Here is a 288,358-nt window from a genome sequence, read left to right as displayed (position 1 = left end):
GATGGAATGTCCTGTAGATATTCATTAAGTCCAACTGGTCTATTATGTCTTTAAGACCATTGTTGCCTTATTGATTTTCTGTGTGGATGACCTGTCCATTGATGTAAGTGGGGTGTTAAAGCCCCTTACTAATATTGTGTTATTGTCAATTTCTCCCTCCATGTCTGTTAGTATTTGCTTTATATATTTAAGTGCTCCTGTTAGGGTGCATATATATTAGTGAGTGTAATATCCTCTTCTTGTATTAATCTCTTTATCATTCTCTAATGCCCTTCTTTATCTTTTGTGGTAGACTTTGTTTTAAAGTCTATTTTTCCTAATATGAGTATTGCTACATCAGCTTTCTCAATGTTTCCATTTGCATGAAATACCTTTTTCTATCTCCTTACTTCATTCTGTGTGTATCTTTAGTTCTGAAGTGAATCCCTTGTAAACATCATATCAATGGGTCTTGTTTTTTATCCAATCAACTACCCTATGTCTTTTGATTGGAGCATTTCATTCATTGACATTTAGAGTGATTATTGATAGATATGTACTTCTTGCCATTTTGTTACTTGTTTTCTGGTTGTTTTTGTAGTTCTTCTCTGTTCTTTTCTTCTTCTTTTAGTTTCTTACCTTGTGGTTTGATTATTTTTTTTAGTGATATGCTTGTGTTCCTTTCTCTTTAGTTTTTGTGTGTCCGTTGTAGGTTTTCAATTTGCGGTTACCATGGGGTTCATATATGTTGACCTATAACTATATCTACTTGTTTTAAACTGGTAGTCATTTAAGTTCAATCACATTCTAAAAGATCTACATTTTTTCTCCCCTCTCTCACATTTTGTGTTTTTGATCTTGTATTTTACATCTTCATGTCTATCCCTTAACTGTTTATTATTGTTATAGTTGATTTTACGATTTTTGTCTTTTAATCTTTGTAGTAGATTATTTAAATGGTTGATCCACAGTCTTTACTATATATTTGTCCTTTCCTATAAATTCTTACTTCTTGTTGTAACCTTTTCTTTTCCACTTAGGAAAGACCCTTTAACATTTATTTTTAGGTTTGGTTTAGTATTGATGAACTCTTTCAATTTTTGCTTGTCTGAGAAGTGCTTTAACTCTCTTTCAATTCTAAATGGTAATCTTATTGGGTAAATTAGTCCAGGTTGTAGGTTTTTCCCTTCCAGCACTTTAAATATATCATGACACTCTCTCCTTGCTTGTGAATTTTCTGCAGAAAAATCAGCTGTTAGCCTTATGGGGGGTTCCCTTGTATATGACTTTTTGTTTTTTTCCTTGCTGCCTTTAGAATTCTCTCTTTAACTTTTGCCATTTTAATTATGATATGTCTTGTGTAGGTCTCTTTGGGTTAATCTTGTTGGGACTCTTTATGCTTTCTGTACCTGTATATCTATTTCCCTTTTTGGGGGAGTTTTCAGCCATAATTTTATTAAATATATTTTGATCCCTTTATATCTTCTCATTCTGGAACCCCTATAATGTGAACTTTAGTATACTTGATATTGTCCTAGAGGTTCCTTAAACTTTTCTCATTTTTAAAAAAACTTTTCTCATTTTTAAAATTTGTTTTTCTTTTTGCTGTTCTGATTGGGTGATTTTCATTATTCCATCTTCCAGAGTGCTTATGTGTTCTTCTGTATCACCTAGTCTGGTGTTAATTCCTTCTATTGTGTAATTCATTTCAGTTATTGTATTCTTCAGCTCTAACTGGTTCTTTTTTATATTTTCTAGTTCCTTGTTAAAATTCTCACTGTGTTCATCTATTCTTTTACCAAGTTCAATTTGCTGTCTTATTACTAATGCTTTGGGCTCTTTATCTGGTAAATTATTTATCTCTGTTTCATTAGTTGTTTTTTCAGGTTTTTGTTGTTGTTGTTGTTGTCCTTTCATTTGAAACAAATTCCTCTGTTTTCTCATTTTGCTTAACTTTCTCTGTCTCAAGGAAATTAGGCAAAACAGTTACCTATCCCAGTGTTGAAGGGGTATCCTTGTGTGGGAGCATCTCTATACAGTCTATGTGTGCTCAGTGGCTTTGGTAGGAGAGCTAGATCTGAAATGATCATGTCATGTCTTCCCCCAGAGTGTGCTAGTAGCTAGCACCTTGATGGGAAGTGGGACTGGAGATGGAGGGGCTAGGGCCAGAACCAGGTGTGAGCTGGGGCTTCTCCTGTGCTCAGTGGCTGACACCATCATATCAGGGGTGGGGTCAGGTCCCAAGGTGCTGGAGCAGAAGCCCTGAGGGTCAAGTTTGAGCTAGTCCCATTCCCTCTAAGTGTGAGCTCTCCCTCTTGTAAGCATCAGTACATTTGCCTCAGAGGGGAGCAGCACTAGAGCAACAGGGGCCAGAGTGGGCACTCAGCATGGGCCAGGATGCATGCTGGGGTGGTGGTCCTGGCACACGAGTCAGAGCTCCAGACTGCTCCTGATCTGCTGCTTCTGCAAACACCAGCAATGGCCATCCCTGCTTTGTTCAGATGCCATGCTGGGTCTGAGCAGGTTCTGCCCCCATCAACTGCACACTCTCCTTGGCAATGGCAGCCTTCAGTCTACTGGGGAGCTGTGCCAGAGTAAGAGGGCCTGGGAGTGGGTGCTTGGCGTGGGCTGGGGCATGTGCTGGGGTGGTTGTGGGAAAATCGCCAGAGTCCTGGGCAGTTTCAATCTGCCTCCTCTACTTTGCTTCCGGTGGGTAAGCAAGTGTGTATGCACTCTTCATGAGTGGAGTCTAGGTTTCTTACAGCCCTCCTGTTATTACCACTGGTTTTCAAACCAGCCAAGAGAACTTGTCTTCCTGGTATTGGACCCCAGGGCTGGGGTGCCCAATATGTGGTTTGAACTGCTCACTCCCCAGGGAAGGTCTTTAAACCCATGTAATCCCCTTCCTCATCTGTGTCCTCTCCTAAGGGTGCAGTTCCCGACCTGATCTCTTTTCTTCCTTCCTACCTGACTCCGTGTGGATCTTTCTTTACAGCCTTGGCTGTACAGGAGTCTTTCTGCCAGTCTCCAGTTTGGTTTCAGTGAGAATTACTCCACATGTAGATATATTTTTGATGTGTTCATGGGGGGATGTGAGCTCCATGTCCTCCTGCTCTGCCATCTTGATCTCCTCCAATAACCAACGGACATTTATTGTCTCACAGTTTTTGTTGGACAGGAATCCAGGTGCAGATTACCTATGTATCTCTGCCTTATGATCCTTCATAAGGCTGCAGTCAAGATGTCTGGTAGGGCTATAGTCTTATCTGAAGGTTTGACTGGGGAAGGATCCACTCCCAATGTCACTCATGTGATTTTTGGCAACGTTTAGTTGCTCATGGGTTGTTGAACTGAGGTCCTCCATTTTTCACTGGCTGTTGGCTGGAGCTCTCTCTGTTCCTTACCACATGGACCTTCCATAGAGTAGCTCATGTTATGAGTGATTGGCTTATGGCAGCTGGCTTCCATCAGAGCAACTGAGAGAATAAGAGACTGAGCAAGACAGAAGTAGTCTTTATGTAAACTAATATTAAAAGTTGCATCCACTGCTGTATTCTATTCATTAGAATGAGTCAGTAGGTCCAGCCCACACTACAGGGGAGGGGACTACAAGAGAGTATAAATATCAAGAGGCAGGGATCATTTGGGGGTCATTTTAGAAGCTAATATTCTTTTATTTTATTTTATTTATTTATTTTTTTATTGAAGTATAGTTGACTTACAATGTTGTGCCAATCTCTGCTGTACAGCAAAGTGAGTCAGTTATACACATATAGACATTCTTTTTTTAATATTCTTTTCCATTATGGTTTATCACAGGATATTGAATATAGTTCCCTGTGCTATATAGGAGGACCTTGTTGCTTATCCATCTTATATATAATAGTTTACATCTGCTAACCCCAAACTCCCAGTCCTTCCCTCCCCCACTCCCCTCCCCCTTGGCCACCACAAGTCTGTTTTGTAGATAGGTTCATTTGTGCTGTTTTAGATTCACATATAAGTGATATCATATTGTATTTGTCTTTCTCTTTCTGACTTCACTTAATATGATAATCTCTAGTTGCATCCATGCTGCTGCAAATGGCATTACTTCATTCTTTTTTATGGCTGAGTAGTATTCCATTGTATATATGTACCACATCTTCTTTATCCATTCATCTGTCAATGGACATTTAGGTTGTTTCCATGTTTTGGCTATTGTGAATAGTGCTGCTATGAACATAGGGGTACATGTATCCTTTTTAATTATAGTTTTGTCCAGGTATATGCCCAGGAGTGGGATTGCTGGGTCACATGGTAGTTCTATTTTTAGTTTTCTGAGGAACCCCCACACTGTTCTGCATAGTGGCTGCACCATTCCTACCAACAGTGTAGGAGGGTTCCCTTTTCTCCACACCATCTCCAGCATTTGTTATTTGTAGAGTTTTTAATGATGGCCATTCTGACTGGTGTGAGGTGGTATGTCATTTTAGATTTGATTTGCATTTAGAGGCTAATATTTTTTAAATTTAATTTAATTTAATTTTATACTTGGCTGCTTTGGGTCTAAGTTGTGGCACTCGGGATCTTCGTTGAGGCATGTGGGATCTTTCGTTGAGGCACATGGGCTTCTCTCTAGTTGTGGCACACAGGCTCCAGAGAATGTGGGCTCTGTAGTTTGTGGCACGTGGGCTGTCTAGTTGAGGTGCACGAGCTCAGTAGTTGTGGCATGTGGACCCAGTGGCCCTGTGGCATGTGGGATCCCAGTTCCCTGACCAGGGATCGAACCCATGTCCCCTGCATTGTAAGGTGGATTCTTTACCACTGGACCACCAGGGAAGTCCCAAGAGGCTAGTATTCTTTTTTTTTTTTTTTTAAACTAATTATAGCTACTTTATTTATTTATTTTCTTTTTTTTTAATTTTTTTATATTTTTGGCCGTGTTGGGTCTTCGGTTTGTGCGAGGGCTTTCTCCAGTTACGGCAAGCGGGGGCCACTCTTCATCGCGGTGCAGGGACCGCTCTTCATTGCGGTGCGCGGGCCTCTCACTATCGCGGCCCCTCCCGTTGCGGGGCACAGGCTCCAGACGCGCAGGCTCAGTAGTTGTGGCTCACGGGCCCAGCTGCTCCGCGGCATGTGGGATCTTCCCAGACCAGGGCTCGAACCCGTGTCCCCTGCATTAGCAGGCAGATTCTCAACCACTGCGCCACCAGGGAAGCCCCAAGAGGCTAGTATTCTTGATAGCTGTTTCTTCTCTCCAAAATTGGAAGTTTTCTCCATCATGCTTATATTTTCTCCACCTGTCGGAGTAATTTTTCAAGCTCTTTCTACCATATATACATGCCAGTACTGATACTGTACAATCCTGCCAGGTAGTGGGCACATGAATCCCTTTTCTAGAAGACTGGGAAGTTTTCTGAATCTGTCCATGTCTCGGGGGTTTTCAGCATTTGCTGGTGTACTCCTCTGTGCCTTCATCTCCTCGGTCTCTCCCAGCTGTGTTTGCTTATGGAAATCATTCAGTTGACACCTATCATATGAGTGAGAGGCTATGGTCTTTCTATTAATCCTCGACTTTACTCTTGTTATTCTTCTTGGAAGAGGACAGTTCTGGCTTTTCATGAACAGTTGTGAGATTGTGAAGAATACAGCAACTATTTTTTTAACCAGTAGACATTGCACTAGTTCAGAGTTTCCTAAACTGTTTTAGTTCACAGTACCATTAGTGTCTCAATAATTTTTTCCCACAACACCCCTTGGCCAAAAGAAATACCTAACAGTTCCATTTATTAAGTTATTAGGTTTAAACACCTTAATAAGTATTTATGTTTTAACAACCAAGCAGCCATTTATAAAGCAAATATATATACATAAAGAAAAAGTAATGTTAAGTTTCATTCTTGAATAGACACAATTACTAACAGGATGTTTGTACCTCTTGGGCACAGTCCAACTTCACTAACCTTGGAATGTCTGGACACTGCCACTCTCATTTCCTGTTACCCACTGATTTTCAAGTGGTACTTGCTTTTTATTGCAGCAACCATGGAAAGCCCAGCTTTGCAAAGAAAGAAATGTCTTTGAAAGGAATGTAGCATGATCTAATGAAAATGTGAATCACCTCAAGGTAGTAGTAGTGTCTGACAGGTGCTACTGTGTCGTCCTTGAAAGTTGAAAATACCCTGTTAGCCACACCTGCCTCTGTCTATGGCCATACCACCCTGGATGAGCCCAATCTCATCTAAAATACCCGGTTGGGTCTCCTGAGTTGGGTCTCCTGGGTTATCTCAGGGCATAGTTTGGGAACTGCAGTGCTAGGTGAAGGAAGATAAAAAAGACATATTCCATGTAAGGAGCCCAATTATAGTACTGCATATAGACATGTGGTCATCTAGGTATTCTGTAAGGCAGAGGACCACAATCAAGATGCAGTGGACATTTTTTTTTATCTGTTTGGTATCTGAATCCCTGATACGTGGCCATGTTTTTGCTGGACTTGTTCTGTGATACGATTTTCGCCGTGGTTTTGGTGGTGTAGCTTCCCTTTTTATTTGCCCATTCTGAACATAGTTCTCTAGTCTTCCTGAGGACGTGGAAAACCCGATATCCTTCCAATAAATTTCTTTCTCTGTTTAAGACAGCCCAACTACTCTTAAAGGTGGGACAAATAAAAAGGAACATGACCAAAGATTTCTAGTAGTAGAAGAGAGGCAAGATTATAGAGAACATATTGCACTGATGTCACCAGACAGAACAAGGAGAGGAATTACTGAGATGTGCCTTCTGGAGGGTCTGGATGGTAAATAATAATAACCAGCCCTAAAAGGCAGAAAAAGCTATCTATGAGGATGGCTTAGGTAATGTGGACAGATTTGAGAGAGGGGAAGACTTGGAAATTTGCACAGAATGCATCAGACCCTGTTAGGTGAGTTTCAAAATGACACATTTATGGTGAGTAAGGAAGTTTGTAAAGTTCATGTCATTAGAGATTATGCTCAGAAAATCTTCAGACTCCCAGGAAAGGTGGGATGATGCACACTAAAGGGGAGCTAGCCAGGGCAATAGTAAATAGAAATCAGGTCTGTGATAAATGCTAGGCAGATGAGAGGATGAATTTTAGGTACAATTATCCAACTAAGGGAAATAAGGATGGACACGATTTGCTTAGATGATGGATGCTTTTGGTAAACCCAGAAGTTGTTAAATTTATATTTCTCACTAGCAGACACTCCATAAGGCCAAATCTAGAGGAGTGTATTAGGAAACTAAATATATGGCTCAGAAAGCAGAGGGAAAGGAAAGCAGAGTCTACCTGCATCAACTTATGAAGCAAGTGAAATGAGTGAAACTCAGGAGGGCCTGCCTGAGAGAGGAAGTGAACAACATCAGGAAATGGAATCCTAGAAGCATAGCCATGACTCAAGAAAAAGTTGTAGCAGAAAGAATTGTTCTGCTGTTTTGCAGTAACACAAGTTCCTCAAGATGAAAAAGCAGGTTTGGAGGTACACTGAGCAGAAGACATTAGTCTTTCCTTGCTTCAATAAAATAGAATAGAAGATGCATTTTTAGCCTATGAACCCTCAGTGAAATAAACTGAATCCATAATTTTGAAATTGACAGCTTGTTTGGCTTCCATGAGATGAAGTAGATTCTGATGTGGCTCATCCCTTGGTAAGTGAAATCATGACGTCATGTACACATGCCATTGTTAGGTACACACAGGCTTGTGGGATTTCCATGCTCATAGGAAAGCTATGTGGTGGGAGTATTTGGCACAAGAGCCTCTCAAATATTAGGCAACACCATAATTTATATTACTTATTCAAAAATAATTACTGATTAGAACAATACTCTTAAAGGCACATGAACATCGTTAATGTGAAATTTCATATGCTTTCTCAAAACTCCGTTTAAAAACAATTGCCTAAGCTGTTTTTTTTTTTTAGAAATTCACGTTCTTTTATTTATTTATTTATTTATTTATGACTGTGTTGAGTCTTCGTTTCTGTGCGAGTACTTTCTCTAGTTGTGGCAAGCGGGGGCCACTCTTCATCGCGGTGCGCGGGCCTCTCACTATCGCGGCCTCTCTTGTTGCGGAGCACAGGCTCCAGACGCGCAGGCTCAGTAATTGTGGCTCACGGGCCCAGTTGCTCCGCGGCATGTGGGATCTTCCCAGACCAGGGCTCGAACCCGTGTCCCCTGCATCGGCAGGCAGACTCTCAACCACTGCGCCACCAGGGAAGCCCGCCTAAGCTGTTTTAATTATGCTTTAGTGTTCTAACCTATCCACCCATCTTGTTGACCCATATGCTTTATGTAAACTGTTCCATCTGTGTTCTTTTAAATCAAGTTCTTGTACACCAACTCTTTCTCTCTACCATGGAAAGAAGGTAGTTTCATTCAGAAGAGGAAACTCTTACCTTGTTGCAGTACTAGGGGAATATAATGCTTTTATACTACTGAAATTGCGAGTTATGAGATAATCAGTTGTGAATTTGGATCAAGATTCAATGACTGGACTCATTTTTTCTTCCAGAATGATCAAAGACAGAGAAGGAAACCAGGAGGTTGAAAAAGAGCCCCGGTAAGTTAAAGGAAGTTATCTGGTGAGAGATGAATACTGATGCCATGAGTCAGCCAACACACGTGAGTCTTCCTCTGGGTACTTGGCGTGAAACATTTCAGAGAATCATCCTTATCCCTTGAGCAAATGGACGTGGGCAGAACTCTTCACATCTGATAGCGACCTGCATTCCCAATATTATATCCCACCATTTCCTCCTACGTAGCCTAAGCAGCCACGCTATGGAGTTCCTCATGATTTTCTTTCCATGCCAGGATCTTCTGGGACTCTTCTTTGCTCCTGCAATGTTTCTTTAACAATATCCTTAGTCTCCTTCCTCTTTAGTGTGGAGTTATTTGTTCTGTCGTTGCTGTCCTCACAATGCCTGTCTCATAACTCTGTAAAAGCCTAGGGTCTGTTTTATTATACTATTTCTGTTTCTGTTGCACCTTCATGGGCAGAGTCCATTGCTTAGTCATTTTTGTTCTGGCCGCATTGCAGGAATACTCACATTGTCAAATTGCATCCTATACATTAGAATATGAATGGGCAAACTCATTGTTTAGAATATTTTAAGCTTAAGTTCATGTGTTTGTCTTGATTTTCATGTTTATAGTGATGTGTCATTTGGTTTAATTTAAGTGGTCTGTGGAGACAGTCACTCAAATTCACTGAATGTTTTGTTTCATCTATTAAAAGTTGCATTTTTCTACATGACTTCTAAGATGTCTTACATTCTTGGTTTGTAATCAGGCCTTTCAGTGTGACCTTGGACCAATTACTTAATCTCTTTATTAAATGAAGAAAATACTTCCAAATTCAGAGGGTGGTTTTGAGGATTAAATGGGACAACATCTAGAATGGATTTAGATTGTTTCAGTAAATAAATGTTTATTGAGCAACTGCATAGGTGCCAGGGAACTGTGCCAGGTATTAGCACTATAGAGATGACTAAGATACAATCTCAACTCTGGGGAAGTTACAATCTAGAAGCCTTGCTTCGTACATAATATGGACTCAGTAACTGTTTGTTCTTCCTTTTTCTCTCTGGCCTATCAGTTATTTAATGCTGGGATTTATTGCTGTTGTTTTTATTATTTATTTATTTATATATTATTATTTGTCTGTGCTGGCTCTTAGTTGCGGCAGGTGGGCTCCTTAGTTGTGGCATGCCAACTCTTAGTTGTGGCACGCATGTGGGATCTAGTTCCCTGACCAGGGATCAAACCCAGGCCCCCTGCATTGGGAGCATGGAGTCTCAACCACTGGACCTCGAGGGAAGTCCCTAAAGCTGGGATTTGGAATGGAATAGGGAGACAGCTTTGCATTCTGCATTTATTTGTCACATGATCTTTAAATACAACAGTGAACCTTACTTCAAGAGGTAAAGCTAAAGTACGTCATTTCTTTTTTTTTTTAACATCTTTATTAGAGTATAATTGCTTTACAATGGTGTGTTAGTTTCTGCTTTATAACAAAGTGAATCAGCTATACATAAACATACATCCCCATATCTCTTCCCTCTTGCATCTCCCTCCCTCCCACCCTGCCTATCCCACCCCTCTAGGTGGTCACAAAGCACCGAGCTGATCTCCCTGTGCTATGCGGCTGCTTCCCACTAGCTATCTATTTTACATTTAGCAGTATATATAGCTCCATGCCACTCTCTCACTTCGTCCCAGCTTACCCTTCCCCTTCCCCGTGTCCTCATGTCCATTCTCTATGTCTGCGTCTTTATTCCTGTCCTGCCCCTAGGTTCTTCAGAAACATTTTTTTTTTAGATTATATATATATGTGTTAGCATACGCTATTTATTTTTCTCTTCTGACTTACTTCATTCTGTATGACAGTCTCTAGGTCCATCCACCTCACTACAAATAACTCAATTTAGTTTCTTTTTATGGCTGAGTAATATTCCACTGTATATATGTGCCACATCTTCTTTATCCATTCATCTGTCGATGGACACTTAGGTTGCTTCCATGTCCTGGCTATTGTAAATAGTGCTGCAGTGAACATTTTGGTACATGACTCTTTTTGAATTATGGTTTTCTCAGGGTATATGCCCAGTAGTGGGATTACTGGGTTGTATGGTAGTTCTATTTTTAGTTTTTTAAGGAACCTCCATACTGTTCTCCATAGTGGCTGTATCAATTTACATTCCCACCAACAGTGCAAGAGCGTTCCCTTTTCTCCACACCCTCTGCAGCATTTATTGTTTGTAGATTTTTTGATGATGACCATTCTGACTGTTGTGAGGTGATACCTCATTGTAGTTTTGATTTGCTTTTCTCTAATGATTAGTGATGTTGAGCATCCTTTCGTGTGTTTGTTGGCAATCTGTATATCTTCTTTGGAGAAATGTCTGTTTAGGTCTTCTGCCCATTTTTGGATTGGGTTGTTTGTTGTTTTGATATTGAGCTGCATGAGCTGCTTGTATATTTTGGAGATTAATCCTTTGTCAGTTGCTTCATTTGCAAATATTTTCTCCCATTCTGAGGGTTGTCTTTTCATCTTGTTTATGGTTTCCTTTGCTGTGCAAAAGCTTTGAAGTTTCATTAGGTCCCATTTGTTTATTTTTGTTTTTATTTCCATTTCTCTAGGAGGTGGGTCAAAAAGGACCTTGCTGTGATTTATGTCATAGAGTGTTCTGCCTATGTTTTCCTCTAAGAGGTTGATAGTGTCTGACCTTACATTTACGTCTTTAATCCATTTTGAGTTTATTTTTGTGTATGGTGTTAGGGAGTGTTCTAATTTCATTCTTTTACATGTAGCTGTCCAGTCTTCCCAGCACCACTTATTGAAGAGGCTGTCTTTTCTCCATTGTATATCCTTGCCTCCTTTGTCATAGATTAGTTGACCATAGGTGCTTGGGTTTATCTCTGGGCTTTCTATCCTGTTCCATTGATCTATATTTCTGTTTTTGTGCCATTACCATACTGTCTTGATTACTGTACCTTTGTATACACATCATTTCTTAATAGTGAAAGGGATGATGTCATTTGGAAAGAACAAGGCCAGATAAGAACAGCATCAGTCAGATCGGAGTTGTGTGCTCTCAGAATAAGAATGTTGTGGGCATGACTGGCTCAGTGCTCTCTTAGCCTGGGAACAGCATTTAAGATTTCCTCATCTTGTTAAGAAAAAAGTCATTTCTGTTTCATTAGCAAAGTAAACACAGTGTCCAGATGTCCTAATGCAGCAGTTTTATACATGTGTTACACACCATAAAACAATTGCTTAAGAAGTTTATGCTGTTATTTTCAAAACAAGCCATGCAGTGGGTTTGGCTTCCAGGAAAACTGCCCGCACATTTTAAATATGTACACTGGCCAATGAGTTTTGACACTTCTATCCTGCCCTACTGGTTTGCCTCACTTCACTTCCTTTAGCATCTTGTCTCTGTGTCAATCATTTCCATCTATCTAAAGTCATGGCTCCATGACATGTGATTCCTTACTGAAAATGAGCAATCCAGCGATTTATTCACAAAGATGTACTAAACTACTTACAATTTTTAAAATACCGAGATAAGAAAATCAGAAAATGCTGAACGTTTAAAGCATCAACTGTTTGGCCATTGTTGTGGAGTTTGGCTAAGTGTGTTAACATAGTGAGTTGTACCAATAACATATGATGGACAATTAACTCTCAAAGTAGGGGAAGGAATTCTTAGTAGAAGAATCTTCAAAAGCATAGAGATAACAAAGAGTGTTCAAGGATGTCAAGAATGTAGTTGGAATGTAAACTGGGCAATGAAGCTGGTACCATTGGTTGTGCCTGCATGTAAATAGTCCTTTATGTAGTTCTAAGGAGTTGGGACATTGTTTTGTGTGTGGGAGCCATTGAATGTTTTTAAATAGGGTAGTGTTAAGTCTTGAATTTCTATTGATTGGGATTGGTCAGCCTGCCCACCTGTCTGTATGCCCACATTGCCTCTGTGCTGCTATAGTAGTCCGTCAGGACTTCCAGACTTACCAGCCCAAGTACCATTCATGGTCTCCAGCTTCAGCAGGTAGGACTTAGAGCCCTAACTCTGGAGCAATATGACCTTTAGGATGTGTAGCTGGAGGAGAATCTCTGTGGTCTTAGCGGAAAGAGCATGAAGACTGTCCTGGAGCCTCAGGAAGAGACCACAGGGTTGCTGCACTTTTATAAGACAGAAAGAAATGTGCTTGCAGCGCATATCTTCATTTGCAGTTGTGAGGATTCTGGTCCCATGTGAGCATTATGCCATTCTTTTTTGTTTTTTGGCTGTGCCACGTGGCATGCCCGACCAGGGTTCGAGCCTGAGCCCCCTGCAGTGAAAGTGCAGAGTCCTAACCACTGGACTGCCAGGGAAGTCCCCCTTGTGAATATTATGAATTGAATAGTGTGTCAAGTGGCACCAATGCAAACCTGATTCTTTAATAGCAAGCCAAAACTTTGTTTATTCAGAAAATTGAAGTCATTGTTTGCTACCCATTCTGGACCTACTAATTTAAGGGAAGATGCTGAGGAAATGTCACAGATGCATGTGAGTAAGGGAGGTCATGGTAGACTCCCCAACAGCTGCTCCTATTTTATTTATTTTTTAAAAAATCACTCATTTAATTAATTAATTAATTTTAAAATTTTTGGCTGCATTGGGTCTTCGTTGCTTCATGTGGGCTTTCTCTAGTTGTGGCGAGAGGGGGCTACTCTTCATTGTGGTGCGTGGGCTTCTCATTGCAATGGCTTCTCTTGTTGTGGAACACAGGCTCTAGGTGCACGGGCTTCAGTAGTTGTGGCGTATGGGCTCTAGAGTGCAAGCTCAGTAATTGTGGCTCACGGGCTTAGTTGCTCCCCAGCATGTGGGATCTTCCTGGACCAGGGATCGAACCTGTGTCCCCTGCATTGGCAGGCAAATTCTCAACCACTGTGCCACCAGGGAAGTCCCTCCTATTTTATTGAGAAACAAAAATGCCATAAGGAGAGTTGACCTCAGCCCAAGAATTGGGCATGTCTTGTCTAAAAGAAGTGCTGTTTTCTTGCTAGTGACTGGTTTACAAGTGGTATGTGACCCCATTCTAGTCAACGAGATGCAAGAAGATGTTTCCAGGAGGTGTTTCAGAAAGTTCTCTCCTCCTTTTGAAAGTGCTGGATGAGAAATCAGTCTCTTTATCTCTGGCTGATTGTGAGCAGGGAGCACATAGCTAGGAATGTACTGGAAGTCATCTTAAGTCTTCAAAGTTAAGTCAGGTTAAAGCTCTGGGCTGGGAATAAAGACAGAAAGAACCAAAGTCTTTTTTTTTTTTTTTTTTTAATTAATTAATTAATTAATTAATTAATTAATTTATTTATTTATTTTTGGCTGTGCTGGGTCTTCGGTTCGTGCGAGGGCTTTCTCTAGTTGCGGCAAGTGGGGGCCACTCTTCATCGCGGTGCGGGGACCGCTCTTCATCGCGGTGCGCGGGCCTCTCACTATCGCGGCCCCTCCCGTTGCGGGGCACAGGCTCCAGACGCGCAGGCTCAGCAGCTGTGGCTCACGGGCCCAGCCGCTCCGTGGCATGTGGGATCTTCCCAGACCAGGGCTCGAACCCGTGTCTCCTGCATTAGCAGGCAGATTCTCAACCACTGCGCCACCAGGGAAGCCCAGAACCAAAGTCTTGATGTCATGGCTGAGCCCTGGAAACAACCACCCCTGAAGCCCATTTCACCTCTGGCCTTCCAGTTATGATAATTAAAACATTTCTTTAAACCAAAATGTTAAAAAATTTTTTTTGCATTCCTTTTCTACTTTACTGTGTTATGTCATTCCTCCTCTTAGAACCATGCATGTCAGCTCTGCTGCTTTCTTCCCCACTCATCCCCTGACTCTTAGGTCATTGTGCTATACTTACTTAGGAAATTGACACCTGACGGATGTGTCTTCTCTATGAAATCCCGCCATCGTCCTGGGTAACTTTAATATCCTCCTGTGTAGTGTCCAGCATCCTTACATCACGGATCGTGGATCTCTACTCTGATGACCTTTACCTCCATTCTTCCCCAGCACTCATTTCTTAAGTCACATTATCTTATTTGCTATTCAGTTTTTTGACCCATGAAGTTCTACCCCTGTAACTTCTCCCACCTGTCCCACTTCCTTCCTTTCAACTAATCCTGTTTTCCACCTCATCATACCCTTTCAGCTCTGGCCTCTTTCCTGGTTTCCCATTTGTTCAGTTCCTTCTTAGTTTCACTTTCCTTCATGAACTGGCCCAGAACCTGTGTTTCCACGTCCCTATTTATTACCCTCTTATCAGCACCCTACTTCTCTCCTTCTCTCTCCCCTTTGGCCTTCTACTAATTTTTAATAGTTCTTAGCTTTTGAGTGATCTGATCGTTATTTTTACAGCCAGTACTTCTGGACAAGGTGTTGCTGGAGAAAAAGTACTTAGACTGAATCCATTTAAGTTTGTTATTTTCAATTCATCTGGACCTAAGTACCATTTAGTGGTTTGTTTTTTTTTTTTCCCATACTTTTCCCTGATGTTGACCATTCAAAATATTTACCTACTCTTTAAACCTCTGTCCATTTTCTCACTCCCTCATTCTTAACATGTCCTGGCTGCCTGCTTCACATAGAAAATAGAAGCCACCAATAGAATTTATCTCACATAGTCCTATCTCCAGCTTTGCAGCCTCTTTCTCCATCTTTCCAAGTTCTGCTTCTGTTTCAGAGGAAGAGGTGCTGCCCTCTCCCCTGCCCCCAACACTTAGTGGAGAAAGACTCTTCCATGGATATTCTTGACCTTACCAAGTTTTGCCAGCTCTGGAGTTTTAACCAATGATTAGATCCACGTGCATTCCCTGTGTTCCCATCCCCTCAGTGCCTGCTTTCTCTGGTCTGTTCTCATGGGGACTGGCACATGCTGGCTTGGTCCTGGCAGATTGCAAAGTAGCCATTTTCTGAGATGCACTTTACCAGAGCAGGGGTTCCACAGGGGCCCGCATCCTCACCAGCTGATGGCAAGGGGATTAGCTGTTGAAGCGTTCGTAATCAGCTGCCCCAGGAGAGCCCCAAGCAACGTGTCTGCTCACTGATTGTTTTCCCTTAACTCTCTGTGACTAAATTCTTACCTCATGCTCCTGCTTAGCTCCCTGATCGCCACTGAGATTAGAATTTCTGGCTGGTGTCGTTGGTTCGGTTGCCTTTTATTGCAAAACAGCTATTGTAGTCATCATAAGCACAAAGAAATCTTGTTAGAAGTATGTTGAAAGTTCCAAGAATCATTGAGAGACAGGGAAACGTTTGACAAAAGGCCAAGAAGCAGGGCAACTTTAGAGAGTCAGAAAGGAAGGCAGCACAACAGAAGTCTGGCTAAGAAGCTGTGGCTTTGCTACAGAAACTGTCACTATTTCTGTAACTGTGAGTGGGTTCTAACTGTCCTGTTTTCTTTGTGATACTTATTCAAAATTCAAAGTCTTGCACAAAAGCTGTAGATGGCCTGAACCTGACTGAGTCGCTCGTGCCGTGGCTGCCAGGGCAGACATGAAGATGACGGTAGGGAGGGAAGGACCAGTTTCCTTCATGTTCCATAGTGCGGGGTGAGGCGCTTCACCCAATCCACAGCTGCCCTTTTGGATTTCCAACATCTGTGAACATCCTTCTTCCCATACGCACAGTTATGAAAAAGATGTTCCCGTGTAATAAAATACCTGCAGATGAACTCATTCTCTCCCTAATGGGACAAGAATCCTGATTCGTTTCACTTGGTTACAAATTCAGTGGTTCAGTTTTTCACTTCATTTACTTGAAAAGGGGAATACTGCCATTTTATTTATAGCACATGTAACTACATTTAAAAATGATGGCATCTCCATTGTCTCTGAAAACAACCTTAAGAAATTTAGAGCCATCACAGTAAGTAAGCAGCAGCATATTTACATAGAAATATGATAAAGTACCTCCAAACTGATTTCCAACGAATTTTCTTCTTTTTATTTCATCAGACCTTGGGGGAGTTCAATGTCGAGGTAAGAACATTGTCTCCATTAAACCATGGGATAACCCAAGGATTAGTGAGTTTCTGTGAATATAAATTGTAAGGTACCAGGCCACCAACAAACACACACCCAGTTTTCTCAATTTCCTCCATTACTGATTTCCTTTATGTGTTGACAGTTCCTAATCTGCTCTTAAATGTGAATTCCAAATAGCAGAATCATGGTATGAAAAACACAAGGAGAGGATATAATATTTCAGAGAAACCTTCTAAATGGTAAACATGAGTGCCGGCTCTTTTCCCCCTCTGCTTCTAGCAAAGGGGCTGGAGACCCCTGGAAGCATTGGTAGAACTGGTATTTTCTTCACACTCTATTATCAACATTAAATCACATGGGATTGGCTTGATAGCTTGTTTACTTTCTGTTACAGTCTGGCAAATTCAAGTGAAATGCATTTAATTAAAAGTCACATTTCTCTAGACTGTTCAGACTCTAGGCCAGGACACCTATAAAGAATTACACATTCCCACTAGAATTTTCTCTATCACCTTGGTTATGAGTGCTGAAAGACAAAGCCTAATGCTTTTTTTAAAAAATTATTATCCCATTGCTTCTTTTTATTTATTTATTTATTTATTTATTTATTTATTTATTTATGGCTGCATTGGGTCTTTGTTGCTGCACGCGGGCTTTCTCTAGTTGTGGAGAGCGGGGGCTACTCTTTGTTGTGGTACGTGGGCTTCTCACTGCGGTGGCTTCTCTTGTTGCGGAGCACGGGCTCTAAGCATGCGGGCTTCAGTAGTTGTGGCACATGGGCTCAGTAGTTGTGGCTCGCGGGCTCTAGAGTGCAGGCTCAGTAGTTGTGGTGCACAGGCTTGGTTGCTCTGTGGCATGTGGGATCTTCCTGGACCAGGGCTCAAACCTGTGTCCCCTGCATTGGCAGGCAGATTCTTACCACTGCACTACCAGGGAGGTCCCCCAAATGCTTTTAATAGAAGTGCTCAATAGGCTTCTTTGGGCTTTAAGAATTGAAATTGCCTTGTTTATTAGTTGTTACTCTCAGGTAGATTTGAGTGGGTATGAAGTCTTGTTTCCCTAGTCTTCAAAGTAGAAAAATAGTGTTCCATACCATTTCATAAATATTCAAGGATTTCCTGAGTAGAATAATCATAAAAATTTATTAATATAACATTTATTGTTATAACATTAAGTTAGTAATTTTGCAGTTCAAATTGTTTTATGTCATTTATTTGCATTGTTATGTTGGAGTTTTCACAATTTACATCCCTTTAGTAGATGCAACAGCCTTGGAAATGTGCTGCTCAGATCTCCTGCTGTGGAGTATGTAATTTGTGGATAGCCCCTGCTGCTGGCCTCTGAATCCATCATTGTATTTCTCCAAAGGCCACACTTTCCACAAGCTGCCCTCCACCCATGACAGCATGCCAGGGACCCTAAGGTAGGTCAATTCCTGCAAGAAGCAGGATTCCTCTATAGGGCGACTTTGGCTTGAGGACTCCCTGTTGGCCTGGCCAAAGCTTCTTAGAATGATCCTGTGGTCTGAATCTCTACGTATCCTCCCCTTTTCATTTCCTCTCTTCTTTACACACACCTGCCATAGGTAAGTGGTAAACTACTTACCTATGGCCTTCATGTCATAGGAGTTAATGAAATCCCTTTAAATGTTTTTATTGTGAATTATAACATGCATTTAGGGATGTGCAGAAAATAAAACTGTACAGTGTAATGGATTATCGTTTAGTGAATGCTCATGAAACCACCAGTAAGGCTATGAAATAAGACATTTCTGGAACCTAGAAGGTCCCCAAATGCTTCCTCTTAATTATTACTTCTCTCCCACATGAAGGAAACTACTCTACTAATTATTATGGTAACATCCTCCTTATGGTTTCTTTAAAAATTATTATTTACTTTTAGTTGCATTGGGTCTTTGTTGCTTTAATGCTGTGGACATTCTTGGATCTGTTTCTTGGTGTATGTGGCATAAATTCATTTGGTACATCCTAGTATTTGAATTTCTAGTCATAGGGCTTGTGTACCTTCACCTTAGAGAGAATAGCGAACTGTCTTCCAAAGTGGTTGTACAAGTTTACAGCTCCACCAGCAGTGCCTGAGTATTGCCATCACTCTACCTCTTCACCAATACTTGCTACTGTCAATCTGCTTTAACGATAAATACAAAACCAAAACTGAGAGAAATCACACCTGTTTAGGGACACTAAGAAATAATACTTTAGAGAGTAGTTAATGCGAAGATTAAGAGCATTAATTTTGAGTCAGAGAGACCTGGGTTTTCCTCTTTAATGGTATTTGGGGAGATGTTGTAGGAATAAGAGGGATACTTAGAACAGTGGCTGGCATATGCTAAGGAATCATAAATATTATTACCAGTATTAAATATTATTACCATTGTTATTACTTTTCATGGAAGAAGAGATATTTGGAATAAATAGAATTTTGAAAGGAAATATTGATCAGTTTGGTAGAAAGGGAGGGAAATCAATTCTAGACAAAAAAAATCTCAAAAACAAAAGTATCCATGGGAGATGCAGTGCTTTGGCTGAAATTAGAGAATGATCCTGAAAATAGAGGCTGTGAATTTAGGGAAGAACCTAATGATGAATGAGGTATTTGGATCCCTTGTCTTCTACTCTGACACTTGAGGAAGATTCTGTTTTTCAAATTTGCCAGTTGTTTCTGCATACTGAACTCTTTTCGTTTCTATTTCTTCTTTTATTTAAAATTTTTTTTACCTTATGGCACATTGCAAAAATGATCACAGATTCTTCCCCTTCCATCAAGACATGGAGCCTATATCTCCAACCCTTGAATCTGGACCGACCTTGTGACTTGCTTTGGACAATAGACTGTGGCAGAAGGTGAAAGAGGTTTTCCACAATTCTGCTTACCTTCTTGGAACCCTTAAATTATCATGGGAACAAACTCTCACTAGCATGCTGTAGATGGGAGACCATATGGAAAGGGGAGACAGGAATCCCATCCACCTTAGACAACACCACCACAAAGCAGCCAGATCCAGTCAATTCATAAGATGATTATGGACACATGAATGAGCCCACCTGAGATCAGTCCAGCTCAGCCCAGCCTACAAGAACCACTCCAATTGTTGACCACAAAATTGAGGCTGTGGCATTGGAGAAATGATTCTTGGCAGACTACTACCCCCAGGACACTGCACAGACAATGGACCGAGGCACATAGTCTTTCTGCAAAGAAGGTGTTTTTTCTTGTCCTGGAGTTTCAGCCTAGGGGGCAGTCTTCAGGTTTGGCACACACTAATGGCCTATGACACTGCTCTCAAGGAATGTAGACTGTGGATGCCATCTTGGCGCTGTCCTCTGCCTTCTTCCAGTTCGCTAGTATCATCCAGAAGAGAGCTTATACACTCATCTGGAGCCCTGATTTTTGCAACTGCTACACCTCCAGGGAACACCTCCAGATTTCCTGGCTCTGGTGGCTAGTGGGACATATACCTGCAGTCCCACAGGACTGTGTATGTTTGCATACTATAAAAAAAAAAAATTTGTTTATTATTTATTTATTTATTTAATTTTATTTTTGGCTGCATTGTGTCTTAGTTGCAGCATGCAGGATCTGCGTTGAGGCATGTGGGATCTTTCGTTGCAGCACGCAGGTGCTTCGTTGTGGTGCGCGGGCTTCTCTGTAGTTGTGGTGTGTGGGTTTTCTCTTCTCTAGTTGTGGCACACAGGCTCTAGGGTGCATGGGCTCTGTAGTTGTGGTGCGCAGGTTCCAGAGCACATGGGCTCTGTAGTTTGTGGCATGCAGACTCTAGTTGAGGCGCACGAGCTCAGCAGTTGTGGCATGTGGGCTTAGTTGCCCTGTGGCATGTGGGATCTTAGTTCCCTGACCAGGGAACATTCCAGGAATACAACATTCACAAATGGTTCAACATTCATAAATCAGTCAATGTGACAGACCACATTGATAAAATGAAGGATAAAAAGCACATAATCATCTCAATACATGCAGAAAAAACATTTAACAAAATTTAATATCCATTTATATAAAAAATACTCTCAACAGAGCATGTATAGAAGGAATGTAACTTAACATGATAAAGGCCATGTATGACAAACCCATAGCTAACATCATCCTCAATGGTGAAAAGAGGAAAGCTTTTCCTCTAAGTTTAGGAACAAGACAAGTTTACCCACTCTCACCACTTTTATTCAACATCGTATTGGAAGTCCTACCAAAGCAATTAGGCAAGAAAAGGAAGTAAAAGCCATCCACATTGAAAAAGAAGAAGTAAAACTGTAACTATTTGCAGATAACATGGTATTACATTTAGAAAACCCTGAAGATTCCACCAAAAAAATCTATTAGAACTAATAAATGGATTCAGTCAAAGTGCAGGATACAAAATCAATATACAGAAATCTGTTGCATTTCTATACATTAATGAGGAACTATCAGAAATAAAGAACACAATAACATTTACAATTGTATCAAAAAGAATACAATAACTAGGAATAAATTTAACCAAGGAGGTGAAAGCCCACTGTATATTGAAAACTACAAGATGTTAATAAAAGGAATTGAAGAAGACACAAATAGATGGAAAGCTATTCTGTGCTCATGGACTGGAAGAATTAATATTGTTAATATGTCCATACTAGGGACTTCCCTGGTGGTCCAGTGGTTAAGATTCCATGCTCCCAGTGCAGGGGGCTCAGGTTTGATCCCTGGTCAGGGAACTAGATCCCGCATGCTACAACTAAAAGATCCTGCCTGCCACAGTGAAGACCCAGCACAGCCAAATAAATAAATATTAAAAAAAAAAAATGTCCATACTACCCAAAGCAATCTACAGATTCAATGTAATCCCTATCAAAATTCCAATGGTACAGGGAATTCCCTAGCAGTCCACTGGTTGAGACTCAGTGCTTCCACTGCAGGGGGCCTGGGTTCGATCCCTGGTCGGAGAACTAAGATCCCGCAAGCTGCATGGTGCAGCCAAAAAAAAAAAAATTCCAATGACATTTTCACCAGAAGTAGAAAAAACAATCTTAAAATTTGTATGCAACCATAAAAGACCCTGAATAGCCAAAACAATCTTGAGAAAGAATAACAAAACTCGGGGCATCATGCTCCCTGATTTCAAACTATATTACAAAGCTATATTACTATATTACAACAGTATGGTATTGGCATAAAAACAAACACATAGATCAATGGAACAGAATAGAGCCCAGAAATAAACCCACACGTATATGGTCAATTAGTATGACAAAGGAGCCAAGAATACACATTGGGGAAAAGATAGTCTCCTCAATAAATGGTGTTGGGAAAATTGGGCAGCCACATGCAAAAGAATAAAACTGGACCACTGTCTTACACCATACACCAAAATTAACCCAAAATAGATGAAAGACTTGAATGTAAGACCTGGAACCATAAAAGTCCTGGAAAAAAACATAGGTGGTAAGCTCCTTGACATAGGTCTTGGAGATAATTTTTTGGAATCTGACATCATAAGTAAAAGCAACAAAAGCAAGCAAACAAACAAACAAAAACAAAAAACCAAGTGGGACTACCTCAAACTAAAAAGCTCTGCACAGCAAAAGAGACCATCAACAAATCCTACTGAATGGGAGAAGATATTTGCAAATCATTTTTTTCTGATAAGGGGCTAATATATAGAACACATAAAGAATGCATACAATTCAATAGTAAAAATAAACAAACAAACAATCTGATTAATAAATGGGCAGAAGATCTGAATAGACATTTTTCCAAAGAAGATGTACAGATGGCCAACAGGTACATGAAAAGATGCTGTACATCATTAATTATCAGAGAAATGCAAATCAGAATTACAATGAGATATGACCTCACACCTGTTAGAGTGGCATTGTCAAAAAGACTAGAAAAAACAAGTGTTGGCAAGGGTGTGGAGAGAAGGGGACCCTTGTGCACTGTTGGTAGGAATGTAATTTGGTGCAACTACTATGGAAAACAGTATGGAGATTCCTCAAAAATTAAAAAATAGAACTACCATATAATCCAGCAGTTCCACTTTTGGGTATTTATCTGAAAAAATAAAAACACTAATTCAGAAAGATATATGCACTGTCATGTTTATTACAAAATTATTTATAATAGCCAAGATATGTAAATAACCTAAGTGTCCATTAATGGATGAATGGATAAGTAAAATGTAATATATATATTTACACACACACACACAACAATGGAATATTATTCAGCCATAAAAAAAATACAATCTTGCCATTTGAGACAACAGGAATGAACCTCGAGTGTATTATGTTAAGTGAAATAAGTCAGACCGAGAAAGTCAAATACCGTATGATCTCTCTTATATGTGGAATCAAATAAATAAATACATACATACATACATACATAAACTAAGCTCATAAATACAGAGAACAGATTGGTGGTTGCCAGAGGTGGAGGGTGGGAAAAATGGTGAACTGTTTTGTTTTTTTTTACATTAAATAAATTGAGTAAAAAAGGTCATATCTCTCAAAAAAACTGAAGTGGTTGTTTTAAGCCATTAAATTTTGGGGAGCTCTGTCATGTAGCAAAAGTTGAGTGATACAAACATAATTTAGAGTCGCTTTCAAATTGCTTTACCACTTAACAGTTTTCAAAGCGACCAATTTTTCTGCTTGTGGCATTTGCTAATTCTCATGATGCTGGTTCATTTCTTCATGCATATTATAATTTTTTACAGTGACCAGTTTGCAGTGAAGAATTTTGCTGAGGACCTCTGTGATTCCTAGGTTATGAATGTAAAAGATCAGTTTTGATCTGATAAGGCTCTTCTAAATGAGCGCTAGCTATTTCACTGCTCTGGACAAGTTATAATATTAATTTCCTGTCTGTAAATTTTGCACTATACAAGTGGTTTAAATTTGTATTTAGATGGCAAGATTTTTCCTGTTGCTTCAATTAGTTGGATAATTTTTCTAGATCCACTTTTCATAGGCTAAGAAGCTCTTTGTCGTTCTGACTATTATTTGGGGGCTCAACTCCAGCTCCTCTAACCCCCCTGAAGCCACACCCTCTATTATCTCATGGGTATTAAAATCTTAGCCCTAGGTTCCAGGGGAAGTTTTTATTTTTGGCCTCTGGACTTAGCTCTTTTCTTCTTTGGAGCAGAGATAAAGACAAATTAATTTTATTTTGTCCTTCATTTCTGTGTGTTTGTATCCATGTTTATTTCCTTCCTTGTCAGATCAGTCTAACATGTTTCTGTATGTCTGGGTAGGATTCTGTAGCACTGATTACTATCTGCTGATTATTTGCCACAAATTCAGCGTGTGTTCAATATTGCTCCTTCTCCATTAACTTCATTCAACCTTTTTTTGATTTGAATTTTATTTTATTTGTTTTTTTTTTTATACAGCAGGTTCTTACTAGTTATCATTCAACCTTTTAAATTATCTGTCTTATCCTGTCTCGCCTGAGTAATTTACAAACTCCTTAGGGGAAGATACCATGTTTTGTTCTTTTTGTATTGTGCCTGTCTTTGAAAGATCTAGCATAACTGTTCAATGAATGTTTTTAAAAATTCACTTTTAAGTTATATAATTCAAAATCAGTTTGTGAGATGACTCCACGGGAAGCTTTAGGAATATACATTAACTGTTGAAAGAACTATGTGTCCCACCAAAACAGGATTCAGGCTTTGGAATGGAAGTAATGAGGTTTTGTTTAGTTTGTGAGATAAAATACTCTTCAATAAAATATTGAGGAGTATTATTAATGTGAATCATGCCCCTGCTGTCACAAGAGCAACAAGGGCACCTCTGTTCCCTGTTTTACATTATCTTAGAGTAAATCTTTTTACTCCAGCCGTTGCTATGGCTACCAGCAGTGGCAGGTGAAACCGGATTGCACTTTGTCTTAGCTGCGTGCTGTGAAACTGTTACTTTCTGTCTGGCTTCCCTGCCACAGCCCTGGGGAGATGACTGTGGGAAGCTGTCCAGCCATTCTGCTGCGTGGTCAAACCCAAAGGGGAGGCAGTGCTAACATCCCAACCTTGGGGCTTCCCTGGTGGCACAGTGGTTAAGAATCTGCCTGCCAATGCAGCGGACACGGGTTCGAGCCCTCGCTCCAGGAAGATCCCACATGCTGCCGAGCAACTAAGCCCATGCGCCACAGCTGAGCCTGCGCTCTGGAGCCCGTGAGCCACAACTACTGAGCCCGCGTGCCACAACTACTGAAGCCCGCATGCCTAGAGCCCGTGCTCCGCAACAAGAGAAGCCACTGCAATGAAAAGCCTGCGCACGGCAGCAAAGAGTGGCCCCCACTCGCTGCAACTAGAGGGAGCCTGTGAGCAGCAACGAAGACCCAATGCAGCCAAAAATAAATAAATAAAATAAATAAATTAAACAAAACAAAACAAACAAACATCTCAACCTTTGACCAGTGGAGGATGGGAGACAGGGCAGTCATCTGCTCTTTCGTCCCTCAGGTGAACAACTCTGACTCACATTCCACACGACTTCTCAGTAGGAGCAAGGTCCCCTTGCCCACGGTGACAACCAGTTAATAATACACTGTGGTTGATCTTTCTCTTGCCAGTTGCACTCTGCCAAGTCCTTACTCTTGTGCCTTAGAATTATTGCCTGCAAATTACTTTCACTATCACACAGGCTCTACTTTTTTGGGGGAAAACCCAGGCTGAGACAACTAACCTGACATATAGAACAGTTAAGTTTCTTGGTGAAGAGACCTAACTTCCCCAAGGGGGAGGTTCAACTTTATCAACTAATTGACAAATCTTATTTTGAAACATATGGTTGGTTGAGAAAAAATTGGCCAAGTTCAAGAGTAGGGCTTTTAGGATCCCAGAGCATTGGCGAGATCTCCAGAAGGGCAACTTCAGCTCTGGTGGAGGGATCCTTAAGCAACAGATGTCAAGGGGAGTTGAATTGGTAGGGTGAAAGGGGGGTGGGGTTGGGGACAGGCCCTGCAGAGCCAAAAAAAAGCAGAGCGTAGAACTTCAAAACAACCTGATGTGTTGTTCTTCCATATTTTGAGCTCTGTATTCTGAACTATCCTCTTCTTTTTTTCCCCTCAACTAAAAATAATGCATTTTAGCATGATTTAAAAGATGCATTGTAACCATGTGGATCCAACTGACCACTGAATCAAGATTCTGGTGTCCAGGAGTGTGAGGCTAGATGGCTAATATGTCCTGAAGAATGCTACTTCAATAAAGCTGATTCTTCTTTGACTGATAAACCAGTATTTGACAATAAGACACTCTGGAGGTCAAGGCCAAAGACCATAAAATGTTCCCTGGGCTGGGCTTCCCTGGTGGCGCAGTGGTTGAGAGTCTGCCTGCCAATGCAGGGGACACGGGTTCGAGCCCTGGTCTGGGAAGATCCCACGTGCTGTGGAGCAACTGGGCCCGTGAGCCACAATTACTGAGCCTGCGCGTCTGGAGCCTGTGCTCCGCAACAAGAGAGGCCGCGATAGTGAGAGGCCCGCGCACTGCAATGAAGAGTGGCCCCCACTTGCCGCAACTAGAGAAAGCCCTCGCACAGAAACAAAAACCCAACACAGCCATAAATAAATAAATAAATAAATTTAATACTTACTACTCTAACTAACTCCTCTGACATCTCTCTGTAAAAAAAAAAAAAAAAAAAAAAGAAATGTTCCCTGGGCACTTTAATCCTGGTTGTGTTTCCTGTCTTGACCAAATTGCTGATGGTGCATGTCTCCATAAGCTGGGGAAGTTTTCGTGTGTCCCTTTCACAGTGGCTCTGATAAGTCCAACTCACAGTAGAGGACACTGGTTTGTTTGTCAACCACAGCTTTTTGGTGGTTATGCCTAAGGGAGCTTGAACAGGGATTTAGGAAACAGAGAAATTTTGGGGGCTTCCCTGGTGGCACAGTGGTTAAGAATCCGCCTGCCAATGCAAGAGACATGGGTTCGAGCCCTGGTCCGGGAAGATCCCACATGCTGCGGAGCAACTAAGCCCGTGCACCACAACTACTGAGCCTGTGCTCTAGAGCCCGTGAGCCACAACTACTGAGCCTGCATTCTAGAGCCCTGGAACCACAACTACTGAGCCTGTGTGCCACAACTACTGAAGCCCGCACGCCTAGAGACCGTGCTCCCAACAAGAGAAGCCACTGCAATGAGAAACCTGCACACCACAACGAAGAGTAGCCCCTGTTTGCCGTAACCAGAGAAAAGCCTGCGTGCAACAACAAAGACCCAATGCAGCCAAAAATAAAATAAATTTATATATAAAAAAAAAGGAAACAGAAATTTTGTCTGTCTCTTAAGTAAATATTTATCAGAAGAACTGGTGTATGAATTTATGATATCAAGAAAAGTTAACTTTATATGAAACATGACTTCTTTCATGTTTAAACAGCTTAAGCAGATTGCTATATAAATAATAGGTGGTAGTGAAAACAATGAGAACGACAAATTATCAAGAATCTACCTGTGCTAGGCTAGATACTGTGGCTGGATATTTTCCTCATACCATTTCTGGTCCTCAGAATAATTCTGCAAAGTAAATATTATTCTCCTTATTTTCCAATGGAAGAAAATGAAACTCAGAATTCCTCACCCAAGGGCATACAGCTGGCAAAGGGCAGTGCTTGGATTAGAATAACCATCAGCGTCATAATATTAAATTGCTGGCATTTATTGTGTACACACTGTTGATCACATCAGGGAGGAGCATCATATATATATATGTATATATACATATATATATATACACATATATATATGTTTTTTATTTAGTTCCTGTAGTAACTCCTTGAGTTACTCATATTATGTCCATTCTATGTATAAATTAAGTGAATTTTGAAGGTTAAGTGACTTCATCAAGGTCATGCAATGGATATTTAGCAGCTCTGGAATTTTAATTGGGACTTATACAGGGCTCTAACTCCTTCACTCATTCCACTAAGCCTCTAAAAACAGACTTCTTATGTCCTGCCCTATGCTTGCCTCAACTGACATGTTTCTATCAAGCATGTGACAGGCTAAGTTCCACTTCCCACTATTTCCCCCAAGGGTCTGACTAAAGCTGCTCTCTTCAAGGAACTGCTAACATCTCTAGCTTAAGCACTGTGCAGAATAACTGATGTGAATCTTCCTCCAAGGCCTCTCTTATGCACGGTTCATTTTCTCAAATAACAAGACCAAGAGGTGGCCCTGCAGGGTCAACAGATGAAACATTGGTAACTTCAGTGCCACAGTGAAGCGACTGGCAAGATTTAATGGAAAATAGGCACATTTTATGGTAAATCAGTTCCGTTTGTGAGGTTTCCTCACAAGTATTCAAGGAGACATGACAAGCTGGAAAACTAGATTGACGATGGATTCAGGTGTCTGCTGTTATATTGTCCTTCCTCTGGACACAGCATGTTTGTTTCTTAAATAGTGGGATTATAGATCCTCAGGATTCAAGGTATGGAGAAAGAATTTCACATGTAGGTTGCATAGCAGCTTTCTGGGTTTTAGCGAAGCCTCTCTGACACTTCTGCATTCAGAGAAGAACCTAAGAACAATACAAAGCAGGGAAGCAGCAGTCTCATTTTTTGTTTCTAGAGTTAACAACAAGGTGTCAGACAATTTTCTTACTTTCTATTTGGATTCTCAAAGCACCCAGCCTCTCCTATTACACTCACCCCTTAAACTGTCTCACCTAAATAGAAAGCATGACTTTTGTGAGAGTTCCTTAAAATAATTGTAAAGCATATTAGCTAGTTCCTAAAAAGCAGAACAGTACAGTGACATAAATCTACAGCACACAAAAATACAGTTTTCATATACACTTGCATACATAAACTAAAGAGGAAAGTGCATGGATAGAAGTGGAATCCACTTAAAAAAACTGTACTATGTTGAACAAGGCTCTTGACTTCTGTGAACAGTTTCCATGGCTGTAAGTTGGGGTTATATCTTCTAAGGAGCTCTAACATTTTTCCAGGTCCTAAGTTTTTCTGTATTCTATTCGACACAAGTGCAAGATCACACTATAGCTAATACCCAAGGAGAAAAGATGAGGAATTCCTGATTATAATCTTCTGCTACTTTATGAGAAAAATTTTATTCTCCCCATCCCGTGTCTCTTATATGGTTTATGGTTTTTCTTCACTGCCTTTTCTGCCAGCTTTCCTGAAAAGGGACACCAATGAGTTATTATCATGCAGTCTCCGTTAAGAGACCCTTCCCCAGGAAAACAATCCAGTTGCCCCTAGCTAGCCTTTGATTTGACAATGCCATTAATGTCACTAGAAAAAATTCTCCGCCAATGATTAACAAAGTCCAGACTCAAAAGTGAAAGAGCAGAACCCAGGGGTTGATCTGATTTTTCAAATCAAATGTGAATTGGAAGGTGGTCTTTCATAGGCTAATTTCTTCACTTTCTTCTCGTATCCCAAACAAGGGGAGGGAGTGTGCAACCTGATCCTGTAAAAGGAAAAGGAGGCAGGACGTAGCACACTCTTTCCCGTGCCCCAAGAAATTAGGGGAAAGGGAGCTCTAGTATATGTTGAGTGTCCTCCTTAAGTGAGGTGCTCTACTGCGGTAGGGCATATGTAGAGAAGGCCTTACCTTCTTTATTTTACAGATAAAGACACTGACATTCAGAGTGGTTGAATATCTCAAAAATTACATAGCTAGGTACTCATGGAGTAAGAATTCAGTCCAGGATGTGTCTTCTTTTCCTGTCCTACCGTGCTAGTTCCACTGTGCTAGCAGGAACAGGGGCTGGCTCTCTGAACAGCCCACTGTCTGCAGTAATTGTTGACATTAAGTTAGGTTGTTTTTCTATTTTTGAGTTCAAGGATTTGAGTTGCATTAGTAAATGTTTTATAAAGTAGTCCTATAAAAAATAGTGCTATGGACATCCTTATTAAGAATTGGTGCTAACTGAGGTTCTTTGTACCGATCAATTTTTCATGGCTTTATAAGTAAATGCTCTCAGAGAAGGTGAGAAAATGTGGACCTGTAACAGAGGGTTTTGGGACCCCAAGGATGTACATCTACCAGGAAGCAGCGTCTGATAATAACCTTCATACAGGGCTTTGCACAAAATATGCCATTGGTGGAAATTAAAAAATAGTCTTCTCCCAAACTCTTGAAAAGGGTGAGTCAGTGATGAGAAGGCATCATCTACACCACATTTTCTTTAGTGCTAATCAGAACATGTTGGTTGAGATTTCTGAAAATCAAATTGCAATCAAGCAGTGGGTGTCTTCGTAAAAGGCAATATCTGTTAGGCTGAAGTACTAGCAACCGCAAGAACATAGCAAAGAAAGACAAGGTGTGGGTAGATGGATTTTTTTTTCCTTTATTTTCACAATTTCCTTTTCCAGATTGCTCAATAACGTCTACTGGTAGCTGAAAACTCAGCTAAGAACATTAAAACAAAACAAAACAAAACAAACCCCAAAAAACCCCACTGTTCATGGCTTTGAAAACAAATGCTGCTGAATAACTCATTTCTGAATATATATTTCCAAGGCATGCTGCAGCACCATCTCAGTTTGCCCAAATTTTTTTATGCCTGTGAATATTGAGTATCATTGCTTGTATAGCATTTGCCCACCCCCTTGCCTGCAACCCACCAAAACAAAATAAATATACCTTGGAAAATCCAGTTGAATGTAGTTTGGACTTGACGTTTCTATTAATATTTTTAGTTCTACCAGGTGAAAAGTAGTTATGTTACTCTCTCCCTCTTGCCCTTCGTTCTTCTCTTCCATCTTTCTTTTCTTGTTCTCTCTCTCTTCTTTTAACTTTTTATTTATATCAAAGATATAAATGTGAAAAGTGTAAAGAGTCAAATAATTTTGAAAAGCAGCAATCCTCTATTTCTTCCTTGCCCATCTTTTTCTCCCAAGAGGAACCTATATTCACTCATTTTAACTTCTGAATTTTGTATTTACCTTTTTGTCTCTAAATAACATGCTTATTTGGAGAAACCTCTTGATTTTTCAGCTTTTATGTGTTATCTATCAGTTTCTCACTGTTTGGGATAAGGATTTAGTTCTTTTTCTTCTCCCAATTCCCACCATACCTGTGTACCTTTTCCATGAACTCATCTTTCCACACAACTATATTGCCATTTTGTTTGGGTTAGTATTCAGTGTTCACATTACTATAAGGAATATTCGCAGGTTTGCCGTGTAGTAGATCATGATTACCTTTTTCTCCTTGAGTATTCTTTTGTTCATACCACTGTGACCGTCATCCCAGTGTAATAAATGATGTTCACTCTCACCGTCCGCATGCCCCAGTTTGGAAACCACTCAACACGTCTTTGCTAATTATCTGAGGTATTCCAGACATTACACTCTACCTGAAGAAATTTCTTGTAGGGGCTTTTGACCAACTGGAGTTAGAACTGGTTGTCATCTGTGCCAGGGCACAGCTGTCATTCTGGGATCTCTATTTATATCATCTGGTGGAGTCCTGTCAGCCCTGCATTCTCTGTCTTCCTCTTTCTTGATTCCTTCCTTCCTATTCATGGGCCTGGGAGCTTCCACTTTCTACTTTATACACTTCTGTAATTTTAGATTTTTTTTTTTTTCAGTACAATGACCTATAGGTGGAAGAAAAAATTAAGTGAGATAGCATAACACTTGACTCTTTATAAAATTCCAGCATCTTAGCTTCCTTCTTTATTCTTATCCACCCCTGCCCTCATCCACATGGCTGAGCACAGATGAATGGGCTCCTGAGCGTTAACAGCCTGAGGGGCTGCAGAAGTCAAGTTTCCTTTGTTGTGAATACAGCCCAGAGCAGCTGGTAGAGATGATTACAGACACCATACCAGCAATGAGGTCATTTTCTCTCCCCCTGTGTCCTTTGAAGAGGGCACACAATCACTGAGCCCAAAGAGTGCTAGAGTGGAAATCCAGTTATCCCTACCAGGCCTGGGGGGTTGTCCTATAGACCTTCAGTGAATATCTGGTTAAGATAAGGGGGCCAACTTCATGACCTATTATGTCCTATTACATCCTTAGAGATATTTAAGGCAGATTAAATTTCCTCAAGCCATAATCTAATAGTTATAATAAAACTCTTGTGCCCCAGAATCTCTCTCTTTCTTTTTAAATTATGTTTTAATTTTTATGAAAATAATCATGTACATAGTTTAAAATGTCAATTAGCTTATTATGATGAAAAAAAAAAACCAGTTACTTGCTCCAACTTCCCCATCCCATGAAGACTATACCTGGGAGACAATATCATATTCCACATTTTGGTTATTTCTCCTTTATAAAAAAATAACACACTTTTCCTTCTCTTTCTTGGTTTTCCGTTTTAGATGTTATCTAATTATTTCCACTACAGAATATTAGGATTTACTATTTTTTATGTCATTCTGCCTTCCTCAACACACAGTTCCATTCCTCCCCATTCCCGATATATTTAAGTCACGATTTTGGGTTAAGTCAATACCCAACGTTCCCTTCATTATGACTGTGTAACCGTTTTGAGAAGTGAGTCACATAGCGGTTGGCTCTGGATTTTTCTCCGTGGGTCTTTTGCATTTCTGCACATCTTATGAACAGAGGCACTGGCAGCTGGTGTTTGAGATGATCATTTCATTTCAAGGATGTACGTGTAGTGAGCAGCCTTGGAAGACAGCGCTAGTGTTTCCCTCCAGGGTGGAGGACAGGTTTGTTTACTGTTCAGTATGATAATGTCTTTCTCTGGGGCAAAGGTCATGTATGTTTGCTTTCAGTCTATTATAAAAGACTGGGGTTCCCCAAACTCAGAGTTTCTCAGCTGTGATTGAAACCCACTGCATGTGCAGCCCCCACCTAGGCCACTCTTTGTCACCCCCATGAGACTTGAAGGGCAAGGCGGCCACAGTGACCATGAAACTCATGCTGCTTGCTGTTATGTAAGTAATAAAATCCTTTGCCTCTGACAAAGGAGTCTCGTGTCTTTTGCTGGTGTCCATGAAACTGGCAGGCTAATTTGTTGGTTGCAAGTAGGGTAAAGTCACTGACTCTTCCCAGTTCTTTACAATAGTAAACTCTGGCTTCATTGTCTTTCTTGTACTGTTTAGAAATTTCTCAGACTTAGTACTTGCTTTCGTTTTTGTTTTTTCTTTGCTAAGTTTGAAAACCCTGATGAGATTCACTGAGAAAAGCACACCATGGTTTCCATGGTATTCCTGTCAAAGATACATGACCTGGTCCTGAGACACACTGTGAGCATAAGCCTATAGAATGTGATGCCTGTACTCTTTAGAAACTGGTAAGCACAGCAAAGACTGAGAAATAACGTTTTAGGTTGAAAGGATCTGAAGAGACATAAGAACTAAATCCAACACATATTCCTTGGGACACCCCTGGGTGAGAAAGGGAAAAGGAGCAGTTTTAGAGAGTTGGCAAAATTTGAGTGTGTGAGTGTCCTTGTTTTGGGTAAATATACACTAGATTATTTAAGGGTGATGGGACATCATGTGTGAAGCTTCCTTTTAAAAGGTTCAGAATATGACTAATGATAATGGGTATGTTATGCTCCCCTACACACACAGACACACACACACCGACACACACACACCAAGACATACACAAACACACACATATACACAAACACATACACACATACACAGACACACACGCAAACACATACACAGACATACACACAGACATGCACACACATACATGGACACACACATATACACACAGACATACACACACAGACACAAACACACACAGACACATACACACACACAAACACATGTGGCAGGGTGGGGGGCTGTGTGAAGAGAGAAAGAGAGTTGACAATCATGAATATTCAGTAAAACGTTAATGTCTGGGAAATCTGCATTAAAAAATGCAGGAGGTCTTTGATCTAATTTGGAAATTTTAATGTAAGTTATTTCAAAATAAGGAGTGGGGACACTAAAATGTTGGTTGGAAGCTCTAGGTTCATGCAAAGCTCATCAAATGTCAGGTTTCATCATGGAGCCATCAGGCGGAAGCTGGTTGTCTGGTCTGGGGACTCCTGGCTGTCCCTACTTATAGGGCCAGACAGTTTCACCAGAGGACTTCTCCACTATCTTGCATGACGTAGCATAAGTCAGCTTTCTCAGGGCCCAGTGTGGGAAGAGGACTAGAGATCTCATTTCAGAAAGTAGGCACATTGAACATCTCTGTTATCAGTAGGGAACTACTGTCTTCTGTGATATGTGGTCACGTGCCTGCCTGGACAGAGGGAGGGAACTAAAATGGCTGTTAGTTTTTTATTCAGACTTTTAACAAATTCTCCTGTATTCAGCCCTACTTGCAGACCCAACACCTTCAGAAACCCCTGATTTCTCTATTGTGGGAAGTGTGCTGGGTTCCTGTGGCATGATTCAGCGTCTTCTAGTTGGCTCTTTTGTTCTTCAGGTACTTAGCAGAGCAGACAAAGCTGAAACTGAAGTCATTTACCACTAGATTATTAGCTTTCCATCTTCCGGTATCTTGTGGCCAAGAATCATCTGCTATCATTACCTCCCCTGCTCCCTCTGTTTTTGTGGGATTATGCCCTTAAAAAAATAATTTTTGTTAGTTTAGAGGGGTTTCAGGAAGAAGCAAACACAAATTTTTATTTGGTTTTGTTTTTCTATCTGCTGCAATTCACAGGAAGACCTTTTATTACTTGAGCATTTTTTTTTTTTTTTTTTAAATTGAAGACTAACTTCCTATGAGTGAGGAAATGGATGTACTGTGTCATCTTTTGGCATAGATGTCAGGTCAATACTGAAATGCCATTATATATTAGGAAAGGAGAATAAAAAGTTTTTCTTTTTTTTAAAATAAAACTGAAGGAATTATTTCTTAGATACTGATTTTTTTTCAAACTGAACTTTTTTTTAAGTTTGTCTTTTCATTCTTGGATTTCGTTTTCTTCATATGCAGCTGATGTTTGGCTAAAATGGACGGAGAAGAAATATTCTGTCCTTAGAATATTTTTACATTCCACGAGGCATTTACAGTAAGATTCTATTTCAATACCCTGAATGGAAATAGCCTCCTTATTTTTCTTTCATAATTTCTCTGGAGTACGAATAATAGAGAAACTGTTGACATATCTAGAAAGCTTTTATAAACATATGTTTAACCTTAATTTTCATCTCTGAGAAAAAGGTCATTAAGTCTGTGGTTCCCAAATGGTGCACCAAGGCTGTCCAGGGGGCTGCCCTGAACTCATAGGCGAGATATTTTAAAAGTCTGATGGAAACACAGCAACATCTGTTGGCCACCATGTGACTTACTAGCTCAAGGTAGCTTACTTTCAGCTTTAGATTATGCTACACTGCTTTTATAGAAGACGTATCTTTACGAGGATGAGTGTTCAGTAGTTGCTGTGGTAAAAAGAAGATAGCACGTGATAACCGAGTGGAACAGGAAATGAGGCTGATGCTTTCTAATCTGATTTTGAAGTTCGAGTGTACAGTGCGTGTATGAGGGTTCTCCGAAGAAACAGAGCTAATAGGACATACGTCTGTATATGTCTTTTGATATATAGAAATAGGTTTATTGTGAGGGGTTGGCTCACGTGACTATGAAGGCTGAGAAGTCCCATGGTTTGCCTGTCTTTAAGAGGGAGGCCCAGGAAAGCCAGTGATGTAGTTCTAGTTCAGCCCTGAAGGCCTGGGAACCAGGGAGTCAATGGTGTAAGTTTCAGTTTGAGTCCGGAGGTCCAAGAACTAGGAGCACTGATGTTTGAGGGCAGGAGAAGATAGATGTTCTAGCCTAGGCAGAGAGCAAAATTTGCCCTTCCTCCACCTTTTTGTTTTATTCAGTCTCTCAACGGATTGGATGATACCCAAATTGAAGAAGGTAACTTCTTTACTCAGTCTACTGATTCAAATGCTTATCTCCTCCTGACACACCCAGAAATAATATTTTACCAGCTCTCTGGGCATCTCTTAGCCCAGTTCACACATAAAGTTAACCATTAAAGTGCCTAACAGATGCATGTACCTCACTGGTAAATGTAGTGGTTTAAAAATGTGTCCAAAATTATTTGACAACCTTTCTTTTAAGAGATGGAGACTAATTCCTCTCCTCTTGAGTATGGGCTGGACTTAGTAACTAGCTTCTAAAATATAGAATATGGCAGAAGTGATGGTAAGTGATTTCCAAGTCCATGTCATAAAAGGTATTGCACCCTCCTTCTTGCTTGTTCTCTGAGGTCACTCACTTTTGGGGATGTCAGCTGCCGTGTTGTGAAGACACTCCAGCAGCTCTCTTAGGTGCCCACGTGGTGAGGCACTGAGCCTGTTTTCCAGCAGCCAGCAGGGAACTCAGGCCTCCTGCCAGTTGCCATGTGAGTGAGCCATCTTGGAAGTGGATCCTCCAGCCCCTGTCAAGCCTCCAGGTGGCTGCAGCCCCAGCTGACATCCTGACGGTAACCTCAGGAGGGGTTCTGAACCACAGTCACCTGGCTAAGCCCCTCCGGGATTCCTGGCCCACAGAAATGATGAGATAATAAATAAGTGCTGTTTAAGCCACTAAAATTTGAGGGTAATTTGTTAGGCAGCAATAGAGGACTAGTAGAATAATTGTGAAATCATGAAATAAAATATTATTTTTTTTCTTTCTGTTTATATGTGTATTTTTTTCAAACAGCTAATAAGTTGTTGGAACCTACATAATTCTTTTTTTTAAAAAAAGATTTATTGATTGATTGATTGATTGCTATGTTGGGTCTTCGTTTCTGTGCGAGGGCTTTCTCTAGTTGCGGCAAGCGGGGGCCACTCTTCATCGCGGTGTGCGGGCCTCTCACTATCGCGGCCTCTCTTGTTGAGGAGCACAGGCTCCAGACGCGCAGGCTCAGTAGTTGTGGCTCATGGGCCCAGTTGCTCCGCGGCATGTGGGATCTTCCCAGACCAGGGCTCGAACCCGTGTCCCCTGCATTAGCAGGCAGATTCTCAACCACTGCGCCACCAGGGAAGCCCCCTAAATAATTCTTAAATTGTTAAACCTAACTACTTAGTAAACCAGCTTTGGGCTTTTTGTTTTGTCTAGGACATGATGAAGTTACTGCAACGCAGAGTGTGCTATGCACTGTCAAAGTTTGGAAAGCTCATTGTTAAGTTAACGACAGTTTATAACATTTGTTTCCTTTAATTTATTTAGGAAGATACATAATTTTTATCTGTTTTTGGAATGGAAAAGTTTATTACCTTTTGTTATGAACATACGTCAATGGAGCCATGAAAATGGAAAAATAATTACATGTAGAATTAACTTCCATCTAGGAAAGTGATCATTCGAGAGTAAATTGGATCGTCTTCAGTAAACATAAATGAAATTGTTGGCTTATAGATATCAGATATATAGGGCCTAATACAAAATTTGAGAATAAATTAACTATACATACGATGAAAAGTGGATATTACCGTATGTGCCTTCAATGCAGCAGCCTGTTCACTGGAAATAAGAAGAGATGAAGCTCCCCCTAGTGGTAGTTGTTGATATAGTTTAGTGGCAGAAAAGAATTGTAACACAAGTTCCTTCCTATACCTTGGGACTGTTTAAAAGATACTCAACCTGTTTTTAAACGTCATTGATACTGTTAAATCCTTGGTTATGACTTTGGAGTTGAAGTTTTTTGAATGCAAGCACAACACTCATGAATTTTTTTAGCCAAATTCAGCAGCATTGGGTAGCTTTATTTTATATAGGAAAAACAAAATCTATTCATGTTTTTACATTAAAAAAAAGAATAAACTCAATGAAGGATAAAATTTTCGCAAGGCAGACTGCATCATTACTATTAGCAACCTACAAGCGTAAGGTGCTCCTCACATTAAATGAATTAAATTGGTTGTAATGTAGCAACTTCCAACTTTCTTGTCTGCGTTGTAAGCAAATATTTAAAACATTAACTTTGTGCTAAACACTTAACTGTGTAGAGGGGTTTGGGAAGAGGCAGGGAGAGATTCAGAAAAGTGAACAAGTGTGGGACGGTTCTGCGGGTGATGGGGTAAGTGGGTGCTTTGAGAGTCCACGTAAAAAACCTCACCTCGGTCCAAGGGAACAGGCAAGGTCTCCAGGACGAAGAAGCATATACAGACTGTGAGTTAGAGCCGACCCACTAAAGCTGTTTTGCTGAATTGATTTATCTTGGCCTTTCACAAAATGTAGATTTTAATAAACTGTTGCTTGGACTTCCCTGGTGGCGCAATGGTTAAGAATCCTCCGGCCAATGCAGGGGACACGGGTTCGAGCCCTGGTCTGGGAAGATCCCACATGCCACGGAGCAGCTAAGCCTGTGCGCCACAACTGCTGAGCCTGCGCTCTAGAGCCCGCGAGCCACAACTGCTGAAGCCCGAGCGCCTAGAGCCCATGTTCTGCAGCAAGAGAAGCCACTGCAGTGAGAAGTCCGCCCACCGCAATGAAGAGTAGCCCCCGCTCGCCGCAACTAGGGAAAGCCCACACACAGCAACGAAGACCCAACACAGCCAAAAATAAATAAATAAAACAAATAAATCTATTAAAAAAAAAAACAACTGTTGCTTGAACTAAGAATACGTTGCTCTAATAAAAGGATAACAACCGTGCTTTGTGAATTTGCTAATTACTCTACTGTTTGTACTTATAATGGGAAAATCTATTTTGTCTCTGAGAACTGTGACATTATCACCTCTCAGAACAATGAGTCATTTTTCACTGGGAAGACGTCTCCAAGTATTTATTTAACCTTGTTTTCAGAATTGCCACCCATCTATTCTTCAAGGGTGATTAATAATTTATGCCATGTAAACAGAGGAAGACTGATTTAACGCACAATGCAGTTAACAAAAAACCTAATTTTAAAAATGCAAAATGATCTCAACTGATCTTTAACGTGAATTAAAAACAATTAGTGTACACTTTTGTGGACAGATGTAGGTGATAGACATGCATGAGCTTGGTGGAATTGTAGGACCCAACAGCATGTCATTTACTAGTGTAGCTCTGCAAATGACTGTACCCCACAACAGACTGGACCTGTATTGCACCCCTTTTCCTGCTTCCAGAGGTATATTCATCTCTAGAAAATCAGTGGAGAAACGCTTACAGAAAGCTGGTAAAGTGGGAATAAACATCTCTGAAGAATACAAGTTTTTTACTTAATTGATCAAAGAAAAGCCTTAAAAGATTTTGTATTGCCTTTACTTAGATAATGACTACTCTAATAGAAAACTAAGTGAATTTTAAACATTCAACAACTAGTTTGGCAATTATCTATTTGTTCCTACTTATTTCTTATAATCTGGAGTCAGAATTCAAAATTCCTTAAAGTAAGTAGGTTGCGAATGCAGCAAGTGAGGAATAGCTTTGTACAGGGCAACTTGGACACTGTTAGATTATATCTAAAGAAAGTTTATTTTCTATGTATACTTTTTCAAAAAATAAATTTATTTATTTAATTTATTTATTTTGGGCTGCGTTGGGTCTTTGTTGCTGCGTGCAGGCTTTTCTCTAGTTGCGGCGAGCAGGGGCTACTCTTGGTTGCGGTGCACGGGCTTCTCATTGCGGTGGCTTCTCTTGTTGTGGAGCACGGGCTCTAGGCACGCGGGCTTCAGTAGTTGTGGCACGCGGGCTCAGTAGTTGTGGCTTGCGGGCTCTAGAGCGCAGGCTCAGTAGTTGTGGTGCACGGGCTTAGCTGCTCCGCGGCATGTGGGATCTTCCCATACCAGGGACCGAACCTGTGTCCCCTGCATTGGCAGGCAGATTCTTAACCACTGCGCCACCAAGGAAGTCCCTCTCTGTATACTTTTGATTGCAGGTGAAGAAATCCAACTCAGCCTTATGTAAACAGGAAGTCGATTTATTGGCCTGTGTGACTGTTGTGAGGAGGAACTGGCACCAGGTACAAGTAGGTCAAAGTGGAGACAAAGTGATCATTCCCTTTCTTCCCACCTCTGCTCGCTCATCCCTTGGCTTTCTCTGTGTCGACAAACTGGCCTGGTTTGATTAGAGTGCATAACCCTAGACCCCCAGGAGAGAGTAAGGTCCTAGCTTGTGTTGTTGCCCATAGGTCAGTAGCAGAGGACCGTCTGAGAACTTGTTAGAAATGCAAACTCTCAGGCGATCCCACATCTACTGAATCAGAATCTTCATATTAAGAAGATCCCTAGTTGATTGGTGTGCACATTAAAGTATTGGGCCCCTGTGGCTAGGAAAAGGAGTTTTTATAATTGGCTTGGCCTGGCTCTCATTGGCATCAAAATGAATATAGGGGTATGGGAGGGTGATGGGCAGCTCCACCAGAATCAAGTGATTGGGGTGAAAGATCCTAATCCTGAAGTGTATGAATGGGCAGCAAAAAACAATGCATTATCGCTGCAACTCCTGAATGATGATTTTGGTCAGAAGAAGGGACTGGCTTAAGATCAATCTTATTTTTGAGAATATATTGAGAACAAACTGGGGACTTCTAAGGTCGTTTCTAATGAAAAGAAGCTGTCAAGAAGAGAGCATCTATGTATATATTTTATATAGTATACACATCTGGTATATCAGGGCCGCCGTTACAAGATAAACTTGTGAGTTTCAGTGTGAAATAAACCAGTGCACCAAACTTCATAACTTTATCTGCCAGAGGAAATTATTTTATATCTCTAATGGACTTTTGTCATCTTTATTGGCTGCCTAGTACATATCCCCTCTGTCTCATGTTTGGGGAATTCCCTACCTTATGTGGCCTGCAGGGTGGCATAGCCCACCTGCTGCTCTCTGAGGAAAATGCCAGTTACATGCAGGCACGTGGCTTAGGCTCTGTCAATCGGATGTTTCTACCCCAGACACTGAATCAGGAGCTACTGACCCATAGAAACCCAGGGACTATGGAGAATTTTCTCTTAGCCTCGATAGTGGTTGCAATAGAATTAAATTCTCCAGGCTATGGTGGCAGCAACACAAAGAAGTCAAGGCAGCAGCTGAGATAGCTTTAATACATAAATACAGGGCTGTAGTTTCTCATGATGGTTCTTTCTGTGCAGCTCTCAGCCGTCTATGCAGCCTTTTTGGAAATTCAATGATTGTGCTGAAATTAGCCAGAATCAGCATCTTGCTTGTACCCAGGCTTGGCTCTGTGGGCTTGTGATTCGAGTTATTGTACAGGGCTTTGCCTTTAGAACTGCCTCTGCCTTTGGTTTAATGCTCAGCTTTTAAACTGAGCATTTGGAATTCCTAATAATTTTTTTTTTTTTAATTTTTTTTTTAAAATTTATTTATTTATTTATTTTTATTTATTTATGGCTGTGTTGAGTCTTCGTTTCTGTGTGAGGGCTTTCTCTAATTGCGGCAAGCGGGGGCCACTCCTCATCGCGGTGCGCGGGCCTCTCACTATCACGGCCTCTCTTGTTGCGGAGCACAGGCTCCAGACGCGCAGGCTCAGTAATTGTGGCTCACGGGCCCAGCTGCTCTGCGGCATGTGGGATCTTCCCAGACCCGGGCTCGAACCTGTGTCCCCTGCATTGGCAGGCAGATTCTCAACCACTGCACCACCAGGGAAGCCCCTGGAATTCCTAATAATTTTAACACGGAGACCTGCATTTTATTTTGCCCTGGGCCCCTCAAATTGTGTAGGTGGTCCTGCTGTACCTAACAATGCTGATTGCTAATATTTCTTTTTCAAAAACACAAGTTAGTGAGACCAGGATGCCTGAACTGGCTGAGAATAAATCAGGAACAAAGAGAGGTGCTCTCATATACTACTTTTTTGGCAGCTGTAGTCTTCCCATGTGCTACAGTTATTTGTGAATCCATATTGTTTCTGCTCTTGCACTGGTAATTTCTGAGAGTACAAACTGTGTTCCGCAGCATCTTATTCCTCTCTATCTCCCATCTATCTATCTATCTATCTATCTATCTATCTATCTATCTATCATCTATCTATCTATGAGTCTATCTATCGGTCTATCTACCTATCTACTTATAGTTGAGCAACACTTTTTTTTTTTTAAATTAATTAATTTATTTTTGGCTGCGTTGGGTCTTTGTTGCTGCGTGCGGGCTTTCTTTAGTTGCAGCAAGCGGGGGCTACTCTTTGTTGTGGTGGCTTCTCTTGTTGCAGAGCACAGGCTCTAGGCGCGCGGGCTTCAGTAGTTGTGGCACGTGGGCTCAGTAGTTGTGGCTCACGGGCTCTAGAGCGCAGGCTCAGTAGTTGTGGCGCATGGGCTTAGTTGCTCCGCGGCATGTGGGATCTTCCCGGACCAGGGCTCGAACCTGTGTCTCCTGCATTGGCAGGCGGATTCTTAACCACTGCGCCACCAGGGAAGTCCCGAGCAACATGTTTTAAATTATAAACTCATTTGATCCTCATCTAAGCCCTGTGGGTGTTGTTGTTGTTATTATTGTATACTTACTATTGCTGAAGGACTGTGGCTCTGGGAGGTCATCTGTCCAAGTTCACTCCCTCTGTTATAATGAAGTTAGGGTTAAAACACAGGGTGATGTGCATAACTCCTCTTTCCATATGCTTTGCACTTTCTAAGCACGCTCTGTAATCATCTCGGAAATGGGAACTTCCATTGCACAGATGAAGATGTTTCAGAGATTTTGACAGACTGCTCAAGGTAGAGACATAATAATTATCAGACTCAAAGTTTGCCTTAAGCCTAACTCCATGGAATTTTCTACAGTGGTAGGAAAAAAAAAAAAGAGAATGGAGGTACATGTACAACCAAACCGTTGTAGTTTACATTCCTAAAGATTTTTGAAAATGATATATTTATACTAGCAAATTTTCTTAAGACAGGAGGGAGGTCTGGAAGATACCAGCTGCTTCTTTTTATCTCTGCAATTTTATTTGTTTTGAAAAAGGTTTCTTCATGTGCATTCTGGCTGCCACAACATCTCTACAAACATAGTTAAAATAGTTTCAGCTTGTCTGATAATACAGATGTTTCTGAAAACCTAGCCAGCAGGTATGCTCAGTATTTTGAGAGTTCACGGCAACAAAAAATAATGAAGAGTTATATACACAGTCAGGTTGCTCAAGTATTTAAACAAGGATTTGATTATCTCATTAGCTCTAACATGAATATTTCCAGCTAATGACTGAGAAAAATTTCTATATGGAAAAACACTAATTTTTTTTTTTTTGGTAAGAAAGTGAGATTTATGTGGGAAGGAAATACACTGATAAAATGTCAATTTTCTGAAATTAAATATAATTTGAAACCTGCTATGTAATGTTTATATGACATGACTCAGAACTCATTTAACCTCTATATGGATATAGGAAATTGAATGGTTTCAGAGTTCCTTTACAGAAACATATTTGTTTTTTTTCATGTTGCCCTGTGATGACATTCTCTAATCTCTTGAAATGAAATAGTTTCATATGGTTAAAAAATGTGGTCTCTGTTTTAAGAAATACTGTCACTTTTTAAGCTGATAATTTATCTGATGTTATTACTAAGGAGCAATCTAAAAAAGACTCTGGGATAATAAGCAAGACTTGCTCACAAATAAAAATCAACACCCTCCATCACAAAAGGAGGGGAGTAATTGTTTCACTCAGCTACAAAATCAGAAGATTGGAAAACTGTCTGCGATCAGAGGGAATTTACTCATCCCTGGTCTCTTCTTCCTCATGGAAAGAGATTTTGGTTGGATGTAGTGGAGTGAATCAGAAATCTGGGCTGTGTAGATTCAGGCGGAGGCCAGCATAGATTTGTAGACTTATCTCTCCTGTGACTTTTGATTAGGGTGTGTGACCTCTGCAGTCTCACAGGGCCCCATACTCAGAAGGGTCTTGTGCTTGTTTCAATGCTGTACTTTTGTTATCTTGAAATTCTTAACCTTCTTTGGACAAGGAACCCTTCTTTTCGTTTTGCACTGGGCCCTCACCTCTGTAGCCACAAGCTATGGCCAGTCCTGCCTCTGAAGCTGCTAAACCTGTTTAACTTCCTCTAAGTGGCAACTCCAGATTGTCAACACTCCAGGCCACTCCCCACTTTTCACCTCTCAGCACAGGTTTTGCTTCCTGCTTCACTAGGTGTGAACCACTTCAGTTTCCAACGTGTGTCCAAAAAGTTACTTGCATCCTTACCTCTTGTTCTTTTTCCTGGTAAAAGGCAGTCCTTTCATCTGGGCTATGGAAGCCTCACCTCTAGACCCTGCTCTATCAATTATTGTCCCCTCTAGTTCTTCAACCTTTTTCTCTCTTCATTGGTTTCTTCTCCTAAACGTATGAACATATGATTTATAGGCAGCCTGCTTGCTGAGCACTGGTGAAGTGGTTTAATCCCAGGCCACTTCCACAGTGTCCACCTACCTGATGGAAACAGATCCTTGTTGGGCCACAAGATGTGGATGAGGCCACCCCTCGGTGCTGGTTCGGAGTAGAGCTAGTGGAGCTAGTCTACTTACTAGCCTTGTGGTCTTGAGCAAGTTACTTAACCTCGTTGTGCCTCTATTTTCTTGTGAAAAATGAGGCTAAACATAGCATCTACTTCGAAGTGTTGTTAGGACAATAAAATTAAGTGTATTTAGAACAGTGCACACAGTCGGCACTGTTTCCAATGATTCCACCCTCTTCCGTCAGCTCCACGATCTCTCTCCTGCCCCTTTCTTCACATCAGAGAATAGTGTGTAGGGGAAAATAGAATACTGCTCTGCTTATCAGAGCAATCATTAGACATTTGGAAATAAGCGGAAAAGACAGGCATTGTGTTCTTTCAATATCAGACTTGTCAAGCTCATAGGAACAGAAAATAGAATGATGGTTGCCAGGGGCTGGGAGAAGGGGAAAATGAGGAGTTCTTGTTTGATGGGTACAGTTTCAGTTTTGCAAGATGAAAAATTATGAATTCTTATTAATCCCTAAATTACTTAGCATGTAATAGATTTTAAAGCAAAGTATGTTGAATAATAAATGTGCTTGAAATTATGCCAGAAACAGAGCATGAAAGAAGGTAATCATGGGGATGGGAAGAATGCTGATGAGTATCTAAAAGCTTCTGGTTCCTGTTCTAATATAGCCTGAAACCCAGAGAGCCAAGCAACCCTTTAAAGGACAGTCCCAGTTTACATATATTTCCTGATATAATTACTAAAAGTGCCCCCTTTTACTCTCAGAAATGTCCTCATTTGGTTGACGAAGTATATATAGACTAATTCAAATTTAGTTCATTGAAAAAATACATTTCCTATGTTGATAAACTCATGTGATATGAACAAGTACAAATATAAATATTGTGAATACACACACATTAACCTTCCATCTAAAACAGAAAATGAATGACAATTCCCTGGTGGTCCAGTGGTTAGGACTCAGCACTGCTGAGGGCGTGGATTCAATCCCTGGTCAGGGAACTAAGATCTGCAAGCTGCATGGAGCGGCCAAAAAAGTAAAATAGAAAGTGAATTGTTTCTGCGTAAGTGGAATGTTCTTTTCCTTTTTCTTATTTTTCATGGTAACAATGATGGTGATGAACATATCAGAAAAAAACTTCATGAAAATAAGTAATTCCCTTTATTTGTTTCAATTTCTCATTTTAAAACTAGTGTTTTAAAAGTAGTAAGTCACGGCTATGCATGTTGAACATTTTGATTTATATTTTTATTATATTTTATCTTCCGTTTATAACTATAATTTATAACTACTATGAGTATAACAGGGGTATTGAAACAGGGGCTTTTAAAGGCACTTTTCATGATCTTTCAAAATGAGAGCAATAGAATATATATTTTAAATTATATAAAGGCCAGGCAGAAATGCTTGTATTGATATATAAAGATCAGCTGAGAATAAGCTGGTAAAGACATGCTTAGGACAAGAAAGAAAAATGTAATTGTATCTTAAGGGTTTGGTTTACTAAAGCTAAAAGCATTATTGGTTTTAGTATTTGTTAATGTTTACTGAAGCCTGGTTTGGTTATTTTAATAAAGAGATTTTTTTCTTCTTGGAATGAAATGGGAGGAATTAATGGTTAAGGTTAAATCTAGGTGAGCTCAGGATGGAGCTACCATTTGAGCCCCAGGCTAACTTTGGTCTTTGAAGTTCAGAGTGAGTGACTATGGCAAGATATAGTTGTATGGTAGCAGGAAATTACAGGACATCTTTTTAAATTACAGAGATAGTTTTGGGTGCATCAGTGGTGAAATTGTGAAAACAAACAGTAGTCGTAGGAGCAGCACTAGTAATTGTAGCTGTCATTTACGATGCGCTAACCTTGTGTCAGGCATGGGGCTCAGTATTTCATATGACATGTTTTAATTAATCCTCACAACAGTGTTATGGTATGAGCCTACCCTTAACTTTGTTTTACAAGTGAGGAAACCTAGAATCGATCAGTGGTGGAGCCTGGAAAGGAACACCTGTCCGTCTGACTCCTGAGCCCAGGCTTTTAATCAATGCTAAGCTGCACCTCTGACAATACAGTGAGTGTCATAACAGCTGCCGCTTATTGAGTACATACTATGTGCCCAGTGCTTTAAAATTACGTTTAATCCTCCCAGTATAAATATCTTTCAGTTTTCCCCAGAAGGAAACTAAGGCTCAGAGTGCCTGAATTAGTTTTCATTTGTGCTAATTACCATAATTTAATGGTTTAAAACAACACAAATGTATTCTTTTACAGTTCTGGGGGTCAGAAATCCTACAATCAAGGTTTCAGCAGGGCCACATTCCTCAAATGTCTGCTTCTATCATTACAGCTCTGTGTTTGACTCTGACCTTTCTGCCTTCCTCTTATTAGGACCTTGTAATTACAATGGGCCCACCTGGATAACCCAAGATAATCTCTTCATCTCAAGATCCTTAATATAATCGTATCTACAGAACTTTATTATATAAAGTGACATTTCCAGGTCCCAGCGACAAGAAGGTGGGCATCTTTGGAGGGGCCTTTTATCCTAATTTCCCCCAAGTCTCAGAGCTAATAAATATTAGAGATGAGATTTGGATCTAGATGTTTTTAGGCTCCAATGTTCACACGATTTCTGCTCTACCACATTAATGAGGATCCCATCAGTCATTCAAAGAAACATTTATTGAGATTATAAAAAGAGCCAGACACTGTGGTAGGTACTGGAAAAATATGAAGTGCTTTATGAGTTTGAGTCATCTTCATGTATGTGCCTTACTAATCTCTGTATTTTTCTTTTAAAAAATTAAAAAATAATTTACCTCAATATATCTAAAATATTATTTCAACATGTAATTGATTAAAAATATTTTACATTTTTATACTACGTCTTTAAAATCTAGTGTTTTATACTTAGAACCCACCCATTTGGACACCAAATTTTCATTGCAAATATTTGATCTGTATTTAGATACAAAATTTGCAGTCAAAGAAATAGATTCACATACCTAGTTGTTCTAAATACACTTAAAACAAATGTTCCAAACACATTTATGATTTTTTGTAACTGGATTGATGTATTTTTAAGTTAAAACTGAAATGAAAAAATTTAAAACTTTTAATCTCTATTTTTCAATAGTCCATGAGATTAAAGATTAATAAACCTAGATAATAAGATAAAATAACTCCCTGAATAAGTATTACTAAGCTCTACTTTATTGCATTAAAATATGTTTTTACTTATTTCTCCCTTCCAGAGATTGACACTAGATCAAAGTTTTAGATACCGTACTTTAAAAAATTTAATTTTTTTCCTCAGATTTGTGAAATGGAAATCTTTGCTGGGCAGAGCACAGATATGAGCAAAACATCCAGTTCTGTTTGTTTTTCAATATTTGTGAGATTTGCTTCCCTTACTGCTAAAAAACCAGCACAATGCTTGATGGTCTTCTCTAGATTTTAGAAGGGACATATATACCTACCCCAAACCTTTAACTAAGTAGCCTGAAAGGCTGCCTGCCAGCTTGGAATGGGCTCCAGAGCAAGAGAGGGCTCTTTACCTGGGTCAGCAGATCTGCTGTGTCTTTTAAGACCCAGGGGATCCAAATATCCATGGTAGATCTGTATGAATGAAGTCTATGGCTGGCACTTCTAGGGGAATTGTAATGCTCTCTTTGACAGATAACTGTTTTTTTGAGAAGAAGCTCTTGGTTTTCTCCTTGCTCCTAATAGAGATTAGATTCCTGGCCATGGCACCCTAGGTGTTCCTAGGACCTGCATTGCCCAACAAGGACTGGGTGATATCTGAGCCTAAGCCATACACTTCGGTGGTTCAGCAGCCCTTTAACATCAAGCTGAAAGGATGTATTTCAGTTCCAAAAGATCAAATTAAATTGAATAAACAGGCGGTTTGTACTTCCAATATGCTGCACAGTCACATTGCCCCTCAACTCTGATCACAGAGGAACTTTCTTTAGATGAGTTGATAAGGAAGAAAAAGAATGAGCCTATTTACTGATGGCTATGCACCAGCCAGAACTGGATTTTGGCTCAGTTACAGACTTAGCGGTAACCCTAAGGAGAGTGGGGAAGAGAAATCTTCCCAGTGTACAAAACTTGGACAAGGACATTTCCAAGATTGACATTTCCAAGATTGGACAAGAGATTCCAAGCTATCTCTGCTCCAATTTGCTTGGAGCAGAGATAGCTTGACAAAATGACTCTACATCCAGAATATTTTCAGAGAATTATATGGAATAACACTAGAGGATTGGTGACTAGGACACTTAAGGAACTGGTAGGTAGATCTATCTTTTGGATTATGGGAAGATTTATGCCCCATATGTATGTTTATGTGAGGTGTCCCACCGCAGAAGAGGAACTCAGTGATTGAGTAGACAAGAGGAATTGTTATTCTATTTTTTTCTAGTTACCCCAGTACTTGCTTAATGGGCTCATATACAAGGTAGATTGTGACTGTAACCAAGGGTCATAGATTATGCATGGCTACAATGAAATAGACTTTCTCATACCATAGCTGACATGGCAGCTGTCATGGTTGAGTGTCCAATTTGCTACCGGCATCAACCAACTCTGAACTGCTGTATGTTATCATACGCCTAGGACACTGGCCAGCCACTTAGCTGATTACATTGGACACAGAGAATCATAGAGGAGAAGTAATTTATTCTTGGTAGACTAGATGATTTATTCTGTATTTCCACTTGCCTTCTCTGATGACGCTGTCTCTGTGCCAATACTCTGGAGACTTACCAAATGCCTTATTGTGTTAGCTTTCTGTTGCTGCCGTAACAAATTACCATAAATCTAGTGGCTTATAACAACACCTGCTTGTTATCTCAGGGTTTCTTTGGGTCAGAAGTCCAGGAACAGCATGGTTCAGCTTGTGCTCTGTTAGAGTCTTCCAAGGCTAAAGTCAAAATGTTGGCAGGATTGACATGTACACACTACTATATTTAAAATAGATAACCAACAAGGACCTACTGTATAGCACAGGGAACTTGGCTCAATATTCTGTAATAACCTAAATGGGAAAAGAATTTGAAAAAGAATGGATACTTGTATGGGTATAACTGAATCACTTTGCTGTACACCTGAAACTAATGCATCATTGTTAATCAACTATACTCCACTAGAAAATAAAAATTAAAAAAAAAATGACCACTGAGGGTGAGAGTGGATATTGGCAGGGACATGTTCCTTTCTGGAGGCTTTAGGAGAGAATCCATTTCCAGGCCTGTTCAGGTTGTTGGCAGAATTTAGTTCCATCCTGCTGTAGGATTGAGGTCCCCATTTCCTTGCTGATTGTCAACTGGGATCATGCAAGAGGCTGCCCACATTCCCTGGGTTATGGCCTCCTTCGAAGTCAACAATGGCCCTTCGAGTCCTTCTCATGCTTCAGATCTCTCTGTGCAAGTCTCTGTCACATCTCTTCTTTTGACTCTTCTGTCTTCCTCTTCTGCTGTAAGGGCTCATGTAATTACATTGGGCCTGAATAATCCAGGAAAATCTCCATATTTTAAGGTCAGCTAGCTGATTAATAACCTTAATTACATCTCTGTCTCTGTCTTTCTCTGTCTCTCTGTCTCTGTCTCTCTCTCTTTCTATATATATATTTGTCCTAAAGTCAGAATATATGGATCTGAGAATGAAGAGTGCAAATAAGATTGGTATCTCATACCCTTACATCAATGTTTTGGTAACAATAGTTTGCTGCCATTCCCACAATAATTCTGGCTTAATTTGTCTGAAAGTTTAAGTAACCAAAATAAGAAAGACTTCCTAGAGACACCTAGAGACCCAAATATGTTTCTACGGATTTGAAATTGAGGTTTTCCCACCCGAATAAGAATATTTCACCAGAGGGCATAACAATAGTATCATTGAATTGAAAGTTGAGAGCAGCACCTGCCCATTTTGGCTGCTCATGCCACTGAATAAATAGGCAAATATACAGGGTTGCAGTGCTGTCTGAGAGTGAAGAATTAGTTATTAAAAGGGACCAGGGGGGAGACCTTCAAGATGACAGAAGACTAGGACGTGAAGATCACTTTCCTCCCCACAAATACAACAGAAATACATCTACATGTGGAACAACTCCTACAGAACACCTACTGAACGCTGGCAGAAGACCTCAGACCCCCCAAAAGGCAAGAAACTCCCCACGTACCTGGGTAGGGCAAAAGAAAAAAGGAAAAACAGAGACAAAAGAATAGGGACTGGACCTGCACCAGTGGGAGGGAGCTGTGAAGGAGGAAAGGTTTCCACACACTAGGAAGCCCCTTCGCGGGCGGAGACTGCGGGTGGCGGAGGGGGGAAGCTTCAGAGCCATGGAGGAGAGCACAGCCACAGGGGTGTGGAGGGCAAAGCGGAGAGACTCCCGCACGGAGGATCAGTGCCGAGCAGCACTCACCAGCCTGAGAGGCTTGTCTGCTCAGCCGCCGGGGCGGGCGGGGGCTGGGAGTGGAGGCTCCGGCTTCGGAGGTCAGAGCCCAGGGAGAGGACTGGGGTTGGCTGCGTGAACACAGCCTGAAGGGGTTAGTGTGCCACAGCTAGCCGGGAAGGAGTCCGGGAAAAAGTCTGGAGCTGCCAAAGAGACAAGAGACCATTGTTTCGGGGTGCATGAGGAGAGGGGATTCAGAGCACCGCCTAAACGAGCTCCAGAGATGGGCGCGAGCCGCGGCTATCAGCGCGGACCCCAGAGACAGGCATGAGATGCTAAGGCTGCTGCTGCCACCACCAAGAAACCTGTGTGTGAGCACAGGTCACTATCCACACCTCCCTTCCCGGGAGCTGGTGCAGCCCGCCACTGCCAGGGTCCCACGATCCAGGGACAACTTCCCCGGGAGAACGCACGGTGCGCCTCAGGCTGGTGCAACGTCATGCTGGTCTCTGCCGCCGCAGGCTTGCCCCGCACCCATATCCCTCCCTCCCCCCCACCTGAGTGAGCCAGAGCCCCGGAATCAGCTGCTCCTTTAACCCCGTCCTGTGTGAGCGAAGAACAGACGCCCTCAGGCGACCTACACGCAGAGGTGGGGCCAAATCCAAAGCTGAACCCCAGGAGCTGTGGGAACAAAGAAGAGAAAGGGAAATCTCTCCCAGCAGCCTCAGGAGCAGTGGGTTAAATCTCCACAATCAACTTGATGTACCCTGCATCTGTGGAATACCTGAATAGAAAACGAATCATACCAAAATTGAGGCGCTGGACTTTGGGAGTGACGATATATATATATATATATATATATTCCTTTTTCTCTTTTTGTGAGTGTGTATGAGTATGCTTCTGAGTGTGATTTTGTCTGTATAGGTTTGCTTTTACCATCTGTCCTAGGGTTCTGTCTGTCCGTTTTTTTTTTTTTTTTTTTCCACACACACACACACTGTATTTTATTTTTACAAGAGATAGACTGACACCAAGCATTGTACATGGATGACCACAACAAAAGCAACAATGATTGCAATTACCAAACATGAAACACACTTATACTATGTCATAATATTGACATTCAGTCCAGTAATCCTCCACTGTAACAGCTCCTTTACTTTGCAGTGAAAATTGATTTGTATATTCTTTGCCTCTGAGTCCTTGTGGGATTTTTTTTTTAATTCAGACAGAAAGTCACAAAAATTATACTCATCCTCATCAGTTCACTCAGTCCCATGTAATTAATTTCTTTTTTTTCATCTTGATCTTTTGTTAGCACTTTTATGAGTTCATCAGTTTTTCATTAGAGTTCTGAAAATGCTTATTCATTCAGTTCAGCAGTACAGTCAGTTACCAGAAACCTGTACTTGTCAGAGTCTTTTCCATGAATTTCTTGAAGATGAAACTCTTTTATAGGAACATATTTGCAAAATCATCAGAGTACACCCAGAACTGTCTGTAAATGACAAAAGACTTAAAAATGACCATGGTTAAAGATTTGATGAAAGTTCATAATAATGCAGTTGACAAGAAAATTAGTTATTTCTGAGATATACATTTTAAAGTAATAACTAGGATTATTACTTATAACATTATACCAGAACATATAAGATTTTTAGACGTTTCCTGTAATGTCTGAAACATTTATATTAACATATTTCCATACATATTTCCATACAAATACAAATATAAGATTTTTAGAAATTTCATGTAATGTCTGAAACATTTATATTAACCTATTTCCATACATATTTCCATACAAATACAAATATAAGATTTTTAGAAATTTCATGTAATGTCTGAAACATTTATATTAACATATTTCCATACATATTTCCATACAAATACAAATATAAGATTTTTAGAAATTTCATGTAATGTCTGAAACGTTTATATTAACATATTTCCATACATATTTCCATACAAATACAAATATAAGATTTTTAGAAATTTCATGTAATGTCTGAAACATTTATATTAACATATTTCCATACATATTTCCATACAAATGCAAATATAAGATTTTTAGAAATTTCATGTAATGTCTGAAACATTTATATTAACATATTTCCATACAAATAACCCAATGAAAGTTTAGTATTAGTTGTTTTGTTTGTTTTTTTATACTGCAGGTTCTTATTAGGCATCAGTTTTATACACATCAGTGTATACATGTCAATCCCAATCGCCCAATTCAGCACATCACCATCCCCACCTCATCGCAGTTTTCCCCCCTTGGTGTCCATATGTCCATTCTCTACATCTGTGTCTCAACTTCTGCCCTGCAAACTGGCTCATCTGTACCATTTTTCTACGTTCCACATACATGCATTAACATACGATATTTGTTTTTCTCTTTCTGACTTACTTCACTCTGTATGACAGTCTCTAGATCCATCCACTTCTCAACAAATGACTCAATTTCGTTCCTTTTTATGGCTGAATAATATTCCATCGTATATATGTACCACAACTTCTTTATCCATTCGTCTGTTGATGGGCATTTAGGTTGCTTCCATGACCTGGCTATTGTAAATAGTGCTGCAATGAACATTTGGGTGCACGTGTCTTTTTGAATTACGGTTTTCTCTGGGTATATGCCCAGTAGTGGGATTGCTGGGTCATATGGTAATTCTATTTTTAGTTTTTTAAGGAACCTCCATATTGTTCTCCATAGTGGCTGTATCAATTTACATTCCCACCAACAGTGCAAGAGGGTTCCCTTTTCTCCACACCCTCTCCAGCATTTGTTGTTTGTAGATTTTCTGATGATGCCCATTCTAACAGGAGTGAGGTGATACCTCATTGTAGTTTTGATTTGCATTTCTCTAATAATTAGTGATGTTGAGCATCTTTTCATGTGCTTCGTGGCCGTCTGTATGTCTTCTTTGGAGAAATGTCTATTTAGGTCTTCTGCCCATTTTTGGATTGGGGTGTTTGTTTCTTTGATATTGAGCTGAATGAGCTGTTTATATATTTTGGAGATTAATCCTTTGTCTGTTGATTCATTTGCAAATATTTTCTCCCATTCTGAGGGTTGTCTTTTCGTCTTGTTTATGGTTTCCTTTGCTGTGCAAAAGCTTTGAAGTTTCATTAGGTCCCACTTGTTTATTTTTGTTTTTATTTCCATTACTCTAGGAGGTGGATCGAAAAAGATCTTGCTGTGATTTATGTCAAAGAGTGTTCTTCCTATGTTTTCCTCTAAGAGTTTTATAGTGGCCAGTCTTATATTTAGGTCTCTAATCCATTTTGAGTTTATTTTTGTGTATGGTGTTAGGGAGTATTCTAATTTCATTCTTTTACATGTGGCTGTCCAGTTTTCCCAGCACCACTTATTGAAGAGACTGTCTTTTCTCCATTGTATATCTTTGCCTCCTTTGTCATAGATTAGTTGACCATAGGTGCGTGGGTTAATCTCTGGGCTTTCTATCTTGTTCCATTGATCTATGTTTCTGTTTTTGTGCCAGCACCATATTGTCTTGATTACTGTAGCTTTGTAGTATAGTCTGAAGTCAGGGAGTCTGATTCCTCCAGCTCCATTTTTTTGCCTCAAGACTGCTTTGGCTATTCGGGGTCTTTTGTGTCTCCATACAAATTTTAAGATGATTTGTTCTAGCTCCGTAAAAAATGCCATTGGTAATTTGATAGGGATTGCATTGAATCTGTAGATTGCTTTGGGTAGTATACTCATTTTCACAATGTTGATTCTTCCAATCCAAGAACATGGTATATCTCTCCATCTGTTGGTATCATCTTTAATTTCTTTCATCAGTGTCTTATAGTTTTCTGCATACAGGTCTTTTGTCTCCCTAGGTAGGTTTATTCCTAGGTATTTTATTCTTTTTGTTGCAATGGTAAATGGGAGTGTTTCCATAATTTCTCTTTCAGATTTTTCATCATTAGTGTATAGGAATGCAAGAGATTTCTGTGCATTAATTTTGTAACCTGCAACTTTACCATATTCATTAATTAGCTCTAGCAGTTTTCTGGTGGCAGTTTTAGGATTCTCTATGTATAGTATCATGTCATCCGCAAACAGTGACAGTTTTACTTCTTCTTTTCCAATTTGGATTCCTTTTATTTCTTTTTCTTCTCTGATTGCCGTGGCTAGGACTTCCAGAACTATGTTGAATAATAGTGGTGAGAGTGGACATCCTTGTCTCGTTCCTGATCTTAGAGGAAATGCTTTCAGTTTTTCACCATTGAGAATGATGTTTGCTGTGGGTTTGTCATATATGGCCTTTATTATGTTGAGGTAGGTTCCCTCTATGCCCACTTTCTGGAGAGTTTTTATCAGAAATGGGTGTTGAATTTTGTCAAAAGCTTTTTCTGCATCTATTGAGATGATCATATGGTTTTTCTTCTTCAATTTGTTAATATGGTGTATCACATTGATTGATTTGCGTATATTGAAGAATCCTTGCATCCCTGGGATAAATCCCACTTGATCGTGGTGTATGATCCTTTTAATGTGTTGTTGGATTCTGTTTGCTAGTATTTTGTTGAGGATTTTTGCATCTATATTCATCAGTGATATTGGTCTGTAATTTTCTTTTTTTGTAGTGTCTTTGTCTGGTTTTGGTATCAGGGTGATGGTGGCCTCATAGAATGAGTTTGGGAGAGTTCCTTCCTCTGCAATTTTTTGGAAGAGTTTGAGAAGGATGGGTGTTAGCTCTTCTCTAAATGTTTGATAGAATTCACCTGTGAAGCCATCTGGTCCTGGACTTTTGTTTGTTGGAAGATTTTTAATCACAGTTTCAATTTCATTACTTGTGATTGGTCTGTTGATATTGTCTGTTTCTTCCTGATTCAGTCTTGGAAGGTTATACCTTTCTAAGAATTTGTCCATTTCTTCCAGGTTGTCCATTTTATTGGCATAAAGTTGCTTGTAGTAGTCTCTTAGGATGTTTTGTATTTCTGCGGTGTCTGTTGTAACTTCTCCTTTTTCATTTCTGATTTTATTGATTTGAGTCCTCTCCCTCTTTTTCTTGATGAGTCTGGCTAATGGCTTATCAATTTTGTTTATCTTCTCAAAGAACCAACTTTTAGTTTTATTGATCTTTGCTATTGTTTTCTTTGTTTCTATTTCATTTATTTCTGCTCTGATCTTTATGATTTCTTTCCTTCTGCTAACTTTGGGTTTTGTTTGTTCTTCTTTCTCTAGTTTCTTTAGGTGTAAAGTTAGATTGTTTACTTGAGATTTTTCTTGTTTCTTTAGGTAGGCTTGTATAGCTATAAACTTCCCTCTTAGAACCGCTTTTGCTGCATCCCATAGGTTTTGGGTCGTCGTGTTTTCATTGTCATTTGTCTCTAGGTATTTTTTTATTTCCTGTTTGATTTCTTCAGTGATCTCTTGGTTATTTAGTAACGTATTGTTTAGCCTCCATGTGTTTGTCTTTTTTACGTTTTTTTCCCTGTAATTCATTTCTAATCTCATAGCGTTGTGGTCAGAAAAGATGCTTGATATGATTTCAATTTTCTTAAATTTACTGAGGCTTGATTTGTGACCCAAGATGTGATCTATCCTGGAGAATGTTCCGTGTGCACTTGAGAAGAACGTGTAATCTGCCGTTTTTGGATGGAATGTCCTATATATATCAATTAAATCTATCTGGTCTATTGTGTCATTTAAAGCTTCTGTTTCCTTATTTATTTTCATTTTGGATGATCTGTCCATTGGTGTAAGTGAGGTGTTAAAGTCCCCCACTATTATTGTGTTACTGTCGATTTCCTCTTTTATAGCTGTTAGCAGTTGCCTTATGTATTGAGGTGCTCCTATGTTGGGTGCATATATATTTATAATTGTTATATCTTCTTCTTGGATTGATCCCTGGATCATTATGTAGTGTCCTTCCTTGTCTCTTGTAACATTCTTTATTTTAAAGTCTATTTTATCTGATATGAGTATAGCTCCTCCAGCTTTCTTTTGATTTCCATTTGCATGGAATATCTTTTTCCATCCCCTCACTTTCAGTCTGTATGTGTCCCTAGGTCTGAAGTGGGTCTCTTGTAGACAGCATATATATGGGTCTTGTTTTTGTATCCATTCAGCCAGTCTATGTCTTTTGGTTGGGGCATTTAATCCATTCACGTTTAAGGTAATTATCGATATGTATGTTCCTATGACCATTTTCTTAATTGTTTTGGGTTTGTTTTGTAGGTCCTTTTCTTCTCTTGTGTTTCCCACTTAGAGAAGTTCCTTTAGCATTTGTTGTAGAGCTGGTTTGGTGGTGCTGAATTCTCTTAGCTTTTGCTTGTCTGTAAAGCTTTTGATTTCTCCATCAAATCTAAATGAGATCCTTGCTGGGTAGAGTAATCTTGGTTGTAGGTTCTTCCCTTTCATCACTTTAAGTATTTCATGCCACTCCCTTCTGGCTTGCAGAGTTTCTGCTGAGAAATCAGCTGTTAACCTTATGGGGGTTCCCTTGTATGTTATTTGTCGTTTTTCCCTTGCTGCTTTCAATAATTTTTCTTTGTCTTTAATTTTTGCCACTTTGATTACTATGTGTCTCGGCATGTTTCTCCTTGGGTTTATTCTGTATGGGACTCTCTGTGCTTCCTGGACTTGGGTGGCTATTTCCTTTCCCATGTTAGGGAAGTTTTCGATTATAATCTCTTCAAATATTTTCTCTGGTCCTTTCTCTCTCTCTTCTCCTTCTGGGACCCCTATAATGCGAATGTTGTTGCGTTTACTGTTGTCCCAGAGGTCTCTTAGGCTGTCTTCATTTCTTTTTATTCTTTTTTCTTTAGTCTGTTCCGCAGCAGTGAATTCCACCATTCTGTCTTCCAGGTCACTTATCCGTTCTTCTGCCTCAGTTATTCTGCTATTGATTCCTTCTAGTGTAGTTTTCATTTCAGTTATTGTATTGGTCATCTCTGTTTGTTTGTTCTTTAATTCTTCTAGGTCTTTGTTAATCATTTCTTGCATCTTCTCAATCTTTGCCTCCATTCTTATTCCGAGGTCCTGGATCATCTTCACTATCATTATTCTGAATTCTTTTTCTGGAAGGTTGCCTATCTCCACTTCATTTAGTTGTTTTTCTGGGGTTTTTTCTTGTCCCTTCATCTGGTACATAGCCCTCTGCCTTTTCATCTTCTCTGTCTTTCTGTAACTGTGGTTTTTGGTCCACAGGCTGCAGGATTGTAGTTTTTCTTGCTTCTCTGTCCGTTTTTTTTTAAAATATAGTTTTTAGTGCTTGTTATCATTGGTGGTTCTATTTATTGGTTTCGTTGCTCTCTCTTTCTTTTTTTATTACATTTTAATCTTTTTAACAATTATTTTTTATTTTTTATTTTAATAACCTTTCTTTCTTTCTCTTTCTTTCTTTCTTTCTTTCTTTCTTTCTTTCTTTCTTTCTTTCTTTCTTTTTCCTTTTCTTCTGAGCTGTGTGGCTGACAAGGTCTTGGTGCTCTGGCCAGGTATCAGGCCTGAGCCTCTGACGTGGGAGAGCCGAGTTCAGGACATTGGTACACCAGAGACTTCCCAGCTCCATGTAATATCAAACAGTGAAAACTCTCCCAGAGATCTCCACCTCAACGCTAAGACCTAGCTCCACTCAACGACCAGCAAGCTACAGTGCTGGACACCCTATGCCAAACAACTAGCAAGACAGAACACCACCCATTAGCAGAGAGGGTACCTAAAATAATAATAAGGTCACAGACACACCAAAACACACCACCAGATGTGGACCTGCACACCAGAAAGACGAGATCCAGCCTCATCCACCAGAACACAGGCACTAGTCCCCTCCACCAGGAAGCCTACACAACCCACTGAACGAACCTTAGCTACTGGGGGCAGACACCAAAAACAACAGGAACTACGAACCTGCCTGTGAAAAGGAGACCCCAAACAGTAAGTTAAGCAAAATGAGAAGACAGAGAAACACACAGCAGATGAAGGAGCAATGTAAAAACCCACCAGACCAAACAAATGAAGAAGAAATAGGCAGTCTACCTGAAAAAGAATTCAGAGTAATGATAGTAAAAATGATCCAAAATCTTGGAAATAGAATGGAGAATATACAAGAAACGTTTAACAAGGACCTAGAAGAACTAAAGAGTAAACAAACAATGATGAACAACACAATAAATGAAATTAAAAATTCTCTAGAAGGAATCAATAGCAGAATAACTGAGGCAAAGAATGGGTAAGTGACCTGGAAGATAAAATAGTGGAAATAACTACTGCAGAGCAGAATAAAGAAAGAAGAATGAAAAGAATTGAGGACAGTCTCAGAGACCTCTGGGACAACATTAAACGAACGAACATTTGAATTATAGGGGTCCCAGAAGAAGAAGAGAAAAAGAAAGGGACTGAGAAAATATTTGAAGAGATTATACTTGAAAACTTCTTTAATATGGGAAAGGAAATAGTTAATCAAGTTCAGGAAGCAGAGAGTCCCATACAGGATAAATCCAAGGAGAAACACACCAAGACACATATTAATCAAGCTATCAAAAATTAAATACAAAGAAAAAATATTAAAAGCAGCAAGGTAAAAACAACATATAACATATAAGGGAATCCCCATAAGGTTAACAGCTGATCTTTCAGCAGAAACTCTGCAAGCCAGAAGGGAGTGGCAGGACATACTTAAAGTGATGAAAGGGAAAACCTACAACCAAGATTACTCTACCCAGAAAGGATCTCATTCAGATTTGACAGAGAAATTAAAAACTTTACAGACAAGCAAAAGCTAAGAGAGTTCAGCAGCACCAAACCAGCTTTACAAGAAATGCTAAAGGACCTTCTCTAGGCATGAAACACAAGAGAAGGAAAAGACCTACAGTAACAAACCCAAAACAATTAAGAAAATGGTAATAGGAGCATACATATCGATAATTACCATAAATGTAAATGGATTAAATGCTCCAACCAAAAGACACAGACTGGCTGAATGGATACAAAAACAAGACCCGTATATATGCTGTCTACAAGAGACACACTTCAGACCTAGGGACAAATACAGACTTAAAGTGAGGGGATGGAAAAAGATATTCCATACAAATGGAAATCAAAAGAGAGCTGGAGTAGAAATTCTCATATCAGTCAAAATAGACTTTAAAATAAAGACTATTACAAGAGACAAAGAAGGACACTAAATAATGAGCAAGGGATCAATCCAAGAAGAAAATTTAACAATTGTAAATATTTATGCACCCAAAATAGGAGCACCTCAATACATAAGGCAAATGTGAACAGCCATAAAAAGGGAACTCAACAGTAGCACAATGATAGTTGGGGACTTTAACACCCCACTTTCAGCATTGGACAAATCATCCAAAATGAAAATAAATAAGGAAACACAAGCTTTAAATGATACATTAAACAAGATGGACTTAGTTGATATTGATAGGACATTCCTTCCAAAAACAATGGAATACACTCTCCTCTCAAGTGCTCATGGAACATTCTCCAAGATAGATCATATCTTGGGTCACATATCAAGTCTAGCTAAAATTAAGAAAATTGAAATCATATCAAGTATCTTTTCCAACCACACTGCTATGATACTAGATATCAATTAAAGGAAAAAATCTGTAAAAAATACAAACATATGGAGGCTAAACAATACACTACTTAATAACCAAGAGATCACTGAAGAAATCAAAGAGGATATCAAAAAATACCTAGAAACAAATGACAATGAAAAAACGATGACCCAAAACCTATGGGATGCAGCAAAAGCAGTTCTAAGAGGGAAGTTTATAGCAATATAATCCAACCTTAAGAAACAAGAATTATCTCAAATAAACAACTTAACCTTACACCTAAAGCAATTAGAGAAAGAAGAACAAAATAACCCCAAAGTTAGCAGAAGGAAAGAAATCATAAAGACCAGATCAGAAATAAATGAAAAAGAAATGAAGGAAACAATAGCAAAGATCAATAAAATTGGGGCTTCCCTGGTGGCGCAGTGGTTAAGAATCCGCCTGCCAATGCGGGGGACACGGGTTCAAGCCCTGGTCTGGGAAGGTCCCACATGCCACGGAGCAGCTGGGCCCGTGAGCCAAAATTACTGAGCCTGCGCGTCTGGAACCTCTGCTCCGCAACAAGAGAGGCCGCGATGGTGAGAGGCCTGCACACTGCGATGAAGACTGGCCCCCACTTGCCACAACTGGAGAAAGCCCTCACACAGAAACGAAGACCCAACACAGCCATAAATAAAATAAATAAATAAAATTAAAAAAAAATCAATAAAATTAAAAACTGGTTCTTTGAGAAGATAAACAAAATTGATAAACCATTAGCCAGACTCATCAAGAAAATAGGGAGAAGATTCAAAGCAATAGAATTAGAAATGGAAAAGGAGAAGTAACAACTGACACTGCAGAAATACAAAGGATCATGAGAGATTACTGCAAGCAACTTTATGCCAATAAAATGGACAACCTGGAAGAAATGGAGACATTCTTAGAAAATCACAACCTTCTGAGACTGAACCAGGAAGAAATAGAAAATATAAACAGACCAATCACAAGCACTGAAATTGAAACTGTGATTAAAAATCTTCCAACAAACAAAAGCCCAAGACCAGATGGCTTCACAGGCGAATTCTATCAAACAATTAGAGAAGAGCTAACACCTATCCTTCTCAAACTCTTCCAAAATATTGCAGAGGGAGGAACACTCCCAAACTCATTCTATGAGGCCACCATCACCCTGATACCAAAACCAGACAAAGATGTCACAAAGAAAGAAAACTACAGGCCAATATCACTGATGAACATAGATGCAAAAATCCTCAACAAAATATTAGCAAACAGAATCCAACAGCACATTAAAAGGATCATACATTATGATCAAGTGGGGTTTATCCCAGAAATGCAAGGATTCTTCAATATGTGCAAACCAATCAATGTGATACACCATATTAACAAACTGAAGAATAAAAACCGTATGATCATCTCAATAGATGCAGAAAAAGCTTTTGACAAAATTCAACACCCATTTGTGATAAAAACCCTCCAGAAAGTAGGCATGGAGGGAACTTATCTCAACATAATAAAGGCCATATATGACAAACCCACAGCCAACATCATTCTCAATGGTGAAAAACTGAAACCATTTCCACTAAGATCAGGAACAAGACAAGGTTGCCCACTCTCACCACTGTTATTCAACATAGTTTTGGAAGTTTTAGCCACAGCAATCAGAGAAGAAAAAGAAATAAAAGGAATCCAAATCAGAAAAGAAGAAATAAAGCTGTCACTGTTTGCAGATTACATGATACTATACACAGAGAATCCTAAAAATGCCACCAGAAAACTACCAGAGCTAATCAATGAATTTGGTAAAGTTGCAGGATACAAAATTAATGCACAGAAATCTCTTGCATTCCTATACACTAATGATGAAAAATCTGAAAGAGAAATTTAGGAAACAGTCCCGTTTACCATTGCAACAAAAAGCATAAAATACCTAGGAATAAACCTACCTAAGGAGACAAAAGACCTGTATGAAGAACACTGTAAGACACTGATGAAAGAAATTAAAGATGACAGAAACAGATGGAGAGATATACCATGTTGTTGGATTGGAAGAATCAACATTGTGAAAATGACTGTACTACCCATAGCAATCTATAGATTCAATGCAATCCCTATGAAACTACCAATGGCATTTTTCACACAACCAGAACAAAAATTTCACGATTTGTATGGAAACAGAGAAGACCCCGAATAGCCAAAGCAATCTTGAGAAAGAAAAATGGAGCTGGAGGAATCCGGCTCCCTGACTTCAGACTATACTACAAAGCTACAGTAATCAAGACAGTTACGGTACTGGCACAAAAACAGAAATATAGGTCAATGGAACAGGATAGAAAGCCCAGAGATAAACCCATGTACATATGGTCACCTTATTTTTGATAAAAGAGGCAAGAATATACAATGGAGAAAAGACAGCCTCTTCAATAAGTGGTGCTGGGAAAACTGGACAGCTACATGTAAAAGAATGAAATTAGAACACTCCCTAACACCATACACAAAAATAAACTCAAAATGGATTAGAGACCTAAATGTAAGGCCAGACACTATCAAACTCTTAGAGGAAAACATAGGCAGAACACTCTATGACATAAATCACAGCAAGGTCCTTTTTGACCCACCTCCTAGAGAAATGGAAATAAAAGCAAAAATAAAGAAATGAGGGCTTCCCTGGTGGCGCAGTGGTTGAGAGTCTGCCTGCCAGTGCGGGGGACACGGGTTCGAGCCCTGGTCTGGGAAGATCCCACATGCCGCGGAGCAAGTGGGCCCGTGTGCCACAACTACTGAGCCTGCGCGTCTGGAGCCTGTGCCCCACAACAAGAGAGGCCACGACAGTGAAAGGCCCGCGCATCGCGATGAAGAGTGGCCCCCGCTTGCCACAACTAGAGAAAGCCCTCACACAGAAACGAAGACCCAACACAGCCAAAAATAAATAAATAAATAAATAAATAAATAAATTAAAAAAAAAAAAAAAAAGAAATGAAACTTCAAAGCTTTTGCACAGCAAAGGAAACCATAAACAAGATGAAAAGACAACCCTCAGAATGGGAGAAAATATTTGCAAATGAAGCAACTGACAAAGGATTAACCTCCAAAATTTACAATCAGCTTATGCAACTCAATATCAAAACAACAAACAACCCAATCCAAAAATGGGCAGAAGACCTAAATAGACATTTCTGCAAAGAAGATATACAGATTGCCAACAAACACGTGAAAGAATGCTCAACATCACTAATCATTTGAGAAATGCAAATCAAAACTACAATGAAGTATCACCTCACACCTGTCAGAATGGCCATCATCAAAAAATCTACAAATAATAAATGCTGGAGAGGGTGTGGAGAAAAGGGAACCCTTTTGCACTGTTGGTGGGAATGTAAATTGATACAGCCAGTATGGAGAACAGTATGGAGGTTCCTTAAAAAACTAAAAATAGAATTACCATATGACCCAGCAATCCCACTACTGGGCATATACCCTGAGAAAACCATAATTCAAAAAGAGTCATGTACCACAATATTTATTGCAGCCCTATTTACAATAGCCAGCATATGGAAACAACCTAAGTGTCCATTGACAGATGAATGGATAAAGAAGATGTGGCACATAGATACAGTGGAATATTACTCAGCCATAAAAAAGAAATGAAATTGAGTTATTTGTAGTGAGATGGATGGACCTAGAGTCTGTCATACAGAGTGAAGTAAGTTAGAAAGAGAAAAAGAAATACCGTATGCTAACACATATATATGGAGTCTAAAAAAAAAAAAAAAAAGAAGGTTCTGAAGAACCTAGAGGCAGGACAGGCATAAAGTCGCAGACCTAGAGAATGGACTTGAGGACACGGGGAGGGGGAAGTGTAGGGTGGGACGAAGTGAGAGAGAGGCATGAACATATATACACTACCAAATGTAAAATAGATAGCTAGTGGGAAGCAGCTGCATAGCACAGGGAGATCAGGTCGGTGCGTTGTGACCACCTGGAGGGGTGGGATAGGGAGGGTGGGAGGGAGACGCAAGAGGGAAGAGATGGGGATATATTCATATGTATAGTTGATTCACTTTGTTATAAAGCAGAATGTAACACACCATTGTAAAGCAATTATACTTCAATAAAGATGTTAAAGAAAGAAAAAAAGGGGTACCAGGGCTGCTGCTATATTGGGAGTGGGTGAGACAAGTGTCTTGAACCCAGGAGGTCACTTTGCTCCCTATCACGTCAAGTGGTAAAGATGCATGTTAGACAGCAGTAATCCCATACACTCAGGCACCAAGGACTGCAACCCAGTAGGAATAAAGTTTGGGTTATTTCACCAGATGCTGGCTTAGAACAAAGGAGCATGGAAGATGCTGTGGAAGAAGTTAAGTCTTACCTTGTCAACCATAGCTTTATGACCAGTTGTAGAACTGTTATCTATTTCTGTTTCTATCCTTGCTCTCTCAGTTAGTTATTTCATTATTCCAACATATATTCTACTATTTTATATAGGCTGTGCTGATATATATATATATATATATATATATATATATATATATATATATATACACATATACACACACACACACACACACACATATATATATAAATATATACATATGGTATATATTTATATGGTGAAATTATAAAATTTATTCCTTGTTAAGGAGATACCTTCATTTTCAATTATAGGAAAGATAGTGGTATTATGTTAAGAATTAGGTTTGTTGTTGTTGTTTGCAAGTTTAAGTATAGAAGAGGCTATTTGTTGATTTTGGGAAACTAAGTGGAGTACACCCTTTTAGGCTTTGTTTTCGTCAGCATCATTAGAGTACCCTATTTTAGTTTGGGAAATTTTCAGTATTATTTTTGGGGGTAATATTCCCCCAGAGAGAAATCAGAAATGAATTTTCCCAGTTTCCTTTTGCACTTGGGGCATAGGCACTGGCTTCACCGGTGAGGTGCTTCACACTTTGACATGGAAGAGTTCACCTTGAGGATTGTGTGTCATACAGAACCCACTCTTTCCTGGTAAGGGCAATGGTGGCATGTGGCTTTTAGGGAAATCTGTGGTGGAGATTCCGGTTTTTAGTGTTCAGTATCAGTGGTTTGAACTGCAGTATCTGTATCCAATAATGCCGTCTGAGAGATCACCAGTGGGGCAGTCCTACTGGTTTGGGTGCTGTTTTTGCCTGTGGAATTCCCAAGATTGATGCTTCGGCCTTCCCAGAGGTTGTGAGAGTCACATAATATATTTTATTTTTATTTTTTGTGGTTGCTCTTTCTCTCAGCTCACTTACTCTATGCTCTGTGGAAAGTATCATATGGCAAAGAATTGAAGCTTCTGGCCAATAGCTGTATGAGTGATGAGTGAGCTTGGAAGTGAACCAGCTCCAGCCAAGCCTTCAGACAACTGTAGTTCTGGCTGACATCTTGATTGCAACCTCATGAGAGACTCTGTGCCAGAATCACATAACTAAGTTCTGACCCACAGAAACTGGGATAATAAATACTTGTTGTTTTAAGCCATTAAATTTGGGGATAATTTACTAGATAGCAATAGGTAAATACAAGCAGATAGAGTGGAATGAGAAATTCCAGGATGATGAAGGAGGCATTGTGCAATGCATTGCTAGAATAGTTGATTCCCTAGGTTCTCTGAACTTTAAGATCTTTGCATGTGGTGGCTAGCTTACTACTTATCCGTATCTCCTTTCCCCTGCCTGGATCTGATGCCAGCACCAGGGGGAGCAGAAGCCATGAAGCTGGCTGTGTGTGTCTTCCTCCCTAGAGAGCTCACAGGAGGACCAGCTCTGCGTGCTGCACTCTAGTGTGGCAGTCTCCATGCCATTGGCTAACGCCTGGCCTCTCTGGCACTATCTCCACTACTGCAGGCCTAAAAAGCTTGCTGGTGTACAAGGAACTCATCAAACATTATCAAGAACAAAGGCGTTGTTCCATGTTTCTATAAAGCTAAGAATATTGAGCATTTGCCCAGGACGTGGAAGACTCCAAGGGCAGTAGCCTGCATTGTGAACTAGCCCTATCTCGAGAGATGGAGGGTGGAGACATGATCAGATTTATATCTTGAGAACATCAGTCCGTCACTCTGGCTGCATTCCCTGTTTTTCACCCCATTCTTTCCATCTTTCCCCAAATAGTCCTCATATATTATTCCAGGAGGATGAATTGTCGCTACCTATAGAAGAGCCATTTGCTAATTTACCAGTGACCTCATCTCAGTTCTCTTTCTCCTTGAGTTGTGTGTAGAAGTCAGCACTGCTGTGGGGAACTGGTTCACTTTCCGATACTATGTGAGCAAATTCCTCATCTCTGTGAATTTCTCAGACATTCTACCAAAGAGTTTCTTGTCCAGCCTTCTTTGTTCTCTCCCTCTTCAACTCTCTAAGTACAGTAATTATAATGAGAGTAAAATGGATGACTAACGTTTCTGCTGTTTTGAGTTTGAGTTAATAAGGAGTGTTCAAATACAGCTTTTAGGAAGGGGAGAATGGGCCATTCGACTGCCTGGCAGTACAGATTTTAGAGTCACCTGCATTGACATGATATTTGAAGCTATTTGTGCATAAGATTGTGGGGAAGATAGTTGAAGACAAAGCAAGAAAAGAAATAGATGTTTCATTTAACCCACATATTAGAATTGCAACATAATATCCACCCTTTACCAGAGCTACTAAAGAATTACAGTAATACCAACTGATTTTCAATTGTACCTTTAATTTCTTCCCACCTTTCTAATATAGGAGCTAAGTTGCTAAGTTGCTAAGTATTGACAAAGAAAAGGAGAAGTAGAGAGTTATATAATGCATTTTCTGGGTAACTGATTACTGGAAAAATCAATTATTGTTAGTTAAGCAGTATTTTATATGTTTTATTAAGGTTGAGTAGGAGTGAGGTAACATTACTGAAAGCTAACTAGTCATTGTTCAAAGATGGAATAATCTCTGGTATTGTAAAATTTACAATTTTAATTTCCTCATATAGAGAAGAGCACAAGTGATTCTTATTCCTCAGGAAGTCTACTGCTGTGACAGCATAATTTCAACATTCAGGAAGAGAGAAAGCAGCCCTAAATCCCTCTGAAATCAAATTAAGTCAGTGGAGGGTTGTATGAAGAAATGAAAAGAAGGCAAACAACTTATCAAATGTGTTGTTCATGAAAATGTTTTAGAAAATTTAACATGAATGAAATTCTTGTATAAATTCACTTCTTAAATTTTATGTACACAGCATACATTTTTTGGGGGGGGATTAAGAAAAACTTCAGAATGAAGAAAAAAGTTTAAAACATTTTTGTTTATTTTAATACAGCAAATAAATGTGAGGAGTTTAAAAGTCTATGTGGTTGCAAGTTACAGTGATAGTACAGCTGTGGTAGGCAGAGTAATGGCCCCCAAACAGGCTCATGCCTTAATGCCTGGAACCTGTGAATAGGTTACCTTACATGGCCAAAGAATCTTTGCTGATGCGATGAAAGGAATAGACTTTGAAATGAGGAGATTGTCCTGCATCACCTGTGGAGACTCAGTCTAATCTAATGCATATATAAAAGTGGAGAACATTTCCAGGCTGGGTCAGAGAGACAAGACAGAGGAGGAGAGATTTGAAGACTGGGAAGGACTCCACCCACCACTGGTGGTTTTGAAGATGGAGGAAGGGGACTGAGAGCAAAGGAATGCAGGAAAGGGCTCTCAGCAGACAGCTAGAAAGGACATGAGGATGTCAGTCCTACAACTACAGGGAGCTGAATTCTGCTAAAAACCTGAATGACCTTGGAAATGGATCCTCCCCTAGAGACTCCAGAAAGGAACACAGCATCTGATTTTAGGTTGTTGAGACCCAGGTCAGATTCCTGATCTCCAGAACTGTAAGATAATACATTTGTGTTGTTTTAAACCACTGAAATGGTTGGAACAGCAATGGAACGCTAATTCAGCAACGTTATTTGAGATATGCATAACTATTAAATAAATGGCCTTTAGTAAATCTCCCAGTCCAGACAAGTTTGTACTAAAGCCCTTAATATAACTTTTAGATGGAGCTGGCTTTTAACTTCCAATGAAAAACAAAATCCAGTCCAACTCCTAAAATACCTAACAGTGTTTTGAATTACAGTTTATCTAAAGAAGATAAAGTTGGAATCATGTTTTCAGTTGTTATTACGTTATTAAAAATAATAAGCCAGATTGCTCCTTTAACTTTCTCATACCTACTACAAAATATTTGTGAAAGGAAGAATTTGCTCTCAACATTTCTGTAAAATGATGATCTAGATGGATGCTGTGTTGGTAATACCTGCAGATCTGATGGTTTTCTTGGCTATGCTAAGAAGGCTATCACATAAGGTCACTACATCTTCCCTTCAACCAAAGTATAAGATTTCAGTTTAACACAGTAACATGTTAATGCATGCAGTGTGGTATTGTGGAAGGAGCACTATTCTTGGAATCCAAAGACCTTGGTTGAACGCCAGCTTCACTATATATTGTGTCAGACAAGTCAACAAATCTCTCTGAATGACCGTTTCCTAGTTTGTGAGATAGGAATAATATCTACCTTAGGGGCTTCCCTGGTGGTGCAGTGGTTGAGAATCTGCCTGCCAATGCAGGGGACACGGGTTTGAGCCCTGGTCTGGGAAGATCCCACATGCTGTGGAGCAGCTGGGCCCGTGAGCCACAATTACTGAGCCTGCGCGTCTGGAGCCTGTGCTCCGCAACAAGAGAGGCCGCGATAGTGAGAGGCCCACGCACCGCGATGAAGGGTGGCCCCCGCTTGCCGCAACTAGAGAAAGCCCTCGCACAGAAACGAAGACCCAACACAGCCAAAAATAAATAAATAAATAAATAAATTTAAAAACTAACTAACTAACTAAATAAATAACAGAGATTACTCTTAAAAAAAATCTACCTTAAAAGTTTGTTGAAATAGAATGAAATTTCTTTTCAAATCTTATACTGTCATTATAATGTAGAGTATAATATGCGAACACCGAGGACCAATGTGATATTTTGGGACTTTCCACTAAGGATTGAAGAAAATGGGACCAAATATCTTACAGAAAAGAAGAAGTTGGGTGGAGTGGGAGGAGATAAAGTGGAGGTAGTAGGAATATTTCCAGTAAAACTGACCAGAGCAGCAGAAGAGGTGTTGGCAGACCAGGAGATGGAGACCTAAGTGGAGATGCAGTCTCGGATTACATCAGACCAATTCCATCAGCATCAGTTTTCCTGAGATATCCAGGAGAGAGGGACCCATGCTTTGAGTCCTTTGCTCAGTGCTGGTTTTCCATGTTAGCTTGGAAGCTTCTGGCAAGGGCTTATTTAGACTCCAGGGGCTCTAAATTCAATTTAGAAGCAAAGGACTCCCAATGTACCACCTGGTCTGGACCTTATTGATTCCGAGGGTGGGCAGAGCTAAGCGTGTCTATAGCAGTCATCATCATCAGAGGCCTCCAGGACAGACTGTGGATGGCAGAATGGGATAGGAACTGAGGGAAGTGCAACTGAACTCTGGGTCTTTAGTTATCAAAGGGATCACATTAATACCTATTTCTCAAAATTTCATCACCTGTGCCCTCACCTGAATAATGCAGTACCTTCCTGCAGTTGTTTTAACTCTTCAAAGAAATAGATCAAATTAAAAAAAAAAAAAAAAAGATGATTTTGTTTGTGGAAACTGGAGGCACTCAAAATCTCAGGCTGGGAAACCAGGGTCTCAGGATGTAGGTCTAACAAAAGAAGTGAGGGCAAAAAGCTATATGCTTTGAGTTCTGTTTTGGCTTTTTAAGCTACACTTGCTTAATTCTTTCCTTTCTCTTTGCATACTTGATTTCATCACTTTTCTAATCTGACAGAAAAAGTTTGGCTTCCAACAACTTTCAAGTTTTACATAAAATATGCTCAGCCAGCCAGAAAGTCTCTTATAATCAGGTCAAAAATCCCTGGGCCAAGAGCTGCCAATGGCCAAAACTAGAAAAATTTGAGCAACCAAAAAAGTGGTATTGAATTAAAACTCAAAGAAAAAATAAATATTTATGAACTCATGCTAATATAGTGATTAAATAAATAAGGAAAAAAGACAAATCTCCTGTGCAGAAAAATTCCAAATAATTGATGTAGATACTGTGTCCTTAAGTAGATGGAAAATAACTTTCTACTTCTTAAGTATGGGTTTTATATAGTGACTTCCTCCCAAATACTACAATATGAAAAGGGAGAAAAAGAGTAACTTTACAGTGGGGAAAACAGACAAATACTACCTCAACCAGGTGATTAAGATTAACAACAGTGGGACTTCCCTGGTGGGGCAGTGGTTAAGAATCTGCCTGCCAATGCTGGGGACATGGGTTCAATCCCTGGTCCAGGAAGATCCCACACGCTGGGGAGCAACTAAGCCTGTGTGCCACAACTACTGAGCCTGCACTGTAGAGCCCGTGAGCCACAACTACTGAGCCCACATGCCACAACTACTGAAGCCCACGTGCCTAGAGCCCGTGCTCCGCGACAAGAGAAGCCACCGCAATGAGAAGCCCGCGCACCACAACAAAGAGTAGCCCCCGCTTGCTGCAACTAGAGAAAAGCCCGGTGGATCAACGAAGACCCAAAGCAACCAAAAATAAATAAATAAATAAATAATTTTAAAAAAGATTAACCACAGTGGTAAGTCATGTTGATAGTAAGGACTCTTGATATTTTGTAATGAGAATGACAATTTACCTCTGTAGTCTTTCTCCTCAAAACCAGTAACTCCAGTCTAATCATTAGAAAAATATCAGATAAATTTCAACTGAGGGACATTTTACATAATATGTGACTTTAAAACTGTCAAGGTCATAAAATATAAGGAAAATATTAATATAATGTACCATAAGGGTTCATTAATTGCAAAAAATGTACCATACTAATGTAGGATGTTAAAATAGGGGAAAGAGGGTATAGGGATATACTATCTTCATAACTTTTCTGTAAATCTACAACTATTCTAAAATAAAAAGTTTGCTAAAAAAAGTCCTTGAAGAAGGGATTGATGAACTAATTTTGGCTCTGATATCCACCTTGAACCAATGAGGTGACGACAACAGTGATGAAGCCGAGCTCCAGGACATGGCAGCTTACTGTAGCCATAGTCATGTTGGGGTGTGTGTGTGTGTGTGTGTGTGTGTGTGTGTGTGTGTGTGTGTGTGTAGGGGGGCAGGAATGTTAATGAAGAAATCCAGGATAACAGTGCTGGGCAGATAATTTAATAAATGCCCATTAAATTTGATTTCCTTCCTTATTCACATACTTTGCATGGTTACTTCAGAGGTCTGTGGGATTCTTTCATTTTTCCACTCCCGCTCCCTCTTCTCTCTCACGCTAGGTTGGTGTCTCTTGCCCTCACCATGCCAATGTCCTTGGTATCCTCCGTGATATCACTGCCAAGGGAATTGTCCAAGGCACTGACCCTGAGGGTACCAAAATACTGCTAGAAAAAATTTAATAGAAACTCTGGGAGATAAAGGTAAGAAATTAAACAGAAAGTAGAATGAAGCTAAAAAAGATGCATAATTTAAGAGACAGAAAAAAAATCCGAGACCTGGAATTCCAGAAAAAAAGGACAAAGAGAATGGAATGGAGAACACTGTCAAATAAAAAAAATACAAGGTAATTTCTTAGTGCTAGAAATAATTAAAGACAGCACTGAGTTCTCAGTACAATGAATGAAGACTCATCCCTAGACACATCACTGTGAAAATTCAAATTACAAAGGGTAAAGAGAAGACTCTTAAATTTTTCTTGAGAAAAAAAATGTGACCTACAGAAACATGACAATTCTGGGATCATATTTTCCGTCAACAATGTTGAATGTTGGAAGATAGTGAAGAAAGAGCTTTAAACTTCTAATGAATAATGTCTTAAGAGTCATAAAATATTTCCTGCACCCTTGAAAGGGAGGTTATTTGAGGTTGGATTATATCCAAAAGAGAAAGAAAATTAAGACAGAAAAAATCTTGGCATCCTTGAAATAGTGGAGCCAACTTGTCTCTAGAAGAACAGTGAAGGGAAACCGCTGAACTACAGTTATGCAGCAGGCCTGGAGTTCAGCCAGTCTACACTGAGGCAGCAGGAGAAAGGCGGATTCAGTAGAACACCTATTATTTTATATCAACTGGTGCTGGCATAAAGGCAAGGAAAAAATCACTACAATTAGAAAACTGAAGACAAAAACTGTGAAAAACATATCACAATAATCAATCTACACAGCTTGGATCAGCAGAGAAGTACATTTAGTTCTTAATACTCTTATTGACTTTCATCCTTTATACCAACTTACAGATAAAGCATCGAAGAATTAATCATATGTATCTACTATTGAGCTTGACATTGCAAAAGTTATTACACAGATGATAGAAATTGCAGGAGAAAAGAACAGAGTGATGCTGAGATGAAAACTATGGTCATTAATATCTTCTTAAAAAGTGGGAAGAAAAATTATGGATATGGCACATTTGGGTTTGCATTGGTATTTGGCCAAAGTATGCATTTGGTTTACTGCTATACAATATACTGTCCACAGCTGTAGAAATAAAGAGTAGAGATGTTAGTATTTTACTAAGGATACAAAGTAACTCTATGAGGAACTCAAAATAGAAATATAACAACTGGTTGGCAGGGGGTTGGTGGTGAGCCAGCTCATTCCTCACTTATAATAAATTAGGTTATATGTAAAATTTATAAATGAGGAAATAGAATGAGAAGCATATTATTAAAAGATATGGCAGAAAAAAATCAAGCAAAAATGATATAGGGGTAGAATAGCTGCTTCTTGGAAATGGGATTGTGGATGGAAGAAGATGGAATAATGCATGTATTAATTTAATGAAGTGGGAAAAATCTTTAAAAGAGATATGAACTAGCAAAAATATGTTTTGCAGGGGTGAAATAATTATATTAATAGATCTTACTATAATTCATCTCAGAGAGGAAATTGTGTTTGTTTAGAAAACTTTTGATTAATTGCTTCGAGCTGAAGTTCCTTTTGGCTTCTTCTGGTGATCGTGCATACTATTTACATTCATCTAGTACTTCACTTTGTTTATTTTAATTTAAAAAATATTATACAAATAAAATGTGGCTCTTGTTAGTCTGGATCTTAATATGAACAGCACATTTAAAAAAATTTTATTTTATTTTATTATTTTTGGCTGCATTGTGTCTTCATTGCTGCACGCAGGCTTTCTCTAGTTGTGATGAACGGGGGCTACTTTTCATCACGGTGCGCGGGCTTCTCATTGTGGTGGCTTCTCGTTGCCAAGCACGGGCTCTAGGCACGCGGGCTTCAGTAGTTGTGGCACGGGGGCTCTGTAGTTGTGGCTCACGGGCTTAGTTGTGCTGTGGCATGTGGGATCTTCCCAGACCAGGGCTCAAACCCGTGTCCCCTGTGTTGGCACGCGGATTCCTAACCACTGCGCCACCAGGGAAGCCCGAACAGCACATTTAAAATAGGAAATTCAAGGAAAGTTTGTTTACAAAGTGACTATATACAAAGCGACTATTTACAAAGCTGCAGGAAGGGGGAACCAGAGGAATGGTGCATTGACCTGGAGCTCAGTAGCAACCAAGATGTCACCAGCCCCTAGATCTAAAGAGACAAGGAGAAGGAATGGTTTCTGCAGTTCGGAAGGAAAAAGTTGTGCAGGGTGTCACCATGAATGGGGTATTGACCTCTGGACTGAGGATACAGCCAGCTTAAGGTGACCTTGTAAGGAGAGATTTAGAGGAATAAATACGCTAGTTTCATTCTTCTGCCTCTTTACCTCTGCTGCACAGCTTTCTATTGGTAGGAGCCAACTAGCAGACAGAAGTCATGGAATCTTGATATAGGTCATTTTCCTGGGGCAGAGAGAGAGAGCGGAGATAAGATCTACAGGTGAAAGTCGAGGATTTTTGATGTAGCTCAATCCAAGGACCCTCAGCATTCACTTTTTCTTTTTCTTTCTTTCTGGTCTTGGGGTAAACTTGTGTTTTCAACAGAAGGGGACAAATAGATACACATTTCACATTATAAAAACATAGCCATTATTTGAAATGGTTCAAGATACAGAAGAAAAAGTGCGTTCATCTGACCATTAATGTTTTCTTTTTTGATGTTAACTTTGTTAGATTAAAAATAATTCTAAATAAAAGTTGTCACAGAACAAAAACCATAACTAAAGCCTGTGAGAAACTGTTGGACTATATTTAGATATTCAGAACTAATTTTTTGATCATTTGTTGTTTATTTATTTATTTTTGGCTGCGTTGGGTCTTTGTCACGGCACGTGGGCTTTCTCTAGTTGCGGCGAGTGGGGACTACTCTTCATTTTAGTGTGTGGGCTTTTCATCGTGGTGGCTCCTCTTGTTATGGAGCATGGGTTCTAGGTGCGTGGGCTTCAGTAGTTGCAGCATGCAGGCTCAGTAGTTGCAGTGAGTGGGCTCTAGGCATGCGGGCTTCAGTAGTTGTGGCTCACGGGCTCTAGAGCACAGGCTCAGTAGTTGTGGCACACACGCTTAGTTGCTCCGAGGCATGTGGGATCTTCCAGGACCAGGGCTCGAACCCATGCCCCCTGCATTGGCAGGCGGATTCTTAACCACTGTGCCACCAGGGAAGTCCCCTCATTTGTTGTTTAAACTGAAGCTGTGTTAGCAATAGAGATAACAACATATTAAAAAACTTAAAAAATTTAAAAGAATTAATACTGTAGTGAATGCACAAAGTTCCTCAAACTGTATCCCCTAGAACACTGTAGCATTTCATGAAGAGTACGTTCTAGGAACCACAAGAAACTTGTGTAGACACAAGATTTGACATCAGGTACCTTTGTCACTTTCTGTCTATCCACTCTTAAAGGAGTCATTTCAGCACTCTTTTTTTTTTTTTTTAAAAGCAATGCCATGGTTGGTTTTTTTTTTTTTTTTTTTTAAACTTTGGGTTTATTTATTTATTTACTTATTTATTTATGGCTGTGTTGGGTCTTCGTTTCTGTGCGAGGGCTTTCTCTAGTTGTGGCAAGCGGGGGCCACTCTTCATCGCGGTGCGCGGGCCTCTCACTGTCGCGGCCTCTCTTGTTGCGGAGCACAGGCTCCAGACGCGCAGGCTCAGTAATTGTGGCTCACGGGCCTAGTCGCTCCGCGGCATGTGGGATCTTCCCAGACCAGGGCTCGAACCCGTGTCCCCTGCATTGGCAGGCAGACTCTCAACCACTGCGCCACCAGGGAAGCCCCATTTCAGCACTCTTAATCTCAAATTTTCTAATTTCTAAAATGGCACAGGTCAACATTTCAAATGTTTACAAAGTCCAGGCAGGATACTTAGATGAATAAAGCATGTGGTGAGAGGCAGCCTGGTTTGTTAAGGACTGTGGTGAAGTGGCGAACACATGTCCTGTCCACAGACCTCGGGGGCTTCCAGGCTCCAGGCCATCATTACCACATGGGGACACCAGCCTAGTGTAGCCAGATCTTCAAATACTGATGGGCAATCTCCACATTTTAAAATGGGGTAAGTAATTCTAAAGGTTTAAAAAGATGGTGTGTGCTAAACTGCACATCTCTGCAAACCAGATTTCTTCTATGGCTGAGCAATTTGTAACCACTGGATTAACTAATTTTTAACTAATCTTCAAATATCATTATTACTGCTGTTTTGTGATTCTATAGGACTAGATAAGAACTAAGAATAAGTCAGGGCCACCTATTAATAACTTTGATATCGATACATTGTTTCTGCCTGAGTAACACTGTGGAATTTTAGTGCAGAATAGAAGTTGGTCATCTTCTGTTTTTGAATTATTATTAAGGTCTAACAACTATTTTCAGTTATCGAGAAAGAAAAGGTCTTTGAAGACTCTAGTCTATAAATGAGAAAGCTTTTAAGAGACCTGTAAGTGGCGTTTTTATGAAATGTTAATGCACACGTGTGGTGGACGGTTGAGGACCAACAGGATAAACCCCGGTGGGGTTGTAACTCTGGACTAGATTTATGGGACTCAACTAAATCACCAAGTGTATTACTAAAAGGATGGTAAAAGCCTGTGTAAGGATCCAGCTGTCTGTCACGTGACCTGATCTAGGGAAGAGATAAAAGCTTATATGGATCTTGTGGAAGCCTGCCAATACTTGTCTCCATAATACATGATAAAACTCTGACAGTAAACTACTCCTGGGGGTTTGGTATTAAATTAGAGAGGCGGCAGCTCTCCTTTCTGCTGTTTTCAGATATCCAGGCATGGCTTTCTAATACGTTGCTAATTTAGAATCCAGAAGATGAAAATTCTGTTTTAATATCTTCCAACGCCTCATCTTTTCTATCTCTGCTGTTATATACTTCAGAAGTATGGAAATATTAATGTGTGATATGACCCATTCGCTATGCTACAGCTTTCTTGGGATCATATCACACAGGTATAGATTAAAGATTGTCTTAAGAAAGATATCTCACTCTTTCTAGAAAATACGTAAATAAGTACTAGTGCTTTAGTCAGAGATAATTTTCATCCTGAAAAATGAGAAATTCAGTCAGTCTAACTTAATGTTTAATAAGAAGGAGACTTTTATTTTTCTAGTAGCAATCACCAGAATTGTTTTTACATAGAAGTGTCTTTATTTAGAAAAACAATGAGCTTTCTAATAGAGGAGGTGAAACTTGGTGTGCCCAGGGCAATGGGAAGAGAAGGTGAGAGGGACAGAACTAGGAAGAGGAAGAGAGAAGAAAGTAGAAGACTACATTAGCATAACGTGAATCCTCCTCGAAACCTCCCAGAACCTCAGTAAAGTCCCCTAAACTCACAAAATTAAAAAAATTTAGTTTAAAAAATTATGGTAAAATCTACATAACACAAAATATATCATTTTAACCATTGTAAAGTGTACAATGACATAAAGTGCATTCACAGTGTTGTGCAACCATCGTCATGATTCATCTCCAGAATTTCTTCATCATCCCAAAGTGAAAGTCTGTACTCATTTAACACTAAATTCTTATTCCCCCCTCCCCCTGCTCCTGGCAACCATCATTCTCCTTTCTGTCTGTATGATTTTGATTACCTAGGTACCTCATTTAAGTGGAGTCATACAATATTTGTTCTTTAGTGAGAAATTCTTATTGAGCTTGTTTTGTGTTGGGAAAATCAATGAAAGGGGCATATTTCACATGAGGAACAATGTGGTCGGGTCAGAGGATTCTGAAGAAATCGCAGGAGCCTGGAGGCGGAGGAGATGGCTCCAGGAATATGACAGAGGTTGAAACTAGACCCACAAAGCCAGCTCTGGTACACAAACGTGATTAGTTTATAGAATGCCTTAAAACATTTAAATTATATGACATCATTCAAAATTGGGGAGATTTTAATAAAGATCCAGATATCTTGCCCATCTTGTAAAAATCTGGCAGTAATGGGCATGCATTTCCCCAGCTACAATCAGATGGGCAGCAGATGCACCCTCTAGCTCTTTCCTTATAATTCATAGTGCTTTATTTATTCATTTGTAATTTATTCAAAGGATGAATGATATTCATAGTAATCTGAATATTCATAGTAATTTTGGAATAGGTGTTTAGATCTCCACATATATAGAGATGGATCCAAGTTTCTCCAGATCTTGAGTGGCAGGGAGGCTTCATATGACATCTGGGCTACAAACCAAAAAAAGGCATTTATTGGGAGGACAGAGAGTTGTCCTGTGGACACCAGTGGAGGCAGATCAGTGGGTTTTGTGGAAACCCAGGAGAGCAGTCAGGCAGCCAAGCAGACCCCTTGCCTAGCTCTCATTCATCAGGGAAAGCATGCTCTCTGTTCTTTGTAACTTCTAGATGTCTGCTTTATTCATATTCATATTGCTGTGTGTCTGCATTGCTTCTTCAGGACAAAATTGTTTTTCTAATATGGCTCTTGTAGGTACTTACAGTTCCTGCTTGTTCAAGTGCCACCAATCAACTGATTATAGATTCTGAATCCCAATTCCATGTCCCCAGGAGAGAGAATCTAGTGGCTTGGTTTATGTCCACTCAGTCACAACTCTGATTTAGCTGTGGCTGGTACTGGAACATTCTGGGCAGGTTTTCACTGACTTCAGGTTGACAGTCATGCATCTTTGCTTTCTGCCCTGTAAAGATCCTTGGATGCTAGTTATGCCCCTGGGAGCTCACTTTGTCCATGTACGTTGGCGTGTAAGGGCGAGGAAGTCAACGTCCCTGTGAATTCATACTCCCTCAAACAGTGAGGAGTGAGAGTGGCTGCATAAGTGCATCTGCTTTCCCTCCTTCTAGCGTGTAATTCTACGAGGTGTTCTGAGACTTTTCTGGAAGAGAAAGCAGAATTGAGCCCCTTGTGTCCTCAGCGTCAGTCTCAATAACATGCCCTGCTATTGGCTCTTCCTCCTTCCATCTCACTCTTCTCATCCCCTCACTCCTACTCACTGGAATCACTTCTCCCCAATGCTAGCTCCCTTCTGATATCGAAGTCAACCTACTCACAAGTCCTATCACAGACTCTGCTTTTTGGGAAAGCCGTGCTGAGACAGTCTGGTTTGTCAGGTGTTTACCTATTTGTTCTGGGGTGAATTATGTCCTCCAAAAAGATAAGTTGAAGTCCTAACTACCAGTACCTCAGAAGGTGACCTTATTTGGAAATAGGGCTGTTGCAGATGTGATTAGTTAAAATGAGGGCACACTGTGGTACGTTGGGTCCTTAATCCAGTATGATTCTGGTCCTTACAAGAAGACAAAAGACACTGATACATGAGGGGAGAACACCATGTGATGACAGAGCAGAGATGGAAGTGATTTAGTTGTAAGACAAGGAACATCAAGAATTGCCAGCAACCACCAGAAGCTAGGAATAGGCAAGGGAGAATCCTCCCTTGATTTCAGACTTCAAGCCTCTAGAATTATGAGATAATAAATTTCTATCATTCCAAGCCTCCTGGTTTGTAGTTCTTTGTTATAGAATCCTAGGAAACTGATACCCCATTGTTGTAACTTCTGTTGCCAGATACTGAGCACATGTATGTAGCCTACTGACCACTTATCAGGGACCAGACTGGTAATGAAGTGGCTTTGGTCAGGCTCCTTAAAAGGGGGATATGGCTGCAGTGAAAACCATGGGCATCTATAGCATAAGTGGAAATGTTTGTAAAAAGGTAAAATGATGACAACTGAAAAAATAAAATAGAGAATTGATTTAAAGTCTATCAGAAAAACAATAGAACAAAATTCTCTGTTAAGACTGTACTAGTGAGAATGCTATGTTTTTCCCATTTCTTTTATTTTCCTCTGGACACACAATTAGACTATGTTTCCTGGGCTCATCTCTGGTTAGACAAGGTTATATGACAAAATTTTGGCCAGAAACTGATTTAACTCAATAAGTTGATAAGCATATTTCAGATGCCAGGAATATAGATCAATATTGATTGCTAAGAAGAAATATGATAAAAATAGCAATAAAATATCTGTAAGTTAATAATAGAGATTTCTTAATCAGTACAATACCTCAGATCTCCTTAGGCATTTAACTCTCTTTTGATATCTAAACCAACTCATCCTTTATAAACTTTAGGATCAGATAAGGGCTCACAGACAAAGGCATGTTTGTGGAGCTCACTGATATTATGAGGGGTGTAGATGAAGGCTTTTTGCAGGAAGAAGCTTAAAGTGGATGTTGTTGTATCTTTCAGAATCAAACTATTGTTTTTTATTTCTTCAAGATTCTTTGGATAAGGTATTGTTGTGTCCATTTAAAATTTCTTCACCATAAAAATCATTAGCTGTAGACATAGCAGCAGAAGCAGTAAATAACTGCTTAATAATTGGGTAAGATACTGTGCTAGGTACATGAATTATATGGAAACACATTGCCCTTGAGGAGTTTGTAATCTCATAAACTCTGACTGCAGTGTGGAGAAAAATGAGAGAAAACCAACAATGGATGGGAGGAGAACAAATAGGAATTTATTGCAATAGTAGAGAGTTTGACTAGACTGGTGGTGGTAGAAATGGAGAGAATTAGTGGGTTTGAGAAATACTTGGGAGATAAAATCCATGAGAATCAGTGATGGATTGAGTGAGGTGGGGGTAGGTGTTGGAGATGGCTCTTAGGACTGGGATTCTCTCAGATGGATAGACGGTGGTGTCTTTGGCTATAATGTGGAGCACTGGAATGGAGATGCATTTGGAGTCAAACTTACTGAATCTGAGGCATATTTTTGGTAGGTGCTTATATAGGCAGCTGCAGCTCAGAGGAGTGGTCTGAATTGTAGATAGAAATGTAGAGCATTTGATTATGAGCAGTAATTGAAGCCACAGTGTAGATGAATTTTATTATGGTGAGAGGGCAGAGTGAGCAGACAAGGCACCCTAGGGATAATACTGGGGAGTCTACAGAGCTTAGTAATTGAGAAGAGAAGAATAATCCTGCAATCAATTGCCAGACTTACACAGGTTCATAGACCCAGGGTCCCTTGCATGAATGGGGGGAGGCTGGGCCTCATTGAGAAAGGACCCTGCTATACAGCAAAAAATATATAATATAAATATTCCTCCTAAACGTCAAGAGAGAAGCCCGTGGCCTCTTCCCAGGATGCTTGTGCACTGGGGAAGAGTAAATAATCAGATTTTTAGGGATTTCTGGACACTGACTTTATTTTTTTACCTTTTAAAAAAATTTATTTATTTATTTATTTATTTATTTTTATTTATTTATTTATGGCTGTGTTGGGTCTTCGTTTCTGTGCGAGGGCTTTCTCTAGTTGTGGCAAGCGGGGGCCACTCTTCATCACGGTGCGCGGACCTCTCACTATCGCGGCCCCTCTCGTTGCGGAGCACAGGCTCCAGACGCGCAGGCCCAGTAATTGTGGCTCACGGGCCTAGTTGCTCCGCGGCATGTGGGATCTTCCCAGACCAGGGCTCGAACCCGTGTCCCCTGCATTGGCAGGCAGATTCTCAACCTCTGCGCCACCAGGGAAGCCCTGGACACTGACTTTAAACTGATATGAATTCATAGAGATCCTAAATGCTGTTAGAGTTCACCTATCAGAGTTGGGGCTTAATAAGGTCAGGTGATCAATGGAGTTTTGACTTGTGTCAACTGAACACTAGGCCTTGTGGGTCTCTAAACCCACCTTGTGGTTATTCCTCAGTTCCAGAATGTGTGACTGGCATGGACATACTCAGAAACTGGCAGAATTCCCATATTGGTTCCCTCTTCTGTGGTAGGAAAGCCCAATTTAGGTCACCTGAGTTGTTTCCACCTATCAAAATAGTAAACCAAAAAGTAATACCGTATTCCTAAAGAAACTGCAAAGACTAATGCCCTCATCAAAGACTTGAAAGATGCAGGGGTGGTGGTTCCTGCCGTATCCTCATTCAACTTACCTGTTTGGCCTGTGCAGAAGACAGATGGATCTTGGAGAATGATAGTGATTATTGCAAATGTAATCTGGTGGTGATTTCAATTGCAGCTGCTGTTCCAGATATGCTTTATTGTTGAAACAAATCATCCCATATCCCAGAACCTGGTATGTAGCTATTAAACATGGCAAATGATTATTTCTTTATACCTGTTATTAAAGACCATAAGACAGAATGTGCTTTCAGCTGACAGGGTAGCACTACAACTTCACTGTTTTTTCAGGACTATTTCAGCTCTCCTGGCTTATGAAGCATGGTAACATGCTCTTCATTCAGCTATGCTGTTCTGACCCACTTACCAGGTGACTTGAAAAGCTTTCAGTATTGAAAGAGTTAGAAAAGGCCATATAATAAATTGGCCATATAATAAATATAAAGGCCATATAATAAATATAATAAATTCAGACTTCTCTGCAAGTTGTTCTTCCACTTGGGCAAATATAGGATATGTGATGGTGCTTGAAGTTTGAGTGGTGGATAGGGTTGCTCTATGGGGCCTTTGGCAGGATCCTATAGGTAAATCATAGCACAGTGACCTTTAGGATTTTGAAACAAAGGTATATTATCCTCTGTAGATAGCTGTTCTCATTTTGAGAAACATCTTAATTATGGCCACCAAGTTACCATGGAACCTGGTCTTCCCATCATAAACTGGGGTGTTTATGGGTGTGTGACCAAATTTATGATGGGAAGCTCAGGTTACATGGTAACTTGATGGCCTATGAGCAAGTTGTTTCTCAAAAGGAGAAAAGATTCAAGTTAGTGAGCATAGTACACTCCATCATCAAACAGAATTTGTATATGCTGAGACTGGGTTTAAGCAGGTACTGAAGGCACAAGTAAGTTGCACATGCAAGTGGCTCAGATGGCCATGCCTTAAACTCCACCTCCATTGCCTGAATCGATGATGATCTCCTCTCAACCTGAATTGATGATCAAATGGGAATTTTCCCATGACCAGCTAACTAAGGAAGACAATTCTTTTTTTTTTTTTAACATCTTTATTGGAGTATAATTTTTTTTTTAACATCTTTATTGGAGTATAATTTTTTTTTAACATCTTTTTTGGAGTATAATTGCTTTACAATGTTGTGTTAGTTTCTGTGGTAGAACAAAGTGAATCAGCTATATGTATAATATATCCCCATATCCCCTCCCTCTTGCGTCTCCCTCCCACCCTCCCTATCCCACCCCTCTAGGTAGTCACAAAGCACTGAGCTGATCTCCCTGTGCTATGCGGCTGCTTCCCACTAGCTATCTATTTTACATTTGGTAGTGTATATATGTCCATGCTACCCTCTCACTTCCTCCCAGCTTACCCTTCCCCCTCCCTGTGTCCTCAAGTCCATTCTCTACGTCTGCGTCTTTATTCTCTATGTCTGCATCTTTATTCCTGTCCTGCCCCTAGGTTCTTCAGATTTTTTTTTTTTAGATTTCATATATATGTGTTAGCATATGGTATTTGTTTTTCTTTTTCTGACTTACTTCACTCTGTATGAAGACTCTGTATGACAGACTCTAGGTCCATGCACCTCACTACAAATAACTCAATTTCATTTCTTTTTATGGCTGAGTAATATTCCATTGTATACAGGTACCACATCTTCTTTATCTATTCATCTGTCTTCTTTGGAGAGTGTCTATTTAGGTCTTTTGCCCATTTTTGGATTGGGTTGTTTGTTTTTTTAATACTGAGCTGCATGAGCTGATTATATGTTTTGGAGATTAATCCTTTGTCCATTGATTCGTTTGCAAATATTTTCTCCCATTCTGAGGGTTGTCTTTTTGTCTTGTTTGTAGTTTCTTTTGCTGTGCAAAAACTTTGAAGTTTCATTAGGTCCCATTTGTTTATTTTTGTTTTTATTTCCATTACTGTAGGAGGTGGATCAAAAAAAATCTTGCTGTGATTTATGTCAAAGAGTGTTCTTCCTATGTTTTCCTCTAAGAGTTTTATAGTGTCCAGTCTTACATTTGGTTCTCTAATCCACTTTGAGTTTATTTTTGTGTATGGTGTTAGGGAGTGTTCTAATTTCATTCTTTTAAATGTAGCTGTCCAGTTTGCCCAGCACCACTTATTGAAGAGACTGTCTTTTCTCCATTATATATCTTTGCCTCCTTTGTCATAGATAAGTTGACCATAGGTGCGTGGGTTTATCTGTGGGCTTCCTATCCTGTTCCATTGATCTATATTTCCGTTTTTGTGCCAGTACCATACTGTCTTGATTACTGTAGCTTTGTAGTATAGTCTGAAGTCAGGGAGTCTGATTCCTCCAGCTCCGTTTTTTTTCCCTCAGGGTTGCTTTGGCTATTCAGGGTATTTTGTGTCGCCATACAAATTTTAAGATTTTTTTGTTCTACTTTTGTAAAAAATGCCATTGACAATTTGATAGGGATTGCATTGTATCTGTAGATTGCTTTGGGTAGTATAGTCATTTTCACACTATTGATTCTTCCAATCCAAGAACATGCTATATCTCTCCATCTGTTGGTATCATCTTTTTTTTTTTTTTTTTTTTTTTTAATGATATTCTTGTCTGCTTACATTCTTTTTTTTTTATGTATGTATGTATGTATGTATGTATGGCTGTGTTGGGTCTTCGTTTCTGTGCGAGGGCTTTCTCTAGTTGTGGCAAGCGGGGGCCACTCTTCATCGCGGTGCGTGGGCCTCTCACTATCGCGGCCTCTCGTTGCCGCGCACAGGCTCCAGACGCGCAGGCTCAGTAATTGTGGCTCACGGGCCGAGTTGCTCCGCGGCATGTGGGATCTTCCCAGACCAGGGCTCGAACCCGCGTTCTCTGCATTGGCAGGCAGATTCTCAACCACTGCGCCACCAGGGAAGCCCTGGTATCATCTTTAATTTCTTTTATCAGTGTCTTATAGTTTTCTGCATACAGGTCTTTTGTCTCCCTAGATAGGTTTATTCCTAGGTATTTTATTCTTTTTGTTGCAATGGTAAATGGGAGTGTTTCTTTCATTTCTCTTTCAGATTTTTCATCATTAGTGTATAGGAATGCAAGAGATTTCTGTGCATTAATTTTGTATCCTGCAACTTTACCAAATTCATTGATTAGCTCTGGTAGTTTTCTGGTGGCATTTTTAGGATTCTCTGTGTATAGTATCATGTCATCTGCAAACAGTGACAGTTTTACTTCTTCTTTTCCAATTTGTATTCCTTTTATTTCTTTTTCTCCTCTGATTGCCATGGCTAAGACTTCCAAAACTATGTTGAATAATAGTGGTGAGAGTAGACCTCCTTGTCTTGTTCCTGATCTTAGAGGAAATTCTTTCAGTTTTTCACCGTTGAGAATGATGTTTGCTGTGGGTTTGTCATATATGGCCTTTATTATGTTGAGGTAGGTTCCCTCTATGCCCACTTTCTGGAGAGTTTTTATCATAAATGGGTGTTGAATTTTGTCAAAAGCTTTTTCTGCACCTATTGAGATGATCATATGGTTTTTCATCTTCAATTTGTTAATATGGTGTATCACATTAATTGATTTGCATATATTGAAGAATCCTTGCATCTCTGGGATAAATCCCACTTGATCATGGTGTATGATCCTTTTAATGTGTTGTTGGATTCTTTTTGCTAGTATTTTGTTGAGGATGTTTGCATCTATATTCATCAGTGATATTGGTCTGTAATTTTCTTTATTTGTAGTATCTTTGTCTGGTTTTGGTATCAGGGTGATGGTGGCCTCATAGAATGAGTTTGAGAGTTTTCCTTCCTCTGCAATATTTTGGAAGAGTTTGAGAAAGATGGGTGTTAGCTCTTCTCTAAATGTTTGATAGAATTCACCTGTGAAGCCATCTGGTCCTGGGCTTTTGTTTGTTGGAAGATTTTTAATCACAGTTTCAATTTCATTACTTGTGATTGGTCTGTTCATATTTTCTGTTTCTTCCTGGTTCAGTCTTGGAAGGTTATACCTTTCTAAGAATTTGTCCATTTCTTCCAGGTTGTCCATTTTATTGGCATAGAGTTGCTTGTAGTAGTCTCTTAGGATGCTTTGTATTTCTGCAGTGTCTGTTGTAATTTCTCCTTTTTCTTTTCTAATTTTAATGATTCGAGTCCTCTCCCTCTTTTTCTTGATGAGTCTGGCTAATGGTTTATCAGTTTTGTTTATCGTCTCAAAAACCAGCTTTTAGTTTTATTCATCTTTGCTATTGTTTTGTTTTTTCATTTATTTCTGCTCTGATCTTTATGATTTCTTTCCTTCTACTAACTTTGGTTTTTCTTTGTTCTTCTCTCTCTAGTTCTTTTAGGTTTAAAGTTAGATTGTTTATTTGAGATGTTTGTTGTTTCTTGAGGTAGGATTGTATTGCTATAAACTTCTCTCTTAGAACTGCCTTTGCTGCATCCCATATATTTTGTATCATCGTGTTTTCATTGTCATTTGTCTCTAGGTATTTTTTGATTTCCTTTTTGATTTCTTCAGTGATCTCTTGGTTATTTAGTAACATATTGTTTAGCCTCCATGTGTTTGTATTTTTTACATTTTTTCCCCTATAATTCATTTCTAATCTCATAGCATTGTGGTCAGAAAAGAAGCTTCATATAATTTCAATTTTCTTAAATTTATTAAGACTTGATTTGTGACCAAGATGTGATGCATCCTGGAGAATGTTCTGTGCGCACTTGAGAAGAAAGTGTAATCTGCTGTTTTTGGATGGAATGTCCTATAAATATCAATTAAATCTATCTGGTCTATTGTGTCATTTAAAGCTTCTGTTTCCTTATTTATTTTCATTTTGGATGATGTGTCCATTGGTGTAAGTGAGGTGTTAAAGTCCCCCACTATTATTGTGTTACTGTCAATTTCCTCTTTTATAGCTGTTAGCAGTTGCCTTATGTATTGAGGTTCTCCTATGTTGGGTGCATATATATTTATAATTGTTATATCTTCTTCTTGGATTGATCCCTTGATCATTATGTAGTGTCCTTCCTTGTCTCTTGTAACATTCTTTATTTTAAAGTCTATTTTATCTGATATGAGTATAGCTACTCCAGCTTTCTTTTGATTTCCATTTGCATGGAATATCTTTTTCCATCCCCTCACTTTCAGTCTGTATGTTTCCTTAGGTCTGAAGTGGGTCTCTTGTAGACAGCATATATATGGGTCTTGTTTTTGTATCCATTCAGCGAGCCTGTGTCTTTTGGTTGGAGCATTTAATCCATTCACGTTTAAGGTAATTATCCATATGTATGTTCCTATGATCATTTTCTTAATTGTTTTGGGTTTGTTTTTGTAGGTCCTTTTCTTCTCTTGTGTTTCCCACTTAGAGAAGTTCCTTTAGCATTTGTTGTAGAGCTGGTTTGGTGGTGCTGAATTCTCTTAGCTTTTGCTTTCTGTAAAGCTTTTGATTTCTCCATCGAATCTGAATGAGATCCTTGATGGGTAGAGTAATCTTGGTTGTAGGTTCTTCCCTTTCATCACTTTAAGTATATCGTGCCACTCCCTTCTGGCTTGTAGAGTTTCTGCTGAGAAATCAGGTGTTAACCTTATGGTAGTTCCCTTGTCTGTTATTTGTCATATTTTCCTTGCTGCTCTCAATAATTTTTCTTTGTCTTTAATTTTTGCCAATTTGATTACTATGTGTCTCGGTGTATTTCTCCTTGGGTTTATCCTGTGTGGGACTCTCTGTGCGTCCTGGACTTGGGTGGCTATTTCCTTTCCCATGTTAGGGCAGTTTTTGACTATAATCTCTTCAAATATTTTCTCTGGTTCTTTCTCTCTCTCTTCTCCTTCTGGGACCCCTATAATGCAAATGTTGTTGTGTTTAATGTTGTCCCAGAGGTCTCTTAGGCTGTCTTCATTTCTTTTCATTCTTTTTTCTTTATTCTGTTCTGCCACAGTGAATTCCACCATTCTGTCTTCCAGGTCACTTATCCGTTCTTCTGCCTCAGTTATTCTGCTATTGATTCCTTCTAGTGTAGTTTTCATTTCAGTTATTGTATTGGTCATCTCTGTTTGTTTGTTCTTTAATTCTTCTAGGTCTTTGTTAAACATTTCTTGCATCTTCTCGATCTTTGCCTCCATTCTTTTTTGAGGTCCTGGATTATCTTCACTATCATTATTGTGAATTCTTTTTCTGGAAGGTGGTCTATCTCCACTTCATTTAGTTGTTTTTCTGGGTTTCTATCTTGTTCCTTCATCTGGCACATAGCCCTCTGCCTTTTCATCTTGTCTATCTTTCTGTGAATGTGGGTTTTGGTCCACAGGCTGCAGGATTGTAGTTCTTCTTGCTTCTGCTGTCTGCCCTCTGGTAGATTAGGCTATCTAAGAGGCTTGTGCAAGTTTCCTGATTGGAGGGACTGGTCCATTATGAACGTATTGATTGATTCTGACCACAGGACAAATTTTACAGCAAATGAAGTTCTGTGATGGGCTTGTGCTCTGGTAACTCACTGTTCTTACCACATTCCCCTTATCTTGAAGCAGCAGACCTGATAGAATAGTGGAGTGGCTTTTTAAATCTCTGTTACATGGTGCCTGATAGGTGGCAATACCTGCAGGTCTATGATAATTTTCTCTAGGATACTGTATGTGTTCAAAATCAGTAACTAATATACAGTGCTGGTTCTCCCATAGCCAGTATTTGCAGTTCTGGGAATCAAAGTGTAGGAATGGGAGTGGATCCTCTATTAACCATAACCACTATTAACCATAGAGATCCACTAGCAATATTTTGTGTTTCTCTTTCCTGCAATTTTAGGATCTAATGGTCTAGAAGCTTTAGTTCCCAAGAGAGGAGTGCCTTCATCAGAGAATACAGCCATGGTTCCATTAAACTGGAAGTTGAGTCTGCCTCTTGACCACTGTGGACTCTTCAGCCAGTAAATCAATAAGCAAAGAAGGGTTTAACTCAACTGGCTGAGCCGATTGATCCTGACTATAAGAGGAAATTAGATTGCTTCGATCTAATGGGGATAAGGAGGACTATTTCTGGAATGCAGGACATCCCCTGAGGTGCTACTTACTACTCTTATATCCTCTGATTGAAGTCACTGGGAAAGTACAACCCAAAACAGACAGAATACCAATGATCCAGATCCCTTAGGGATGAAGGGTTGAGTCACTCTTCCCAGACAAGGAACCATGACCAACTGAGGAGCTTGCTGAAGGCAAAGGGACATGAAGCGGATAGTAGAAGAAGGCAGTTGTAACTACCAAGTTTGACCACATGAATGCCTTTAGATACAAGGATTATAATAGAGATAATTTTTTCTCAATTTTGATATGGATATGTCATGTGTATATAATAAGCCTCTTTTCTTCCCTTCTACCATTTCCCAGCCATTAACATAAGCTGTTTTAATAGGATTTAACTTGATATCTTAGTTTTTAAGTTACAGACTATCAAAAAGGAATTAATCTCAGAAAGAAGGGGAAGGAACACCACTTAAAGATGCATGAAAAACTTTGTATTCTCTTTTATGGAGAATAATAATGTATTTTGGTTGTATGAGGGATAGTTGAGGTGGAGGCATAATTTTGGAAGTTCAGTATTGTTAAAAGAGGTGTATACTGATGCCAGGTTGGCAAAGAATAAAGTGTGGTTAATTTGCATGGCATTAGGTAAGCTGGACCTATATTTTCTTCCCTGCATAGGTCTGGGCCACAAGAGACATTTTATGGTAGATTTGGAAGGTCAAAGAAAAGCAGGAGTTATATTCATTTTATGCCTAGATGGTCAATGTGGTAGCTCCAGGAGCTGCTCCAACTCACATACATGGTAGTTGATTGACTGATTTTGTTGGCATGGCCAGCAGTCAGGCACACAGGTTCTGGAGCTCCTGCTGGATCTCCAACTTCAACTTCTTCTGTTTCTGGACTAGGCTCAGGAGCAGAAGCAGAAGCAACAGTCATGTGAACTATTAAAACAATTCCCACAGTCACATAAAGTCAAATGCCTATAATTCAGCCCAGATTCTATACTTCTCCTAGTGGTTCTGTTTGTCTGATTGAACCCTGACTGCCGTAGTATATCATAAGAAGTCAGTAAAGCAGAGGAATTTTGAGTATTAGCCAAAGATTTGCTGGAAAAAAAGACATAGAATACCAGGTAGATAAGGAAGGAAGTGAAGACAGAGAAGAGATGATGGATTGAAGAAAGTGGACTTTGAAATAAACTAGAGGTCACAACGAGGTAGGAAAAGAGCCATCGTGGGAGCAGTCAGCATGCAAGTTGGGATCAGAATGGTTAGGGATAAGAATGCTTCCTGACTCATGGATTTACTGGCATGAAGGGTCCAAAATAGCTCAGTAAACTATGAAAAAAGGTATTTGGAGAAGAGTTATAGATAGCTTGCGGATTGTGGATGATGTTGTATTATCTTTTGTTGACAACAGAATAAAATACCAATGGTCAAATTCACACCAGTGCTTGGCACATAGTTGGCTTTCACTAAGTTATTTGTTCAATGAATGGATGGACCCATATCTATTTGACTTTGAAAGAATCGACTGTGATCCAATTTACCTTTATATATAAGTTTAGGCCCAAAATACCACGATCATCAGGACCAGTATTTCTGGCCCTCACTTCTTTTCTTTTCTTTTTTTAAAAATACATTTATTTATTTTATGATTTTATTTTATTTATTTATTGTTTCTGGCTGCATTGGATCTTCGTTGCTGCACGCGGGTTTTTCCCTGGTTGCGGCGAGTGGGGGCTACTCATTGCAGTGGCTTCTCTTGTTGCGGAGCAAGGGCTCTAGGCACGCGGGCTTCAGTGGTTGTGGCATGTGGACTCAGTAGTTGTGGCTCGCGGGCTCTAGAGCACGGGCTCAGCAGTTGTGGCGCATGGGTTTAGTTGCTCCACAGCATGTGGGATCTTCCCGGACCAGGGATCGAACCCGTGTCCCCTGCACTGACAGGTGGTTTCTCAACCACTGCACCACCAGGGAAGCCCTCTCACCTCTTTTCTGTCTAGCAGGTGTGATGTAGTAATGAATATTGGCTGTAGAAAATTAGATTTGTCATTAAGTGTATGGGACCAAAGTCTTTAAAATCAAAAGAAATATTGATGCTCAAAAAATGGTATGCAAATAGGATAAGGTGTAGATTTAAAAAGTGTAGCTATTTGAAGTGTGTTTCATTATATAGGTGGACAGTTTGGGGTATCTTCTTTTTTACAGTTGGAAGCTGATTAACTTAATGAGGAGGATGTAAATATCAATACACCTGTATTAATTGTATGACCTATGAGAACAGAGTTTGATGGAGTAGAATAGTACTTCTTTCAACAAATTGCAGGTGTTGGGGACTTTGCTGCTTTTCCTGTCTCCGGCGATAAAAAGTTTACTTTTTCTATTGGAAGAAAAAGAGGACAAAAGGGCAAATGTGTCTATCATTCAATGAAAGGAACAAATAAAATATTACGCTACATACAGCTGCTATAACTGATTATAGTAACAAATTTATAAAAAGTTATAAACTCAGAATAATTTTCTTTCTCCTCCTAGTTAGAGCTTACTGTGAAACATTGTTCCAAGCAAATAAGACAGTTTTGATCTAATGATCTACTTGCTATTTTCTTTTAATTTTTTTTTTTTTTGGCCGTGTCTTTGCTTGCAGAATCTCAGTTCCCTGACCAGGGATTGAACCTGGGCTACAGCAGTGAAAGGGCCAAGTCCTAACCACTAAACCACCAGGGAACTCCCTGTTTTCTTTTAATTTGAAGAAGGCAATTATACAATAGGCAACCCATCAGGAATAATTAGACTGTACAGTGATATCCATAATAAACAATGTAGCCTTTAAAAAGAATCTCTACAAACAATCTTAGAAATTATGTCTATCATGGATATTTTTACAATTTTGAAGACTTGGAGAATTAGTTAAAGATGCTCCCTTTTAATCCCTTCTAGTAATTAGTCTCAAATGAAATAGACAAGTAGTTGTTAGACAGGAAGACTACAATGAGTTACAGGCAGTGATACATCTAACTTCATTTTAAGAATTGAGGACAAGGGAAAAACTCCACCATGTTTTAGGTCACACAAGAGTATATCTAAACATATTTCAGCCTGGAATACAGACCAGGTACTCAGTTATCAAAAATCAAGTTCAAAGGTATCAGATTCTGTCCTTTTCTTCCCCATGGCAGGTTTTGAAGTTTTGATTAGACAACATTTTCCCCAAGTTGGCTTTGACTCCATGATAAAATGTGTGGGTAGCTAAGTGAATGTAAGATTGTTTCTTTGTATGTCTACTATGCTGTAATAATCAGAAACTCCAGGATGAAAAGGATAGAAATGGCCCAGAGAGTTTTCACAAATATAAAGTGCTCTCAGAATTTTCCATAGTAAGAAGGGAATGAAAGAATAGATAGAATAGATGGGGAAAGAAATATATAATATTTAGCCAGATGGCTTCCAAATTGATCTAAATGAAGTATGAGCTTGCCATAAGTTATTCAGATGATAAATAGTACAGTAACATCCTTTCATTCATTCAACAAATGCATGCAATAGATTCTCTATAAGCCCTGGGAATTTAGTGGTAAACAGAGTCCCACCTTTCTTAGAGTTTACCTTTTAATGGTGGTAGAGAGAAGTAAATAAGTCCTTACTTGTTTGTGAAGAAATATTAGAGGATATGGAAGTGCTTATGAGGGACACATGATTTGGGATGGTGGGATGGCTGGGGGGAACTAGGAAAGTGAGTTCAAAGGATGAATAGGAATAGCTAGATGATGAAGAGGGAAGAAGAAGTATTCAACTGAGAGGAACATTGCAGGTAATAGTCTAGATGCAAGAAAGAACATAGTATGTTTAGGGAACTGAAAGAATTTCAGCATGCCTGGAGCTGAGCAACGTGTGTGGTGTGTGTGTGGTGTGTGTGTGTGTGTGTGTGTGTGTGTGTGTGTATGTGTGTGTGTGTGTGATAATATTATCCAGACTGAAGACATAAGAGTGGGCCAGACTGTGAAGGGATTTGTACACCACATGAAGGGATTTGGATATTATCTTAAGGTCATTGAAGTGTTGTTGATGCATTTAAGGCAGAAGACTGGAGAGACCTACATTTTTACATGAATCATTTTGGCTTTATTGGGAAAGATAGATTGGATGGATGATACAACTCAGCCTCAAAAGAGAGCTTGGGATTCATGTGCTGTAAGGTAAGAAAACATGAGGTCATAGATGACAATTAAGGGCATGGGGAATTGGTGGCATAGACAAATGGCAGGCTGTAACCAACGTGATGGCCAAATGACATGAACCACAAGGCAGTAGTGTTTTTGTTTTATTATAAACAAAAGAGATAGAGAAAGAATGGTGTGAAAACAGGAGGAAAAAGTGAAGAGCTTGCTTGTCCCATCTCCCAATACCGAATAAGCAAGCTCAGTTTAAGAGGCTTGTAGAAGTATGATCTTAGGGGAGTTGGGACTTCCGTTCAAATCGCGGAAATAAAGAGAACTTTCACTATGGAAATACAGAATATTCAAGTTATTACAGAGGTTCCAGAGAAGATAGGGTTAAACATTTAGAAGAAAAAAAGAGACAAAATTAGATTATAATAAACAAAAACAAATAAAACAACCTTCCGTGTGCTCCCTGAAAGGACTATGCAAGGTAATCTTGTTGAGTGGGTCTCATCTGGAGGTGGTTTTGCCTGTCAGGGGCATTTGGCAATGTCTGGGAATATTTTGGTTGTCAAATCTGGGCAGGGCAAGGTGGGGTAGAATGGGAGGAGGTCGCTAGTGGCATCTAGTGGGTAGAGATCAGGGATGCTACCGCACCTTCTACAATGCACAAGCCAGTGAGTGCCTCACAACAAAGACTTTTCTGGCTAAAATTTCCGTAGTGCCAAGGCTGAGAAATTGTCATAGATATAAGCAAAATTGGGCAGTTACTAGCATTATAATGTATTACACAGCAGTTCTCAAGTAATCCTTTTTGTAACAGTTATACATTTTAAAATATGAATTTAATATTTGCTACCATTTAGCTCATCATATCTAGGGTGAGAATGGAAAAAAAAATCTCAATTTGAACTAAATATATATTCAGTAAAATGACACCAGTCTTCATATCTAGAGTCTTCAAATACAGTAATCTTTAAACTGAAGTATGCATATTCCTGGAGTCTGAGAAGGTTTTCTAGAGGATATGTCATCATGGATCATTATAAGGAAATTAATTATTGTATCTACAACTTCCATAAGCTTTCTTCTGAAATTAATCTGCCTGAGAATCTCTCTCTGATTTACCAGGTGTCTTTCCTAACTTTTCTTTAACGTTCTTCTTTCTTTCATCTTATAAAAGAATGAAATATCTCTGACCCTTTTAAAATTGCACATTATAGTTGTAAAAGCCTCTGGATACCATTAATGGGATTGTTTGAGAATGTATGCCTCCTGAGGGAGAGCAAATCAGAAAGTTTCAGTGTGAAATATTGAAGGCAGTGGTGGTGACATTTAATTTTGGATCCAAACCCAAGACAAGGCTCTTCACCTCTGCCTGTTTATCCTCCTGTCTGTCTACTTTAAAAAATAATTTAAAAGTGAGAAGGTTGTCACATACATGTATATTAATTATTTAATTGAAGTATTAAGTTAGATATTTTTATACATTACAAAATGATCCATAATAAGTCTAGTTACCATCTGTCACCATACAAAGATATTATATTACTATTCACTGTATTTCCCATACTGTATATTTCATACCTGTGATCATTTTATAATGTGTAGAAATAGCAAATCACTATGTTGTGTGCCAGGAACTAACATAGTGTTGTAGGTCAATTATACTTCAAAACTAACCAACCAAACAAACAAACTCATAGAAAAAGAGATCAGATTTGTGGTTACCAGAGGTGGGGGCAGGGGGTAGGGTAATTGGATGGAGGTGATCAAAAGGCACAAACTTCCAGTTATAAGATAAATAAGTACTAGGGATGTAATATTCGACATGATAATATAATTAACACAACTTTGTGTTATAGACAAAAGTAATTGAGAGTAAATCCTAAGAGTGCTCATCACAAGGAAAAAATTATGTATTTTTTCTTTTTCTTTTATTTTATATCTATATGAGATGATGGATGTTTACTAAATTTATTGTAATTATTTCCTGATGCATTTCCTGATGTCAAATCATTATGCTGTACACCTTAAACTTACACAGTGCTGTATGTCAATTATATCTCAGTAAAACTGGAAGGAAAGAAAAATATTAAGTTAGATTTTCAGGTTTATTTGTTATGAAATCCAATTATTGTTCTCTTCTTAAAGGCAGGGATGCACCAAGGACAATTCAAAGAGGGTAGTATTGTTTCTGTCTAAACAAAATGGCCACAAACTATTGCACTTTTTGAAGATCATATGCAGGCTTCCTTATTCTCTCTTCTGTCTATCAATTGCCGCTCTTGTTCTCTGGGTTCCCCGATATAGTAGCAATCATCTTTTTCTTAATCAAGAAATGGTTGGGTTGAAGATTTCTTAGAACTCTGGGTTCAAAGGTCAAAGTCATTTTTTATATAAGGATGCTCTCCTTTGAGTAAAATTTATGATATTTAGCATATGAATTTTCAGTGTTTAATTTTTATTGATTTTATTGAAGTTTAATTTGAAGTAAAATTCACTCATCATAAGTGTAAATATTAATAATCTTTAGTAAATTTATAGATTCCTCACAATTGTTACAATCCAGGTTTATGGCATTTCCGTGGCCTCAAAGAGTACTTGTGCTCTTTTGGAGACAAGCTCCAGTCTCATTCCCAACCCCAGGTACCACTGTCCTATAGGATTGCCTTTTCTGAGCAATTTAAATAAATGGGGTCATACAGTATCTTCTAGTCTTTTGTCTCTGGCTTCTTTCACTGAGCATGATGCTTTTTAAAAAAAAAATTAATTAATTAATTAATTAATTTATTTATGGCTGTGTTGGGTCTTCGTTTCTGTGCGAGGGCTTTCTCTAGTTGTGGCAAGCGGGGGCCACTCTTCATCACGGTGCGCGGGCCTCTCACTATCGCGGCCTCTCTTGCTGCAGAGCACAGGCTCCAGATGCGCAGGCTCAGTAATTGTGGCTCACGGGGCCCAGCTGCTCTGCGGCATGTGGGATCTTCCCAGACCAGGGCTCGAACCTGTGTCCCCTGCATTAGCAGGCAGATTCTCAACCACTGCGCCACCAGGGAAGCCCAGCATGATGCTTTTGAGGTGTATTCTTGTTATAGCATATAACACTAGTTTGTTCCTTTTATTGCTGAATAGTATTCCATTTTGTGTATACATTTACCAGTTAATGGACATTTAGATTGTTTCTAGTTTGGGGCTACTATGAATAATGGTGCTATGAACATTCACATATGTCTTTGAATGGACACATTTCCTTTTTCTTGGGTGATTTCCTAGAAGTGAAATTGCTGGGTTGTATGTTAAGCTTATATTTAACTTTTTAAAGAAGGATTGTTTTTCTGGATACAGAATCCAGGTTTGTTAGTTTTTTTCTTTCAGTACTTTAAATATGGTATCCCACTGACTTTTGGCTTTTTCTGCTTCTTAGGAGAAGTCAGCTGTAAATTTTGTTTTTCCTTTGTACATGATTAGTTAAATTTCTCTTGCTGATTTCAAAATTTCCTCTTTCTCTTTGGCATTCAACAGTTTGACTGTAATGTGTCTAAGTATGGATCAATCTGTATTTATCCTACTTGATCACCTTTATTCATCTTCTTTATTTTTTCCCACCAGTTCTTCACATTAGATCATTTCTATTGGTCTACTTTCAAGTCTACTGATTATTTTTGCTGCCATCTCAAATCTACTGTTGAATCACTTTGGTGAAATAGTCATTTCAATCATTGTACTTTTCAACTTTACGATTTCTGTTTGGTTATTTTTTATAATTTCAATTTTTAGAGAGACTAAAATTTCAATTTTTATGAGACTCTGATAATTCATTGTCATCATCTTTTCTTGTAATTCTTTAAGCACGATTTTCTTTTGTTCTTTAAACCTATTTATGAAGACTGCTTAGGATTCTTTGTTAAGTTGGACTAACATCTCAGCATCTCAGAGACGTTTTCTGCTGAATGCCATGGGCCATCTTTTCCTGTTTCTTGACCTGTCTTGATTTTTTTTTGATAACTAGACATATTTGATAATATATGGTAGCAAATCTGGATCCTCATTTCCCACCCCTGCCCCCCGCCCCTCCCCCCCCACCACATAGATTGTTGTTGTTGCTGCTGTGTGCACATGTGTATGTGTGTGTGTTGTTCAGTAACTTGCCTGGACGAAATACGTGGAGTCTGTTCTCTTTCCCAATATGTGTCCTCTGATATTTATGCTCAGTGTTTCTTTTTTTTAACATCTTTATTGGAGTGTAATTGCTTTACAATGGTGTGTTAGTTTCTGCTGTATAACAAAGTGAATCAGCTATACTAATACATATATCCCCATATCTTCTCCCTCTTGCGTCTCCCTCCCTCCCAACCCTCCCTATCCCACCCCTCCAGGTGGACACAAGGCACCGATATGCTCAGTTTTTAAAACATTCTTGCTTCAATATTTTTTTTTTTTTTTTTATAAAGGATGGTCTTTTTTTTTTTTTTTAATTTATTTATTATTTATGGCTGTATTGGGTCCTCGTTTCTGTGCGAGGGCTTTCTCTAGTTGTGGCAAGCGGGGGCCACTCTTCATCGCGGTGCACGGGCCTCTCACCATCGCGGCCTCTCTTGTTGTGGAGCACAGGCTCCAGACGCGCAGGCTCAGTAATTGTGGCTCACGGGCCCAGTTGCCCCGCGGCACGCGGGATCTTCCCAGACCAGGGCTCGAACCCGTGTTCCCTGCATCGGCAGGCAGACTCTCAACCACTGCGCCACCAGGGAAGCCCCCTTGCTTCAATATTTAATTGGCCTCCTAGGGATCACCCCTGTAACAGTAGAGCTTAGTGGTCAGCCAATGATTGTTCAGAAATTGTTCTCAAACACCTTGACCCAGTAAGACTCTTCCTCTCTTCCTACTGATCTGACTGTGTGTTTGGGAGCATACTAAAAATTCAGACACTTTATGTCTGTCCCAGCTTTTGTTTTCTACCAGGCCCCCTCACATCTCTCCTGTGCATGCACAGGCCTCATGTTCAGCCAGGGATGAATGGATAGGTAGGGCCCTTTCTGGTCTCTCTTGCCCATGTGCAGCCTGTGCAGCCTTCCAAATTTCCAGAGACTTGTGAGAACTTATCAAGTTCCACTTGAATGAGACTATGAGACTAAGGTTTTCTCATTCCCCAATCTTAGTGTTAAGTGTTTTGCCAGTCTGCCATTTTATTGCTTGCTTTGACCAGGGCTACACCCTCAGGCTGGCTTTGTCATTGACCTTCTGTTTGTTTGCAACAGAGATTGCTACTATTTTGGACAATGCCCACAGGCATGGAGTTCAGTGGTCTACTCCAAACCAAGTGAGCACGCCCCAAGAGCGAAGTTGCTGTTTTTCAGTTTGCCTGCCCTCTACCATGCCAACAAAGCTGGAGGACAAAGGGAAAGGGAATAGCTCCAGACCAAAATGATAGACACCTACTGTTCTTTCTGGAAGCTTTTTTTGAATAAATGCATCTCAATTTGTTTTATGCCTTTGGTAGTTCTAGCGTCTTGAAATAGTTGTTTTTTGACCGTGTTTTAGCTTTATCATTGCTTTTTGGGGAGAGCATTTGCTGAGCTTCTAATTCTGCCATTTTGGAAGTCCCCTTCTCTGAAATATTTAATTATTGATAAATATTATTTGCCTCCTTCTTAGTTTTCAGTCATGTGGTTGAGATGCCTAGATAATACACAAGTGTGTTTTACCTAGGGCTCTATAAATATTATATTCTAATTTCTGTAAATATATGTATACATGGAAGTGTACATGACCAGGGCTAATTTTTTCATGTTTTGAAATGAATGTTTTATACTTATTTTTGAATGTTTTACCTGTCTCAGCTCTAAAGCTCTTGAAATTGTCTAGGTAGTAGAATGGATATTTATGATGTCTTCTCTTTTTCCTTGATGACATTTTAGTAGTATGAAGTAAAGGCGGTCAGACTTTAATGGTAGAACCTGTTCAACTTATTTGAAATCAAGTCTTTGAAATAACCCAGGAGCTGACCTGACAAGCTTTTGCAGATCAAATGCACAGCAATCATTTAACAAGAAAAATCTGACACTTTTCACTGGATCACAATGGTAAAGAAAATGGCATTGCCCCTAATTTGATAGCTTTATGGGAGTTGTACAGATATTTATGGATATTCTGAAAAGAAATCTTGATTTCTACTTTTAGAAATTCATGATCAAATTTATCTTTTTATCCGTGGGGAGTTTGGGAAAGAAACACATCAACTTAAGGAAAAAAAAAACCTGAACAAGGTTCATCTATTTAGATAAAATGGAATTTCACTAAAACAATGGAATTTAAAATTTAAATGTCTTCAAAGCAGTTGTAGTTATAACTGTTTCCACTAAGGTGTGCTAGATCCCCAAATATTATTCATGCTCTCCTTGTGTTACCAAATGCACTGCACTGAATTCAACAATGTTCACTGCCTTTCTCTGGGCTGCCAAGCCCTCTGCCACACAGGAGGTTTTTGAGCTGAAACAACAATGTACTGCACACAAATTCAGCTAAAACACAAAAGAGGACAAGAGACCATTTAAAAATTTTAAAAGAGAGGGACAAATAACATTTTGAATGGGTGATTTTTATAAACCGACTTGGATATTGGCTGTGGTTTTGTAGAATAATTTGTTTTGTCTGAGAAATTCTAGAAGGTTAATTTCAGTTTTCAGGCAATTTTTCTTCTAATAAAATTCTTTAATGTCCTATTGTTTATAACTGGTGTTACAAATGTAAGTTATCTTTGCTTTAATTGCACATCAATCTGACTCTATCATTATTCATGATGATTTAAATCCCTATTGGTTTTTGAGATCATCTAGTGAAATTTGAAAAACAGTTAACACAAAAGAGCAGTTCTGAATAAGTATTTCAGGCAGGAAGTGGCACAGATTCAGAAGCATAATGAAAATTTTTTTGTGGGTAGGAAGAAAAATTAATTCTTTTTATTTGCAGTACTGAATTTAATTTTTTCCAAGTCTTAAAGTTACCAACTGAAAATTTATTTATTTTGTTAAAAGTCTTTTACATAGTTGGTAGTTTAATGGTAGACTTTGAAATGTTTGTCAGGAGAATATGCCAACTTCTCCCATAAGCCAAATATAAGTTCTACGGGTAACAATTCTACATATACACCTTAGTTTGGAAGCACTTTTATATATGCAAAGAACTTCTTTTGGTCATATAATTTCTATTTGGAATATGCTTTGGAGCTTTTTTCTTTTCTTTATATTACAGTTATTTCAGTTAAAAAGATAATTTGCACTTGCCTCCAAACCAATGTTATTGTCAGCTTCTGCAGCTTGTCTACTTATGTCGTTTGGTTTCATAATTTTGAATATTGGCTGATCATTGTGATCAATGACTATTTTAATAATAATTTAAAATGTCAGCTCTAAACTTAAATTAGTCTTAAAGAAAAATCTCAAATACTATAGCAATTAATCTTTAATTATTGGCATGGTTTATTTGTGTGGGCAAAAATTACTTCATATTCTGTTAAATAGCTGGGAATCAGTTGATAAGTAACTGCTTAGTTATAGGTTGCTCTAAAAATAACATTTTTTGGTGGGCCAAACTGCAAGCTTTCCACCAAAATAAAATTTCTTCATAGATAGAAACTATGATTACAGTTCCATAGTTTATATCATCATATAATATTGTCTTCTATACCCAGACCAAATTTCACAATATTTAAAAAATCTTTTTGCTGTGATAAGACTCCTATGGTTTTGGTGAATTTTCAAAATAATGGTAGAGTGCATAATCAAGTACGTGCATTTTCATGTATACAAATGAGTTTCTGAAAGAATTCATTTCAGTGTTGAGGAAAATGACATGTTTTGTCATTCTACTGCCTTCTTATCTGGTTATTAAGTTAATGATTTGGACAAATGTAAAACGTCATCTGTACTTTTGCTGAGATTTGTTGTTTAAATAATTAATAGTAGAATAATCAGGAAGCAGTTCAGGACTGTAAAGTTTTTATAGTGTTAACCCAGAAAACCCTTTCATTTGTGAGATCCTTTGAGTTGATTTGTTGAAACAATTGTTTCCATAATTATTGCTTGCTAAATAATGGTGATTAATTACTATTTCCTAAAACTTTAAATAAGGGAATAAGATTCATTAAACCCATTTTGAATATAGCTAGAGGTAGAAAGGAGTAGTATGTTTCCCTACATAGAACTTTAGAGAAATTATTCTTCAACGTAACACAAATATAAAACTAGAACCGTTTATGCCTGATATTAACTTCAAATCATTTAAAAATACTTTCTAAAAACAAAGAGGAATGAATTTTGAATACCACAGAGCTAAAAGCTAATGAGAGAAAATTAGGATCATGCAGAAAGGTGTCTAAGCATACTACTTACTTGTTAAAATGATACAAAGGGCTAAATGAAAATTTTCAATATTTAGAACACCAGCAACTTCCGCAGAATGGAAACCACTGTGTTACCTGAGGGTGGACTGACTTGAAATTTAGGAAGGCTTGTCAATAATGTTTGACTTTCATTAAGATGCAGCATTTCATCTGTTTTAGTTTAGATTTAGGGCATTAATACGTGTGTTTTCTAAGAAGTTGGGCCTGTTTGAAATTTAATTAGAAATGTGGAAACTGCACAAGGGATATTTAGACCAATTAATGCTCTTATTTAGTATGAAAAAAAGTTAAAGAAAACCCACCCCATTCCTATTTAATAAGAAGAGAGACTAGAATATTCCTTTAGAATGCTTTCCTAGAAATATTTAAAATAAATACAACTACTGTGAATTCTATACAAAATGTTTTTTGAGAAACTTGTGTATGTCTTACAGTAAATTTTGTTATTATTATTATTATTATTTTTCCTTGAGTAAATGGGATAAGGTGTAAGCCCTGTGTAAATTAGAAAACACTACCCATTTGCATTTGAAGAGAAATTTGGCTTGGTTCAGTATCAAGTTCACACTAAGAAAACAAACTAGGTAAAGTCACTTCAAGCTTTGCTACAAAGCTATTTTATTATTGACAGGAGCAATCTAAACAAATTTTGGGGCAGGAATGCAGAAGTTTGTTGAATGCAGGCAGTGGAGCTAAGGGGAAGCAGGGGCTGAGGCCCCTATAAGGGGGTCCTGGAAGCCTGACACCAGGAATCTAGGGAGGACAGAGGGAAAGACCATAGATTGATCTTATTTCACAATTTTATAAGAGTCACTCTGAGTTAATTTTTCTTCACGTAGAAGGAGAACCTATGTTTTACATAGGGAAGCTTAAGCACGGAAAGAGGAAAGCTGAAAAGAGAAAACTGCCAGACTGTGGGCTGGTGGGATTGGGTGGTGGTGATGGTGGGGACCAAATCTTGGAAGAGACAAGTGATGCTGGTATTATGCACGCAGCTTTAATCCTCAAGGAGTGGGGCAACTTATAAACATTCAGGACCAGAGAAAATACAAATTATAATAGGAGGTCAGGAATGGGAAAAATACAGGATAGGACCTGAAAAAAATTGATAAAGGTGGTTTGCACATTTAGCTGTTCTTTCTTGATACTCAAAGCAAATTATTATTATTATTAAAAAGTTTTTTTAATTGAAGTGCAGTTGATTTACAATGTTGTGTTAATCACTGCTATACAGCAAAGTGATTCAGTTATACATATATACATTCCTTTTTTAAAAAAATATTCTTTTCCATTATGGTTTATCATAGGATATTGAATATAGTTCCCTGTGCTATACAGTAGGACCTTGTTGTTTATCCATTCTATACATAAAAGCTTACATCAAAGCAAATTATTTTTTATCATCCATAAAGAGAAATTATGCCAGTTGCTTAGTTTCTTAGGAGAAACAATTTCCTTTCACTGTGTTCTAAAATAATTTTATTAACAGTTTATTACTCTGCATTAAGCTTTTTGTCTTTAACTTTTCTTTTAAAATACAGACACCCAAGGAGAATATGTGCTATATTAAGTCACTAATACCTACAAATGATAAATAATTCTTTTTGTGGCCTATGGGGGGAGGATGGGCTTAATTTTGCCAAGGGTAAGTCACGGAATCAGTAAAAGAATGGTTTATAATTTAGATTTCCCTTCCCCAGATTTCATTAGTTCCAATTCTGTGAGTTCAAGGTTACCACATTGGAAAAGAAACAGAATACATGATTACCTGTATAGAAAATTATTTAATGAAGCTGCTAAATGATACCTAAATTACAGTTTTAGACATTGGGCACACTGGAACATATTCATGGCTGCTGGCTTAATCTATATCATCCATGTTGTCAATAGACCCTCACATTTTAACAAGCAAAGACTGTGGATGATTTTTGAGAACATACTTTCTAAATAGACCATGTTAACTATTAGCTGATTTTTTAAGAGAATAGGTATCCACAGAGTTGCTTCCAGTTGTCCTTTGGCTGATTCAGGAGTAATGTGTTTCTTTAAGGTATGGGCTATAATACACTTGCAGTGAATAATCTTTAGTAGTGGTAATGAGAATTCAGTATGTGACATTGACAGCTAACAGCACTCTGTTTTTATTTTTTTTAAACCTCTTCTTTCCTTCATGTTTATTGCCTCATAGTCTTGAAAGTGATGCTTGCCCACTTTCTTAACATTTTAATCATTGGAGCCAGAGAAAGCATTCTATCTCAGAATATCTCTCTCTATGTTTTGGTAGTCTTTAATATTCTTTTTTTTTTTTAAATAATGTGCAAATAAAGAAAAAATAAATTGCATTTAAAAAGCCAAATAAACTGCACAACTCAATAGCAAGTTAAAGGGTGAGACTGAGAGAGAAGGAGCTCTGACAACATCAGAACCATGAGTCAAAATATAATCAATATTCATTTTTAGCTGTAAATATTACTTCTATAATTAATTTTTAACAGTGGGGTCATGTGAGATATATAAAAGAAAGGAAATGACAGCTTTAATGAGGTATGCATTTTGTATACTTTTTTTTTCTTTCCTGAAGTGGGTTCGACATGGTTGAATATATGGTTTTTCACTGTGGTCTCAAAGGGCAAAATTGCTAGTTCCTCCCTAAGATATCTACATAGTCCAAAAACCATGAAGCATATCCCTGTGTTTCTTCTGTTTGGTCTTTGTTAGGGGTCGTTTAATGTCCCTGAGAAGCCTTGAAGATGCTCATCAGTTTGCTTCTATTTTATCTCCTGCTCAAAAATCCTTTGTTGTGACCATCCTCCAGTTAAAGAAGGGAAGATGGGGTTTCTCATTTTAATTGGTCAATGGGGAAATACCTGCCGTGTGAAAAATCTTTTCTCTTTCACTACTGAACACAGTATTTTGCTTTCTTGTGTGTCCTGTCCTCACTGTCTGGAAATGAGATGTTTTATCTAGGACACAGCAGTAAGAAGGAGTTTCCTAGCATTAATTTGTTAACACATTACTTTGTATTAATTTTTCTAGCTATCTTATTGGGAACTGGAAAACCATAGATTCAGTCTCTCAAACATGGATAGGAAATATGGCATGTACACGAAATATCTCTTCCTCTCAAAATCTTTATCCAAAATAACTGCAAAAATAAGAAAAAAGGAGAGATAGTACTGAGTATGTAGAACGTCAAAGATCTAGAAGCCTGCTGTGTGAGGAGCAATGATATCATTAAATGCAAATGTGATAATTCATTTCACCTAATAAAGAAGAAACTAACATTTCATGTTACATACAACAGAGGGGCCGGTCTTTCTTAGATGAGTGTATTCCAGTATGTTACTCAGTTAGTCAAAGGAGCTACTGCCTGTGTATACTCAGAATAGATAACAGTTATAATATTAGCTATCTGTTCCCCTTATCTTTTTTTAGGCAGAAAATTTTCCACTGATATTTTTTTGTCAGTTATGTAATATATGACAACAACAGGGTTTTCCACTTCTTAAAAAGTTCCAAGGATGAATATTTACTGTTTCTAATACTTTAATATGAAGTTATATGCAATATTTTTGTAGCTAATTTAAATGAATTCTTACAGCTATATAGCAGCTGCTAATTTTGGTAATCGAAACACTTACATTCTAATATAAAGCATGTTGAGCTTTAGCCTTCTGGGTTTAATAAACAAATTCTCATTTATGACTATAACATTCAACATTAATTTAAAGTAGATATTATTTTTTATTCATTATTGTTATTTCTTTTTTTTATAGAAGATTAGGCTCCAGTATATTTTGGATAACTACATGTACATTAAAAAAATTATCTTCATTTGCTTCTTTTCTTCCTGAATGGTAAAATTCTCTTTTAGGTTTTCTTAGTATTATTTCTGAAGAAAATATACTCTTCAAACTTTTTCTATGCAGATATGAATTATAATGTTTATCCTCAATGCATTCTCAACTGAAAAAGAGAAAGTCACACAGACAAATGTATAAGAAACAAAAGGCTACTTTTTTTTTCCCTCAAGACTGTAAAGGATTTCTGTCAGATAGTAAAAACCTAAAATTAAAATTTATTGGCCAGGCGATGGAGGGCAATCTGTGGTTATGTTGGGATTTTCACAATTTTTCTATTTAAAAATTTACCACAGACTTTACGTGGCATTTATAAAGGAAAATATCATCCTCACTGTATGAAGTCATGAATACTATTTTAAAGAGTGTTTTATTCATGGCTTGAATTTTGAATTAATGCAGAAAACTAAGGAAACCAACATAAAACAGTCTTATGTTTATGCAGACTTATTTAGTCAAAATACGGCATTTATCTGAGGTAATATTTACACAGCACAAGCAGTCAGAAGAAAACTTCTTTTCCGTAGGATCTTCATAAAATAGTGTCCTAGGAGACAACTACGTATAAGCGCTGTTTACTTTCAACTCTCTTCCTTGTTAACCCACCCCTCAACATTGCTTACCACTTCAGAGAAGGTCAGAAAATATTTTGCTCTCATTTTCATTTAGATTATTATAAACAACATATTCACAGAAGCAAGTAATATATCCTTTAACACTTTTTAGTATGTAATTCTGGACATAACTTTCTTTTAGGAATTTAGAAAGATGATGTTACATAACACCACTAAATGAATGATACTATATACTCTATTAGCTATGTCACAGACAGAAGGAAATGGTCAGCAGATGTTTGTTGTTAATGAGCTTAGGATTCTCCATTTAGTGAAAGATTTTTAAACACATGAAAGAAATATAAAAGTTTAGACTTAAATGCAATAAGAGCATGTGCTGTATGTACCACTAAGTTGTATGTCATACTGTTTGAAAAGCTTAAAGTTCAGAGGCAGCCTAAAAAGTCAGGCAAAATTATATTTGCTAGGGTATACATGCATTTTCTAAATTAATGTTATTTTTAAAGGAGTGTAGTAAAAATAAATAGCTGTGGAAGTTTCAGGCATGTAATACAACCCTTTTGTTGTTACGCTCAAAAAAGATCTGCATCTTACTATTACAACTAGTTTTTATTTTAAGTGCAACTTTTTTATTTTATGCAAAGTTCTCAAAATAGTCACCAAAGCAGACAGCAAACAGCTGCTAAAAATGGGATCATTGTTGAAAGGCACTTATAAGACAACATGTATCTAAATGTAATAAAATTGTATGTTTAAACCTATAAAGATTTTTGCTTTACAAAACAAAATGTTGAACCTATAGGTTAAGACATTGGTCTTATTTACATGCAGGAGATTGATTAGTTTTGATAGATATGTCATACTATCTATTTAGTTTAGATATTTAGAAGTTCATAAAATAGAAAAGATAACATTGTCCTTAAGTACTGTCAAAGGATCTTAGGGGAAGAAAAGATTCAGATATTAAGAGGGAAATTGATTAAAATTTAGTAACGGAGACTAATTTGGATTTGTCTAAATTCATGAATAGTCTACGGTCTTTAAAAACAGTTTTATTATTTTTATGTGCGCAGGCAGGCAAACCAAGTAAACCAAATTTTGCCTTTTTAAAGTTACTTTAATTACCAGCTAAGAATCATTTGTAATTAGTCGAGTTATGTACAAACATAACCATATATGCCCTTGCTTATATAGCAGTTACTTGCATGAAAATAGAGACTTGTAATTTTTAAAATAATGTTTTTCTTTAGGAAGAAAAAATTTTTTTCTTTAGGAAGAAAAAATTTTTTTCTTTGGAATTAACTTAGCTTCTTGTCTGTTAAGTAGTGAAAAAGTAAGTTCATCCAACTTCTGATTGAATTAAAATAAATTCTATATAAATCAACTTTGAACTAATGAACTGTAGAACCACTGCATTTCAAATAAGAGCAACTTATGTGTTGCTTGTTTGATATTTTCTTTTGAGAGCATTTTATTTCTTCATACTTCTACTTCTGTGAATCTTAGACTGACTTCATCTTATGCAGTATGAAGTCCATATACAAAAATTTCCTATTGATACCTAAGATAAATTGGAGATATTTTGTGTTAGAAGGGAGTCTTCACTTTACGAAAATATTCACACCAGAATTACTTTGAATAATAAGATACTCTTGATATCATTTAAACACACACACTTTAACTCATACATTTTTAAGACTAGAAGTCATTTCCAAGATTATTTAAAATGACGCTTTTCAAAGTTTAATGCGTGTACTCATCACCTGGGGATATTGTTAAAATGCATAAATACTATGGGATGGGGCCTCAGATCCTGCATTTCTAACATGCCCCCAGGTGCTGCTGATCTAAGGGCCCTACTTTTAATTACAGGGATCTAAAACATCTGTCTAAGTGCAGTTATTCTTGGGGTGATCTTTTTAAAAGATCTTTTTTTTTGCATCAAGATACACACTGCCTGACTGTAATAGAATTTTTGTTCTACATTAATATTTCCTGAAAGGCTCAGAAGGAAACCAACTATATTAACAACTGGATTTAAACTGAATTAGTTTTTATAGACTCATCCTACTTCTGTCTTTTAAACAAATTTGTTCCGATTGGTGAACTTGGTTAAGACATTTTAAATCTCTGGGTTTTAATTTTCTCATCTGTGAAATGAAAGTGTGGAATAAAAAGCTGAGCCTGCAAACATACTTGTTGTATGAATAAAAGACTTACTTCCAGCCTTATATTTTGTGATTTTATAAATCAAGGGGGGGGGGGTGCTTTCCTTGAAAAAAAAATAAAATGTAAGTCTAAATATTATTAATAAAAAGCAACTAATTATATTTGGGTTTAAAAAACACTAAGTTGAGCTTGCAGACAGCAAGTGAAGAGAAGCAATTTGGGTGGGAATGTATTAAAATTTTGTATTTTCAAGTGACGACAACTTCTCAGCAACTCTGTACCCAGCTGAGGAGTGGTCACACATATATTGATTTTGTCTGAACTGACTTATCTGCAGAAAAATATATGTTCTCTTGCATAGTCTACTTGAAGGACTGGTTGTGTAAAGCTAAAAGGTGGTCTCCAAACCCTTTATTTCAATTAATCTTTCCTGATTAACTTTCAAAGCACAAAGGAAGTATCTTAACCCATTAGATACCATGCCTCTCTACCCTTCACCATGTATTTATTCTTATATTTGATTTCTCAGAGCACGAGTACTGTAATGCTTTACATAAGATTTGTTATATGCACTATAGTTATGGACTATAGTGACTAAATGAAAAAGTGGTGAACGTGGTTAAAAAAAATGACATGCTATTTGAAATTATAATATCTAGAATGTATGTTTGTGCATAATTAAAAATAAACTATTCTTCCTTTCCATACCAACTCTGTACCTCTGTACCTTCAACTTATGTTCACAAGAAATTTCTGAGTTATTTAACTCAAGAGTTTCTGAGGACAAATTTTCTGGCTGACTTTTTTTGAGTGGGTACATTTTCAAGGTGAACAGTGAGGGAGGGACAAGTTTTAGGGATGGCAAAGTAATCAGTAATGGAAAATAACAGCACATGCTTGCTTCAGTCTTCTTTTTCTAACAGGCCAGAGCTGACTCATGGATTATGGACACGTCACCTTTAGTAGGTTTAACCTGGCAAGTAGAGAAGAGCATATGGAAAGCTTCCCTTATGTTTTAACAGATAAGAATTGGGATATAAGAGAAATCATTTTTTAAAAAATTATTTAATTTAATTTATTTATTTTAAAATTTATTTTTGGCTGCATTGGGTTCTTCGTTACTGCACGCGGGCTTTCTCTAGTTGTGGCCAGTGGGGGCTACTCTTCGTTGAGGTGTGCGGCCTTCTCATTGTGGTGGCTTCTTGTTGCGGAGCATGGGCTCTAGGCGCGCAGGCTTCAGTAGTTGTGGCATGTGGGCTTAGTTGCTCCGTGGCACGTGGGATCTTCCCGGACCAGGGCTCAAACCTGTGTCCCCTGCATTGGCAGGCGAATTCTTAACCACTGTGTGACCAGGGAAGTCCCCAAGAAATAATTTTTAAAGGAAAAGTTTGCTGTGGGTGGAAATTCAGCTAGTAGGAACTCATATGACCACACCAGTTGTTTAAAAAATACTGATATACCTGTCTTTTCTCTATTATTAAATGGCCATCTTTTGAGGCCTCCTCCAGCCACTCCCCACCTCCCCCAAGAGCCTTCTCATATCCCTGGCTGACTTGGCTTCTCTTCCAGGCCCTAGTTATTTAACTAGTATTTTAAAATATTATGTTTGAAAAGCTCAATTTAAATAACATCTATCTTCATATTCTAGAAAAAAGAAAACAGCATTTGAGAAGGGAAAAGATGGTCAAGCACTTCCAAAGAAGAAAATATAATGCATATATAAAGGCAAATAAGTCAGCCAGCTGTGTCCATGGTAATAAGATTTCTCTTTGACTGCTACGATCAGTGAAAGTGGATACTAGAAAAAACTGGCAACAGAAATTTCCTTGCCAATCTCAATTGAAAAGCTTTTTCAAATGCAAAAGGACAAGACCAGGAGAGGCTACTCCTTCATTTTTCCAAATCTTTGATGCCCTCTTAGGAAAGGTGATTCTGGGACTGAAATAACAGCATCGTCATATGGCTTTAAAAAATTCACAGAATAATCTTAATCAAACTTGTTCACTTACAATGCCAGTTTTAGGATAAGTTTAGAGGTTGCCTACATGAGGTTATTTTAAAGGGTGCTTCTCCCTAAATATCTCCTCAACCAAATGCTGTGATCTTTAGAAACTCATTCCTATGAATTTTAATTTTCTTTTCCAGTGATTTGAATGTTCAGTGCAAATGCTCCTCGGAACATTAACACTGGCCCGCAACTCTTTCTCCAGATGTTACGGGGCATTTAGTGGCTGAAGATGAAGAACAGGGCAGAGTTCTAGTGGACACTGAATTGAGAGAAGGAGCCTTCCTGCTCCGAGACCAGTGACATCTATTTGGAAACAGTGGTTACAAAAGCCTGTGTAATTCCCATGGCAAAAGGAGGCGTCACTTCTGGGGATGTCTGCAAATGCTTGCTTAGTAAAGGAGAGACTCAACACAGACAAGCTCAGGTACATCATTCTTATGGGTATGTTCCTGTCTCAAACTAGAAAAGACAATTAAAATATAATTATTAGTTTGAAAGTTAATTAATGCTGGTAGCTCTTATTAGGAGTAACATGCTCTGTATTCCCAAGATGAACAATACTGAGTGATTTTGGAAATGATTTATTTCCAAAATCTCTGTGGCATTTGACAGGATTGATCACATTATATTCATAACGAGAATTTTTTCTCTTCTGATTTCTTTGATGTTATCTTGGCTCTTTGGCTATCTCTGAATACTAATTTTATGTTTTTCCCTTTGCTGTCTCCTTTTGCTGTGTCTTTTTATTCTTCCCACAATACTACAAATTTCTTTCTTTTCCCCCCACCACCCTACCAACAGACACAGTTTGTTTTTATCCAATTCTTACCATCCAAGATTGTAACAGCTTTTTATTGCTTCTTGAAAATGACTCCCAGTTTGACAGCTCTTCTCCCTGACTTTGCTACAAAGCTCTAGCTACACATTTCCAACTGTCTGCTAGACATCATTATTTGCATGTTCTGTGGTTTCCTTACACTAAAAATTTCTCATACCAGATTTATCACTTTCCTCCACAAAACAACTCATTATTCCTAAATTTCCAAGCTCTGCCAAATATAATACTTTTCTCTCTGACTCAGCCTGAAAAATGTGGAGTCCTTCATCTCTGCCTAATCAGTTATCTCCTTCTTCCTTACCATTTAAAATTCTGCCTATCACTGCTTTAGTTCACAGCTTAATACTGCTTCCCCTTCTTAGTTCAAGTGCTACTATAAGACCTACTTGTGCACTTGATTTTCCTGCATCAGGGGATTTAGAACCTGTATAGCAAAAATAGTGACTTCCTACTTTTTAAGCCTGGGGCACGAAGCGTAGTGTCTTAAGCATAGCAGATACTCAATAGTTATTTGTTTAACTAATTGTTTTATTATTATGAACTCCATATTATAGGAACAATAAAAATACTAAGACATCAAAATAATGCTCAAAATTGGTCATTAAAACAAAGCATCAAAACATAACAAGTATTATTTTACTGGTTTGATTTGGGAAGGAGCCTTGGCTAGCCAATGTAAGTTCAAATTTACATTGGAATTTCTTTAAATTACTTGCCCTCAGTGTGACAAATCCTGTCTCACAAGATTGACTTTAATAATTTAAATGTTTCTTTGGATTTTAGACTTGAAAGCTAAGTGTATGTGGGTGGAAAAGGATGATTCTGACTTGAGTTGATAGGATTAAGAAACAACTCAGCTGAGTAAGCTCTTGTGGCTACGATTCACTTAAAATGCAAAGGGTAGACAGTTGTATAACTATTGCTAGGGACAGAGACTCATTTTAAGAATAGGAGAGGGATTTAGATTACTAAATAGCACCTTGCTTATGCAGTCGGAAGTAATTTCACTTTATTTCAAAACAAGAATTGAAAATGACATTAGCTTTAAAGCAGCCAACAAAGCTAGTACAACAATCAAGTATCTTTATCCTCCATCTAAATACAAATCATATGACAAAACTGGGCTGGAAAAAAAATGGATGGGAAAGCCCTTGGGTATTACAATTGCCAAGGCATGAGCTTCTTAATATTCTGGTCAGCTTTTGCAGCTGCAGTAACTTACTCTCAGCCCGTGCTTTCCCCAGTATTGATCATGTGGAATAAGAGAGTTCCAAACCTTCAGGTCTAGCATGATCCAGTTTTGGAGCCAATTCTAATCATCCATAGGTGGGAATTACTTAAGCCCAGTCTGTCCTGTGTCATCTTCCTAATCATTACCCCTCTCCAGTCTCTACTTTTCTTCCTATTCAGCTTAGATTCTATGTATCAATAATTTTTCAAAGTAATTTTTTCTGCCTCTGGCTTAAATGGAGATCTAGAGTGAAATCAAGTTAGTTAGAGAAAAATAGAATGTTATATTATTTTGCACAAATAACATATATACGACAATTTTAATACCTCACTAAAAACTGCAAAATTGCCTTTCTCTTGTCTGTTACCACATCCTTCTGGCAAAACACCAACCCTGAACCAACCCAAATATTTGCTTTCTCTAAGCATGTGCATGAGCAAATGACCACTATGAGAGAAAATCATTAGCCCAGCAGATTGCTTCTAACATAAATTCATTAGTTCCTTACTTGAACTCTAAACACTGTTCAGCAAGCCTGCTACATTTTACTGGCCAACTCTCTCCCACTCGGTGCAGAAACAATTTCAAAAATTTTCTACTCTCCTAAAACTTCTGGATGCAAGTTTTTTACATTTCTTGACATAGTATATAGAAACCACTAGATGAATTTTCTCAGCTTTTCATCACCAAATCTATGCATTTACCCATACATGGATACATTGGCATTCATCCTCTCTTCAGTCCTCCTCTACAAAGGATGAACTGTCCTTCTTTCTAGCTAAGGTCCAGTTCTTTACCTCTTGGTTTCTAATCATATTCTTTCTAGTTTTTTGTATTGGTCAGGGTTCAGAGAAACAGAATATATGTAGAAATAAAAAAAGGAGATTTATTATGAGGAATTGGATCATGTGATTATGGAGGCAAAGAAGTCCTATGATTGCCATCTTCAAGCTGGAGATCCAGGAAAGCTGCTGGTGGTGTAATTTCACTTAGAGTCTGAAAGCCTGAGACCCAGGGTAGCTGATGTTACAAATCCCAGTTCAAGGCAGGAGAAGACCAATATGCCAGCTCAAGTAGGAAGGCAGGAAAGGAACAAGTCCTTCTTTTCCTTGCTTTTTTTCTATTCAGGCCCTCAATGGATTGGGTGATGTCCACCCACATTAGGGAGGGCAATCTACTTACTGAGTTCACTGATTCAAATGCTAATCTCATCCAGAAACACCCTCACAGAGTGGATCTTCAAGCAGTTTTCAGAAGTGTGGAAGAAGTTAAGTTTGGGATTTTCTATTTATGCTTGGTATTCTGAATCTTAATGAAGATATGTAGTATATGGGCTTTTTTGTTTGTTTGTTTGCTTTTCTTTAATTCTGCCCACTTAGCATGTAGTAAGCCCCTTTTAGTCTGGAGGCTCTTATCTTTCTTCAGCTTTGAGAATTGCTTTTCTGTGTTTCTTTGACATTTTTCTTCCATTTTTGTCTTCTCTGTTTTCTGTCATCCTATTAGGTGGATGTTGGACGTCCATGATTGATCCTATATAACATTTATATTTTCTTTTTTATTAAATGTCTTTTCCTTACCTTTTTTACCTTTTATGTTCTTGGATGTGAACTCAAATTTTCTTCTAGATCATCTGATATTCATCTCACTCACATTTTATTCTCCATTCCTTAACTAGCAGATAGTAGGAACTTAAGGAATGAGTAAGGCAAATGGGAAATTTACTCTGTGTGTACTTGGAACCATAGTATTAATACATGCAAAATGCTCATTGGTTATACTACTTGAATTAAATATTCATTGGTTAAATGCCCATTATGTGCTAGCCGTTGTTATTGGAGCTGGAGATACACTGATGAACAGAACAAGCAAGGTCCCTATTCTTAGAAACTTAAATTGTGTGCAGTGGGTGGAGGGAGGGAAAAAAAAATGCTAAATGTGTACCACCATGCATATATACGTTCAAAAATATGTGCATGCAAAAAAGATTGAATAAGTAAGCGAGAAGGCACCATGTCATGATAGTGCTGTACAGAGAATTAAAATAACAGTAATGTGCTGGAGATTGGTTAGGCAGTCACTTTCAATTGGGTTATCAGGTCCAGTCTATTTGAATAGGTGACATTTAAGTTGAAATCTGAATGGGTGAACAGAGAAGGAGTATTTGAGGCAGATGGAAGAGTGTATGCAAAGCCCTAAGACAGGAACAGAAGGAAGGCCACAAGGGTCAAAGTCTGGTGTGTGAGAAAATGGTATGATTGAGATCAGAAACATAGGCAAATCCCTAGGGCTTTATAAGCCATGGAAGGAATTTGGATTTCCTTCCAAGGATGGTGAGCAGCCATTGGGGAATTTTAAGGCGCGTAGAGGGGCAAGTTGCTTTGTACTTTAGGATGATTTCCCCAGTCGCTGTATGAAGCAAGGGTTGTATTGGAGCTGGAGTGGAAGCAGCGGGATGGGAAGAAGCCCATTGTGGAAGTCCAGGCAAGACATGATGGTGGCTTTGATCAGTGCTAGTAGTAATGAAAATAAGTGGATCCAGTGAAATTACTGAGTCAGTGTGATTGTGGTTTTTCAGTTGTTGCAAGTTGTTCCCAAAAAAGATTTTACTAATTTGTACTCCTCTATTGGTTTATGAGAGTATATAATAATAATGTAAAGTGAAAATTGTCCACACTTCAGTTTTATGTGAGATGAAAATATGATCTTACATATATTAGTTCAAGATAAGTTCCTTTTTTAAGAATGAGCCCCAGGTGTCTCAAGTCCTGGCGATTTATTGTACGCCACAATGTCGCAGCATTTTTCTCTATGCTCTTTTGTTTGACATGTCTGCAACAACTCTCCATGTTATATATGCATGTGTATATATTCTCTTTCTTCTTTAAACTACCTGTTTATCTATCTAGCTATTTATCTAGTGATCTATTATTTATTTATTTTCTTATTGAAATATAGTTGATGTACAGTATTATGTTAGTTTCAGGTTTACTACATAGTGATTTGACATTGCATACATTATCAAATGATGACACTGTAAGTCTAGTAACCATCTGTCCTCCTACAAAATTATTACAATATTAGGAACCATATTCTTTATGCTGTATATTATATCTCCACAGCTTATTTATTTTATAACTAGAGGTTTGTACCTCTCAATCTCCTTTACCTATTTTGCCCCCTGGTGCCACTTCCCTCCCTTATGGCAAATACTTGTTTGATCTCTGTATCTATGAGTCTGTTTGCATTCTATTTGTTTTGTTTTTTAGACTCCACATGTAAGTGAGATCATATGGTATTTGTCTTTCTCTGTCTGACTTATTTCATGTAGCATAATACCCTCTAGGTCTATCCACGCAGTTGCAAATGGCAAGATTTAATTTTTTATGGCCGAGTAATATTCCATTGTGCATTTCTTTCTTATCCATTCATCCATTGATGGACACTTAGGTTGCTTCCATATCTTGGCTATTGTAAATAATGCTACAATGAATATAAGGGTGCATATCTAATTTTGAATTAGTGTTTTTTTTTTCTTGGAAAAATGCCCAGAAGTGGAATTGCTGGATTGTATGGTAGTTCTTTTTAAAATTTTTTGAGGAATATCCATACTGTTTTCCATAGTGGCTATACCAATTTGCATTCCCACTAATAGTGCATGAGGGTTCCCTTTTCTCAATGTCCTCACCAACACTTGTTATTTCTTGTTTTATTTGATGGCAGTCAATCTGACAGGTGTAAGCTGATGTCTCATTGTGGTTTTGATTTGCATTTCCCTGATGGTTAATGATGAACATCTTTTCATGTGTCTGTTGGCCATCTGTACGTCTTCTTTGGAAAAATGTCTATTTAGATACTCTGTTTTTCTTTTCTTTCTTTCATTTTTAACATCTTTATTGGAGTATAAATTGCTTTATAATGTTGTGTTAGTTTCTGCTGTATGACAAAGTGAGTCAGCTATATGCATACGTATATCCCCATATCCCCTCCCTCTTGTGTCTCCCTCCCACCCTCCCTATCCCAAACCTCTAGGTGGTCACAAAGCACTGAGCTGATCTCCCTGTGCTGTGCGGCTGCTTCCCACTAGCTATTTTACATTTGGTAGTGTATATATGCCCATGTTACTCTCTCACTTTGTCCCAGCTTACCCTTCCCCCTCCCCATGTCCTCAAGTCCATTCTCTACATCTGTGTCTTTATTCCTGTCCTGCCCCTGGGTTCATCAGAACCATTTTTTTTTTTTTTTTAGATTCCATATATATGTGTTAGCATACAGTATTTGTTTTTCTCTTTCTGACTTACTTCCCTCTGTATGACAGACTCTAGGTCCATCCACCTCACTACTAACAACTCATTTTCATTTCTCTTTATGGCTGAGTAATATTCCATTGTATATATGTGCCACATCTTCTTTATCCATTCATCTGTTGATGGACACTTAGGTTGCTTCCATGTCCTGGCTATTGTAAATAGTGCTGCAGTGAACATTGTGGTACATGGCTCTTTTTGAATTATGGTTTTCTCAGGGTATATGCCCAGTAGTGGGATTGCTGGGTCGTATGGTAATTCTATTTTTAGTTTTTTAAGGAACCTCCATACTGTTCTCCATAGTGACTGTATGAATTTACATTCCCACCAACAGTGCAAGAGGGTTCCCTTTTCTCCACACCCTCTCCAGCATTTATTGTTTGTAGATTTTTTGATGATGAACATTCTGACTGGTGTGAATCCTCTGTTTTTCAGTCAGGTTGTTTGTTTGATGTTGAGTTGTATGAGTTCTTTGTATATTTTGGAAATTTACCCCTTATCAGATATATTGCTTGCCAATATCTTCTCCCACTCAGTAGGCTGCCTTTTCATTTTGTTGATATTTTCCTTTGCTGTGCAACAGTTTTTTTAGTGTGATGTAGTACTGTTTGTTTATTTTTGCTTTTGTTTCCCTTTCCTGAGGAGACAGATCCAAAAAAGTATTGCTAAGACTGATGTCAGAGAGTGTACTGCCTATGTTCTCTTCTAGGTATTTTATGGTTTCAGGTATTATATTTAGGTCTTTAATCCATTTTGTATGTATTTTTGTACATGGTATGAGAAAGTAGCCCAGTTTGAGTTTTTTGCGCATAGCTGTCTAGTTTTTTCTATACCATTTATTGAAAAGGTGGATTTTCCCCCAGTTTTTATTATTGCCTCTTTTGTTGAAGATTAATTGACCATATGAATGTGGGTTTATTTCTGGGCTCTCTATTCTATTCCATTGATCAATGTGTCTATCCTTTTGTCAGTACCATAATGTTTTGATTACTGTAACTTTGCAGTATCATTTGAAATCAGGGAACTTGATGCCTCCAGTTTTGTTCTTCCTTCTCAAGATTGCTTTGGCTATTTGGGATCTTTTGTGTTTCCTTACAAATTTTAGAACTACTTGTTCTAGTTTTATGAAAAATACCTTTGGCATTTTGATAGGGAGTGCATTGAATCTGTAGATTATCTTGGGTAGCATGGTCATTTTAACAATTTTAATTCTTTCAATTTATTAGCATGGTGTATCTTTCCATTTGTTTGTTTCACCTTCAATTTCTTTAATCAATATCCTGTAGTTTTCTGAGTACAAGTCTTTTACCTCTTTGGTTAGATTTGTTCCTAGGTATTTTATCCTTTTGGATATAATTGTAAAAGGGATTATTTTCTTAATTTCTCTTTCTGATAGTTCCTAGTTAGTGTATAGAAATGCAGCAGATTTCTATATATTAATCTTGTATCCTGCAACTTCACTGAATTCATTTATTAGTTCTAATAGTTTTTTAGTAGTGTCTTTAGGATTTTCTACATATGGTATCATGTCACCTGCAAACAGTGACAATTTTACTTCTTCCTCTTCAATTTGGCTTTCTTTTATTTCTTTTCTTTTTTTTTCTTCTGGTTTCTGTGTCTAGGACTTCCAGTATCATGTTGAATAAAAGTGGAGAGAGTGGGCATCCTTATCTTGTTTCTCATCTTAGAGGAAATGCTCTCAGCTTTTCACTGTTAATTATGATGTTGGCTATGGGTTTGCCATATATGACCTTTATTATGTTGAGGTATGTTCCCTCTATATGTACTATGTTGAGAGTTTTTATCATAAATCTATGTTGAATTTTGTCAAAAACCTATTCTGCATCTGTTGAGATGATCATATGATTTTTATTCTTCAATTTGTTAATGTAGTGTATCACATTGATTGTTTTGTGGATATTAAATCATCTGTGCATTCCTGGGATAAATCCCACTTGATCATGGGGTATGATTCTTTTAATGTAGTGTTGAATTCAGTTTCCTAATATTTTGTTGAGGATTTTTGCATTGATGTTTATCGGTGATATTAGCTTATAATTTTTTTTTTGTGTGTGTGTGTTATATCTTTGTCTGGTTTTGGTATCAGGGTGATGTCTTTGAGGAGAATGAGTTTAGAAGTGTTCCTTCTTCAATTTTGTGGAATAGTTTGAGAATAACAGATGTTAATTCTTCTTTAAACATTTTGTAGAATTCACTTGTGAAGACATCTGGTCCTGGGCTTTAGTTTGTTGGGAGTTTTTTTTTTTTTTTTTTTTTTTTTTTTCAAACATCTTTATTGAAGTATAATTGCCTTACAATAGTGTGTTAGCATCTGCTTTATAACAAAGTGAATCTGTTATACATATACAATATGTTCCCATTTCTCTTCCCTCTTGCATCTCCCTCCCTCCCACCCTCCCCATCCCACCCCTCTAGGTGGTCACAAAGCACCGAGCTGATCTCCCTGTGCTATGCGGCTGCTTCCCACTAGCTATCTATTTTACATTTGGTAGTGTATATATGTCCATGACACTCTCTTACCCTGTCACATCTCACCCCACCCCCTCCCCATATCCTCAAGTCCATTCTCTAGTAGGTCTGTGTCTTTATTCCCGTCTTGCCACTAGGTTCTTCATGGCCTTTTTTTTTTTTTTTTTTTCCCTTAGATTCCATATACATGTGTTAGCATACTGTATTTGTTTTTCTCTTTCTGACTTACTTCGCTCTGTATGACAGACTCTAACTCCATCCACCTCATTACAAATACCTCCATTTCATTTCTTTTTATGGCTGAGTAATATTCCATTGTATATATGTGCCACATCTTCTTTATCCATTCATCTGTCGATGGACATTTAGGTTGCTTCCATGTCCTGGCTATTGTAAATAGAGCTGCAATGAACATTTTGGTACATGACTCTTTTTGACCTATGGTTTTCTCAGGGTATATGCCCAGTAGTGGGATTGCTGGGTCGTATGGTAGTTCTATTTTTAGTTTTTTAAGGAACCTCCATACTGTTCTCCATAGTGGCTGTATCAATTTACATTCCCACCAACAGTGCAAGAGTGTTCCCTTTCCTCCACACCCTCTCCAGCATTTATTGTTTCTAGATTTTTTGATGATGGCCATTCTGACCGGTGTGAGATGATATCTCATTGTAGTTTTGATTTGCATTTCTCTAATGATTAATGATGTTGAGCATTCTTTCATGTGTCTGTAGGCCATCTGTATATCTTCTTTGGAGAAATGTCTATTTAGATCTTCTGCCCATTTTTGGATTGGGTTGTTCGTTTTTTTGTTATTGAGCTGCATGAGCTGCTTGTAAATCTTGGAGATTAATCCTTTGTCAGTTGCTTCATTTGCAAATATTTTCTCCCATTCTGAGGGTTGTCTTTTGGTCTTGTTTATGGTTTCCTTTGCTGTGCAAAAGCTTTTCAGTTTCATTAGGTCCCATTTGTTTATTTGTGTTCTTATTTCCATTTCTCTGGGAGCTGGGTCAAAAAGAATCTTGCTGTGATGTATGTCATAGAGTGTTCTGCCTATGTTTTCCTCTAAGAGTTTGATAGTGTCTGCCCTTACACTTAGGTCTTTAATCCATTTTGAGTTTATTTTTGTGCATGGTGTCAGGGAGTGTTCTAATTTCATACTTTTACATGTTCCTGTCCAATTTTCCCAGCACCACTTATTGAAGAGGCTGTCTTTTCTCCACTGTATATGCTTGCCTCCTTTATCAAAGATAAGTTGACCATATGTGTGTGGGTTTATCTCTGGGCTTTCTATCCTGTTCCATTGATCTATATTTCTGTTTTTGTGCCAATACCAAACTGTCTTGATTACTGAAGCTTTGTAATATAGTCTGAAGTCAGGGAGCCTGATTCCCCCAGCTCCATTTTTCGATCTCAAGATGGCTTTGGCTATTCGGGGTCTTTTGTGTTTCCATACAAATTGTGAAATTTTTTGTTCTAGTTCTGTGAAAAATGCCAGTGGTAGTTTGATAGGGATTGCATTGAATCTGTAGATTGCTTTGGGTAGTAGAGACATTTTCACAATGTTGATTCTTCCAATCCAGGAACATGGTATATCTCTCCATCTATTTGTATCATCTTTAATTTCTTTCATCAGTGTCTTATAATTTTCTGCATACAGGTCTTTTGTCTCCTTAGGTAGGTTTATTCCTAGATATTTTATTCTTTTTGTTGCAATGGTAAATGGGAGTGTTTTCTTAATTTCACTTTCAGATTTTTCGTCATTAGTGTATAGAAATGCAAGAGATTTCTGTGCATTAATTTTGTATCCTGCTACTTTACCAAATTCATTGATTAGCTCTAGGAGTTTTCTGGTAGCATCTTTAGGATTCTCTATGTATAGTATCATGTCATCTGCAAATAGTGACAGCTTTACTTCTTCTTTTCCGATTTGGATTCCTTTTATTTCTTTGTCTTCTCTGATTGCTGTGGCTAGGACTTCCAGAACTATGTTGAATAATAGTGGTGAGAGTGGGCAACCTTGTCTTGTTCCTGATCTTAGTGGAAATGGTTTCAGTTTTTCACCATTGAGGACAATGTTGGCTGTGGGTTTGTCATATATGGCCTTTATTATGTTGAGGAAAGTTCCCTCTATGCCTACTTTCTGCAGGGCTTTTATCATAAATGGGTGTTGAATTTTGTCAAAAGCTTTCTCTGCATCTATTGAGATGATCATATGGTTTTTCTCCTTCAATTTGTTAATATGGTGTATCACATTGATTGATTTGCGTATATTGAAGAATCCTTGCATTCCTGGGATAAACCCCACTTGATCATGGTGTATGATCCTTTTAATGTGCTGTTGGATTCTGTTTGCTAGTATTTTGTTGAGGATTTTTGCATCTATGTTCATCAGTGATATTGGCCTGTAGTTTTCTTTCTTTGTGACATCTTTGTCTGGTTTTGGTATCAGGGTGATGGTGGCCTCGTAGAATGAGTTTGGGAGTGTTCCTCCCTCTGCAATATTTTGGAAGAGTTTGAGAAGGATAGGTGTTAGCTCTTCTCTAAATGTTTGATAGAATTCGCCTGTGAAGCCATCTGGTCCTGGGCTTTTGTTTGTTGGAAGGTTTTTAATCACAGTTTCAATTTCAGTGCTTGTGATTGGTCTGTTCATATTTTCTATTTCTTCCTGGTTCAGTCTCGGCAGTTTGTGCATTTCTAAGAATCTGTCCATTTCTTCCAGGTTGTCCATTTTATTGGCATATAGTTGCTTGTAGTAATCTCTCATGATCTTTTGTATTTCTGCAGTGTCAGTGGTTACTTCTCCTTTTTCATTTCTAATTCTATTGATCTGAGTCTTCTCCCTTTTTCTCTTGATGAGTCTGGCTAATGGTTTATCAATTTTGTTTATCTTCTCAAAGAACCAGCTTTTAGTTTCATTGATTTTTGCTATTGTTTCCTTCATTTCTTTTTCATTTATTTCTGACCTGATCTTTATAATTTCTTTCCTTCTGCTGGCTTTGGGGTTTTTTTGTTCTTCTTTCTCTAATTGCTTTAGGTGCAAGGTTAGGTTGTTTATTCGAGATGTTTCCTGTTTCTTGAGGTAGGCTTGTATTGCTATAAACTTCCCTCTTAGCACTGCTTTTGCTGTGTCCCATAGGTTTTGGGTCGTCGTGTCTCCATTGTCATTTGTTTCTAGGTATTTTTTGATTTCCCCTTTGATTTCTTCAGTAATCACTTCGTTATTAAGTAATGTATTGTGTAGCCTCCATGTGTTTGTATTTTTTACAGATCTTTTCCTGTAATTGATATCTAGTCTCATAGCATTGTGGTCGGAAAAGATACTTGATACGATTTCAATTTTCTTAAATTTACCAAGGCTTGATTTGTGACCCAAGATATGATCTATCCTGGAGAATGTTCCATGAGCACTTGAGAAAAATGTGTATTCTGTTGTTTTTGGGTGGAATGTCCTATAAATATCAATTAAGTCCATATTGTTTAATGTATCATTTAAAGCTTGTGTTTCCTTATTTATTTTCATTTTGGATGATCTGTCCATTGGTGAAAGTGGGGTATTAAAGTCCCCTACTATGATTGTGTTGCTGTCAATTTCCCCTTTCATGGCTGTTAGTATTTGCCTTATGTATTGAGGTGCTCCTATGTTGGGTGCATAAATATTTACAATTGTTATACCTTCCTCTTGGATCGATCCCTTGATCATTATATAGTGTCCTTCTTTGTCTCTTGTAATAGTCTTTATTTTAAAGTCTATTTTGTCTGATATGAGAATTGCTACTCCATCTTTCTTTTGATTTCCATTTGCATGGAATATCTTTTTCCATCCCCTCACCTTCAGTCTGTATGTGTCCCTAGGTCTGAAGTGGGTCTCTTGTAGACAGCATATGTATGGGTCTTGTTTTTGTATCCATTCAGCCAGCCTGTGTCTTTTGGTGGGAGCATTTAATCCATTTACATTCAAGGTAATTATCGATATGTATGTTCCTATTCCCATTTTCTTAAATGTATTGGGTTTGTTATTGTAGGTGTTTTCCTTCTCTTGTGTTTCTTGCCTAGAGAATTTCCTTTAGCATTTGTTGTAAAGCTGGTTTGGTGGTGCTGAACTCTCTCAGCTTTTGCTTGTCTGTAAAGGTTTTAATTTCTCCATCGAATCTGAATGAGATCCTTGCTGGGTAGAGTAATCTTGGTTGTAGGTTTTTCTCCTTCATGACTTTAAGTATATCCTGCCACTCCCTTCTGGCTTGCAGAGTTTCTGCTGAGAGATCAGATGTTAACCTTATGGGGATTCCCTTGTGTGTTATTTGTTTTTTTTCCCTTGCTGCCTTTAATATGTTTTCCTTATATTTAATTTTTGACAGTTTGATTAATATGTGTCTTGGCGTGTTCCTCCTTGGGTTTTTCCTGTATGGGACTCTCTGTGCTTCCAGGACTTGATTAACTATTTCCTTTCCCATATTAGGGAAGTTTTCAACTATAATCTCTTCAAAAATTTTCTCAGTCCCTTTCTTTTTCTCTTCTTCTTCTGGTACCCCTATAATTCGAATGTTGGCACGTTTAATGTTGTCCCAGAGGTCCCTGAGACTGGCCTCAGTTCTTTTCATTCTTTTTTCTTTATCCTGCTCTGTAGTAGTTATTTCCACCATTTTATCTTCCAGGTCACTTATCCTTTCTTCTGCCTCAGTTATTCTACTATTGATCCCATCTAGAGTATTTTTAATTTCATTTATTGTGTTTTTCATCATTGCTTGGTTCCTCTTTAGTTCTTCTACATCCTTGTTAAATGTTTCTTGCATTTTGTCTATTCTATTTCCAAGATTTTGGATCATCCTTACTATCATTATTCTGAATTCTTTTTCAGGTAGACTACCTATTTCCTCTTCATTTGTTAAGTCCAGTGTGTTTTGAGCCTGCTCCTTCATCTGCTGTGTGTTTTTCTGTCGTCTCATTTTGCCTATCTTACTGTGTTTGGGGTCTCCTTTTCACAGGCTGCAGGTTCGTAGTTCCCGTTGTTTTTGGTATCTGTCCCCAGCGGCTAAGGTTGGTTCAGTGGGTTGTGTAGGCTTCCTGGTGGAGGGAACTAGTGCCTGAGTTCTGGTGGATGAGGCTAGATCTTGTCTTTCTGGTGGGCACGTCCACGTCTGGTGGTGTATTTTGTGGTGTCTGTGGCCTTATTATGATTTTAGGCAGCCTCTCTGCCAATGGATGGGGTTGTGTTCCTGTCTAGCTAGTTGTTTGGCATAGGATGTCCAGCACTGTAGCTTGCTGGTCGTTGAGTGAAGCTGGGTCTTGATGTTGAGATGGAGATCTCTGGGAGATTTTTGCCATTTGGTATTACGTGGAGCTGGGAGGTGTCTTGTGGACCAGTGTTCTGAAGTTGGCTCTCCCACCTCAGAGGCACGGCCCTGATGCCTGGCTGGAGCACCAAGAGCCTTTCGTCCACACGGCTCAGAGTAAAAGGGAGAAAAAATAGAAAGAAAGAAAGAAAGAAAGAGGCTATAATATAGTGAAGTAAAATAAAGCTATTGTAAAGCAAAGCTATACAGACAAAATCTCACCCAGAAGCATATACATATACACTCACAAAAAAAAGGAAAAGGGGAAAAATTAATATCTCCTGCTCCCAGAGTCCACCTCCTGAATTTGGGCTGATTCGTTGTCTATTCAGGTATTCAACAGATGCAGGTACATCAAGTTGTTTGTGGAGCTTTAATCCGCTGCTTCTGAGGCTGCTGGGAGAGATTTCCCCTTCTCTTCCCTGTTCGCACAGCTCCTGGGGTTCAGCTTTGGATTTGGACCCGCCTCTGCGTGTAGGTCGCCTGAGGGCGTCTGTTCCCGCCCAGACAGGACGGGGTTAAAGGAGCAGCTGCTTCGGGGGCTCTGGCTCACCCAGGCCGCGGGGAGGGAGCGGTACGGAGGAGGCGGGGCGAGCCTGCGGCGGCCGAGGCCGGCGTGACGTTGCACCAGCTCGAGGCGCGCAGTGCGTTCTCCCGGGGATGTTGTCCCCGGATCCCGGGACCCTGGCAGTGGCGGGCTGCACAGGCTCCCGGGAGGGGAGGTGTGGAGAGTGACCTGTGCTCACACACAGGCTTTTTGGAGGCGGCAGCAGCAGCCCCAGCGTCTCACGCCCGTCTCTGGGGTCCGCGCTGATCGCCGTGGCTTGCGCCCTTCTCTGGAGTTCGTTTAGGCGGCGCTCTGAATCCCCTCTCCTTGCGCGCAGCGAAACAAAGAGGCAAGAAAAAGTCTCTTGCCTCTTCGGCAGCTGCAGACCTTTTCCCGGTCTCCCTCCCGGCTAGCTGTGGTGCGCCAACCCCTTCAGGCTGTGTTCACGCCGCCAGCCCCAGTCCTCTCCCTGCGATCCGACCGCAGCCCGAGCCTCAGCTCCCAGCCCTGCCCGCCCCGGCGGGGGAGCAGACAAGCCTCTCGGGCTGGTGAGCGCCGCTCGGCGCCGAGCCTCTGTGCGGGAGTCTCTCCGATTTTCCCTCTGCGCCCCTGTTGCTGTGGGATCCGCGCTGATAGCCGCGGCTCGCGCCCTTCTCTGGAGTTCGTTTAGGCGGCGCTCTGAATCCCCTCTCCTTGCCCGCCGCGAATCAAAGAGGCAAGAAAAAGTCTCTTGCCTCTTCGGCAGCTGCAGACTTTTTCCCGGACTTCTTCCGGGCTAGCTGTGGTGCACTAAACCCTTCAGGCTGTGTTCACGCCGCCAGCCCCAGTCCTCTCCCTGCAATCCGACTGAAGCCGAGCCTCAGCTCCCAGCCCCGTCCGCCCCGGCGGCTAAGCAGACAAGCCTCTCGGGCTGGTGAGTGCTGCCAGGCGCCGAGCTTCTGTGCGGGAACCTCTCCGCTTTGCCCTCTGCACCTCTGTGGCTGCGCTCTCCTCCGTGGCTCTGAAGCTTCCCCCCTCCGCCCCCCGCAGTCTCCGCCCGCGAAGGGGCTCCTAGTGCGTGGAAACCTTTCCTCCTTCACGGCTCCCTCCCACTGGTGCAGGTGCCGTCCCTATTCTTTTGTCTCTGTTATTTCTTTTTTCTTTTGCCCTATCCAAGTACGGGGGGAGTTTCTTGCCTTTTTGGAGGTCGGACGTTTTCTGCCAGCGTTCAGTGGGTGTTCTGTAGGAGCAGTTCCACGTGTAGGTGTATTTCTACTGTATCTGTGGGAAGGAATGTGATCTCCGCGTCTTACTCTTCCGCCATCTTCTCTCGGGAGTCCTGTTGGGAGTTTTTTGATTACTGATTCAATTTTATTATTGGTAATCAGTCTGTTCATATTTTCTGTTTCTTCCTGATTCAGTCTTGAGAGATCGTGCATTTCTAGGAATTTATCCATTTCTTCTAGGTTGTTCATTTTATTGGTGTATAATTGTTCACAGTACTCTCTTATGATTGTTTGTATTTTCGTGGTGTTGATTGTAACTTCTTTTTCATTTCTAATTTTATTTGGGCCCTTTCTCTTCTTTTCTTTAATGAGCCTGGCTAAAGATCTGTCAATTTTGTTTATCTTTTCAGAGAACTGGCTCTTAGCTTTATTGATCTATTCTCTTGTCTTTTTAGTATTTATTTCATTTAGTTCCACTCTGATCCATTTATTTTTTCCTTCTACTAACTTTTTTTTTTTTTTTTCTTTTGGTTCTTTTTCTAGTTCCTCTAGGCTTAAGGTCAAATTAGTGGAGATTTTTTGTTTGCTTGCTTCTTGAGGTAGGTTTATATCATGCTAAACTTCCCTCTTGGAACTGCTTTTGCTGCCTCCCATAGAGTTTGGATTGTTGTGTTTCCATTTTTGTCTCCAGGTATTTTTTTGATTTCCTCTTTGGTTTCTTCAGTGACCTATGGGCTTTTTAGTAGTATGTTGTTTAGATTCAATGTGCTTGTGTTTTTGCAGTTTTTTTCTTGTAGCTGATTTCTAGTCTCATACCATTGCAGTTGAAAAGATGCTTGATATGATTTCAGTCTTCTTAAATGTATTGAGACTTCTTTTGTGGTCCAGCCTGTGATCTATTCTGGAGAATGTTCCATGTGCATTTGAAAAGAATGTGTATTCTGCTATTTTTGGATGATATGTTCTTTATGTATCTATTAACTCTACTGATCCAGTGTGTCATTTAAGGTCAACGTTTGCTTACTGATTTTCTTTCTCAATGATCTGTCCATTGATGTAAAGTGGGTGTTAAACTTCCCTATTATTATTGTATTACTGTCAATCTCTTCCTTTATATTTGTCATTATTTGCTTTATGTATTTAGGTGCTCCTATGTTGGGTACATATGTATTTATAATTACTATATCTTCTTGTTGATCTGTCTGTCATTATGTAATATCCTTCTTTAGCTCTTGTTACAGTATTTGTTTTAAAGTCTATTTTGTTTGATAAAAGTATGCTACCTCAGCTTTCTTTACATTTCCATTTGCATGGAAAACGTTTTTCCTTTTCTCACTTTCTGTATGTGTGTGTCTTGGTTGGCTGTGAGGCCATGCTTTGTGTGGTGACTGTGGTTCTCTAGAGGGTGGGGTGGGCATCCTGTGTGGTTGGCTGTGTGGCCCAGGGGGCTCAGGCCTGGTGCTGGCACACTGGTGGGTGGGGCTGTGTCCATGTGTGGCTTTCTGTGTAGCTGGGGGTACTTGTGGCAGGGTCCCTGCATGGATGTCTGCTTGGCCTTGGTGGCCTCAGGGTTGGTGCTGGCCTACTGGTGGGCAGGCTGTGTCCCCAGCACTAATATGCTAGAGGGAGGATTCCCAAAAGGCCCTTGCCAGTGTGGTATTATTGTGGTAAAAAAAGCTTTCAAAAATATCTGCTGCCAGCATCTTCATCCTCAGGGGAAGTCCCAGTGATTTCCTGCATCTACTGGAGGCTTTCAAAGATCAGCAAGTGGGTCTGACCCAGGCTTTATTCAAACTACTTCCTCTGTGCTGGGACTTGGAGGATGTGAGATTTTGTGCATTTCCTGCAAGAGAGAAGTCAGTTTCTTATAGTCATCTGGCCCTCCTGAACATAAGCCCTGCTGGTTTTCAAAGCCAGATGTTCTGGGAGTTCATCTTCCCAGTTTAGGACCCTTGGGCTACAGAGCCTGATATGGGACTTGGACTCCTCACTCTTTGGGGAGCACCTCTACACTTGTGATAGTCTTCCCATTTGTGGGTCACCAACCCAGTGGTGGATCCAGACTATACTGAGTCTTTGCCTTTCCTACCTGTCTTGTGGTGTTTCCTTCTTCATGTGTTTAGTTGTGGAAAAAATTTTCTGCTCATCTTCAGGTTGTTCTCATAGATAGTTGCTCTGTAAGTAGTTACAATTTTGGTGTGTCAGTGGGAGGAGGTGACTTCAGGGTCTTCCTACTCTGCCATTTGGCCACCTCTCCTCTACCTCTTCTTTTAGATTTTGAACTTTGAGGGCAGGCAGAACCTGTCAACCTATGTTATAGTGCTCAGTAAGGCTGGTGCTTAAGAATTACCCATGACAGGAATAAAGACACAGATGTAGAGAATGGACTTGAGGACATGGGGAGGGGGAAGGGTAAACTGGGATGAAGTGAGAGAGTAGTATTGACATATATACACTACCAAATGTAAAATAGATTGCTAGTGGGAAGCAGCTGCATCACATGGGGAGATCAGCTCGGTTCTTTGTGACCACCTAGGGGGTGGGATAGGGAGAGTGGGAGGGAGATGCAAGAGGGAGGAGATATGGGGATATATGTATATATATAGCTGATTCACTTTGTTATACAGCAGAGACTAACACAACATTGTAAAGCAATTATACTCCAATAAAGTTGTTAAAAAAAAAAAAAGCATCACCCATGATCACAAGAGCAAATCACTGAAAAAAGAAACTAATCTTGGACTTCCCTGGTGGCACAGTGGTTAAGAATCCGCCTGCCAGTGCAGGGGACACGGGTTTGAGCCCTGGTCCGGGAAGATACCACATGCTGCGGAGCAACTAAGCCTGTGTGCCACAACTACTGAGCCTGTGCTCTAGAGCCCATGCTCTGCAAGAAGAGAAGCTACCGCAATGAGAAGTGCGAGCACCACAGCAAAGAGTAGCCCCCGCTCGCTGCAACTAGAGAAAAAGCCCATGCGCAGCAACAAAGACACAATGCAGCCAATAAATAAATAAATAAATAAATTTATTTTTTTAAAAAAGAAACTGATCTTTCATTATGTTATTTTTTCTACTACAACTTGGTTACTGAGAGTAATGAATCTCAACAGTTCTACCAAGATTATTTAACATCTATACTCATATTTCAGATATTATCAGGGGAAAACAATCCAAAGAATCCCTTTTAACTGTGTATAATGGAAAAGATTTAGAATTCATATTCAGAGAATTTGGATTCAAGTTTTGGCTTTGCTTCTTGCTGATAGTGTGACCTTGGGCCTTCACTTCAACTGTAAATCAGGCTAATAATAGGGAGTCTTACATAGGTCACAAGATTTTGTAAGAGTTTGAAAGTTATATGTAAAAAGAACTTGTACATTCTAAAGTACAAAGAAGTGCTTCTATTTAATAAAATATATAGTTGATTGTGCTCTTGACCATGCTGCATATACTGTTGTAAAAGTTTCACATGTACTAACTCATTATTCCTCATGACTTTCTTATGAGGCCAGAGCTATTACTATACCCATTTTTCAGATGAGCAGATAGAAGAGAGATAAAACAACTTGTCAAAAGTCACACTCTCAGTAAAGGGCAGGACTTGAACCCAGGTAATTGGACAGTATAGTCCCTGCTCTTAATGACTATGATCTGTTAGTAGTCTTTAAAGTTGACACTATTAAATTATTCAGAGCACATGTATTAATACAAAATACATGCCAGGCACTGTGCTAAATACCGAGGGTACAAAAAGAAAAGGCAGGGTTATTCACAGTCTTTTAAACATCTGTGCAGGTGAAGAATTTTTTTTCTTTAATCAAATTAGAAACCTCATGCTGAACAACTGCAATGACCTTTATTTAATTAGCATGTGCGAATTCACAGATAATGAGTCAATATCATAATATAGACTAGCATACATTTTATAACATATCATCTTATCAGTAAATATTCTTAAACGAGCCGTATTTTTTCCAGAAAAATAACTTTCTGTTTTAACATTCCAAAGATGTTAATTTTCTTTCAAATAAATAGTTATTTTAGTTTTCCTTCTTAGTGTTTGTAGGTTTTCAAACATATTCAAGACTTCAATCATGTTTGAAGACCTCAGCTAATGGGATACCACTTTCAACTTCAATTTAGTGGTCAGAGTGACTTTTACTTAAAGAATTCTAAAGTAAACATGTGCAGGTGGGTTTACTAAGTATATATTTTTATAATTATAGTACCATGGAAGCTAGATGCCTACAACTTGATAGAACATTTCATCTTAACTGCCCAATGGCGGTATAGTTTTTAGAGTATTTAAAAGAATTTTCTTCCATTCCATATCATAAAAATTCATTGTTTGTTTTTTGCATGAACTTTTCTGTGACACAACGGATGATTATGCAAGGCCATTTATGTAAGTGAATTGCTCAGTGATGCTATCGCCAAAATTGTAGGTTGAGGTCGAGTATGTCAAGTTATTATTTAAAGAAACAAAGAAAAAGGGAAAAGACAAATTGTAGAGGAGAAATTTAATATATTTTGGCAACATAAGTAGGAAGGTCAGTAAAGGACATGAAGCTAGAGTGATGTCACTATAATTGGCTTCAGTTCAGAAGTGGCAGGGTGGTAGTTAGCCAAAAAAGGTACTTTGCTATTATTTGTTTATATATTGCTATTTAGCTATTCATGTCCAGAAGTGGAGATTACAGCAGATAATTTTATGGTGGATGACTGAGTATTACGGTTACTGCTTATTTAAAACTTTGTTTCTAAAATGCAATGACTATATTTATTTAGAACTTTCATTTTTAAGATGCATTTTCTCCATACATGCAGATCTGTAGGACCTTCTACAATCTAGACAGGTCAAACTGCTGCAGAGGTATTTGTTTGATGTAATGATATGGATACAGATTTTGAGTTCAGACAAAACATTTAGGGAAGATTCCAGTGATGGTTTTAAATTATGAAATATTCAGATCTCTGCAGCATCCTCTCTTGCTTCTTGGGTGGTGTTTATGTTATCCCTGTAGAGAGGGAGAAAGGAGTCAGGTGGAAGGAAGTTTGCCTTTTATTTTTTAACATCTTTATTGGAGTATAATTGCTTTATAGTGGTGTGTTAGTTTCTGCTTTATAACAAAGTGAATCAGCTATACATATAAATATATCCCCATATCCCCCCTCTCTTGCCTCTCCTTCCCACCTTCCCTATCCCACCCCTCTAGGTGGACACAAAGCACAGAGCTGATCTCGCTGTGCTATGCGGCTGCTTCCCACTAGCCATCTACTTTACATTTGGTAGTGTATATATGTCCATGCAACTCTCTCTCTTCATCCCAGCTTACCCTTACCCCTCCCCGTGTCCTCAAGTCCATTCTCTACATCTGCATCTTTATTCCTGTCTTGCCCCTAGGTTCTTCAGAAACATTATTTTATTTTTAGATTTCATTTATATGTGTTAGCATACAGTATTGTTTCTCTCTTTCTGACTTACCTCACTCTGTATGACAGACTCTAGGTTCATCCAACTCACTACAAATAACTCAATTTCGTTTCTTTTTATGGCTGAGTAATATTCCATTGTATATATATGTGCCCCATCTTCTTTATCCATTCTTCTGTCGATGGACACTTAGGTTGCTTCCATGTCCTGGCTATTGTAAATAGAGCTGCAATGAACATTGTGGTACATGACTCTTTTTGAATTATGGTTTTCTCAGGGTATATGCCCAGTAGTGGTGTTGCTGGGTCGTAAGGTAGTTCTATTTTTAGTTTTTTAAGAAACCTCCATACTGTTCTCCATAGTGGCTGTATCAATTTACATTCCCACCAACAGTGCAAGAGTGTTCCCTTTTCTCCACACCCTCTCCAGAATTTATTGTTTGTAGGTTTTTTGAAGATGGCCATTCTGACTGGTGTGAGGTGATACCTCATTGCAGTTTTGATTTGCATTTCTCCAATGATTAGTGATGTTGAGCATTCTTTCACGTGTTTGTTGGCAATCTGTATATCTTCTTTGGAGAAATGTCTGTTTAGGTCTTCTGCCCATTTTTGGATTGGGTTTTTTATTTTTTTGATATTGAGTTGCATGAGCTGCTTATAAATTTTGGAGATTAATCCTTTGTCAGTTGCTTCATTTGCAAATATTTTCTCCCATTCTGAGGGTTGTCTTTTCATCCTATTTGTGGTTTCCTTGGCTGTGCAAAAGCTTTTAAGTTTCATTAGGTCTCATTTCTTTATTTTTGTTTTTATTTCCATTTCTCTAGGAGGTGGGTCCAAAAGGATCTTGCTGTGATTTATGTCATAGAGTGTTCTGCCTATGTTTTCCTCTAAGAGTTTGATAGTGTCTGGCCTTACATTTAGGTCTTTAATCCATTTTGAGTTTATTTTTGTGTATGCTGTTAGAGAGTGTTCTAATTTCATTCTTTTACATGTAGCTGTCCAGTTTTCCTAGCACCACTTATTGAAGAGGCTGCCTTTTCTCCATTGTATATTCTTGACTCCTTTATCAAAGATAAGGTGACCATATGTGCGTGGGTTTATCTTTGGGCTTTCTATCCTGTTCCATTGATCTATATTTCTGATTTTGTGCCAGTACCATACTGTCTTGATTACTGTAGCTTTGTAATATATTCTGAAGTCAGGGCGCATGATTCTTCCAGCTCCGTTTTTCTTTCTCAAGATTGCTTTGGCTATTCAGGGTCTTTTGTGTTTCCATACAAATTGTGAACTCTTTTGTTCTACTTCTGTGAAAAATGCCATTGGTAGTTTGATAGGGATTGCATTAAATCTATAGATTGCTTTGGGTAGTATAGTCATTTTCACATTGTTCATTCTTCCAATCAAAGAACATGGTATATCTCTCCATCTATTGGTATCATCTTTAATTTCTTTCATCAGTGTCTTATAATTTTGTGCATACAGGTCTTTTGTCTCCCTAGGTAGGTTTATTCCTAGGTATTTTATTCTTTTTGTTGCAATGGTAAATGTGAGTGTTTCCTTAATTTCTCTTTCAGATTTTTCATCATTGGTGTATAGGAATGCAAGAGATTTCTGTGCATTAATTGTGTATCCTGCAACTTTACCAAATTCATTGATTAGCTCTAGTATTTTTCTGGTAGCATCTTTAGGATTCTCTATGTATAGTATCATGTCATCTGCAAACAGTGACAGCTTTACTTGTTCTTTTCTGATTTGGATTCCTTTCATTTCTTTTTCTTCTCTGATTGCTGTGGCTGAAACTTCCAAAACTACGTTGAATAATAATGGTGAGAGTGGAGAGTCTTGTCTTGTTCCTGATCCTAGTGGAAATGGTTTCAGTTTTTCACCAATGAGAATGATATTGGCTGTGGGTTTGTCATATATGGCCTTTATTATGTTGAGGAAAGTTCCCTCTATGCCTACTTTCTGGAGGGTTTTTACCATAAATGGGTGTTGAATTTTGTCCAAAGCTTTTTCTGCATCTATTGAGATGATCGTATGGTTTTTCTCCTTCAGTTTGTTAATATGGTTTATGACATTGATTGATTTGCGTATATTGAAGAATCCTTGCATCTGAGATAAACCTCACTTGATCATGGTGTATGGTCCTTTTAATGTACTGTTGGATGCTGTTTGCTAGCATTTCGTTGAGGAGTTTGGGGTTTTTTGTTCTTCTTTCTCTAATTGCTTTCGGTGTAAGGTTAGGTTGTTTATTTGAGATGTTTTCTGAGGTAGGATTGTATTGCCATAAACTTCCCTCTTAGAACTGCTTTTGCTGCATCCCATAGGTTTTGGGTCATCGTGTTTTCATTGTCATTTGTTTCTAGGTTTTTTTTGATTTCTTCTTTGATTTCTTCAGTGATCTCTTGGTTATTAAGTAGTGTATTGTTTAGCCTCTATGAGTTTGTATTTTTTTTTTTTAATTTTTTTAAAAATTATTTATTTATTTATTTATTTATTTATTTATTTATGGCTGTGTTGGGTCTTCATTTCTGTGCGAGGGCTTTCTCTAGTTGTGGCAAGTGGGGGCCACTCTTCATCGCGGTGCGCGGGCCTCTCACTATCGCAGGCTCTCCTGTTGCGGAGCACAGGCTGCAGACGCGCAGGCTCAGTAATTGTGGCTCACAGGCCCAGCCGCTCCGCGGCATGTGGGATCTTCCCAGATCAGGGCTCGAACCCGTGTCCCCCGCATTGGCAGGCAGATTCTCAACCACTGCGCCACCAGGGAAGACCGTGTTTGTATTTTTTACAGATTTTTTCCTGTAAATGATATCTAGTCTCATAGTGTTGTGGTCGGAAACAATACTTAATACTATTTCAATTTTCCTAAATTTAGCAAGGCATGATTTGTGACCCAAGATATGATCTATCCTGGAGAATGTTCCATGAACACTTGAGAAGAAAGTGTATTCTGTTGTTTTTGGATGGAACATCCTACAAATATCAATGAAGTCCATCTTGTTTAATGTATCATTTAAAGCTTGTGTTTCCTTATTTATTTTCATTTTGGATGACCTGTCCATTGGTGAAAGTGAGGTGCTAAAGTCCCCTACTCTGATTGTGTTACTGTCGATTTCCCCTTTTATGGCTGTTAGCATTTGCCTTATGTATTAAGGTGTTCCTATGTTGCATGCATAAGTATTTACAATTGTTATATCTTTTTCTTGGATTGATCCCTTGATCATTATGTAGTGTTCTTCTTTGTCTCTTGTAATAGTCTTTACTTTAGAGTCTATTTTGTCTGATATGAAAATTGCTACTCCAGCTTTCTTTTGATTTCCTTTTGGATGGAATATCTTTTTCCAACCCCTCATTTTCAGTCTGTATGTGTCCCTAGGTCTGGAGTGGGACCCTTGTAGACAGCATATATATGGGTCTTGTTTTTGTATCCATTCATCCAGTCTATGTCTTTTGGTGGAAGATTTAATCTATTTACATGTAAGGTAATTATCGATATGTATGTTCCTATTACCAATTTCTTAATTGTTTCGGGTTTGTTATTTTAGATCTTTTCCTTCTCTTGTGTTTCCTGCCTAGAGAAGGTCCTTTATCATTTGTTGTAAAGCTGGTTTGGTGGTGCTGAATTCTCTTAGCTTTTGCTTGTCTGTCAAGGTTTTAATTTCTCCGTCAAATCTAAATGAGATCCTTGCTGGTTAGAGTAATCTTGGTTGTAGGTTTTCCCTTTCATCATTTTACATATGTCTTGCCACTCCCTTCTGGCTTGCAGAGTTTTTGCTGAAAGATCAGCTGTTAACCTTATGGGGATTCCCTTGTATGTTATTTGTTGTTTTTCCCTTGCTGCTTTTAATATTTTTTCTTTGTGTTTAATTTTTGATAGTTTGATTAATATGTGTCTTGACATGTTTCTCCTTGGATTTATCCTATATGGGACTCTCTGTGCTTACTGGACTTGATTGACTATTTCCTTTCCCATATTAAGGAAGTTTTCAACTATAATCTCTTCAAGTGTTTTCTCAGTCCATTTCTTTCTCTCTTCTTCCTCTGGGACCCCTATAATTCGAATGTTGGTGCATTTAATGTTGTCGCAGAGGTCTCTGAGACTGTCCTCAATTCTTTTCGTTCTTTTTTCTTTATTCTGCTCTGCAGTAGTTATTTCCACTATTTTATCTTTCAGGTCACTTATCCTATCTTCTGTCTCAGTTATTCTGCTATTAATTCCTTTTAGAGAATTTTAAATTTCATTTTTTGTGTTGTTCATCATTGTTTCTTTGTTCTTTAGTTCTTCTAAGTCCTTGTTAAACGTTTCTTTTGTTTTCTCCATTCTATTTCCAAGATTTTGGATCATCTTTACTATCATTACTATGAATTCTTTTGCAGGTAGACTGCGTATTTACTCTTCATTTATCTGGTTTGGTGGGTTTTTACCTTGCTCCTTCATCTGCTGTGTATTTCTCTGTCTTCTCATTTAGCTTAACTTACTATGTTTGGGTTCTCCTTTTCACAGGCTGCACATTCATAGCTCCTGTTGTTTTTGGTGTCTGCATCCAGTGGCTAAGGTTGTTTCAATGGGTTGTGTAGGCTTCCTGGTGGAGGGGACTCATGCCTGTGTTCTGGTGGATGAGGCTGGATCTTATCTTTCTGGTGGGCAGGACCATGTCTGGTGGTGTGTTTTGGTGTGTCTGTGACCTTATTATTATTTTAGGCAGCCCCTCTGCTAATGGATGGGGTTCTGTTCCTGTCTTGCTAGTTGCTTGGCATGGGGTGTCTAGCACTGTAGCTTGCTGGTCATTGAGTTCAGCTGGGTCTTAGCATTGAGATGGAGATCTCTGGGAGAGCTTTCGCCGTTTGATATTGTGTGGAGCTGGGAGGTCTCTGGTGTAACAATGTCCTGAACCCGGCTCTCCCACCTCAGAGGCACAGGCCTGACACCCGGCTGGAGCACCAAGACCCTGTCAGTCACACGGCTTTTGGGAAGTCTGAGTTCTTTTGCCAGCATTCATTATGTATTCTGTAGGAGTTGTTCCACATGTAGTTGTATTTCTGATGTATTTGTGGGGAGGAAGGTGATGTCCACATCTTACTCCTCTGCCATCTTGAAGGTCTCTCCTGTTTGCCCTTTACAGTTTCTCATTAGACTGTGTTATGAACTTCCCCCACTGCAGACCATAGTCACCCAAATAACTCTTACTCAACTGGCCAAATCACATTCATTTAGCAACTGATAGCTTCCTGTTGGTTAGAGGTTTTAGGTGAAATTTTTGTTGCACGCAGATATTATAAAGCAAACCTGTCCAATAGAAATATACTGCAAGCCACAAATATAAGCCACAAACGTTATTTTAAATTTTCAAGTGGCTACATTTAAAAAAAACTTAATGATATATTTTCTTTAATGTAGTACTTCCAAAGTATTATCATTTAAATATGTAATGAAAAACAACCCCAGTGCGGCAGCTGGTCTTGAGGGCCCTATTCCTCTTCTACCCATCCTAGATTCTCTTCACCCTGGGTTAACACTTTTGCTAGTGTAAGTGGCTTATCTAGTGGGTGATCCTGATCAAGTTCTTCTCAGGCCATGCAGCAGCCTAAGTACTTAATGTCAAATCTGAACAGAGGCATCTAATTGGTCTTTCCCACTGATGGCACTTGTCTCCAAAGGCCAAGCCAGCAACCTGGGGGTAGGGGATGGAGTCTGTTAACTATCAAGTATGTTTATTCCAATAAAACAGAAGGATAGAGGACATGATTACTGGGTTGTTCCATGTCCCATGCCTGCTTTGTAAACTGGACCTAGTGAAACTATTTATTACCATGTGTTCCCACTTTGACATGGATAACTGGATAACTTCGAGTTCTTGAATAATAAATGTGACCTTGAAATTTCTGGATATTCTCTTTCTTTAGTGTATGATTACCTGAGTGAATGGTCATAGGTTTCTGTGAAGGACTGGTTGAAACATTACTGTATCATATTGCCTTCGTAGTGCATGGTGATTCCTCATGGATTCTTGACCTCTTCTTTAGTTACTGGAGGCCCATACAAGAGACTGGGGTAGATCTTGAGAGGAACATATGTTGTATTGAAAGGCAGGAGTTTCTGCATTGTCTTCAATAAGGGGCTGGCGTTTTACAAAGAGGAATAGACCACTTCTGATGGGGCCAGAAAGGCCAAGAGAATATGTATACTTGAGATTTTTGAGCATAAAGACCTAGACATTCCCATTTCAGGTTTAGTAATCCAGGTGCTGGTCTTGACACTGCAGAATTGCCTGATTTAGAATTTAACCTTCTCTGGAAGGTTAACTTTATAATTCAGTTCTGGGAACGAACCTCAGCTTTCTTTGCCTTTTAGTTACAGTAGGGCAGAGATTCTTTATGTTCTGCCAAGGAATCCCTCCGGCTTTCACACTTTACCTTAAATTGGTGATTAATTACCTCCAGCTTTTCATTGTTTTTCTCCAATGAATTGATAGCCCTCAGCAACAGCCATTCCTTCCAGAGTCCCTATAATTACTGCTTCCCCCAGATCCCTCAGATGCTTGAGATGTTGCCTGCAGCCAGTGCTTTCCCTACCTATCCGGTTCACTCCAGGTGAAAGTGTTAAAAATTGCATTGGTATAGTATGCCAGGGGCTATTAGCACTCCACCCATCATCAGCGATGGGGTCCTCACTGCTAGCCTTCAGTAGATGATTCAGCTCCAAAATTCCACTTTAGATCACTCCTGACTTCTACTGCTTTGGGTGAGTGTTCCTGGAAACGGGCTTTGAGATGGAGATTTGCATGTGCAAATTTTATTGGTGAATGCTCTCAGGAATTGGATTTGAAGGCTTTGAAAGAAGTAGGATTAAGCAGAGGAAGAGATTGAAACTGTCTCACGGTTGCAATAAAGAGGCTCTGGAGTATATATGGCTCTTTAGAATTGTCCTTAATTAAGGCATGGGGACTGTCCTTCCCCCCTCAGGTAACCAGTCGTTGAATGTGGACTGTCCTTAGGGGAGGGACATAACCTAGGGTTAGGTGGCTTTCAGATTCCAGGAGAGAAACTCAGCTCTGAGCTATCAGCAGCCTCTATTCCCAGAAGCTGGGGTGTGAGTGCCTTGGTTCAGAAGGGTGCATGTGGGTGGCATGCCCCTGGTTCACACCATTAGATCCCAGGCATAGAATGATCAGCTTCTATGTAAAACATTTATATGTAAGACATTAGAGTGCACAGAACAACACTTTCAGCCCTTGTTCTCAAGGTAAGGGGAAGAAACTCCTGGAAGCAACATCTGGAAATTTAAGTCCCAGACTTTGTGTCTTCACCCCCTTCCCCAACCTGGATGTTAAGGGTGAAATTCCCTAACAATTAATAGTATTCTCTTCAAATCACAGGGCAAGTTATATTTCTACAAATTCACACTTTCATGACCTGAAGGCCTTCTGCCTTACAACATTTGAAGGCTGGCATAGTTCTTGCTGAGCAGGTGGGCAATCATAGATACATTTCTCTCAGTAACTGATGAAAATATCTCAGTGGAGACTAAATATTCAACATATGTACAAAATTTATGGTGGGAGCATCACCCAGAAAAGAGAAGTCTTCCACACCAGGCACCCCACTCAGTATAATAATTGTACATAATATAGTGTATTTACAGAGACAGATACATTGCATCCCCATTAGACTATCCCTGCAAACATAATATCTCTCTGGACAAATACTTTTGACTCTTTAAGTTCAAAGAAAAATTAGGTCATGAGCCAGTGTGTCAAATATGAAACCAAATATTTCCATTTATTGTGTGATTAATATTGCTAACTCATTTTGTGGTATATTTAGGTGCAATCTTCTGTCACAGACTTTAGTCATTTCTATTACTTAACCACAATTTCTTTTGGTCACTGAGCCACATCAGCCATCAAATTCTGAAATTTCTGATGAAGCTTTGCTGACTGAGAAATTTCAGTGTTGCAAACAAGTAATTATTTGATATAAAAATCTTGGTACCAAAGTATTCAATTTTTTTCTCATAAGTTTCTTTTGTCTTTTATTCCTGCCTCATTTATTGAGTGCAAATAGCTTGTAGAAAGCATGGACAAGTGTACAATTAACTGTAACACAAATGGGAATTTTCCTATTTGTAACTTTTTGATCAGAGTGAAGAAATGAACACCAAAGAGTCACGTATTTAAAACCAGGTAGAGATATTTCTGTTTATAAAATGCTAATATTAATTTACTATATAGCTGTCCCATACTTTATTTTATTTTTTTGTCCCATACTTTTTAATAGCTCACGAATATATTTGATGTTATTGAAATATGCATAACATAGAAGAAATAATGTCTATTTTAAGTTCCTATGGTGTGTCAACAGAAATAATCAATAAACAATCTATAATAGGAATAGAAAAGAGTTTTATTTGAGCCAAACTTAGGACAGATTCAAGAGGCACATGAATTGTGTTCTGCTGGACTACAAAATGGCTTATAAAGGCAAATACCACAAAATTACATAAGTTGTTTGTCAAGAATTAGATTGGCTCTGTTAAGAGGGGCAGTTGTTAAGCAAGGATTGGTGGGGTCCAAAATGGTTGCATAGTTACAAGGGGAGACCTTGAGACCATAAGGTTGCAGCTGCTAGCAGATATTGTTTTGATAATGGCTGCTGGTGTCCTTGAGTCTGATACAGTTAGAAAATCCAAGTTCTCAGTAATGCAAGAATGTGTCTGAAACCACATTCACAGTGACCACTCTCCTTCATTTTGAATACCTGAACCACAGTTACTCCATTTTGATTTTTTAAATGCATTTTAAAATAATGGTTAAAGTGGGTGTACAATGCATATTTGATAGGCCACAAAACAGGCTGTTCTAGTTAGCATGAAATTCAAGCCAAATTATGTGTAAGCCAGAATGACATTCCCATACCTCAATATGTGAAAATTTCTTCCATCAGATGCTTAGACACATCTTCATTAGCTAGTATTAGGCAAGGTCTCTAATCATTGACAGCACAAGACTTGCAGACTTAGGATTTTTCTTTTCTTTTCTCTTTCTTTTCTTTCCTCCCTGCCTCCTCTTCTTTCTCTCTCTCTCTCTTTGTTTCTCTCTAGACTTAGGATTTTTCTTTTCTTTTCTCTTTCTTTTCTTTCCTCCCTGCCTCCTCTTCTTTCTCTCTCTCTCTCTTTGTTTCTCTCTCTCTTTCTTTCTTTCTCTCTCTCTTTCTTTCTTTCTTCTGCCTTTAGGGAGCACACCCTAGCACCCTCTTTTCTGCCCTTATTCTATCTTTTTTACCTCTGAAGAATTTGGCAGTGTTGATTGTTTTCCTCTTTAGAATTATTTCCTCCTCTCCTAGTTTTTCTGCAACCGTGGTCTCTGGATTACCTTCCAATCTCTCCATTTATTCTTTGTTTGTTTCTTCAAGTAATTTCTCCCTCTCTATTTTAAAAATATGGGTGTTACCTATGGTTCTGCCTTCTCTTATGTAACTGTCCACTTTCTGCTTTTGCTGCTTAATCCACTTTCTTTTTTTTTTTAAATTAATTAATTAATTTATTTTATTTATTTATTTTTGGCTGTGTGGGTCTTCGTTTCTGTGTGAGGGCTTTCTCTAGTTGCGGCAAGCGGGGGCCACTCTTCTTCGCGGTGCGTGGGCCTCTCACTATCGCAGCCTCTCTTGTTGCGGAGCACAGGCTCCAGACGCGCAGGCTCAGTAGTTGTGGCTCACGGGCCTAGTTGCTCCGCGGCATGTGGGATCCTCCCAGACCAGGGCTCGAACCCGTGTCCCCTGCATTGGCAGGCAGATTCTCAACCACTGCGCCACCAGGGAAGCCCTTAATCCACTTTCATAACTTCGACATGATCTCTACACCAATGACTTTCAAATCTGTCTTTAGACATAGTGAGCCATCTTTGCAAGGATGTCCTACAGGCTTCTCACATTCTACCCCAGATTGAATTACTATGTACATGGTGAAGTTCAATTTGAATAGTCGCAAACTGGGAAGCAGAAATATAACTTTGTGGTCTGTGAGATCTCATATTTTTCCCCAAAAGACAGCATATTTGTTTAGCAAACAGTAATTTCTTTCTTTTTTTTTTTTTGACCACACCACACGGCCTGTGAGATCCTAGTTCCCTGACCAAGGATTGAACCCAGGCCCAGGGCATTGAAAGTGCTGAGTCCTCTAACCACTGGACCACCAGTTTTTCATAGGAAACAATAATTTCAAAATTATCTTTCAAACCCAGAATCTATGGGCCAGGGTACATACCCTAGGTAAATGACTGGAGGTCTTCATTAATTGTTTACTTATTAAATAAAATTTTAAATTAACTGATTATGTGGAGTAACGTTTTCCCAAAATTCCATGATAATAATCACTGGGAGTCTGGAGATTAGTTAATTCTGCTAATTAACAGAGTGGGCCTCTTATGGGCCAGTAATTTGGAAATTTTTATTTTTACAAATACCTACAGTTGATTATCCTGATCAAGGAAATTTGAAACATGCTTTTCAGCTTCATTTGCATATACTCAGTCTTAAATTACTGATCCCAGAATGACCCACTGAGAAGTCTTATCCAGTCCAGTTTTAGGAAAGGAAAGTAAGTTTTCTGAACATTTGATTTGATAAATAAATACTTTATCCTGGTTGTTTCCTAGAAGACACTGTTTTTTGTTTCCATTTCTGGCCCAGCTCTTCTAGATCACATTTTCCTTGAAGGGTCCATCTTCCTTAAGTTGAGGCATAGTAAGCCAATCAAATATTAAAAAAATTTGTTCCGTATTAAAGGACTGTTATATTAGATAACCTTTGCTTGCTCTCTCTTGCTCCCGTCTCTCCAGAAACTTGTTAGGAAGTTAGGGTGCTTTGTCTAGACTCGATATTCTGACATTTCTACATTAAATCTCACACTGATGACCCCATGTATGCCAACTTGTATCTCATAGTTTTCTTTAATGTGTCCTATTCTCTTTGGCATCCTGGTTAAGATAATATCTCCTTCTACTAGGAGAAGGATAATTTCTTCTCCTTCATTTTTAGAAACGGAGTTGATGATGTAGGGGATAGAAAAGAATCATGGACAATTTCTCACCCTCCAACCTGAGTCTCACCCTCACCATTGACCTTGAGCCTGAGCTTCAGGCTGTGAGGGCTAGGGGCTTTCTCTTTGGACATGAACATGCTGACAGGACAGGCGGCCATGAAGCTCTTGGCCAGAATCCAGGGCAGCCTCTTCTTGCCCTCGTCCTGCATGTCTCTGGCAGTCATGTTCAGGCATAGGGTAGAGCTGGCATAGGGTAGAGCTGGCCACGTTGGCCGAGTCCATATGTTGACTCTGTCACCTTTTTAAAGTTCGTGCTTGGGCTTAAGCAAAATCCCCCTAATGGATGTACATATTTCTTCTTTTCTGTCCCTAATCCATATTCCTTATTGCTATTTGAGTTACATTTCAAAAAGAGCAAGCAAAAGACTAGTCATGTTACTCTTTGCTTAAATCCTCTTGTTAGTTACCCTTTAATAATAGGATAAAGGCCATATGCCTTTCCAAGGCATACAGAACTTACCATAATCTTATTGGTTCTACTGGTACTTTTTTTGTTTTTGTTTTTATTTTTCCTTTGGCTAAAAGTTCTCTCTTTATATGCTCACCAATGTCTTTTTCTTCAATGATTTGGACTTTTCATAATTTCTTGAACATATTAGATTCTTTTGTCTTTTTTATTCATTTATATTTTTGCCAGAATGCTCAATCTACCACCACCATCTTTCATTGTTAGTTTTCCATACATTCTTCAAGACTCTAGATATTATCTCCTTGGTGATGCTTTTCCCAGTGTTTCCTCTAAGAGAGTTAGTGGCTTTTTCCTCAGTGCATCTGTAGCATATTCTACATGCCTTTGCTGTAGACACCATTAATTCGTCTTGTAACAATAGTGGAATCACATCAGATGGACATTTAACTTATACAAATTCAATCACATGTACAGTATTTGCCAATGAGAGGAATAAATTAAAATGTGGGGCAAAAGTGTACACCTCAGGCTGTGGATGTCCTCAAATCTCAAACAGGCTGTACATACCTAAAGAAAGAGAGCTGTGAATTATATTGAGGATTTTCTCTCTTCCATCTTTGGCAAAGGAGAGAAATGTAGTTTATGCTGTTGAGCAGGTGGATGAGGATGGCTTCCTAAGAGTGGCGTAGGAATATTGTACCAAGAACAATTCAGAAACATTGATTAGAAGAGTTATAGAAAGAGATAAAAATTGTCTCCATAAGATGAAAATGATTATAAGAAACAGGAAGAGCTAACAAGTTGATATTATAACTTTGCTAAAGCTTTTCAAGTTGTAAGATGTGCTATAATTTCTGAATATGATCTTTCTAAGGAAATAGATGTTTTACATGATTGAATATATAGCACATTTATATACACATTACAGAATAAAGTTGTATATATAAAACCATGTACAGTTGACCCTTGAACAACACAGATTTGAACTGCGCAGTTCCACTTATATGTGGATTTTTTCAGTAGTAAATACTACAGTACTATACGATCTGTGGTTGGTTGAATCTGTGGATGTGGAACTATGGATATAGAGGAACCGTCAGGACGGAGGTTGGGCTCTAAGTTATATGTGGATTTTCGACCTGTGGAGGTTTGGCACCCCTAACCCCTGTGGTGTTCAAGGGTCAACTGTACACTGTATTTTACAGCAAATTTAGGGATTTTTATGGGTGACTTTGTGGGGCACAGTTTTGAATTATGCTATGACTTTAGAATGAATAAATGTAGTCTAAAGTTGATATGTTACTCTCCACTACTTTCTCTATTTTCCAGTTCCCAAGCCCCACTAAACCTACTATCTTCAACTGAGGAATAGCATGTCGTTGGTTGGGGGCATGTGTCAAGACCTCAAAGTGGAGAGTTTTCAAAATACGTCAAATACTATGATTTCTCAAAGATTCTGATATGTACCCTTGAAGAGTAGGGGAATGCTCACAGAAGTCATTGAGCATAAAGAGACATGTTGCTAATGGAACAGTTGTTGTACATGTAAATTGTATGTTTTAAGAAAGAAAAGGCTGAAAGGTGAAAGAAAACAAGGGACTATAGCTTGCCTTTGTCATTCTTTTTCTCAGCACCAATAGTGGAACCTAGCACAGAGGAAATATTCAATAAGTACTTATTTATTAATGTTATTTGGATCTATTTTGGTACTAGGGAAACAAACCTGAAGTCAGAATGTGTTTACACAGTGTGATGGTTAATTTTGTGTCAACTTGACTGGGTAAGAAATGCCCAAATAACTAGTAAATATTATTTCTGAATGTGTGTGAGTGTGTTTCTGGAAGAAATTAGCATCTGAATCAGCAGACTGAGTAAAGATCTGCTCTCACCAACGTGCGGGCGCAATCAGTTGAGGGTAGAAAGGTGGAAGAAGGGTGAATTCTCTTTCTTTCTCTTCTTAAGCTGGGACGCCCACCTTCTTCTGCCTTCTGGCACTGGAGCTTCTGGTTCTCAGGCCTTCTGACTCTGGGACTCACACCAGCATCCCCACCCCCTACCCCCTTCCAAGGCTTTTGACCTTGGACTGAATTTTACCACTGACGTTCTTGTTTTTCCAGCTTGCAGATGGCAGATCGTAGGACTTCTAGGCTTCCATAACCCTGCGAGTCAGTTCCTACAATAAGTCTCCTCTTATGTGCATCTCTCTACATCCTATAGGTACTGTTTCCCTGGAGAATTCTAATGCTCACACCTTAGTTGAACATGTTCTCTAAATTGGGCTGATGACTATTGGAACTGCTCTCTTGGCAGTGGTTATTCTTGCTCAAAGAACCTGATTGCTTATTTAATCAGAGAAGACACGTATTCTCAGAATGTCTGAAACTTCCCTTTTCTTTGCTCTTACTTTAGTGGAATTTGTCTATTTATAACTCTATTTAAAAAAAAAAAATTTGTTTTCCTTTTAAAGTTTTTCCTCCTCTCCTGTTTCCAGAGCTCTGGCCAGCTGACTGAAATGAATGGTAACACTGCTTCTTCTCATCCTATTCCATCTTTAGAAACAGCCAGGTGATGTGATTCTCTACCCTTCCCTGGGGATAAGCTCCACCTTCAGGCTTTTTCCTCTGTCATCATCCTGGCGGCCATCCTGGGAACTCTCTCCACATTTTCAATGTCAGCCTCTGATTTTGGTCTAGATGGATATTAAGGATGTGGGGCTGATTATACACTCTAATGGCTACTATGTAGCTATCATATTATAGAACTTCCTTACAAAATCTATCATGTTATATTATTTCTAATCTATTTTTCTCATTTCTTTACCCACCTAAGTGTACAAATCTTCTTTTATTTCTATTAAAAGACATCTTGTTTCAATCTGTACGTACAACTTATTTTACACCTGTAAACATGACTATCATTTCTCATGTAACATGTAGTCCAGGAGTAGCAAACTCAATTACTCTGAGGGTCAGTCAGGAAACGGTCGTGTGTGAAGCTGCCAGATATGAGAAAACAGAGTGATGTTGGTACTTTGGAAAGAGGAGTGCATGCTCTGCCTAAAGGTATTAAAATTTAACTTAAAGATGTTGCTCTGGCAAAAATCAATTTAAAAATTGGTAGAGGCCTGATTTAGTCCCTGTTTTAAATCATTGACAAAACATTAATAACATGGAGGCTCTATTGATGCTTTTGCTCATTTACTCATTTAACAAACATTTATTGAATGCTGGAGAGTTCCAGGTGCCTATTTAGAATGCTGTGCCTCTAAATACTAATACTTACACTAACACTAACACTGGTACTAAGAATTTATCACTGACTCTCAGGTTCTTTGGATCCAGTAAAACAAGCAGAAAAATAAATGCCTAATTATGGAAACATGTGATTAATGCATTGAAGTGGTGGGTTTCCAGACTGCTTGGGAACTTAGACGAGGTGGTGGGTGACAGTTGAGGAGTCAATGCTTAACAGGAGAGCTAATCTCTTGCTTAAATCTCAAAAAATAAATGTATGGACTTGAGAATGTGGGAAGGAGTAGTTTGGTAGGCAGGAAACAGATTTTGAAAATCAGCAGGTCAAATAGTGATTTTTTAAAAAAGAGATTGGTATGTTTAGAAACATTTGTTACATCCATTAAGGTTGGTAAAAATTTTTTTAAAAAATTTTTATTGGAGTATAGTTGGTTTACAGTGTCATGTTAGTTTCTGCAGTACAGCAAAGTGAACCAATTATACATATACACATATCCACTCTTTTTAGATTCTTTTCCCATATAGGCCATGAGAGTATTGAGTAGAGTTCCCTGTGCTATACAGTAGGTCCTTATTAGTTATCTATTTCATATATAGTAGTGTGTATATGTCAATCAAGGTTGGTAAAATTATTAGAAAAGTATTTCTCATAATGCTGGGGATAGTTCATTCTAGGTTATGTTATTCCAAGGAATTTTTTTTTTTTTAAAGAATTGTTGTTCCATAGCTATTCATAGTTACGCTTAAATACTGTTTTCTTCCTGGAATACCAGGAAATGCTAACTAGTGGGCTAAGGGGAAAAAAGTGAAGAGATGCATCCTGTGTACATTTTTGGTGGTTGAAAATGCACATTTACACAGTAATTGCCCCTTTCCCCCCTCTTATTTTTGTTGTTATAACTATTAACATTCCATGAACAGTGTTGTGTGGAACAGTGATTTGTAAGGTGCTGATCTGCCCTATAACAGTGCAGTTGTTGAAAATTGTAAAGTTATGGTCATCCAGGGATACTTGGGCAATCCTGGCCCAAACCGTAGTCCACTTTAATTCTTTCTTCTTCTTCTGCTGTTAGCAAACACTTATTGAGCACTTTACCAGTTCATTCTACCACTTAGGTACCTTTTTATTGAAGAAGTTTAATTGAATCATTACTTTTGAAACGACTTGGCCCCCATCTGTTATAAGTAAAGCCTCATGAAAGGTAGTTGCAAAGATTACACAATAGTGTTACAAATAATGATAAATTGTGCCCCGGTGTTACTAGAAGGCAAGTTCAGGTGGTATCCGATTAGATAATTTGTGTTCCAAAAAACAAATAAAAAAGAGATATTGTTGAGTATTGTTGAATATCCATTCCATAAAATGAAATTAGGTTTCTGCCTGATAACTGAGAAAGTGCATAAGGGTTAGGAAATCACTAAGAAAATAATGTATGAATCTTCAGGCTGGTAGGGGCTTCCAAATGGAGCTAACTGTAATTTTAAGAACTCTAATGAAAGGTGATAATTTTCTTTTAACTTTGGTAAACGCTTCTCGTCTCTTTTCCATGCTGTTTGTTACAGCACTGTATAGCTGTCAGGATTGGAAGTTAATGTGTAAAGAGTCTGTTTTCAATAAGAGAAACATCTAAACAAGACACTTGCTTACTCACGTTGTTCTTAAAGCTCTGTTGAGAAAAGCAAGCAAGACTTTCCCCAGAGACTTTTTCTTATGTGAAGAGGTAGCTGATTTGCGTAGGAGTGGTAGACAGCAAACACCATGGTCTGTGTACTACCCATGTGTGAGTAGCCAGGCTGGAGAAGAATTATAGCAAAAGAAACCAAAACTTACATGTGTGGAAAAGGTGCAGCCAGTTTTGTTTAAATATTAAAAAGTGAAAAAACCTAAAAGCCAATTGATAGAGAACTGGTTAAATGTATTGATGCACAGACATGAAATAAACTAAGTGAAACTACTCATTAAAATGAGTGAGTAGATCTTTATATACTGAGGAAAAATATTCTGTTTGTTAGGAAAAAAAGAGAGAGGAAAAGAGAAAAAAAAACAATGTACAGAACAAAGTGTCAAGAATGGTTCTCATTTTTGTCTTTAAAAAGATGTAGAAGAATTTATGGGCCTGGGGAATTTCTGAAAAGATACCTAGGAAATGTTGGTGGTAGTTATCCATGGGGAGTGAAACATATGTCTAGGTTGGGAATAAAGCTCACTTTTTAGTGTATAAAGCCTTTCTTATGATGTGGTGGGGTGTGTGTGTGTGTGTGTGTGTGTGTGTGTGTGTGTACTTTCTATGAAGTTATTTATTTATTTTTTAAAAAGGCAACTAGATCATGATAAAATCAGTTTGGTGATGTGTCGAGCTGGGTATCAGGAAGAGGTTTCTTTCTGTGTACACTGGATATCCATTCCCATAAACATTGTGAGCATTCCTAGGAGAGGCTGTTGGGAGCAGTAGAGAATGAATGGACTGTGAAATCAAGCAGATTCCAAGTAGAACATATTTGGATCTTGACTTTTATAAGCAGCAATTAACTTAACATAGCTGAGCCTTGAGTTTCCTCATACGTAGAATGAAACAACAATTCTTGCCTTCTGGATTATTATGAAGCAAGTGTCTAGTGCAATGCCTATTGCTATGGTTTAACCTTTTTAGCAGAAGCTAGGAATAGAGATGGAGTTATCCAGGAAGGTTATGCTGAATACCCTCTTGTCTAATTGTGTGGATCCCTATGAGTCACACAGGAGACTGACAAGGTTTTTAGAATTTTATACCAGCAGAGATGCTACTAGCTTGGACTGAGATTGGACAAAGTGAAAGAATGGTGTATTCCCAGAATTCTACAAACAGGAAACAGGCTGACAGCTAGTTGACTGCAAACATAGGCCACTCTTCAAGAGAAAGGAAGGATGACTCCAAGGGCAGTGCTGCAAATGCAGAGACAGGGACTGACAGAACCTCCATAGACCCGGATGCAGCGGCCAGTGGAGCATCTGTGGGTCCAGAGGGCAGAGTTTTGAGCTACAGAGGATTTTCTTAGGCCTTGAAACCTGATGAAATTTTCCCTGTTTGGTTTCAAACTAGCTTGTGAACCAATTATCCCTTTATATTTTTCGCTTTCTCCCTTTTGGAATGAGAATATCTATCTTATGTGTGCCCCTCTATTGTATTTTGGAAGCAGATAAATTGTTTTCTAGTCTTACAGATCCATGGATGGAGAGGAATTTTGTTGTAGGATGGATCATATAGAGAGTCTCACCCATATCTAATTTAGATGATCTGGAAGATGAGACTTGGGACTTTTTTGAGCTGGTGATATTTAGATGAGATTTTAGATTTAGAGTTGATGCTGTAGTGGGTGAAAATTGGGGGCATGCTGGGATGGGGTTAATGTATTTTGCATGTGGGACTGACATGAATTTTGGGGGGCCATAGGACAGACTGTAGTGGTTGAATTGTGTCCTTCGAAAAGATATGTCCAAGATATGTCTTTGGTATATCTGAGTATGACCTTATTTAGAAATAAGGTCTTCTGGATTTAGAGTGAGCCCTGAATCAAATGACAAGTGCCCTAATAAGAGAAAGGAGAGGAAAATTTGAGACACACGGAGCCACAGACGAGAACACACAGAGGGGAGGATCATGTGAAGATGGAGCAAAGATTGGAGTAATGTGTATACAAGCCAAGGAACGGCAAGGACTCCCACAGCCACCAGAAGCTGGGTGAGGGGCATGAAACACATTCTCCCTCAGAGCCTCCAGAAGGAACCAACCAGCTGACCCCTCGATTTCTGACTTCTGGCTTCCAAAATTGTGAGAGAATACGTTTCTGTTGTTTTAAGACAGGTAATGATATTTGTTATACAACCCTAGGGAACTAATACAATGTATATTCCAAAAAATAAAATACTTACAGTTTGCTCCCAAGGTATATACTATTATATTTTTGAGTTGACATTTCAAGTAGGTTGAACATGGAAGTAAAATATTGCCTTATTTTACCAGGAGTACAATACTTTCCATATTAGAAGAAATATAAGATATTAAAGGGTTGTGATTGGGTAGCTAATCAGAGGTACTGCAAAACTAAGTCATGCCTTGGTGATCCTTTCCTTTGTTTATGAACCACCAATTGTGCCTCAGACATGTTTTAGACATGCCCTTTTCTAAAGTGGGTTTTGTCATTTGAATTGAAAAATAATTTCATTGTGTTTAATCTCTCCTATAATACACACAGATTACACAGTACTTTGTAATGTTTACTATTATTACAAAGTTTTCCCAAGAGTTTCTGAAAGTGTTTCTTTGCCAATGGGTGCTTACTTGCAAAAACGTTTGGGACAATATACAATCACAAAGGTTTGCAGCTGAAGAGATTTTCACAGACGATGTAATCCCATGATTCCCAATATTTTCTCCACTGGAACAAATGTCAAAGATGACCATGTTTGTACTACAGAACACTCTCGTATACTCTGATTTGAGAAATGCCATTGTTTTGCAGGGAAGTAAAGCATATAGAACTACAGACTTGTTTTTCTTACCCCAACTAGCTTTATCTTTTTCCTTTTAAAAGCATATGCACAGATGAAAATCACTAAGAAAATTTCAGTTAAAAATAGTATAATTTATGATCGTAATAACTCATAATCACCAAAGTATTAAGGATACATAAAGGCTTTATAGGAGATAAAGTAGCCTGTGCATTGTGAGCAATTCCATCTTTGTTCTTTGAAACTCTATTTACTCCACCTTAAAAGCAAGTGTAAGTGCCAGTGACTGATTTTTTTTTTTTTTTTTTTTTTTTTTTTTTTTAGTTTTTACTTGATTTTATTTATTTATTTATTTATTTTTGGCTGTGTTGGGTCTTCGGTTCGTGCGAGGGCTTTCTCCAGTTGCGGCAAGCGGGGGCCACTCTTCATCGCGGTGCGGGGACCTCTCTTCATCGCGGTGCGCGGGCCTTTCTCTATCGCGGCCCCTCCCGTCGCGGGGCACAGGCTCCAGACGCGCAGGCTCAGCAATTGTGGCTCACGGGCCCAGCTGCTCCGTGGCATGTGGGATCTTCCCAGACCAGGGCTCGAACCCGTGTCCCCTGCATTAGCAGGCAGATTCTCAACCACTGCGCCACCAGGGAAGCCCCAACAGTGACTGATTTTGATGTTATAACGCGATAACCTTGGAACAGCTGTACATTTTTAGAAGAAAATTATCTGTAAATCTTGATAATTTAACTATTAATAGGTTGAACTACTTGTGACGCATTGCCCAGCTCTCATGACACAACATTGCGTCATGACGCTGGAGTTGCGCATTGTTGCACTAGTTCAGCTCTGTATTTTTATAGAGAGTAAAACAGATCTAAAGAGGGACTTACTTAAAACCTCCTAGTACACTAGTACCAGGACTGGGGCCAGGGGAGGGGAGGAAGTCAACGTGGAGAGCGCATCCTGTGCGCCTGTATCATCCTAGTCCTTTTCTATATATTCTCCCACATTTTCACAACTCTTCAAGGTTGTTAATTTTTCCGTTGTACAGAGGATATAATAGATTTTCCAACAGTTTAAGAGCTTGTTTAGTAACATATAGCAAATAAGTCACCCAGCAGGGATTTAACACGAGCCTAAGTCTCTTATTACTCTGTTGTGCTTAAAAATAGAACCATGCCTCTTAACTTCAATTGTGTGCTATAAACCACATTAAATTTTCTTTCTAATAAAAGAAGTTTTTAAAAAGCAAATATGTGCACTATTTTGGTATATTCAGGATGCATTCTTGCACACATAGACTTGCATTTGTCTCCATAATTGGTTAGATATTTTGCTGATTATCTTCAGAGCAAAGTAGTACTTCTACCACGTGTTTGGGTCAACTATTGATAACTCGACAAAAAATACTTGGACTGATCAAAAAGGGTCAGAAATGTTAGCAAAAGCAGTGAAAATGATTGATCATATCTCCAAATACACCTAGTTGACAACTTTTTTTTTACTACTAATTGAACAAAATTGTTATTTTGGCACTATGTTGAATTGACATAGTTTAATCATTGAAAAATTGATTATTGAGGTAATTTAGGTAAAACTGTCTTTACTGAGTGGCATGTGGCTTATGTGAAATCTGAAGGACCTAATACCTTGACCTACACTTATGTAGCGTATCAGGCAGTTACCCAATCCTACACATTGTTTTGTCTGTACAGTCTTTTTATTTTTTATTTTTGTTTTTGTTTTTTGTTGTTTTTTAAAGTAAATCAGTTGCTATTTTATTTTAAGGAATTCTTTTATAAAGTGAATTGCTTTAGGAATACAAGGAACTTTTTTTCTTTTTTTTTTCACACACACTGTATTTTATTTTTACAAGAGATAAATAAATTGACACCAAGCATTGTAAATGGATGACCACAACAAAAGCAACAATGATTGCAATTACCAAACATGAAACACACTCATACTATATCATAATATTGACATTCAGTCCAGTAATCCTCCACTGTAACAGCTCCTTTACTTTGCAGTGAAAATTGATTTGTATATTTTTTACCTCTGAGTCCTTGTGGGATTTGTTTTTCTTTTTATTCAAACAGAAAGTCACAAAAATTATAATCATCCTCATCAGTTCACTCAGTCCCATGTAATTATTTTTATCTTGATATTTTGTTAGCACTTTTATGAATTCATCAGTTTTCCATTAGAGTTCTGAAAATGCTTATTCATTCAGTTCAGCAGTATACTCAGTTACCAGAAACCTGTACTTGTCAGAGTCTTTTCCATGAATTCCTTGAAGATGAAACCCTTTTATAGGAACATTTTTGCAAAAGCATCAGAGTACACCCAGAACTGTCTGTAAATGACAAAAGACTTAAAAATGACCACAGTTAAAGATTTGATGAAAGTTCATAATAATGCAATTGACAAGAAAACTTAGTTATTTCTGAGATATACATTTTAAAGTAATAACTAGAATTATGACTTATAACATTATACCAGAACATATAAGATTTTAAAGAAATTTCATGTAATGTCTGAAACATTTATATTAACATATTTCCACACAAATAACCCAAAGAAAGTTTAGTGTTAGTTGTTTTTTTTGTTTGTTTGTTTTGTTATACTGCAGGTTCTTATTAGTCATCAATTTTATACACATTAGTGTATACATGTCAATCCCAATCGCCCAATTCAGCACACCACCATCCCCACCCCACTGTGGTTCTCCCCCCTTGGTGTCCATACGTTTGTTGTCTCAACTTCTGCCCTGCAAACTGGTTCATCTGTTCCATTTTCCTAGGTTCCACATACATGCGTTAATATACAATATTTGTTTTTCTCTTTCTGACTTACTTCACTCTGTAGGACAGTCTCTAGATCCATCCACGTCTCAACATATGACTCAATTTCGTTCCTTTTTATGGCTGAGTAATATTCCATTGTATATATGTACCACAACTTCTTTATCCATTCATCTGTCGATGGGCATTTAGGTTGCTTCCATGACCTGGCTATTGTAAATAGTGCTGCAATGAACATTGAGGTGTATGTGTCTTTCTGAATTATGGTTTTCTCTGGGTATATGCCCAGTAGTGGGATTGCTGGATCATATGGTAATTCTATTTTTAGTTTTTTAAGGAACCTCCATACTGTTCTCCATAGTGGCTGTATCAATTTACATTGCCACCAACACTGCAGGAGGGTTCCCTTTTCTCCACACCCTCTCCAGCATTTGTTGTTTGTAGATTTTCTGATGATGCCCATTCGAACTGGTGTGAGGTGATACCTCATTGTAGTTTTGATCTGCATTTCTCTAATAATTAGTAATATTGAGCAGTTTTGCATGTGCTTCTTGGCCATCTGTATGTATTCTTTGGAGAAATGTCTATTTAAGACTTGTGCCCATTTTTGGATTGGGTTGTTTGTTTCTTCAATATTGAGCTGAATGAGCTGTTTATATATTTTGGAGATTAATCCTTTGTCCGTTGATTCATTTGCAAATATTTTCTCCCATTCTGAGGGTTGTCTTTTCGTCTTGTTTATGGTTTCCTTTGCTGTGCAAAAGCTTTTAAGTTTCATTAGGTCCCATTTGTTTATTTCTGTCTTTATTTCCATTACTCTAGGAGATGGATCAAAAAAGATCTTGCTGCGATTCATGTCCAAGAGTGTTCTTCCTATGTTTTCCTCTAAGAGTTTTATAGTGCCCGGTCTTACATTCAGATCTCAAATCCATTTTGAGTTTATTTTTGTGTATGGTGTTATAGAGTGTTCTAATTTCATTCTTTTGCATGTAGCTGTCCAGTTTGCCCAGCACCACTTATTGAACAGACTGTCTTTTCTCCATTGTATATCCTTGCCTCCTTTGTAATAGATTAGTTGACCATAGATGCGTGAGTTTATCTCTGGGCTTTCTATCTTGTTCCATTGATCTATGTTTCTTTTTTTGTGCCAGTACCATATTGTCTTGATTACTGTAGCTTTGTAGTATAGTCTGAAGTCAGGGAGTCTGATTCCTCCAGCTCCGTTTTTTTCCCTGAAGACTGCTTTGGCTATTCGGGGTCTTTTGTGTCTCCATACAAATTTTAAGATGATTTGTTTTAGTTCCTTAAAAAATGCCATTGGTAATTTGATAGGGATTGCACTGAATCTGTAGATTGCTTTGGGTAGTATACTCATTTTCACAATATTGATTCTTCCAATCCAAGAACATGGTTTATCTCTCCATCTGTTGGTATCATCTTTAATTTCTTTCATCAGTGTCTTATAGTTTTCTGCACACCGGTCTTTTGTCTCCCTAGGTAGGTTTATTCCTAAGTATTTTATTTTATTTTTTTGCAATGGTAAATGGGAGTGTTTCCATAATTTCTCTTTCAGATATTTCATCATTAGTGTATAGGAATGCAAGAGATTTCTGTACATTAATTTTGTATCCTGCAACTTTACCAAATTCATTAATTAGCTCTAGTAGTTTTCTGTGGCATTTTTAGGATTCTCTATATACAGTATCATGTCATCTGCAAACAGTGACAGTTTTACTTCTTCTTTTCCAATTTGTATTCCTTTTATTTCTTTTTCTTCTCTGATTGCCGTGGCTAGGACTTCCAAAACTATGTTGAATAATAGTGGTGAGAGTGGACATCCTTGTCTCGTTCCTGATCTTAGAGGAAATGCTTTCAGGTTTTCACCATTGAGAATGATGTTTGCTGTGGGTTTGTCATATATGGCCTTTATTATGTTGAGGTAGGTTCCCTCTATGCCCACTTTCTGGAGAGTTTTTATCTTAAATAGGTGTCGAATTTTGTCAAAAGCCTTTTCTGCATCTATTGAGATGATCATATGGTTTTTATTCTTCAATTTGTTAATATGGTGTATCACATTGATTGATTTGCGTATACTGAAGAATCCTTGCATCTCTGGGATAAATCCCACTTAATCATGGTGTATGATCCTTTTAATGTGTTGTTGGATTCTGTTTGCTAGTATTTTGTTGAGGATTTTTACATCTATATTCATCAGTGATATTGGTCTGTAATTTTCTTTTTTTGTAGTGTCTTTGTCTGGTTTTGGTATCAGGGTGATGGTAGACTGAAAGAATGAGTTTGGGGGTGTTCCTTCCTCTGCAATTTTTTGGAAGAGTTTGAGAAGGATGGGTGTTAGCTCTTCTCTAAATGTTTGATAGAATTCACCTGTGAAGCCATCTGGTCCTGGACTTTTGTTTGTTGGGAGATTTTTAATCACAGTTTCAATTTCATTACTTGTGATTGGTCAGTTCATATTTTCTGTTTCTTCCTGGTTCAGTCTTGGAAGGTTATACCTTTCTAAGAATTTGTCCATTTCTTCCAGGTTATCCATTTTATTGGCATAGAGTTCTTGTAGTAGTCTCTTAGGATGCTTTGTATTTCTGTGGTGTCTCTTGTAACTTCTCCTTTTTCATTTCTAAATTTAGTGATTTGTGTCCTCTCTCTCTTTTTCTTGATGAGTCTGGCTAATGGTTTATCAATTCTGTTTATCTTCTCCAAGAAACAGCTTTTAGTTTTATTGATCTTTGCTATTGTTTTCTTTGTTTCTATTTCATTTGTTTCTGCTCTGAGCTTTATGATTTCTTTCCTTCTGCTAACTTTGGGTTTTGTTTGTTCTTCTTTCTCTAGTTCCTTTAGGTGTAAGGTTAGATTGTTTACTTGAGATTTTTCATGTTTCTTGAGGTAGGCTTGTACAGCTATAAACTTCCCTCTTCGAAGTGCTTTTGCTGCATCCCATAGGTTTTGGATCACTGTGTTTTCACTATCATTTGTCTCTAGGTATTTTTTGATTTCCTCTTTGATTTCTTCAGTGATCTCTTGGTTATTTAGTAACATATTGTTTAGCCTCCATGTGTTTGTGTTTTTTTTTTGGTTTTTTTCCCCTGTAATTCATTTCTAATCTCATAGCGTTGTGGTCAGAAAAGGTGCTTGATATGATTTCAATTTTCTTAAATTTACTGAGGCTTGATTTGTGACCCAAGATGTGATGTATCCTGGAGAATGTTCCATGCGCACTTGAGAAGAAAGTGTAATCTGCTGTTTTTGCATGGAATTTCCTATAAATATCAATTAAATCTATCTGGCCTACTATGTCATTTAAAGCTTCTGTTTCCTTATTTATATTCATTTTGGATGATCTGTCCATTGGTGTAAGTGAGGTGTTAAAGTCCCCCAGTATTATTGTGTTGCTGTCGATTTCCTCTTTTATAGCTGTTAGCAGTTGCCTTATGTATTGAAGTGCTCCTATGTTGGGTGCATATATATTTATAATTGTTATATCTTCTTCTTGGATTGATCCCTGGATCATTATGTGGTGTCCTTCCTTGTCTCCTGTAACATTCTTTATTTTAAAGTCTATTTTATCTGATATGAATATAGCTCCTCCAGCTTTCTTTTGATTTCCATTTGCATGGAATATCTTTTTCCATCCCCTCACTTTCAGTCTGTATGTGTCCTTAGGTCTGAAGTGGGTCTCTTGTAGACAGCATATAGATGGGTCTTGTTTTTGTATCCATTAAGCAAGCCTGTGTCTTTTAGTTGGAGCATTTAATCCATTCATGTTTAAGGTAATTATCGATATGTATGTTCCTATGACCATTTTCTTAATTGTTTTGGGTTTGTTTTTGTAGGTCGTTTTCTTCTCTTGTGTTTCCCACTTAGAGAAGTTCCTTTAGCATTTGTTGTAGAGCTGGTTTGGTGGTGCTGAATTCTCTTAGCTTTCACTTGTCTGTAAAGCTTTTGATTTCTCCATCGAATCTGAATGAGATCCTTGCCGGGTAGAGTAATCTTGGTTGTAGGTTCTTCCCTTTCATCACTTTAAGTATATCATGCCACTCCCTTCTGGCTTGTAGAGTTTCTGCTGAGAAATCAGCTGTTAACCTTATGGGAGTTCCCTTATATGTTATTTGTCGTTTTTCCCTTGCTGCTTCCAATAATTTTTCTGTGTCTTTAATTCTTTCGAATTTGATTACTATGTGTCTCAGAGTGTTTCTCCTTGGGTTTATCCTGTATGGGACTCACTGCGCTTCCTGGACTTGGGTGTCTATTTCATTTCCCATGTTAGGGGAGTTTTCAACTATAATCTCTTCAAATGTTTTCTCTGGTCCTTTCTCTCTCTCTTCTCCTTCTGGGACCCCTGTAATGCAAATGTTGTTGCGTTTAATGTTGTCCCAGAGGTGTCTTAGGCTGTTTTCATTTCTTTTCATTCTTTTTTCTTTAGTCTGTTCCGCAGCAGTGAATTCCACCATTCTGTCTTCCAGGTCACTTATCCGTTCTTCTGCCTCAGTTATTCTGCTATTGATTCCTTCTAGTGTAGTTTTCATTTCAGTTATTGTATTGTTCATCTCTGTTTGTTTGTTCTTTAATTCTTCTAGGTCTTTATTAAACATTTCTTGCATCTTCTTGATCTTTGCCTCCATTCTTATTCCGAGGTCCTGGATCATCTTCACTATCATTATTCTGAATTCTTTTCCTGGAAGGTTGCCTATCTCCACTTCATTTAGTTGTTTTTCTGGCGTTTTATCTTTTTCCTTCATCTGGTACACAGCCCTCTGCCTTTTCATCTTGCCTATCTTTTTGTGAATATGGTTTTTTTTCCCACAGCCTGCAGGATTGTAGTTCTTCTTGCTTCAGCTGTCTGCCCTCTGGTGCATGAGGCTATCTAAGAGGCTTGATGGGAGGGACTGTTGGTGGGTAGAGCTGACTGTTGCTCTGGTGGGCAGAGCTCAGTAAAACTTTAATCTGCTTGACTGTGGATGGGTGGTGCTTGGTTCCCTCCTTGTTGGTTGTTTGGCCTGAGGCAACCCAACACTGGAACCTACCTGGGCTCTTTGGTGGGGCTAGTGACAGACTCTGGGACGGATCATGCCAAGGAGTACTTCCCAGAACTTCTGCTGCCAGTGTCCTTGTCCCCACGGTGAGCCACAGCACCCCCCACCCTGGCCTCTGCAGAAGACCCTCCAACACTAGCAGGTTGGTCTGGTTCAGTCTCCCCTGGGGTCACTGCTCCTTCCCCTGGGTCCTGACACACACACTAATTTGTGTGTGCCCTCCAAGAGTGGAGTCTCTGTTTCCTCCAGTCCTGTCGAAGTCCTGCAATCAATTCTCACTAGGCTTCAAAGTCTGATTCTCTAGGAATTCCTCCTCCCGTTGCCGGACCCCCAGGTTGGGAAGCCTGATGTGGGGCTCAGAACCTTCACTCCAGTGGGTAGACTTCTGTGGTATAAGTGTTCTCCAGTCTGTGAGTCACCCACCCAGCAGTTATGGGATTTGATTTTACTGTGATTGCGCCCCTCTTACCATCTCATTGTGGCTTCTCTTTTGTCTTTGGATGTGGGATGTCTTTTTTGGTGCGTTCCAGTGTCTTCCTCTCGATGATTGTCCAGCAGCTAGTTGTGACTGGTGTTCTCGCAAGAGGGAGTGAGAGCACGTCCTTCTACTCCGCCATCTTGGTTCCTCCTCCTTCTTTACAGTCTTTTGAATAAACATGAATTATAACTGCATTGATAATAGATTTATTTCTTCTGTCATATCCCCATATAAACAGCCATTAACTAATTTATTTTGGAAGATGAATGGCAAGCTATGAAATTTCTAGTTCAAAGTTGTGTTCAATTACATTTTTTTTTTTTTTTTACAATAAAAAGGGTTATGGTCAAAGGTGTCAGAATAATTTTAACTGTGCTTGGTTTGTTTATAAACCTTCCTTTACACTACTAGCATCTATTTGTTTTTTAAACCACAAGTGACTATATCATATTATTTTTATGAAGAATTCATCTTTCATCTGGGAGTGTGAATTTGCTTAGTTGCTTTTATCTTCTTAATCAACCATTTTTTCCCTCATGAATATATATATCATCTATGCATCCATCTCTTCTATAAATATACTATTTGTAAATAATAATTGATTTGTTGAAATGATTCAGTTTTTCTTCTTTACAATCCAGTTTAGAAAGTTTTCTGAATTTGAAATCTTTAGAGGCTTCAGTTTATCTCAATATAAAATGGAGGAGAAATTACATTCTAATAGAAAATTCAAATTTTCCTTAGAAATTAGACTGACACTCTTGAGCTAACAGAAACTTTTTAAGCTAAAATTCTGAGTCCAAGTGCCATAGAGCATATCAATTACAGATAAAATATTTTTGAATGGTCAAAACTAAATAGAATTTATGTTCTTTTTTTGCTTCAGAATAAAACTATAGCTAATTAAAGTGAACATTGTAAGGAAGGAAGAAAGATAAGGCTAACTACTGATATTTTCCTATATGACAAATTGCAGCTGCCTCAAATCCTTGTGGATTTGTCGAATTAGAAGCAAGAAAGGAAGGTAGGAGGGAAGCTAGGAAGGAAGGGAAAAATACATGAATATGCTATAGTAAACCTCCTCAAAGAGTGACTTGATAGCTCACAGAAGTGCTTTCAAAAACACTGTAGAAGTGGGAGGGAAGCAGGATTAGGGGGAGAAGTTGAACTGGGGTGCAGTTGCAAAGGGATCTCAGCTCTCCTATGGGGAGACCTGGAACTGTGATCCTTCAGAGAATTGCTAATTGAGTCAAAGGGACTGGGTCTTTATATCACTGCATCACTCATTGGTTGCAGTCTACCCCTGACGTGGCGAGCATGATATAGTGCTAGTGGCTTTCTTTGGCCAAGGGCAATTCCTGGAGAGGGACTCATCTGCAAGCCCTCGGCAATCAACACTCCCAGGAGCTGGCAGATGAGAGGGTGCTGAGTCAGATCTGGGCAGCACACAACCTTATCTGTGAGAATGGAAGACTCTCTTGACGTAAGTGAGCCTTGGCCTTTTAAAAGAATCTCTAATATAAACATACCATTGTAGACAATTCAGTAACTTCCCTGCCTCCTCTGCAGTGAGGGCCCTATGTAAATCGCTGTTGGATCTATTGGGTGGGAACTTGTTTAGATCTTTTGGGTCTCTGCCCCAGGCCAGTCCTTCCCACCTTTCCTTATAGGATGCTGGCTGGTCCTGCTTAACATGGAATGATATCTGGCAATGACTGCAGCTCATCTGATTTCTAATCATTGTCAATGTCTGTCTCCGTGTACTCCTGGATTCCCTGCTTCTGGGTCCCGTACATGTGAATGGATGCATTAATAGTGTATGAAAGGGAAAAGGAGTGTGATACTCTCATGCCTTCAATACCCTGATGGGCTTCTGACTGTTTGCTTTACTGTCAGCTGGTCATCTACCAGCTCTGGCCCTGCTGCAATGAGCTTGTTTCTTTGGGGCCTTATCTTACACCTCCTCCCCCCTCCCACCCCAGTCTGAAGCAGTATTCAGACTCATTCTGACTTAGCCCCAGACTTCCCCTGCAACATTAAAACAGTGAGCATATCCTATACCCTGATCATGCTATTCATCTGTAGTTTCAAGTTGCAAGAATTTTGCGAGGCGAATTTCAAGCAGTGGAAAATTTGTGTGTCATATATAAAACTAGATGAAGTTTTGTGAGGTTTTTAACAGTTAAAATCTAGTACAACCTTAGCCAAGCTGAACTTTGTAGAGGTTGGGGCCTTTATTTCCGAATCTCTTCCTGTATACAATTAATTTTGCACACATTGAGAATTTATAGCTGTACTGAAAATGAATGGTTTGTTGGATTTTAAACAAAACAAGAGAATTACTTTGATCCATTAAATCACTCTGCTTGTTCTGTCTTGATTTCTGCTCAGTTACATCATTCACAGAAAAAGGGAAGGAGATGTGTTAGTTTGTAGATTCTCTTTTCTGCTTATTCCCAGATAGATTGTTTGTTTTATTTTTTTATTCTAAGTTTAGGCTCAATCTACCACTTCAAGACAAAAGATAATGCCCATATTTCCCAATCAGATAACCAATAAAGGAAAAAAATAATCCCTATAGTGATAAAGATACACTTCAGAGGAACAAAACTATATTCTATGCATAAAAATAATTTGGTTAAATGAAAAAGCTGAGATTCCACAGGAAAGCGTTTCCTTTAAGTTATAGATGGTAAGACTTTAAGCACTTGAAGTATATAAAAAATTCAGTCAAACCAGGTTAAGGGCAAAAAGAAAGCCATATTTTTGAAGCCTTGAATTCTGAAGTCTTAAAAATATGAAGTATAATTTACCAGAATTATACCTTAAATTTATTCACTCGACAAACATTTAACAGGGAATTACCTGGCAGTCCAGTGGTTAGGACTCAGCGCTTTCTCTGCCATGGCTTGTGTTCCGTCCTTAGTCAGGGAACTAAGATCCTGCAAACCACACAACATGGCCAAAAAACAAAGAAAAAAACAAACAACAACAACAAAAAACTGAACAAATATCCAATATAGATATACCATCACATTAGAAATGATGTGTTCTCTGTTGGTGGGAACGTAAATTGGTGCAGCCACTATGGAAAACAGTATGGAGTTTCCTTAAAAAGCTAAAAATAGAACTACCATATGATCTAGTGTTCCCACTCCTGGGCATATATCCAGAAAAGATGAAATCTAATTGAAAAAGATACATGCACCCCAATATGCATAGCAGTGCTATTTACAATAGCTAAGACTTGGAAGCAACCCAAGTTCCCACTGGCTTAAGATGTGGTATATATGAATATATATACAATGAAATGCTACTCAGCCATAAAAAAAGAATGAAATTCTGCCATTTGCAGCAACACGGATGGACCCAGAGAATATTATACTTAGTGAAGCCAGACAGAGAAAGACAAATATTATGATATCACTTATAGGTGGAATCTAAAAAGTAATACAAATGAATCTATTTACAAAACAGAAACAGACTCACAGACATAGAAAACAAACTTATGGTTACCAAAGGGGGAAGGAGAGGGAGGGATAAATTAGGAGTTTGGGATTAATAGACACAAACTACTATACATAAGATAGACAAGCAACAGGGATTTACTCTATAGTACAGGGAACTATATTCAATATCTTGTAATAACCTAAAATTGAAAGTAATCTGAAAAAACCAACTAAATCACTTTGCTGTACACCTGAAACACAATATTATAAATCAACTATATTTCAATAAAAATAAAAAAATAAATAGCGTGTTCTCGAGGGTGGCATCTCCAATATAGCTGCTGAATATGTTCTTTGTCACGTTCCTCCCACTCCCCCAACAAAAACAATGTATCCATGTAGAAAAGTGCCTTTGTGGGAGCTGTGAGATCAGGATCACGTGCCAAAGGACTTGGGAGGAGTCTCGCTTACCCATGCATTGGGTATGAGGCACATAGATCTCGCCTCAGCTATGGACCCTGCAGTGACCTGTGAATTGGCTCCAGCACCTCTTGGCTATGGTTCGGGAGCCCATGGAAAACAATGCCTTAGGCAATCATCCTCAGATGAGAAAAATGAAAGAATGCTACTTTATGCCCTTTGTGTGACTTGACTCACTTTATTAACTTTTTAAACAGAAGTTCTGTAATCTCTATAGCTTCTGCCAAAACTTGACTAAGCCTTGAGAATTCCTTGCCATGTTACTGTTGTATGATTCAAAAAGAATTCTTTTATTTTGTCTCTTTCTTCTCCTTCATGACCCTTCCCTTGTTTATGTTTTCTTCTCTTTCACCTCCTCTTCTTTCTTCTCTCATTTATTCATAAGCTTACCTTTATTTTTATGCTTCTCCATTTTTCACCATCTCGCCTTCAGTTTCTCATGTTTTGTTTTCTTTTTCTCCCATCCTTTTTTCTTTATTGGAAATGTATTACATTCAGGACACTGTTGTATATTGTAAGGTACACAAATATGATAAGAAGGGTTATTGCCCTCAACCAACTCATATTCTTGAATGGTAAAATTTCTTACCAGTACCTTTCCCAAGAATTAAAATAATTAAGTCAAAAGAAAACTTCTGGCATTTCTACCTAGACAATAAATAAACAATATTATTTTAATTGGGGTAGATATTTTCTAGAAAAACAAAATCATTTGTGTTCATTTTTGTATTATATCTCCACTTGCAAATGGTTTAAATTCACTTAAAACATCCAATTTATGTCACCAATTCTTTCTTTGACGTTCTGTGGACTGCTTAAAATCAAATATCCAACTTCACTAGAAGGACGCTTAATGGATTTTTGTCAATTACATATTCCATTTTGTTCTTTCATATAAAAGAGCCACCTAAGAGTATTATCATTTACATGTTATTATCTAGAAATCCTTTATTTCTCTTTTCCAATATAACAGGTTGTCAAGAAACGGGAAGATTCTAAGATTTCACCCTGCTTGCAAGTTGTTAGCCTGCCACAGTTTTGTGGATGCTGTCAGAAGATGCAAGACTCCTGGGTCAGAGTCAAAGTTTATTACTCCCAGAAATAGCAGTAGCCAGATGGTCATCACCATCCCATATCAGAATCATTTCTGTGAGACTAGGTCAAACTGGTTAAATGGAGGGCTACCCTTATATGAATCTTAAAAAGTTTCAGTGGCTACTGTTGGTGGCCAACTTCCTAAAAGGACCACTGAAATAATATGTTGATTAAATAAAATGAAGTTTATTATTCTCCAGTAAGGGAAACCACCTTCTTGACAGAATTTTAGTATCTTAGAAAAGGAGAGATCAAGGGTGGATATTTATAAGAATTTAGGGTCTGGTTTTAGGGAGTCTTTCAATAACAGGGAGCTAATTGGGATTGAAGGATCCTCTAGTAGTTTAGAATTAGTGATCACAGAAAGGTGAGGGTGTTGAATTAAGTTTTGATAATTAAACAGTTATTTGATAAGCAAGCAATTTGCCCTTTTGTGTTATGTATTGTCCACAGGAGGAGCTATTTACTCTGATGAGCAACCTGTTGTTTTGAAAGGGGGCTAGTGGAAGAGTTGATTATTTGGATAAATGGATTTTTAGTATTCCTGTAACTTTGTCTTATTGGGCAAGCATTTCCTGCAATAGTAGTCATGTTCATATAGACAGTCTTAGTTCTTTTTTAAAAATTTATATTATTGAAGTACAGTTGATTTACAGTGCTGTGTTAGTTTCTGTGTACGGCAAAGAGATTCAGTTAAAAATATATGTAATAGTTTGCATCTGCTAATCCCAAACCCCCAGTCCCTCCTTCCCCCATGCCCTTCACCCTTGGCAACCACAAGTCTGTCCTCTATGTCTGTAAAGTCTTAGTTCCACTAAGGTATTTACTTGTAGGCAGTTTATTCTCTCCAGGCATTAGTATGTTAATCCAAGCACATTATTTAATTGATTAAATGGAAGAAAATTTGTGGATAGGAGAGATGAAGTGTAATCTGGTAGAATCAAAGATATGGGCCAAGGGCGGAGAGGTGGAGGTTAGGGCATGATGACAGAATATTCAGCCTATTTAGTGAATAACAGGAAGGAGTTGAGTAAATGCAGTGAGCATCAAACCCAGAATAGGTGGGATATAGGAGAGTTCCCAGTATTGAACCCTAGACAACAGGCAATGTGGAAGTAGCTTCCATGGCTGCTCAACGGCACCAGGGTCAGCTAGGCATACGTGGCATAATAAATAATTTGCCTGTTTTTTGTCCTGTGTTCCTGGCATGGAGCTCCTAAACCCATTGGAATCTCCTGAGCGACAGGAATCTTTATTATGCTAACTAGGTGATTGATTCACCAGAGGCCCCTGAATAGCTTCCAGATAGGGGCTGGTCACCAGAAAGACCAACCATATGATTAGGAGGTTGTGACTTTGGGCCAGCCTGTCCTCAGGGGGAGGAGAGAAGGGCTGGAGATTGGGTTCAATCATGTGGTCAATATTTTATCAATCATACCTATGTAAAGAAACCCAATAAAAACTCTAGACACTGAGCCCTGTGGAGTTTTCTGGTTGGTGAACACATAAATGGACCAGGAGGTACCTTTATAATAAAACTATATTCCTAAGTATAGCAGTTTACAGCGTTCTGTGAGTTGTTCTAGTGAATTATTGAACCTAAAGTGGGTCATGGGACCTCCTGGATTCGTAGCCAGTTGGTCAGAAGTGCAGGTGGTCTGGGAGACCCTCTGAGACTTGCAATTGGCCTCTAAAGTGCGAGCACTCTTGTGGAAGACTGAGCTTTTAAATGTGGAGTTTGATGCTAACTTCGTGTCAAAATTGGATTGCAGTGCACCCAATTGGTGTTAGACCATTTGGGGTGGAAATGGAGTAGTACACCACTGAATAAATCAACATTTCCCTAGATATAAGTGGGAAGAAATTTTCAGCTGCCTTTGGTAGACATAGGAAGCAGGAACTGAGAAATATATTCCTAGTGAAACTAAGAAAAATAAAGAGAAATATAAATTTTTTTTTGTTTTCATAAAAAAATCATTCAAGTCTACCTTGTTTCCTTAAGAATTATCATCACACCACTTTCAGATTCAGAAATATTTAATATGATCTTTGTTTTTTTGGTTTTGCTTCTCAGATAGTTTCAGCCTTTTCATAAGAACAAGTACAACTTTCTAGTAGTGTAAAGCTTAAATTTTGTTTTAAACAAAGGCAATATTCTAAGTACAACAGAACACTTCATAATTGACTTAATTTCCCCTGGTATTTTGATGCTTTAAAGGAAGACAGAAGACAGGAGAAGCAAAAGATGTATACTTAAAATTCCTACTAGAATACTTGCAGCAGCTTTAATCACTGGAGGGATTTTACTCCTTTTTACACCTGCAGCTATATAAAGCAGTCGTTCCCTAGCTAATTGAAATAAAATAATACTGAAATTGCCAGAGGTGAAATGTTCAACTTGCATACTTTACTGCTGAAAACATGTCAGTAACATTTGAGATTTTTTTCTCTTTTATTTTTGCTTCTTTAGAAAAGAGAAACGAGCTGTCACAGATTACAAGGAGAAAGGAAAATAAACATAACCAACTCTCTTTGCTTCAATCTCATCTCATAAAATGTATAGAAACTGAAGTACATTTTATACTTATCCTTGTCATTACCACAAAATGCTTAGAAAACCTAGTAAGCAAGCATCTTTTTAAAAATTGACTCGTGAATATGCATCTCTATTGTTTGTGAGAATGACTTGAAATAGAGATCTAGGTTATTTTACAGACTAGAGGAGGACTTGTAAATAACCTGTGTACTATTACTAGGATTCATTCATTGGTATTAAAGAAAGTCTTCCCTGAAGAATGCTGCCATGACTTTATAGTTCACCATACCTTTATCAGAACTGCTGCTCATTACAAGAGAAGCTCACCAGGTTGAGTTTATGCAAAGGAAATGGTGATAAATATCATCAAACATAAAATTATTAGATGAAGAAGGTTAGTAGCTTTAATAAAGTGTGACATATATGAAATGTATTGATACATAAGACTGTAAACCATGTTTTAGCATCAATTGCTGATCCTCACCTGATTAAATTATTATATTGGGGTTGCAAAATAATAATTTTTCTGATTATCACATTCATTATATATTTATTATCTTGCATCCTTCTCCAAAGGAGATTTTTTGTTGATAGTCTTTAGAAATACAATTGGTATTTTATATTACGCTCGTATCCTAATAATTTTCTAAATTCACTTATTTGTTCTAGAAGTTTTCATGTATGTATTCCAAAGGATTTTCTAAACAGATGACCACATTGTCTATGAATAAGGATAGTTTTTCTTCCTCCTTTCCAATCTGGAAGGGGTTTGTTTCTTTTTCTTGCCTAATTGTCATGGATAGAAGCCCTAGTACAATATTGATTAGAATAGGTGAGAGTGGACATCCTTGTCTTGTTTCTAGTTTTAGAGGGATAGCATTCAGTTTGCCACCATTAAGTGTGATGTTAGTTGTGAATTTTTCATAGATGCTCCTTATTGAGTTGAGAAAGTTACTTTCTATTATTTGTTTTCTGCAAGTTTTTATTAGGAATAGAAGTTGGATTAATTCAAATGATCTTTTTTCCATGTATTGAAATGAACATATGCTTTGTCTTTCTTAGTTTGTTAATATGGTGAATTACATTGATTGATTGATTTTCAAATGTTAAACTAACCTTGAATTTCTTGGATGAACCCTACTTGATCACAGTGTATTATACTCTGTATATACTGACATATTTTTTTTTTCTAAAATTTCATTAGGAATTAAAAAAAATCTAGGTTAGTGAGGGATACTGGTTAGTTTTATTTTCTTATAATGTCTTTGGCTTTAATGTCAGAGTAATTCTGGTATTATAGAATTATTGGGGGATTATTAATTTCTTTTTAATGTTTTAGGAGCATATGTATAGAATTAATTTTTTTCATTAAATGTCTGGAAGAAATGATCTGTAAAACTATTTGTGCCTGGAATTTTTTTTGTGGGAAAGTTAACTACAATTATACGTTTTAGTAGATAATATTTCTGTTTCTTCTTGAGTGGGTGTTCATAACTGTATCTTTCAAGGAATTTTTCCATTTCATATAAATCTCTGAATTTATTGACACAAATATGTTTCACAGTGTTCTCTTATCATCTTTTAGATATTCATAGAATCTACAGTGATGCTACCTCTCTCACTCCTAATATTGGCAACTGTCATCTTTTCTTTTATCTTTTTTCATCAGTCTGGTGAGAAGTATGTCAATTTTATTGATATTCTCAGAGAACCAGTTTTTGGTTTCATTGATTTTAAAAATTTTCTGATTTCTAGATAATTGATTTCTGCTGTGATATTTATTTTATTTCTTTCTCCTTTCTTCTTTGGAAGTTGGTGTCATCAAATTGAGATTATTCTTATTTTCTAGTATAAGTATTAAGTGCTTTAAATTTCTTCCTAAGTACTATTTTCATGGCATCCCACACATTTTGATATGTTGTATTAATTTCCTGGGGCTGCCATAAAAAAGCACCATAAAGTGGGTAGCTCTAAGCAACAGAAATTTATTCTCTCATAGTTCTGGAGGCTAGAAGTTTCAAATCAAGGTGTCAGCAGGGCCATGCTCCCTCTGAGACTCTGGGTAGAATCCTTCCTTGCCCCCTCCTAGCCTCTGGTGATGGCCTTAATCCTTACTATACCTTCGCTTGCAGGTGCATCACTCCAGTCTCTGCCTCTGTCATCATGTGATGTTCTTCCTGTGTGTCTCTTCTCTTCTTGTAAGGATACCAGTCATATCGGATTAAGGGCCCACCTTATCCAGTATTACCTCATCTTAACTAATTATACCTGTAATGACCCTATTTTCAAATAAGTTCACATTCTGAGGTACTTGAGGTTAAGAACTTGAACATAATTTTTTTTGAGGTGGGGGGAACAATTTAACCAATTAACAATTGTGTCTTTATTTTCATTCTGTTCAAAAAAAACATTCTGATTTGTCTTTTGACTTCTTTTTTTAGACCCATGGATTATTTAAAAGCATGTCTTTTAGTTTTCAAATATTGGAGAATTTTTCAATTTATTTTTTTGTGACTGAATTCTTATAGCCTTTGTATGTCTGAAAAAAATCTTTATTTTGACTTTATTTTTCAAAGACTTTTCCTCTGGGTATAGTGTTCTAGGTAGATGGTTTTATTTCCCCCTCAGTACTTTGGACATATTGCTCCAGTGCCTTCCCTCTTGCATTGTTTCCAACGGGAAATCTACTGTCATTTTTATGTTTTTTTAATCTGTATATTGCATGTCTTTTTTTCTTTGGCTGCTTTTAAGACTTTCTCTTTATCACTGGTTTCGAGTAATTTTATTATGATGTGCCCTGGTGTAGTGTTTTTCATGTTTCCTGTGCTAGGGTTTATTGAACTTTTTGGACTGGAGGTTTATAGTTTTCATCAAATTTAGAAAGTTTTGGAGGTTTTTCTTTCTCCTCTCCATGAGAGTCTGTAAGTACACATATCTTGGGTTCCCTGAAGTCTCACAGCTCACTGGTGCTATGTTCATGACTTGGGAGGGCTTCATTTCCTTTTTCTCTCCATGTTTCATTTTGATGGTTTCTATGATTATATCTTTATGTTCACTATTTTTTTCTTCTTCAATTTCTAATCACCATTAATCTCATTCAGAGAATTTTTCACCTTGGACAATGTATTTTTTTAATCTCTAGAAGTTTGATTTGGGTCAGATTCATTATATTGAATGATCTGTTGTCTCGTTGAATCATATTTTCCTGCTTTTTGCATGCCTGGTAATTTTTCAACTTTACTGAGGTATTATTGACCCATACAAATTGTATACATGTAGTTAAGGTATACACTGTGATGTTTTTGATATACAAATACACTGTGAAATGATTACCATAATCAAGGAAATTAATTAATCCATCACCTTGTATAGTAACCCTAAAAATTTTTTTTGGTATGAACTCCCAGCAAATTTTAAATTACTATTACTAACTATAGTCTCCATGCTATACACTAGGTCTCCAGAAATTATTCATCTTATAACTGAAAGTTTGTACCCTTGACCAACATCTCCCCATTTCCCTACAACCCCAGTCCCTCGTAACCACATTCTACTCTCTGCTTCTATCAGTTTGACTATTTTAGATTCTACATATAGGTGAGATCATGCAGTATTTGTCTTCTTCTGTCTGGTTTATTTCACTTAACATAATGTCCTCAAGGTTCATCCATGTTGTCACAAATCGCAGGATTTCCTTCTGCTTTAATGCAGAATTATACTCCATTGTATAAATATATCACATTTTCTTTATCCATTCATATATTGATGGATACTTGGGTTGCTTCCATATCTTGGCTACTGTGAATAATGCTGCAATGAACATGGGAGTGCAGATAGCTCTTGGAGATAGTGCTTATGTTTCCATTGGATATATGCACAGAAGTGAAATTGATGGATCATATAGTAGTCCTATTTTTAATTTTTTGGAGGAAATTCAATGTTGGTTTCCATAGAGGCTGTACCAATTTAGAGCCCCATCAACAGTGTACAAGTGTTCCCTTTTCTTCACAACCTCACCAATACTTGTTATCTTTTATTTTGAAAATAGCCATTCTAATGAGTGTAAGGTGATAACTCATTCTGGTTTTGATTTGTATTTCTCTGATATTAAGTCATCTTACCACACACACATACACACACAAACACAAATAAATAAATAAATAAATAAATAAATAAATAATGAATAAATAAATAGGGTGGGAGGAAACTTTCTGAGATAATTGGTATGTTTATGAGATTGATTATGGTGGTGATTTCATGGGTGTATGCTCATCTTCAAACTCATGAAGTTGTATACATTAAATATGTGCAGCTTTTTGTATGTCAATCATACCTCAATAAAGTGTTTTTTAAAAATACTTTATTGTATTTTTAGTAGGGTTTCAGAAAATATTGCAGTTAGATGCATGTGCTCAATCTGCCATCTTAGGACAGAGTCAATGTTAGTAAATATTAACTGTTAGCATTATACTAAATATTCTCAGGATAAAAAGATATTCTCAAAAAATAGACTTGTAAAACTTCAAATAAAAGGTTAGCTCTTTGCCCCTTTCTCAATTGAAAGTAAGGAAAAGTCATCATCATTGAAATTAGGTTTCTCACTTTCTGGAGAAACCTAATTCTCACATTCTTCTGAAATGGAAGCACATTTAAAGATTGATTATTTGGGGCTTTCCTGTGCATTATCACTTTGAAGATGGTTGGGCTTATGGAGTTGTTCTATTCAAGAACTCAATGAATATAAGGAGAATGTTGAAAATAAATAGCTTATAGTTCTTTAAACATTAATCTGTAATACCTGGATTTATTCTTTGTAAGCTCAAAACCCTGCTCAATCAATTTAGCCCTATTTTGTTCCAGGACAGATACACTAAATACTATGTAGTTGGTTTCTGCCAATGGCCTTTCTAGTGTGAGCTTGAAATGCTCCCTTCTCTGTGCATCAGTTTCCATGGAATTTTTCATTCAAAAACAAAGCTTATCCATTTGTGCTAACCTGGATCAAATGTTCCCATCATTATTTTGCAGTGTTGTTTACATTTTCCAGTACCAGTCCAATCAAGTTTACAAAGTTTTGGCAGTCTTTGTAGGGAAAGCCGCTGAAGAAAGGAAACCAGTAATGTGTTACAAATTCTCCATTTAAAATATTCCTTTTCTGGTTTCTGACTCAACTGCAATCAAACAAAATAAGACTGCTTCTAAGAGATAGAGAGATTAGAATAGTGGAAATTTGTAACTCCTAAAACCTGTATCAACTGTAGTTTAGTTTTGATTGATCTTATAGGAAAGTGCTCAAACTTTCCTTTGATGTAAAGTTTCATTTGGAAAGTCCAGACATGCATCAATGAGCCTAGATGAATTTGCTATTTTGTCATCTGGCAGCAGTTTGGCCATTTTCGTTGAAATGATGTTGGCATTTTTTTCCTTGTGGATATTTTTACTGTGTGTTGCCAAGTACCAAAAAGATAGGTTCTTCCAAATTCCACGATACTGTATGCTTACTGTGCAAATGATGTTTTCCCCTAATCTTCACCCTAATTCAGGGAACTTAAATCACATTTGTTAAGTCATTATTGGGAGAAATAACTCCTTCATTCTTTGTGAGTCTGATTTAGGAAAAAGGATATTTTATGTCTCCCTTTAATTAAAAAATAAAACTGGCCCTTCAAAACAAATCTGAATCTAATATAATTTTATAATAAAAAGAAGCTGCAAGGGAGATTTTATGTATGGTTTCTAAAACTATACTTAGTTACAGAGAGCAAATACTCTCTTTTTTTGAGCACTTATCCCATGAAACTTTGTGAGTGTAAGAGAGTAAAGAATCAGAACAAATTGAAAAATAAATGTGGGGATGGATTTTTTTTTTTAAGGCACTGCCGTGAGTTTCCTGGCTCAACTAGTGGGAGATGTCAAGCAATAAACTGAAGTAAACAAACACTGAAACCAAATAAGAACCATAACTTATGAAAGGATATGTTTTAGTTTGGGAGACATGTTGCTTTGGCTGACGAGACCCTGTTGTTCAGTTTTTGCGTTATAATCAGAGCAAATATATTGACATGCAACCTGACATGCATGTACAGCTTTTCAAAGTGACTCTCACTAATATTGGAAATTCTTGGTTGCTTACCAGTCTAAGGAGAGGTTAGCCAAAGACTCAAGCTTTACTAAGACCACCTGAAATATCAGACCCCACCTTTTCTCTGAGTTTGTGCTGCTATGATACAAATGCAGGAACTTCAGGGGATTGTGTGGAGTGGAGGGCAGATAGGAGAGAGGAAGGGAAAAGGAGGCAAAAGAAAATGCAGGTCTTCATCAGATGAAATTAAACTTTCCTTTCTTTCTGTGTTCTGAATGGATGAAAAAACACAAAGCAATCACATCAGTCACCTCCTAGCACAGATATTTTGCTTTTGCTGCTTTTAGCCAGAACACATTGTGATTTTCTGTAATAGTCACATGTTGCCAACCGCAATGGGTGCTTTGGGTCTTTCTCAGATTTTAGTTTAAGGCATATACAATATTTTGAGAATGCCTGTGCTAGAAGATTAGTCTAGTTCCAATATTAGCTCCAAATTTATACTATAATATTTTGCATGGCAGACAACTATAAAAATTCATTCCGTGACATCTTGAAGCTTTATGGAAAATTCTCACTGATTTTAATGAATCTTTTTGTTTGGAGATTTTGGGGTCAAGATGATGGGTCCTGCTGAGATCTAGCTGAACTAACATGCTTTGAAAGATTCCCACAGATGTTTATTAGGATCAGCTAAGTGATTATATGCTTATCAGCAAAACATTCTTAACTGTCCTCCTGAAAGTTGTGTCAATTCCTTTCCTGTGAGTCACTCAAACTCTTTTTTTAAAAGTTAAATGTGAGCATACTGAACAGAGACGGTAAGGAGTCTCATGTGCTATGTAGAAACTCACAGTTATTATTTTTTAAAATTTATTTATTTTATTTATTTTATTTTTAGCTGCGTTGGGTCTTTGTTGCTGCACGCGGGCTTTCTCTAGTTGTGGCGAGCGGGGGCTACTGTTCGTTGTGGTGCGTGGGCTTCTCATTGCGGTGGCTTCACTTGTTGCAGAGCACGGGCTGTAGGCGTACAGGCTTCAGTAGTTGCGGCACGTGGGCTCAGTAGTTGTGGTGCACGGGCTTAGTTGTTCTGCGGCATGTGGGATCTTCCCGGACCAGGGCTTGAACCCGTGTCCCCTGCATTCGCAGGCAGATTCTTTTTTAAAATTTATTTATTTATTTATTTATGGATGTGTTGGGTCTTAGTTTCTGTGCAAGGGCTTTCTCCAGTTGCGGCGAGTGGGCCACTCTTCATTGCGGTGCGCAGGCCTCTCACTGTCGCGGCCTCTCCCGTTGCGGAGCACAGGCTCCAGACGCGCAGGCTCAGTAGTTGTGGCTCACGGGCTTAGCCGCTTCGCGGCATGTGGGATCTTCCCGGACTGGGGCACGAACCCGTGTCCCCTGCATTGGCAGGCGGATTCCTAACCACTGCGCCACCAGGGAAGCCCTGCAGGCGGATTCTTAACCACTGCACCACCAGGGAAGCCCTTACAGTTATTTTTCACAAGCCATGAAATGGACATGAAATGGAAAAATGCATAGTTTTACTTCAGAGCATCAAAGAATATTCCAGAAGATCAAGGCAGAGCAAATTTAAGAGAAAGAGATCAAAAGAAGCAATTAAATAAGAGACAATGTGAAGAAAGTATGATGAGACATCAAAAAGAAAAGACTGGTGAGAGGAGGACAGGCATGATATGTGAAGATTTGAACAAGATTGCTGGATGACCATTTGCTCTGGAAGGTGTGTGAGATCCACTGCTAGGCTTAGAGAGGTGGGTAGAAGTTTCAACACTCATGACAAGAAGAAAGATTGAACGTAATGATTGTGTCCTGCACATGGCTCCCTTATAGATCTCCATGTGTGTGCTCCCAGACTTTTACACTGCAATGTGCATAGAATTGGTTTATTCACTCCTTTCCACTATTGCTCACTTCATATAAACATTCCCCTAGTGGTTTAAACATTTCTGGAAGCAATTATGTTAGAAGTAATTGTCTGCTTTCCAATTAAGATGCTATGAAAAATGTTGCCAGTCTTAAAAGTCAGACATTTTCTATTCCCACGAAGGATCTTTAAACTTCCTATGAAGAAATCATTGTCAATGACCTAGGATCTTAGAAACTTCTACACGTATGCATCTAAATAATCTATCTGCTTATCTACCTAATTATACACATACATGTCTTTTTAGATGCTCACATTCAGTTATAAATATATACATACTCACAAAAGCCGACCTCTAAGACTGTTCATAAATTCATGTTTCAATATCCTGAACTTGGGAAAAATTAAGAAAAGTTTTATTCTTTTCAAGCTAAACAGGTTTGAATTAGAATATTTACAAACAACAAATGTTTCAAGTCTCTACTTCTCAAAATCACGAGAAAAATCCACTACTTTATATCATTTTAAATTGTGTATCCTACAACTAAGCAGTTAAATTCAAAATTTTAATCCTCAATTCATTGACAATGCAAATTATTTGTCAGCATTTGGGAGTCAAACAGGGTGAGAGGGGAGAGACTTTACATATTCCAGGTTTAATATCTAAGCACCAGATGGAAACAATTCTACAATGAAAGAAAGAAATCTGTTAGGATATTTTGGAGATCTGTTCAGTTCAGCAGCACGTCACTGGTTATGGAGGCCAATTTCTCAGAGGACTTATTTGAATTGCAGATACTGAAGTAGTGCACTAATTTAACCCAGAAAATGCTGAATTTTCGAGTTATTTAAAATTTAATAGTTCTTAGGTTTAAAAAAGTACCCATTTTCACTAATGACCTTTATATACCTGAAACAAAGAATTTTGAAGCAAAATGTGAAGGGAAGGAGTTTTCTTTAATTTAAAATTGAAATAACAATAAAAATTTTCACTGTTAATATCTACAACTATGGCCATTTTAAGGGAACTGTAAAATTGTCTACATTTATTTTTGCTATGAAAATCTTTTATCCAGGACAGTTTATGGCATTTAATATTAAAGGATTCAAAACAATTAACAACAATTAAAATAAATAAATTAACTTATGCACCTTTCAGAAGGTGATTTTTAAGTGAATCCGTGCATAAACAAAAGGCAACAAAATCTGCTTGGTAAATAATGGATGGTTGAGCTTTGACAATGAAAGACTGGGGAACTAGTGGGGTACTAAGCAATAAATCTCAGATGGGGCCTCTTTCATATTCATACCTATTTTTTTTGGCAAAATAAGTGTTAAAATTTGCAGCCATATGACAGCAAAATTATTACATGGTGAGTTATAGATTTTGGATGAAATCCAACTCAAATACGTTCATAAGAACTTGACATGATAAACAAAATACATTGCTTTTCCAAACTGCAGTTTGTTTAAAATTTTTAAAAACCCCAAATACTACTGTTATAATAGATGATCAGGATGTCAGTCCTTCCCACCACCATTACCAGATTTTTATTTCATGAAAAATTGTGAGAGGACTGTATCTCTCTACAGTGTACTGAGAGCCTAAAATAAATGAGGATGGAACTAATAGAGCAGGCAGTGAGGGAAGCTTGTTCATATATTTTGGGTGCTGAGAATAGGGAGATTCTTCGTGGTGAGCAAAGGGAACAAAATATTCAGTCTTCAACCCTCTGTCTTGGTCCTACCCTTTCTGCTATATATTTGGATGTTTGAGCAGAGAGATGGAAATAAGGCAAGAGGGAAATTTAAAGGCATTTAAAACATCAAAGAGAAGCAGAAGAAAACAGTAGGAGGGAATAGTGGTGAAGAAACTATTCTCTTGAGTCATCTATATGGTTGAATTCTTGGTTTCTAGGTAAAGGACATTACTAAGTGACACTTACTGTCTTCTAATAAGTCAAGTCTTTGAGACAGTTAACCTACCTGCATAGTATTAAAGAAAAGGGATAATCTGAGACTAACTAGAAAATAGATTTCATGGTGCTGGGGTTGTCTTTGAGAAACTTAGGGGAGTAATTTAAACATCTTCATATGGACTTTACCTATAGGTTGCACACTTTGTCTTGTTAAAAAAGATGGGACAACTTTTTCAAACAATTTGCAGTTGCTCTGAAGAGGTGAACCTAAATCTGCCAAGGGACGACTGGTCCATGAATCAAGAAACCTGCCTTCAAGTTCCATATCTGCAGCTCACTGTGTGAAGTAATCATATCTGTTTTCTTCTTACTCTGCAGTATTCTACCCCATAAAATAAGGAGGTTGATTTAAATGATTTCTAAGATCTCTTCAAGCTCTGAAAATTAATGTTTCTAGGTTTGCTTTATTCTAAGAACTGAAACACCTGTGATTCCTCAGTATACTGAGTGTAATAAGTATGTAATAAATATCTGGCAAAGGCCTGTGAATATTTGAATGTCCTGCCCTATTCATCACTATTTTTCCTACCTGTGTTTTCTGTTCTGTAGAATTGTAGAAATCTGTGCCTTACAAATTTAACATCTGGGAAACACTGATTAGATAACTCAGTTTCTACTTCTTGACTTGTTGATTGACTTGATTAGGGAACACGATCAGTCCTTTTGGATTCTTGGTGATACCTTTATGAAGCAGAATGTAGAAGTGTTTGATGATGGGGATTTTGTTTGCTAAGGCTGGTAACATGCAGAGTATTGAAAAGTGGGGCTTGGGTAATTAAGGCACTGACAGAGAAACCGGGTCAATAATGGACAATCTTACATACTGAAGGGAATATCTATACATATATTTTAAGCTGAGAACTACTTGCTTACACACGCTGGAGTCATGATCCTCATGCTGAGTGTTTGGAGGGTTAACTCTTTTTTTCTGATTTCACATTAAAGTCACTGGGGTCTGTTCTTCCTCATACAAAATTGTTCTGTAATAATAAGGTATAAACTTACAAAATCTCCCTGCACTAAATTAAAATAGATAGCTAGTGGGAACCTGCTGTACAGCACACAGAGCTCAGCTTGGTGCTCTGTGGTAACCTAGAGGGGTGGGATGGGGGGTTGGGACGTAGATCCATGAGGGAGGGGATATATGTATACATATAGCTGATTTGCTTCGTTGTACAGCAGAAACTGACACAGCATTGTAAAGCAACTCTACCCCAATTAAAAAAAAAAAGAAGTGGCTATGCATAATAAAATGGTTATTAATGTGGGCTTAGAATAAGAATAGTGTATTTCCCAGCTTCTTTGCCTCTTAGCTGATAACTTAGGGCATTTATTTTGGGGGAACTCAGCTGTCACTTATTTATTTATTAAAATATTTTTATAATATATATTTTTTCCCGAAGTCTAACATATACACAAGCTGAAGCCTGTTCTCTTTTTAAGACACACTTTAGTCTCCTAGATGGTAGAGCATTATCCAAATGAATAGGACAGAAGTCAAACTGCTTTATTACAGAATCCAGAATTACAGGGCCATATGTCATCACAAAAATCTGAAACTATTTTCTTTTTTTAAAATTCTATTTTATTTATTTTTTTATACAGCAGTTTCTTATTAGTCATCCATTTTATACACATCAGTGTATGCATGTCAATCCCAATCTCCCAATTCATCACACCACCACCCCTAACCCCTGCTGCTTCCCCCCTTGGTGTCCATACGTTTGTTCTCTACATCTGTGTCTCAATTTCTGCCCTGCAGACCGGTTCATCTGTACCATTTTTCTAGGTTCCACATGTATGTGTTAATATACGATATTTGATTTTCTCTTTCTGACTTACTTCACTCTGCATGACAGTCTCTAGATTCACTTCACTCTGTATGACAGTCTCTAGATGCATCCACGTCTCTACAAATGACCCAATTTCGTTCCTTTTTATGGCTGAGTAATATTCCATTGTATATATGTACCACATCTTCTTTATCCATTCGTCTGTCAATGGGCATTTAAGTTGCTTCGATGACCTGGATATTGTAAGTAGTGCTGAAATGAACATTGGGGTGCATGTGTCTTTTTGAATTATGGTTTTCTCTGGGTATATGCGCAGTAGTGGGATTGCTGGGTCATATAGTAATTCTATTTTTAGTTTTTTAAGGAACCTCCATACTGTTCTCCATAATGGCTGTATCAGTTTACATTCCCACTAACAGTGCAAGAGGGTTCCCTTTTCTCCACACCCTCTCCAGCATTTGTTGTTTGTAGATTTTCTGATGATGCCCATTCTAACTGGTGTGAGGTGATACCTCATTGTAGTTTTGATTTGCATTTCTCTAATAATTACTGATGTTGAGCAGGTTTTCATGTGCTTCTTGGCCATCTGTATGTCTTCTTTGGAGAAATGTCTATTTAGGTCTTCTGCCCATTTTTAGATTGCATTGTTTGTTTCTTTAATATTGAGATGAATGAGCTGTTTATATATTTTGCAGATTAATCCTTTGTCTGATGATTCGTTTGCATATTTTCTCCCATTCTGAGGGTTGTCTTTTCGTCTTGTTTATGGTTTCCTTTGCTGTGCAAAAACTTTGAAGTTTCATTAGGTCGCATGTGTTTATTTTTGTTTTTATTTCCATTACTCTAGGAGGTGGTTCAAAAAATATCTTGGTGTGATTTATGTCAAAGAGTGTTCTTCCTATGTTTTCTTCTAAGAGTTTTATAGTGTCCAATCTTAAATTTAGGTCTCAAATCCATTTTGAGTTTATTTTTGTGTATGGTGTTAGGGAGTGTTCTAATTTCATTCTTTTACATGTAGCTGTCCAGTTTTCCCAGCACCACTTATTGAAGAGACTGTCTTTTCTCCATTGCATATCCTTGCCTCGTTTGTCATAGATTAGTTGACCATAGGTGCCTGGGTTTATCTCTGGGCTTTCTATCTTGTTCCATTGATCTATATTTCTGTTTTTGTGCCAGTACCATATTGTCTTGATTACTGTAGCTTTGTAGTATAGTCTGAAATCAGGAGGTCTGATTCCTTGAGCTCAGTTGTTTTTCCCACAAGACTGTTTTTGCTATTCGGGGTCCTGTGTGTCTCCATACAAATTTTAAGATTTTTTGTTCTAGTTCTGTAAAAAATGCCCTTGGTAATTTGATAGGAATTGCATTGAATCTGTAGATTGCTTTAGGTAGTATAGTCATTTTCACAATATTGATTCCTCCAATCCAAGAACATGGTATATCTCTCCATATGTTGGTATCATCTTTAATTTTTTCATCAGTGTCTTATACTTTTCTGCATACAGGCCTTTTGTCTCCCTAGGTAGGTTTATTCCTAGGTATTTTATTCTTTTTGTTTCAGTGGTAAATGGGAGTGTTTCCTTAAATTGTCTTTCAGATTTTTCATCATTAGTGTATAGGAATGCAAGAGATTTCGGTGCATTAATTTTGTATCCTGCAACTTTACCAAATTCATTGATTAGCTCTAGTAGATTTCTGGTGGCATCTTTAGGATTGTCTATGTATAGTGTCATGTCATCTGCAAGCAGTGACAGTTTTACTTATTCTTTTCCAATTTGTATTCCTTTATTTCTTTTTCTTCTCTGATTACCGTGTCTAGGACTTCCAAAACTATGTTGAATAATAGTGGTGAGAGTGGACATCCTTGGCTTGTTCCTGATCTTAGAGGAAATGCTTTCAGTTTTTCACCATTGAGAATGATGTTTGCTGTGAGTTTGTAGTATATGGCCTTTATTATGTTGAAGTAGGTTCCCTCTATGCCCATTTTCTGGAGAGTTTTTATCATAAATGGGTGTTGAATTTTGTCAAAAACTTCTCTGCATCTATTGAGATGATCATATGTTTTTTTATTCTTCAATTTGTTAATATGGTGTATCACATTGATTGATTTTTGTATATTGAAGAATCCTTGCATCCCTGAGATAAATCCCACTTGATCATGGTGTATGATCCTTTTAATGTGTTGTTGGATTCTGTTTACTAGTATTTTGTTGAGGATTTTTACATCTATATTCATCAGTGATACTGGTGTGTAATTTTCTTTTTTTGTAGTATCATTGTCTGGTTTTGGTATCAGGGTGATGGTGGCCTCATAGATTGAGTTTGGGAGTGTTCCTTCCTCTGCAATTTTTTGGAAGAGTTTGAGAAGGATGGGTGTTAGCTCTTCTCTAAATGTTTGATAGAATTCACCTGTGAAGCCATCTGGTCCTGGGCTTTTGTTTGTTGGAAGATTTTTAATCACAGTTTCAATTTCATTACTTGTGATTGGTCTGTTAATATTTTCTATTTCTTCCTGGTTTAGTCTTGGAAGGTTATACCTTTCTAAGAATTTTTCCATTTCTTCCAGGTTGTCCATTTTATTGGCATAGAGTTGCTTGTACTAGTCTCTTAGGATGCTTTGTATTTCTGCAGTGTGTGTGGTAACTTCTCCTTTTTTATTTGTAATATTATTAAGTTGGGTCCTCTCCCTCTTTCTCTTGATGAGTCTGGTTACTGGTTTATCTATTTTGTTTACCTTTTCAAAAAAGGGCCTTTAGTTTTATTGATCTTTGCTATTGTTTCCTTGTTTCTGTTTCAATTATTTCTGCTCTGATCTTTATGATTTCTTTCCTTCTGCTAACTTTGGGTTTTATTTGTTCTTCTTTCTCTAGTTCCTTTAGGTGTAACGTTAGACTGTTCATTTGAGATTTTTCTTTGTATAGCTATAAACTTCCCTCTTAGAACTGCTTTTGCTGCATCCCATAGGTTTTGGATCATCGTGTTTTCATTGTCATTTGTCTCTAGGTATTTTTTGATTTCCTCTGTGATTTCTTCAGTGATCTCTTGGTTATTTAGTAATGTGCTGTTTAGCCTCCATGTGTTTGTGTTTTTTACGTTTTTTTCCATGTAATTGATTTCTAATCTCATAGCGTTGTGGTCAGAAAAGATGCTTGATATGATTTCAATTTTCTTAAATTTACTGAGGCTTGATTTGTGACCCAAGATGGGATGTATCCTGGAGAATGTTCCATGTGCACTTGAGAAGAAAGTGTAATCTGTTTTTGGATGGAATGTCCTATAAACATCAATTAAATCTATCTGGTCTATGGTGTCATTAAAGTTTGTTTTTCCTTATTAATTTTCTGTTTGGATGGTCTGTCCATTGGTGTAAGTGAGGTGTTAAAGTCCCCCACTATTATTGTGTTGCTGTCGATTTCCTCTTTTATAGCTGTTAGCAGTTGCCTTTTGTATTGAGATGCTCCAATGTTGGGTGCATATATATTTATAATTGTTATATCTTCTTCTTGGATGATCCCTTGATCATTACATAGTGTCCTTCCTTGTCTCTTGTAACATTCTTTATTTTAAAGTCTATTTTATGTGATATGAGTATAGCTACTCCAGCTTTCTTTTGATTTCCATTTGCATGTCATATCTTTCTCCATGCCCTCACTTTCAGTTGTATGTGTCCCTAGGTCTGAAGTGGGTCTGTTGTAGACAGCATATATATGGGTCTTGTTTTTGTATCCATTCAGCAAGCCTGTGTTTTCTGGTTGGAGCATTGAATCCATTCACGTTTAAGGTAATTATTGATATGTATGTTCCTATGACCATTCTCTTAATTGTTTTGGGTTTGTTTTTGTAGGTCGTTTTCTTCTCTTGTGTTTCCCACTTAGAGAAGTTCCTTTAGCATTTGTTGTAGAGCTGGCTTGGTGGTGCTGAATTCTCTTAGCTTTTGCTTGTCTGTAAAGCTTTTGATTTCTCCATCAAATCTGAATGAGATCCTTGCTGGGTAGAGTAATCTTGGTTGTAGGTTCTTCCCTTTCATCACTTTAAGTATACCATGCCCCTCCCTTCTGGCTTGTAGCGTTTCTGCTGAGAAATCAGCTGTTAACCTTATGGGAGTTTCCTTGTATGTTACTTGTCGTTTTTCCCTTGCTGCTTTCAATAATTTTTCTTTATCTTTAATTTTTGCAAATTTGATTACTATGTGTCTCGACATGTTTCTCCTTGGGTTTATCCTGTATGGGACTCGCTGCACTTCCTGGACTTGGGTGGTTATTTCCTTTCCCCTGTTAGGGGAGTTTTTTTTTTTTTTTTTTTTTTTTTTTTTTTTTAAAAGGATTTTCTTATTTATTTATTTATTTATTTATTTACTTTTGGCTGTGTTGGGTCTTCGGTTCGTGCGAGGGCTTTCTCCAGTTGCGGCAAGCGGGGGCCACTCTTCATCGCGGTGCGGGGACCGCTCTTCATCACGGTGCGCGGGCCTTTCTCTATCGTGGCCCCTCCCGTCACGGGGCACAGGCTCCAGACGCGCAGGCTCAGCAATTGTGGCTCACGGGCCCAGCTGCTCCGTGGCATGTGGGATCTTCCCAGACCAGGGCTCGAACCCGTGTCCCCTGCATTAGCAGGCAGATTCTCAACCACTGCGCCACCAGGGAAGCCCTAGGGGAGTTTTTGACTATAATCCCTTCAAATATTTTCTCTGGTCCTTTCTCTCTCTCTTCTCCTTCTGGGACCCCTGTAATGCAAATGTTGTTGCGTTTAATGTTGTCCCAGAGGTGTCTTAGGCTGTCTTCATTTCTTTTCATTCTTTTTTCTTTAGTCTGTTCCACAGCAGTGAATTCCACCATTCTGTCTTCCAGGTCACTTATCCGTTCTTTTGCCTCAGTTATTCTGCTATTGATTCCTTCTAGTGTAGTTTTCATTTCAGTTATTGTATTGGTCATCTCTGTTTGTTTGTTCTTTAATTCTTCTAGGTCTTTATTAAACATGTGTTGTATCTTTTTGATCTTTGCCTCCATTCATTTTCCAAGGTCCTGGATCATCTTCACTATCATTATTCTGAATTCTTTTCCTGTAAGGTTGCCTATCTGCACTTCATTTAGTTTTCTTATTGGGTTTTATCTTGTTTCTTCATCTGGTAAATAGCTCTCTGTCTTTTCATGTTGTCTATCTTTCTGTGAAGGTGGTTTTTGTTCCACAGGCTGCAGGATTGTAGTTCTTCTTGCTTCTTCTGTCTGCCCTCTGGTGGATGAGGCTATCTAAGAGGCTTGTGTAAGTTTCCTGATGGGAGGGACTGGTGGTGGGTAGAGCTGACTGTTGCTCTGGTGGGCGGAGCTTAGTAAAACTTTAATGCACTTGACTGCTGATGGGTGGGGCTGGGTTCCCTCCCTGTTGGTTGTTTGGCCTGAGGCAACCCAACACTAGAGCCTACCTGGGCTCTTTGGTGGGGCTAATGACAGACTCTGGGAGGGCTCATACCAAGGAGTACTTCCCAGAACTTCTGCTGCCAGTGTCCTTGTCCCCACGGTGAGCCACAGCCACCCCCTGTCTCTGCAGGAGACCCTCCAACACTAGCAGGTAGGTCTGGTTAAGTCTCCCCTTGGGTCACTGCTCCTTCCCCTGGGTCCCGATGCACACACTACTTTGTGTGTGCCCTCCAAGAGTGGAGTCTCTGTTTCCACTAGTCCTGTCGAAGTCCTGCAATCAAATCCCACTAGCTTTCAAAGTCTGATTCTCTAGGAATTCCTCCTCCCATTGCCGGACCCCCATGTTGGGAAGCCTGATGGGCTCAGAACCTTCACTCCAGTGGGTGGACTTCTGTGGTATAAGTGTTCTCCAGTCTGTGAGTCACCCACCCAGCAGTTATGAGATTTGATTTTACTGTGATTGCGCCCCTCCTACCATCTCATTGTGGCTTCTCCTTTGGCTTTGGATGTGGGGTATCTCTTTTTGTGAGTTCCAGTGTCTTCCTGTCAATGATTGCCCAGCAGCTAGTTGTGATTCTGGTGTTCTCACAAGAGGGAGTGAGAGCATGTCCTTCTACTCCGCCATCTTGGTTCCTAGTCTGCATTGATCCATTTTGAGTTTATTTTTGTATATGGTGTTAAAGAATGTTCTAATTTCATTCTTTTACATGTAGTTGTCCAATTTTCCCAGAACCACGTGTTGAAGAGACTGCCTTTTCTCCATTGTATATTCTTATTTCTTTTGTCATAGATTAATTGACCATAAGTGCTTGAGTTTATTTCTGGGCTCTCCTCTTCCATTGATCTGTGCATCTCTTTTTGAGCCAGTGGCATACTGTTTTTATTACTGTAGCTTTGTGGTATAGTCTGAAGTCAGGGAACATGATTCCTCCAGTTCTGTCCTTTCTCAAGATTGTTTTGCTCTTTGGGGCCTTTTCTGTTTCCATACAAGTTTAAAAATCATTTCTTCTAGTTCTGTGAAAAATGCCACTGGTAATTTGATAGGGATTGCATTGAATCTGTAGATTGCCTTGGTTAGTATGGTCATTTTAACACTATGAATTCCTCCAATTCAAGAACACAGTGTAACCTAGAGGGGTGGGATGGGGAGGGTGGGAGGGAGGGAGATGCAAGAGGGAAGAGAAATGGGAACATATTGTATATGTATAACAGATTCACTTTGTTATAAAGCAGATGCTAACACACTATTGTAAGGCAATTATACTTCAATAAAGATGTTTGAAAAAAAAAAAGAAGCTAATTAGGCAGGGGGGAAGAGGGGGAGGGATAAAGTGGGAGATTGGGATTGACATATACACACTATTAAAATAGATAACTAATAGATAACTAATAAGGACCTACTGTATAGCACAGGGAATTCTACTCAGTACTCTGTAATGACTTATATGGGAAAAGAATCTAAAAAAGAGTGGATATATGTATAACTGATTCACTTTATTGTACACCTGAAACTAACACAACATTGTAAATCAACTATACTCCAATAAAAATTTTTTTTTAAGTAGTTAAAAAAAAAAAAAAAAAAGAACACAGTGTATCTTTCCATCTGTTTGTGTCATCTTTAATTTCTTTCAACAGTGTCTTACAGTTTTCAGAGTAGAGATATTTGTCCTCCTTAGATAGGTTATTCCTAGGTATTTTAATTCTTTTTGATACGATGGTCAATGGGATTATTTCCTTAGTTTCTCTTTCTGATAGTTTCTTGTTAGTATACAGAAATGCAACAGATTTCTATATAGATATAATAACAGTTTTGATGTCAAAGTGTCAATTAGTACCAAATGACACAATCCATGTAATGCTAGCATAGCATAGTCCCTTGTCTGGATGTAACAAAAATGTTTTATAAAATTAGTGAGGTATGCACCACTTTTTTTTTTTTTTCTTGTTTCTTTCTTTTTTATTTTTTATTTTTTTTATTTTTTTATTTTTCAAACATCTTTATTGAAGTATAATTGCCTTACAATAGTGTGTTAGCATGTGCTTTATAACAAAGTGAATCTGTTATACATATACAATATGTTCCCATTTCTCTTCCCTCTTGCATCTCCCTCCCTCACACCCTCCCTATCTCACCCCTCTAGGTGGTCACAAAGCACCTAGCTGATCTCCCTGTGCTATGTGGCTGCTTCCCACTAGCTATCTATTTTACGTTTGGTAGTGTATATATGTCCATGCCACTCTCTCACTTTGTCCCAGCTTACCCTTCCCCCTCCCATATCCTCAAGTCCATTCTCTAGTAGGTCTGCGTCTTTATTCCTGTCTTGCCCCCCAGTTCTTCATAACCTTTATAACCTTTTTTTTTTTTTTTTTAGATTCCATATACATGTGTTAGCATACGGTGTTTGTTTTTCTCTTTCTGACTTACTTCACTCTGTATGACAGACTCTAGGTCCATCCACCTCACTACAAATAACTCAATTTCGTTTCTTTTTATGGCTGAGTAGTATTCCATTGTATATATGTGCCCCATTTCTTTATCCATTCATCTGTTGATGGACATTTAGGTTGCTTCCATGTCCTGGCTATTGTAAATAGAGCTGCAATGAACATTGTGGTACATGACTCTTTTTGAATTATGGTTTTCTCAGGGTATATGTCCAGTAGTGTGATTGCTGGGTCGTATGGTAGTTCTATTTTTAGTTTTTTAAGGAACCTCCATACTGTTCTCCATAGTGGCTGTATCAATTTACATTCCCACCAACAGTGCAAGAGGGTTCCCTTTTCTCCACACTCTCTTGAGCATTTACTGTTTGTAGATTTTTTGATGATGGCCATTCTGACCGGTGTGAGATGATATTTCATTGTAGTTTTTTTTTTTTTTTTTTTTTTTTTTTTAATGGCTGTGTTGGGTCTTCATTTCTGTGCGAGGGCTTTCTCTAGTTGCGGCAAGCGGGGGCCACTCTTCATCGCGGTGCATGGGCCTCTCATTATCGCAGCCTCTCTTGTTGTGGAGCACAGGCTCCAGACGTGCAGGCTCAGTAATTGTGGCTCACAGGCCTAGTTGCTCTGCAGCATGTGGGATCTTCCCAGACCAAGGCTCGAACCTGTGTCCCCTGCATTGGCAGGCAGATTCTCAACCACTGCGCCACCGGGGAAGCCCTCATTGTAGTTTTGATTTGCACTTCTCTAATGATTAATGATGTTGAGCATTCTTTCATGTGTTTGTTGGCAATCTGTATATCTTCTTTGGAGAAATGTCTATTTAGGTCTTCTGCCCATTTTTGGATTGGGTTGTTTGCTTTTTTGATATTGAGCAGCATGAAATGCTTGTAAATTTTGGAGTTTAATTCTTTGTCAGTTGCTTCATTTGCAAATACTTTCTCCCATTCTGAGGGTTGTCTTTTTGTCTTGTTTATGGTTCCCTTTGCTGTGAAAAAGCTTTTAAGTTTCATTAGGTCTCATTTGTTTATTTTTGTTTTTATTTCCGTTTCTCTAGGAGGTGGGTCAAAAAGAATCTTGCTGTGATTTATGTCAAAGAGTGTTCTGCCTATGTTTTCCTCTAAGAGTTTGATAGTGTCTGGTCTTACATTTAGGTCTTTAATCCATTTTGAGTTTATTTTTGTGTGTGGTATTAGGGAGTGTTCTAATTTCATTCTTTTACATGTAGCTGTCCAGTTTTCCCAGCACCACTTATTGAAGAGGCTGTCTTTTCTCCACTGTATATTCTTGCCTCCTTTATCAAAGATAAGGTAGCCATATGTGCGTGGGTTATCTCTGGGCTTTCTAACCTGTTCCAATGATCTATATTTCTGTTTTTGTGCCAGTACCATACTGTCTTGATTACTGTAGCTTTGTAGTATAGTCTGAAGTCAGGAAGCCCAATTCCTCCAGCTCCGTCTTTCTTTCTCAAGATTGCTTTGGCTAATAGGGGTCTTTTGTGTTTCCATACAAATTGTGAAATTTTTGTTCTAGTTCTGTAAAAAATGCCAGTGGTGGTCTGATAGGGATTGCATTGAATCTGTAGATTGCTTTGGGTAGTAGAGTCATTTTCACAATGTTGATTCTTCCAATCCAAAAACATGGTATATCTCTCCATCTATTTGTATCATCTTTAATTTTTTTCATCAGTGTCTTATAATTTTCTGCATACAGGTATTTTATCTCCTTAGGTAGGTTTATTCCTAGATATTTTATTCTTTTTGTTGCAATGGTAAATGGGAGTGTTTTCTTAATTTCACTTTCAGATTTTTCATAATTAGTGTATACGAATGCAAAAGATTTCTGTGCATTAATTTTGTATTCTGCTACTTTACCAAATTCATTGATTAGCTCTAGGAGTTTTCGGGTAGCATCTTTAGGATTCTCTATGTATAGTATCATGTCATCTGCAAACAGTGACAGCTTTATTTCTTCTTTTCCGATTTGGATTCCTTTTATTTCTTTGTCTTCTCTGATTGCTGTGGCTAACACTTCCAAAACTATGTTGAATAATAGTGGTGAGAGTAGGCAACCTTGTCTTGTTCCTGATCTTAGTGGAAATGGTTTCAGTTTTTCACCATTGAGGATGATGTTGGCTGTGGGTTTGTCATATATGGCCTGTATTATGTTGAGGAAAGTTCCCTCTATGCCTACTTTCTGGAGGGTTTTTATCATAAATGGGTGTTGAATTTTGTTGAAAGCTTTCTCTGCATCTATTGAGATAATCATATGGTTTTTCTCCTTCAATTTGTTAATATGGTTTATCACATTGATTGATTTGCATATATTGAAGAATCCTTGCATTCCTTGGGTAAACCTCACTTGATCATGGTGTATGATCCTTTTAATGTGCTGTTGGATTCTGTTTGCTAGTATTTTGTTGAGTATTTTTGCATCTATGTTCATCAGTGATATGGGCCTGTAGTTTTCTTTCTTTGTGACATCTTTATCTGGTTTTGGTATTAGGGTGATGGTGGCCTCGTAGAATGAGTTTGGGAGTGTTCCGCCCTCTGCTATATTTTGGAAGAGTTTGAGAAGGATAGGTGTTAGCTCTTCTCTAAGTGTTTGATAGAATTCGCCTGTGAAACCATCTGGTCCTGGGCTTTTGTTTGTTCGAAGGTTTTTAATCACAGTTTCAATTTCAGTGCTTGTGATTGGTCTGTTCATATTTTCTATTTCTTCCTGGTTCAGTCTCAGAAGGTTGTGCATTTTAAAGAATTTGTCCATTTCTTCCAGGTTGTCCATTTTATTGGCATATCATTGCTTGTAGTAATCTCTCATGATCCTTTGTATTTCTGCAGTGTCAGTTGTTACTTCTCCTTTTTCATTTCTAATTCTATTGATTTGAGTCTTCTCCCTTTTTTTCTTGATAAGTCTGGCTAATGGTTTATCAATTTTGTTTATCTTCACAGAGAACCAGCTTTTAGTTTTATTGATCTTTGTTATCATTTCCTTCATTTCTTTTTCATTTATTTCTGCTCTGATCTTTATGATTTCTTTCCTTCTGCTAACTTTGGGGTTTTTTTGTTCTTCTTTCTCTAATTGCTTTAGGTGTAAGGTTAGGTTGTTTATTTGAGATGTTTCTTATTTCTTATTGTAGGATTGTATTGCTATAAACTTCCCTCTTAAAACTGCTTTTGCTGCATCCCATAGGTTTTGGGTTGTCGTGTTTTCATTGTCATTTGTTTCTAGGTATTTTTTGATTTCCTCTTTGGTGTCTTCAGGGATCTCTTGGTTATTAAGTAGTGTGTTGTTTAGCCTCCATGTGTTTGTATATTTTACAGATGGTTTCCTGTAATTGATATCTAGTCTCATAGCATTGTGGTTGGAAAAGATACTTGATACAATTTCAATTTTCTTAAATTTACCAAGGCTTGATTTGTGACCCAGGATATGATCTATCCTGGAGAATGTTCCATGAGTACTTGAGAAGAATGTGTATTCTGTTGTTTTTGGATGGAATCTCCTATAAATATCAGTCAAGTCCATCTTGTTTAATATATCATTTAAAGCTTGTGTTTCCTTATTTATTTTCATTTTGGATGGTCTGTCCATTGGTGAAAGTGGGGTGTTAAAGTCCCCTACTATGATTGTGTTACTGTGTCTCTGAGACTGTCCTCAATTCTTCTCATTCTTTTTTCTTTATTCTGCTCTGCAGTAGTTATTTCCACTATTTTATCTTCCAGGTCACTTATCCGTTCTTCTGCCTGTTATTCTGCTATTGATCCCTTCTAGAGAATTTTTAATTTCATTTATTGTGTTGTTCATCACTGTTTGTTTGCTCTTTAGTTCTTCTAGGTCCTTGTTAAACAGTTCTTGTATATTCTCCATTCTGTTTCCAAGATTTTGGATAATCTCTACTATTATTATTCTGAGTTCTTTTTCAGGTAGACTGCCTCTTTCCTCTTCATTTGTTAGGTCTGGTGGGTTTTTGCCTTGCTCCTTCATCTGCTCTGTGTTTCTCTGTCTTCTCATTTTGCTTAACTTACTGTGTTTGGGGTCTCCTTTTCGCAGACTGCAGGTTTTTAGTTCCCGTTGTTTTTGGTGTCTGTCCCCAGTGGCTAAGGTTGGTTCAGTGGGTTGTGTAGCCTTCCTGGTGGAGGGGACTAGTGCCTGTGTTCTGGTGGATGAGGCTGCATCTTGTCTTTCTGTTGGGCAGGTTCACGTCTGGCGGTGTGTTTTGTGGTGTCTTTGACCTTTATATTATTTTAGGCAGCCTCTCTGCTAATGGATGGGGTTGTGTTCCTGTCTGCTAGTTGTTTGGCATGGGGTGTCCCACACTGTAGCTTGCTGGTCGTTGAGTGGAGTTGGGTCTTGGCGTTGAGATGGAGATCTCTGGGATATTTTCACTGTTTGATATTACATGGAGCTGGGAGGTCTCTTATGGACCAGTGTCCTGAACTTGGCTCTCCCACCTCAGAGGCACAGCCTTGGCACCTGGCTGGAGCACCAAGAGCCTGTCATCCCTATGGCTCAGAATAAAAGGGAGAAAAAGAAAGAAGGAAAGAAAGAAAAAGGTAAAATAAAATAAAATAAAATAAAGTAAAATAAAATAAAAGTTATGAAAATAAAAGATAAAAAATAATTATACTAAGAAAGAAAAAAAATTTTTTTAGAAAAAATGTTTTAAAGTAAAAAAAAAAAAAAAAAAAAAAGGACAGACAGAACCCTAGGACAAATGTAAAAGTAAAGCTATACAGACAAAATCACACACAGAAGTATATACATACACATGCACACTCACAAAAAGAGAAAAAGGGAAAAAAATATATATATCGTTGCTCCCAAAGTCAACCTCCTCAATTTGGGATGATTCGTTGTCTATTCAGGTATTCCACAGATGCAGAGTACATCAGGTTGATTGTGGAGATTTAATCCGCTGCTCCTGAGGCTGCTGGGAGAGATTTCCCTTTCTCTTCTTTGTTCGCACAGCTCCTGGGGTTCAGCTTTGGGTTTGGCCCCACCTCTGCGTGTAGGTCGCCTGAGGGCATCTGTTCTTGGCTCAGACAGGACGGGGTTAAAGGAGCAGCTGATTCGGGGGCTCTGGCTCACTCAGGCCTGGGGAAGGATGGGTACAGAATGTGGGACGAGCCTGCAGTGGCAGAGGCCCGCATGACGTTGCAGCAGCCTGAGGCGCGCTGTGTGTTCTCCCGGGGAAGTTGTCCCCGGATCATGGGACCCTGGCAGTGTTGGGCTGCACAGGCTCCCAGGAGGGGAGTTGTGGATAGTGACCTGTGCTCGCACACAGGCTTCTTGGTGGCGGCAGCAGCAGCCTTAGCATCCCATTCCCGTCTCTGGTGTCCGTGCTGATAGCCGCAGCTTGCGCCCGTCTCTGGAGCTCCTTTAAGCGGTGCTCTTAATCCCCTCTTCTTACGCACCAGGAAACAAAGGGGCAAGAAAAAGTCTCTTGCCTACTCGGCAGCTCCAGACTTTTTCCCGGACTCCCTCCCGGCTAGCTGTGGTGCACTAACCCCTTCAGGCTGTGTTCATGCCGCCAACCCCAGTCCTCTCCCCGGGATCCGACCGAAGCCCGAGCCTCAGCTCCCAGCCCCTGCCCACCCCGGCGGGTGAGCAGACAAGCCTCTCGGGCTGGTGAGTGCTGCTCGGTGCCGAGCCTTTGTGTGGGAATCTCTCCGCTTTGCCCTCCGCACCCCTGTGGGTGCGCTCTCCTCCGTGGCTCCGAAGCTCCCCCCCTCCGCCACCAGCAGTCTCCGCCCGCGAAGGGGCTTCCTAGTGTGTGGAAACCTTTCCTCCTTCACAGCTCCCTCCCACTGGTGCAGGTCCCGTCCCTATTCTTTTGTCTCTGTTTTTTCTTTTTTCTTTTGCCCTACCAGGTATGTGGGGAGTTTCTTGCCTTTTGGGAGGTCTGAGGTCTTCTGCCAGCATTCAGTAGGTGTTCTGTAGGAGTTGTTCCACATGTAGATGTATTTCTGTTGTATTTGTGGGGAGGAAGGTGATCTCTGCGTCTCACTCTTCCGCCATCTTGAAGCTCCTCCCAATGTGAATTTCTTCTCCTTGCTCACAAGACACCCTCTTTCTCTCTGCTCTGATGAGTGTGGTCTTTTTATGTGCTGCCTTCTTTGCTGCACTGTACATGGGAGAGGTGTGTTGAACATTTGAGACATTGTCTCTCATAAATACAGCAGATCAGGAGATGCTTTTGTGAAAATGTTTCCTAATAAACATTGTGAAAGCTGTATTCAGATTGAGCAAGATGCCGAAGACTAGATTATGCTGCATGGCAAACAACCCTCAAATCTCAGTGGCTTAAAATAATAGATGGTGCTTGTCTATCCTTGTTGACTGGGAGCTCTGCTCATTCTAATTACTTAGAGATACAGGCAGATAGAGGCTTCATTTCAATATATGCTTTCATAATTGCCAAGTTAGAAAGGAAACATGGCACCTTGCACACTGACACTTAAAATTTCTGCCCCAAGGTACCGCATGCCACTTCTACTTACATTTCATTGGCCAAAGCCAGTCACCTGGCCACACCCAGTATAAAAGGGGAAGGAAGCAGGATCCACCATGTGTCCAGAAGTGGGGAGAAACAGACAAAGCAAAAATGATAACCTTCATAGATGATAAGAGACATAAGGCTTAGTGAGGTTAAGCAACATATTCAAGCTTATCCAGTCTTATTAATTAACTCAGCAACAGGACATGGTCTTGAATGGAAGCTTATCATGGCAAAACTCATGTCGTTCTTGACTGAAATGGACCTGATAAAGGATCAGGCACAAATAGCCACAAACTTCTTGTAAGCTGAAGGAGAGCAATGGCGACCTGAAACAATGGTTTAAGGATGCAGTGATGCACCATTCAAATAACATGCTGTAACTGTGGTTGATGGGAAATAAGTAGCAGATAGGGTAGCTTATGCATAATATCCAAAGATGAGTGGATCTTTCTGAGCAAAACTTTGAACTGTTTATAGTGCTCAAAGGGAAAAGCTAAGATACAACGTGCACTGCAAAAAACAGATGGAGGGGACTATCACAGGGTCATTCTTATAAGAGTAGTGAGCATGGAATGACTCTTGGTTATGCCTCTTCCCTCCATGCCCCCACCAGTCCTTCCATAGTCATCATGAACAGTGTCATTTTTCCTCAGAAAGAAGGATCACAATTGAGAGAGAGTCTCTTTAACAGGTTGCCAGGAGCTAATAACAATAAAGTATTAGGAAATATAATGCAAAACGAGTGTAACCTTAACTAACATGATCTCCTGTTTCTAATTCTATAGTCAAAGTGCAAAATTAATAGCATTTTTTGTCACTTTTAATGATCTTTGGAATCTTTCCAAACTATTCCTTTTTTTTTTTTTTTTTTGGTACTTACTGATGATGATAAATCAGATTAGACTTGCTAAAGTAGAAATGTTTACACTTCCTAAGAAGCCTCATGTTTCCCTCAATATTGGATGTGACATACTTGCCCTGTAATATATTCAGTTAGAATTGAATTCAAACTTGAAATGTGTTTACTTTTACATTCATTACACAAGCTTTAAAGAAGTTTGGCATCCACATGAATGCATTTTCATCTCACTCAGATGGAAAAAAGTATTCCTAAAAAATGTTACCTCTTCTTGATTTGAATCACACCTTTCAGAAGATCAGTTTATTTTAAGTTTATATTATCAGTGGACCTTTTCCAAAAGTAGCCTGTTGAATTTTTGCTAGGAATTGAGTCTTTCTAATTTCTTACTTATGGATTACTATTTTTACACGACGTTAAGTGTTTAATTTTTAAGTTTATAGAAACTGGAGATATTTTAATGGTACAAAGATTATTTAGATAAAGGCAGAAACATTTAAAATTGTAATGTACTCAAGTATATCATTTGTATCACATTTTTAATGTTTAAAATGCTCTGACAGCTTGCTGATTTTTCTAACAAAGTTAAACTGAATAATATTTATATCCATACATTCAAGTTTAGACAAGAAATAGTGGGAGGTCTGCTTTCTTTTTGTCTGAACATTTCTGTGCTTATTTTCTTTATATGTTAATAAAAAATGTACTTTTCTTCAGATGAAGCAATTTTGCAACAGTTATTTGTAAAATGATTCCAGTTGGTTTATTTCAGACTTTGCAGCATCAATTTCCTCTTCTTTCAAGATGGTCTTAAAAACTCTTAGATATCTATTGCTGTGCTATAAACCTTAAAACTTGGTAACTTAAAACAATAACTATTTTATTACTCATGATTCTGTGGATCAGAAATTCAGGCAGAGCTCAGTGGGAATGGCTTGTCTCTGTCTCATCTGGTCTTGGCTTGGGTGGTTCAACTGGGGCTGAAGGATTCAAGATGGCCTTACTCACATTTCTGGGACCTTGGTGCTAAATGTCAGCAGGGCTTCTCCACCAAGTGTCTTGCCTCTTTTCCCATAGTCTTGCATTTTTAGTTGCTTTGCCTGAGTTTCTTTACATGAAGAGAGAATTCTGAAGGAACGAAAGCAGAAGTTCCAAGACCTTTGAAGACATAGGCTCATAACTGCACAGGGTCACTTCCACCATATTCTATTGGTCAAACAAGTCATGGATTCAAGGGGAATAGAAATAGACTCCATTCCTTGATGGGAGGAGTGGCATAGTCGCATTGCAAAGAGGCACATGAGAAAGGAGGGGTTGTTGTTGCCACTTGGGAAACAGTACACCACAAACACAAATGAATGAGTTACATTGCTAAGGTTACTGCTATCTGCTCCTTTGTCAAAATTATAACCTAGCAGTTTACTGTAGGAAAGTCTTTGTATTTCTGTTTGGGAGCTATTGAAAGTCTCATGTCTCAGTAAATTAAAGTGAACAGATCATCATCTTCTGTTTCAAATCTTTGGCAGTTTTATGTGATTTGGAGTATGCTTCATAAAACGGATGAGTGTGGGGACTGCTATATCAGAGATGTTTCTTCTTCAAACATGTCTTCTGTACTGTCTATGGTTAAGTACAATTCCAGGCATTGGATGTACAAATAAAGATGAATTAGAAAGGGTATTTATTCCATGGTATTTTACTTATTGGATACAAATTTTCACTCCCTTGAATTGATTCTGTGCATTCATAGCCTTGTCATGGGGTCATAGGGGTAGAGTATATTTCTCTGCCCCTCTGAGTTTGGGTTTGTCCATGTGACTTACTTTTGCTAAAAGGATGTTAGCTGGTGTGATGAAAGCAGTAGCACAAAATGTGCTTGTGCAGTGGGGCTTGATTTATTTTTTTCTCCATCACCATGAGTAGAAACTGGGCCTCAGGAGTAGTATACATACAGACCTGAGCAAGAAGCCAAGCCCAGCTGGACCCATAGTTTGAAGCAGAACTGGCCAGTTGAGCCAGTTTAGATCAACCAACTACCAGGTGACTCACAGATCTGTGAGAAACATGGTTATTATTGTGTGCCTTTGAGAATTTATGGTTCTTTCTCTACATACAAAGTCTGCTTGAAACAAGTAATACACTATCTTGTAGGGAAGAAATATACATAAACAGACAATTGTACTGTAATGCAGTACATACAGCAATAGTGAGCTCCATAAAAGAGCACCATTTTTTCTGGGTATGTGTCAGTTTTAGTGGGGCATGAGGAAGATGTTTTAGAAGAAGGTGAAACAAAGCTGAGTCTTAAAGAATAAAAGAAGGAGATGTAAGAGTTTACCAAGGAGAAGAAAATATTGCAAGTCAAAATTCAGCGTGAGCAAAGGCATGGGGGTAAGCTCCAACATGGTGTGAAGAAAACTATCAATATAAAAACATTCCATTGTTACTGGAAGTTTAGTAAGTGAGACAGTCCTGATTTACCAAGAGACTCAAACCCTCGAATTGGCTTTCAGTGAGTCTAATTTTAAGAGATTTCTAGGCTGATAGTAACTAGAATTGATGTGATTTTTGTTACTCTGACTAAACATTTTAGAGTATATGCCCTACTAAAAGTAATATGAACACAGTTTCATTGTTTCTGCCTTTGCAAATAAAGAAATTACCTTTCAAAGATTCCAATTGCACAGCCAGAAGTGGCACAGATGGTAATAGTAGACATGACTTAAAAGAGCAAAATGGTCAATTGAAAATTAACAGGAAGTAATATTACACTGCCTGGTACTTTATATAAAAATTACAGGTCATCCTCCTTTCAAATAGTAACTTAAAAAAAAAGGTTTATAAATAAACTATATTAGCTATCATTATAAAGTTATTACAGTAAGGATACTTTTTAGAACTATGGGTAATGTGTTTGTTCCATAAGTATAATTTTCATACGATTTTTTTTTAAACCAGTCTTACCTTTATGCAGAGCTATAATTCAGCAGGTGATCCCTATTTTAATCTGAATTTTAGAATTGAAGGGGTCTTTCAATATCTTTTATTACTATTTAGACCTTAGTTAATTTTCTGGTCCTGCCCTCTACTAGCTATGAGAACTTGAGCAAGTTTCTAACCCTCTCTGTACCTCAGGGCCCTCATCAGTAAAATGGGAAAATAACTCTTACTGTACATGGAGTCCTTGTGGTGATTAACTGAAGTCTTACAGAGTGCTCTGTGACATATGGCAAGTACCAAATAAATGTTAGCCACTGTTATTTTAATAACAGTAGTAACATAATTAATAATTACCATTTGTTAATGTTATGATGAAGAAACAAGAGGCTTGGAGAGTTAAAGGACTTGGGCAAAATTGTGTGCTTTTGGCAGCTTCAAAACCTGCAAGATATTTTGGTCACTGAGTCCTACGCTGCTGCTTTTGCCGGAACAAGGCTACCTCTTACACAGAGTTTTCAAGAAGTTCAAGATGAAAGTGAAGAGTAATTCTGGAAGCCACTGCCCTGGTGAAACTGCCTTACACAGTGAAAAACATGAATTACTAAATGTAAATATCAAAAGGGTGGGTAATTACCTATATATATAATATATATCATCAAACACAAACGTTAACTCAAATAATTGCATTACGATTAAACATTTCTTTCTGAGAGTTCTCCATTTACGATAAGCAGTTTCACTTGCAGTTTCAAGACTTTTGGTCAAATTCCAACAAAAGAGGTAGAAAATTTTCACATAAAGCTATCAGACCACTTACTAAAGTTAAACAAAAAGGACTGCTCTTTAACTGAAAGAATATAGCTGTTGGCACTTGTAGTTCTATCCAAACGACTGCACACAGGCTACTTCAATTTCATTATAAAAGTAAAATTAGAAAAGCTAAACATTAAATCTCATAAAGAAATAGAATCTGTTTTAATGTCATTAGAAGACAGCACAAAATAGAGGAGACTATGGAGCTGGCGTAACTGCTTCTGTGCTGAATAAAACATTAGCCCTTCAACCACTCACCTACATGCACCCAGCTGTACCTGCTAAAGCTCACTTTCACTCATTAGCTGTCATGGGATGCCGGTTCAGGGACACATATGTTTTCTATTAGCAATAATGAATTAATGGGAGATATGTAGTAATATGATAGCAAAATTCAGTAAAAATTCTATTTGAACTTAATTCTGTGGGATATGAACATAACCCACAAAGGAGTACTCTGATCTACAGTGAAGAATAATTTGCCTACCGCTCTGCTTCGCAATTAATGAGAAGTCCTCAGGAAATCCCAATTTCTGATTAAAGAGAGTTGATTATGATTAATGTATCCAAATTAACTGCCAAAAAGGAAGCCACCTCATAATTATCTACATTGTTCCACCAATTTTAAATTCCTAAGGCTACTCATATCTGTGCCCTTTTCTCTAATCCTTATAGATATATATTTGGTTTTTAACTTTTGATTAGCAAGACAACGACTGTCCTTTGTTTCTGAACGTAGAAAATATTCAAGGTCTGATGAATTTTCTTTTCTCCCCTCTTTATCCTTCTGTTAAAATTGTATTTCCAGCAAGTTGCCATAAACCCAGGATGTCAACTTCGAATGCATTTGGTCTAACCTTGCAAGCACTGCCTCACTCCAAAGTCCTTACTCTTAGCCGTTTCTCTGTGCTGCCTTCCCTGGCACTTGGCTGACCTTTAGAGGAACAAAAGGCATATTTTCAGGCAGATACGGCATAGAGGGCTACTAATTTCATCCTTCAATCTAGTTCCCTAAGTACGTAAATAAGTAAGTAACTTCTTGCAGACCAAATATTTGTAGCATTATATGTTCTTGCATTTTTCAGGGTATTTGCAAATATTTTTGTGGGAAATTTAGAAATGTTGCATCAAGGTCTGTTAGCTGCATGCTGTTTTAAACTGGAAGTCTTCCAAGTACAGTATTTATGTTAGAAAGTATCTACCTCTATTGAAATCACATACATATTTTAAAAGCGTCAAGAGGTTATTATTTGTAAGCTGTAGTAGAGTAGGAGTTATTCAAAAGAATTAATATTTACCTCTCCGAATAATTCGATTGGCATACAAAAAGTTTTTCTCCTACAGGAATTTCTTTCAATACTTCAGTTATATTTCTATATTAATATATTTCACAAGTTATCCACTATTACTGTAGAAAATTTGAAAAAAGAGATAAACAAAAAATTCAACCAAAATCTCGTTATCTAGGCACAAGCCCTGATAACATTTTGGTATTTTGTCACATAAACTTTTTTTCCTTGAAGTATAATTGATTTACAATGTTCTGTTAGTTTCAGGTGTACAGCAAAGTGATTCAGTTTATACACACACACACACACACACACACACACACATATTCTTTTTCAGATTCACATATACTTTTGTATTTTTAAAAAATATATGCATATATCTTTCATTCTAAAATAAGATTATAACATTGCTTGTAGACTACATTTAAAATTTTACAGTATATATTGATTTTTTCATAGCACTGTATCTATATATTTATTATAGTGGCTATACAATATTTTGTTGCATAAAGTACCATTATTTAGGTTGATTCTGTTGTTTTTGCAACTATAAGTAGAATTGTAAAGGACATCAACATGGTTACACCTTCATGTAATTAAGTAATTATTTCCTTAGGAAATGTTTAACAAATTGAATTTCTAAGTCGCAAGGTGTGCTTTTGAAATATTTGTAACGCAAAAATGCTCCTGAAAAAGGATGTTCCAATGTATACTGCCAACAGTAGTATATGAGAGTCTCTATTTCTTAATAGCCTCACAAATGATGGAGATTATTTCAAACATTGGACAATTTTATAGGCTTGGCATCTCATTTTTAAAAATTAGTATTCTTTTTAAAATTTTTGGCTGCGTTGGGTCTTCTTTGCTGTGTGCGGGCTTTCTCTAGTTGCGGCAAGTGGGGGCTACTTTTCATTGTGGTGCACGGGCTTCTTATTGCGGTGGCTTCTCTTGTTACAGAGCTCTAGGCATGTGGGCTCAGTAGTTGTGGTTAGCGGGCTCTAGAGCGCAGGATTAGTAGTTGTGGCGCACGGGATTAGTTGTTCCGCGGCATGTGGGATCTTCCTGGACCAGGGATCAAACCCATGTCCCCTGCATTGGCAGGTGGGTTCTTAATCACTGCGCCACCAGGGAATTCCCCCAAATTAGTATTTTTTTTTAAAATTATAAGCCTTAATGAGGTGTATTGATCATTTATATTTCTTTTGTAAATTTCCTTTTAATGTGCTTTAACTTTATTTTTCTACTGTAGTTTTCATCATTCTCTTATTATTTTGCAAGAGATCTTTACTTTCCATTTGTCTTTTATAAATATTGTAAATATTGATGTTTATTTTTAAACTTTGTTTCTATTGTTTGTGTCATCAGTATTTAAAAATACTCACATACTCAAGTCTACCAACTATTCCCAATTATCTTCAAATTCCATTATTCGCAACTGTACTTCCAAACTCAGTTCTATCTACTTCATTCCAAAACTCAGTCTGAAGCATGGTGCAGAGTATGCAACTTGCAAATTAAGTAGTCAGAAAGATGCTGGCTTCCAGAGGCTCAAAGAAGTGGTACAAATGAGAACATGTGCAGGGGAAAGGTGTCCTTTCTTCGTAATGGTGTGACATTTTACAGAACACTTTTCAAGGATAAGAAATCTTAAAAGTTTAGCATCAGTCCGTTGATGAAAACTATAAACTTAAATGTAAACTCTAAGCATTCATAACTAGAGAAACTCAAAATGTTATGCCACTTGAATGAGAAGTTCTGACACCAGAAAGTGATCATTGCAATGGAGATCACAGAGCATGCAGGAGGTGTGGCACACCAAGGAAGAGTATTAGATGAAGAAAACAGATCTGAACAGGAGCAGGATAGCAGCATCATACTTGACTATTCTTGGTCAGTGTTTCACCCATTCCTTGAAGTGAGCCTGAGTAAAAAATAAACAACTTACAGAATATGTTACATCCACTGTGCTTATAATAATGTTTATACTTACTAGTTCATAAACTATATCATTTTTATTCCAGAACAAATATCCAGTGATTCTTAACAAATTGTTTTATCTTGATTAATCTTCTTTTGAAGAATGCCTCTGAGTATTGTTACATTATAAATATCTAGGAGGACCCTACCTGTTATTAGAACCTGGATTTTGGTGCCCAGAATTTGCTAAATCAGTAGGAAGCACCAATTATGGAAAGGGTTTTTTTGTTTGTTTGTTTGTTTGTTTTTTGTTTTTGGCCATGCCACGTGGCTTGCAGGATCTTAGTTCCCCGACCAGGGACTGAACCCGGCCACAGCAGTGAAAGCTCTGAGTCCTAACCACTGGACCACCAGGGAATTCCCCAGAAAGGGGATTTTTTTTTTTTTTTTTGATGAAGATTATGGCACAAGTCTGGCTGTGCTGTTTGTGGCACAAGCACAAAATTAAGTACCTCAGGGAGAAATGTAAACAGTGTTTCATGCATATTTATTTATTTATTTATTTTTTAATTAATTTATTTATTTATGGCTGTGTTGGGTCTTCGTTTCTGTGCGAGGGCTTTCTCTAGTTGTGGCAAGCGGGGGCCACTCTTCATCGTGGTGCGTGGGCCTCTCACTATCGCGGCCTCTCTTGTTGTGGAGCACAGGCTCCAGATGTGCAGGCTCAGCAGTTGTGGCTCACGGGCCCAGTTGCTCCGCGGCATGTGGGATCTTCCCAGACCAGGGCCCAAACCCGTGTCCCCTCGTTTCCACCCTCCAGCAGCAGCCACTCGGCGTTCATCCCCACCCGCTGCAAGCACCAGCTCTGGTCACCAGCGCGGCCTTCCGTGACCAGGGAGCCGGGATCCCCCATAGCTCACTCGGCCCTGGGTCGCGTTCAGCACAGAGCGAGACCCCGACCCGGGTTCCCGCCACCTCTCTGTTCCCTCGCGGGCGCCATACCTACACTACCATGCATATTTATTTACTTCATTTTTCATATTATAATTTGGAGATTCATCATTGAGATATCCCTAAAATACCGAAGACTGCCAGAAACAGCTAACGTATACCTGAAAGATGTGACTCAACAAGGTGTTTGCTATTCTGTCCCCATAATTGTCATTATTTCTAAAATTTTAGAAATCAATCTTATATTGATGATACCTTCTTAAAAGAAGGATAGTCATAAATAAATTATTTCACCACTAGAATTAATGAGATGATAATGAATAATGGGTAATTTCAAAGTCTACTTTGTAATGTATTCAGTGAATCAGTGTTACTTCTGTTACCAAAATGAACTAGAAATATCCATTTAATGTAGCCATCTATTTTCCCCCTCTTTTTCTCTTGTTTTGTTTGGAGAGGGAAAAAGAATTAAGTATCTGTAGGCTCATCAACAAGTCACTGTCAAAGAACTTATCAAAGAAGAAAAGCAGGAACCTCTCTTAGCCTTAGTTTCTTCATCTGTAAAATCGGGAATAATAATACCAACCATATAGGATTGTAACAAGGGTGAAAGTGCTTGTAATAGTGACTGACACTTAGCAATATCAACAATATTAGTTATTATTGCCATCATCAACATCATATCATCATCATCACCATTGCCTTTACCTGGGTTCTTCATAAAGCAGACCTGAAACAAGAGTTAAAGGCAAGTGCTTAATTGGAATATGTGACCACAGAGATCCAGGTGAGAGTGACAGGTGGAAGGAAGCAAAAGGAAGAAAAAGGCAATGTAAGGATGCCTCATTAAGTTGGCCACTTCATAGGTGCAGGTGATTGGTTTCTTGATCTAATAGGACCACCTGGGAAGCAGTAGAAACTATGCCCTGGGATCCCCTGTAGACAGGGGAGGGGATAGAGAGTATATATCTACTGGCTTCCATCCTTGATTAGTTAATGTGTGCCCCCACGGAGTATTAACTCCCATGTACTTTCAGATTGTACAAATATGGGCATCAAGTAGATTACCATGGGATTCCACTCAGCAAAGCCCTGGGTAAGGAGGGAGGAGACATACAGTACAGACCTGGGACAAGGCACTATCAGGAGGCACCTACAAGAAGCTGGACAGAGTTTATGCAGGACTGGCACTGCCCAGGGGCTGGAATAAGAGCCAGCTGAGGCCAAGAGAATTCTCTGTGCTGCCTAAGCGATAGATGATATAATTATTATCGTCGTTGTTGTTGTCATCATAATCATCATGATATAAAGCACCGTTACTTATAATTACCAGAATCTACCATTATTTACAAAAAGAATCACAGTGGATGAAAGATCAGATTGGCTTAGGTCAATTTTTAATAATCTTTTTAATAAAACAAATTGCTTTCATTTATGTACTCTTCTTTGCTCTTATAAATTCTGAATAGTTCTGTCCATTCCTCACTCCTCAAGTTGCCTTTCTTCTCCCTCCTTTCTTCTTTCTCAGAGCCACCAGTTTGGTGCTAGAATCTATTACGTCATACCACGAACACTGTCTCCATCTTGACTTCTCTCTTCGCTCACAGTGCTTCTGATAGTCAATTCCACTAACTGTCACGTAATTCCGTTTCCTAAAATACAGATTTCATTTCGTTAGTCTACTGCTCCAAACTCCACCTCTAGTTAAACAAAATAGGACTCTCTACAATCTGGCCTTAAACTACTTGCCAGCCTAATTGGCTCTACGGTTAAGCAGTGGAGTATATCCTTCATTCTCTGGACAACTTTTGAACTGTCCCAAAATCAGGCTCAGGTGTGTGCTGTTGCATCTGTCACATGACCTCTGGTTCTTTGAGGAGCTAAATCTTAACTTATCTCTTTTCAGGATACCTCAGGTTTTGCCTTGTTCACAAGATAACTGTAGTCTTTTCTAGTCTGATTTTTGCTCTCCAATCTAGAAAAATCTCCCAACTGCCCAGAGCACTTATCATTGGTACCATTTATTTAGCAATCATAGACATAGTGATTTATGGCATATTTACTGTTATTATCTGAACTATTATCTTAATACCTGCTTTTATATTGAAAATTAATGAATTTAAGTATTTTCTTCTTCATGGCAGGGCCTGTGACTTACTTTTCTTAGTGACTTCCACAACATAACAAGTGCCTATATGTTGGATTTCATATTTCTGATGTCAGTGGGTTCCAGGGTTTTTCAACCTTGACACTATTGATATTTTGTGCTGGATAATACTTTGTTGTAGAGGGATGCCCTGTGCATTATAGGATGTTTGGCAACCCCCTGGCCACTGTGTAGTACCCTACAGTACAGCCCAAAACATTTCCAGACAGTGCCAAATGCCCCTGGGCGGATTCATCCCTCATTGAGAACCAGTGAGTTACATGAAAAATGAGTGAAATCCAGCATTTAATGAGGGTTTGGTCCAAGAGAAGCTGTATTTATTCCAGTTAGATATGAGTTGACTGCACTTCTCTTAGTCAGACTTTATCTGATTACAAATGCCTTTTCTGTCTTTAATCTTCTACACAGATTGAATGATTGTCATTTCTGTGCTTTTCCCAGGTCCTTCCTCTCTCTTGATCACCCAAGTGTTTTTTTCACCCTAATTATGACTCCTTGTCATCTACACAAAGCAGTTCACTAGCAGCTATTCTTAGAAATGGATTGGAAGGGAATATAAAACTAATGTCTTGTAGTATGTGCTAGATTATATGTCATCCCTCACATCTAATCAATCACCAAGTTCCCTAAATATCTTTCACATCTTTAGCTTTAACTCCATTCTTATTGAATTGCTTTGTTTCACTCCACCATCATGTCTCACTGAGGTTGCTGCTCTGCTTGTTGATCCTGGTACTTCTCTACGGGAGCAACAATCAGATATGACCTGTCAGGAAAGAAGAGATACCTGGAGGACTTGTCTTAGAGCTGCATTTGCTTAAATTTTTATTTATATTTTAGGTTAGAGATAAAAAAATGGAAATGTTTTCCAAAAAGGTTTTTGTTAAAAATTTACTAATAAAATATCAATTGTCCATATAAAAGATTATTATTATTAGTAGCAGTAGAATATGAATAATAACACAGATAACAGTAGTAGTAGCTTTATTTGAGGAGAATAGTGGGAGTGAGAGGTTGATGGAAATCAGCTACTCCTCGGTGTCACCATGGCTGCCCAGCCTTCCAGCTGCCATTTGAGTGACCACATTCACCCTCATCATACAGTCTCCATTCCTCCATTCCGGGCTTGTAGATGGTTTAGGGTAGATTGGAGTAAGAAGGCTCTTTTGCCTGGGACACACACACACACACACACACACACACACACACACACACGTGAAGGTACATCTTCATTACACATTACACTACATTTGTGTCTTATTTGTGTCTTATCCGATGTAACAACCTGTGGTGCTCTGTGAATTTTTTGAGTTCTACAGTATTTTTGAATAGCACTATTTTATGCAGTTGATCATTTGTATGTGTGTTAAAGTGTTAACATTTAAGATGGAAATATTTCAAAGTATGTCCCAACTTTTCTAAAAACATTTGGCATTTTTAAATTTTAAAACTATTCATTCAGATACTGTCAGCATGGGATGTGGCATTGTAGGAAATGAATGCACTAAATAGGTTGTTAGAGATATTTTTCTGTAATGATATGTTGTTGCCTGACACGGTGGTGATGGTTTTAGTCTTTTCACATCTCTGAAATCATGAACTGTCTCCATCTCTATTTTCTTCCATCTATAATTGTTGGTCAACCCTCCCAGGCTGTTTTAACATTGATGCCCCACAAAGCAGAGCTTCATATGAGAGCTTACATACAGGCAGTTTATTCTGAGAAGTGATCCCAAGAAACAGTCCTAGGGCCCCGGGAAGAGTGAAACAGGGGAAGAGAGAAAGCCCGTCCAAGGGTATTTCATTGAGCTAATCACCTCCGTGGGTGACAGGAGCGCAATCCTCCTAGAGACCCTTGAGGAGCTTTGCCTCAGACCTGGTCAGCGAGACATGACAGAAGGGAGTGTTTATCCACTGCTTCCCTTCTTTCCTAGTTGGTCAAGGACTGCCCTGTGGCATTAGCTTCCCCACACCTCAGCTTTGTGCCTGAGTCAGAGTGTCTCTGCCAGTTCTTTTTTTTTTTTTTTAACATCTTTATTGGAGTATAATTGCTTTACAATGGTGTGTTAGTTTCTGCTTTATAACAAAGTGAATCAGTTATACATATACATATGTCCCCATATCTCTTCCCTCTTGCGTCTCCCTCCCTCCCACCCTCCCTATCCCACCCCTCTAGGTGGTCACAAAGCACTAAGCTGATCTCCCTGTGCTATGCGGCTGCTTCCTATTGCTTCTGTAAATAGCTATCTATTTTACGTTTGGTAGTGTATATATGTCCATGCCACTCTCTCACTTTGTCCCAGCTTACCCTTCCCCCTCCCTGTATCCTCAAGTCCATTCTCTAGTAGGTCTGTGTCTTTATTCTTGTCTTGCCCCTAGGTTCTTCATGACCATTTTTTTTTTTTTTTTTTTTTAGATTCCATATATATGTGTTGGCATACGGTATTTGTTTTTCTCTTTCTGACTTACTTCACTCTGTATGACAGACTCTAGGTCCATCCACCTCACTACAAATAACTCAATTTCATTTCTTTTTATGGCTGAGTAATATTCCATTGTATATATGTGCCACATCTTCTTTATCCATTCATCTGTCGATGGACACTTAGGTTGCTTCCATGTCCTGGCTATTGTAAATAGAGCTGCAATGAACATTGTGGTACATGACTCTTTTTGAACTATGGTTTTCTCAGGGTATATGTCCAGTAGTGGGATTGCTGGGTCGTATGCTAGTTCTATTTTGAGTTTTTTAAGGAACCTCCATACCACCCAGAGCAATCTACAGAGTCAATGCAATCCCTATCAAACTACCACTGGTATTTTTCACAGAACTAGAACAAAAAACTTCACAATTTGTATGGAAACACAAAAGACCCTGAATAGCCAAAGCAATCTTGAGAAAGAAAAACGGAGCTGGAGGAATCGGGCTTCCTGACTTCAGACTATACTGCAAAGCTACAGTAATCAAGACAGTATGGTACTGGTACAAAAACAGAAATATCGATCAATGGAACAGGATAGAAAGCCCAGAGATAAACCCACGCACATATGGTCACCTTATCTTTGATAAAGGAGATAAGAATATACAGTGGAGAAAAGACAGCCTCTTCAATAAGTGGTGCTGGGAAAACTGGACAGCTACATATAAAAGAATGAAATTAGAACACTCCCTAACACCATACACAAAAATAAACTCAAAATGGGTTAATGACCTAAATGTAAGGCCAGACACTATCAAACTCTTAGAGGAAAACATAGGCAGAACGCTCTATGGCATAAATCACAGCAAGATCCTTTTTGACCCACCTCCTAGAGAAATGGAAATAAAAATAAAAATAAACAAATGAGACCTAATGAAACTTAAAAGCTTTTGCACAACAAAGGAAACCATAAACAAGACGAAAAGACAACCGTCAGAATGGGAGATAATATTTGCAAATGAAGCAACTGACAAAGGATTAATCTCCAAAATTTACAAGCAGCTCATACTGCTCAATATCAAGAAAACAAACAACCCAATCCAAAACTGGGCAGAAGACCTAAATAGACATTTTTCCAAAGAAGATATACAGATCGCCAACAAACACATGAAAGAATGCTCAACATCATTAATCATTAGAGAAATGCAAATCAAAACTACAATGAGATATCATCTCACACCGGTCAGAATGGCCATCATCAAAAAATCTACAAACAATAAATGCTGGAAAGGGTGTGGAGAAGAGGGAACCCTCTTCCACTGTTGGTGGGAAATTAAATTGATACAGCCACTATGGAGAACAGTATGGAGGTTCCTTAAAAAATCTCTGCCAGTTCTTAAAAGAGTCCGATGAGGTGGTGGCAGAGAAGCCCCAGGGATGCAGATGAGAGCTGTAGAAGACAGCCGAAGCATCAGCTGTTAGGTTACAAATGCTTGCAGCTGATTGTGTAGCAATGCCTAAGTAAAAGGATGGGTTATGAGAATGTGAGCCCATCGGGTATCCATTACACAGGCTTTAGCCATTATCATGATCTTCATAATGTCAAAGGAGTAAACAGATTGACCATTGTCATTCACACGTGGAAAGCACTTACTTTACTGTAACTTGTTGATGATCCCTGAAGGGAAAAATGTCGACTACACTGTTTGCCCACATAATGGATTTATAAATGTATGTAAATGTGTAATTTAGGATGGCATGTTTGTTAGATAATCAGGGCTGTAATAATCTGGCATTGTTTGGAGCTTTCCTAAGTGAAGAATGCCGTATAGGGAACTTCTCCAAACAGAAAAAAATAGAAGTAGTGAGTTCCACTCTCAGTTAGTTTGTAGTACCTCAGAATGGATCGGGAAAGACCATTGCTCTTGCTGTAACAATGAAACAACATTGTCTAAACTAAAGACTCAATTTTTTCCTTAAAACTATCAAAGAGCTGTGGAAGTAAAAATGTCAAAACGCGATAAAGTACAGAGAGGCTGATCCTAGCAGATAATGAAGCTACTTTCACCCCTGAGCATATTTACTGCATGTGGGTACCCAGGCAGTCAGAGGAACATGCTTGACATAGGCAGAGAAGCTTTGTTGGGGAAAGGAAAACCCAGCCAAGGTTTATTAGGTGCACATGGGCTGGCATGGTAGCTTGGAATCTGGAAGAGCCTCAGACACAAGATACAGGGAGAGTCACTGCAAAATGGTGGTATGATTACATTTTCTTTCTCTGCTTAAAATACTTCGACCCAAACTCCAACACTTTGATTATAATGTTCTTTTATATTTGACCCTTTTTACCTCTCCATGACCACATTCACACTTCTCACCCAACCATAATGAACTAAGTCTGGAAGAGGTGTGTCTTACCCCGTGTATACTGTAGACTGTAGACTGCACAGCTCAAGGGATGCCAAGTGGGCTATGATTTCAGAGGTTCTCCCCAGAGATGCAAACATGACAGCCCTGACTTTTGATTTCTAAATGTGTCTCTTCTTGCTCTGTATGGCGCCAATGATTTCTTTTTATCTTGTGCTGCTCATCACCCTTCTTGGGCCAATTCTTATTCATATTTCAGGGTGATTTATTAGTTGCTTCTTCCAGGAAATTTTTAACCCTTTAAATCAGGATTAAATATTCTGCTATGTGGTTCTACACACCCTGAATCCGCATCATAATCCTTAGCATATTACTTGTATAATTGCTTTCCAGCAGCCCCTAAGCTCTGTGAGTACAGGAAAAATATATTTCTAATCACTGTTGTAGGTGAAGAATTTAACACAGTACCTGACAAATCTTAGGGGATCAATAAATACTTTCTAAATGGATGTATGAATGAATTTCATGTTCACATTTGGTACATATGGCAGTTCATAGAGGAAATAATATAATAAATCACAGAGACTTACATGCTGTACAAGTTTTCCTCAACAGTCACATTTCAAATTAATGTGATGAAATAATATAGGATCAATTAGAGCTATGAGCTTAGAAATCAGTGAGGACAATATTAGGGTTCTACAGAAGGGACACAACCCCACCTTTTCAAGTTAATGCATTGTTAAGGTTATACTCTGACAGAAATAGTTCTAGAGTCCAAGTTCTCTGGTTCTTGGTTTAATGGTCTTGAACTATGATTTGTATCCGGTTGTACAACTCATAGTTTCCAGGAAGAAGTAGGACTCTCAGTGGCTTGTTGCCTCCTTCTTCAGACCAGAGACTGTACAGAACTAGAGACAGAACAACATGGCAGAAAATATGTGGATATCAGCTCTAGTCACTTCATTTTCACGCTAGAGAAAACTTGCTTTCACACCGGTTTGCACCTGAATTTTCTGGACTGTCTCTAGTTGAGGAAACCATAGAAGATGGTTTTCTGAAGTCAGCGAAGTTTCAAAACAGTATATCAGCTGCTAAAATTTTCTCTTTTCTGTCATCGTTTAATAGTAAATCACTAGCCTTTACTCCTACATTATTTCTGCTTCCTCTTCCAGAAAATTTTCATCCTTTTCCCCTTCCTCCTCTCTCCCTCCCCAAATCCTCTCTGTCTCCCCTCCCTCCCTCCCTTCCTCTCTCCCTCCCTCCCCTCCTTCCTTCCTTCCTTCCTCTTTCTCTCATTCTTCTGTTTTCTTTCTTATTTTCCTCATAGTTACCTCTACCCATTTTAAGTAATGCTGAATTAGATCCATGGGTCATTTTCTACTCTTAACATTGTTATTTAATATGATTTTTGTTAAAAGACTTTTCTTTGTAGACTCCTGTTATCCTAAGAAGCTGCTAGAGTATCTTCTAGAGAGAATGTAACCTAATGTAAAATTTTCCTTATTGTCTAAATCTGTTCTTCTCCAAAAGTTTTGATTTGTGTCTCCATCAATAAGAACTATTTGAACAAACTTGCACCCAGCAACATAAATACAGGTATATTTATTTATGTTAGTAACATGTACTTTGTAAGTTTAAATATAAAATATTAATAGAGCTTGATCACTGACTTTTGAATAAATATTGGAAGTTCTAGTATGTTCTCCAAAACCTCTATAGCTTCTCTTGTATATCTTCTGGTGTGTGTGTACCCCACTTTGGAACCCACTGGCAAAAAATATCTCTGATTTATTTATAAGCTGGTGTAGTTTCACTACTGACAGTTTAGTTGTTAAACAGTTTTCTCCCAAAGTACTGTGTCTAGAATGATAAGGAGAATTCCCATGTAATGTCCTGTTTTAATTTTTTTATTGCCTATTGAAATACTTGACATAACTTATCAGACGACTCTAGAATTGACTTGAAATTACATAGGGGGTTTGAGTAAAGTCTCATTTTGTCATTCTGAGTTTTTTCAAACTAAACTCACTATTTTTCTTAAACATCCATGAACCAATTAGAAATAACGGAACTTTTAAAAAGTTCATAACAATATTTTAGAACCTCTGCTTCTATTAATACCATTAGGGAGTTGAAGCAATACACAGACACATTTTTGTGGCTGGGAGGGCTGGAAATATTCCAGCATAATGATTTTCAGATCTGTATCATCCATCACTCAAGAATTCTTAAAAAGAGAGAGAGAGAGCAATACACAAAAGGATAATTACTAAAACATGTGTTTCAGATTTTAAAGACAATTAGCTGGAGACCTCAAACTTTCCTTTCTCATTCTGCTCACACGATAAAAACAATGATTTATGTTAGGTAAGCATTTTATGCTTTATGAAGAACATGAATATTCATTGTTTTATTTGATGTTTACACCAATTCTGTGAGGTAACTAGGAATTATTATCTCACTTTTTCACTTGAAAGAATTGATAAAGAGGAGATAAATGGCTTAAAGGTCATCCAGCAAATTTGGGTACAACATACTAAGTTTAAGTCTCCAGGATTCTGAGTTTGCCTTTCTTTAAGCAAGTTTTTGTTTGGTGGACCTTTGATGACTATGTAATTTATTTGCCAATTTATGTAAATGAGTTTTTCATAATGTTAATTATAATCATGAAAAAATTCTTAACATAGACACTACTCTTTGTAACACAAGTGGGTTAAATTGAGGATCAAGGAGTTGGAAGGAAACTCACACTCCTGCTCCTTTGAATTCTCTTAGACTCTGGTTATACCTATTTGCTTATCTAGTTCTTAAAACGCTCTTGGGATGAAAACTAATGCAGTTCTGCTCAATAATCTTTTTGCATTTTATAACATTAGGACGTAAATTTATTTTTATTTTTTCCCCTGTATTTTATTTTATTTTTTATTTTTTTAAACATCTTTATTGGAGTATAGTTGCTTTACAATGGTAAGTTAGTTTCTGCTGTATAACAAAGTGAATCAGCTATACATAACCATATATCCCCATATCTCCTCCCTCTTGCGTCTCCCTCCCACCCTCCCTATCCCACCGCTCTAGGTAGTCACAAAGCACGGAGCTGATCTCCCTGTGCTATGCGGCTGCTTCCCACTAGCTATCTGTTTTACGTTTGGTAGTGTATATATGTCCATGCCACTCTCTCACTTCGTCCCAGCTTACCCTTCCCCCTCCCTGTATCCTCAAGTCCATTCTCTAGTAGGTCTGTGTCTTTATTCTTGTCTTGCCCCTAGGTTCTTCACGACCATTTTTTTTTTTTTTTAGATTCCATATTTATGTCTTAGCATACGGTATTTGTTTTTCTCTTTCTGACTTACTTCACTCTGTATGACAGACTCTAGGTCCATCCACCTCTCTACAAATAACTCAATTTCGTTTCTTTTTATGGCTGAGTAATATTCAATTGTATATATGTGCCCCATCTTCTTTATCCATTCATCTGTCGATGGACACGTAGGTTGCTTCCATGTCCTGGCTATTGTAAATAGAGCTTCAATGAACATTGTGGTACATGACTCTTTTTGAATTATGGTTTTCTCAGGGTATATGCCCAGTAGTGTGATTGCTGGGTCATATGGTAGTTCTATTTTTAGTTTTTTAAGGAACTTCCATATTGTTCTCCATAGTGACTGTATCAATTTACATTCCTGTCAACAGTGCAAAAGGGTTCTCTTTTCTCCACACCTTCTCCAGCATTTATTGTTTGTAGATTTTTTGTTGATCGCCATTCTGACTGGTGTGAGGTGATACCTCATTGTAGTTTTGATTTGCATTTCTCTAATGATTAGTGATGTTGAGCATCCTTTCATGTGTTTGTTGGCAATCTGTATATCTTCTTTGGAGAAATGTCTTTTTAGGTCTTCTGCCTATTTTGGTGTTGGGTTGTTTGTTTTTTTGATATTGAGCTGCATGAGCTGCCTGTATATTTTGAAGATTAACCCTTTGTCCGTTGCTTTGTTTGCAAATATGTTCTCCCATTCTGACAGTTGTCTTTTCGTCTTGTTTATGGTTTCCTTTGCTGTGCAAAAGCTTTTAAGTTTCATTAGGTCCCATTTGTTTATTTTTGTTTTTATTTCCATTATTCTAGGAGGTGGGTCAAAAAGCATCTTGCTGTGATTTATGTCATAGAGTGTTCTGCATATGTTTTCCTCTAGAAGTTTTATAGTGTGTGGCCTTTATTCCATTTTGAGTTTATTTTTGTGTATGGTGTTAGGGATTGTTCTAATTTCATTATTTTACATGTACCTGTCCAGTTTTCCTAGCACCATTTATTGAAGAAGCTGTGTTCTCTCCGTTGTATATTCTTGCCTCCTTTATCAAAGATAAGGTGACCCTATGTGTGTGGGTTTATCTGAGCTTTCTATCCTGTTCCATTGATCTATATTTTGGTTTTTGTACCAGTACCATACTGTCTTGATTACTGTAGCTTTGTAGTATAGTCTGAAGTCTGGGAGCCTGATTCCTCCAGCTCTGTTTTTCTTTCTCAAGATTGCTTTGGCTATTAGGGGTCTTTTGTGTTTCCATACAAATTGTGAATTTTTTTGTTGTAGTTCTGTGCAAAATACCATTGGTAGCTTGATAGGGATTGCATTGAATCTGTAGATTGCTTTGGGTAGTATAGTCATTTTCACAGTGCTGATTCTTCCAATCCAAGAACATGGTATATCTCTCCATCTATTTGTATCATCTTTAATTTCTCTCATCAATGTCATATAATTTTCTGCATACAGGTCTTTTGTCTCCTTAGGTAGGTTTATTCCTAGTTATTTTATTGTTTTTTGTTGCAATGGTAAATGTAAGTGTTTCCTTAATTTCTCTTTCAGATTTTTCATCATTAGTGTATAGGAATGCAAGAGATTTCTGTGCATTAATTTTGTATCCTGCTACTTTACCAAATTCACTGATTAGCTCTAGTAGTTTTCTGGTAGCATGTTTAGGATCCTCTATGTATAGTATCATGTCATCTGCGAACAGTGACAGTTTTACTTCTTGTTTTCTGACTTGGATTCCTTTTATTTCTTTTTCTTCTCTGATTGCTGTGGCTAAGACTTCCAAAACGATGTTGAATAATAGTGGTGAGAATGGGCAATCTTGTCTTGTTCCTGATCTTAGTGGAAATCGTTTCAGTTTTTCACCATTAAGAATGATGTTGGCTCTGGGTTTGTCATATATGGCCTTTATTATATTGAGGTAAGTTCTCTCTATGCCTACCTTCTGGAGGGTTTTTATCAGAAATTGATGTTGAATTTTGTCAAAAGCTTTTTCTGCATCTATTGAGAGGATCATATGGTTTTTCTCCTTCAATTTGTTAATATGGTTTATCACATTGAGTGATTTGCGTATATTGAAGAATCCTTGCATTCCTGGGGTAAACCCCAATTGATCATGGTGTATGATCCTTTTAATGTCCTGTTGGATTCTGTTTGCTAGTATTTTGTTGAGGATTTTTGCATCTATGTTCATCAGTGATATTGGCCTGTAGTTTTCTTTCTTTGTGACATCTTTGTCTGGTTTTAGTATCAGGGTGATGGTGGGCTCGTAGAATGAGTTTGGGAGTGTTCCTCCCTCTGCTATATTTTGGAAGAGTTTGAGAAGGAAAGGTGTTAGCTCTTCTCTAAATGTTTGATAGAATTCACCTGTGAGAATGTAAATTTAAATGTACCAATTGGCAAAATTTCTTCAGTGGAATGATGACACTATACTATAGAACAAATGTTACAGTGTGAAACTGAACAGGAGAATCTTACATTACTAAAAACTCAAGGTCGTGTTCTAGCTGACATTCTAACTTGCTTGCCCTTGCAAAGGTAGAAGTTTCTCCAGAATAAAATTCCAATTCACAGTCTACCTCAAGCACAGTTTCAAGTGCATTTGATAACTAGAAAAATTAATTACTAGTATGCATTTAGAACTGCTTTAATCCTCAAGAGTGTTCTAATCTTTCTCAATAATCTTTATTATTTTCTATATCATCACCCAGAATATTTATTTACCTTATATGTGTTTTCCTTTATAACGTAGATCAAATAATTTAGATTCTTTCTTCAGTACTTATTATAGGAATGGCAATAACATTGATTTTTTTTCAGGATGCATAAAATATGTCTGCCATCTCTTTCAATGAGCCCTATTTATTATCCAGTGATGATTAGAATATACAGTAAGTGCTGGTTCAGTTCTTAGGTATGAGAATTTTATTAAAGGGAGAGTGTTTTGATAGAATGATCTGGGAAGAAGCTGAATTTCAGCAGAATCTTGAAAGGTTGTCAGTGTTTCCTTAAGTCCAAATTTGATGAGTACCATCCTCAAGTGAAAGCATGAATATGAGAAAGAGCAGGTGAATCGGGGATAACAAGTAGCCTCTTTCTCTCTTCTAAATAACATTTTAAACTTCTTATAGTAGGCCTAACTATCCAATCTAATATTCTAACCACACTTTCACGAAGTTCCTTTGTGTTATCTTTACAAACTATTCATTATGTAAACGATTACTCTTAACACTTGAGGGAAGAACATTTGAATGGTCCCTATTTTTAGGGACAGTTATGGGCCTCCTACAAAGTCCCACAAGGCTGTGTTCCTATGCAAACCTGGGAACTATTCCCATTGAAAGAAAATGTGCATCTTTCCTTGATCTCCTTTTAGCAGTATTGGTGCCCATGACTTTTTGAACTGCCTAGTCATCTGGTTATAAATACTGGCTTACATGTCTTCATATATCATCCTTATAAGCTAAAACCCATGTTACATTTTATGGGCTTTTTGGCACCTAGATAATGCCAAATTATTATGTTAAAGTTATGCAGGTTTTTTTTGACAAGGGATCCTGAAACTGTTGAATCCTATGTATATTCTATTTCCTTCTGACAGACATTATTTTGTTTTAATCACAAACACATTTCCAGTATTAAAAATATAAAAGGAACCAAATTTATTGTCTGGATTTTATTGGGAAAATGTAAAAACTATAGTTTTCCGGTGTGCTGGTTCGTGGGGTAGTAGTACATTCCTACCCCATAGAGAGTTCTTGCCATCCAACCACAAGAGTGAACCTCGGGATGCCCCGAATCACTGCGTGGTCCTGGGCTGCCCTTGAGAGGTGGAGGTTTCTCCACTGAGGCTTCAACCAGGGCAGTTAGTGGTTAGAGAATAGTTTGAAGTTCTACACTTTTGGGGTTTAGGTAGCATTAGGGGAGAGGAGGGTGAGAGAATTGCAGTAAGGCAGATGGATTGGTCCTCACCACATTGAACAGCTGCCATAAGAGTGCATGGCATAAGGACTGAAGGAGCCCAGCCTGAGAAAGCATGTTCCTCTTTTTTTTTTTTTTTTTTTTAAGGATTTTCTTATTTATTTATTTATTTATTTATTTATTTTTGGCTGTGTTGGGTCTTCGGTTCGTGCGAGGGCTTTCTCCAGTTGCGGCAAGCGGGGGCCACTCTTCATCGCGGTGCGGGGACCGCTCTTCATCGCGGTGCGCGGGCCTTTCTCTATCGCGGCCCCTCCCGTCGCGGGGCACAGGCTCCAGACGCGCAGGCTCAGCAATTGTGGCTCACGGGCCCAGCTGCTCCGTGGCATGTGGGATCCTCCCAGACCAGGGCTCAAACCCATGTCCCCTGCATTAGCAGGCAGACTCTCAACCACTGCGCCACCAGGGAAGCCCAGCATGTTCCTCTTTATTCAATGTGCGGTCTACCCACGGGCAGGTCCCTGAGATGGCATGTCTCATTTTGTCACCCATGAAATGTGGTTCGTTAGTCATAGCTAATTTATATGATTGTGATGTGGATTATGCAGAAAGAATATTTACAATCTTTAGTAAACTGTATACAGCACTGGTCTTCCGTGAGTGCAAAGCATCCTCATTTAAGTTCATCAGTGTTACTCTATTCTACTGTTGCCTTCTGACTACATTGCAAACCAATGCTTGGGTAAGGAGGATGGTGAGGAGAAAATGAGGAGGACCTTTGATTCTATTTTCCAGGTTCTAACCTGAAGGTTGAGAAAAGTTTTGGTAATTGTGGCCCACTTTCCTTTTGGTTTGAAGTCCACATCTGAAGAACAGTGTCTCTGGTGGTTTTTTGTGGTCTTCACTGAGGGTCAGGGTGACCTTGTTCTCACAGGTTTCTGACATATTCCATTTGACACTGCTGTCTCCACCTAGCAATCTTTCACCTGCCAAGAAAACCTCTGCCTCCACACCAAAGCAGGACCTTGAGTTTCAAACTGAGAGGATGACAATCGGCAGCTGCTATTGAGACAAGCCAAATGTCTGCTTTGCAGAAGTTTGTCAAGAGCCCTGATGATGGAGGACTGTTCTGGAAATAACTGGTATTGAGCATGGGCTGATTATAGGAGCCGCGTCTTTGGAGGACTTCAATGACTGAAGTTCCCCACAAGCATGGTTTTTCCTTCATCAGGGCAAAGTAAGTCAAAAGATATGAACAAATGCACATGCGATTAAGACTCAGAAAGCAAAACAGGTTAATGCATAAAACACTCCTGGAAAAAAAAAAGCTCTTTATCTTTTACAGCAAATCAAAACATTTTCCACTTGGCAAATTGTGTATCTTTAAAAATAGCATGAAATCATGTATGAAGTGAGAAAAGAGAGAGGAAAGTACTCTAGCATGCTTTCAGAAAGTTATGAATTCAATTTTACCTGTATGCTGAATCTGAAAATAGTTTTATTTTATATTTTTTTTACTAATGAAAAGTCATTATAGTTGTTTGTCCTAACAATTTTTTTAAAATAAAAAGCTATCCCTAAAAGAAATTCAAATAAAATTTTGGCAAGAGCACTTTATTATTCTATTCCTCAGAATGTATTGTTTTTCTATTAGTATAATGTCAACAAAAATACTATTAGTTCTTTAAGTCAGTGCTTTGCTGCCATCTCTGTAACCATGTTTTCACTGTCTTTTTTAGTTATCATGATAGTAAATTTTAATAGAGTTAAAAATCTTTTTATTATCGAAAAATTTAAACCTAAACAAAAGTAGAGAGAGGAGTAGAATAATCCTCATTACCCATCTTCAAAGTTCTTCACTCATGGTCAATCTATTTTCATCTGTGGTCATCCCTTCCACCTCTCTCTATTGATTATTTTGAAACAATCACCAGGTATAATATTTTTTACTTTATATTTATTTCGGTATATATCTATAAAAGATAAAGACTATTTAGAAGTGCAACCAAAATATAATTATCACACCTAAAATATTAATTATATGCTGAATATCAAATATCCATTCAATGTGTAAATTTACCCAATTGTCTTTTAATTTTTTAATTTTTGTGTTTGAATCAGTATTCAGACAAGATCCGCCTGTTGTATTTGTGGAGGTGCATTGCTGTGTACCTTAAATCTTTTAACCTTAGGTTTGATTTTTCTCTCTCTCATCTCTTTCTTTTCCTCTTAGAGTTTATTTTTTGAAGACATTGGATCGCTTTGTCTTTTCGTGTTTGCCACATTCTAGATAATGTTAATAGTACCCTTATTGGTGAATTTATTGGTAATAAGTTCTCCTATCTCTTATAAATTCTTGAAAATTTGTGCTTATATCTAGAGGCTTGATTCAATTCAGAGTTGGTTTTCTGGCAAGGAAGCTTCAGAGATTGTATTGTGTACTTACATCACACATAGGAGGCATATAATTCTGATGGTTTCTCTTTGGGTTATTAGCTGCTGTTGATAATCATTTCTTAGACTCATTATACATGGGTAATCTTCTAAGTTTATCAATTCTTCTTCATTTCTGCATGTGTATTTAAAAGGTAGACACAATAACATTTCCAATCATTTGGATGTGTGAAGTCTGAGAAAAAATAGGAATCAATGATGACTTTAAGAATTGCAACATTGGGCTTCCCTGGTGGCGCAGTGGTTGAGAACCTGCCTGCTAATGCAGGGGACATGGGTTCGAGCCCTGGTCTGGGAAGATCCCACATGCCGTGGAGCAACTAGGCCCGTGAGCCACAACTACTGAGCCTGCGTGCCTGGAGCCTGTGCTCTGCAACAGGAGAGGCCACGATAGTGAGAGGCCTGCGCACCGCGATGAAGAGTGGCCCCCGCTCGCCGCAACTAGAGAAAGCCCTCGCACAGAAACGAAGACCCAACACAGCCAAAAAAAAAAAAAAAAAGAATTGCAACATTATTATAATATTATTGACGTTATTATATGTGCTGTACATTACATCTTGTAACTTATTTATTTTATGACAGGAAGTTTATACCTATTAATCTCCCTCACCTGTTTCATTCATTCTCCCACCCACCTCTTCTCTGGCAACCACCAGTTTGTTCTCTGTATCTATGAGTCTGTTTCTGTTTTGTTATGTTTGTTAATTTGTTTTGTTTATTAGATTTCACATATAAGTGAAATCATATGGTATTTGTCTTTCTCTGCCTGATATATTTCACTTAGCATAATACCCTCTAGTTTCATCCATGTTGTTGCAAATGGCAAGATTTCATTCTTTTTTTGTGACTGAGTAATATTCCTCTGTGTGTGTGTGTGTGTGTGTGTGTGTGTGTTCTTTATCCATTCATCCATCAATGGACACTTACGTTGCTTCTGTATCTTTGCTATTGTAAATAACACTACAATGAACATAGGGATGCATATGTCTTTTTGAGTTAGTGGTTTTTTTTTCTTAGAAAAAAATACCTTGAGTTGAATTTCTGGATTGTATGGTAGCTCTTTTTAAAATTTTTTGAGGAACATCCATACTGTTTTACATAGTGGCTGTATCAATTTGCATTCCCACCAACAGTGCACAGGGGTTCCCTTTATGCCATATCCTCACTAACACTTGTTATTTGTTGTTTTTTTGATAATAGCCATTCTTGACGGGTGTGAAGTGGTTTCTTACTGTGGTTTTGATTTGTGTTTCCCTGATGGTTAGTGACATTGAGCATCTTCTCATGTGTCTATTAGCCATCTGTATGTCCTCTTTGGAAAAATGTCTATTCAGGCCTTCTGCCCATTTTTAATCGAGTTATTGTTGTTGTTGGTTTTTTTTTGATGTTGAGTTGTATGAATTCTTTGTATATTTTGGATATTAACCCTTCTTAATATATATCATTTGCAAATATCTTCTCTGATTCAGTACACGGCCCTTTTGTTTTGTTGTTTCTTTTGCTGTGCAAAAGCTTTTTAGTTTGATATAGTCCCATTTGTTTATTTTTGCTTTTGTTGCTCTGGCCTGAAACATATCCAAAAAAATATTGCTAAGACCAATGTCAAAAAACATATTGCCTGTTTTTTCTTTTAGCAGTTTTATGGTTTCAGGTCTTACATTTAAGTCTTTAATTGATTTTGAGTTTATTTTTGTATATGGTGAGAGAAAGTAGTCCAGTTTGATTCTTTTGCATGTAGCTCTCCAGTTTTCCCAACACTATTTATTGAAGAGCTCCTCTTTTCCCCCACTGCATATTATCACCTCTTTTGTTTTAGATTAGCTGACCACATAAACATGGGTTTATTTCTGGGCTCTGTCTTCTGTTGTATTGATCTGTGTGTCTGTTTTTGAGCCAGTACCATACTGTTTTGATTACATTAGCTTTGTAGTATAGTTTGAAATCAGGGAGCCTCCAGCTTTGTTCTTCTTTCTCAATATTGTTTTGGCTATTTGGGGTCTTTTGTATTTCCATAGAAATTTTAGAATTACTTGTTCTACTTCTGTGAAAAATGCCATTGCTATTTTGATAAGAATTGTATTGAATCTGTAGATTGCCTTGAATGGTATGGTCATTTTAACAATATTTATTTTTCCAATCCATGAGTACAGTGTACCTTTCCATTTAGTTGTGTCATCTTCAATTTTTTTCATCAATGTCTTGTAGTTTTCTGAGTGCAGGTCTTTTACCTCCTTGGTTAGATTTATTTCTAGGTATTTTATTTTATTTTTTTGATGCAATGGTAAATGGGATTATTTTCTTAGTTTCTCTTTCTGATAGTTCATTGTTAGTGAGTAAAAGCACAACAAATTTCTATATATTAATTTTTTATCCTGCAACTTTACTGAATTCATTGATGAGTTCTAATAGTTTTTTGGTGGCATCTTTAGGATTTTCCAAATATAGTATCTGTCATCTACAAACAATGACAGTTTACTTCTTCCCAATTTGGATTCCTTTTATTTCTTTTTCTTTTCTGATTGCTGTGGCTAGGACTTCCAATACTATATTGAATAAAAGTGGTGAGAGTGGGCATCCTTGTCTTATTCCTGATCTTAGAGGAAATGCTTTCAGTTTTTTACTATTGAATATGATGTTGGCTATAGGTTTGTCATATATGTGTGTTCCCTGTATACACACTCTGTGGAGAGTTTTTATTGTAAATGGATGTTGAATTTTGTCAAAAGCTTATTCTGCATCTATTGAATGATCAGATGATTTTCATTCTTCGGTTTGTTAATGTGGTGTATCATATTGATTGATTTGTAGATATTGAACCATCCTTGCATCCCTGGGATAAATTCTATTTGATCATGGTGTCTGATCCTTTTAATGTTTTGCTGAATTAGGTTTGCTTATATTTTGTTGATGATTTTTGCATTTATGATTATCAGCGATATTAGCCTGAAATTTTATTTTTTTGTGGTCTCTTTGTCTGGTTTTGTTATCAGGGTGATGCTGGCCTTGTAGAATGAGTTTGGAAGTATACCTTAAGCGTATCTTCTTCTTTAATTTTTAGGAATTGTTTGAGGATAGGTGTTAACTTTTCTTTAAAAGCTTGGTAGTTAAATTTCCTCATTTTGTAAGAACACCAGTCTTACTGGATTAGAGGCTATCCTAATGACCTCATTTTAGCTTAATTACCTCTCTAAAGGCCCTATTTCCAAATACAGTCACATTCTGCAATACTGGAAGTTAGGACTTCAACATATGAATTTCTGAGCAGATGCAATATAGCCCATAACTGGTGATGTTAACCTTTTCATCCTTCTTAGATACCTTATGCTAGGGCACAGCAAATTTCCATGGATCAGTGAAAGACCTCTTGAAGAATATCTGAGTGACTCAGTAGGGGCCTGAGGTGGAAATCTGTGAGGATGTGTGTTAATTGTTTACCACAACTGCAGCTGAATTAGAAGCAGGCCAAGGGGATATGATGCAAGGTACCTAGAACTTCTACAAGATGTACTGGTATCACTTTAAGTCATGATTACTCCTGAAGTGGACTCTTACTACCTGGCCAAGTTGGCTAGTAATTGTATATTTTCTCATCAAGTCACTTTCCACATCTGCTGAGTATCTGTTTTATATCTTCTCTTCTCTCCTTTAACCTCCAACACTTTTTTCTCCAGCTTTGATCCCAGTTGATGAACTTGCTACCAATTTTACTGAGAAAATAAAGCAATCTAAAGAGGACTTTCACAAGTCCATCCACTCCCTGTCACGATGCCCACATACTCTATCATCTCTCCTGTTAAACGCATGTCTGTGCTGCTTGCTAAGGCCAGCCCATCCACTCTCTACCATCTCCTTTTCCTCAGTCAAAGATATTTCTTTAGTCCCTCATACTCTCACCCTTATTTCTTTGAGAGCAGTTTCTCCCTGACTATTTAATCTATCCCATCAGCATACAACAAGCTGTTATTTCTCTTGAGTTCCACTTCCCCATCCTAGTACTATCCCATTTTTCTCTCTTTTTACAGTAAAACTGCTTGAAATATTTGTTTGCACTTTCTGTGTCCAATTTCTACCTAATAGTCTCCTTTGACTTCTTGCCAGTTAGGCTTTCACAAGTCTCCAGTCTACCGGTTCATGTTGTTGAATTCATGTTCAGTACTCACTCATCTGTCTTGATGTACCTGTAGCATCTGATGTGCTGATGAATGTTTCCCACTGAAACACTTTCCTCACTTTGATTTCAGGTGACCACACCCACCTGTTCACCTCCCACCTTGGTGGCTGTTCAGTCTCCATTGCTCATTCCTCCATATCTTCCCAAACTTGTATTCAGCCCAAATCTCTTTCCCAAATTCCAGGCTCATATCTATATTTCCACTTGGATAATTAACAGGTATCTTAAACTTAACTGTCTAAAATGGAGAGCCAGATAATTCCCCACCAAACCTTCTCTTTTGCATTTCTTTTCACTTTAGTAAATCATCTTTGTCTCCCATGTCAGTAATCTTGGGAGTCATCTTTAATTCTCACTTTCTCTCATGCCCCACAATCCAGTCCTTCAGTAAATTCTGTCAGTTCTACCTCTAAAAATGTAGCTGGACTCCAACTGCTTCTTCCCACTTCCACACTACAGTGCTTCCATGCCACCATCATTTCTTTCCTAGGTTATTATACTAGTAGCCTCATTGTCTCCCTGCTCTTGTATTCACCCTTTTATAACTTATTCACAACAAAGCAGCTGGAGTCATTCTGTTAAACACAGATCAGATCCAGTCTCTCTACTGCTTAAAGTCTTCCAGTAGCTTCTCATCTCACTTAGAATAAAAAGCAACAAGTACTTACTGTGGTCTGGCCATCAGTTTCTTTACTGACCTCATCTCTTACATCCTCTATCCATCTTGCTCCACCATTTTTTTTTTTTTTTAGCACTCAGTATTTGATTTATTTGCAAGATGTCACACAAGTAGCATTCTCCCCTGTTTTTCACTGATCTGATTCAGAACATCAATAGTATCTCTGATCAAGGTCTCAAAGATCCCATCAGCTAACTGCATCTTCACACACAACTCATCCTCATCATAGTTCACCCACTGTGCCTCCTCCTCAGCTCCACCATTTTTGTAATGGCATTCTTGCTTTTGCTTAAACATACCAGTCGCATTTATACTTCAGGGCCTTTACACTTGCCTTAAAATTATTTTCCCTCTGCCTTCAACTATCTTTCCCTACATAAGACAAATTCTTCCTTCAGGCCTTGCTTTAATGTCACCTTTCAGAGAGACCTTTTCTGATCTTCTTATCTAAAATTTGAAGCCCCCTTCCAATACTCCTTATTTCTCTCTTTTTTAGTTTATATTTCTTCTTAACTCTCATCACTATCTAGTTTAGCACATATTTTACTTATTTTTATATTGCTTATTTTTGGTTCCCTATTAGAGTGCAAACTCCATAAGGGCAGGGGTATTTGTCTATATATATATATATTTTTACTTCTGCATCCCCAGCATTTAGATCAATATATATTTGTTAAAAGTGAGTAGAGATGAGTGATCACCCATGTCACATATTGCTGAAAGGTAGTGGCTTAGATTTTGTAAGATGGTGGTCATTGGTGACTTTGGCAAGATTAACTAAAATGGTGGGGAAAATTCCAACTGGAATGGTTTGAGAAAATAGAGGTCATGAGTTACCAACTCTTATATGTGAAGAGAAGAGAGAAATGATGCTGTAGCTGAAGGAGGCATGGGTCAAGAAAGATGGACTGTAGTAAGGCATATTGGAATGCCACTGAGAATGTTCTCAGAGACAGGGAAAAGTTGATCATGTGGGTGAAGAAGGCTGAAGTCTCTGTAGGTAGGAGCAAGCACAAGTGTTGAGGATACATTTCAATACAAAAGGGAGACCTCATCAGTTGCTACGAGAGAGCAAGATATTTATTATAGATGGCAGGAAAAGTGATGGATTTTTGTGGTGGCAAAATAAATTTGTTCTCATTTAATTGTCTATTTTTCTCAATTTTGATGAAAATTCATCAGAGCTGAGAGTTCTGTGCTGGGTGTTTAAACTACACTTGTGAGAGGAGTTGGATTATGGAGAAAGAGAAGAAATCCATGAAAAACAGGCTGACCTAATGATTTTGGAACTGTCCCCTTTAACCAGGTCACAAGTGTTTGTTGAGTGCCTATTATTTTCAAGTCATCTCCCTGAAGGGTAGAGTAATTGGAGGGTACGGGCAAAGTAGTCATCATCAAAATGTTATTTGAACTTACCTTCTTTTTTCTCCAAATCTCAGTTAATCCAGTTTTAGGCAGCTACAATTATTTGAGGTTCTAAGATCCTCTTTTATTTTATTTTTTATTTAATTTAATTTTAATTTAATTTTATTTTCAAGATCATCAAAACAAAAGTAGGTTAAATTGGCCAAACATTTCTGCCAGTATCTACTGTCTGTCCTCCAATCCCTAAAGACCAAGATAAATTCCAGTCTTTCAAGGTGCTTTCATGTGTACAATCCTGACATTGTATTGAGCCTCAGAATCTTGGAGGAAATGACAGGTAAATACAGAACAAAGAACATCTTATCATCATGTTTTTTCAACATTTGTTCTAATTATTTCATTTACTTTCTCATATTCTTTTCTGGAAAATAAATAGAAAAGAGCTGTTTCAAACCTAGGCTTCCCAAGTAACAGGGCATAATATGCATATATAAATGATTCCATTTTTGTGTAATTTTCTATCCTTTCATGGATTTTAACCTGTGGTCATTTCAAATAACTTATAGATTTGACCTATAACTAGACATTGGGAACCAGCTTAATAAGGTAAATTCTAATAATGAAAATAATATTTTTTTATATTTTAAAATATAGAAAAAAAGAAATTCATATGATTCTAGCCAAAAGGTCTCTTGTTCTGAGTGTTATGCTTTTCCTGACCCAGTAACTCACAAGTCAAGTTAATATGCTCATTTTTATTATTTTTACTATGACAGGAAAAAAAAAAAAACCCAAATGGGAAAAGGAATGCCCTTAAGAACTTAACTAACACAATTTCAGGGGCTTGGGAAACCAGATAAACAAATCAAGGCATTGGTTTCGAACCATGCCAGCTGAGCATTTTCTGGGTCTCTTAATATTAGCAACATTAGGGTCAAATAATGTCTTTGGGAGTTAAAATTTATGGAATTTTAGCTTGCTGCCTGAACTTGGTTTTTTTCTTTTTGCGTGTATGTGTGTGTGAAAAATGTGAAAATCCACAAACTAAAGAATAAGTAGGAGATACCCTCTCCCAAATGGTGAGAAAAAATGATAGATTAAATTTTATAAAGAAGGAAAATAAGAGTTAAAAAGTAGAAAGTAAACAGGAAAAGAATTGCAGTACATGTGGAAGAACTATCACAACAATTAAGAAAGAGGTATGCTAATAAAAAATAGACAATGAATAAGGATAAACAATAAAGCTGAATTATCAATGGCAAATTCTGAAAACGTGATCATAATCTCTACTCTAACTGTTATGAACTGATTCTCCATTTTAAAGTACCTACCATTAATAAAAAACCTATCCTTACACCAAAAGCAACTAGAGAAAGAAGAAAAAACAAAACCCAAAGTTAGTAGAAGGAAAGAAGTCATAAAGATCAGAGCAGAAATAAATGAATTACAGATGAAGAAAACAATAGCAAAGATCAATGAAATGAAAAGCTGGTTCTTTGAGAAGATAAACAAAATTGATAAACCTTTAGTCAGACTCATCAAGAAAAAAAGGGAGAGGATTCAAATCAATAAAATTAGAAATGAAAAAGGAGAAGTTACAACACACACCACAGGAATACAAAGGATCATAAAAGATTACTACAAGCAAATATATGCCAATAAAATGGACAACCTAGAAGAAATGAACAAATTCTTAGAAAGACACAACCCTCCAAGACTGAACCAGGAAGAAGTAAAAAATATGAACAGACCAATCACAAGCACTGAAATTGAAACTGTGATTAAAAATCTTCCAACAAACAAAAGTCCAGGGCCAGATGGCTTCACAGGTGAATTCTATCAAACATTTAGAGACGAGTTAACACCTACCCTTCTGAAACTCTTCTAAAAAATTGCAGAGAAAGAAATACTCCCAAGCTCATTCTATGAGACCACCATCACCCTGATACCAAAACCATACCAAGATAACACATGCACAAAAAATTACAGGCCAATGTCACCGATGAACATAGACGGAAAACTCCTCAACAAAATACTAGCAAACTGAATTCAACAACACAGTAAAAGGATCATACACACTGATCCAGTGGAATTTATACCAGGGATGCAAGGATTCTTCAATATATGCAAATCAATCAATGTGATACACCATATTAAAAAATTGAAGGAGAAAAACCATATGATCATCTCAATAGATGCAGAAAAAGCTTTTGGCAAAATTCAACACTGATTTATGATGAGAACTCTCCAGAAAGTGGGCCTAGAGGGAACCTACCTCCACATAATAAAGGCCATATATGACAAACCTACAGCTAACATCATACACAATGATGAAAAGCTGAAAGCATTTCCTCTAAGATCAGGAACAAGACAAGGATGTCCACTCTTGCCACTTTTATTCAACATAGTTTTGGAAGTCCTAGCCATGGCAATCAGAGAAGAAAAATAAATAAAAGGAATCCAAATCAGAAAAGAAGAAGTAAAACTGTCACTGTTTGCAGATGACATGGTACTATACATAGAAAATCCTAAAGATGCTACCAGAAAACTACTAGACTCATCAGTGAATCTGGTAAAGTTGTAAGATACAAAATTATTCCACAGAAATCCCTTGCATTCCTATACACTAACAACAAAATATCAGAAAGAGAGATTAAGGAAACAATCCCACTTACCATCACATCAAAAAGAATAAAATACCTAGTAATAAACCTACCTAAGGAGGCAAAAGACCTGTACTCAGAAAGCTATAAGATATAAGATGAAAGAAATCAAAGATGACACAAACAGATGGAGAGATATACCATGTTCTTGGATTGGAAGAATCAATATTGTGAAAATGACTATACTACCCAAAGCAATCTACAGATTAAATGAAATCCCTATCAAATTACCAAGGGCATTTTTCACAGAATTAGAACAGAAAATTTTACATTTTTTAATGGAAACACAAAAGACCCCAAATGGTGAAAGCAATCTTGAGAAAGAAGAACGGAGCTGGAGGAAGTAAGCTCCCTGACTTCAGACTATACTACAAAGCTGCAGTAATCAAAACAGTATGGTACTGGCACCAAAACAGAAATATAGATCAATGGAACAAGATAGAAAGCCCAGAGATAAACCCACCAACCTATGGCCACCTAATCTATGACACAGGAGGCAAGAATATACAATGGAGAAAAGACAGTCTCTTCAATAAGTGGTGCTGGGAAAACTGGACGGCCACATGTAAAAGAATGAAATTAGAACACTCCCAAACACCATACACAAAAATAAACACAAAATGGATTAGAGACCTAAATGGAAGGCCAGGTACTGTAAAACTCTTAGAGGAAAATATAGGCAGAACTCTCTTTGACATAAATCGCAGCAAGATCTTTTTGACCCACCTCCTAGAGTAATGAAAATAAAAACAACGAAAAACAAATGGCACCTAATTAAATTTAAAAGCTTTTGCACAGCAAAGGAAACCATAAAGGGAATGAAAAGACAACCCTCATAATGGGAAAAAAATATTTGCAAATGAAGCAACTGACAAGGGATTAATGTCCAAAATGTACAAAGAGCTCATGCAGCTCAATATCAAATAAACAAGCAACCCAAACAAAAAATGGGTGGTAGACCTAAGTAGACATTTCACCAAAGAAGACATACAGATGGCCAACAAACACATGAAAAGATGCTCAACATCACTAATTATTAGAGAAATGCAAATCAAAACTACAATGAGGTATCACCTCACACTGGTCAGAACGGCCATCATCAAAACATATACAAACAATAAATGCTGGAGAGGGTGTGGAGAAAAGAGAACCTCCTACACTGTTGGTGGGAATGTAAATTGGTACAGCCACTGTGGATAACAGCATGGAGGTTCCTTAGAAAACTAAAAATATAGCTACCATATGACCCAGGAATCCCACTCCTAGGCATATGTCTGGAGAAAACCAAATTCAAATACATAATTCAAAAGGATGCGTTCACCCCGATGTTCATTGCAGCAATATTTACAATAGCCAGACATGGAAAACTAGACAACCTAAATGTCCATAGACAGAGGAATGGATAAAGAATATGTGGTGCATATATACAATGGAATATTACTCAGTCATATAAAGGAACAAAATAGTGCCATTTGCAGAGACGTGGATGGACCTAGAGATTGTCATACAGAGTGAACTAAGAAAGAGGAAAACAAATATCATATAATATCGCTTATATGTGGAATCTAGAAAAATGGTGCAGATGAACTTATTTGCAAAGCAGAAATAGAGTCACGGGAGGGGTGGGACTAATTGGGAGATTGGGATTGACATATATACACTACTATATATAAAATAGGTATCTAATGAGAATCTATTGTATGGCACAGGGAACTCTACTCAGTGGTCTGTGGTGACCTAAATGAGAAGGAAATCTAAAAAAGAGTGGATATATGTATATGTATAACAGTTTCACTTTGCTGTACAGCAGAAACTAACACAACATTGTAAAGCAACTATACTCCAATAAAAATTAATAAAAAATAAATAAAATAAAGTATCTACCATTCCTTTCTTTCTTTCTAGTTAACTACTTGGGACCCCTAACCTGCCCTTATTGGTGTCAATTATTTTTTTCTTGAGGCTTCTTCACCCCAGCTCTTCCAAGAACTGTGAGGGTTTAATTGATCCCAAAGGCATAAATCCTGCTTTTAAGGTCCAGGTGGGGAGGAATTGGTAATCTGCCCTGCCCACTGACACAGTTCCTTCTTAGGCTGCCATTTGAAGCTGCTATTGAAGACTGATTCTGCTCATTGTGATGGATACAGCTAAGTTCACTGCTAAGTTCATCATTCTAAGTTTATCATGCCCTTCACTTGAGCTGCTTAAGAATATGTATTTCTGTTCTAATTCAGAGTTTCAGCTTCTGATCTTGAATAAGATATCCTGCCTGGGTACCTGGACTTGGAGACCTCCATTACAAGTTAGGCCAGACCAGCTCCTTTCCTATTATAATCAATTTGTAGTACCTTGCATTGAGCCTGGATTCCTAGCCAAAGCTCCCTTTCCCCTTTCTTAAATTCTAATGTGGGATTTTCCTCTTCTGTTTCCTTTCTCAGTACGTGATGTTGGATAGAGCAATTCTTGTCCACTTTAATAGCTTTTCCTTATTTTGAATCTTGGAAAGCCAAGTTTTTGTTCTCAGTACCTTTCCTCCTCTATGTCTCTCTGCTCTTATGGAAATTGCCCCATAACTCCTGTTGGGATATGTGTGTCGGGGGGATTGGGGTGGTGGTATGAGCCCAAACTTTGTATTAAAGCCTAAAGCAGACTTACAAAATCAAATAAAATTTATATCTCTGTGTCTTAACCTTGCCTAACTAAGGTCACTCAGGTGATAATGTCTCTGAACAAAGAAAATCCATTCCAGTATTCTGTACCTGCCTTATCAGAGATCACTTTACATTAGTAATAAAAGAGAAAAACTAAAAATGAAAAATGACAAATAGCCTAGAAAATGATATTACCCAGAATTGGCAAGGATATAGAGCTATAAATATCCCACCGTACTACTGGTGTGAGTGGAAATTGATAAAAACATTTGTGTAGCTATTTATATTAAATGGTATATCATTTAGCTATTGCTATATAAAAAAACTACCCCAAAATTCAATGGCTTAAAATAATAAACACTTATTATTCTTCACAAGTCTACAAGTCAGCTGGGAAGTTCTGCTAGTTTGGGTTAGTCTTAGTTATTTATCTGTGGTCAGCTCTAGTTAGGTAGGTAGCTTTGTTCCTCTTGGCTGGGCTCTCTCAAGGGTCTGAGATCAGCTAGCTACAGGCTTTTCTAGGATGGCTTTGCCTGGGATAAATGGGATCCTGTTTGTACTCAGCTGGATGGAACAGGCTTCTTCACATGCAGTATCAGGATTCTAAGAGACTGAGAAGTAGCATACAAGGCCTCTTGAGACCTAGGCTTGGAATTTACGGTCCCTTCTACCAAACTGTATTGGCCAAACAAGTCACAAGCTCAAGTCTATGTTTAGTTTTGTATGGCACCTCCATACTGGTCTCCATAGTGGCTGTACCATTTTCCATTCCCACAACAGTGATTCTACCAAACAGAAATAAACTTACAGGTGTAGAAAACAAACTTATGGTTTCCAGGGGGTAAGGGGGGGAGGGGTAAATTGGGAGATTGGGATTGACATATACACACTACCACATATAAAATGGATAACTAATAAGGACCTCCTGTATAGCACAGGGAACTATACTCAATAATCTGTAATGGTCTACATGGGAAAGAATCTAAAAAAGAGTGGATACATGGATATGTATAACTGATTCACTTTGCTGTACACCTGAAACTAACACAACACTGTAAATCAACTATACTCCAATAAAAATTTTTAAAAAAGTCACAAGCTCAACTCAGATTCAAGGGGTGGAAAAAAAGATTTCAATTTTTTTTTGTTTTTTTTTTGTTGTTTTTTGTTTTTTTTTTTGACCCCATGACGATTTTATTATTTATTTTTTATTTTTGGCTGTGTTGGGTCTTTGTTTCTGTGCGAGGGCTTTTTCTCTAGTTGTGGCAAGCGGGGGCCACTCTTCATCGCGGTGCGCAGGCCTCTCACTATCGCGGCCTCTCTTGTTGCGGAGCACAGGCTCCAGATGCGCAGGCTCAGTAGTTGTGGCTCATGGGCCCAGTTGCTCTGCGGCATGTGGGATCCTCCCAGACCAGGGCTCGAACCCGTGCCCCCTGCATTGGCAGGCGGATTCTTAACCACTGCGCCACCAGGGAAGCCCAAGATTTCAATTTTTAATGAGAGGAGCTACATAATCACATTGCAAAAGTGTGTGTCATAAAAGTGACTCATTTTTTGATGTTAGACTGCTGGCAGCTTTTCATCTTTTCTCCTCCCTCTTCCCCTTCTGCCCCATATCTGGGCAAGCTGATAAGAAAGCCTGGGTGCACCCTCCTTTGGAGCCAGTGGGGAATTCAAACCGCTAAGCTCCTGCCCATGCAGGAACCTTTACCTGAGCACCACCTCTTCACCATCATAAAACTCCAAGCAGCCAGGTCCTCTTCCTGCTCTCTCAAGCCATACTTGCTTGAGTCGGTGTTGGAGAGGTGCTATGCTTTTCCCTAAAAGTCTCATCATTTAAATGATACACCTTTTCATACCCTCTTGGTGTATGTGTATGGCATCATTAACCTTGATACCAAAATCAAATTTTGGGGTTCATCCTGAGTGGCACAACAGTGTGGATACTTGGTAAATGTGAAGAAATGCAGCCATTTGTGTAATCTATTACAATCAGCATTTGCTACAGTATATTAGTCACAAGAAATGCCCCAATCTCAGTAGCTTATCAAGACCAAGGCGTATTTTTTGCTGATGTTACATCTTTTTTTTGTGTGTGTGTGTGGTGGGCTTTGTTCTATTCTTGTTAGCTATGGCTGTAGCTATGGCTACTGATGTCACCACAGGAGGCTGGTAGCTGCTATCTACTTGATTCGGTTGCATGGATCATTTTATTCCAAGCTGATGGGACAAGCCCTCATCTGGAACATACAGTTCTAATGTCAGAGAAAGAGGAGTAAAAGAGCTGCAGCAAAAACGCAGTGTCCTTTGAAGTTTCTACTCTGATGTGGTATAGGTCACACCTTCCTATATGCACTTGGCTAAAGCAAGGCATTTATCCATGCTCAGTGGCAATGGAACATGAATAAATACTCCTTCCACAGAAGGCATTATAAATCATATGGCAATGGATGAATAATCCTCTTAGTGGAAGGGAGGAAATTAACTGGGAAAAATAATATAATCTACCCAGGAACTTTTGCAAAAGTGTCAAAGCTTTATATTTTTTCTTTATTTTTGATCTACTAATTTTCTATCTAGGAATTTAACCTAAGCAACAGGATGTTTGAAAATATGGAGCTATGAGGGGGATCATCACAACCTATGCAATAGAAACTCCCATCAATAGGGTATTTGCTAATATATTATAATACATTATTATGATACAATGTATTTATCCATTAAAAGTATATTATGGAAGAACACTTAACAATATCAAAAATGTTCACAATATTGTGATAAAAGTTTATATAGAGAGTATACACCAAAGGGCTTATTCATTTTTAGAAAGTTTTAATTGTAGTAAAAAATGCATAACATAAAATTTACCATTTTATGGTTACGAAGAACCTAGGGGCAAGACAGGAATAAAGACTCAGACATCGAGAATGGACTTGAGGACACAGGGAGGGGGAAGGATAAGCTGGGATGAAGTGAGAGAGTAGCACTGACGTATATACACTACCAAATATAAAATAGATAGGTAGTGGGAAGCAGCCGCATAGCACAAGGAGATCAGCTCAGTGCTTTGTGACCACCTAGAGGGGTGGGATAGGGAGGGTGGGAGGGAGACGCAAGAGAGAGGGGATATGGGGATGTATGTATAAGTATAGCTGATTCACTTTGTTCTACAGCAGAAACTAACACACCATTGTAAAGCAATTATATTCCAGTAAAGATGTCAAAAAAATTTACCATTTTAACCATTTTTAAGTGTTTTAGCTTATTTATTTTTAAGAAAAAATTATTTATATAACTATGTATTGGGAAAACACCAGTAAGAAACCCACGTTGAACATTTATAGAGATAAGATATCTCTGTGTGTTAGGTAAACTTTATTTTCTACTTTTCATTTACTGTTATTTGCTGAAATCTTAAAAGAACATGTTTCTTTTGCAATATAAAAGAGTATAAAATGTGAGAAGTGGTGAGAACTTGGAGATCTTTGATGTAAAAAAATATGGAAATACAAATTTTAATTTATGACCACAAAGGTATGACAAATAATGCTATGTGAAGCATCCAGTGTTTGCACAGCTTAAATTTGACACCAAGTTTATGATATTTTAAAAATGTTGTTAATGGATCGGTGATTTTTTTTCTCACTTGGCACTGATTTGGATAACACTAATCAAAATGTCTCAAAGCATGCTATTGGAATACCTCCACATCAGAGTTTAGACTGTCAGCACCCTTTGATATGGGAAGGAATGTTAGGCCATTCTGGGTCCTAGATTTTCACAATCTAGACTATTTTTCCAAAGAGTAGAAGAAAAAGGTAATGTAAAAATAGTTTTGCTTTATTGGTATTCAGTTGGATTATAATACCTAGCTGATGAGAAAGCCTCTCTTTGGTGTATCAGCAGTTGGAAAGCAGGAGCTTTATCTTGCATATACTGTGTCAGAAGCCCTAAGTGGATCTATGTCCTTGAAGACAAATGTCTGTGACTGATGGCTGACAGCTCTGCAAGGTTATAGTAAAAGAGACCATCACCTGCCTTAAAAATGGTGTGTGTTAAAAGGAACAATTACTTTCAATTTCAACCGCTTTGTCAATAGTTAGGGACCTCTAAAAGTTAATTTACACATTCATTCCATATAATGAATGACTACATCTAATACCTGGGGCACAGAGTAATTAAGTGGAATGTTTGAATTGGAATTGCAGAGACTTTGCAAATTATTTCTTGCTCTTAAATGCCAAATCAATCTAATGTAGTTTTAAATTAGTAAACTAAATATGTAGTAAATTTACAGTAAGTCAAATGTAGGTATGATGTTATTCTACTAAATTGACAGGAAAAAGGCAAAATATAGACCCTAACTCAATATTACAGATTATGCTTTTGTGGGTCCCTTTAGTGTAAGGGACAGATGGCCTGTAATGTACAATGTTTCCTGGAACATCAATATGTTATACTTCATTCCAATGACTCTGATTTTTAAGATAAGTTAAGAGTCTCCATTTAAGAAGAAAGGAGTATAAAATGTGTAATTTCAGTTAGTCTCTCAGTAGTGAGCTTATAAAAAATAGTTGCTAAAAGAAGAAACTTGTTTTATTTAGAAAATTCTTCATGTTCACTTTATCTTTGATTCTTTTGCCTTATAAAGATCAGGTCATTCTGTGAAGCGATGGGCAGAGTTTCGTTATTTGCCGTGTTTTCCTTTAAGTTGCAGAATGGTTTCTTCAAACAAAAGCTTATACGGGAGTCTAGTTTATCACAAGGAGCTGCTATGCCTGGGGGAAAGGTGGTGTAGGACACGGTTTGGAGTTCTGTTCACCTGGCATCCTTGATCCAGTTCTCTTTGTTGGCCCCTGATGCAAATCCGGAGATCTGGGCTCCAGGAGAAGCCGGTTTTAACCATGAATTTGAAGCATAAAGCAACACAACATTGCTCTCAGAAGTAAATCCATATATTGTCCCTCCCACCATTAACACTTGTAAAAACAACTCCACTAAAACACTGCAAGCTTGTAAATTGTGGTCAGTTTTCAGGAGTTTACAATTTCTACCATGGAAATGTTTGAATTTTAACATTTCCATTAAAATGATGGAGGTATCACATTTTCATAGAGAACATCTGTTGGAGTTAAGTTTAACATGGTCTTACCTGTAATTAAGGCCACAACAGATTTATTCAGACACTTGCACATGGGGTTCAGCATGCCACACATGCCACCCTCTTATTTTAATATGGGAGAGTATAATCTGTGGCTTCGTGACGTGGAACCAAAGGTTACAGAGTCAAGGTAACATAGGAAGAGAGAACATAATTTTTTATGTATGAAGGAGACAGATTACCTAGAGCTTTAAGGCAGAACAAAGAAAAATTTGAGACTTGCGTGATGCAGGAAGCAGTGAAGGTTTAGAACTAAGCTATGTTCAGGAGAGGACAGCAAAAATGTGATTGAATTCCTTCAAGGGTTTGATCTTCATGCAGCCCAATCCTAAATCAATTATCTTATGCTCAAACCAATCAGCTACCAGGTGTGAAGGACCATACACAATTTGTGGGGTCCAGTGCAAAATGAAAATGAGACACCCCTTGTTCAAAAAGCAGGAAAAAATCTTGCTAAAGGTACTAACGTATAAAGTTTTTTTCCTTCCATTCATGGTTTCTCTCTGACTTATCATGATGAATTTTATTTGCTATTTAATGCCATTATAAGTCAAGAAAAATAAAAAATTTAAATCATTAGCATGAATTTTACTGTTTGTCTTTACCTTGTGCAATACCAGTTTTAATGCAAATTTTAGTGCATTTAACTCTTACACAGAACCACCAAAATCACACAGTTCATGTTTTGTAGCTCATATATGTATATTTATTTTATTCCTACCAGAACAGTGGAAATGCTACTGAAAACTGGTTCAACTCTTTCTATATCACTTTTTGATGTGCACACATTTTACTAATATCCTCTACCCTCAGCTTACTGATAAATAAGAAAGTATTGAAAGGAAAAGGTACTATGGATTGTCCTATCTTTCCCTTTCCTTCTATGTGATCATTTTCAGCATAAGTGGTCAGTTAACACAGGGAGGTAACATGAGTAAGAAGGGATATGATGGCGTTCCTTTGCCATTTCTGTTTCTGAGAATTCTATCACCTTCTTTCTGCATTTCAACAAGTGCTGGTTTGAATGGGTAGCATGACCTCTCAAGGCTGTTGACATTCCCACTTAGTCTTAAAGGTAACATGCTTATCTTGGACTCTGAGTCTTGTTGAACTCCCACACATCTTGGCTCCACCAGAATTCTCTGCTCAGGGGCATCTTGAATGTTATTCGCAAATGGCCAAGGGACCTATGTAATAATAATTAACTACCTAAGGTAGTTATTATTACTATTACTATCACTATTATTGTTATTGCTTGGTGATTGTTTTAGCCTATTTGGGCTGGTATAACAAAATACCATAGACTGGGTGGCTTATAAACAGCAGACATCTATTTGTCACAGTTCTGAAGGGTAGGAGTTCTAGATCATATTGCTAGCAGATTCGGTGTCTGGTGACAACCTGCTTCCTTGTTCATAAATGGCCACTTTTCACTATTTCCTTTCTTGGTGGTAGAGGCAATAGATCTTTCTCTGATTTCTTTTATAAAGGCACGAATCTTATGCTTGTGGCTCTGCCCTTGTAGCCTAATCACCCCCCAAAGGCCCCACTTCCTAACACCATCAATATGGGAGTCAGGATTTCAACCCTCAAGGTGAATTTTGGGGGTCACAAACATTCATGCCATATCAGTGATAGAATTTCCCCACCTTGGGTTGCCCATGTCATGTCCTCAAACACTTTACATGATGTCAATGTGTTCTGTTTTTTTCTCTGCTTAGCACTATCCATTTTGTTGACCATGTCCAGTGCTTCTCATCCTGGCTTACTTATTGGTCAAAGAAGAGAACAGAATCAGTGGGAGGTGGTAGATGTAGCTTGCGTAGAAATACCACTCCCATTCCCCACCCCCCATTTTTTTTTTCTTTTTGTGACTCTTGCCACTGAGTCATATTTAGGTTTTCCCATCCTGTTTAGAGTTCCTCTATCACCTAGGGAACATGATGCTCTAGAAAGGTGGTTCTAAGACTTGTGATTAGACGTTTTGTTTTCTCAAGACTTTAGATTTTAATATTCTTTGCATTAACTTCTTACAGTAGGCTGAATAATTGTCCCCCCAAAGTTGTCCATGCCCTAATCCTTGGTACCTGTAAATATGTTACTTTACATGGTAAAAGGGTCTTCATAAATGTGCTCAAGTTAAGAATCTTGACATGGGGAAATTATCCTGGATTATCTGGGTGGGCCCAATGTCATCAGAAAGGTTCTTTTAAGAGGGAGGCAGCAGTATCAGAGTGAAAGAGAGAAGAAGAGGTTGGAAGCAGAGGTTGGAGAATAGGGAAAACACTACACTGCTGATTTTGAAAATGAAGGAAGGCACTATGAGCCAAAGAATGTAGGTTGCCTCTAGAAGCTGGAGAGGACAAGGAAGCAGATTTTCCCCTAGAGCCTCCAGAGGGAAATAGTCTTGCTGATACCTTGATTTTAACCAGTGAAACTGATATTGGATTTTTGACCTTTAGAAGTATGATAATAAATTTGTGTTGTTTTAAGCCACTAAATTTGTGGTGTGATGTTGCAACAGCAATAGAAAGTGGATATACCTCTCTTCTTAATAGTTTTGTTAACTAAAATATTTCCCCTCAGTGGATGGATTATGCTACTTAATAAATCCTAGTGTTATGATATTAACAGAAGAATTTTGGTCTTAGTATAGGTCGAGTATCTCTAGAAGTGTCTGAAGATTCTCCTTTTATTAACCTAATCTAATGGAATTACATGAAATAAGATCAACTTCATGAAATAAAATCTTATTACATGAAATAAGATCAACTAAATCCTTTAAAAAACTGAAGAACACAGTTGATGATGAAAGTAAGGAATTCATTTTAGTCTGTTAACATATTTGATTGTAAACTATGACCAAAAGCATGTGTATGATACAAAGAGGAGTATTTGACCTAATGGAGTTTATGATCTACTAATGAAATAAAACAATACACAAATAACTGCCATACTGGTCAAAATATGGGTGCCATGAGAGAGATATAATGTGATATTGGAGCTTAATATAGGAAAATAATATTCTGGATGACAGAATGGGAAGGTCATCAGACTGGACCCATAATATAGTTGTTACTTGTGTTGAACTTTAGATAATGGGTAGGGATTTATTAGGTGAAGATGGAAGAAGTAGTGAGAGAAAAGGATGTTTCAGGTGAGAGAAATAATGTGAACTAAATGATAGGAGTAAAATAAAACAGGTCTTAATTTAGGAACAGATTAAGAAAAGATATTCCAGATTAGGAATAGATGGGATTGTTTGGAATGTAGTATATATAAAAGGGCTTAACAGGAGGAGATAGCATGGAAAGGCGGAGAGTAGTGTGTTCAGAAGATATTAAATGTTGTGTTTAGAAGTTTTGGACTTGGGTCTACAGGCAAAGGAGTTTGATGCATTTGCAGAGCCAAGGAGAATCATAGGAAGAGATTTCCAGGCGGGGTTTAAACACGTGTGCCTGAAGAGTAGGAGACAAGTGAGGTTTAGAGTCAAAAAACTAAATTTTATTTCTGAGTATGCTCCAAACTTGGATAAATCCTTTCTTATTCTGCTCATTTGTAAAGCTATTGTTTTGAAGTGGTTTGTGGATGAGATTACTTATAGGTTTAATAATCTGTGATTCTGTGATACTGAGTTTCACTTTGGGGTATTGCAGAGATGTCATAGTTTGAATTGTGGAAATAGTTGAGACCACAGAGGGAATAAGTGTAAAATTAGAAATAAGAGCACTAACAATATAGGTATGTGGGAAGTACAGGAGATGGAATCAGAGAAGGGCACTAAAGAGATATCAGAGAAGGAAGAGAACTCAGGGTCAGGAAAGCCATCAGATAGGAGATGCCAAAAAGGGCAAAGGTAGGGAAATTTTAGCTTGTTTATGGGCTGAAAGGTAAAATTCAAAATTAAAAAATACGCTGCGAGGAGATGTCAGGTGGGCAAGATTTTCTCAAGAGATGGAAGAAATAAAACCAAGGGTGCTGCAGGGAAGTTAGATATAGAAAGAAGGAGATACTCTTCTTTGTTACGGAAGAGGAGAAAGTGACAAGGTAAGGGTTTAGAGACACCTTGAGAGGGAGCCTGGGAAGGTGAAGAGTTTCAGGATGAACAGCTTTCACATTCTTCATATGATGAGGTGATTGAATTTGCTGAGAGTGAAGAAAGTTGTTGAATAGTAAAGGATGTGAAGGAAGAGGAAAACTGAAAAACCATGGCTGCAAGTCCAAAAGGGAACTAATAAACTAAAACTAATTTTAATTAAGATTAAAATAATAAAATTAAATAATAAATAATAAAAATTTAAAAAGTGGTTTTCAAAGGAGAATAATGAGGAAAAATGTGTTTGATCGAATGTTAAAACATATAACAAGGTTGCAGTAAATACAGCAATATGGGTTTATAACATGACCAGCCTGACTGATCAAAGGATCAAAATACATAGTCTAGACATAGATATGAGTAAATATAACAAATTACCATATGATGAGGAAGATATTAAGGATCAGAAGAAGGAGAGATAGATTTTTTAATATATAATATTGGATCAAACATTAAATTGTTAACGTTTTACAATTGTTAAAAATCAGGCTAACCTTGTACAAATTATAAGGTCCAAACTTTGCCTTATACTTCATACCAAAAAATTGCAAATGACTCTGAGACTTAAGTGTAAAAGCAAAATTATGAAAGTGAAGGAAATAAAAATGGTGAATATTTTGATAACTCAAGGTAGGTGATTCTTTATAAGCATGAAAACAAATGCAAAACTTAAAGGAAGAACTGAAGTGAGTAAAGTCCTAGTCTCAGGCACGGGAAGGAGAGAATGTCTATTTCACTTGTACAAGGGTTAGACACAGCAGAGATTTGACTGTCCATTCTTGAAGAACCACACCACTGAGGAGACCTTCAAGATGGCATAGGAGTAAGACGTGGAGATCACCTTCCTCCCCATAAATACATCTACATGTGGAACAACTCCTACAGAACACCTACTGAATGCTGGCAGAAGACCTCAGGCTTCCCAAAAGGCAAGAAACTCCTCACGTACCTGGGTAGGGCAATAGAAAAAAGGAAAAACAGAGACAAAAGAATAAGGATGGGACCTGCATCAGTGGGAGGGAGCTGTGAAGGAGGAAAAGTTTCCACACACTAGGAAGGCCCTTCAAGGGTGGAGACTGCAGATGGTGGAGGGGGGAGCTTCAGAGCCATGCAGGAGAGTGCAGCAACAGGGGTGCAGAGGGCAAAGTGGGGAGATTCCTGCACAGAGGATCGGTGCTGACCAGCGTTCACCAGCCCGAGAGGCTTGTCTGCTCACCCGCCATGGTGGGTGGGAGCTGGGAGCTGAGGCTCCAGCATTGGAGGTCAGATCCCAGGGAGAGGACTGGGGTTGACCATGTGAACACACCCTGAAGGGGGCTAGTGTGCCACAGCTAGCTGGGAGGGAGTCCGGGAAAAAGTCTGGAACTGCCGAAGAGGCAAGAGACCATTGTTTCGGAGTGCACGAGGAGAGGGGATTCAGAGCGCTGCCTAAATGAGCTCCAGAGATGGGCATCAGCCACGGCTATCAGCATGGACACCAGAGATGGGCATGAAATGGTAAGGCTGCTGCTGCAGACACAAAGACGTCTGTGTGCAAGCACAAGTCACTATCCAAATCTCCCCTTCCGGGAGCCTGTGCAGTGTGCTACTGCTAGGATCCTGTGATCCAGGGACAAATTCCCTGGGAGAACACATGGTGTGCCTCAGGCTGTTACAACGTCATGATGGCCTCTGCCGCCTCTGGCTCACCCCACATTCCATACCATACCACTCCCTCCCCCCAGCCTGAATGAGCCAGAGCCCCCTAATTGGCTGCTACTTTAATCCCGTGTGTGGGCGGGAACAGACGCACTCAGGTGACCTACAGGCAGAGGCGGGTCCAAATCCAAAGCTGAACCCCAGGAGCTGTGCGAACAAAGAAGAGAAATGGAAATCTCACCCAGCAGCCTCAGGAGCAGCGGATTAAATCTCCATAATCAACTTGATGTACCCTGCATGTGTGGAATACCTGAATAGACAATGAATCATCCCAAAACTGAGGCTGTGGACTTTGGGAAGAACTATAGACTTGGGGTTTGCTGCATGCAACTGACTGGTTTCTGGTTTTATGTTTATCTTAGTTTAGTATTTAGAGTTTGTTGTAATTGGTAGTTTTGTTTATTGATTTGGTTTTTCTCTTTATCATTTTTTAAAAATATAGAGAGATATATATATATATTGTTCCTTTTTCTCCGTTTGTGAGTGTTTATGTGTATATTTCTTTGTGTGATTTTGTCTGTATAGCTTTGCTTTTACCATTTGTCCTAGGGTTCTGTCTGTCCTTTTTTTTTTAAAAATTCTTTTAGTGTAGTTTTTAGCACTTGTTAACATTGGTGGATTTGTTTTTTGGTTTGGTAGCTCTCTTCTTTCTTTCTATTTTCTTTTTTTTTCAAATACTATTAAATTTTTAATTTTTAATCATTTTTTCTATTTTTTATTTTAACAACTTTATTTCTTTTTATTTTCTTTTTTTCTCCCTTTTCTTCCGAGCTGTGTTGCTGACAGGGTCTTGGGGCTCTGGCGGGGTGTCAGGCCTGTGCCTCTGAGGTGGGAGAGCCAAGTTCAGAACATTAGTCCACCAGAGACCTCCCAGCTCCATGTAATATCAAACAGCAAAAGCTCTCCCAGAGATCTCCATCTCAATTCTACGACCCAGCTCCACTCAATGACCAGCAAGCTACAGTGCTGGACACCCTATGCCAAACAATTAGCAAGACAAGAACAGAACCCCACCCATTAGCAGAGAGGCTGACTAAAATCACAATAAGGTCACAGACAACCCAAAACACACTATCGGGCGCGGTCCTGCCCACCAGAAAGATAAGATTCAGTCTCATCCACCAGAACACAGACACAACTCCCCTCCATCAGGAAGCCTACACAACCCACTGAACCAACCTTACCCACTGGGGGCAGACACCAAAAACAATGGGAACTAGGAATCTTCAGCCTGTGAAAAGGAGACACCAAACAGTAAGTTAAAGAAAATGAGAAGACAGAGAAACACACAGCAGATGAAGGAGCAAGGTAAAAACCCACCGGGCCAAAAAATGAAGAGGAAATAGGCAGTCTACCTGCAAAAGAATTCATAGTCATGATAGTAAAGATGATCCAAAATCTTGGAAATGGAATGGAGAAAATACAAGAAACATTTAATAAGGACCTAGAAGAACTAAAGAGCAAACGGACAATGATGAACAACACAATAAATGAAATTAAAAATTCTCTAGAAGGGATCAATAGCAGAATAACTGAGGCAGAAGAGCGGATAAGTGACCTGGATGATAAAATAATGGAAATAACTACTGCAGAGTAGAATAAAGAAAAAAGAATGAAAAGAATTGAGGACAGTGTTAGAGACCTCTGGGACAACATTATACACACCAACATTCGAATTATAGGGGTCCCAGAAGAAGAAGAGAAAAAGAAAGGGACTGAGAAAATATTTGAAGAGATTATAGTTGAAAATGTCCCTAATATGGGAAAAGAAATAGTTAATAAAGTCCAGGAAGCACAGAGAGTCCCATATAGGATATATCCAAGGAGAAACACGCCAAGACACATATTAATAAAACTATCAAAAATTAAATACAAAGAAAAATATATGAAAAGCAACAAGGGAAAAGCAACAAATAACGTACAAGGGAATCCCCATAAGGTTAACAACTGATCTTTCAGCAGAAACTCTGCAAGCTAGAAAGGTGTGGCAGGACATGTTTAAAGTGATGAAAGGAAAAAACCGACAACTAAGATTACTCCCCCCAGAAATGATCTCATTCAGATTTGACCGAGAAATTAGAAACCTTACAGACAAGCAAAAGCTAAGAGGATTCAGCACCACCAAACCAGCTCTACAACAAATGCTAAAGGAACTTCTATTGCAGGAAACACAAGAGAAGGAAAAGACCTACAATAACAAACCCAAAACAATTAAGAAAATGGTAAGAGGAACATACATATTGATAATTACCTTAAATGTAAATGGATTATATGTGCCCCCCAAAAGACATAGACTGGCTGAATGGATACAAAAACAAGACCTATATATATGCTGTCTACAAGAGACACACTTCAGACCTAGGGACAAATACAGACTTAAAGTGAGGGGATGGAAAAAGATATTCCATAAAAATGGAAATCAAAAGAGAGCTGGAGTAGAAATTCTCATATCAGACAAAATAGACTTTAAAATAAAGACTATTACAAGAGACAAAGGACACTAAATAATGATGATGGGATCAATCCAAGAAGAAGATTTAACAATTGTAAATATTTATGCACCCAACATAGGAGCACCTCAATACATAAGGCAAATGTGAACAGCCATAAAAAGGGAAATTGACAGTAACACAATGATAGTTGGGGACTTTAACACCCCACTTTCACCAATGGACAGATCATCCAAAATGAAAATAAATAAGGAAACACAAGCTTTAAATGATACATTAAAGAAGATGGACTTAATTGATATTTATAGGACATTCCTTCCAAAAACAAAGGAATACACTCTACTCTCAAGTGCTCATGCAACATTCTCCAAGATAAATCATATCTTGGGTCACATATCAAGTCTAGCTAAAAATTAAGAAAATTGAAATCATATCAAGTATCTTTTCTGACCACAATGCTATGAGATTAGATATCAATTAAAGGAAGAAATCTGTAAAAAATACAAACATATGGAGGCTAAACAATACACTACTTAATAACCAAGAGACCACTGAAGAAACCAAAGAGGATATCAAAAAATACCTAGAAACAAATGACAATGAAAAAACGACGACACAAAACCTATGGGATGCAGCAAAAGCATTTCTAAGAGGGAAGTTTATAGGAATAAAATCCTACCTCAAGAAACAAGAAACACAAATAAACAACCTAACCTTACACCTAAAGCAATTAGAGAAAGAAGAACCAAATAACCCCAAAGTTAGCAGAAGGAAAGAAATCATAAAGATCAGATCAGAAATAAGTGAAAAAGAAATGAAGGAAATGATAGCAAAAATCAATAAAACTAAAAGCTGGTTTTGTGAGAAGATAAACAAAATTGATAAACCATTAGCCAGACTCATCAAGAAGAAAAGGGAGAAGACTCAAATCAGTGGAATTAGAAATGAAAAAGGAGAAGTAACAACTGACCCTGCAGAAATACAAAGGATCATGAGAAATTATTACAAGCAACTATATGCCAATAAAATGGCAACCTGGAAGAAATGGAAAAATTCTTAGAAATGCACAACCTTCCAAGAGTGAACCAGGAAGAAATAGAAAATATAAACAGGCCAATCACAAGCACTGAAATTGAAACTGTGATTAAAAATCTTCCAACAAACAAAAGCCCAGGACCAGATGGCTTCACAGGCGAATTCTATCAAACATTTAGAGAAGAGCTAACACCTATCCTTCTCAAACTCTTCCAAAATATAGCAGAGGGTGGAACACTCCCAAACTCATTCTACGAGGCTGCAATCAGCCTGATACCAAAACCAGCAAAGATGTCACAAAGAAAGAAAACTACAGGCCAATATCACTGATGAACACAGACGCAAAAATCCTTAACAAAATACTGACAAACACAATCCCACAGCACATTAAAAGGATCATACACCATGATCAAGTGGGGTTTATCTCAGGAATGAAAGGATTGTTCAATATATGCAAATCAATCAATGTGATAAACCATTTTAACAAACTGAAGGAGAAAAACCATATGATCATCTCAATCGATGCAGAAAAAGCTTTCGACAAAATTCAACACCCATTTATGATAAAAAGCCTCCTGAAAGTAGGCATAGAGGGAACTTACCTCAAGATAATAAAGGCCATATATGACAAACCTACAGCCAACATCGTTGTCAATGGTGAAAAATTGAAACCATTTCCTCTAAGATCAGGAAGAAGACAAGGTTGTCCACTCTCAACACTATTATTCAACATCATTTTGGAAGTTTTAGCCACAGCAATCAGAGAAGAAAGAAAAATAAAAGAATCCAAATTGGAAAAGAAGAAGTAAAGCTGTCACTGTTTGCAGATGACATGATACACTTCATAGAGAATCCTAAAGATGCTACCAGAAAACTACTAGAGGTAATCAATGAATTTGGTAGAGTAGCAGGATACAAAATTAATGCACAGAAATCTCTTGCATTCCTATGAAAAATCTGAAAGAGAAATTAAGGAAACACTCCCATTTACCATTGCAAGTAAAAAAGAATAAAATACCTAGAAATAACTTACCTAAGGAGACAAAAGACCTGTATGCAGAACACTATAAGACACTGATGAAAGAAATTAAAGATGATGGAAACAGATGGAGAGATATACCATGGTCTTGGATAGGAGGAATCAACATTGTGAAAATGACTATATTACCCAAAGCAATCTATATATTCAGTGCAATCCCTATCAAACTACCAATGGCATTTTTCACAGAACTGAAACAAAATATTTCACAATGTGTATGGAATCACAAAAGACCCTGAATAGCCAAACCAATCTTGAGAAAGAAAAACAGAGCTGTAGGAATCAGGCTCCTGGACTTCAGACTATACTATGAAGCTACAGTAATCAAAGCAGTATAGTACTGGCACAAAGACAGAAATATAGATCAATGGAACAGGATAGAAAGCCCAGAGATAAACCCATGTACATATGGTCACCTTATTTTTGGAAAGGAGGGAAGAATATAAAATGGAGAAAAGACAGCCTCTTCAATAAGTGGTGCTGGGAAAACTGGACAGCTCTATGTAAAATAATGAAATTAGAACACTCCCTAACACCATACACAAAAATAAACTCAAAATGGATTAGAGACCTAAATGTAAGGCCAGACACTATAAACTCTTAGAGTAAAACATAGGCAGAACACTCTGTGACATAAATCACAGCAAGATCCTTTTGACCCACCTCCTAGAGAAATGGAAATATAAACAAAAATAAACAAGTGGGACCTAATGAAACTTAAAAGCTTTTGCACAGCAAAGTAAAACATAAACAAGAGGAAAAGACAACCCTCAGAATGGGAGAAAGTATTTGCACATGAAGCAAATGACAAAGCGTTAATCTCCAAAATTTACAAGCAGATCATGCAGCTCAATAACAAAAAACCAAAAAGACCCAATCCAAAAATTTGCAGAAGACCTAAGTAGACATTTCTCCAAAGACGATATACAGATTGCCAGCAAACACATGAAAGCATGCACAACATCACTAATCATTAGAGAAATGCAAATCAAAACTGCCATAAGGTATCACCTCAATCCGGTCAGAATGGCCATCATCAAAACATCTACAAACAATAAATGCTGGAGAGGGTGTGGAGAAAAGGGAACCCTCTTGCACTGTTGGTGGGAATGTAAATTGATACAGCCACTATGGAGAACAGTCTGGGGTTCCTTAAAAAACTAAAAATAGAACTACCATACGACGCAGCAATCCCACTACTGGGCATATACCCTGAGAAAACCATAATTCAGAAAGAGTCATGTACCACAACGTTCATTGCAGCTCTATTTGCAATAGCCAGGACATGTAATCAAGCGAAGTGTACATCGACAGATGAATGGATAAAGAAGATGTGGCACATATATACAATGGAATATTACTCAGCCATAGAAAGAAACAAAACTGAGTTATTTGTAGTGAGGTACTTGGACCTAGAGTCTGTCATACAGAGTGAAATGAATCAGAAGGAGAAAAATAAATACCTTATGCTAACACATATATATGGAATCTAAAAAAAAAAAAAAGGTTCTGAAGAACCTAGAGGCAGGACAGGAATAAAGATGTAGATGTAGAGAATGGACTTGAGGACATGGGGAGGGGGAAGGGTAAGCTGGGATGACGTGAGAGAGTGGCATGTACTTATATATACTACCAAATGTAAAATAGATAGCTAGTAGGAAGCAGTCCCATAGTACAGGGAGATCAGCTCGGTGCTTTGTGACCACCTAGAGGGGTGGGATAGGGAAGGTGGGAGGGAGACGCAAGAGGGAGGAGATATGGGGATATATGTTTATGTGTAGCTGATTCACTTTGTTATAAAGCAGAAACTGGCACACCATTGTAAAGCAATTATACTCCAATAAAGTTGTTAAAAAAAGAAAAAAGAAAAAAGAAAAACAACCCACACCATTTACATTTTCACATGCCTATAGAATAAGGGAGAAATAAATGTCACAGCCCCTCCCCCCCAAAAAATACTTAAAGGAAAATACTTTTAAATTTGATTGGCTCTAAATTTTTTTTTTAAAGTTGGAGAGTGAGAGAGATAAGAAATGTGTTTATCAAAATGTTAATTATATTTGTTTGGATTGTCGGATTTTAGTCATTTTTGTTCTCATTTGTATCCTTTTCGTATTTTTCTCAAGAAAAGGAATTCTTATGAATAAACTAATTTTTTATTTTGATAAAGATAAATGACAAGTTTTTAATTATTTGGAGGTGTTTTGAGTGCAATAATTTGAGGTGGAATGAGTCATATTTTGGCACTGTTTTGGCATCCTGTAAGTCAAAGCGGGAAAATAAGTTGTGAAATATACTGAATACTAGGGACTGAATCAAGTGGATAGGTGCTGTGTGGGCTTTTAAGATGCTGGTGGGAAACTGGTTAAATGGACAATCTGTGGGTTTCAGGGCTGCCTAGGAGACAAAACAGTGCAGAAAGACAAATTGACTAGGAGGATCCAGGGAGTGGAGGAAATGGAGCCTGTGAGGACAAAGGACAATACGTTCATTAGGATGAACCTGATGGCAGGATAAGAGAAATTCTGAGTTCTGGACTTCAGGAATTAAAAAAATTCAGAGTGATATTCAGCTACAAGGAATAAATGTTTCTTGTAAAGAGTAGAAGTAGGTTGGAAATGAATGTCATTCGAGTTGTTCAAGGTAAGCAATTGTCACCCAATATTTTCATACAGAGAAAAGATTCTTAGAAGAAAAAACTAAGAATGCTCTTAAAAGTGTAAAGAATTGGAACACTATGGGTTTTTTTTTATCATTCTAATTTAGAAAAATTATTTATTTATTAATTTGTTTTTAACATCTTTATTGGAGTATTATTGCTTTACAATGGTGTGTTAGATTCATAACAAAGTGAATCACCTATACATATATCCCCATATCTCCTCCCTCTTGCGTCTCCCTCCCACCCTCCCTATCCCACCCCTCTAGGTGGACACAAAGCACCAAGCTGACCTCTCTGTGCTATGCGGCTACCAAATGGAATACTATGTTTTATATATTATTCGTTAATATCAATGATGTAATCATTTTAAAAGGTAATGACGCTAATAACATTTAAATCATTGCACAAGCCCTGTATTTGCAGCATTTGCACAACTTGTAAACTGTCCTTTAGCCTTGCATTGTACTATGCTACCTCTCCCCACCCCCCATTTCCTAGTTCTTCAATATCATTTAACATTACTTCTGGACTGCTATTGGCAATATTGCTTTCTTTGCTGAAACATCTGTGCAGTTTTTTTTTTTTTTTTTATATCTGTTTCTTTTTTTTTTTTTTTAATGATTATTCTGTGTTTTATTATTTTATTTATTTTATTAATGGCTGTGTTGGGTCTTCGTTTCTGTGCGAGGGCTTTCTCTAGTTGTGGCAAGCGGGGGCCACTCTTCATCACGGTGCGCGGGCCTCTCACTATCGCGGCCTCTCTTGTTGCGGAGCACAGGCTCCAGACGCGCAGGCTCAGTAATTGTGGCTCATGGGCCCAGCCGCTCCGCGGCATGTGGGATCTTCCCAGACCAGGGCTCGAACCCGTGTCCCCTGCATTGGCAGGCAGATTCTCAACCACTGCGCCACCAGGGAAGCCCTGTGCAGTTTTTTAAAAAAATAAAATAATGCAGTTTTGACACACATACTGTGTATTTTAAATTGATTAATTTTAACGTGATGAGCACTACCCCTTGTATTAGGTGACCTCTATGATTTATATTAGTTGAAATATAGTTCTATGGTTTAATAAAAGATCCACCAAAAGAAATCTGAATTGAACTATTGAATTTGTTTATACATCTACAGTAGGAAAGGGTATAAACGAATCTTACAAAAATTAACAACCTTTTTTTGTTGATGGTTCACCATCCCCGCCAATTCCTCGTAAAACTCAATTTTTATATCTTAGGGATCTTTATCTTCTGAAGTGGGCTTTCATTACATTTTATATGATTGCCTATTTACAACCCACTTTCAAATATTATACTCTGTTAAAGGCGAAAAGTCAGTCTTCTTTTATGCATGTAATGAAATGGAAACTCAGCGAGGTTAACTGAATAGAACAAGGATACACAAAAATTTATAAATAGTTATGTGCTGAGAATTAAAAGTGCAACATAGGTTCAGTCCACAGAGCCACATTTTGAAAATGCTTTTCACATTAATGTAAAAATAGCTTTTTAAAATTCTGCTGAATCATAATGCTTAATGAAAAGTCAGGTAAAGAATAAGCCACAAACCTCTAAAGGCAAATAATTTTATGGATATAATTCCTTCAGTTTGATGAGTAGTAAATTCTAATTCTTAGTATCAGATAATTTTTACTCAGAATTTTCCTCTCTTTTATTTTTTTAATTTTTCATAATGCATATTACTTTAAAAAAATGTTTATTTATTTATTTACTTTTTCTTATTAGTCATCCATTTTATACACATCAGTGTATACATGTCAATCCCAATCTCCCAATTCATCCCACCACAACCCCCACCCCCCACCGATTTCCCACCTTGGTGACCATATGTATGTTGTCTACATCTGTGTCTCAATTTCTGCTCTGCAAACCGGTTCATCTGTACCATTTTCTAGGTTCCACATATATGTGTTAATATACGATATTTGCTTTTCTCTTTCTGACTTACTTCACTCTGTATGATAGTCTCTACCCACATCCACGTCTCTACAAATGACCCAATTTCATTCCTTTATATGGCTGAGTAATATTCCACTGAATATATGTACCACATCTTCTTTATCCATTTGTCTGTCAATGGACACTTAGGTTGCTTCCATGACCTGGCTACTGTAAATAGTGCTGCAATGAACATTGGGGTGCATGTGTCTTTTTGAATTATGGTTTTCTTTGGGTATATGTCCAGTAGTGGGATTGCAGGGTCATATGGTAATTCTATTTTTAGTTCTTTAAGGAACCTCCATACTGTTCTCCATAGTGGCTGTATCAATTTACATTCCCACCAACAGTGCAAGAAGATTCTTTTCTCCACACCCTCTCCAGCATTTGTTGTTTGTAGATTTTCTGATGATGCCCATTCTAACTGGTGTGAGGTGATACCTCATTGTAGTTTTGATTTGCAGTTCTCTAATCATTAGTGTTGTTGAGCAGCTTTTCATGTGCTTCTTGACCATCTGTATTTCTTCTTTGGAGAAATGTCTGTTTAGGTCTTCTGCCCATTTTTGGATTGGGTTGTTTGTTTTTTTAATATTGAGCTGCATGAGCTGTTTATATAATTTGGAGATTAATCCTTTGTCCGATGATTCATTTGCAAATATTTTCTCCCATTCTGAGGGTTGTCTTTTCGTCTTGTTTATGGTTTCCTTTGTTGTGCAAAAGCTTCTAAGTTTCATTAGGTCCCATTTGTTTATTTTTGTTTTTATTTCCATTACTCTAAGAGGTGGATCAAAAAATATCTTGCTGTGATTTATGTCACAGAGTGTTCTTCCTATGTTTTCCTCTAAGAGTCTTATAGTGCCCGGTCTTACATTTAGTTCTCTAATCCATTTTGAGTTTATTTTTGTGTATGGTGTTAGGAAGTGTTCTAATTTCATTCTTTTACATGTAGCTGTCCAGTTTTCCCAGCACCACTTATTGAAGAGACTGTCTTTTGTCCATTGTATATCCTTGCCTCCTTTGTCATAGATTAGGTGACCATAGGTGCGTGGGTTTATCTCTGGGCTTTCTATCCTGTTCCATTGGTCTATATTTCTGTTTATGTGCCAGTATCATATTGTCTTGATTACTGTAGCTTTGTACTATAGCCTGAAGTCAGGGAGTCTGATTCCTCCAGCTCCATTTTTTTCCCCTCAATACTGCATTGGCTATTCGGGGTCTTTTGTGTCTCCATACAAATTTTAAGATTTTTTTGTTCTAGTTCTGTAAAAAATGCCTTTGGTAATTTGATAGGGATTGCATTGAATCTGTAGATTGCTTTGGGTAGTATAGTCATTTTCACAATATTGATTATTCCAATCCAAGAACATGGCATTTCTCTCCATCAGTTGGTATCATCTTTAATTTCTTTCATCAGTGTCTTATCGTTTTCTGCATACAGGTATTTTGTCTCCCTAGGTAGGTTTATTCTTAGGTATTTTATTCTTTTTGTTGCAGTGGTAAATAGGAGTGTTTCTTTCATTTCTCTTTCAGATTTTTCATCATTAGTGTATAGGAATGCAGGAGATTTCTGTGCATTAATTTTGTATCCTGCAACTTTACCAAATTCATTGATTAGCTTAGTAGTTTTCTGGTGGCATCTTTAGGATTCTCTATGTATAGTATCATGTCATCTGCCAAAAGTGACAGTTTTACTTCTTTTCCAAATTGTATTGCTTTTATTTCTTTTTCTTCTCTGATTGCTGTGGCTAGGACTTCCAAAACTATGTTGAATAATAGTGGTGAGAGTGGACATCCTTGTCTTGTTCCTGATCTTAGAGGAAATGCTTTCAGGTTCTTGCCATTGAGAATGATGTTTACTGTGGGTTTGTCATATATGGCCTTTATTATGTTGAAGTCGGTTCCCTCTGTGCCCACTTTCTGGAGAGTTTTTATCATAAATGGGTGTTGAATTTTGTCAAAAGCTTTGTCTGCATCTATTGAGATGATCATATGGTTTTTCTTTTTTTTTTTTTCTTTTTTTATTTTTTAAACATCTTTATTGAAGTATAATTGCCTTACAATTGTGTGTTAGCTTCTGCTTTATAACAAAGTGAATCAGTTATACATATACAATATGTTCCCATTTCTCTTCCCTCTTGCATCTCCCTCCCTCCCACCCTCCCCATCCCACCCCTCTAGGTGGTCACAAAGCACCGAGCTGATCTCCCTGTGCTATGCGGCTGCTTCCCACTAGTTATCTATTTTACATTTGGTAGTGTATATATGTCCATGACACTCTCTTACCCTGTCACATCTCACCCCACCCCCTCCGCATATCCTCAAGTCCATTCTCTAGTAGGTCTGTGTCTTTATTCCCGTCTTGCCACTAGGTTCTTCATGGCCTTTTTTTTTTTTTCCCTTAGATTCCGTATATATGTGTTAGCATACTGTATTTGTTTTTCTCTTTCTGACTTACTTCACTCTGTATGACAGACTCTAACTCCATCCACCTCATTACAAATACCTCCATTTCATTTCTTTTTATGGCTGAGTAATATTCCATTGTATATATGTGCCACATCTTCTTTATCCATTCATCTGTCAATGGACATTTAGGTTGCTTCCATGTCCTGGCTATTGTAAATAGAGCTGCAATGAACATTTTGGTACATGACTCTTTTTGACCTATGGTTTTCTTAGGGTATATGCCAAAGAGTGGGATTGCTGGGTCGTATGGTAGTTCTATTTGTAGTTTTTTAAGGAACATCCATACTGTTCTCCATAGTGGCTGTATCAATTTACATTCCCACCAACAGTGCAAGAGTGTTCCCTTTCCTCCACACCCTCTCCAGCATTTATTGTTTGTAGATTTTTTGATGATGGCCATTCTGACCGGTGTGAGATGATATCTCATTGTAGTTTTGATTTGCATTTCTCTAATGATTAATGATGTTGAGCATTCTTTCATGTGTCTGTAGGCCATCTGTATATCTTCTTTGGAGAAATGTCTATTTAGATCTTCTGCCCATTTTTGGATTGGGTTGTTCGTTTTTTTGTTATTGAGCTGCATGAGCTGCTTGTAAATCTTGGAGATTAATCCTTTGTCAGTTGCTTCATTTGCAAATATTTTCTCCCATTTTGAGGGTTGTCTTTTGGTCTTGTTTATGGTTTCCTTTGCTGTGCAAAAGCTTTTAAGTTTCATTAGGTCCCATTTGTTTATTTGTGTTCTTATTTCCATTTCTCTGGGAGCTGGGTCAAAAAGAATCTTGCTGTGATGTATGTCATAGAGTGTTCTGCCTATGTTTTCCTCTAAGAGTTTGATAGTGTCTGGCCTTACACTTAGGTCTTTAATCCATTTTGAGTTTATTTTTGTGCATGGTGTCAGGGAGTGTTCTAATTTCATACTTTTACATGTTCCTGTCCAATTTTCCCAGCACCACTTATTGAAGAGGCTGTGTTTTCTCCACTGTATATGCTTGCCTCCTTTATCAAAGATAAGTTGACCATATGTGTGTGGGTTTATCTCTGGGCTTTCTATCCTGTTCCATTGATCTATATTTCTGTTTTTGTGCCAGTACCAAACTGTCTTGATTACTGAAGCTTTGTAATATAGTCTGAAGTCAGGGGTCCTGATTCCCCCAGCTCCATTTTTCGTTCTCAAGATTGCTTTGGCTATTCGGGGTCTTTTGTGTTTCCATACAAATTGTGACATTTTGTGTTCTAGTTCTGTGAAAAATGCCAGTGGTAGTTTGATAGGGATTGCATTGAATCTGTAGATTGCTTTGGGTAGTAGAGTCATTATCACAATGTTGATTCTTCAAATCCAGGAACATGGTATATCTCTCCATCTACTTGTATCATCTTATTTTCTTTCATCAGTGTCTTATAATTTTCTGCATACAGGTCTTTTGTCTCCTTAGGTAGGTTTATTCCTAGATATTTTATTCTTTTTGTTGCAATGGTAAATGGGAGTGTTTCCTTAATTTCACTTTCAGATTTTTCGTCATTAGTGTATAGAAATGCAAGAGATTTCTGTGCATTAATTTTGTATCCTGCTACTTTACCAAATTCATTGATTAGCTCTAGGAGTTTTCTAGTAGCATCCTTAGGATTCTCTATGTATAGTATCACGTCATCTGCAAATAGTGACGGCTTTACTTCTTCTTTTCCGATTTGGATTCCTTTTATTTCTTTGTCTTCTCTGATTGCTGTGGCTAACACTTCCAAAACTATGTTGAATAATAGTGGTGAGAGTGGGCAACCTTGTCTTGTTCCTGATCTTAGTGGAAATGGTTTCAGCTTTTCACCATTGAGGACAATGTTGGCTGTGGGTTTGTCATATATGGCCTTTATTATGTTGAGGAAAGTTCCCTCTATGCCTACTTTCTGCAGGGCTTTTATCATAAATGGGTGTTGAATTTTGTCGAAAGCTTTCTCTGCATCGATTGAGATGATCATATGGTTTTTCTCCTTCAATTTGTTAATATGGTGTATCACATTGATTGATTTGCGTATATTGAAGAATCCTTGCATTCCTGGGATAAACCCCACTTGATCATGGTGTATGATCCTTTTAATGTGCTGTTGGATTCTGTTTGCTAGTATTTTGTTGAGGATTTTTGCATCTATGTTCATCAGTGATATTGGCCTGTAGTTTTCTTTCTTTGTGACATCTTTGTCTGGTTTTGGTATCAGGGTGATGGTGGCCTCGTAGAATGAGTTGGGGAGTGTTCCTCCCTCTGCAATATTTTGGAAGAGTTTGAGAAGGATAGGTGTTAGCTCTTCTCTAAATGTTTGATAGAATTCACCTGTGAAGCCATCTGGTCCTGGACTTTTGTTTGTTGGAAGGTTTTTAATCACAGTTTCAATTTCAGTGTTTGTGATTGGTCTGTTCATATTTTCTATTTCTTCCTGGTTCAGTCTCGGCAGTTTGTGCATTTCTAAGAATCTGTCCATTTCTTCCAGGTTGTCCATTTTATTGGCATAGAGTTGCTTGTAGTAATCTCTCATGATCTTTTGTATTTCTGCAGTGTCAGTGGTTACTTCTCCTTTTTCATTTCTAATTCTATTGATCTGAGTCTTCTCCCTTTTTCTCTTGATGAGTCTGGCTAATGGTTTATCAATTTTGTTTATCTTCTCAAAGAACCAGCTTTTAGTTTCATTGATTTTTGCTATTGTTTCCTTCATTTCTTTTTCATTTATTTCTGACCTGATCTTTATAATTTCTTTCCTTCTGCTGGCTTTGGGGTTTTTTTGTTCTTCTTTCTCTAATTGCTTTAAGTGCAAGGTTAAGTTGTTTATTCGAGATGTTTCCTGTTTCTTGAGGTAGGCCTGTATTGCTATAAACTTCCCTCTTAGCACTGCTTTTGCTGCGTCCCATAGGTTTTGGGTCGTCGTATCTCCATTGTCATTTGTTTCTAGGTATTTTTTGATTTCCCCTTTGATTTCTTCAGTAATCACTTCGTTATTAAGTAATGTATTGTGTAGCCTCCATGTGTTTGTATTTTTTACAGATCTTTTCCTGTAATTGATATCTAGTCTCATAGCGTTGTGGTTGGAAAAGATACTTGATACGATTTCAATTTTCTTAAATTTACCAAGGCTTGATTTGTGACCCAAGATATGATCTATCCTGGAGAATGTTCCATGAGCACTTGAGAAAAATGTGTATTCTGTTGTTTTTGGGTGGAATGTCCTATAAATATCAATTAAGTCCATATTGTTTAATGTATCATTTAAAGCTTGTGTTTCCTTATTTATTTTCATTTTGGATGATCTGTCCATTGGTGAAAGTGGGGTGTTAAAGTCCCCTACTATGATTGTGTTGCTGTCGATTTCCCCTTTTATGGCTGTTAGTATTTGCCTTATGTATTGAGGTGCTCCTATGTTGGGTGCATAAATATTTACAATTGTTATACCTTCCTCTTGGATCGATCCCTTGATCATTATATAGTGTCCTTCTTTGTCTCTTGTAATAGTCTTTATTTTAAAGTCTATTTTGTCTGATATGAGAATTGCTACTCCAGCTTTGTTTTGATTTCCATTTGCATGGAATATCTTTTTCCATCCCCTCACTTTCAGTCTGTATGTGTCTCTAGGTCTGAAGTGGGTCTCTTGTAGACAGCATATATATGGGTCTTGTTTTTGTATCCATTCAGCCAGCCTGTGTCTTTTGGTGGGAGCATTTAATCCATTTACATTCAAGGTAATTATCGATATGTATGTTCCTATTCCCATTTTCTTAAATGTTTTGGGTTTGTTATTGTAGGTGTTTTCCTTCTCTTGTGTTTCTTGCCTAGAGAAGTTCCTTTAGCATTTGTTGTAAAGCTGGTTTGGTGGTGCTGAACTCTCTCAGCTTTTGCTTGTCTGTAAAGTTTTTCATTTCTCCATCGAATCTGAATGAGATCCTTGCTGGGTAGAGTAATCTTGGTTGTAGGTTTTTCTCCTTCATCACTTTAATTATATCCTGCCACTCCCTTCTGGCTTGCAGAGTTTCTGCTGAGAGATCAGATGTTAACCTTATGGGGATTCCCTTGTGTGTTATTTGTTTTTTTTCCCTTGCTGCCTTTAATATGTTTTCCTTATATTTAATTTTTGACAGTTTGATTAATATGTGTCTTGGCGTGTTTCTCCTTGGGTTTATCCTGTATGGGACTCTCTGTGCTTCCAGGACTTGATTAACTATTTCCTTTCCCATATTAGGGAAGTTTTCAACTATAATCTCTTCAAAAATTTTCTCAGTCCCTTTCTTTTTCTCTTCTTCTTCTGGGACCCCTATAATTCGAATGTTGGTGCGTTTAATGTTGTCCCAGAGGTCCCTGAGACTGTCCTCATTTCTTTTCATTCTTTTTTCTTTATCCTGCTCTGTAGTAGTTATTTCCACCACTTTATCTTCCAGGTCACTTATCCTTTCTTCTGCCTCAGTTATTCTACTATTGATCCCATCTAGAGTATTTTTAATTTCATTTATTGTGGTTTTCATCATTGCTTGGTTCCTCTTTAGTTCTTCTACATCCTTGTTAAATGTTTCTTGCATTTTGTCTATTCTATTTCCAAGATTTTGGATCATCCTTACTATCATTATTCTGAATTCTTTTTCAGGTAGACTACCTATTTCCTCTTCATTTGTTAAGTCCGGTGTGTTTTGACCCTGCTCCTTCATCTGCTGTGTGTTTTTCTGTCGTCTCATTTTGCTTATCTTACTGTGTTTGGGGTCTCCTTTTCACAGGCTGCAGGTTCGTAGTTCCCGTTGTTTTTGGTATCTGTCCCCAGTGGCTAAGGTTGGTTCAGTGGATTGTGTAGGCTTCCTGGTGGAGGGAACTAGTGCCTGAGTTCTGGTGGATGAGGCTGGATCTTGTCTTTCTGGTGGGCACGTCCACGTCTGGTGGTGTATTTTGGGGTGTCTGTGGCCTTATTATGATTTTAGGCAGCCTCTCTGCTAATGGATGGGGTTGTGTTCCTGTCTAGCTAGTTGTTTGGCATAAGGTGTCCAGCACGTAGCTTGCTGGTCGTTGAGTGAAGCTGGGTCTTGATGTTGAGATGGAGATCTCTGGGAGATTTTTGCCGTTTGGTATTACGTGGAGCTGGGAGGTCTCTTGTGGACCAGTGTTCTGAAGTTGGCTCTCCCACCTCAGAGGCACAGCCCTGATGCCTGGCTGGAGCACCAAGAGCCTTTCATCCACACGGCTCAGAGTAAAAGGGAGAAAAAATAGAAAGAAAGAAAGAAAGAAAGAGGCTATAATATAGTGAAGTAAAATAAAGCTATTGTAAAGCAAAGCTATACAGACAAAATCTCACCCAGAAGCATATACATATACACTCACAAAAAAAAGGAAAAGGGGAAAAATTACTATATCCTGCTCCCAAAGTCCACCTCCTGAATTTGGGATGATTCGTTGTCTATTCAGGTATTCAACAGATGCAGGCACATCAAGTTGTCTGTGGAGCTTTAATCCGCTGCTTCTGAGGCTGCTGGGAGAGATTTCCCCTTCTCTTCCCTGTTCGCACAGCTCCTGGGGTTCAGCTTTGGATTTGGACCCGCCTCTGCATGTAGGTCGCCTGAGGGCGTCTGTTCCCCGCCCAGACAGGACGGGGTTAAAGGAGCAGCTGCTTCGGGGGCTCTGGCTCACCCAGGCCGCGGGGAGGGAGGGGTACAGAGGAGGCGGGGCGAGCCTGCGGCGGCCGAGGCCGGTGTGACGTTGCACCAGCCTGAGGCGCGCAGTGCGTTCTCCCGGGGATGTTGTGCCCGGATCCCGGGACCCTGGCAGTGGCGGGCTGCACAGGCTACCGGGAGGGGCGGTGTGGAGAGGGACCTGTGCTCACACACAGGCTTTTTGGAGGCGGCAGCAGCAGCCCCAGCGTCTCACGCCTGTCTCTGGGGTCCACGCTGATCACCGCGGCTCGCGCCCTTCTCTGGAGTTCGTTAGGCGGCGCTCTGAATCCCCTCTCCTTGCGCGCAGCGAAACAAAGAGGCAAGAAAAAGTCTCTTGCCTCTTCGGCAGCTGCAGACCTTTTCCTGGTCTCCCTCCCAGCCAGCTGTGGTGCGCCAACCCCTTCAGGCTGTGTTCACGCCGCCAGCCCCAGTCCTCTCCCTGCGATCCCACCGAAGCCCGAGCCTCAGCTCCCAGCCCCGCCCGCCCCAGCGGCTAAGCAGACAAGCCTCTCGGGCTGGTGAGTGCTGGTCGGCACTGATCCTCCGTGCGGGAACCTCTCCGCTTTGCCCTCCGCACCTCTGTGGCTGCGCTCTCCTCCGTGGCTCCAAAGCTTCCCCCCTCCGCCACCCGCAGTCTCTGTCCGCGAAGGGGCTTCCTAGTGCGTGGAAACCTTTCCTCCTTCACAGCTCCCTCCCACTGGTGCAGGTGCCGTCCCTATTCTTTTGTCTCCGTTATTTCTTTTTTCTTTTGCCCTACCCAAGTACGGGGGGACTTTCTTGCCTTTTTGGAGGTCGGACGTTTTCTGCCAGCGTTCAGTGGGTGTTCTGTAGGAGCAGTTCCACGTGTAGATGTATTTCTACTGTATCTGTGGGAAGGAAGGTGATCTCCGCGTCTTACTCTTCCGCCATCTTCTCTCCTCCCATATGGTTTTTCTACTTCAATTTGTTAATATGGTGTATCACATTGATTGATTTGCATATATTGAAGAATCCTTGCATCCCTGAGATAAATCCCACTTGATCATGGTGTATGATCCTTTTAATGTGTTGTTGGATTCTGTTTGCTAGTCTTTTCTTGAGGATTTTTTCATCTATATTTATCAGTGATATTGGTCTGTAATTTTCTTTTTTTGTAGTGTCTTTGTCTGGTTTTGGTATCAAGGTGATGGTGGCCTCATAGAATGAGTTCGGGAGTTTTCCTTCCTCTGCAATTTTTTGGAAGAGTTTGAGAAGGATGGGTGTTAGCTCTTCTCTAAATGTTTGATAGAATTCACCTATGAAGCCATCTGGTCCTGGACTTTTGTTTGTTGGAAGATTTTTAATCACAGTTTCAATTTCATTACTTGTGATTGGTCTGTTCATATTTTCTATATCTTCCTGGTTTAGTCTTGGAAGGTTATACCTTTCTAAGAATTTTTCCATTTCTTCCAGGTTGTCCATTTTATTGGCATAGAGTTGCTTGTAGTAGTCTCTTAGGATGCTTTGTATTTGTGTGGTATCTGTTGTAACTTCTCCTTTTTCATTTCTCATTTTATTGATTTGAGTCCTCTCTCCCTTTTTCTTGATGAGTCTGGTGAATGGTTTATCAATTTTGTTTATCTTCTCAAAGAACCAGCTTTTAGTTTTATTGATCTTTGCTATTGTTTTCTTTGTTTCTATTTCATTTGTTTCTGCTCTGAGCTTTATGATTTCTTTCCTTCTGCTAACTTTGGGTTTTGTTTGTTCTTCTTTCTCTAGTTCCTTTAGGTGTAAGGTTAGATTGTTTATTTGAGATTTTTCTTGTTTCTCAAAGTAGGGTTGTATAGCTATAAACTTCCCTCTTACAACTGCTTTTGCTGCATCCCGTAGGTTTTGGATCATCGTGTTTTCATTGTCATTTGTCTCTAGGTATTTTTTGATTTCCTCTTTGATTTCTTCAGTGTTCTCTTGGTTATTTAGTAACGTATTTTTTAGCCTCCATGTATTTGTGTTTTTTACGTTTATTTCCCTGTAATTAATTTCTAATCTCATAGCGTTGTGGGCAGAAAAGATGCTTGATATGATTTCAATTTTCTTAAGTTTACTGAGGCTTGATTTGTGACCCAAGATGTGATCTATCCTGGAGAATATTCCATGCGCACTTGAGAAGAAATTGTAATCTTCTCTTTTTGGATGGAATGTCCTATAAATATCAATTAAATCTATCTGGTCCATTGTGTCATTTAAAGCTTGTGTTTCCTTATTAATTTTCTGTTTGGAAGATCTGCCCATTGGTGTAAGTGAGGTGTTAAAGTCCCCCACTATTATTGTGTTACTGTCCATTTCCTCTTTTAAAGCTGATAACAGTTGCCTTATGTATTGAGGTGCTCCTACATTGGGTGCATATACATTTATAATTGTTTTATTTTCTTGTTGGATGATCCCTTGATCATTATGTAGTGTCCTTCCTTGTCTCTCGTAACATTCTTTATTTTAAAGTCTATTTTATGTGATACGAGTATTGCTACTCCAGCTTTCTTTTGACTTCCATTTGCATGTAATATCTTTTTCCATCCCCTCACTTTCAGTCTGTATGTGTCCCTAGGTCTGAAGTGGGTCTGTTGTAGACAGCATATGTATGGGTCTTGTTTTTGTATCCATTCAGCAAGCCTGTGTCTCTTTTAAATTTAATGATAATTAAGACTTTGCATATTCTGCAAAACTTGAAAAAGCTACTTGGAACAATATAGGCAATGTTCTGAATTCCCTATTCAAAGATTTCTTTAAAATTCCAAAATAAAATTGAATCAAAAATATTTTTCTGTATTCAGAAAATTTTCTCATACTTGAGACTTTTTTTTTAGATTTTTTTTTTTCAGTTAGTAAACCTTACTTTATTATTAAGGGATAGATTGGGAGTTTGGAAGTGAGACTTTAAATGCAACAAGTAGGCTTTACAACATGGATCCATCTTACTTTCGCTTGCATATAATTTTCATTTTGTGAATCTGAATTGCTAAGACCTACTGACCAGACTGTGATGCTCACCGTTATGGACTGAATTATGTCTCCCCCTCCCCCAGAAATTGATACGTTGAAGTCCCAACCCCCAGTATCTCAACATGTAACTGCACTTGGAGATGAAAACTTTAAAGAGGTAATTAAAGTTAAATGAGGTCAGATTGGTGAGCCCTAATCTGTGTGACTGTATTTGGAGACTGGGCCTTTGAAAAGGTGAATAAGTGAAAATGAGGTCAATTGTGTGGAGTCCTAATCCAATGTGACATGTGTCCTTATAAGAAGAGAAAGAGACACTAGGGATGCATGTGCACAGAGAAGAGGCCTTGTGGGAACAGTAAGAAGGCAGCCACTTACAAGCCAAGGAGAGAGACTTCAGGAGAAAGATAGCTTGATACTGGACTCCCAACCTTCAAATCTGTGAGAAATAAATTTCTGTTGTTTAAGTCACGTAGTCTGTGGAATTTTGTTATGGCAGTCCTAGCTAATACATTCACTAACAGATGACTTTTTTCCAGAACATTCTGTGAGATTGAAACTTCAGGTTCTGTAAATGAATCAGTGCTTTACTATGTCACTGCTCTAAGGCAAATGGGAGATTGACTTTCCTGGACCCCTTGTGGATGCAGGGCCTGTGTTACTAGTTCTAGAGCATTTAACTGCTGGTGCAAGAATCTCCAGATTTCCCTCTGCCCAGGTGATTGTGAAAACGTGAGGTAGGATTTCTCCCTGACTGACTATGCATCTTATATATACACTTTTATTCTGTGAAGCCACTGAGGTTGGGAAGGGCGGGGGGAGTCACTATTTGTTACCAAAAATTTATCCTTTAATTTATCCTTTCTGATACAACTGTGTGTTACATTCATTAAAAATGAATGACAACTAACTAATATTTTCCTGCAATTAAAGAAGACATACAAAAAAATCAGGTGTCAGCTTATGGATATATGACCAGCAAAAAACATCCCAATACCTTGTTTATGCAAAATTGTTGAATCCACAGATAATTTGATCATTCCTATTCATCTCCATGGAACAAGGTTAAAAATATTTTATCCTTATCAGGGGAAGAATATTCGGGTGATTAAAGGCCTAGAGCTGGCAAATGTGACTCTTCTCTGTTTATAGAACAGCGTTGGCAAGATTCCTAAACATCACCATTTATAAAACCATAAAAACCCTCTATTCAACATGAAACAAAGCCAAAGTTCATTTGCACAGTTTTGCTGCTGTAATTGAAACCACTTAGGGCTGTTTATTGTTCTAAGACCAGAAACAATAAAGATAGCATAAACAAGAAACTGACCCAGTGTGATGCTATCGGATGAATCAAAGAAAAACAACTAAGTTTTTGCATACACAGTTGAGCTCATGCTCTTCCTGACTGTGGAACATGCCAGCATGAAGCTTTGTGTTATCTTTTTTTGAAATTGGGGATGAGGGAAAGGGCAAGTCTGTAGTGGTTATAGAGATAGCTCTGTCTCAGTATGTTTCTCTTCTCTTCTTTTTAATTTATACATAAATCTGAGTAGGGAGAAAATAAAGCTGATTTTAGTGCAGCCATTCATCCTGCACTTCATGAAGAAAAGAAAAAATGTTGTTCTCTTTATTAAGTTTGGTTAAGGACTTGAATGGGCCTTACATAAAGATAATAGATATTAAGCAAACATAACAAAGGCCAAAAGTAAAGTGAACTGATTCCGAAATGTTCAAACTATTAGCAGACACTAGGAAACTGGAACAGGGAATCATAAATTAGGAAGGTAACAGGGGCAACTGAGTGGTTTTTAGTCTTTTAAAGATGGCATTGGGCCATTCCGTCTGCTTTGTTTTCAGTGTTTGTGTTGGTAGATTTTCAGATTCAATTCTGTTGATACGTGTGAATGGGACTCAGGTAAGAGAAACAAGATGGCAGAAGGAGAGAGTGGTTTTAGGGTCACCTTCTCTAAGAGGTTACACAGTGTACCCAGCTAGACACCCAGATGCCACTGCATGTGCTGCTTAGATAGAGCCGTCAGCTGAAATCATCGAGACCCAACATTAGACATTAGGTATGAGGTCACCTGTAGTTAGATTTAGGTGATAGGAGACCAGGGGTTCCACCAGCTACAACTACAGATAGGGAGGGCCAGCTATCCAGGGCCCTGACCAGAGCAGCCACTCAGTGTCAGACAACAGTAAAAGTTCAGGGGACAGTGAATGTCAAGGGGGTCCTCCTCTATCTGGATACACTATTTATTTGTTTTGTTTTTATTTGGTGTTTGTAGAGTAAGGCTGGAGAAATTCCTGAAAGCCTAGAATTTAGAGGCTGGGTTTATCTGAAAGAGGATGTTTTATAATGGAAGGGAGTAAGATAATAATTTACATTATTAATTATTACTATTATTATTATGAGGATGATGATGTAATTTTCCCCTGACACTCAGTGAAGGTGGGCTCATGTATGATAGGGTCAGATCCATTATACAATTCAAAGAAGCAACAAAATTTTGCACAAGAGGAGTTGTATTATGTACATTGTTTCTCCTTCTACAAATACTTATTGATACTAGCTATAAATAAGGGACTGGGCTAGTCATTTTATTCATTAGTCATGTTACCTAAGACATTTTCATGGTTAACTTTTTCAGTACACAATTTATGATGGCTGTAGGTTGCTCTTTTCACTGGTCTAATTATTGTAAATACGTATGTTTACTCAGGTTTAAAGATGAAAAGCATAATTTGCCATCTCTATTAGGGAAAATGTTCTATCTGTAGTGGTTTTATTAGTGGCATATGTTTTCAATTCTTGTTTCATCTCCATTTCTATGCTCCAGGGTGGAATGCTCAAATAAATATTTGACACCTCTCTGTCTCCTAAATATGTCACATCTCTTTCAATGCCTACAATAGCGTAAGTACCCCATAGAGATTTGGTGAATGAACGAGTGAATATATTATATATACACATATGTATATATATAATTTAATATACAGATACTGTATAACCCAGTACATACTCTACAATTCAGAGTAATCTGTTTAAAAAATGAATATCTTTTGATGACATACTGATAAATGTTAATCGTAGAAAATCAGAAAGTAGAAGTGTCCCCTTTCAGAAAAGCAACATATATGTAAATGTTCAGTTTGTGTTGTCACTGAACTTTCCCTTATTCTTTTTATGGTAATAAAAAATATATATTACCATAAGAAGAATATATATATAATGTTTTATGTTTGTGTATATACACATACACAAACACACATACATTATTAGCTGATAATAACTAAGACATAATGCTCCCTGGGAATATTTGTATTGTAAAAGGCAGTTTTTGGAGTCAAAATATCTCAAAGAACCCATAAAATGACAATGGGAAAATGGCAGGCTGTTTCCTTCATTTTGAGTTGGGATTAAATAGTAAGAGAAGATAGAATGTATACTGAGTTGTGTTATTACAGCATAAGAAAAAGTCATTTAAATACACTCTCTTACAACTCTGATTTAACTTGGTTTTCCGTAAATATGTTCATATTGTGAATAAAGGAAATAATAGTTTAAATTTAATCTAAGAGGCCAGATGTTACTGAGACACGGTATGGTATAGTGGTTAAGACAAAGGCTCTAGAACCAGAAGGCCTAAACTCCAATCCTAGTTCTGTTACCATTAGGTGAATAAATTTGTTAAGTGATAACAAATTACTTAACCTTTCCGAGCCCATCAGTCAAATTGCTAAAATACTAGGCTTGGCCTCACAGAGCCCTTGTGAGGATTCAATGGGTTAAGAAATGTTGAGTTCAGAATAATGACGATACAGGGTTAACTAATATTCGGACATCTAATCACTTCAGATTTGGAAACACTCTTGGAGAACAAGGAATCAGAGAAGAGCAATTGAAATACTTAAAAAATAGAATTCATCTTATGAGGGAAAATAAAGGGTATAAAATATACATTGCCTGGCAAAAGGACAAGGAGAGGAACATAATAACCACCTACTCATTTTTAAAAGATTCAAGTGGTAAAAAGAATTATTTAACATGGTACAAAGGAATAAAACTATAATTAACAAGACTAAGTCTAGAAAGAAAAACATTTTGACTAAACATCAGGAAAGTGAAAATGAGATACTTTAAAATTGAGAATGATGTAATTGTGGGAAGCTTCCCAGGAAAGGTGAGTGAAGCCTTGCTCGTGAAAGCATTTTTAACACTCCCATGTGTAAGAGACTGTAAAATGTCATTGTCCTGTTCAGCTTGGAAGGCAAACTAGAGCAGCTTTCACTGTGCCAAATATGAACCCAGTTTTCTTTCTTTCTCCTACGTCATAGAGAAAAGAGTTCATCAGTAGGAGCTTCAGACTTCTGTGATATTTACTGTATCTGCAGGACCTAACTATTCGGTTCATGGCAGGAATAGACATGCTTAAATAAAGTGAAAGATGAAAATAAAAATGTGTTTTCCTCCTAGACAAATATTGTAGTAACTCCAATTTCATAGACCACAAGAAAGCTGGATCATCATCCTCTGTTCCTGAGTGTCTCATCTCTCTGAGCCTGCTGGCATCCTGACCTGCCTTTATAGAGATAGAATATTTGTTGGCCTGCCTTCGCCTGGCCTGGCCTGTTCAAGTTTATGTTGAACCTGTATAATGGGAGAGACCAAGCTTTCTTCTTGGATACTTGCTGTTCTTTTATATTGTTAGAAAAGGGGAAGCTAAATTTCCATGCCACGTGAGAAAATTCAATAAGCAAAACCAGAGACCCAAGTCAGTATACATGGTTTCTAGAAAATAAGAACAATGGGAAACATATTTCCAATATACATTGTATAAGGTGAAAAAGTGAAATAAAAAAAAAAAAAAGAGCAGTCCAGGACTGAAAAAGAAATGGAGCACACATTACTTGCTATAATAATATTTTTTAAGGTGAGTTGAGTATCTCTTTGGAAGTATCCATAAGGATTTGCCTCTAATACTCAGGGAGAAAAAAATATTTTAGATTTGTTTGCTTTTCTTCCTAGAGTTGACTATGTAGAGATTCTAACATAGGCAATGTAAGCCAGTGGTCTTCTTGGAACTATGAAAAGAAAAAGCTGGATGGCAGATTGTTAATCTCCAGATGGTTTAATTTAGTGTGGTTGAATAATAATAATATCTTACATACTTACAGCACTTTTTAATTTTCAAGTGATTTCATATGTATTTTCTCATTTGATCAGTTTTGATTTATTATTTAAAGAAATCAGTCAGGGAGGGAGGTCCAGCCCATGGTTAAGAAATAATAGACTGTTTTGTTTCACATGAATTTAATATACAGAGATTTCTGTGTTCAGAAAATTAGAAAAATGTCCAGAGAAGAGGACTATTAGCAATTTCATTTCTTTTAATGCTTGTATTCCCAAAGCTAATTCAGTAAGTATTTTCACCATTTGAAGTTGGTGGCCAGGAGATACTATTCTATATTTATAAACCTTGACTTCACACTATAAGTTAGAGTTCTTGAATATTTATAAGTGCTAAAATCTGATCAGAACCAAAGCCTTAATTATACATTATGATTAATAAAAATAATCCAATGTCTTCACAAAATAAAATTGCTTTTTTTGGAAATTGATTTTAGTTATACCATGGCTTTATTCATGAAAACAAAACGAAAAACTTAATCCAAAATGATTGAATCTAGTCCAGGTGGAATTGTTCTTGGTAAATAAAAATAAACTATTACTTTTAATAATATTGATAATATTGATGATAAGACATTAGTTGACCCAAATAATTGTTTGAAGATTATAATGTGCATTTTATATAGAATTTGAAGCAATACATTTGCTAATTGGTCTTCCCCGCCACAGTTATTCCATGTTTGGCTTATGGTTACATTATGTATGGAAATTACAAGATACTAAAAAATGGTTCTATAGCATTGGAACATTTTTCTCACCTTCCATGCTAGACTTAACCTCTTAAGTTTACCTCTTAAACAAAGGAATCCCTGGGCACAAAAATTTTCTGATTGAACACAGGGTAAGGATGCTTCACTGAAATAGCTTATTCAAATAATGTCAAACCAGAGTAGATTTGTTCTTTTTTCTCAAGCACTTTTAGTGTTATAAACCCTCCTAAGACCAGCCACTTACATCACAGATCTTGTCTCACTCTGCAATAATTGAAGGTAGTGAAAGGTGTGATGGTGGTTCAAAGCAGGATTTATTCCTGTGAACTGGCCTGTCATGGAGTCGGAGAAGCTTTACAGGAAAGTGACATTTGGTCTGTGTCTTGAAGGCAGAGGAGAGGAGAACTTAGTTCTGCAGGAGGGCAAAGGGGGAAGGAATACTAACATCAAGGCACAAAGATGGGGATATGGGAAAAAGCAGAGTGTTTGGGGTCCTGCATCACCAAATAAGAAATTTCATGAGCTCTAGGCACAAGTGGTGGGTCCATATGGTGTGTAGATTTGTGCAGGTTTGTAGGGTCAGTGTCATAGCAGAGGAGCAGTCCATTGGAATTCAGAATTTAATTTAAATAAGTGTGTGGCAATTTGTGTGGAAACACAAAAGACCCTGAAAAGCCAAAGCAATATTGAGAAAGAAAAACGGAGCTGGAGGAATCAGGACCCCTGACTTCAGACTATACTACAAAGCTACAGTAATCAAGACAGTATGATGCTGGCACAAATACAGAAATATAGATCAATGGAACAGGATAGAAAGCCCAGAGATAAACCCATGCACCTATGGTCACCATATTTTTTTTCTTTTTTGAATTTAATTTTATTTATTTTTTTATACAGCAGGTTCTTATTAGTCATCCATTTAATACACATCACTGTATACATGTCAAACCCAATCTCCCAATACATCATAACACAACCCCCACCCCTTGCTACTTTCTCCCCTTGATGTCCATATGTTTGTTCTCTACATATGTGTCTCAATTTTTGCCCTGCAAACCGGTTCATCTGTACCATTTTTCTAAGTTCCACATATATGCGTTAATATATGATACTTGTTTTTCTCTTTCTGACTGACTTCACTCAGTATGACAGTCTCTAGATCAATCCACGTCTCTACAAATGACCCAGTTTCGTTCCTTTTTATGGCTGAGTAATATTCCATTGTATATATGTACCATATCTTCTTTATCCATTTGTCTGTCGATGGGCATTTAGGTTGCTTCCATCACCTGGCTATTGTAAATAGTGCTTCAATGAACATTGGGGTGCCTGTGTATTTTTAAATTATGGTTTTCTCTGGGTATATGCCCAGTAGTGGGATTGCTGGATCGTATGGTAGTTCTATTTTTAGTTTTTTAAGGAACCTGCATACTGTTCTCCATACTGGCTGTATCAATTTACATTGCCACAAACAGTGCAAGAGGGTTCCCTTTTCTCCACACCCTATCCAGCATTTGTTGTTTGTAGATTTTCTGATGATGCCCATTCTAACTGGTGTGAGGTGATACCTCATTGTAGTTTTGATTTGCATTTCTCTAATCATTAGTGAGGTTGAGTAGCTTTTTATGTGCTTCTTGGCCATCTGTATGTCTTCTTTGGATAAATGTCTATTTAGGTCTTCTGCCCATTTTTGGATTGGGTTGTTTGTTTTTTAATATTGAGCTACATGAGTTGTTTATATATTTTGGAGGTCAATGCTTTATCCGACGATTCATTTGCAAATATTTTCTCCCATTCTAAGGGTTCTCTTTTCGTCTTGTTTATGGTTTCCTTTGCTGTGCAAAAGCTTTGAAGTTTCATTAGGTCCCATTTGTTTATTTTTGTTTTTATTTCCATTACTCTAGGAGGTGGATCAAAAAAGATCTGGCTGTGATTTATGTCAAAGAGTGTTCTTCCTATGTTTTCCTCTGAGAGTTTTATAGTGTCCGGTCTTACATTTAGGTCTCTAATCCATTTTGAGTTTATTTTCCTGTATGGTGTTAGGGAGTGTTCTAATTTCATTCTTTTACATGTAGCTGTCCAGTTTTCCCAGCACCACTTATTGAAGAGACTGTCTTTTGTCCATTGTATGTCCTTGCCTCCTTTGTCATAGATTAGTTGACCATAGGTGCGTGGGTTTATCTCTGGGTTTTCTATCTTGTTCCATTGATCTATATTTCTGTTTTCCTGCCAGTACCATATTGTCTTGATAACTGTAGCTTTGTAGTATAGTTTGAAGTCAGGGAGTCTGATTCCTCCAGCACCGATTTTTTCCCTCAAGACTGCTTTGGCTATTTGGGGTCTTTTGTGTCTCCATACAAATTTTAAGACTTTTTGTTCTAGTTCTGTAAAAAATGCCCTTGGTAATTTGATAGGGATTGCATTGAATCTGTAGATTGCTTTGAGTAGTATAGTCATTTTCACAATATTTATTCTTCCAATCCAAGAACATGGTATATCTCTCCATCTATTGGTATCATCTTTAATTTCTTTCATCAGTGTCTTATAGTTTTCTGCATACAGGTCTTTTGTCTCCCTAGGTAGGTTTATTCCTAGGTAAATTCCTACCTAGGTAGGTAGGTATTTTATTCTTTTTGTTGCAATCGTAAATGTGAGTGTTCCTTAATTTGTCTTTCAGATTTTTCATCATTAGTGTATAGGAATGTAAACGATTTCTGTGCATTAAATTTGTATCCTGCGACTTTACCAAATTCATTGATTAGCTCTAGTAATTCTCTATGTATAGTATCATGTCATATGCCAACAGTGACAGTTTTACTTCTTCTTTTCCAAATTGTATTCCTTTTATTTCTTTCTCTTCTCTGATTGCCATGGCTAGGACTTCCAAAACTATGTTGAATAATAGTGGTGAGAGTGGACATCCTTGTCTTTTTCCTGATCTTAGAGGAAATGCTTTCAGGTTTTCACCATAGAGAGTGATGTTTGCTGGGGGTTTGTCATATATAGCCTTTATTATGTTGAGGTAGGTTCTCTCTGTGCCCACTTTCTGGAGAATTTTTATCATAAATGAGTGTTGAAATTTGTCAAAAGCTTTTTCTGCATCTATTGAGTTGATCATATGGTTTTTCATCTTCAATTTATTAACATGGTGTATCACATTGATTGATTTGAATATCTTGAAGAATCCTTGCAACCCTGGGATAAATCCCACTTGCTCATGGTGTATGATCCTTTTAATGTTTTGTTGGATTCTGTTTGCTACTATTTTGTTGAGGATTTTTGCATCTATATTTATCAGTGATATTGGTCTGTAATTTTCTTTTTTTGTAGTATCTTTGTCTGGTTTTGGTATCAGGGTGATGGTGGCCTCATAGAATGAGTTTGGGAGTGTTCCTTCCTCAGCAATTTTTTGGAAGAGTTTGAGAAGGATGGGTGTTAGCTCTTCTCTAAATGTTTGATAGAATTCACCTATGAAGCCATCTGGTCCTGGACTTTTGTTTGTTGGAAGCTTTTTAATCACAGTTTCAATTTCATTACTTGCGATTGGTCTGTTCATGTTTTCTATTTCTTCCTGGTTCAGTCTTGGAAGGTTATACCTTTATAAGAATTTGCCCATTTCTTCCAGGTTGTCCATTTTATTGGCATAGAGTTGCTTGTAGTAGTCTCTTAGGATGCTTTGTATTTCGGTGTTGTCTGTTGTAACTTCTCCTTTTTCATTTCTAAATTTATTGATTTGAGTCCTTTCCCTCTTTTTCTTGATGAGTCTGGCTAATGGTTTATCAATTTTGTTTATCTTCTCAGGGAACCAGCTTTCAGTTTTATTGATCTTTGTTATTGTTTGCTTTGTTTCTTTTTCATTTATTTCTGCTCTGATCTTCATGATTTCTTCCCTTCTGCTAACTTTGGATTTTGTTTGTTCTTCTTTCTCTAGTTCCTTTAGGTGTAAGGTTAGATTGTTTACTTGAGGTTTTTCTTAAATTTACTGAGGCTTGATTTGTGACCCAAGATGTGATGTATCCTGGAGAATGTTCCGTGCGCACTTGAGAAGAAAGTGTAATCTGCTGTTTTTGGATGGAATGTCCTATAAATCTATCTGGTCTATTGTGTCATTTAAAGCTTGTGTTTCCTTATTAATTTTCTGTTTGGAAGATGTGTCCATTGGTGTAAGTGAGGTGTTAAAGTCCCCCACTATTATTGTGTTACTGTAGATTTTCTCTTTTATAGCTGTTAGCAGTTGCCTTATGTATTGAGGTGCTCCTACGTTGGGTGCTTATATATTTATAACTCTTATATCTTCTTCTTGGATTGATCCCTTGATCATCATGTAGTGTCCTTCCTTGTGTCTTGTAACATTCTTTACTTTAAAGTCTATTTTATCTGGTATGAGTATTGCTACTCCAGCTTTCTTTTGATTTCCATTTGCATGGAATATCTTTTTGTATCCCCTCCCTTTCAGTCTGTTTGTGTCCCTCAGTCTGAAGTGGGTCTCTTGTAGACAGCATATATATGGGTCTTGTTTTTGTATCCGTTCAGCAAGCCTGTGTCTTTTGGTTGGAGCATTGAATCCATTCACGTTTAAGGTAATTATCAATATGTATGTTCCTAGGACCATTTTCTTAATTGTTTTGCATTCGTTTTTATTGGTCCTTTTCTTCTCTTGTGTTTCCCACTTAGAGAAGTTCCTTCAGCATTTGTTGTAGAGCTGGTTTGGTGGTGCTGAATTCTCTTAGCTTTTGCTTGTCTGTAAAGCTTTTGATTTCTCAGTCGAATCTGAATAAGATCCTTGCTGGGTAGAGTAATCTTGGTTGTAGGTTCTTCCCTTTCACCACTTTAAGTATATCATGCTACTCCCTTCTGGCTTGTGGAGTTTCTGCTGAGAAATCAACTGTTAACCTTATGGGACTTCCCTTTTATATTATTTGTCATTTTTCCCTTGCTGCTTTCAATAATTTTTTTCTGTCTTTAATTTTTGCCTATTTGATTACTATGTGTCTTGGCGTGTTTCTCCTTTGGTTTATTCTGCATGGGACTCTCTGCACTTCCTGGACTTGGGTGGCTATTTCCTTTCCCACGTTAGGGAAGTTTTCAAGTATAATCTCTTCAAATATTTTCTTGGGTCCTTTGTCTCTCTCGTCTCCTTCTGGGACCCCTATAATGTGAATTTTTTTGTGTTTAATGTTGTCCCAGAGGTCTCTTAGGCTGTCTTCATTTCTTTTCATTCTTTTTTCTTTATTCTGTTCCACAGAAGTGAATTCCACCATTCTGTCTTCCAGGTCACTTATCCATTCTTCTGCCTCAGTTATTCTGCTATTGATTCCTTCTAGTGTATTTTTCATTTCAGTTATTGTATTATTCATCTCTCTTTGTTTGTTCTTTAATTCTTCTAGGTGTTTGTTAAACATTTCTTACATCTTCTCCATCTTTGTCTCCATTCTTTTTCCAACTTCTGGTTTTATCCTTACAACACTGTGAAGCAGGAGAGAATAGGGATGTTGCTGTTATCAATGGGAAATGGAACTCAGTAACCTTATGTGCAGACATCTAGAAAGGAACAAAATTGGAATCAGGACCTGGGCCCTTACACCTGAAACTAACACAACATAGTAAATCAACTACACTCCAATAAAATTTTTTAAAAATAATTTTAAAAATTCTTTAAGTTAAAAACAACTGTGCTTCCAGTGTTCTCACAGGAGTGAGTGAGAGCACGTCCTTCTACTCCACCATCTTGAACCAATCTCCTGGTCACTTTATTTTTGATAGAGGAGGCAAGAATATACAATGGAGAAAAGACAGCCTCTTCAATAAGTGGTGCTGGGAAAACTGGACAGGTACATGTAAAAGAATGAAATTAGAACACTCCCTAACACCCTACACAAAAATAAACTAAAAATAGGTTAAAGACCCAAATATAAGGCCAGACACTATAAAACTCTTAGAGGAAAACATAGGCAGAACAGTCTATGACATAAATCACTGCCAGATCCTTTTGACCCACCTCCTGGAGAAATGGAAATAAAAACAAAAATAAACAAATGGGACCTAATGAAACTTAAAAGCTTTTGCACAGCACAGGAAAACATAAAAAAGATGAAAAGACAGCCCTCAGAATGGGAGAAAATATTTGCAAATGAAGCAACTGATAAAGGATTAATCTCCAAAATTTACAAGCAGCTCATGGAGCTCAATATTAAAAAACCAAATAACCCAATCCAAAAATGGGCAGAAGACCTAAATAGACATTTCTCCAAAGAAGATATACAGATTGCCAACAAACACATGAAAGGATGCTCAACATCACTAATCATTAGAGAAATGCAAATCAAAACTGCAATGAGGTATCACCTCACACCAGTCAGAATGGCCATCATTAAAAAATCTACAAAGAATAAATTCTGGAGAGGGTGTGGAGAAAAGGGAACCCTCTTGCACTGTTGGTGGGAATGTAAAGTGATACAGCCACTTTGGAGGTTCCTTAAAAAACTAAAAATAGAACTACCATACAACCCAGCAATCCCACTACTGGGCATATACCCTGAGAAAACCATAATTCAAAAAGTGTCATGTACTGCAATATTCATTGCAGCTCTATTTACAATAGCCAGGACATGGAAGCAACCTATGTGTCCATTGACAGATGAATGGATAAAGAAGATGTTGCACATATATACAATGGAATATTACTCAGCAGTAAAAAGAAACGAAATTGAGTTATTTGTAGTGAGGTGGATGGACCTAGGGTCTGTCATACAGAGTGAAGTAAGTCAGAAAGAGAAAGACAAATACCGTATGCTAACACATATATATGGAATCTAAAGAAAAAAAAAAGGTTCTGATGAACCTAGGGGCAGGGCAGGAATAAAGATGCAGACGTAGAGAATGGACTTGAGAACATGGGGAGGGGGCAGGTTTAGCTGGGACGAAGTGAGAGAGTGGCATGGACGTACATGCACTACCAAATGTAAAATCGATAGTGGGAAGGAATCATATAGTACAGTGAGATCAGCTCGGTGCTTTGTGTCCACCTAAAGGGGTGGGATAGCGAGGGTGGGAGGGAGACGCAAGAGAGAGGGGATATGGGGATATATGTATATGTATAGCTGATTTGCTTTGTTATAAAGCAGAAACTAACACATCATTTTAAGTAATTATACTTCAATAAAGATGTTAAAAAATATATATAAATAAATAAGTGTGTGTGTGTGTGTGTGTGTGTGTGTAGGGGTGTGTGTGTGTATGTATGCATATATTTCTGTATGTAGTAGGCATTATATTAGGTGCTTGGGACACAGAGAAGAATAAGAGAGCATTACACTCAAGAATCCTGCAGGCTGCTAGCCACCAAGTGCCTCCTGCCCACATCGAGCTCCTCAGTGCGTCCTGACAGATTGAACGGAGCCTTCAGATAAGAAGAGCAATGGGAGTTGGTACCAAACCCCTCCAATTTTGGAGCAATGAAATAGTAAGCATCTTATTTTAATGGTTGACAAACAACATCAACTTTTCATATGAAGAACAGTTCATTAGCGCTGAGTAACTACTTTATTAAATAACCATAAAGAAAGTCCTTTAAGCCTGACCAGAGTCCTTTGTTTTTAACTTAAAGAATTTTTTAAAATTATTTTTAAAAAATTTTATTGGAGTGTAGTTGATTTACTATGTTGTGTTAGTTTCAGGTGTAAGGGCCCAGGTCCTGATTCCAATTTTGTTCCTTTCTAGATGTCTGCACATAAGGTTACTGAGTTCCATTTCCCATTGATAACAGCAACATCCCTATTCTCTCCTGCTTCACAGTGTTGTAAGGATAAAATAAGATGGTTGATGTAAAGGATTATGTAAATTGTAAAAAAAAAGAAAAGCTATATAAATACAATGAATTAGGGTGTAGCTCAAAGGTAGGGCATTTGCTGCAAAAAATGGCACTTAATCACAGTTATTTGCCTTCATTGTGGTGGATAGACATTTAAAAACTGAGCCTAACAGTGACTTCTGTAGCTCCGTCGGGTCATTGAGAAAACAGCTTATGTTATCCTTATACAAAGGTATCCAGATTATGAAGAAATACTATGTTTTAATAAGTTATCTCTCTTGGAGTATTTAGATAACATTTTGAGGGCCTTCTATTTTATTAACCTTCTCAGTGGATAAAGAATTGAGAATTACATTCCTGTATTGTACGAGGAATTTCACTTTATCAGCATCTGACATGACTTCAGAAAATGCTGATGGGTCTAAATCAGTTTGCTGCTCTGTACATCTCCCATCACTGAAAGCATTAGAGACCCTTATCAAATAAGAATTGATTCAACGTACAGCTTCCCAGAAGGGCTATTAATGCAGATTAATGAGTTTCTTAGAGATTAGAGTTAGGGAGTTTTGATATAAAACATGTACCAAAATTAGTAGAATGCCATGTTAGGGAAGAACAGAGGATAAACGACATTCAAAACTTTCTGATTATTTAGTCTTTATTTAGTATGCAGCTATAGATATGCACACTTTAAAGAATGATGTTAAAATATCATTAATATTATTTTAAAAACTGATTTTCTAATGAGTGTAGACATATAATTTTATCCTTCAAGATGAAAAACTTTGTTTATCTTCAAAGAGGTTGAACTCGATATATTGAAGATGGCTACAGTTTTCACTGGACTAAGAAACTAATGCCCCTAAATGCCAAACTTCAGTGTGTTTTTCCATCTGCTTTTTACTGCATTTTTTACAAGAATTTACCAACTACTCAAAAAGGGTAGGGTTTCTCAGCAGCCTTACTAGCGACGTTCGGGGCTGCATGGGAGGCTGTCCTGTGCATCATAGGCTGTTTACCATCATCTCTGGCCTCTACTCACTAGATGCCAGTAGCATCTTCTTCTCAACAAAATGTATCCATGCATTGGCAAATGTCTGCTGGCAGGCAAAATCACCCCCTTTTGAGAACCACTGCTGTTGATGAATTTTTTTTTATATTGCACTTACATTTAACAAACTTGATGAATACTCTTAATAGTTCTAATGGTTTGAGGATTCTCTTGGTTGTTTCATGTACGAATTATTTACCAACTACATCTAAAAATATTTTTACCTTTTCCTTTCCAATCCTTAAAATCTTTTTTCTTATATTATTGCCTTAACTAAATTTTTTTCTTAGAGTTTTGCCTTAACTAGTTAGTACTGAACATCCTTGTCTAATTGCAGACTGTAAAGGGAATTGCCTGAAGTTTCTCCATTTAATATAACATTTACTGTAGTTTAGAAAATCTTTATCAAAGCAGAGTTGTTGTCTGGTTTCAGTTTTCTAAAAGTTTTTCTCTGTTTCTCATGATCATAAATAGGCATTGAATGTTATTTAATAATTTTTTTGCATTTATTTAGAAGATTGTGCATTTTTCTCCTTTATTTTTTTCTTGTGGCCAATTACATTACATATATGGGATCAAATCATCCTTGCATTATTGGAAAAATTCCTTCATGAGTGTCATTAGATCTCTTTGCATATATCTATATCTCTGTATATAAAATTTTGTGGATTTGGATTAAACTTTGTATTATGTCCTATTCCGTATTTAGTTGAAGTATCAAGATTATACTGATGAGTTGCCAACTTAATTTTATTTTCTTGAAAAAAGTTTATTAAATAGGCATTATCTGTCTTATCCATTTATTTTGCTTCTAATGCTTCATTGTCTTTCTTGCTTCATACTCGTACTCTGCAAATACATTTTATCACACTTTCCTCCATGTTTTCTTTGAACCATCCACCACATTCACTAGAAAGATATATCTGGTTGTTGGGGAGCAGGAGGGGTTGGGGGTGATACCTGGGCCATAGTTTGTTCTCTTCCAGGTAATTTTAAGGTGTTTGGGGAGTTTAAGGCAAAGAGCCCCTGGTATAGCCAGCTGGGCTCAACTGGTCCTCATTTGCCCATCCAAACACCTTTAGTGTTGAAGGCATAGTGGGATTAACAGCGGAGCCTACCATGTCAGATCTACTGACTTTCCCCTTGGTGACCTCTTTTTGAGGTTCAGTATAAATAGTATAAACAGTGTAAATTTTACTACATTTTTCTATTTTTTGGTTTATTTCCTCAAGTGACAGGCAGGGAGATTCTGGAATTCTGATTCATTTCATAATTTGCTCAAAAGACTTATTTGTTTATTTGTATTATTGTGGGGAAGGTCAGTTATGGGACACATTCTCTTAATCCCTATAGGTCCAAGGTGGTTTTTCCTGCCATGGGGCTAGATCAGGAGCATGTCCAGACCTAGCTTCTGAGTATTCTTTAATTTCTTAAAGTGATAAACAAGAAAGTATGCAACATTAGATAGGTCCATGCAACAATAAAAAATGTTAAATAGAAATTAATGTTTTTACTAAATGTAGCATACAATCCCATTAGTATGATATATATTTATAATATGCATGATGATTATTGTGCACATAGGAATTAATGAAGATGGTAAGACAACAATCATTAATAGGTGTTGTTAATCTAATTTTTATATAGCCAAACTAGATTTTGAGTATCTTTATTTCATTACTGATCATAGCACTTAAAGAGATAATTATCTCTGCTAAAGAAGAAAGTCCAAGTCAAACTCTCCCATAGCCATGGTTCCCTGTTCTCCTGCCATATACTGCCCAGCAGGCCCTCCCTGTCACTTCTGCCTGATATAGGGTTAATTACAATCCTTCACTGATTTTCTAAGGAGACTTTCATTCTGCTTTCTGTACCATCTCTCTTCGAAGGTCCTTCAGATAGAACATCTAAGTCTCTCCCTACCACAGGACCAGGCACTGCGTTGTAGCCACTTTTGGTGGCATGAGCTAACAGAAACTTCAGCCCTAGGTTCATGTTTTCTGCCAAACGTTCAAAAGCTCATTTGGATTCAAGTGAAGATTTTGCCTAAATAAATACAAAGTCATGGGCATTGAGAGTTCCATGGCAAGATGCCCTTGCCTGGGGAAAATACCTGACTTCCCAGTTTCCTCTAGGTTTAGGGGTGGTGCTGAGTATAGACCATAAATAATAATAATAATAATAATAATGAATGGACTGATTTTTGGGCACATGTTCTTACTTTCTATTGACATGAATACTCTCCGAGATTACTTTAGCACCAAAATAACAGCTAAAGAAGGAAAAACATTTGGTTCTGGTGGAAATCTGAAATTTTATGTTTGCTTCTTGTCCTCATCACACTACCTTCATCTTGCCTCTAAGTCCTTGCTCATGTTTCTTTCTTTTCTAATGCGTGTTTGGAAGATATTTTTCTTTCTACCTACTATGGTTCTACCTCGTTTCTAAACTTGTTTTCTTAATTCATTAAACTTTCCCCGGTTACTCCTGGCTAAATTAGTCTCTCTCTTCTCTAAATTTCTTAAAAGAGTTTGAGTCCCTACTCTAAATTTTAGATTTAATGTTATCTCCTTATACTTAGATAATTTTTAAGATTTTTATTATTCTCACCTCCTCAAACAAAATCTTGATTCCTAGACTAATGGTTTCCAGAGGTAGGGGGTAATGGGTGAGTGAAATGGGTGAACGGGGTCAAAAGGTACAAATTTCTAGTTATAAAATAAAGTCATAAGGATGTAATGTACAAATGGTGACTATAGTTAGCAATACTGTATTGCATATTTGAAAGTTGCTAAGAGAGTAGATCTTAAAAGTTCTTACCACAAGAAAAAACTTTTTTTGTAACTGTGGTGATGGATATTAACTAGACTTATTGTGGTGATCATTTCACAACATATACAAATATCAAATCATTATGTTGTACATCTGAAATTAATATAATGTTATATGTCAATTATATCTCAATAAAAAAAACGGATAAAAAAATGTTGGTTTCTGAATACAGACTTTGCCTAAACTTTTTTATAGCTTGCACAACACTTAGTAGAAATAAATACAAGGTACATGCTAAATAAACACTTGGTGACAGACATTACTAATAAATGGATGCTTAGTTAAAAGATGACACTAATTTTCTTTACATTTTCCAAAGCAAACAAATTTTGGGGGAAAGCCTCTTATTTTGATCAGTTTTCAATTCAAGAACATCTAAAACAAAGATATGTTTGTTGCTTTTGTTTGTTTTGTTTTTGCTTCTTAATTTTATTTATTTATTTAATTTTTTTAGCATTTTATTTTATTTTTTAACATTTTTATTGGAGTATAATTGCTTTACAATGGTGTGTTAGTTTCTGCTTTATAACAAAGTGAATCAGTTATACATATACATATATCCCCATATCTCTTCCCTCTTGCGTCTCCCTCCCTCCCACCCTCCCTATGCCACCCTTCTAGCTGGTCACAAAACACCCAGCTGATCTCCTGTGCTATGCGACTGCTTCCCACTAGCTATCTATTTTACATTTGGTAGTGTATATATGTCCATATATACACTACCACTCTCTCACTTTAATCGAGATATAATTGACACATAACTGTTAGCTGTTTTTTGAAGAGAAATTTTTTCCCTAGTTATTAATTTTTTTCCTATGCTGATAATAACAGGGATTTTTACACCTTCCTATGTACTAATATATTATCTCAATATTCAGTGAACATCTTCCAACCTTCTCTTATCTTTGACTTTCCTGCACATTAACACAAGTGATTTGACTAAAATTCAGAGGAAGCTGAGGGTTTATTCTTTTTCTTTGTTGTATAGATAAGTCCTTTGGCAAACTTGGATTCACTCAGGAGAAGAAATTACTTATGTAATGAGTCTATTTTAAAATAGACCTATGGAAGATGTCAATTCAACTCTTTCATAATAGAGGGGTAGGAACTGAGTCCTAGAGAGGTTGTTATGTATCTAAAATCATCAAATTTGTTAGTGGCAGATTTAGGATTGGAGCCCAGATGTCCATAGATGACATTTGAAATAGTAGGCATTACATTTATGTGCTTCAATGTTTCATTTAACTGTTGTATACATTGGGTGAAAATCTTCATATTGTAGTACAGAGAGAATATCACTCAATGCAAAAATACCTTAAACTGATTCATGCTCATAACCTTTCCTGGTACTGAAAAATTTCCATTTGATGCCTTTAACCTTGACTTTCTTTATCTTCCATAAGGGAAAAATAAGTAAATGAAACAGCAGTACTTAAAAAAATTTTTTTTTACCTTTTAATTTTTTTAATATATATTTTTTCCAGCTTTATTGAAATATAATTGACATACAGCACTGCATATGTTTAAGGTGTACAGCATAATAATTTGACTTGCATACATTGTGAAACGATGACCACAATAAGTTTAGTGAACATCCATAATCTCATATAGATACAGATTTAAAGGGATAGAAAAAAAATGTTTTTCCTTGTGAGAACCCTTATGGTTTCCTCTCTTAACAACTTTTATATGTAACATTCAACAGTGTTCATTTATTTATCATGTTGTACATGACATCCCTAGTACATATTTATCTTATAACTGGAAATTTGTACCTTTTAACTGTCTTCATCTAATTTCCCCTCCTCCACCCACACCTCTGGTAACCACAAATGTGATCTCTTTTTCTATGAGGTTGTTTGTTTGCTTGTTCCTAGTGTACAACATAGTGATTCAAATATTTAGCAGTACTTTTTTTCTTTCCTTTTTTTTTTTATACAATTTTTAAGGCAAGGATGCTAGTATTTAAATATGTTTGGGGAGACCTTCAAGATGGCGGAGGAATAAGACGTGGAGATCACCTTCCTCCCCACAAACACATCAGAAATACATCTACATGTGGAACAACTCCTACAGAACACCTACTGAACACTGGCAGAAGACCTCAGACTTCCCAAAAGCCAAGAAACTCTCCACGTACCTGGGTAGGGCAATAGAAAAAAGAAATAAACAGAGACCAAAGAATAGGGATGGGACCTGCACCTCTGGGAGGGAGCTGTGAAGGAGGAAAGGTTTCCACACACTAGGAAGCCCCTTCACTGACACAGACGGGGGTGGAGGGGGGGAAGCTTCAGAGCCACAGAGGAGAGTGCAGCAACAGGGGTGCAGAGGGCAAAGCGGAGAGATTCCCACACAGAGAATTGGTGCTGATCAGTGCTCACCAGCCTGAGAGGCTTGTCTGCTCACCCGCCGGGGCAGGTGGGGGCTGGGAGCTGAGGCTCAGGTTTCGGAGGTCAGATCCCAGGGAGAGGACTGGGGTTGGCTGCATGAACACAGCCTGAAGGTGGCTAGTGAGCCACAGCTAGCCAGGAGGGAGTCCAGGAAAAAGTTTGGAACTGCCTAAGAGGCAAGAGACCATTGTTTCGGGGTGTGCGAGGAGAGGGGATTCAGAGCTCCAGAGATGGGTGTCAGCCACGGCTATCAGCACGGACACCAGAGATGGGCATGAAATGCTAAGGCTGCTGCTGCAGCCACAAAGAAGCCTGTGTGCAAGCACAAGTCACTATCCACACCTCCCCTTCCAGGAGCCTGTTCAGTGCGCCACTGCCAGGGTCCTGTAATCCAGGGACAACTTCCCCAGGGAGAACACACGGTGTGCCTCAGGCTGTTGAAACGTCATTATGGGCTCTGCCACCACTGGCTCACCCCACATTACGTACCCCTCCCTCCCCTCAGCATGAGTGAGCCAGAGCCCCCTAATCAGCTGCTACTTTAACCCTGTCCTGTCTGAGCAAATAACAGACGCCCTCAGGCGACCTACATGCAGAGGCTGGGTCAAATCCAAAGCTGAACCCTAGGAGGTGTGGGAACAAAGAGCAGCAAGGGAAATTTCTCTCAGCAGCCTAAGGAGTAGCAGATTAAATCTCCACAATCAACTTGATATACCCTCCATCCATGGAATGCCTGAATAGACAATGAATCATCCCAAAATTGAGGCAGTGGACTTTGGGAGCAACTGTAGACTTGGGGTTTGCTTTCTGCATCTAATTTGTCTCTGGTTTTATGTTTATCTTAGTTTAGTATTTAGAGTTTATTATCATTGGTAGATTTGTTTACTGATTTTGTTGCTCTCTCTTTTTTTATATATAGATATATATATCTTTTTTCTTTTTCTCTTTTTGTGAGGGTGTATGTGCATGCTTCTTTGTGTGATTTTGTCTGTATAGCTTTGCATTTACCATTTGTCCTAGGGTTGTGTCTGTCCGTTTTGTTTTTGTTTTTTTTTATTAGTATAGTTTTTAGCACTTGCTATCATTGGTAGATATGTTTTTGAGTCTGGTTGCTCTCTTCTTTCGTTCTTTCTTTTTTTTCTTTTTATATTACTTCTTAATTTTTATTTATTTATAATAATTTTTTATGTTAATAACTTTATTTTATTTTATTTTTTCTTGCTTTTTATTTTTCTCCCTTTTCTTTTGAGCTGTGTTGCTGACAGTGTCTTGGTTCTCTGGCCAGGTGTCAGGCCTGTGCCTCTGAGGTAGGAAAGCCGAGTTCAGGGTACTGGTCCACCAGAGACCACCCGGCTCCATGTAATATCAAACAGTGAAAGCTCTCCAAGAGATCTCCATCTCAACACTAAGATCCAGCTTCACTCAGTGACCACCAAGCTACAATGCTGGACACCCTATGGCAAACAACTAGCAAGACAGGAACACAACACCACACATTAGCAGAAACCCTGCCTAAATAAGGTAACAGACAACCCAAAACACACCACCAGACTGGTCCTGCCCAGCAGAAAGACAAGATCCAGCCTCATCCACCAGAACACAGGCACCAGTCCCTTCCACCAGGAAGCTGACACAACCCACTGAACCAACCTTACCCACTGCGGGCAGACACAAAAAACAATGGGAACGACAAATCTGCAGACTGCGAAAAGGAGACCCCAAACATGGTAAGTTAAGCAAAATGAGAAGACAGAAAAACACACAGCAGATGAAGGAGCAAGGCAAAACCCCACCAGACCAAACAATTGAACAGGAAATAGGCAGTCTACCTGAAAAATAATTCAGAGTAATGATAGTAAAGATGATCTAAAATCTTGGAAACAGAATGAAGAAAATACAAGAAACGTTTAACAAGGACCTAGAAGAACTAAAGCGCAAACAAACAATGATGAACAACACAATAAATGAAATTAAAAATTCTCTAGAAGGAATCAATAGCAGAATAACTGAGGGAGAAGAACGGATAAGTGACCTTGAAGATAAAACAGTGGAAATAACTACTGCAGAGCAGAATAAAGAAAAAAGAATGAAAAGAATTGAAGACAGTCTTAGAGACTTCTGGGACAACATTAAACACAGAAACACTTGAATTATAGGGGCCCCAGAAGAAGAAGAGAAAAAGAAAGGGATTGAGAAAATATTTGAAGAGATTATAGTTGAAAACTTCCTTAATATGGGAAAGGCAATAGTCAATCAAGTCCAGGAAGCACAGAGAGTCCCATAGACGATAAATCCAAGGAGAAACACGCCAAGACACATATTAATCAAACTATCAAAAATTAAATACAAAGAAAAAATATTAAAAGCAGCAAGGGAAAAACAACAAATAACATACAAGGGAATCCCCATCAGGTTAACAGCTGATCTTTCAGCAGAAACTCTGCAAGCTAGAAGGGTATGGCAGGACAATTTAAAGTGATGGAAGGGAAAAACATCCAACCAAGATTACTCTAACCAGCAAGGATCTCATTCAGATTCGAAGGAGAAATTAAAAACTTCACAGACAAGCAAAAGCTAATAGAATTCAGGACCACCAAACCAGCTTTACCGCAAATGCTAATGGAATTTCTCTACCGCAGGAAACACAAGAGAAGGAGAAGACCTACAGTAATAAACCCGAAACAAATAAGAAAATGGTGATAGGAACATACATATCGATAATTACCTTAAATGTAAATGGATTAAATGCTCCCACCAAAAGACATAGATTGGCTGAATGGATACAAAAATGAGACCCGTATATATGATGCCTACAAGAGAACCACTTCAGACCAGGGACACATACAGACTGAAAGGGAGGGGATGGATAAAGATATTCCATGCAAATGAAAATCAAAAGAAAGCTGGAGGAGCAATTCCCATATCAGACAAAATAGACTTTAAAATAAAGACTATTACAAGAGACAAGGAAGGACACTATATAATGATCAAGGGATCAATCTAAGAAGAAGATTTAACAATTGTAAATATTTATGCACCCAACATAGGAGAACCTCAATACATAAGGCAAATGCTAACAGCCATATAAGGGGAAATCAACAATAACACAGTCATAGTAGGGGACTTCTTTAACACCCCACTTTCACCAATGGACAGATCATCCAAAATGAAAATAAATAAGGAAGCACAAGCTTTAAATGATAAATTAAACAAGATGGACTTCACTGAAATTTATAGGACATTCCATCCAAAAACAATAGATTACACTTTCTTCTCAAGTGCTCATGGAAATTCTTCAGGATAGATCATATCTTGGGTCACAAATCAAGCCTTGGTAAATTTAAGAAAATTGAAATCATATCAAGTATCTTTTCTGACCACAATGCTATGAGACAAGATATTAATTACAGGAAAAAATCTGTAAAATATACAAACACATGGAAGCTAAACAATACACTATTGAATAACCAAGAGATCACAGAAGAAATCAAAGGGGAAATAAAAAAAATACCTACAAACAAATGAGAATGGAAACACGATGACCTAAAACCTATGGAATGCAGCAAAACAGTTCTAAGAGGGACGTTTATAGAAATAAAATCCTACCTCAAGAAACAAGAAACATCTCAAACAACCTAACCTTACACCTAAAGCAATTAGAGAAAGAAGAACAAAAGACCCCAAAGTTAGCAGAAGGAAAGAAATCATAAAGATCAGCTCAGAAATAAATGAAAAAGAAATGAAGGAAATGATAGCAAAGATCAATAAAACTAAAAGCTGGTTCTTAGAGAAGATAAACAAAATTGATAAACCATTAGCCAGACTCATCAAAAAAAAAAAAAAAGGGCAAACACTGAAATCAATAGAATTAGAAACGAAAAAGGAGAAGTAACAACTGACACTGCAGAAATACAAAGGATCATGAGAAATTACTACAAGCAACTATATGCCAATAAAATGGACAACCTGGAAGAAATGGACAAATTCTTAGAAAAACACAACCTTCCGAGACTGAACCAGGAAGAAATAGAAAATATAAACAGACCAATCACAAGCACTGAAATTGAAACTGAGTTTAAAAATCTTCCAACAAACAAAAGCCCAGGACCAGATGGCTTCACAGGCGAATTCTATCAAACATTTAGAGAAAAGTTAACACCTATCCTCAAACTCTTCTAAAATATAGCAGAGGGAGGAACACTCCCAAACTCATTCTATGAGGCCACCATCACCCTGATACCAAAACAAGACAAAGACGTCACAAAGAACGAAAACTAGAGACCAATAACTCTGATGAACATAGATGGAAACATCCTCAACAAAATGCTAGCAAACAGAGCCAACATCACATTGAGAGAATCATACACCATGATCAAGTGGGGCTTATCCCAGGAATGCAAGGATTCTTCAATGTACACAAATCAATCAATGTGATACATCATATTAAACTGAAGGAGAAAAATCATATGATCATCTCAATAGATGCAGAAAAAGCTTTTGACAAAATTCAACACCCATTTATGATAAAAACCCTCCAGAAAGTAGGCATAGAGAGAACTTACCTCAACATAATATGGCCATATATGACAAACCCACAGCCAACATCGTTCTCAATCGTGAAGAACTGAAGCCATTTCCACTAAGATCAGGAACAAGACAAGGTTGTCCACTCTCACCGCTATTATTCAACATAGTTTTGGAAGTTTTAGCCACAGCAATCAGAGAAGAAAAAGAAATAAAAGGAATACAAATCAAAAAGAATAAGTAAAGCTATCACTGTTTGCAGATGACATGACACTATACATAGAGAATCCTAAAGATACTACCAGAAAACTACTAGAGCTAATCAGTGAATTTGGTAAAGTAGCAGGATACAAAATTAATGCACAGAAATCTCTTACATCCCTATACACTAATGATGAAAAATCTGAAAGACAATTTAAGGAAACACTCCCATTTACCATTGCAACAAAAAGAATAAAATACCTAGGAATAAACCTACCTAAGGAGACAAAAGACCTGTATGCAGAAAACTATAAGACACTGATGAAAGAAATTAAAGATGATACAAACAGATGGAGAGATATACCATGTTCTTGAATAGGAAGAATCAACATTGTGAAAATGACTATACTACCCAAAGCAATCTACAGATTCAATGCAATCCCTATGAAACTACCAATGGCATTTTCCACAGAACTAGAACAAAAAATTTCACAGTTTGTATGGAAGCACAGAAGACCCTGAATAGCCAAAGCAATCTTGAGAAAGAAAAACGGAGCTGGAGGAATCAGGTTCCCGGACTTCAGATTATACTACAAAGCTACAGTAATCAAGACAGTATTGTTCTGGCACAAAAACAGAAATATAGATCAATGGAACAGGATAGAAACCCCAGAGATAAACCCACGCACATATGGTCACCTTATTTTTGATAAAGGAGTCAAGAATATACAATGGAGAAAACACAGCCTCTTCAATAAGTGGTGCTAGGAAAATGGACAGCTACATGTAAAAGAATGAAATTAGAACACTCCCTAACATCATACACGAAAATAAGCTCCAAATGGATTAATGGATTAAAGACCTAAGTATAAGGCCAGACACTATAAAACTCTTAGAGGAAAACATAGGCAGAACACTCTATGACATAAATCACTGCCAGATCCTTTTTGACCCACCTCCTAGGGTAATGGAAATAAAAACAAAAATAAACAAATGAGACCTAATGAAACTTAAAAGCTTTTGTACAGCAAAGGAAACCATAAACAAGATGAAAAGACAACCCTCAGAATGGGAGAAAAAATTTTCAAATGAAGCAACTGATAAAGGATTAATCTCCAAAATTTAAAAGCAGCTCATGCAGCTCAATATCAAAAAAACAAACAACCCAAATCAAAAATGGGCAGAAGACCTAAATAGACATTTCTCCAAAGAAGATATACAGATTGCCAACAAACACATGAAAGGATGCTCAACATCACTAATCATTAGAGAAATGCAAATCAAAACTACAATGAGCTATCACCTCACACCAGGCAGAATGGCCATCATTAAAAAATCTTCAAACAGTAAATGCTAGAGAGGATGTGGAGAAAAGTGAACCCGCTTGCACTGTTGGTGGGAATGTAAAGTGATACAGCCACTATGGAAAACAGTATGGAGGTTCCTTAAAAAACTAAAAAAAAAACTACCATACAACCCAGCAATCCCACTCTTTGGCATATACCCTGAGAAAAGCATAATTCAAAAAGTGTCATGTACCACAATGTTCATTGCAGCTGTATTTACAATAGCCAGGACATGGACGCAACCTAAGTGTCCGTCGACAGATGAATGGATAAAGAAGATGTGGCACATATATACAATGGAATATTACTCAACCATAAAAAGAAACGAAATTGAGTTATATATTGTGAGGTGGATGGACCTAGAGTCTGTCATACAGAGTGAAGTAAGTCAGAAAGAGAAAAACAAATACCGTATGCTAACACATATATATGGAATCTCAAAAAAAAAAAAAAAGCTTCTCATGAACCTAGGGGCTTGACAGGAATAAAGATGCAGACATAGAGAATGGACTTGAGGACACAGGGAGGGGGAAAGGTAACCTGGGATGAAGTGAGAGAGTGGCATAGATATACATATACACTACCAAATGTAAAATAGATAGTTCGTGGGAAGCAGCCACATAGCACAGGGAGATCAGCTCGGTGCTTTGTGACCACCTAGAGGAGTTGGTTAGGAAGGGTGGGAGGGAGACACCAGAGGGAGGAGATAAGGGGATATATGTATATGTATAGCTGAGTTACTTTGTTATAAAGCAGAAACTCACACACCATCATAAAACAATTATACTCAAAAAAAGATGTTAAAAAATTGATAAATAATAACATGTAAAATATTTACTACATGTTGAAATTCTATTTTGGATATATTGGATTAAGTGAAAATATGCTATAAAATTAATTTCACCTGTTCCTCTTTACTTTTAAATGGCTGCTAGAAAAATTTTAAATTACATATATGGCTTACATTATATTTCTATTGTACGTTGTTGTTCTAGAAGCATCAAGAGAAAGAGAGAGAGAGGGAGGTGTTACTAATAAAAGAATAAGAGTATTATAGGCATAAGACTTCTTATCAAAACACTGGAGGATAGAAATAATGGTCTTTAAATTTCTGAAGTGTAAAAAAATCTTAAACCTAGAATTTAATATCCTGCCAAACTTACCAATTAAATATGAAGGGAAAGGGACTTCCTTTGTGGTCCAGTGGTTAAGACTCTGCTCTCCCAATGCAGGGAGCCCAGGTTTGATCCCTGGTCGGGGAACTAGATCCCGCATGCTCTAACTAAGAGCCTGTATGCTGCAACTAAGACCCAGGGCAGACAAATAAATAAATAAATATTAAAAATAATAAATATGAATGTAAAATAAACACTTTTCCATCCATGTTGATTCAGAATGATTTCAGAATCCTGATCTACCAAGCAACGTTTCTTTTTAAAAATTTTACAATATTTGAGGATGTACTCTATCTAGAGTACAGGAGAGAGAGAAGCAGCTCATGGTCCAGGAAACAGTGGTGGAATTCTAGGTGTGAAGCGGAAAGGATGACACGTCTGCAGCAGCCCGAAAAACACAGCTCAGATTAAAACACCAGATCAAAAGACCCTAAAAGGAACTCCTCCAAGAATAGAAAGAGGAAGATTTAACAGGCAAGACAATTAAGAAGCTGGGAGTTCTTAGCTCAGTGGGGAAGAAGACTTAGGTTTTTTTCTTCTCAACAAGAAAAAAAGAACCCCAAGAAATTAGAAATGCCAAGAAAACAATTGAAAAATTAGAGAAGAAAGTTTTGATTCAAATACAAGATGAGCAAAACTGTGGCCTGATCACTTGAGGAATATGAGAGGTCATTTGACTTTAACACTTGGGACTTTCTCCTTTGAGAGAATCAGTGACAAATCATTATATTTCATTTTCAGTGGACCTAATCACACTATTTCTGCAGTGACAAATAGTTGAATGATCACATTTACATAATTATAATTAGATGTTTACTAGTTTCAATTTTTATAATCAAAACATAAAACCTAATTTTAGTTATAGAATAGAATGTTCATGTCATAAAAGGCATTGTAAAGGTAACGCTCCAGCTGGCAGAAGTCAAGTTGAGAGCAGGAGGAGGGAAGGGTGTGTGTAGGGGTGCTACTTTCCTCGTTTTACTTTGGGATGATACAAGAGATACCATGTAAAGAAGACGGAACGAAAATACAGGATTTTGTATACATCACTTAAAAGTATAAAGGCAACTAATAGAAAAACCACACACACTAATATAAGTAACAAAACTCAGGGGAGAGAGAGAGA

This window comes from Balaenoptera acutorostrata, chromosome 4 (genome assembly GCF_949987535.1).
Source record: "Balaenoptera acutorostrata chromosome 4, mBalAcu1.1, whole genome shotgun sequence".
NCBI classification, from domain to species: Eukaryota; Metazoa; Chordata; class Mammalia; order Artiodactyla; family Balaenopteridae; genus Balaenoptera; species Balaenoptera acutorostrata.
Note: the sequence above shows the minus strand (reverse complement) of the source record.